The following is a 288,358-nucleotide window of genomic DNA, read 5'->3' on the forward strand; positions in this document are numbered from 1 at the left end:
GATGGTATATTGCTCAGTTGTACACAAGCAGCAACCTCAAGGTGTTGACAAATGAAGCCAATGAGGAAGTGCAAAATCCTGCAGTTCCTCGAGTGTCCACTAGAGGCTGGCTCCAGGAACACAGGAAGTCACATACACATGACTGGCAAAAAGCCGTTTTCACAGCATAAATAAACAAGTTTACAGACTGGTACAAAAAACGAAATAGGTCTGATTAGTTATTGTCATCACTGGCACACCTGAGTTTATGAACGATACGTTTTATTCATAGTTAGGCGTTTAGCTGACATGATTGACAAGGCGTGATGTAACGGTTCATCAAGAGGCTTAAAACCCGCCTCAGCTCCAGTCTGTCGTTAGTTTGACTTAAAGTCAGGTTGAGACAGGATTTCCAGCACGGCGGCTGCTGCTGTTGAGCCTCCGGAGCCCCCTGCAGGAACAGATGGGTGACGTCACTCAGGCTTCAAACATTCATATTTACAGTAAGTCAGGTTTTCGAGAGCACTATCGATCTTCTCATTTAACTCTTGGTTAGGTGTTTAAATTTGTGAATTTCGCTAAATGTTGAACTTGAAACTCACATTTTAACAGCAAATCCAAATGTTTTTTTTATCCGGCCTCACTCCTCACTCTGATGAGTTTCCTCAATCTACAACATGAACAAAGCTCCAAGAGAAATCAGTGACTCATAAAACCTTAAGTGAGCTTTCACTTGCTTTGCCCTCTTTTATGAGTTTAAGAAAAACGCTTCAGTCAAAGTTGAGTTTGTGTTTTAATCATCCTCCTCTTCGGTGGAAACATCTCCAGGCCTGTAACAAAGATCAGCAGGAGGCCTGTCTGTTATGATGTCATCTCTTGTAGGAGGCTGTCGGCTGCAGAGAAACGGCTGGAAGCTGCTACAGAATCATAAACCCTGCATCGGTCCCTGCACTGCAGAGCCGGCTGCCCACGCCAGGTGAAGCAGCCCACCTGAACACCTGGAGGGCAACAGCGTCTCTGCCTCTGTCCCTTCTTCCTTTTTTCATAATACTGCTCTGTCTCTCTCTCTCTCTTTTCCTTTGGTTTTTCCATTCCTCTTTTCATCCTTTGGGTTTTATTTCTGTTAAAAACATTTGAGTCCTCGACTATCATCGATGCAGCACTGAGTAGAATCGGTGTGTTGGTATCTCCTCTAACGTTTGTTCTAATGACACAGAGTCCCATCCTCTTATACATGGAAATTGTTTATTATTAATACTTGTGTTTATATTATCATAATGTTCCTGTTTGAAATGTCCACTTGCATGTCTGTGTGGAGTTTGAACTTCTGCTTCCTCCCACAGTCCAAAAACCTTTTTTATACCAGTCTGTGAACTTTTTATATCTGCTGTCCAAATGGTCATTTAAGGCCCTGTGACCACCTAGCATTTCTTGTTGTTGTCATAGAGACAGGACGGACGTGCAGCACTTTTGTTCTCAGTGCGCAAACGCTTCATGCAAACACTCCCAAGCACACAGCCAGTGCTTTTCTGCCCGGTAAAAAAAAACTCCAGGTGGACACTCGGATATCTGCAGTTTTTTGCACTTGGCTGCATTGGCTTCATTTTTTCAACACCAAAAGTTGCCGCTTGGTTAAAACATAGCACCATGTCAAACATTCCAGTGGGCAAAAAATGTATTTTCTAAACAGGAATAAGAAGAACAAAATATTTGTTTTTTTTCAGCATCAATTTGGTCAGCCTGTCAAGGTGGGTACCAAACTTTTTCTGACCTTCCAAGTTCCAACTTAAGGAGTCGATCACGTTAACTCTCAAAGGCAGGAACTCATTTCCGTGATAACCCTCACCCTACATGATCAGGAGTGCAGGGTTAGTTTACAGGCTGTGCACATCATCAGTGACCTTGCTGAGGTCTCTTAAGTGTGTGTTTTATCAAATAAATTTAAAAAAACAAACTACCAGTGGGAGCGCGTGCAAAAAGAAGTTGTGCTTCGCTCACTGCCTGCAAAGGCTCATTTGATCTCGGAGGCTCTTGGTTGATATGCAGACTTTGGACACGTGTGCAGGTGTCTGCACATGGGACCTGAAGTCTGTGTAAACATCCATTCCTTTCATATCTCTAAGTTACACTTTGATTTGAAACCCATGATATCTCTTAAAATATTTCATCATGCTGCAACCCGTGCCTCACTCGTTCCACACCCCCTCTCCCCCAGATTCAGGTCACAGTTTGATGCACAGAAATGTGCTGCAGTGGTCTACTTGTAACTATCATTAACTCACAGTGCTGCCTGCCTGCCTGCTGCAGAATGTGATCTTCTCAGGTGTTCATTGTACTAGAACGTATTCAGGTCCAATGTGATCGGTCCGGTGAAGTCGTAAGATGATATTTTAATCCCCCTCGTTATTATTGAGCCCTCCTGGCTCGGTATCCTTCCTCACTGAATGAGCTTGATGGACAAAGAAGCCTCAACATGACTGAATAAGAGCTGGTTAATAGTTAATGTCCATTATTACTTGAACCTGGAGCAGCCGGGGCAACATGTATGCAGACGTCCTTCTGTCCACAGATGACTGGAAGAAGAGATTGTTCCTTTTATAGTTTGACATTAAAGGAAACATCGATGTCAGTGGGAATAAATCTGGAAAACAAATGAATAGAAAAGCAGGAGGAAAAAATAATTCTGGCTAATAATATTTTTGGGAACTTTGGCTTTGAACTTTGGCAGCCTTTGGCTGCGGAAAGTGCGAGGAAGGCAAAAAAATAAAGAGAGAGAAATGGATTTAATGCACTCGGACCGTAAGATGCAGCTTTGTGGCGATCTGTCAGAGGCAGCTGGTTTGTCACAACATGTAAGAGCCGAGTGTCGGAGCCACCTGTGAGAGAGAGAGATAGAGAGGGAGAGAGAGAGACATAAAACGCACATAAAACGAATGTTTTTCCATTACACATGCTATAATGGAATCCAGGGATACACAGTGCAGATGGGAAACTTCCTGTCATTGCATCTTTACACTGAACTTCCTATGACACATCTTTTGAAGGTATCCATTCCACCCTGACTTAATGTATCACAGCATCAGATGTGTTCTGGCTTTAGCAGAGATGAGTTTATTCCCGATGGCTTTGTGCCAGGAGAGCAGCTTCTATAACTCAAACATCAGACCAAAAGCTGAGCCTCGTCTGAAGGCTAATCCTGTAAATGAAACGCCTGCACCTTCTCATTAGCATCACAATTAGAAGCTGATAACTCCAACGTTAAATGAAGGCCTGATAAGTCTCTAACCTTTCTCTGTTCGACTCTTCTTATCTCGGCCTCAAGTGTCAGGCTGCAGATAAACAGACGGATCATCAGTGTGGGATTGTTGCAGGTTTGCATAAAAGGAACAATGAGCTTAGCACACGTTTCTGAAAGTGTGTTAAAATGAAGCTATAAGGCTGTATCCAAATATATCAGCACACGCGTTACATATTTCTCATACATGATGAGCTTTTTAAAATCAAAAACACTGCTTCAGTCCTAAACACATTATTTATGTGTTCATCGCCTGCCCTATTAACCCTCTTAGCTAACAGCCATGATGCACACACTACCAGCGTGTGTGACATGCGGAAACCAGCTCAACGCAGTCTCTATTATCTCAGCCTGGTTTTGCATCCAGTGTCCATTCCTACCTGCCGTCATTTGTTAGGCAAATGTTGCTCAAGCCTCAGGTCCACCAAACTTCAGCTACATGAACATAACCTGCTTTAGTTTCACATTTATAGGTGTTAAGTGTTTTTTGTTTGTTTGAATGCATCATGTTGAGCAATGTGAATCTATACTACTGTAATGTGTGGTTTCCAATGACTTCATTCTCCCGATGTCACTGCCTTAATGTGCAATGATGCTGCATACTTGTCCCAACCTGACCCGAGTCCTGACAAGTGAGCTCCCAGTGCGTCCTCGATAAAACGGGCAGAGGTAGAATACTATCTGTCGTTTGTCCTGTACTTGACACACCTCTAGGCCCAAAGCTGAGATAACCCCGTGACACTATAAGAGGGCATTTTCTGAGTCTTTATAAAGCGGGACCACAGAGGACTTAATGCCAGCTAAGTAGAACTCCATGTGCTGAGTGGGCTGAACTTGAAGAGCAGTGCCCTTTGAATAGTGTTTGTCCTGAAATCTAAAATAAATCTGCCCGTGATTAAGTTGGTTATGACTCATTTTCAAGCAGCTTCATCCTGTTTGATCTGAAAGCAACTTAAGCCTGGGACACACAACACAAAGATTGTTAAAATCGATTTTGAAAATGTGAGAGAGCCAACACACACGACGACAAATCACAACAGATTGAGCAGTTCAGTTCTTATAGTTCACGGTGTGCAACAAGACGACCAACTCAGCACACCAAACACTATCAGACTCATTCACCAACAACCAGTCAGAACATGATGGTCAAGCTAAATGTGGCTAGCTGTTAGCTGCTACATCCATTGTGGTAAACATTTTGGTCCAACTCGTTTCCTCTCCAGTTGGATTGTGGTTTGTTTTACCGACACGTTGTGTAAACACTCGCGGTGTTGCCACAAATCAACAAGTTGCCTCTCCATTTCTGACGTCCATCGAACTTGGTTATGTTAGTTGGGATTCCTGCTTCAGTCAGCTTGCTTCCTGATTGGCTATTCTTCTGCTGCACTTGACAATCATCAGATTCTGTGCTCGGCCATCCTCTGTGTTCTCTTTACGTAACACGATTTCTGATTTTAAATCAGGGTGCACCAGATCGTCTTTCGAGTAGAAAGGGGAGGTTAGGATCTCTTAACATACCTCACACCACATGAACATCTGGGCAACATCATCTTTGGAACCATCAGATAATCGACCTTTGTTGACTTAAGTCGTAAGGATAGAATCGGGCCTGAAGTTGTCCCGATTATCTTGCAGTTAAGAAAACTTTTCAAACTACCTGTTTTGATAAAAGGTGAATCATCTCCCTGCAGTGGTAGATGTTCACTCTCCCTCTTATTAGAGATTTAAAGTTGTCACCACCCCGTCTTGTCGTACTGCAGCTCAGAGTACGGCACTGATCTGGGCTCTGCATCTAGGCCATGTAGGCACGCTGCCTTCTGCTGCATGTGTCTGAAAGTAAGAGAGAGAGAGAGAGAGAGAGCGGTGTAATCAGGCCAGTGTTTTATTTAAAGACTGTAACGTGGGCAGCAGCGATTCTCTGGGGCTCTGGTGCCTCACAGCACAGCTCTCATAGAGGTGATCAGACCTCCTACTAACTTTTAACACCTCAGCCCTTTTCTCCCCCAACTTAGAATCAAGCGCAATCTGGAGCTGGACAGACGCTTCATCCAGAGAGCGTGAGATGGTTTCTACTCAAGACATACAGAGAAAGATGGAGATTTGGCAAAGGAGATATTTAAGGTAAAGAGGAGGACATCTGTTCTGCATACAAGTTCATGTGTCACGTTTGTTTGAAGGTTTGCAACAGGTCAACGACTTGTTTCATTGGTGCTGTGAAACGTGGGTGGACAAATAAATGTGTTTGCTGATTGTGACCCTTTGTAGTCCTGCCAAGCTCTCTGTGTTTCAGCCGGCTAATGGAGGCCTGGTGAACGCAGCATCAACAAAAACAACGACTTGGTCTGGACGAGCACACCGGGAGCAGCTCCAGTAAAGACAAACTCCACCAAGGAAGACTGTTATGTAATGAAGAGTGCGTCATCTTCACAAACTTGGTCCGTGAAGCCAAGAAATGGAAGTGGCCGACAGTGGTGATTCTAGAGTCTGTCGGGGCCCTGAGCAAAAATTAATGGGGGGCCCTCCGACAAAGTTCATCTGAATTATGTCTCTCAGCGTCTGCAGAGCTTACTCGCCTTCCTCTCCTCATTCTCTCCTCTTCACTCCCACACAGATGTTGTTGGTTACTTACATTGACAAACTTTGGTTTTCACTGCAGTAATGCATGCGATGCTTTGCAGGGCATGGCGAGGGAGCGCTGTCAGATGGGGCCCCTTTAGGGAGGTTTCCTACAATCATTGCAAAATGTACACATTTTTAGCCACTGTCAATTAGCTAAGCTACACGCCCTATTGTGAATGTTTATTATTTAATTGTTTAAATAATTTTTTTATGTAGCATCAATCTCACAGAGCCGCAAAGGAGCCGACGGGGAAGTGATAGAGGTTAACAGTATCATATGTACACAATGGAGAAGCATCAAAAGTCCCTTTTGAATGGATCTTACTTAAAGGTCACATCTTCTCCTCCTCTTCAGTCAGTTTAAATAAGTCTCAGAGCTCCTCAAAACATGTGTGTGAAGTGTCCTGTTCTAAGTCCACTCTGATCCTGTATTTGATCATGTCTATAAACCCCTCTATTTCAGCCCTGCTCAGAACAGGCTGTTTCTGTGTCTGTACCTTTAAATATGTAAATGAGCTGTGTCTGACCACGCCCCCTCTCTGGAAGGGCTTGGGTGTACTCTGGCTTTCTCTCTCCATGTCCTATTGTTTACGGTGAGAAGGCAGACTGAGAGGGCAGAACAAACACCTAGCTGTGGGAGTGTCACCCACCTGGGGGAGGGGCTACTGCCCTTTGTGATGTCATGAATCTCCAAACCGCCTGTTTGAGCACACATTTTCTGTAAAGTGGAGCAGGCAAAAGACGGAGAGGATGGACTTTTCTCATCATTGGGGGGTTTAGGGACCCAGTGTTAGGACAACACAGTGAAGTGTAGTTTGTGTCATATGTGACCTTTAAAATGTTCCTACAAATATTGTCATATGATGCACATTCTTTATACCTCTGTGAACATGAAAGAGTGAAACTTTACGTCCTTTAAATTGTAAGAAGAGTGTAAAATTGTTTATAATTATAAACAGCTCGTCGTGCAGACTGAACCAGCCCTCTACACCAGATGACTGTCAGGTCTGCTGCTGAGTAATTTCTCCTCTAATCACACTCACCACTGTGTCCAGAGCTTAAACCCCATCTGGAGGAATAAACCTGCTGCTGCTCTGTCATCCATGACGTGCCGGGCGATCTCGACACAATGTCTGCACCGATTATTCAGAGCTGATTGTTAGCCACACAGCTGAAGAAAACAAAAGTCATAGGTGCTTAAATGAGGATATGGGTGGCTCTGAACATGCACAGTCCTGCCGTGTCCATAAAAATGATTATTTGACTTTTGCTCATTGATATTTATGTTGTTTGCAGACCGGCTGCATCGTTATTTAATCACCTGAAAATAATGACATTGAGTCAATTATACACAGCTAACAGCTAACAGGATGCTAACACGGAGTTGTTCTGCACCTTTTGATGATATAACATGAAATAATAATGAGCCTGTAAAACCATCTCTGCAGTTATTACTCTGTGATTTTGTGATATTCTTCTTTTATCCTCAGTTTGAGCTCCTCTGATTAATATAAAAGCGCGTTCATTGTGCGTTGAATCCATCCTATCACCACAGGTGATAAACTGAAACGTACACTGCTCATTTGAAAAGCCTGTTTGTGCTGCAGGACGTACGTTTCTAGTCATAAGAAAAGCATTAACCACAGCCGGTTTTCTTTTCTCGATATCCTGGGTGCCGTTTTCTTTTCACTCAGTATTTTCTGAACCTTCCCTCTGGGTCCGGTGTTTTGCATATTTCTCCCCTCGCCACAGTGAAAACAGTAATTTGCTTTAAACCTTACCTGACCCATGCAGGAAAGAGACTAAATCAGTGCAGACACAAGTGCAGGATTCCTGAGTGTCTGGGTAAATGACTGACTGAAGAGAGAGAGCTCTGTGTTTAACAAACCTCTCTCTCTCTTTCTGTCAGTGTCTGTGCAGGCAGAGAGTCCCAGTGGAGATCAATAACAGCCTTCATTGTTCTCTCTGGAGACTTTCTCTGAATGCACAAATTTGTTTGAGTTTGTTAACTTTGAGGTGACGTATTTCTGTATCAGATCCTCCAAAAGCGACGGTTTCATACACCCAGAGATGTTCTGTCTCATCTCAGTTCAAAACGTGTTTTTTCTTCTCTGTGACTTTGGCGTTCACTTTGCTGAGTGACATGTGAACGGAGACACAAAGAGTCAGCGTCGACATGACTCTGCTCCTCTGTGATCACATGAAATCGCAGTTTAACATTTGCACAAGCATTTGATGACATCTCACGTTGGGCAACAAATCAAAGCCCAGTATGTGACTCACACAGTTCTGACAGAAAGCTTTAAAGGCATCTCAGTTTTTGTTTCGTTTTTGTGTTTGTGCATGTAAACGTCATATCTGGATTTTCGAAACCGGGATAAGCCCTTGTCCTGATTTGGAGAAACCCAATTTCGCTACCTGAAGAACTCTGAAAGAAAAACTGATACTGTGGCATGTTTACTACCTGCACAGACGCAGCCTCGGCCAAGAGACATATCAGCAAAACAAAGATGTTCTTACTTCTGGAGCAATGAAGCAACTGAGTTTTATCTTTCAGTAATGACAGAATTCAATATCATTTGAAGTTTAGATATCGGAGAAAGTATCTTGCAATAAGCAACAGTGGTGTCATTATTTCAAAATAAGATGCAGTAATCATAAAGCTGGATACTATACAGGAACATGAATAACCAGATTTCTCTTTCTGCATATACATCCTGAATGTGATCCAAACTTGGATCAGGCTCATAACCGAGATACTCAGGTCCACATAAACACAGTCAATATGACAGATTGATGACAGACTCTTGCAGCGATGTCTGTGAGAAAGATTTAAGTTTGATCTACAGCAGTTCTTCATGTTTGGTAAGCTCGTCACGGTTATGTATGCAAACTTGTTCTGTCTGAAAAGGGACTGCCAGATGAGTGCATTAAAACAAAATGAACCAGGGTAACCAGTGGTAGAGTCGGCCGTCTCTCAACCAGAAGGTCGTTCGATCCCATCCTGCAGCAACATGTCCTTGGGTAAGACACTTAACCCCTAGTGGCTCCCGCTGCTTCCCTTGCGGCGTATGAATGGATGAGTTAACACTGATGGTCACACGGCAGCCTCTACCATCAGTGTGTGAATGTGTAGGTGTGACCTGTGGTGAAAAAGTGTGTGTTACAGAACGCGCCTTGAACTAAAACAAGACGTGCCACAGCTTCTTCTATTCCTGTTGCCATGAAATACTTCATTTGCTGAAGCGACAGACTTTCAGGTGACCGTTTGAGATTGTATACCTTGATTTTTTATTCCTCTCTTATCTATTTTAGCTTGATTTAAAAAAAAAAAAAAAAACGGGATAAGCCCTTATTCCGATTTGGAGAAACCTGATTTTGCATGGAGAACGCCGAAAGAAAGCAGAATACTGTGGCATGTATACAGCTTACCCCGTCAGCTGCAGCCTCAGACAAGAGACGTATCTAGAAAACAAACATGGCAGCGACAACAAGAGCGTCTGACTTTTGAAAACTTTTTGAGTTTTGTCTTTGGGTAGAGAAAGAGTAAGATATTATTTGAAGTTTAGATGAGAGAAAGCATCATGCAATAAGCAGTGGTTTGTTCATTAGTACTATATATATATCTTACCTGCTGATAAGCACTTTATTTGACTTAAAGCACTTTTCTGTGCGGTGTCTGACCTCTCTCAGCCTCTGGCTCAGTGTGAGGTACCTTTGTTCTTCAGCTGTGGACCTTTCTGTATGTTGTCATGTCTGATGCTGTCTTTTGTGTATCTGTCGTCTCGTGACGTTCATACAGACTACATGATGTCCTACTGTACCCCCCCCCCCCCCCCCCCCCCCCCCCCCCCCCCAGTCTTTAAAACTTGTGAGTCCCAACTTTGAGTATTTGGACATGTCATTGGATCTGTTTGAAAAGGACTGTGTGTTTTACAGATGTCATAACAGAGTGAAATAGTTTAAAATCTGAAGCTCAGCTCACAACTTGTTCATCTCATCGCGCCCACGCACGACCTGCAGCTTCTCACCTTTCTGGTAGCTTTTACTGCTCTGTGCATGTGTGTTTGTACTATGGTTTGTACAGTATACACACACACACACACACACACACACACACACACACACAGCAGAGTTCAAACGGGTGCCTCTGTGTTTGCTCGCTGCTTTTTTCTCACATTGCATTTGTGAATGTCTTTACGTAACAGCTGACTGCACATTCCTGCAGCCTTTCTCCTGAAATATGTTCTTAGCTGTCTAAAGTGTTGCGTCATGGATGCCGTTTATATCTGATAACAGCAAAATAAACAGTGACTCTCGCAAGCTGAGCTCCTTATCGCACTGCGGTGAGAGTCAGTTCTTGTGTGGTGTTTATTTGCACAACCTTACCAGCCGCTGTAAGTAAAGAAAAGGTCCTTGAGCAAGTTTTTAATTCAAACATTTTTGTTTTTAGAGGGGGGAGAAAGAGGCTGAAAGAGACTGAACGACATGAGAAAAGAAACAAGGTGTCAGGTGGTTTGTATGGGAGCCCGAGCACACAGACTATAAAAAGACTGAGACTTCCCAGAGGACCAGTGATTCCCGAGGAATCAACATCCGCTGTCCCAATCCCTGACCTCCATCACAATCACTCCTCTTCATTCTCCCCTTTTTCCACTCCTCCATCTCCTCGTAGCTGCACAGAGGTTAAAGAGCCTTTGTGACAAAAAACCATAAACAACAGAAAAAGCATGCTAAAAGGCTACAATACAAAGAAGGTGATTTAAAAAAAAAAAGTTTATTTACCCTCTGAGCTTTTTATTTAAACTGCATTAAAGTTCTTCTGTGATCGGCATCTTGACTTTAATCTGATTGTCGTAGATGAACTGCTTCTGTTTCCACCAAAGCAGTGGAATCAGATGATGCTGTTAAATGAAACTAATGCAGAAGTGTCAAAAACTGCAGTGCCTCAAACGGCCACATGGAGGTAGCTGCAGAAGAGCCCCAACTCAACCCTCAGCTTGTCTATCCTCATGACCCACCACCAACTCCTTAATGATCATCACGATCACGATCCAAACTTGACACTTTTTTCCTCAGGCACACTTAAGCGACCCACTGAAAATGACTCCACGACCCATTTTTGGGTCCAGACCCACCAGTTGAGAACCAATGTTTTAAAGTACATACATTTAACCCTTTGCTGTACATGTGCTGATGTATTATTATAATTCGCTGAGGAAAAATCCCCCTATCCCTCTTGTGATTCCTTTACAAGAGGTATTTTCCATACAGATAAGAAATACCTGGGGGCCTTACAACCTGCATGTATCACCATCATGTCTGCCATCATGCCAACGCGTACCCCTCTTCCTCTTCTTTCCTGTTTCTGATTTCTGTCCTATAGACGGATAATTCTTAATTTGTTGACTTTCATTGACAAACTTTTGGTTTTCACAACAATAAGGCATGCAACGCTTAACAAGGCAACGAGAGTGAGTGCTGTCAGACGGGGCCCCCTTAGGGAGGTTTCCTACTGTCATTTCTAAAATTTGCCCATTTTTGCCACTGCTGTGGTTTAAAGTTTGTGAGCCTTCAGGGGCCCCCTGCTGGTCTGTGGCCCCAAGCCTTTGCAGCGCCTCTGTGTAACACTTGCAGATGTCGATGCACGAGAACGCCAACCTCTTCATAGTCCACACACACACACACACACAGAGACACACACACACACACACACACACACACACACACACACACACACACACAGAGACACACGGGGGCCTGCCAATAATATTATGACATGACACATGATCAAGGTTAATTATCTGTCTGAGTCTGACGGCGTGACAGCTCATTAAAGCATGACACGGCTGCATAATCTCTGGGTCCCTCTCTTTCTCTGTTCAAAATTCAGCGTGCGTCTGGAGGCCCCTGACAGGAGGAATCATCCCGAGACAAAGATCTGAGCAGGACCAGACAGGCGCAATACAGCAGGTACAAAGACACATTCAGGACTGAGCATGCTCTGGTGTCTCTGCTGCCAAAAAGCAAGCCGTGATTTAACCTCGCTGCACGCCTCCATGAAGAAAGAAAGTGGACTGAAAAGGCTCTTGAGATTATTTTGACTGTAAAAGGTTTTTTTTTGTTCTGCTTTGGAGAGGACTGTGAAATAATGACTTTTTGATTTACAGCTGAATTATTCTGGCACAGTGTACGTGAAGTTAATGTCCTTGTCATGGTGAACGCAGCAGCTCCAGAGCGCACTATATCACCGTGTGCTGAGAACTAAAGTGTAATATACAGCAGTAACAGACGGACCTGACAGAGAGATGAACACTTTCTTTCCTCAGAAGAACTTGGAGAGTAAAAAGAAAGAAAAAAAAAAAAAGCTTTGGATGGAGTCGACTTAAATGTGAGAGAGGAAATGATGAGAGAAGCAGCTTAATAGGAAAGAAAAACATCTGCAGAGGAAAAGCAATTTCTATTTACCACAGCGACAAGGACGAAAAGTGCAAATATCTGAACGAGAGACGTGCACAACAGTGTCACAACAACTTAGAGGAAGTAGAAATAATTCATTCAACATGCCAAAAAAGAGATGAATTGTTTTATTTTGAAAGAGCTTACTCTGTCTCCTAAAATGTCTCTGCAGTATTTGATCAGTTGAAGCATGAACTTCCTGCGTGTACTTGCCTAGAGCGACCAGTGTCTCCTGTCAATCATTTAGCATCGTCGGTCTCCATGGCGATCTTTGAAAGTGTTTGTATTTATGACGAGCAGATAAAGCATCTTACAACCTCCGTCTGTTGGCAGTTTGGCCTCCTCAGATAAGCTATGACTCTTTTAGGGAAATACTGTTGCTAGGGGTTACTCTGTTTATTTTGGAGAGTGATTGTGTTGCCTTCACTGCACAGCCTTTTCAGCCGGGCGTACACTGTACAATCTCAGACCGATTTAAACCCAATCTACCGTCGTTGGTTTTGCAGTGTACTCTGATTCACGACGGCTGTTCTCTCCCCGATCAGCTGCTCCCGACCGGTCGGGTGATTTTCTGTCATGTTTGATATTTCGGTCGTATGACAGCACACACTCACACAGTGGCAGCAGAACCACCAGCTGATTTCCCGACTTTTGGACTTTTTTTTCTTCCTGATTCTGAAATCACCGTGGCAACAGCAGGCATGCCTGTTTGATCTGCCCCTCCGATCATGAAAGAAACGTTGGCAGGACACATCTGCAGACCTCCAACCTGCTGACTGGGAACTTTTATTATGATTTAGCTGTTAGTTCGCTTGTGTTTATTGGTGATCCTGAGTTGGCTCTGCGTGTGAAAGAGTGAGAGTTATTGCCGACGTGTGTATTTGAGACATGAGACTATTTGACGATTGTGAATGCTCCGTCCTGATTTCTCTCGTACTGAGTGAGCGCTTAGGTCGTACTCGTACTTAACATGGCTGCCTGCAGCTGTTTGATTTGCATGTTTGTCCTGAACCCATGGTGAAAGCATTATTTTGGTTTGTGTGGTTGTTCTATTGTGTCTAGTTAAAGGCATTCTGCGTTTATATTTTGCCTCTTTTTACACCTGTTAGCCTGCCTTGATTTCAGCTTTAGAGCCAGAGTGTGTGAGTTAGTAAGATTAGCTTGCAGCCATGTTGACACACTTTACATTAAGCATGTGGTATAAAGATTATCTCCATAATCAGAACATTTGATGGACTACATTTGTCATAAACTGGCCCTTTTGAAGCAATTCTTGGATGTTTTTTAAGGTGCTTTCTATATGAGGATCCCCTGTGTTGAGTTTAGTATTCCTCTGGTGTCCACAAATGTTGCCTGTAACGGTCGACTGCTCCGAGCTCTCCACACTGAATTTATTTTCTTCACTTCTTGTGGGAGTGGAACACTTTCTGACAGCATCTTGGACCCACCTCCCCTCCACGCTCGCTCCTCCTCTTCCTGTTATTCTTTCCTTCACCGTCAAACTGTCGAGCCATGACTGGCAGCCCACAAACCTCGCAAGTGTGGTTAAAACTCATAACTGTAATGTATGTGTGCAGCAGCTGAAAACACTGCAGACCTGTTTACCTGTCAGGATTGAATCAGCACTCAGCCACCTGGGATGGAGATTTGTTTGGCCTGAGGACAAATCAAAAAGAGTTAGCATTCATGTGCTTACTATACATACACCACGTTTTGATGTTTTCCAAACACCTCGTGCCAAGACGAGTTTTTGTCAGGAAGATATGTAGTGAGTGAAATGATGAAGTGACCTTACTAGATCAGACATTAAGGAAACATGTTATGTTGAAGTGCTGGCTTCTCTGACAACAATGCAGCAGCCAGTATGTCCTCCTTCTAACTTTAGATTCTGGTCCTGAATGCTCTGGATTTGTTTGGACCAGAGAAGGTAGACGGTTTTAAGGCACCCCCACACATCCGTTTTGGACGCCCCTCGGTTTGTCAGATATGAGAGCAGTTATCAGGTCAACAGGTGTTGCAGTGATGGAAGCGGGCAGGAGAACTGGTTGAGATAGAAGTGATTGTACCCGACCTAAAAAGGGTTAGGGTAGAAGAAGCCACGCAATCTTCAAAATCTAAAAATGTATTTCTAAAACTACTCTCCTTGGTGAACTATCAAAACTGTACACTTCTTTGTCTTTGTGCAGATGTGTTATTCACAGTACCTCCTTGTGTCATTCATTAAAGTTTGATGGTTTCAAAGACTGAAATGTTCACTCTCCCTCGTCTTTGGGTGCCCAGTCCCTGTGTTGAATATTTCATGGAGGTCAGTGGGGTAAACTGACAGCAGCACCTCGCTCTCACAGTGCCACTCGAGTGTAATGAGACTCAGGGGTGGGGGGGGGGTGCCCGGTCATGAAATGGTGTTGCTGTGGTCGTGTAGTGAAATGAAAAGTGTCTCCAAAGTGTCAGCCGCGCTCTACTGACAGAGAGAGGAAGTGAGTGTCGCTCTGCTCGTTTGAATAAGGTCACACGTTGATTCTAAAAGAGGAAGTGTTGATATTCAAACTGACGGCTAACTCTGCTTGTTCTGTCACTGTTAGTCAGGGTGCAGGAAACCTTAGAGCATGATTCAACACAGAGCAGACTAAACAACACCTGCTTACTTTAGGGGGAAGGGGGGAACCTTATAAGAAGAGCTGTGCACTTTTGTTATTAAGCCGCCATTGCTCTGCTCTGTGTTGTGCACACTGAGAGAGTGATGTAGAAGAAGAAAAAGAAGAAGAAGAGGTGCTGACAGACAGCGACCATCTGTCCCTCATTAAAACGAGGGGAAGGAGGAGAGAGCCAAGTCACCGCTGGACACAGCAGTCGTCGTTCAGACACACACACACACACACACACACACACACACACACACACACACACACACACACACACACACACACACACACACACACACACTGTGAGAGAAGAATCTCCCCTGGGATTCTGGATCAAGGATGACTCTCCGTCTGCTATGGTAACTTGGAGTGCAGGGACACTAATAAGAGTTGCTTCCTTGTTAGGCAGCTTAAGGAGTGCGTGTCAGCATGGTGTGTCAAACCGCCCTGAGATCTGACTTACCAGGGGAAATGTGTGATCTGCATTCTGCTGTCACCTTTACTGAAACATTAAGGGAACGCCTTGTAGCTTTACAGTAATGAAAATAATCAAATATTAAATAAAGGAGGATTTTGGTGTCGCTGTTTGCCACTGGTGGTGAGGAGGTCACCACCAGAATGGAATGAAGAATGGAGAATGGATCAGGGGACAGAATACTGTGCTTAAAGAAGTTGTGGTTTTATTGATCAGAAAAAGCAAGAAAAAGAGCAAACAGCAAACAGTTCAGTTTTTTGTTGTAGTTGGATCTCGAAACAAGATAAAAGGCTGCTTTCATTGAAGTCCATGATCGTGGGTCGGCTGTCGAGTCTGGTAGCTTCTTGAATTCGAAGCAGTACGGGTCCTCTCTCAGCTGCAAACTTCACCTGAGTCTTGTCACATCATTTAAAGCCGACACAGCGCTCCTCAGAGACGGTGTGTTTAAGACAATTGGACAACCCAGTTCAACACAGCTTAAACCCATTCATAATATCTCCCATGAAAGTCCAGAGTAATTTACAAAACAGAAAGATACGGACGAAGAAGAAGAAGAACCTTCTGTTCCCCATTTTATTTAACATGGTCGAGGGGTTTGAGGCCTGTCGAAGAAGCAGCTTCATGAAGATTCTTATTGTTTAAATCACTTACACAAATGCTTTATGACACCTGAGTCTAACAACAACATGCAGATAAACTCCAGCAGTCTGACTTACAAACATTTATAAACCTACATTTATTGCCTGGTAAAGTTTTGGTGCCTTCATCAGGCAAACAACATGTGGACCAGTACCAAAATATTAGTGCAAATGAAAAAAAAAAAGTTTTTCACTAAAGCCTAAAGATGTGCCGAGTTGTAACATGCGGGGACAAACTGGAACACAAAATCCAACCTCAGCCTTCTTTTAAAGGCTCTGTTGTCAAACTATCATCAGCGCTCTCGTACATCACCTGCTCCCTCCGTCCTCCTTGCCGTCTATTTCTGGGGTAACTGATTGGACGATTGCTGCCGTCTGACAGGATGTGACATCCAATGTTCCTGTCATGATGAGGAGAAGCGTGTTCATTGGTGATTTACATAAAATACGGGCGACCCGGCACTTGAGCCTCTTTAACGGCCTGGCTTGTCATGGGTGGAGATCTGTGTGGAGATCTCCACACAGATCTGATCTGAAAACTAGGAAGGTCTTGTCAGCTAGATGGGTGAATCGAAACTTGCTTTGAGTAGCTATTGATAGTGGGTCGTTGTCAGGCTTTGTTTGGACTGAGCACTTAAGTTTCATTCTCTGAGCATCAACAGGAGAGGCAGTTGACGCGCGTCACACCCTCTGTTGATTACAAGCTGAAAATCTGGGGCGGGTTTTTCACGAAAATCCAAGCTTAAAAGAGTCTGAATCCAAAACTGCCAGCAGAACAAGCTCTGATCTGACGCTTCAGCGTGGCCACAGAGAAGGAGAAGTGTCCAAAGCGCACAGCTTATCCACAGGGGTACCTCAAGGGTCAGTACTTGGTCCCCTTCTCTTCTCCATATACACACAAGCTCACTTGGTTCAATAATCCGCTCTCATGGCTTCTCATACCACTGCTATGCTGACGATACCCCGCTCTTCCTGTCATTCCCGCCAGACGATGTTACAGTCTCTGCAAGAATCTCGCCTTGCTGATATCTCTAAATGGATGAATGAATGACACCTTCAACTCAACTTCAACTTCAACCCTGATGATGATGGTTGTGATGACTTATAAGGTGGTTTCTATACTGATTAGAGCTCTCAAGAACTGCCATCAATGTTGTGCTTTGCCTCTGTGCAATGCCTGTCAGCTCCTGTGTGTCCAATCGGACTCAAAGCTGATCGTTTGCTCTTACTGACATTGTTCCCTTTTTTCTAGATCCTTGCTTGTGTTGTACTTACTCTCTGATGTACGTCGCTTTGGATAAAAGTGTCTGCTTTTTTCAAAGTGAATTGTAGAATTGTAGATCATGAGAGGCGGCGAGGGAACACAAACAATAACAGAAACATTTATTATTACACATAGGGACTGTAATTCATCAGAACCTGACTTCACGTTCTGCCGACGTATCAGAGCAAAGCATGGAGTAAAGTTGTAGGACATTAATTCCGTAACTCTTACTCTTTTTTTTATAACCCGAATATAAGGCAGGGATCCTCTCCATGTTGGCCTTCAGCGGCCACATGAGTTCATCACTGTGGATATTTTACACCAGCTGCTGTGAAGTCGTGTCAGATCCAGCCCAAAGTTCTCAAACCTGTGCGCGTGTTGACAGCGCTTCATGCTGGAGTTAATTGGTGTAGATGACCTGTCAAAGCAGCATGGAGGAGATAACAGGAGCCTTCAGAGCTTCATCATCACCGCTATTAATAGCACTAGCAGGGACGGAGCCATAAAGACGAGCTAGTGGAGTAAACCCTGAATGCAGAATTCAATCCATCACTTTGACGGGGGAAACAAACCTTGCATTTAATTATTCAGCTTTGTGTTTTCTTTGCCTGAGGACAGGACGGCGCAGAGTAAACTCCGGGCTCCGGCTTTCTTTATGTGCTTTTTAATCTTAGAAGCTTATGACAGGTGTACACTGCTGGCTGTTTGCTAGACAACACACCCATTGGCTGTTAACACATGGATGTATACTCTCAGTGATGTCACTCGTTGGTTTCTGAAGAGGCGTTTAGAAGCCCACCAAAATGGCTGACTCCAACTGACTCAATCCAGAAATAAGAGGTGGAGCTGAGGTGTAACTCTGTGTAACTCTAATAGTTTCAAAGGTCCATTTAATAGCACAATAACTTAACAGGGAGAATTGCGTCTCTCCTAAGCCCACAGCGGCACCTCTTTACTGCAGTATGTAACTTTGGCAGTAGGCTGTATGTGTTTCACACAGCAGCCTTCAGCTACAAAGCAGCCAGTTAGCCCGTCTCTGTACTGTTTGATACGACGGCTGAGGCTAAGAGGAAGATGATGCTGACAGATGAAGCCAAGAAGAGAGAAAGAGAGAGAGTGAGCGAGCCAGAAAGAGTGTCCATCCCTGCAGATATTATTCAGAACAGATGGAGATATGACGTTAGCCTGTATCGTTAGCGGTGTCATCGTTGTCTCATGTTTAGCAGCTTCACCGGCTGCAGAAAGTCGTCTAACCCGAGTTATGTCTTGGTGTGAGGAAGCTTGCAGGCCGGCTTCGCAACATCTGTTTGTCAACAGATGCACCAGGAAGTCTAAGAGGGGGAGACGTAACTGCGCCATGTTTAATGACAGTGCAGTTGTTGCAGAGCAGTTTGTTAAATCTATTCTATCATTGTAAACTGTTTGGTGTTTGTTGTTTGATTCAATCATGCAATATGTTGAGCTTATCCTTCTTTTCCTCTGCCTGCAGGATCTGATCTGGTTATCTGTGTGTGTGTGTGTGTGTGTGTGTGTGTGTGTGTGTGTGTGTATTGAACCATGCATTAAGCAGAGACCTGCACAGGACAGCCTGTTACACACTCGTAATCAGTGACTGGGATAATTGCTTCGTATGCAGCGTTTGATTCCATTACAGACGGACTGATTGACCGGGCGAGCCGTCATTGCGTTGTGACTCATCCTGTCCAAAATGATTGAGTAGCAAACACTATGCCTGGATGTTACGATGTGTGTGTGTGTGTGTGTGTGTGTGTGTGTGTGTGTGTGTGTGTGTGTGTGTTTGTGTGTGTGTGTGTGTGTGTGTGTGTGTGTGTTGCTAGCCTTTTCACAATCACTGTGTCTGCTTCAGGCAGGACAGAAAATGTAAAGTGACAAGTTTAGAAAGAGAGTCGTCAGAGGTCGCACACAAATATTCACATTAATAAGACCGATAGAAACAGTCTCATTCATTCAGACGGTTTATCTGAGCTCTGTTCTTGGATTAAAAAACGACTGACAAACGTATCACAGTGGAAAACAAAACAGTTTTATTAGAGAAGCTGATGTTGATATGAACCTGAGCATTCTGTAACTTCATTTATTACCCTCAAACCAGCAGCTGGTTTAACATAAAAATATGAACAATGAGAAACACTCGGCCTCTGAAACATCATTATTTCTGTTAGATACCTGTTTTTGATTGACTTGACAGTTTAAACAAATGTACTTAACCTTTAGGGGAAAGAAATGTGACACCAACTGTCTGTACAAATAAACCGTGTCACTGATCAGAATCTGGTGTATCACTAAGTAGGTTTACTTGTCTTGGTTTTGTGACGACCCTGCTGGCTGCTTGTTTTGCTGGTTGGCTGTTTGTGTGTTTCAGGTGTCAGTACATGTAAGGTCGTCATGAATTGAGAGTAACCTGGACCGGGTGTCGTTAGTTGTGCAGTGTACACTTAGGCACACCCGTCGCTCACAGCCTGATCAGCTGCTCTCCACCGGTCACATGAATTTCTGGCATGTTTGAAGTTTTGGTCTTATAAATGCACACACTCGCAGAGTGAGAGCCGATTTCCCAAATTCAGGACTACGTTTCCTGATTGTGCCTGCACAAACTGACAAGACAACGTCCAAAATCACCATGGCAACAGCAGGCATGCCAGTTTAATCTGTCTCCACTTCTGATCATGAAAGAAACGTTAATATTTGCCGGTGTGTGTAGTTGAGCCGTGCACATGAGCCTATTGACGTTTTAAATGCTCCGTCCTGATTTCACTCGTACAGTGTGTGTCCTCGGAGAGTTCCCGATAGTCGGGTCGTTCAGTGCGAGCACGTGAATCGTGAGTTTCGGTCTTGTGTCGTAAAAAAGATTCAGTCGCACAGTTTGAGCTGTCATTCCACCACGACCTTTCTACATTCATACAGGTTGTGTAGAGGCATCAGGAGAAATAAACTGATGGCTATTTGATCTCATCACGCCAAACGTCTGTGTTTAAGGGTTAAACTTGGGAATTTGAGGGGCAGACCTACCAACGTAGCAGCCCACTGCTATGTCATTTCATCACTATGATTGGTTGCAGAGTCATTACAGTTTCAGAACATTGATAACAGCTTTTGGAAAAATGAACCAGGAGGTTCCAGACTCATTTGCATTTTCAAATTGGTCTGGCAGTGAAAGAATGAAAGGCTGCAGAGAAGTGGTAAGCTCGCTGATTTCCACATGAGGACGTTTATCCTTTTTATTCCTCTTTATCTGGCACCACACAAAAAAACACGGACGTGTTTACAAAAAACCTGATATCTACCTGTTTGTTATATAAGATCACAAAGTCACACAAAGACAGGAGCAGACAGGAGTAGAACGTTGTTAAAGCAACATCTTGAAAATGTGTTCAGGATGTTTTAAGGCCTCTGATCACAAAATGTTTGAACATTTCTTCCAGAGTGTTCCTGTAATTTCATATGAAAACAAAGGAAGAACTTTTTGCATTCAACATTCAGACAATGCTAACACAAACAGAACCGAGCTGCATGGTGATGCGGTGGTTAGCGCGTTCCCCTCCCGGCAAGTGGGTTCCTGGTTGAAATCCCAACTCGTGCAGGCAGTGTAGAGTTTGCATGTTCCTGTGCATGCATGAGTGTATCCACCACATCTCCAGTCACAGCTGCGATAAGATTCATCGTTCAAAAGCTGCATGGGTTTCAAAAATTGATTTGGTATTAAGACGGTGTGAAATCAGACAGCTCTCCTCTGACATCAAACGTTTCACTGCTCTCTTTGGTCTGACAGGCTGTGGGACACCCCGCTATGCCAGACTGTAAAATGATGACTTTCTCACAGATGTGCGGCGCCCCCAGCCGAGGACGTGGAGATGGAGAGTCGGGTGGGGAGCTTATTAATGGTGAGGCGGCTGGGCGTGGTCGAGTTGCCACTTGGGTTGCTTGTCAGGTACAGCTGCTCCAGACTTCTTTTTTTTTTAACTTGCAATGCCTCTCCTTGAGTCAAAGTCAACGGCAGCTGTTTGTCCCCAGCTCGCCAGTCTTTTGTGCCGTCTGCAAAAAGCTTTTGTATGCACCGGAAAACATCAAGGGGGGGGGGGGGGGGGGGGGGCTATTTTTTGAGTCTAATATCTTGTTTTTTTATCATAACCTGAACCAATCATTCCTCCAGCGATGGCAGTACAGCAGGTTTGTCATCCATCATGTGCAAGGTTGGAGGGAAATATATTTTTTTAATGCTTGGCCGGTCTCGGCTCATTTCCCTTATGCAAATGAAAGCTGCAAGCAAAAAAAAGGGGGGGGGGGAGGCAAATGCTATTGGAAGTCTGACAGTGCTGTGTGGAAAATGTTGTGTGACTGGCGCTGAGGCTCGCACAGTCCCCCAGTGTGTGAGGGGAAAGAGGGAGTGAGCCGTAGAGGGGGTCTGGGGTGGGGATTTCCTTTTCATGAGGGCTTTGGCATCGGAGGGGTTCTCTTGAAATGTATGTCACCTCGAGGGGCTGTTGCAGAGAGACACTCACACACACATACACACACACAGGTTGAAAAAAGAGAGAGAGGGATACAAGTCGATGGATGACTAACACTAATCTCTCTGACTGTGCTGGAGAGTGGGCAGAGGAGAAAAAGTAGAGTCTGGTTGAGGCCCGAGTGTCTGCAGTGGATCTGTGGACATCCGCAGTGAGGTCTGGATTTTTAAATTAGACATTTCTGGATCTGAATATCGACGCAGAAGCAAAGACAGAACCTCCGAAGCGATGAGGGGGCACTTAGGCTCGTAGCATCCAAGAGCTTCTACAGCATCCTCCAGACAACAATCCTGGAAGTTACGTAAGCTCCAGATATAAGTATTTTTTATTTTTTTTGACTCAATGAGAGAAGAGGTCAGCTGTGAGAGGGGACAGAATTGGAGCACCTTGTTCCTTTTATACTTTATGCACGTCGAGGTCCCAGTCCAGCGCCTGCGATCTCTCCTACTGTGGGGAGATTGTGCCGCCGCAACCTCACACTCAGGATACAGCGATGAAATCTGGAGCACTGGTTTCCTCACTTGCTGCTTAGTTGGCTTTTTTTTCTCCCAAGTCAACTCAACTCTGACTGAATGAATTTAGTTTTAGACTTTTACCTCCACACGACTAAAATACAGATTTTTCTCAAACAGGCCAAACTCCACACGCTCTACTGAGGTCTGGATTGACAAGTGAAAAAACAAAAGTTCTGCTCAGCCATTTTCTAAAGCTGATAAACAAGTTGTTATCTCTCCTGTAGAAAAAAAGTGTTCGCCAGCATAATCTGGCTAAATTAAGCAGTGTTGTTAGAAACCAAGATTTTGCACAAATATGACTTTTCTAGCACACATGGGCAGTAACTCCTCCCCCAGGTGGGTGACACTCCCACAGCTAGATGTTTGTTCTGCCCTCTGAGTTTGCCTTCTCACAGTAAGAATAGTACATGGAGCGAGAAAGCCTGAGTACACCCCAGCCCTTCCAGAGAGGGGGCGTGGTCAGATACAGCTCATTTACATATAGTCGACCTAAAATAAATTCAGACTGAAACTAAACTCGGAAGGAGCCTTTTGTTTCCAGATGCCACGCCACCATCAAACAGATGATGATGACATAACACAAGATGAATGAACCTTGAAAGATCATGATTGTAAATACAATCTTCCACCTGTTGATCATTCATAGACAAGGAAAGAACACAACGTTGATCAGACCTTAAAGGGGACATATTATGAAGAATCCACTTCTACAGTGTTTCTGAACATATATTTGGGTAACCTGAGTGTCTACTGACCCACAAAATGTGAAATAAACCCATCCAGTCCTTTGTTTGTGGTCTGCATAAGTCTTACAACACAGAGAAAAATGCTTCGTTTCAAATTTGCTCTCCTTGTGATGTCACAGTGGGATTCTGGTAAAAAAGAATCCCCTCCCCTCTCCTGGTATCTCCATCCATGGACTCCACCCCCAGCCTAGAACAAAACTTTTGCGCAGGTCCGCTATTTTTATTTTTGTTACAAAGGAGTGATGTCTATGGGGAAAACTCAGGGGGGGTCATTACATTTAAAGAGACACACACACCAAAACGGTGCGTTCTGAGAGAGCTGGTTTCTACAGGGTCACAAACCTCCTCTGGTGCTTGATTCATGTTATATTTTGACCAAAGCACAGCACAGATGTTTCATTTAGACCACAGGGGACTGTATGAAAAGGTGGAGAAGGGGGATAATATGTCGTCTTTAAAATACATCCTCAGATTTGTGCATTTCAGGGTTTCAAAATTCATAAAGTGTAAACCAGTGTGAAACAACAAGGTGAACTTCTAGTCTCACAAGCAGCTAATGAGGATCCATTAAAAAGTCAGCTGTCTGTAATCATTGACACATAAGGGCGGGAATGTTCACTTATGTGTGACACTTTTATTGTTGGCAGTTCAGGTCACACCTGTACATGTCACATGACGTTACCTATACAGGTTCCAGTAAGTGACCGTTTTCGAGGAAGTTCAAGTCTCAGTTAATGATATGCAAATAAATGTTTTGATGGCAGACTCACTTGTTTTCTCTGACCTTGAGAAACCAACTGGGCCAGTTTCTATAAAAAGCAGGGTGCAGAAAGTCACTGGGACAGAGCATGGAGGTGGTGTGTTCTTGTATTTCAGGTTGACACTGGTTGTTTGAACGGACCACAGTGAGTCTATTGGACCACCATGAACAAATCAATTAAAGCAACCTTGTGCAAAAATGTTCGGTCTCAAACTATCCGTTGATCCATCCATTTTCTTCCGCTTATCCGAGGTTGGGTCGGGTTCCCTCTCCCCAGAAACGTTTTAGAGGCGTTCCCAGACCAGGCCTGAAATATAATCTCTCCAGTGAACTCTGGGTCTACCCGAGGTCTCCTCCGAATTCGGCGGGCCCGGAGAACCTCCAAAGGGAGGCGTCCAAGCGGCATCCTAATCAGATGCCCGAACCACCTCAGCTGGCTCCTTTCGATGTGAAGGAGTAGCAGCTCTGAATCTCTGAACTCTATACCTGAATGTCTGATCTCCTCACCCGTTCTCAAAGGCTGAGCCCAGACACCCTCCGGAGGAAGCTCATTTCAGCCGCTTGTATTTGTGATCTCATTCTTTCAGTCACTACCCAAAGCTCATGACCACAAGTGAGGGTTGGACTGAAGATCGACCAAGAAATCGAAAGCTTTGCCTTCAGGCTCAGCTCCCTCTTCAACACAAAGTCCGGCACAATGCCCGCAATACTGCCGACGCTGAGCCAATCCGCCTGTCAATCTCACGGTCCATCCTACCCTCACTCATGAACGAGACCCCTACTTAAACTCCTTCACTTGGAGCAGAGACTCACTCCCCTGTTAATTCTTTTTAGTATAATTTCCCACCACCGGGATGTATTCACGTCTCAGGAAAAGGAAACTTTTCTCAGGGATGAAAAGTCAACATTCTTCTTCCTTTAAGTTGAGAATCTGCTGCTTCGGCAAGTGACTTTGTTGTATTAAACAATCATACAATATTTTGTTTATGCCTAATTTAAAAGTTAGACTTCGATTTCTGTGCACAAGTAATTACCCATAATTAATTTACTGTCAAATGCTTTAGTGTTGAGATATTTCGAGGGAGTTTAAATGAGATTGAGAATCTTGTTATATATTATTTTGACTCCTGTCTCCAGCTGTCCATCCAGGGTTCAGACCTCGTGTCGGCAAACATCCTTTGATATTCAGCCTTGGTCCTGAGCACTCTGAGGCCGTTTCTTTATAGCGGGAGAGACAAGGATGGACTTAAGAAGGATGTTCTTGTTCTCTTCTCCACTTGAGAGAACAGCCTGCCGAGCTTACAAGGACGGAGATCACAGCTGTCAGAGTGTTTAGCTGCTGTAGTGCAGCTCTGAATGTGTTCAACACCGTCAGGACGACAACACCATCCTGTTAGGTTGTGTTTTTATGATATTGATTTTGTCGTTTAAAACGGCATATTCTAATTATATTATTTCTTATTCTGCTGATGTATTTATCGAACGATTGTGTCTTGTGAATAAAAAAGAATGAGTCAAAACGTGTTGTTGAATGGTCGCTGCAAGTGATGCCTGCAGGTCTGACAAAACAGATGTACTCCTCGTGTTACTTCTCTGTACTTACTGCAGTTTATCAACATCACAACAAGCAAGGCCGCCAACCTATCGTCCGTAAATGACTTTCAGTTTCAGTTTCATACACACTTTTCTGCACACTCATTTGATAAGACCGGTGCATAGGAGAGCAATGTGTCCATCAACACTTGCAAACTAGACCTTCAAATATAAAGGTAAACTCCTGCATGCTGTCTGACTTGCAAACAAACATTTATTGGCAACGTTTCGGTACTAGGCCTTCATGAGGCAAACAATACAAACTGTTTGCCTGATGAAGGTCTAGTACCGAAACGTTGCCAATAAATGTTTGTTTGCAAGTCAGACAGCATGCAGGTTTACCTTTAAATTTGAACATAATAAAATTAAATTGTCTCTCCTGTTTCTTATCTTGCATAACCTTCTGGGACGTAAGTGGCAGTTCTGAAAAAGTAGATGCTGTAGATTTAGCTGCCAAGAAAGCACACCTCACAAGACTGACAGACACTTTGGTTACAGCCTGAATCAAAGTGATATGAAAAGGCTGAGCAATATTGAGCTGTCCATGCACAAATACAACAAATTTATGGACATACTTGTTTTTATTGTTGACATTGGGGCGCTGGAGTCCCATCGATGGCGGTCTCCATGTTGGAAATGCTGTCTCAGCCTAACTTTCAGTCAACCTAACGACAGGCTGAGAGCTGGAGCTGAGGCGGGTTTTAAGCCTCCTGACAAACCGTTACACCGCGCCCACCTGTCAATCAGGTCAGCTACACGACTTATTGTGAATAACTCTTATCGTTCATCAAACCAAAACGGATGAGTCATCAGAAAATTCACCCCAAGTACAGTGTGTGCTGATCGAGACATGATCTAATCAGACCTATTTGGTTTTTTGAACCAGGCTGTAAACATGTTAATCTCTGCTGTAAAGACAGGCTTTTTTGAATGGGTGTGTATGTGACTTCCTGTTTGTCTGCAGCCAGCCTCTAGTGGACACTCAAGGAACTGCATGATTTTGCACTTCCGCATTGGCTTCACTTTTCAACACTGGAGGTTGCTGCTTGATGCATGTTGGGAAAATCCCAGACAGTAGACCGGCTGCACGGAGCTTTCTAAATCCTTTCTGTAAACATTAAGTCTCTTTGTAGGATATCTGTTTGCTGCTGCTCACCTCTAAGACTTTACCATCAGGAACTGCAAGAATTAAACAGTCATAATATTGGGAAAATACAGTCATGTGTGAAACACATACTTCAAATTCATATCAAGTAATTACAGGCTGGCATTACAGGGACATCATTTCTCTGCTGACTCTTTAACAAACCACAAATTACAAGCCATGGTTTCCTCTCTTTTAGTACGGCTTCAGAGTGGAAAGCCGGCCTCGGGGTAGAGCTGCAGCCTCTCGAAGCTTGAAATTAGTCATTCTTATTTGTGTCTGACTTGGTTAACACTAGTCTCAGAGCAGATCTAAAACTCTAGTGATAAATTGTCTAGATTAACTTCGTCTTTGTGCCGTTGGCCTTGGGGCTGAGCTCACGATGCTGCACAGTTGTCTGGGGCTGACGGCTTTAAAACCTCTGATTAAATGTTACTTTTGGGGCTTAAGCTTCAGGGGCACTTATGTCAGACTGGCTGTATTGAGGACTGAAATTAACATTAAATATTACATTAAAATCTAGCGTAAACATAAGGACTGGATGAATGGAGCTATAAGCAGCCATCATGAAGCCTCCAGTTCTGCCTTTATCTGCCGCCAAGTTGGTTTCCTGGAGATAGATGTTAGCTTATTTAGACTACGGGGGGAGATGGAGTCGATGGGGATTGCAAATAGCAAGTTATCAAAAATAATAGATCTACTCCAACGGCTGTTTCATAAGATGGTGAAAGAATTACATTAGTGTTTCCAAAACGCAGCAGCACGACTGGTCTTCAACCAACCCCAAAACAGCACACCTCACTCCACTGTTCATCTCCCTCCTCTGGCCCCCAGTTACTGCTCGCATCAAATTTAAAACTCGGCTGCTCGCTCACAAAATTACAAAAACGGCTCCTTCTTACCTAAACTCAAGGTCCAAAGTCTCTAACTAGACTCTTCTCCTCTGTCGCCCCCTGGTGGTGGAACTGACTATCATACTCCATTAGATCTGCAGAGTCCCTTTGCACCTTTAAGAAAAAGCTAAAGACCCAGCTCTTTATTAACACCTACAACCTTAATGATGATGATTATGATAGTTATGATGATGGTTTTGTTTGATAGCAAATATTTTAAGATGGTTTCTATACTAATTAGAGCTCTCAAGAACAGCTTTGCCTCTGGTCACTTCCTGTCAGCACCTGTGTGTCCGATCAGACTTGAAGCTGTTTGTGTGCACTTCCTGTCGTTGTTTTCTCCTCTCTAGATCCTAACTTGTGTTGTACTTGCTCTCTGATGTTTGTCGTTTTGGATTAAGTAGAAGCTAACAGAACATGTGGAACATAGTGGAGTCATTGCTAAAACATCTCCATTGGGACAACTGGTCAACAACCTGGAATGCGTAACAAAAAAAAAAACAGTCTTCCCATTGCTACAGGCTATTGTCTCTGTTGAGTAAAACCAACAACAACCAGCTCTCTTGCACTGGCCTCAACAAATACATCCAACAAGCCTGCAAACCCTGAAGGAGCCAACGAACCAGGTGAGCCATTGCAGTACCTGCTAATTGGTGTAAACGTATCAGATGAGAGGACAGCGGCTTTCGGTGTTTTGAAATCATATGAGCCAAAATTAGGAGAGAGTCATGAGAGCCATATATGGTTACTGCTGAAAGGTGCGAGTTTCATTTTGTGGTTTCGTATATGAAAGCATATTCACACGCTGCAATCCCCATGTGTGTGTGCACGAGACCACAGAGACGTAACTCACTCTGTGGTCAGTTCATGAGACCAGAGAAAGATGTTTTTATAAATCAATCAAGTTCTCAGTACTAGTAGCTAGTGGGTCTGTGTTCGTATTTTCACACTTCTGTTGTTTTAAGTTACAATGCAGGTTTGGTGGCGATTGCAACTAAGGGCCATAAGGTATATGTAACTTAAGTACCTTTATTTCAAACTACTGCTGAAGCCATCCTATATCCTGTATTAAAATAAAGGCCTTTCAACATAAACAAATAATGTGGGACTTTTATTGTGAAGGATTTATTGTAAATAAAATGTGTTTATCATGTAGAGTACTGATGGACGAAGCCTGAGTGATGTCACCCATCTGTTCCTGCAGGGGGCTTAGGAGTCCCATGGATGTAGGTCTCCATGTTGGAAATGCTGTCTCAGCCTAACTTTCAGACAACCTAAGGACAGGCAGAGAGCTGGAGCTGAGGCGGGTTTTAAGCATCTGGACAAACCATTCCCAAATTCCCCCAATACTAACAGAAAATTGATATCCTGCCAAGCTAGGAATTGTGCAACTGGCACAAACACAATATTGAGCCATCTGAACATCTGGTACAATTAACTGTAAGTCTATCAAAACTGTAAACACAGCACGACCGATTTGACTCAGAACCACCTCCTCTGCACACTGAGCTAGACCAGAGTCAGAGAACACGAGTCCCCCTTGTGAAGGAATATGACACGAAAAAAACCCTGAAAACAGCCACTTTTTCCTCCATATTTTTGCCCTTTTGTGTTGTAAAACACTCACTAATTTAAAAGCCATTGTCAGACAAGGTTCAGAGTCAACATAAAAATGTCACCTGCTCTTTAAGTAAAATAGATTTCACTTATAGTCATGCTAATTATTTTAGCTAGTCAAAGGACATTTTCAGAACCTATATGTGTTAGCATTAAGCTAATGAACATAAATAAACACCCTGGTCCATCTGTGAGAAATTGTGCCCATCACCTTGTAGAACAAATGCACCGGACGCCACAGCTGTAAACACATTTAATTCTGCTGTAACGCTGAGTGTTAACAGTTTAAAATGGTGCATAAAAGAATTGACTCGCTCTTAAAATCAGCCTCAAGTGGCCCTTTGTGGAACTGCAGTTTTTGACACTTAGTTTACTTAATCTCTCAGCTCATGAGTTTTCTACAGTAAACACTGAAGCATTTACAATTCAAACATTATGGATACAAAACACACAACACAAGCAGCTTAAGAGAAAATGTTTAAAGATAATTTATGTTAGGGAAGATAAATTAAAAAGGGAACAAGGAATAACAAACAATTGAAACAAATAAACCCAAATGTGACTCCAATGAAGAGAGAGACAATGACGTCATCTGGCTGCATTTACTTTAACCCTATTTACTAGCACAAAAGAATGAGAAGGACAGAGTTGTACATATCACAGTTCAGAGGAAGACGTTTGCATGGAGCAGCTGAATCCTGCGCTCAGGTACGCGCAGCCAATGAGAGCGCAGGAGGGAGTGCTCATCAGAGGAGGAGGCGGTCCGCCCCGGCGCACACACAGCACACCTTCAGATGGAGATGAAGTAGCAGCAGCAGCAGCAGCAGCAGTCGACTAACAGGGCAACAACAGCGTCAGTTCCGCGGATCCGGAGGTTTCTCTGTTCAGGAGGGACAGGTGACGGACACTCACTCGGCAGCCTTAACGTTCATCGTTGATAATCACCGAGGTTTCACCTCCTCGTGCGCACCCTCCGTTTGCCACAATAGATGTTTCTCAACTACATGCATTTCGACCTGATCATCTAAGCCCCGGTCCAACACGATGGAAAATGCGCACACTAAATCCGCGACCGAAGTTTTGGACAACTTCGGCGTGAACGAAAACACTGGGCTGACTCTGGAGCAGGTCAAAGTTAATTTCGAGAAATATGGAGCGAACGGTGAGTAGTGTGATACATTAATTTCCTCTTTTATTACAGGTGGTGATATGTATTACAAACGCCTCGATCGATTAGTCTGCCAGGAAATCCAACTACTACCGCTTCATGTCAGGCTGTTGCAAATCGTGCGCGTAAAAAGACAACAACCACACTCCCTCTGGTGCACTTGCATTGGCACATTCATTGATGCACATGCTCTTGTGTTGAAATCATTCATTGCGTATCACCAGAAAAGTTGGCTCACCTGAACAGGGGAGTCCTCAATGCAGATAAACACATTTGTCTGAACTCTTTCTTTAATGGCATTACTCTACCTGTGGTCACTTCATGTCAAAGTATGTCAAATATCAGGTACAGTATTTCAATAAAGAAAGCTTTACTGTCGTTGCAAACAAACCTGCAGCCCTCCCTGGCCAGGTATTGACACAGTCATGTTGCTCCTGTGTGTGTGCGTGCGTGCATGATGTGCGTAAAGACACACATCATTGGCTGACACACAGGGATCAGGAAGTGCAGAGCGGGCAAGCTCAGGCTACTGAAGTGGAAGATGAGGTAGAGAAGATAATGAAACAGAAAATCTTGAACAACCTGTTTTCACTTTGCACAGTTGATCTGCACTGGCTCCTACTTTCCTGCTCCAGTTACAAGATAACAGACCAAAAAGGATACATAAAGTCATTTATAGTGATAGGGATCAAACAACACTACAGGCAAAATAGTATCTGGGAGATACCCCAGAAATTAGAAAAATAGATTCTCTTTAGCAGTGTTTGCTAAAACATGAAGCACCCCCAGTAGTCTTCATCATCTCTGACTCTCAGCTGGTGTTTTATGGATCAATTGTCGTGCGGAGCTCCGACCTGACATCACCACACCTTTTCCTCCCGGCCTGTCATTTGCATGTGTGGCCAAGCTGTGGAGTGGAGCGGCATATTGTGCCAGTCGAACAGTAGCCCTTTTGTTGCAGCCAGTCGCTCTACCCAGGGGCTTGTGATGACTTCATGGAAAGAGAGCAACGTCTTGCCACAGATAACATCTCTCGCGCTTTTAGCTGTGAACTTCCTGTCTTGTGTGAGCGCGATACAGATATACGTGCAGGAGGGAGGGAATACCCCTCCTTCACTTTTGGGGCTCTCTCCTCTCTCCAGCTGCTTCTAAAAAAAAAAAAAAATAAAAAAAAAAAAGAGGGAAAACTGCATTATGTCGCCTTGGGTTTGCTTTCTTTCTTTTGTCATTGCAAAGTGATGCACAGCTGCTAAACAGCTCCTTCCCCCCTAAACTGCAGACTGTTTGTAGCTTTGTGGAGTCCCTTCAAAGCTGTTTTGCTGGTGGTATGTGTCCCTCGCTCCCACTAACATGCGTGCACTGTGTGTCACTGATGCGTAGTTAGCAGGATCTCATTATCAGCAGGATCATCAACCTAAAATCAACATGTCCACAAACAAGACCTCCCCTGTGTGGCTCTGCTCACACAGTCGACGTATGTCTCATTTTGGAAGAGAGGAGGCAAACAGGAGGTGAGATTGACATGATCTGCTGTCATTTCACCGCCGACGCACTGCTGCAAGTGTCGGCAGGAGGAGGAGGAGGCACTGATGGGTTTGACTCAGGCATCACACTCCTCCTCCGTGGGCCTGAAGAGGCTTCACACTCGATGGGCCTCGGGATGAAGGAGGTTAAGCATCTTTGAATTTAAAGCAACAATATGTAACTTTTTAATCGTAAAATAGTCAATTCAAAGTAGATCTAACAGGGCAACAACTTTCCACAGGGAGAGTAGTGTCTCTCCCATTTCCACAGATCACTCTGGTCGCCTGCTTATAGCGCTATGTAAGTCTGTCAGCAGGTCACAGTCCTCTCGCTAGAAGTGCATACGGCCATAGGCAGTTAGCACTTCTCTGTACTATTTGATACAACGGCTGAGGCTAAGAGGAAGAGGAACGTAATGTATTAAGCTAAAAAGTGAGCTAGAAGCAGAGCGTACATCCCTGCAGATAGTTTTCAGAATAGATTGAGACTTGATCTGTTCTGGCTGTATCATTATCGGTGTCGTCGTTGTCTCATCTTTACCGGCTGCAGAAAGTCATCTAACCCGAGTTATGTCTCAGGCTTGAATATAAATTAATAAATAAATCCAATTTGCGCCGAAAAGTTGTTTCTACAACATGCTGCAGGCACTAGCAGAGTCATGTTTGTGCAAAATCCAGAAATATTACTGTGACTCGTCAGTCGTCATGGATCTTTGGCTTCTCACAACACTACCCATCTGCATGTCAACAAATGCACATTGTCTGTGAGAGGGAGGTATAACTGCACTGTTTGTTGTTGACAGTGCGGTTGAGCCAAAGAAACTATGTGTCCATAGTGTTGCTTGTTCCTTGAAGTCGATTTAACAGATATTCAAACTCGAATTAGAAGACTAGTTAACGGTAAGAAAACCCTCAGAAAACAGTCAAAGTTAAGCACAATTTTTATGTAACACGTCTGAACTTGAGATCCCAGTGTCAAACGGTTTGCCGACTGTGGCTAACGTTAGCAATGCTAGCACCACCAGCCTTTGTGAACGGTGAACGTCCTCATGCCTGTGCTGGTTACTCATTGTTCTTGGTGTTTGATTGCATGCCAGTTTGACCCGACACAACCTACATAGCCCTACAACTTTATCTCCATTTACTCGATCAAACCACTCCATGCTAGGAGATGTAATTTGTTGACTGTGCTGGTTTATATCTGGCTAGTAGAGCACTATGGCTCTACGGCCCCTGCTAGTGGCCGGCGACTGCGTTTCAGAAAACATTAACTGAACTGAATTGATAACTATTAGTAATTTTGGTGGCTTCTAGCGAGGGTGAGGACTATTTAATCTTTTATGTGGGCTAGTTTCAGTACCGATACCAGTGCCAGAATTGCCTCCAATGCTTCCTATGCTATCCGCTACTAGTATGTCATTGAGCACCATACATTCTTAGCCCTTCAAAATACTAGCTTCTTTCTTCACAGTCTTCACAGCATGACATGTGTTTGGGCTGCCACCACCGACTAATGCTTTAGAGGAGAAAAAAGAACTGGTGTCAGCTAAATGATCACATGACGATAGTGATCAACAGTGCAGAGCGTCAAAGCTAGCTAAATGCCTGCTATCAGTGTTTTCCCGTTATTTGAGTCGGAATTTTTTCATTCAATTTAAAACTGTTTAAAAAGTTAAAAAACACACAGTGAAGCAGTTTCATGTTAAGAATCAGGGCCTGTCTTTCTTAGGGGGACACATTTACAAGAGAGGACGAGCTGAGCAGGGGCTTATGTTAGCTTAGTTTGTTTCTACGTGCTTTGTTTTTTAGGTTAGCATTCGTTGATTGAGCTGAGCTAGGCCATACCCAACCCCATGAAAAGAAAGATGTCACATCTGGACAGGGTTAGTTAGTAGCTCTGGTTTATTGTTGGTCTCAGTTGTGTACTCAGTGTTGACGTCTAAGCTTTGGCTTCAGTAGTGGGAGGAAACGATGGTATCACATCATCTCTGCCTGGAACTGTCTGTTCTGCTCTCTCAGTTCCACAATTAAAACATGATGAGAGCGCCCTGTCTCATTAGTTCTATAGATAACTGGATGTTTTGGCCTTGTTACGGCCTTCTTGGACTATTTTAGTATGCATGGCAACATCCCTTCAAACTTAAGGCTGATCTGTGTCCAGAGGTTTGTGTGCTGCAGGAGGATTTGACCTTCATCTTTGAGGTTCAGATCCTTTTTTCTTTAGGAGGCACAAACATGTCGTCTTCAATGCCACATTGTAAGGTGACAGATGCCTTGTCTTCCTGACATGTGTCGACACTTTCACAGGCTGTGACGGTTGTCTGTAAACAGGACTGTCGGGGGTTTGATACCAAGCTCCTGCAGTCACATGTCAGAATATCTGGCAAGACGCTGAACCCCAAATTCAGAGGGTTAGGGTTAACCTGTAGGGTGTGAATGTGTATGAATGGGATGAGTCAATGCAGATTGACACTTTAGATAGCAGCCTCTACTGTCAGTAGAGACTCTGTAGAGTAGTCAGAAAAGCTCCATACAAGCTCAAGTCCATTAACCGTTTACAACCGTGCTGAACACTGTCACAGTTTCTAATCTTTTCAAATGTTTGAGAATGAGCTCAGCCTGCTGCCACATGTGGAAGGTTTGTGCTCTCGAGCCGACTGTGCTGCTGCAGACACGAGGCTGCTGCTGACCTTTAAATCACACCTTTAATTTCAGGACTTTGTGTTCATGTGCGCACAAACACACACTGAAAACACGGCTAATTTACTGTTTACGAGCGTCTGGATTTACAGGACGGTGTATCACTTTCACGGTGAAATGGTTTGGTCTGATGTAGAGAAGTAGGAGGCCTCTCTCTCTCTCTCTCTCTCTCTCTCTCTCTCTGTCTCTCACTCCTTTTGTGAGTGTGCATAAAAACTGTTTTTGCAGTTACAGCTAGCAATGCTTGATGATGTTCTCCTGTGCTCTTAAAACTCAAAGAACTCAAAGATTTCAAAGAACGAGACCGAGAGCCCCCCTTTTTTAAATATTATTTTGATTTAGCTGACACACAAGTGTAGAAGTCTGCAGGGTAGGATGACTGGCTTTTCCCCCCGGTGATCATTTATTGGTCTCCTTTATTTGAGCATTTTAGAGAATTTAATAAGACCTTATAATCTCACAAATAAACCGTCAAAGCTGGGTGTCTTCAGAATTAATAAAAAAATAAAGGTTGTTAAATTTGGTGGCATTATTAATGAAAGACGTAGATGAATCACTCCTCAGCCTGACGGCCTTTAGAAACAAGTGCTCGTGTCTCCTGACACTCCCTCCTGCAGAGTACAGTTGTGCAACAGATTCAGGTTAAACAAGCTGGCAACGCTTTTAATTGCATGATACAGTGTTTAATTTTAGATGAATGTTTTGACTTTCAGACTGAACATGATGCTTGACAGATATGACACACACACACACACACACACACACACACACACACACACACACACACACACACACACACACACACACACACACACACAAGCCTCATGTCAGTTCACGCTGCACTCTGAGCTTCTGCCGACCTCCTTGACTTTAAGTCCTGTTAATTATTTGATTGGTTTGATTATTCCTAAAAGGGGAGCTGCGATAATCCTCCAGGAGGTTTTTCCTGTCTTCAGTGCAATCTAAAAGTGTGCCTGACGTTGCTGCTAACAATGTTGAGGTGTTCTGAGCTGAGCTGTCCTCGCTGTAGTATCTGCCACAAACAGTAATTACAGCTTCCCTTAGTGAAACCTCACTCTGCGTTGTCTCTCTTCCTGTTCTGCAACTTGACATTAAAGCCGCCTAACGTATGCCTGAGATAGTTTCCTGCTCCTCCTCCCTCGTAGCGACACACTTTTCATCGCTTCTCAATCAGAGGCTCTCTCTCTCTTTTTTTTTTTTTTTTTTAAACTCTCACTAGTTCTGAAAACAGTCCAGTCGAGACGGGAGAGTTAGGCTGTGTGTGGGCCGAGGAAAGGAGAGTTAAGTCGTAGGAAAGTAATTTGAAGTCCTTTGGGTGTTGAGTCACTTCCCTGTTCTAGTGGGCTCTGTGTGCGCCTGCCTGCCCGGCTGCCTTCAAAGATGCTGTGATCCTGTTCGAGCTTGTCACTTGTCTTATTTTCCCTCCCACCTCTGCAGCTGTCACTCATGGCCTGTTGGTGAGATGATATTGAGTCACAGAGCCCTAACTCTGCTGAAAACACGACCCGGTCTGCTGAGGAGATGTGTACTTAAGAGAGAGAGAGGTGTACACAGAGCACATGCTGTATATGTGTCTGCCTTCAGGGCATGGTAAACTGAAACATAGACAGAGAGACATAAGCTGTGTGTTCAGTATAATGAGCTGCATGTAAAGTAAGTTATGTAGCTCATCCCGGCCTGCAGAGGTAAACACAAGGAGTCATGTGATCAGATGGATGAACCTGTTCTAAAACAAGTAACAAAAATCCTAACAGGTATTTTTTTTGTTTCTAATCCAAACAGGATTTATATCTTAAACATCTTTACGATGTTTTCATGCCATTTACATTTTTCTCGTCTTTGTTCCTCCTCCTTCAGACGCCATGAAAGCATCCATCTCCACGCCTTTTATCCATTTTTAGTAAGTTTAACCTCAGAATAAGATCATCAAAGATGTGATTAATAAGATAAATAAAATAGAGAAACTTGCAAGGAGTTTATAATAAGTTAACTCCATCTCAGTGAAAGAATAAAGGCAGAGATACAGTAGGGTGTCCGTCAGTGAAGTCAGTAGTGTGAAGGAGGATGTGTGGCACAATGAAGTGTGGGATGTTGTGAAACAAAACAGAACAAAGACCGAGAGGTGTACATGATGGTTGGGATGAGTCCAGGTGGAAAGAGAGAGAGAGAGAGAGAGAGAAAGCGAGAGACGCACTGGGTTTGGGCTCTGATGCTGCGTTCCATTGCAAGTCGGAAGTCGATGATTCCTTGTCAGCTTTTCCGACTTCTGATCTGAGTTCAAACTGACAAAAGGTTCATTCTGCTTACCTCTTACTTTGTGCACGGCCATATTGCTGTGAAGTCAATTCTACCGACTCGGTCTACATGGATCTTGCCCGAGTTTCAGATTTGGAATTCCGACATGAATGGCCGTTCCACTGCACTTCAGTCGGAGGTCATTGTTCCCGAGTTCCGAACACAATGGAACGCTGCATTCTGCCGTTAGAGCAACGGGCCCAGGTGCTGCGACTCAAGCTGAGTCATTCCTCTCCAGGAACAAGGGAGACAGAACTTCAGTAGAAGAATGACTCATTTTTCTTCTGAGCGCTAGCGTCTTCTTCAATTGTTTTCAATGAGTAGAGAGCTTTCGAGGCAGAGAGCGAGTGCGGCCGCTCCGAGCGCTCAAGTTGAAAATCTTTAAATTTTTCAGAAAGGCGCTGTTGACGTCACCGTCGCTCTTTCCAAATGTCTGATATTCCCCCGTAGTTTTGCCTCTTCTGGATCGTGTCTTGTAACCACGTCCTCCTCGCTCCGTGTCTGATCGGGAAATAAACGATCTCAAATATTAAACATGCAGTAAAAAGTAACGGAGCCGTGTCGGTCATACAGCGGGCGTTGTCAACAGACTGTTGTCATGGAGACAGGACGGACGTGCTGCACTTTTCTTCTCAGAGCACAAACGCTTCATGCAAACACTCCCGAGCGTACAGCCTGCGCTTTTCTGCTCGGTTAAAAAATGCTAGGTGGACACGGGGCCTAAGTCATTAATCTGCCTCGCTCCTTGGTTTGAACCAAATGTAGGCTAATTTGTGCATAACTTGAATATTTTCAGCCACAGATTCACTTCTCTAGAGAGCCCAGGTTCATCTGGATAATTGGAAAATGTCATCAAGACAACAACGGGGATCTTTACCACAGAGGAGTAAGCTACAACAGATCGGGGGTTGATACACAGACTGTGCATGGAAGAAGGATCTTTTCTTTATTGGTATTTTCATGAAGAAGTTTCTATATCTTCTAGACTTCAACTGAAACTATTTAAAGTGTAGGTAGCACCACATCTTACAGCTACATCTTCGTCTAGTAGCAGTGTGTATATCTCTAAAAGTAACTCCTCAGTCCTCCATCACTGCAGGGCTCGGATAAGTAAAGTTTTTTTCTGTACCAGCGATCTGATTGGATAAAAGTGTCGCTCTGGTTTCCAAACCTAGAATAAACCCTATAAATAGCGAGGTGGTAACACAGATATTTCAGGCCGCCGTTTGGGGCTTTGCTGACTATTTTTCACAGCTTTGAGCTTCTGCGATTGGCTGCTGTGTGGCCGGGCGCCATCCTCCTCGCTGGCCTGTTGGGATGTTAAAAAAAAATGGTTCTTTGCACAGCTGCGACCTTAAAGAGGAAGCTGCGAGCCCTGACGAGATATCAGCTCTGTGCTAATCACCTCGTGCACGTCCTGAGCAGTTGACAGGCCCTTTTCCTTTTTCCTCTTTAACCCTCCAGTGGAACTCCTCCTCTAATGCGAGGGATGAAGTGTGTGTGCAGTTCAACATTTGAGCCCTCACAAACCTGAAGTCAAAGTGCAACAGGCAGTGTATGTGTGTAGTGAGACACCAGATATAAAAAGTATATGCATCAACAGACATCTTCGCAGATATCTTAACAGTTTTTTATCTATCTATTGTGCAAATGTTTGTGGAACCAGGTTATTTCCTAATCAGACATGAGGAGATAAAAGTGTTGGTGTGAAGATAAAGTTGCTGTGAGGGAACTTTCCAATACACAAAATGATAAAATCTTATCGTTAAAATCATCCAAGTGTGCAACAAAATACAAAGAAAACATGCATGCATCGTAGATACTTTAAAGCAGGGGTGTCTAAAGTGCGGCCCGAGGGCCATTTGCGGCCCTTGAGGGGATTTTTTGCGGCTCGTGACTTCAAATAAAGAATCAGAAGATTTTGGCCCCCTTGATTAAGATTGGCACGTTATCTTATTTTTCTTTTTCATGTTAACAAGGGCTGAACAATATTACTAAAATAGAAAATGTTCAGTAACATGTATGTTGTTGTTTTTTTTTTTTTAAATCTACAGCTTTTACTATTTTCCACATTTTTTTGTAAACTATGAAAAAAAAAAACTTATGCAAAGATTTTGCAAACAAGCGGACTGTTGTTTAACCATTTAATGACCTGAACTAAATGCAGAAAGCTTTTCAAAAAAAAATGAACCACGTTACAGGTTTGATTCTGAGAAAAAAACAAATAAAGTAGAACGAAGAAATCAAAATATTTGATTTCCTTTTATTAAAGGGTTTCTTTAGCGAGCCTTTTGATTCTACAAAGCCTTACTATTTTTTCAACTATATTTAAAAAAACAAAACCTGTGGCCCGCGAGCGATTCTAACACGACAATTTTGGCCCGCAAGAAAAAAAGTTTGGACACCACTGCTTTAAAGCATGGCTCAGGCTGCAGGATCATCAGGCTGCTTTGAGGTCTGATTCCTCCTTCCTGACAATCTGTGGGGTGTTCCCGACCTGAGGCTGTTAGGAGCTGATTACCTTCCCATATTTTCTTGTAGTGTGAGTCGTATAAAGAGCCGATCTGTACCTCCCCGATCTGCTCAGAGATCGTTGTGGACAATTATTAGGATTTCAAATCTTGATGATGACGCCATGAAAGGGTCTGGAGGATGTCATGTATGACTATAAAATAACTGTGAGAGACGATGGAGGACAGTAATACTGTAAGTGGACAGTAGTGACGACTTGCAGCATGATGCAACCTGTACAGGTGCGCTGGACAACTGTTACCATTTTATCTCAAGTTCTTCTGGAAAAACAGACAACCCATGTTGTCCATGTCTCCACAGACCTTTTTTTAAAAATGTTTTTGTCCTCTCTGCACCGCCGGGCGTCTTAGTAAAATCCTGTAGTCTGTGATGTGTCATTATTTCATATCTCTGTAGTGCGAGCATGCTTCAGATAACAGAGAAGATTATCTGTTAAGATTCTCCTGATGTGTGTGATGGGATTTAAAACTCCTGTCGTGTGAGCCAGGATGAACAGGAAACAGAATGTGTGATCCTCTGCAGTGTAAAGTCAGGAGCTATGCAGCATCATGCAGGAGTCTCTCTTTTACCCCAACCACAGCTTGATGACATCAAAACCAACCCAGCCAATCAGCAGCCTCAGCAGCCATTGAGCCGAATCTCTCGTCATTTTCTTTCTTAATTGGCTAAAAAGATCAAATCTCCACTTGCAGACTCATAAAAAGAATTCATCTCAGTGCCGCTCCGACAGCTGATGGTGTTTCCTCTCTCTCTCTCTCTCTCTGTGTGTCGGCAGCACGGAGGGAATTTAAGGTGGATCGACTTATCAAACATAGCAGCTCTGAAATTGTATTAAGCAGGACATTTCATCAGTCCTCTCCTCTCTGGTCTTTTCTCGCCTGTCAATGAAATCAGACCATTATTGCCTTTCTTTGTCCAAAGTTCAATGAACAAAAGTCATTGACAAAGTCATTTCAGCCTTTCAGCTCTGGGTGTGTCAGCAGATTTTCAACTTTTGGCTCAGTTTGTTGCTCCGGCTCACAGTTCATCCTGTTTTAGTGAGTGAAGACAGTCGAAGTTCACTTTGTAGTGGGATGATCTTAAAACGTTCACAAAACATTACACCAGTTGTTACAACAAACTCTTTGTGACTTTGCAGAATAGTCATTTTGTTCCCCTAATAAATAATAATATGCTTTAAACTCGAACACTTTATAAAAAATCAGATATCAGAAAGGAACTACAGGTTGGACTCTGACCCGGTCTACCTGCTTGGAGGTCTGTAGCCTCTGTACACGGGATGCCTGCTCCGCCAACTGAGCTATCAGACACTCCAACAGTATAACTGAGTCTTTTATTTTCAATACCCTGCAGCTCTACTGAGGACACAATTATGGTTTGGTGGTTCCATTTTGGTGATGTAATCATGGTAATATTTCTCTTTGTTATCCAATACTCTCGTTTATGTCCAATCTGCAAAAATAATACCATTCCCATCAGCCTCCTACATTGTATTCAGTACTTGTCCCGTTATTCCACCCTAACATGTTAAACTGTAAAAGCCAGGTAAACCTTCAAACCTCAGTATGTTCCTATTAAATATGCTTCCACTTTGAGTTTTAACTCCCAGGAACTATTTTCAAGGTCCCTTTAGTCCCTGAAGTCACTGCGGTCTAAAGACCCATGCAGTATTTAAATTATAGTCCTATGTCTTTAAAAACCTTCTTTTATACGCAACAGAGGTCTTCTAGTTTGGAAAGTACCACCAGGGCAGGTTAAATAAAGATCCTGGAAACTAAGCTTAGAGGTTCCTGGTCCCTGGGGAAAGTTCCTGTGATGGAAATGTGGCTTTTGCCAATGTGAGCATTTTAGCATTGAGAGCAAAGCGAACTGTCATCCTCCACAAACTACAAGCATGGCTATAGGATCCTGGTTTTGTTGTATTGTTGTGTTTGAGTGCAGCATCTTTGATCCACTATGAGAGATTTCAGGTCCTTTGATGGCTGTGGAGAAGGAGCATGTGAGGGCATCATTTTATGATACTGCAGACGAGTGATTTGAGACTTCCTCCTCTGGTTGACTCTTCAGAGGTCGGGTGCTCCTTAAGATAGCTGCTGACACTTAGCCTCTTGACATGGTGGTATATCACTTCCTCCTAGAAGGAAAGTCCTCTTTAGACATCTACGTAAATGACGGAAATATCGACTCATTCCCCATGCTGTTACCTGCCATGCCTCCTGCAGCAGAGACACCAGTGTTAGAGAGGGGAACATGTATTATTCACATTTAATATTGTTAATGCATTCAGACTGTTTCCACTGGGAGAGTACATTAGGAGAGAAAGCAGATATAGGAAGTTATAGTAGACTGTTATTAGGGGTTACATCGTCGTGATATTTATAGGCCTGTTTTACATTCTCGTGGTTTGTTGATGTTATGAGATCCTGAAGCGGGACTCAAACTACAGAAGTTCTAAGACACTTTAGCTCCGCCCCTTGACGGTATCAGTGTTTGACACAGATTATCTGTTAATGTGAGGAGATTACTGAGCCAGACTTGAACCTCCTGAACTATTTGCAGATTCAACAGTTTGTCCCTATGACTTCAGACATGTTTGATATTCAGTATTATAATGCAATGATAACGTCATGGCTTCCAAATAGGGTAATGTATTTCCTACAACCTACTATACAAATCACAGTACAGAGGTCACGACATCATGCATATTGCAATAGACATAGATTTATAAAAATGGCTGTGTCTGACACAGAATTCCCTTCAACAGCTTTTCTTTGTTGTAGATGATTACGGCGGACCTAGCTGTTGTTGCTAGCGACTTGTCATGTGCAGACGGCGGTTGGTCGTGTTGCTGCAGTAGTTTATCTGGTTTTTGCAAAGCTTGCATATTGCATGACTCATGTCCAACTCCTGACTGCCTGGTGTTAGCGAAACCGCTAAATGCTCCCGTGTCTTTGCTTTCCATTTTGCTAGGTGGGCTAGAGTTTCTTGTGCATGCTCCTTCACAGCATTTGCGGCCATATTGATTTATTAACATCTGCCTCGATACACATGTTGGTAAGGACTACATTAGGATATATTGTCATACAGCCCTACTTCCAAGCTAAACCCTAATACCACAGGGAGATCAGGGAGGCGACGCCATTGATGATGTCTCCAAGCAATGATAAACACACGAGCCCCTGAGGCTAATGCTAGCTAGCATAATAATGTTGACCAGAAACAAACACATACAGTTTCTCCTCAGGAACAAACATCAACAAGTGTTGACCAAATAACAAAAAAAAACATTTCTCTTCTCGACTTGTTTTTCAGACACTTAACTAGCTGCTAATTTGTGGGTGTGTCTGCTCGCCTGCGTGCTACCGCTCATGCTAGCTGTGTTTAGCATCCTGCCGAGCCTTGAAATGAGCTTTTTCACATCTAAAAGTTTTTTTTTATGCCTGTGTCAAGGCCCTGCCGATTGCATAACCAATATTCTTGGTAAATTTTGACAAACACTGGCACATGAAACGTTTTTCAAGGAGGCTGCATGAGCCAAGTTGCCATGGTAACTGCTGAAAACTTTCTCATGTTTACACAAGAGGGGCCTGAAGAACTCGAGCTTGTACAATACAACTCCAGCCACACAGTGATGTGATGTTTACCGGGAGTCCAGGTAATCTAAGCTGGAGTCTGTTGACGGCGTCGGTTAGACAGAAGGAGGAGTGTACTGTAAGAGGAGCTTGTTGTGAAATCTACTTCATCGAGCAGTCTGTTTGCAGTTTGCAGAGATGCAGATACATGTCCAGTTTCCTGCTTTCCTCTCTGGCCTCTCTGGACACACAAACCAGCCCCATGCTGTTGTTGGCAACCGTCTCCAGGAAGTGTCTCCCCTCTCTGCTCCGCGCTGCTTGTAAACAAGCTCTTTTATTCATTGTCTGGGTCGGGAAGAAGGAGGAGGAGGCGGAGGGAGGTGCTGTGGGGACACGGAGCGCAAGAGAATGAGCGAGGGAGGTGAAGTCAGTATTCAGGAATGTGCCTGGGCAAGCCCTCGGGTTGACACAGCCCAGATGACTGTGAGGGAATCCTTTGGCAGAGGGAAGCCGGGGAACCCCGTTCACCACCTCCAGCCCTCTCCCTCCCTCCCTCCCTCCCTCCCTCCCTCGCTCTTTCCCCTCTCGTCAGTCTCGTTCTTTCACTCAATCCGTCTTTGTCTGCAGCCCTCAGCCAGCCTGTCTGCCATAAAAACATTATACAACAAGGGAGGCACAGTAATGGGGAAACCGGCTTATGTCAGACTGGTGGAGCGTGGAAAACAGCAGAACCTATTTCTGCAGCCTCTGCAGGCAGAGTGCAGCCAAAAGTCCCCTGTGAGTTCAACCGTGTCCAACCTGAACTCTGAAAAGCTTCCAGACAGCAAGTTTGAAAAGCTCTTCACAATGACTCATCGGCTTTTGTTACAGGAGGCGGACGGTCTCTCGTGGAGCTGAGACATGACCTTGACACCAGGGTCGATCTTCACCAAAAAAAGAATGTTTTACGGAGGCGTAATCGAATCAAAGAATTGCTTTGAATGCCTTTTTAAGAACTTCTGTGCTCTTTTATAGATCTTTGTAGTGCAACAATCTGTCTCTCTCGCCTTGGCTTTATTACCAACCAAATTAGGAAGGTTGTTCCATCTATCAGGACACTTTTTCATTACTGCTGGCGAAGTTTGCACTCTTCTAACCACCAAGTGTTGGAGGAATCCCAGGAGTCTTAATGTGAAATAAATGTCTTTCCGCTAGTGGCTTGTGTATTTGTGTAATGCAAGAGGCTGCGAATGCTTCGTTCTTTTGGAAGGAGGCTGCGAGCTCACGTCATGGCCTTTCCTCTTTCCAGGCGCTCTCTCTCTCTACAGGGGTCACGTTTTAGACTCGTGGAGCGCGGCTCGCTCAAAACATGCAGAGGAACACAAGGTTTCCACTGCTGAACGGAGAACTCCCATTCTTCCACAAAGAACAAAAACAAAGATCTTCAAGGCAGAAAAAACTGAATTTGATTTGTCATAGTTATGTCACCGCTCGTGGAGCTCTTCAGATGAGATGGATGTTAAAAACCTGTTGATGGGCCTCTGACAAACGCAGTGATTAATCACATCTGTGTCTCGTCGCGGTGCCGCAGTACGCGTCAATAGGAATGTTTTTAGAAAGTGACTGATGTGTTTTCTACTCACACCAGTGACTCATGTGGTGGGTGTTGTTGTGTTCTGCTTATCAAACCAGCAGAGAGAGAGAGGAGAAAACGCTCTTTGTGTCCAAAATGGCCCCAAAACACAGCCTTTCATTTGAAATGACACACGAGGGATGACGAGATAATGTGTAAGAAAACGCCACATGTTGTGTTTACTGAGGGAGCGTAGCCACACACTGATTTAGAAGAAGGGACGTGTAGAGCCTCTAATCGCAGAGTAATGGAGTCCAGTAGCAGAGTCTGCAGCATGAATGTCAATGACATCACCACCGTCTGACGGAGGCAGAGTGTTGCCTGGTAGCCTCCAAACTTTACCGTTGTCCAAAAAAACTTCAGTGTGGGCACCAACTGTAAATACATCTACACATACACTATCCATCTTACCTGTATGAGAGGTTTTGTTGTTTTTTAGCTATGGATGATTGTATGTGTGTGCACTTTAAGGTGAAGCTTTAGAATTTCGTTGTACATTGTATAATGACAATAAAGACATTCTATTCTAACTACGGATCACAGGAGAAATAACATAATTTAAAGTACAAACAAAAGAAAATATGCTGCATTCATGCAAAGAAAAATACTCGCAGCCTTTGTAATATCGATGCTACATGGAGCTCAGCAGGATGTTATTCCTGCCTGTGGCTGTCAAACTTTTTAACCTCACCCTCTGAATGTCAGACACATGGAGTCAATAGAAAGCCCTCGGACCTATTCCAACTTCAGGTCAAATGTATATCTTCAAAATGGACCGCTGGTGTTCACATGCAAAACTATTGGGAATAATTCAAGCGTGTAACTTCACTTGATCAACATAAAAGTCTTTCAAACAATCCTTTTCTATAAAGAACTGCAGAAACTGCAGAAACCTCTCCGCTTCCAGCCTCTCCAACGTGAAGATTTTATAATTAAAAGCCTCCTAAAACGTTCTCCCAAATTAGCCTTTGGTAATTTATGATGTGCATTTCTTTTGACGTTTTATCAATGATAAAAATGACTCGGATGCTGCCCTTAAAGATTTCCAGATTTAGATTAAACATGCACTCCATTTCCAAAAGGGTTCTGACACCCTTTGACTGAGGCTGTTTTTTCTTTTTTTTTACCAAAGAGAACAAACACACTCTCTCCACATTATTGAAATATCGAGTCCAATCCCACCGATGGTTAGAGAGCAGTCACAGACTTGATGGACCATCAGTGATCTCAGATAACCTTTACAGGAGCAGGATATGAGCAATCAAAGAAGAATCAAAAAAGGCTTTGGTTCGATCTTACAAAGCTGGTTGTTATTACACGCTCTGTGTGGAGCACGTTTTCTTTCTTTCACAGAGTCGTTTTGCAGCTGAGTTTACACTGTCAGCCTGAGGCATTCACAAACTGTGTGAGTAGCATGTCAATGGCCTCTCATTGGTAGTTAATCAAAGGCAGCAAGATTCCAAATTCAGAATATAACCTTCAGATGGAAGACTGCAGTGTTTCTGTTCGGCCGTCCTGTGTGTTTTTTTCTTTAATGTGCAGAGATGTTTGTTCATGTCCATGCATCATGCAATCAAATGTATTAACTGTCTCTCCTCTCTCCTCTCTCCTCCTCTCCTCTCCTCTCCTTTCATCTCCTCTCCTCTCCTGTTTCCTCGGTCCGGCCGATGTCGACTCCTTTACCACTGTGGTGGTGTGACATCCACACAGAGCTCCCAGCTGAAGAAGGTAAATATTGATTTTTCCAGTGAACTGCGGGTCCTCCTCCCTTTTTACTACCTGATGAAGTGTCTCGCGCTCAGGGCTTTTCTTCTCTGTAGACTGAGGGCTAAACTTTAGGAGGGGACACGGCTGCAGGTTTCCACACATGCACACACATCCTTACTCTTCTGCAAACACAGGGATTGTCTTTCTTTACAACCGCTCGTCTGCAGCAGGCAAATAAAGTCAATATATTTCACGGATCCTTCTCATTCCTTAAACACTGAGCTAACTCTGAGTCCTCGCTCTGAAAGCCTGATCATTTTTTACAGTCTGTCATGCATAAAGTCACATAATGTGTATTTGTCTTATTCCAGGGAAGTCCCTGTGGGAGATGGTGGTGGAGCAGTTTGAGGACCTCATGGTCCGGATCCTGCTGCTGGCTGCCTGCGTCTCCTTTGTAAGTGCGACACAGCTCATTAAACATCTAGTAGCCCTCATCTTATTTGTTCTTGATCTTGATTCTCAGATGTAATCCCTCCTGTGGGACCTGGAACCCAGATTAGACGTTGGTCAGGAAATTGCCACCTAATAGACTCCTCCAGTAGCTTCAGGGAGCACTTACTCCCCTGATAGAAAGATACATGGCTTAGTTAGTCGTCCCTGTTCAAACTTGTGTATTACAGGCTTTTCCACACAGGGTTTATGGGCACAAGAAGAAGTGTCAGAAGAAGTACAGATAATGGGGTTTAAAATGTTTTGGTAAAAGTAGAAATATTGATTCAGTTTTTTTATTGAAGTAAAAGTGAAATGTTACGGGATCTTGTCAAAAGAAAGCCTCTGGAGAATATTTATTCCAGCTGTTATAAGTTCAAAGTAACTGAACGTAATGTATTAAAGAATTGAAGTACTTGAATCATTCTTACTTAAAAACATTGAACAACAACTTTGCTCCAGTGTGCAAATTCGTAGGTTAGGAAATGTTGCTGCTTTGAATTTTCTCCAAAGTCGTCAGCCATATTTTAGTAGTTTAATTAACGGCCCAATCAGTGAGATGTGTAGTGAGTGAAATGATAAAGTGACCTTACTATATGATCAGACATTAAGGAAACATGCTATGTTGAAGTGCTGGCTTCTCTGACAACAATGCAGCAGTCAGTATGTCCTCCTTCTAACTTTAGATTCTGGTCCTGAATGATCTGGATTTGTTTGGACCAGAGGAGACAGCTCTCTACAATGTTTAGAATTTGGACTGCAGAACCCATTTTAAACACTAGGTGTCAGAGCTACATATTGCTCCTTTAATGTTAGTTTAAGTCACATTCATGACACTCTCAGATTTTTATCGCCCAGAGTAGAGAGAAACGAGATGTGAGTGGGAGTTGTGATGTCATTCAGGTGGAAAGCGCCTGTTGTTGCCCTCCATATGAACCTTTTACCTGCATGCACCGAGGCCTGCTGGTACGTGATTGTGCAATACCACTCAACCCTAACCCTACAAACGTACTGGAGACTATCAACCAGAACGCTTCTCATTCCAAAGTGTTTCTACAGATTCTACATTTTAGTGTCCAATCTGTAAATAGAGATTCAAGCTGAAGTAAAAAGCCCAAAACTGGACCTAGGTAGAGTAAGGAAAGTTGTTTTTCCTTTTAACTTCCCATCTCTGCTGACAGGGAACATGTTAGGTCCCTTCTGGAAAAACAAGCATCAATCATGACTCCATCTGCTGCTGCCGCGGCTCATACTGTGACCCTGCTCTGTGAAGGTCGTCCAGGGGTGGAGTGGGGGAATCCTGCCTGCATAATGACTTTTATTTCCATCTATTACAGCATGTCCCCGGAGTCTCAGGGTGGAATTGCTGTTTCTATTTCTGAAAGTAGGAAAATTGCTCTAAAAATGTATATGACACAATACATCTTCTCTGGCCGCTCTCTTGTTGGTGAGAGGTTCTTAGACGAGGTGTGGGCGGCGTGTTGCTGCAGGACTGAGCAGTGTGGGCTCACTCTTCCTCGTGTAAACCAGGCTGTCCTTACTTCAAAAAGCTTGTTTATAGTGGAATAAGACCTCGTTTTCACTCCTGCAGACCCTAAAATGTCCTCCCTGCCTGGAGGAGCTTTAGTCAGGATCTGAAATGCATCCCTCTCCGGTTTGCGGATCCTGAGTGTTGATCATTACGTTCCTTTAATGCCCTTAAACGTTGAAACTTTTCTGTTTGCTCTCTGATCTGTACGCCTGGTGTATAAAAAGGGAGGGGCAGCCAAGAAGAGCAAACTGGAGGGGAAGTTGAACCTCACCCTGGGACTCATTTGGAAGACACTTTGAATTTATTCAAACTGAGATGATTAGACGCTCCTTTGCATGAAACACGAGACTCATCATCCGCCCAAACACGGCGAGTTAGGCTACTTTTCCTTAGATTCAGGTCTGTATGACATGTTTCTCTAACTCTAATATGTGTCCCTAGTTTGTCTACAAACCCCCCAATGATGAGAAAAGTCCATCCTCTCTGTCTTTTGCCTGCTCCACTTTTCAGAAAATGTGTGCTCAAACAGGCCGTTTGTAGATTACCCTTCATGACATTATAAAGGGCAGTAACCCCTCCCCCAGGTGGGTGACACTCCCACAGCTAGGTGTTTGTTCTGCCCTCTGAGTCTGCCTTCTCACCGTAAACAATATGACATGGAGCGAGAAAGTCCGAGCCACCCAAGCCCTTCCAGAGAGGGGGCGTGGTCAGACACAGCTCATTTACATTTAAAGGTACAGACACAGAAACAGCCTGTTCTGAGCAGGGCTGAAATAGAGGGGTTTATAGACATGATCAAATACAGGATCAGAGTGGATTTAGAACAAGAAACTTCACAGACATGTTTTGAGGAGCTCTGAGACTAATTTAAACTGACTGAAGAGGAGGAGAATATGTGACCTTTAAGACATGTACATCACAACACTTGTACGTTTTGTAAATTGTTCTTGAACGTTAGTGGGTGTTAATTCGGATCAACTGAATCATGCAAGCACATATCTTCCACAGACAGATTGAAGCCAACTGTGCTTCCTTTACTAAACATAACATAATGAAGTCATCGATAAATGTGCAAAGTTAAAACGTAAAAGGCTGTAGCTCTTAAATGTTCACTTAAGATGAACTGAAACAGGTTAATGCTAAAACCCTTTGCATACCCTGTGACTCTCGTTCTTTTTGTCATTGCTCTTTTCATTTTGGTCAGACTACAAGCTGATGTTGAAAAAAAGCCTGTGGTGTGGTTTTATTAGAGCATGGTCTCAGAGAAAGCCACAGCAACCACCTGAAACAATCGGCGCATTTCCTGCCTTTGAGCTATTGATAGAATCAGGGCTGGACTTCTTCTTTTGATTTGCCACGTCTTCTACAAGTGGAGCCGATGTTGGAGAGGTCAAGAAGAGAGCACAGGAAGGGCTTAAAGGACGAGTCACGCTGGAATGGGACCACAAGCCCACTAAGTTTATAGAGGGTTTCTTTCAATAGCTGACCTTAAAAGTATTCTTTCTGATCAGTTTGAAATGGAATTTTTCACTTTGCTGATCACCGAGTGATGTACCAAAACTCTTGAGGTATTCAGTCATAATGTGTCATCTGTCTGCGTGTGTCTCAGCGTTCAGTTTTGCATGTTGAGTGTGAGGAGAGGAACATTAAAAGCTGTGAGGACAGGAATGTTTAAATCTATGAGGAAAGGTTTATTCTGGTGCTGAAGCTCTGAGTCAAGGCGTCGATTCTTTGCTCGGCTCTGCCTCGGATTGCCGAATGCAAGGAGATAGATTTCCTCGTCTGTGATGAGTCTTGCAAAAGCGAAAAGAAATTCTCGATTTAAACTCCCATTCAGTGTGAGAGTAGGAGTTGGATATTGAAGCCCCCTCTCTAAAGGACGAGTCTTTAGAACGGCCCTCGCTCAGAGGCCTGCCTTTGTTGCCCTCAGCTCAGTCGGAGCGGGAGATTTAGCGTCCCAAATGATGTGGAATGATGAGCTATCGACCAGGCTCAGGCTGCGTGACGTCCTCTCTCCTCTGCTCAATACTCTGCAGAGAATATACTCTTTTATCATTTGATAAGCCCCATCACATTATCTCTACCCCTCTCTCTCGCTCTGCTGCTTTTGTTGTGATGTAACTTTACTTTCCTGTTCTTTTCCTTTCACAAACAGAGTATGGAGTCATTTTCTGTCTTGCAGATTGTTTCCTGTTAGGATCGCCCGAGGATGTTCTTTGTATTAGATCGAGCAGATGCCTTCTCAGAATCCATTACAACCTTAGCTGTCCTCACGTGATATTTACTGTATGGTGATAGAGGAGTGAATAAATTATAGCAACAGAAGAGCATGTGTCATTGAGGCCTGTCCTTTAGAAAGAAAGTTAAAGGTTTTTAAAGATGTATTTCTGTTATTATTGTTGGCACCAGCAGCCTCTGGATGTGGTCAGTTACACACCACTCCGGCCAGTATGCCAGTCTAACCTGACCATTTTCTAGATCAATATAATGGTAGGGGAAACACTGCTATGGTTAACACACACGCACACAAACTAAGCTGCAGCTTTTCTGCCCAATAACACACGAGCTCTGTTTCTAATTTGTCCTGAACAGGTTTCAGAGAAGTTGGATCGTGACGCTGTGTTGATTTGATCCACCACAGTTTAAATGTCTGCTGAGTTTTCGGTGTTCTTTATGTCTCTTAGGTGTTGGCTCTGTTTGAGGAGGGAGAGGAGACGACCACCGCCTTCGTTGAGCCTCTTGTCATTCTACTCATCCTCATCGCCAACGCTGTTATCGGAGTGTGGCAGGTGAGAAACACCTGTCATCCTGTCTCTCTGTGTAAATAGTAAACTCAGGAGTAACATTGTCTCTTTCAACACCAGTGTTTACACGCTTAGCGAGGCTAATGACGGCCTGAGCGTACTGTACATTTAACAAAGGACTAGCCTGTACTCCAGGTGATAGAGGGAACAGAGATTCACCTTTAGTGTCTGGTTATCCATGCTCTATTCGACATCTGTATAGCTGAATAAAATGCTGCAATGGAACAAGGTGAGCTCTTCAGTCTGTGTGTCCCGAGGCGAGACATGACGTAAAGAAAAGACGTGGAAGTAGCAGACGGTGGCGTGCAGACAGTCTATGGTCGTGCAGCGATCACAGGGAATAAAGGTCAGCACCCCCTCCCACTCGCTCCAGGTGAATTCTCCTGATTATATCCTGCTGCGTTCTCACATCAGCTCACTCTGACTTTCTGCAGAATAAATACGAGGAGGCTGCAGGAGAAACTCTGGGTGAAGAGAGAAACATTCAGCTGTTTGTGTTCACACATGAAGCTCAAGTGGGAAAGCTCTTAGAAATGAAATAAGGAATACTCTGTGTGTACATGTTTTGAACCTCTGCAGAGATATTAGTTTGTGTTTTCTGATTCTGGACGAGTTTGTGTGAAGAGTGAGGGTATGAAATAACATTTATACTTTCTACACACTCTGCTGGTTAAAAGGATAAATGTGATGAGTTCTGAACGAGGCTCTTTCTGTTTGCTGTCTACGTGTTTTTATGACCTCAGAACACCAAATAACCTTTTAATGCAAGAGGTAACACTTAAGTTGCTGTTAAACATCTATTAACATAGACATTCTTTAAACTGTCCTTGGCATAACTTTCACTTTGTCACATCAGGAGAGAAATGCTGAGAACGCCATCGAGGCTCTGAAGGAGTACGAGCCAGAGATGGGGAAGGTGTACCGCATGAACCGCAAAGCCGTCCAGAGGATCAAAGCCAGAGACATCGTCCCCGGGGACGTAGTGGAGGTGGCAGGTAAGCCCCCGGGCCAAACTCTCGCCGTCACTCACTGGGACTAATTTATGACTCGTCTACCTTCAGAGGACTCCCCGACACTCTCAGAAACACACGCTCCCTCACTCAGCCTCTGCCACCCATTCATGAGTCTGGAAACACGGTTGGAATATCTCTGACTGGATTACATAAGAGTCTTTCCCCTGGATGGGCAGGTGCCAGAGCTGTGTGTGTGTGTGTGTGTCTGTGTGTCTGTGTAAGTGGCTGTGGTCACCACTCGTATTTAAAGCCCAGTTTAATTTTCCGCAGCTTTCCCCCCATTTCCCTCTGCTTTCCATGCTCTCAGTCCCACCACCTGGACGCTGCTGGATGTTTGTCAGCTCCTCACTCACACTCCCCTATGTTACATACACACACACACACACACACACACAATCCTCCCGCTGTACACTCGCCCATGTGTGGGCAGCTTGGTCTAAAAATAGCCTTGTTGTCACTGTGGTTCCAGAGCATCTGTGTGCCATGAAACCAAGGAGATCACTTCACGGTTAACATGCCTTTATAGAGTGTAATCCTTGGCTGCACGTGGTTTGTGATTTGACTTTGGATGGCTGCGAGTGATGTTGCGGGGAAGGTGGGGAAATCACAGCGCTCATTCATAACCACCGCATGCAGAATGAAGGAGAGGGATTATCCATGCCTCGGTGGTTACAGTGAAGCCTCGGCGCGTTTCGATTTTAGCTCAAGGGTTCAAAAATGGAAATTGGATCATTCATCCAAATAACCGTCACTGAGGGCTCCTCACACCAGCGCTCCTTAAAGTACAACTTCTGCCGGTGTTTCAAACGGATTTTTAATAAATGTGTTTTTTTTGTTTTTTTTTTAAAGGAGAAGATGGCCGAGGCTTAGTGGTAACACGTCATCTTTCACCATGGGAACTAGTGCTTCAACTTAAATAGCACTTTCATTGTTCACCTCATGAATATGTTAGAGGTGGGTGTTAAACTGTAAATCAATACCTGCATGGGTATTATGTTCTGCAACGACATGCTGTCACCACCGGTTTAAGTACACACGAGGCGACACCATAAGCTCAACCTGCCGGCCACAGTAGGGAGGAAATAGAATAAGTATAAAATAGTGATTTTTGACGGACCACTGCTCACATGGAATTTCCACATAGCTCCATCAGCGCCACTGTTTTACTCCGCTACGGTGGCCCTGCACCACTGGGTCTGTCTTTGTAGCGGGAGCCCAGCCGTGAGCAGCTGCACACACAATCAGGGGTTTTATTTTGAAATTAACCGGATGCACTTCCTCGTCTAACTACTTTGTTCAGCTTGTGCTGGTAAGGTCAACAGTAGCATTCGCCTAGAGATGCTCGGAGCAGTCCGAGCACTAACTTAACCTAACTCACAAAGAGCGTCATGTACAATCTGTCCATAAGAAAATGACTTCAATCAATGACAGTTAGAGACGCCAAGAGCAGCCGACGCCATTTGAAGGAAAACCTGAAAATGCGTTGTCTATGAGATGTCGGTACTATTCTCATCACGGTCAGTTAATGAAGTTAATACTTGTTTATATACAGTAATAAATGAGGATCAGCTTTTCAAAAGCACTGGGATGAAGTTCATGAACTTTGACCTTGACTTGAAAGCAGCATCGGGTCGTTAATGACTTGCAACTCCTACTGTACTCGTAATCATCATTTGGTTTATGCACAGCCTGATTTCAAGTTTGGATTTGATTTCCCTTAAAATGTTGCGGCAAATACGTGTGTGTGTGAGTGTGTGTGTACGTGTACGTGTTAGTGTGTAGAGTTGTGTGTGTCTGTTAATATGACAGGTAGCTCTTCTGTGGAATTCGGGCTTGTTTCAGCCGGTGTCCTCATTCACACAGACTCAGACAAGCCCACACAGGTGGAAAGAACCAAAAGTACTCTACAACCGCCCCCACCCCCCCACCCCCCCCCACCCCCCCACCTACCACCACCATCGTCACTGTCAACACCAACAGTGTTACCATGACAATGCTGCATGCTCCATTCAGCTCGTTTCCGTGACGATGCAGTTCATGAGGAGATGATGACCGTGCAGAGCAGAGTCAGATGAGACGGTTTGAAGAAGAGCTTGTGATGTCACTGCTGCTGCTGGGAGCTGCAGGTAGTTTGTCAACCACAGAAGAAGACTATATACAAGCTCAAGTCCATTTACCGTTAACCAAGAGTTATTCACAACAAGACCTGACTGATAGGCGGGCGCAGTGTAACGGTTTGTCAGGAGGCTTAAAACCCGCCTCAGCTCCAGCTCTCAGCCTGTCGTTAGGTTGACTGAAAGTTAGGCTGAGACAGCATGGAGACCACCATCGATGGGACTCCAGAGCCCCCCTGCAGGAACAGCTGGGTGACGTCACTCAGGCTTCGTCCAGTGATATTTACAGTCGAGGTTAGGAACCTGTGATTTAGATTCTTGTTTGTGTTATGCCTTCTCTTCTGATCGCACTTCATCACTGCCCTCAATAACCATATATGGTGTCCAAAGTGAGAGCATTTCTTTCACAGCCAGCGGAGATGTCTGCATGTGGACGTAAGTGGGAAAGTCTGAGCTGAAATCGAGGCATTAGTAAACTGGATTTCCAGCTTGTTTAAAGTACAGACCGCACTGACTGTCAAATGAAGGAGAGTTATCCCGGTGCCGTTCTGCACACTGCTGCATTCTTCTCAAATACACACAGTCATGTATTAGCTGCTTCGTCCTTTCTGACATAATCTCGTTGCTAAGCAGTTTCAAACATGAGTAAACAGCTGAGGTGGGCACTGACCGTACCACACACACTCCTCTCACTCAGAGAGCGTGTGTCAGGGATCTTCACACACACCCTCCTCTGACTGAAACATTTGAGGTGTACGGTGACAAAGAAAACACGTCAATATTTTCCTTCCCTGCAGTGATTTTTTTTTCTGGGCTTTCCTGTAGAGCAGATTAGCTGCCGGTTGTTCCATGGGAACTGGAGGCTGTGTGGAGGTATCGGAAAAGGACACTGCTGACCACAAGTGCTTTGGAGGAGAGAAAACAACATGAATGTATTTACTCGAGTTTCCACCACTACCACCGCCGCCGCTGCCTCTGCCTCTGCCTCCTTCTTGTCGGTCCAGTCCCGGTGATGCCAGGCATGGTTACGACACAGTTGTGATTTTGGGCCTCCGCTGGAACTTTCCTGGGTTTGTTAGATGGAGTGACTGCAGCGGTCGGGTTGTCAGGACCTGAAGAGATGGAAACCTGCACCCAAATATTCACTGGGAACAAGTCACGGTTATACTGCATGTGAAGGGAGACCTCATCGCCAGGATATTATGCAACACATTAAGATTCTGATTCAAGCCCATTTTTACCAAATGGAAGGGGAATTGTAGCTCGCCAAAGCAGCTGATCCTCTCATTAATTCTAATCAAACATTAACGGTCTCTCTTCAAACGTATTCCTGACTTCTTGTAATTATTTCTTGCCTTTTGAATTTTCAAACGAACTCTGGATAATAGTCAGACAAATATTCAAAGTCCTGGGTATCTGCACTCTGCGTGTCTACATTAGAAGTAAATATTCCCTTCCAGCAGATGGAGAGTATCTGTGGGAGGCTGGTTCGGGGAGCAGGAGTCTGTGGGTAGGCGTTTTGAAAATCCTATCTTTTCTGTCCTCGGCCAGTCCTGCTACAGTGAACCTGTAGCCCCCTGCCGTCTCCCACACAAACACATCACACACACTTCTCTCCCCCTCCGCCTCTCCCACTCCTGTTCTCTTACCAGCCCATGGGTGTCAGACGCAGAAAATGGAGAGAAAAGTCGAGGCTATTTAGCTGAATACCGCAGACTCTTCATTTCTTCTTCTCCCTTTTTACACTATTTCTGTCCTGTCAGGAATGGAAAAAAGCCTCTCTCGTCTCAGAGTATGAGTGAAATGATCCAAAGTGAACACTTCAACTTACCAGCGAGAAACCATTTTGACAAGTTTCTACTGTGAAATGTGCTACAGAAGAAAATCTGTCTGTGCATCTACATCTGTCTGGAGTGTTTAGAGAAACTTCCCACTGCCACTCCCTACATCCATCCATCCATCCATCCATTTATCACATCCATCCATCCATCCATTTATCACATCCATCCAACCATCCATTTATCACATCCATCCATCCATCCATTTATCACATCCATCCATCCATCCATTTATCACATCCATCCATCCATCACATCCATCCAACAATCACATCATCCATACATCCATCACATCCAACCATCCCATCCATCCGTCACATCCATCCCATCCATCCATCCATCCATCCATCCATTTATCACATCCATCCATCCATCCATTTATCACATCCATCCATCCATCCAACAATCACATCATCCATACTTCCATCACATCCAACCATCACACTCATCCATCCATACATCCATTTATCACATCCATCCATCCATCCATCATCACATCAATCCATCCATTCATCACATCCATCACATACATCCATCCATCACATCCACCCATCACATCCATCCATCCATCACATTCATCACATCCATCAATCCATTCATCACATCCATCCATCACATACATCCATCACATCCATCCATCCATCACATTCATCACATCCATCAATCCATTCATCACATCCATCCATCCATTTTCTTCCGCTTATCTGAGGTAGGGTCACGATGGCAGTAGGTGAAGTAAATCAACCCAGACGTCCCTCTCCCCAGCAGCATTATCCAGCTCCTCCTGGGGGATTCCGAGGCGTTTCCAGTTCAGACGGGTTTATAATCCCTCCAGCAAACTCTGGGTCTACCCCAGGATCTCCTCCCAGTTGGGTGTGCTTGGAAAACCTCCAAAGGGAGGCGTCCAGGATCCACTGATGCTACTACATCATAATATCCCTTTTTTCTCAATCTGGCTCTGGCTCAGTTCAATGTCAGGCTTTGACAAAGAGGAAGCAATAACCATTTTGTTTTGGGGCGTTAGATACTATAAATGCTCTGGTTATGATACATGAGTTTAATATGCAGGTCTTGATAACTCGTGGGCTCTGGTGGAGAAGATAAACTATGTCGTGGTGTATCGGAGGAACACGGAGAGCTGCAGAAAGTGAAGAGGAAGCTAAAGGGAGAGGAAGTTATCGATTATTTTTTAGAAAGGAATGTGACTCTGAGGTTCTATCAAGCTCTTGTTTACCTGCAGCTGAAGCATGAGCTCTGTTATTGTTTGAACACGTATTCAGTGGTGGATGTAAAACCACTGATCACCAGCAGCTACACTTACAAGCACAAGACTTTCATTGGAAAACGTATTTACGCTGTCTTGTCCTCCTCGCTGTCCTGCTTACTTTACCTCTGCTAACCCATGTAGCCACCACCATGCCTTAATACTAGAGACCGACTGTGATCATATCGGCCGATATTAGCATATCAAGTGTCTATCGGTGTCAGCTAATTTTCTCACAGATGTGTGCCGAAATTACTAGATTTATTCACCGGTCAAAAAGCATTTTCATTTGAGTTTCATTGTATTACACTCGCAGTTCTCTTTCACCAGCAGAGGGCGCTGTAAGAATTACAACAAGCATCATCACTCTCCAGAGTGTCGAGCGGTGATGCACGTACATGCTCAGTTACTTTCCAGTTGAGTGACCATCTTGTCTTCATTATAAATATTTTCCACAAGTGTTTGATAACTGACTTTGAGGGACCAACACAATAAATGTTTATATCTATCTATCTCTACAGATCTATCAGTGTCGGTCCCACTAATCTCATATCTGTCGGGCGGTGGATGTTACAGTGTCACTTAGCTGACTTTGTTGATTTTGTGAGTCTATCATCATTGTGTCTTAATTTGTTGTTGTGTTTGTTTGTTTGTTTGTTAGTTGGTGACAAGGTGCCCGCTGACATCAGAGTGACCTCTATAAAGTCCACCACGCTGCGTGTGGACCAGTCCATCCTCACAGGTACGTCTCGTCTCATATCGGACACTAACAGACTTTCACATAATCCAGACACAGTTTGCTCGCTGCTTCTTTTATTGCCTGAACCTAAAAGACCTCAGGTTTAGTCTCTGTGATCCTCTACCCTTTATGCTGCGAGTGTGAACTTTGTTCAGCTTAGTCACTGCTGAGAAATCCCATTGTTGGTCAAATAATCACCTGTCACTCTGGCAGATCTAATCTTGCTGACTTGTCTGGTACACTCTTTCCTTTAGGGGAGTCTGTGTCCGTCATCAAACACACTGACCCTGTTCCTGACCCCAGAGCCGTCAACCAGGACAAGAAGAACATGCTCTTTTCTGTAAGTGTTTCTCCCCGGAGCTGGCTGACTCACACGTATCTACTCTTTATTTATTTCATGTTTGTTTGCACCAGGGGCCAGTATGAAGCTCGTGGTCTGAAGCCAAACCACCACAGCGTTTAAAGCCTTAGACCGTTTGCAGTGACCTTCATCATATGGACCTTTTTTAAAATACAGAAAAATGAATATCAAAGACACTAGAGATGGAACAAAAACATGACTTTAGTATGAATAAAGACTTTAAAACAATTAAGCTGCAATAACACAAATAACAAACACACAACAAAAAGCACTCCATAGCCGTTTTCACACAGGCACTTCTGGAAATTTCTAAAGAAACAGAACTAAACAAACATCTTTGAAAAGAGCTTCTTGGACTTTCTGACACAGGCGTTACCCACTTTTCGTTACCCACTGAAAACGGCTCCGCGACCCACTTTTGGGTCCTGACCCACCAGTTGAGAGTCACTGGTGTAAAGTACAGTGAACATCATGACTGTATCTTGATGCTTAGTGACAGAGATCTGAATTATCTTCATGTCCTTTGGTGCAAAAGTCTGTTTTTAGGAGAAGTATGATCAGATTGCTTTTTCAGTTTGTTGTTTCCAAACCTTGAAGTTACACGAGCACCTGATGAGCCTCACAATGAAGCATTTATATCAGGATTTGATTAGGACACTTAAACAGTTCCTGCAATTGTCAGAAAAGTCACTTTATGTGGTAGTTCTGTCAGAGATGTACATTTTCTCCAACAAAGAATTTGTGTTTTTCATTTTCTTCCTCACATCCCAGCACTCAATTCTCTCTCTCTCTTCCGTTTCCTCTCAGGGCACAAACATCGCCGCAGGCCGAGCTATAGGGATTGTCGTCGCTACCGGCGTCTCCACAGAGATCGGTAAAATCCGTAACCAGATGGCCGCCACAGAACAGGAGAAGACGCCGCTGCAGCAGAAGCTGGACGAGTTCGGCCAGCAGCTCTCAAAGGTCATCTCTCTGATCTGCGTGGCTGTGTGGGTGATCAACATCGGGCACTTCGGAGACCCCGTCCACGGCGGCTCCTGGGTCAGAGGAGCGATCTATTACTTCAAGATCGCCGTGGCATTAGCCGTGGCCGCCATCCCAGAGGGGCTGCCCGCCGTCATCACCACCTGCCTGGCCCTCGGCACTCGACGCATGGCCAAGAAGAACGCCATCATTCGCAGTCTGCCGTCAGTGGAGACCCTGGGCTGCACGTCTGTCATCTGCTCTGACAAGACGGGGACCCTCACCACCAACCAGATGTCCGTCTGCAGAGTAAGTGCAAACCAGGAACGGCCGACACTTTATTGCACTCCTTTGAGGCTCATAGAGGAGTGTAAAATCCTTCCTCTGTTGTAATGTTCACCTCAGTGTGGCAGGTTTGAGGAAGCTGCTGGTGGAGTAAAGCAGGCTGACATGACCCAGCAGCACCCACAGCGATATCAGGGGACCAGATCAGCTCACACAAACACGGGAAGGTTTCCAAAATGTCATATCACCTGAGTGAACACAATGCAGTCAGTGTTCCACACAGAATGACGTTGTGCCATATTAATAGTATTTAGTTTCTTATTTCCTCATTTTGATTGGACCTTAACATTGGGCACTTCGAGACCCTGTCCACGGCGGCTCCTGGGTCAGAGGAGCTTTGCTTGTGATGTCCTTTCTTCTTCACTTAGTATCACAAAGTCGCTAGCTTAGCTTAGCGTTAGCTTGTTCGAGCAAGGTCACGGTGAAGAGAAATGAAAACAATGCTGCGTCGGAGCACATGTAGCTAGCTTGTTAATCCCTGGCAACTCTTCTGCAAAAAAAAAAATTATTGCAGTCCACAAACCTGCGGCCATCAGTGTAACAGCACTTCTTTGGTGATGTTGATAATTAGTTTAATCCTTGGTTGTCTGGCCGTTAACTATAACACTACACATACTGAATTAAATGTACCTTCCGGTGTGGGTAAGCAAAAGCAAGGGGACAACTTCTGCTGTGAGTCTTGCATACTTCTAAAGATCTATAAAATAGAACTTCACAAAAATAAATCTCATCTCCGTCTTACATACTTCCCTTTGTTCAGATGAAATGTCCTCATTTCAAAGGTTATGAAAAATAAACCTCATCTCATCTATTACTTGAAGATCGCCTTGGCATCAGCTGTAGGTTGTTTGTTTATAACTGCTTCAATAGAGTCATCTTTATCTTCTATAATCTCCTGTGATCCACACATACACACTCAACAAACTAAACTTGGCCCGATTCTGGGCCCGATTCCCCCCTTTCCGACCAAAGTCAGCAAAGGCCCGACTATCTGATGTTCCAAAGATTATCTTGCCAGATTCTCCTGTGGTGTGAGATGTGTTTAAGAGTGATTTTAACCTCCCCGATCTAGTCCGCCCTGATTTGAAATCGTAAATACTAAACGTGTTCAACATTTACGATCAGAAATCCTGAGGTGTGGGGAAAACTCCGAGGACGGCCGAGCACGGACTCCGTGAATTGTCACGTGGAACGGAAAAATAGCCAATAGGGAAGCAAGCTGACTGAAGCAGGAAGCACAACAAACATTACCATGGCGAAGCATAAAGTTAAATGGATGTCATGAATTCAGGACCAACTTCTTGATTTGTGGCAACAACACGAGTTATATTACGAGTCCTGTAAAACAAACCACAATCCAACTGACAAGGAAAGGAGTTTGACCAAAATGTTTACAGTAATGGATGTACCAGCTAACAGCTAGCCACATTTAGCTTGCCCGTCATGTTTGTTTACTCTTAAATCCTGTCTGACCGTGCGACATTACACGTTGTGATAGTCGAGACTCTGGTTGTCATTGAATGAATCGGTCAGTGTGTGGTGTGCCGAGTTGATCGTCTCGTTGCACACCACACACTATAAAACTAAACTGTTAATCAGTCAGGATTGTTGTCATGTTTGGGGTCTCTCACATTATCGAAATCGTTTAAGATTTTAAGAATCGTGTAGTGTGTACCAGGCATTAGTGTCTCACATTGACCACAAAGATGGATGATGCATCTCCATCTCCTCCTGCTGTACAAATGTGAAGCCAAATATTCTCCAACTGTGAGGTGGATATGTGAACAGCCTGGTCAGCTGAATCACAGGAGCAGTCTTCCTGAAGTTATCTAGATATTTAGTTTTATTCCTGGGAGTTTTTTGAGATGCAAATCATGCAGAGCTGCTCTTTAGGTTTCACAGACGGACGACATGAGAGGTGAACATGTCGGAGAATATGAACAATTTAAATAATAATGCTGAAATTAGTGAGCAAATTGACCTTGGCAGCCTGCAGAGTATTTTTTCTAGGTGTGGGGAAACACTGACAGTGAGTCATATTCATAACTATCCTGCAGGTTTTAGTGTATAAATGGCCTTTACAGGGTATTGTATTTAACTTGGCCGACAACACATCTTAACCACAACTATTCACGAGTATTTCTCCAGTAATTACCCTCACTTTACCTTTCATGAGTATGAGTGTGTTGGTGTTGCTTACCGGGAGTCTTTTCTCCAAGCACAGAGTAAATGCCAGAGCTGCTGTTTGTCTTGGCTCCTGTTTAAAAGGAAGGCTTTACACACACACACACACACACTCCTAATCAGTTAACACCTCTTGTCCTTACATCCTCCGCCTCACCTCTCACCTCAGCTAATGATCTCACAGGTGCCGCAGGTATGAACAGGCCAGCTCTGAAGCAAAGCACAGACAACACTTCTGCGAGGGAGCTGTTGGCAGCTCATTCATTCATTAAGAATGTGAAACCGTGATGAGAGACGACTCAGGGCTATTAGGATCTACTAACTTTTCAGTTATGTTTTATCACAACAGAGGAGGGATCTAAAAGGTGCTAGAGTTGATCGTTTCGTAAAAAGGCAAGGCAAAGATACAGGTCTTCACTGGTCTATCACAAGGACCCGATTAGACACGAATTTGCAGAAAAACTCCCTGAACACTAAAATTTATTTAGAGGTCACATATTCTCCTCCTCTTCAACCAGTTTAAATAAGTCTCAGAGCTCCCCAAAACATGTCTGTGAAGTTTCTTGTTCTAAATCCACTCTGATCCTGTATTTGATCATGTCTATAAACCCCTCTATTTCAGCCCTGCTCAGAACAGGCTGTTTCTGTGTCTGTACCTTTAAATGTAAATGAGCTGTGTCTGACCACACCCCCTCTCTGGAAGGGCTTGGGTGTCTCGGGCTTTCTCGCTCCATGTCCTATTGTTTACGTTGAGAAGGCAGACTCAGAGGGCAGAACAAACACCTAGCTGTGGGAGTGTCACCCACCTGGGGGAGGGGCTACTGCCCTTTATGATGTCATGAAGGGAAAAAGGGAGAAATAATAACTCTGCCTTTTCTCTTTCTCTTTGTCTACCATTTTTTTAATTAGTTGCTGTTTCAAAAAGGACTTAGAATCAGAGGACGGTGCATTCCCTGCACAGCACACTTGTATTATGTGTGTGTGAAGTAAACGCTGAGATGACTTGTAGCGTGTGTGTGCGTGTGTGTGTTGATTACTGCGGAGCAGCAGGGACTTCCTTGCAGCAGGAGGGGCACGGAGCAGTGATCTCACTGCAACCCTGAAATCCTCTCAGACAGAAAAAGAGCGAGGCGGGCTGACGCGGGTAAATATTGACCTTCTGCTTCCCTCTTTGTGCCCTGGCAGGCTGTCCTCGACTCTCTGGAGGGAGATAAGGCTGCAAATACACACTCGCCTGGAGAAAATCGAACTTCCGCTTTGCGTTTTTTTCAGCAGGGTGTTTCCTGGAGATAGTAATTTTGGTTGTTGCTTAACTCTTCACGCTGCCGTTGTGCTCTTTCTTGTGTAAAGGTTTCAATCGGCCATGTGAGTGTTTACCCAGGCGTGTCCACCTGTGCTTATTCCTGGTCCTGCTCCATGTGTCTCCCCTGACTCAGGGGTTTGTCCCATATCCACAGGATTTCCAAGGATTCCCCCCCTCTGCATCCTGCTGACAGTGACTCTGCACTTCCCCCTTTTGCCCTTCACAAACACTCGCAAACACAAATAGACATGCACACATTAAGAGGGTTACTCCTCATTAATCCCCACATAAGCTCAAAGGGAAATGAGTGTAAGAATACAAACTTGTTCCACTACGGCTCACTCACATGGATCACACTGTGCCTTGTTTCCTTGGAGACTGCAGAGGATTAGAAAGAGAGAGAAAAAGTGACCTCAGATGAAAGAATCCTTATTTAGTCTCTCTCAGCCTCGCTGTGTGTGTCTGTGTCTGTGTTCTAGTGAAAGTTATTGGCTCCCTGAGATGTTACTATAGATTTAAGTCAAGAAGAATGGAAACAAAGTGAACAAGCATGATGACCTTGCAGTAATTAAGAATCGAGCAGAAGCTCCTTAAAGGGACAGTACATCCAGAATTTCAACGAGGAATTGGTTGACCAAGATAAATGGCATTGTTGTATTACAGGGCAGACATGAAGTTTACAATCTGAATGGCCAACTCATCCCTAATGCAGCTCTTACACTTGAGCTTAAAATAAGTCATGTTTGACTTTGTTTTCCATGTTTGCTGTTGGTTAAAGTAAGTGCGCTTTGATACAGCATGAACCCTCTTTGGTTTTGAAGCAGGACACAAGAGCAGCTGGTGTGTTTGTGTTCACTGCAGCCAAACTTTCTCACATGGTTTTGATCACAAATCGGTGAATAATTTGGCTTTTTACATCATGCTAAGAGTGTGAGGAGGACGCAGTAAAGGTTGTTATCTAGCTGAGAGAGGTAGGAGGAGGTTTGCAGAATGTTTCATGCAACTCTTCGTCTAAAGGATGTAACGGTAAAAAAACTGATCTGCTGTCCAAAAACTGTCCAAAGGGAACAGTGTCGTACATTTTAGAAGCATATTTAGTGAAGCTTTTATGATGTCATGATGAGAGAATATTTGCTATCACTCTGTGTTTCTTGTTTAACTATACACGTGTTTACAACTCGTCCCTGCTGAATCCAACATAAATCCAAAAAGCACTTCTTATAACACGATAGGTTTGAACCTCTTAGGTGCTTGTGCTTCATGTGACTGCATCACAAGTGTGTGAAAGCATCAACATCATAACTAGGCCTCCATCAAAAGGTGAAATTCCCGAATGCTGAGTGAAAAAAGACATTGCTAATTGACTTGAAATAACAGTTTTTATTGCAGTTAAGGGCAGGGTTGGTCATTTCCTCCGGATCCACTTTTTAAGATTTTGGTTGAAATTGTCTTTAGGTCCTGACAGAAATTAATAACTCATGTTCTCTGAAAAAGGAACAATGAAAATCTGTCATCTGTATCAGTTGTAAGCCTGTAAAAACTTCGACCAATGTCTGCCACGAGGTACCAATCTGATGAACCAATCACACGCCTCCCTGTCTCCCTGCTCGTTCTCTACCTCTTGCGTGCACGAACCCACACTCAAATCATGAGCTGAGATCCGCTTCTGGACCAATGCCGCTCGTGCATGTGAGTGAGGGGCGTGGCTTTAGAGGGAGCACAGAGGGGGGGGGGGGGGGGGGGGTGGGTGGGTGTAGACAGAGCACTGAGGGAATGCTACTTTCAAAATCATGCTAGTTTTCAAAAATTACCAACCCTGCCGTAATTTGGACTTGTGCGAGGTGTGTGATGCAAATACTCAATTATGATGAAATTGCATTTAATTGCATTTTCCTTAACCACACACATTTCTTTAAGCAAAAAATATTGAGGTATAAAAAGTTGTTTTTGAAACTACATTGCTGTTGGTATCAGTGCTAGTCTTGTGACCTAAGGCAGCTCTGCTGGTGAGTCTTACTACTGATTGACTCTTTACATAGCAGCCTCTGCCATCAGCGTGTGAATGTGTAGGTGTGACCTGCCGTGTAAAAAGCACTCCGAGTAGTCAGAAGACTAGACAGGCTCTGTACAAGCTTGAGTCTATTTACCAGGTGAGCTACAGAACAATGTTTGGTTGTATTGATGACTCCTTTCTTCTAAATTCCTTATGCAAAGCTATGCAAATCTAAAGCTCATGGTGTCTCCAAAGACTGCATAAAACATGGACGTAGTCTCAGTGATGTCACCCATTGGTTTCTGAAGAGGAGTTATGAAAGCCAGTGATGGGTTGTTGCCATTTTGTAAATGGTATCTCCGTCCAACTTTGACTTGTCTAGGAACAGACAAAGAGGTTAAGCTGAGGCCCCAGAGACCCCGTGTCGGTCGGGCCCTTGTGTTAATCTCTGTGGGCGGCAGTAGCTCAGTCTGTAGGGACTTGGGTTGGGAATCGGAGGGTTGCCGGTTCAAGTCCCGGCACGGACCAAGTCCGGAAATTGGTGTGGTAGCTGGAGAGGTGCCAGTCCACTTCCTGAGCACTGCCGTGGTGCCCTTGAGCAAGGCTCCTAACCCCCCCACCAGCTCAGGAGCGCCCGCTGTGGGCAGCCCCCTCACTCTGAGACCTCTCCATTAGTGCATGTCCATAGGATCCTGTTTGTGCATGTGTGTATTCCGGCCTATGTTTGTGTAGCACGTTAACTAGACAGAGTGTAAAAACTAATTTCCCCTCGCGGGATCAATAAAGTATAAATTATTATTATCTCCTTCTCTGGAGAGAACATTTGTTTTTAACTTATTCATCTTGTGCGGACTAGACTTGTTTTTAAGAAATAATTTCTCTGTGAAAAGGCTAAACTGTACCTTTGAACGAGAGGTACAAAAGCTTTGTCTCGTCTGCAGTCTGCCACTCATTGTCTGTTTTAAATGAGAGGTTAGTCGGCAAACAAAGACACCGACAGGAGAATCAACACGAGTTTAACCAGACAGCGGCTTCATTAAATCTTCAATCTGTCTGACTGAGTTGAGTCTCAAATAGAGTTGGAATCAGTTACAGGGGTGTTTCACCTCTGCATGTTTGTTTCTGCTTCATTCTGAACTTCACTCTGTGTTTGACGCCTTTGTGGAATAGTAGTGGATCTCATTCTTATGAACCACCAGCCTCCACACTCCCTCCTTGTTTTTTTGTTTTTTTTATCAATAAATTAGTATTAGCAGTGCATCATGAAGCTGCCTCCCTGGGGGAATTTCAGGAATAAGATTTGCCAACAAAGCAGATCCTTGGACAGCTCTGGGACTCCGGCTCCCTCGCAAACTCTCTCTGACTCGTTCTTTGTTTTGCAGCGGTTTAATGGAGCGTGTGTGGCAGTTTGAGTGACTGATGAAGCCTTACATCCAGACATGTAAGCAGAGCAACTCCCATGTCGCCTGCGTGTTTAGAAACTCAGAGAAAGAGGCGTAATAGTGCTGCACAAACTGATAGTGAGAGGGGATTTCTTGACTCTTTGTGGCCGTTTGAACTCAACCTCTCCAGTGACCAGATTTCAGCTTGTGCAGTACTTTGTGTTTACAGCTACTTCTTTGATTTTATCAATGCCCCCCAGCCTTTAATTTATGCTAAACAAGTTCAAAAGAACGTGGAAAATCATTGGGCTTCTGTTAGCTGTGTTTTGCTCCTGAACACTGACACGATGCAGCCTTGACTCTTTGTTTAAAGGGCCTCTGACACCATGGAGCTACTGTATAGGTGTGAGGTTCAGCTGACACTACTGTGGCAGGAAATGTGACTGTTGAAGAACAAACATTTCTACTACAAATCCAGGATGACATACTGTGATAACAAAGGTGTTTTATTACCTGTGTGTACACACTAACTCAAGGGTGTGCCCACACCGCAGAGCTGCTCATTAGGAACAGTTTGAATAACATGAAAGGTGTTTAGCTTAAAAATAAACACTCTTTCTTTTACAAATGAAAAGTTTATTTTTTGCAGTGATACATTCTTGCCCGATTAGGTCCTCTGGGGGGATCAGCGCCCGCCCCCCTGCAATCCCAAACGGAAAAAGTGGTAAAAGATAATGGAAGGAAACATGCTATGTTGAAGTGCTGGTTTCTCTGACAACAATGCAGCAGCCAGTATGTCCTCCTTCTAACTTTAGATTCTGGTCCTGAATGCTCTGGATTTGTTTGGACCAGAGAAGGTAGGCGGTTTTAAGACACCCCCACACGGCCGTTTTAGACGCCCCTCGGTTTGCCAGATATGAGAGCAGTTATCAGGTCAAACCAACAGGTGTTGCAGTGATGGAAGCGGGCAAGAGAAGTGGTTCAGATAGAAGTGATTGTACCCGACCTAAAAAGCCTCTGCATGTTTCTAATAAGCTCCACGAGCAGAAACGTGCTCAAACTAGGATCAATATTGGAGATGCTTTTGAAAAATGGAGAGAGGTTAGAACACAGAAAGGTTTACAGACTGATGCAGAGCTGGATAAACACTGAAGCTTCAGTGTCCACCACATGGTGACCTGTGTGAGCATCAACTCTAGAGAGGAGGGGGGGGGAGACTGATCTCTACAATGTTTAGAATTTAGACTGCAGTACCCATTTTAAACACTAGGTGTCAGAGTTACACTGTAAAACACTGTATTGACACATTATCTCTCCTTTCTGCCTCTGTCTGTTTGTATTTTCTCCTCTCCAGATGTTCGTCACAGACAAAGTGGAAGACTCCGACTGCACCCTTCATGAGTTCTCTATAACTGGTTCTACCTATGCCCCCGAGGGACAAGTGTGAGTGTCACAATTTAAAAGTGCATGACTGATATTTTGCAAAGTTCTGTCCGCCTCATGACCTCATTATATTTTATACTGGTCACCGATTTGATTTGATTTATTTGAATTCTATTTATTATCTAGATGTTGTCATGCACACTTTTCAGTGGTCACTCAGAGCTCCCCAAAACATGTGTGTGAAGTTTCTTGTTCTGAATCCACTCTGATCCTGTATTTGATCATGTCTATAAACCCCTCTATTTCAGCCCTGCTCAGAACAGGCTGTTTCTGTGTCTGTACCTTTAAATGTAAATGAGCTGTGTCTGACCACGCCCCCTCTCTGGAAGGACTTGGGTGTCTCGGGCTTTCTCGCTCCATGTCCTATTGTTTACGGTGAGAAGTCAGACTCAGAGGGCAGAACAAACACCTAGCTGTGGGAGTGTCACCCACCTGGGGGAGGGGCTACTGCCCTTTGTGATGTAATGAAGGGAAAATCTACAAACTGCCTGTTTGAGCATACATTTTCTGAAAAGTGGAGCAGGCAAAAGACGGAGAGGATGGACTTTTCTCATCATTGGGGGTTTGTAAACAGACTAGAGACACATATTAGTGTTAGAGAAACATGGTGAAGTGGATTTTGCATCATGTGACCTTTAAATTCTGATCATTCCCTTGCCTTTAACTTGAAGTAGTTGTAGTAACAATAACGTACCATCATAAACCATTTAGCCTCAGCTGTTCTGTATTTTTGGTGCATCACACCTTCTTTGTTCTGAAAGTTTAGAAGTGGAGTGTGAACTCTATTTTAACAACCTTTGAGTGTTGAGGTTCTTTCAGCTGCCTCTGTTTTATCTCGGTAAATATGCGATGGTGTAGGATTAAAGGTAGGAGGCCAGTCATCAGGTAGGAGAGGGTTCATTGCATAGACATGTTGTTTATTTAATTTGTTTTTTTTTAGTGAGTGACTCTGCACGAACCTGTCGATTTCATAACAGCAGAGTGTGGGTTAGTGTGTGGGAGCCTCGCTAGCAACCGAGGCAGTCTCTACTGGGAAGAGATCCATGGTTGTCATGCAGTCAGAACTGCTTGTCAGGGACACACACAGATACACACCCACACACACACACACACACACACACTGTTTACTACTGTACAAGCACTATTTCTTCTCTCAACTTTTGAATGCTGAACAACTGAATGTCTGCCACGCTTATGCATATGGATGGGTTACTGTATCTGAGGTGTAGTGAACTGTGAAGTGTTTCTCCCTGGTGTGTTGCTGCTGTTTGTGAGTGACATATGTGTTTGTTTGTTTGTTTGTTTGTTTGTGTGTATTTTCCTTCCAGACTAAAAGGAGACCGGCCCATCCAGTGTGGTGACTATGATGGACTTTTGGAGTTGGCCACTGTGTGCTCTATGTGCAACGACTCCTCACTGGACTACAATGAGGTCATTAACACACACACACACACACATACACACACACACACACACACACACACACACAGGCTCTCAATGCATGATTTTATGGATACATTTTTAAACCTTAATCTTGGACACCTGGGATGGCTGTGGCTCAGTTGGTAGAGTCAGTCGTCTCTCTACTGTAAGGCCGTGGGTTCGATCCCCAGCTCCTGCAGCCACATGTCCGATGTGTCCTTGGGCAAGGCGGTTAACCCCAAGTTGCTCCCGCTGCTTCGTCTGCGGCGTATTAATGTGATGAGTTAATACTGATGGTCACTTTACACAGCAGCCTCTACCAGCAGGATGTGGATGTGTAGGTGTGACCTGCGGAGTAAACGCGCTTTGAGTCATCACAAGAGCTATACAAGCTCAAGTCCATTTCCGCCTCTCGTGAATTATTCCTTTGGTCATATCTAATTGCTGCTTTATTCTAGTCTTATTCAACTTCATATCATGGTTTTCTGACTGTGGTTAATTGGGTTCCAGAGGGACGGCAGTCAAAAGAAACAAACTCTGCCTTCATGTAACCGCAATCATATCTTTTGCATTTTAATTTAACGTTTAAAGGTGGTCAGTAGAAATGTTTTTAAACACAACATTCAAACTGGGCCCCTCCTCCTCCTTGGCTCATCGCCCCCCAGAAGCTCACCCTCACTGCAGGACGTACTGTGTATGTTTACTGCTTGTACCTACACTGCAAGCTAACCGCCTGTGGAGTTCACCTGCCTGTCCAACAGGAAGCAGACCAACTCCACGTCCACGAGTGAAAGCCAACACAAGGTCCACCCTCGAGCTTTATCCGCATGGCGTTGCGTCTCACTATGATTATATTTTCTCTTCTTTAATGCTAAGTCAACGTCGGTCATATTTCCTGGTTTGAATCGCGTCCAATCGCTGAATTGTATCCACTCCTAAACTCACCTGCTGCGCTGTCATTGGCTGGAGGAAACACACCAGCTCCCCGCCCAGAAATGTCCCGAGTCAACCAGAACAAACCAGAACAGTAAAATCCAGACGGTCTCTGCAGACATACTGTATGTTTCACACAAGGTTACTCTTCAGATGTCCTCGTGTATTTACTGATTGTTCAGCATAGAGACACTTTAAGACTGTGGTTAAAGGTAGAACTGCAAAACACACAAACACCACAAAGGCCTTTTTTTTCTTCTCTTCATCAGTGCAGCTCATTTCGCCCTGAAGTGTGATCTTATTCTCTGCTTTGGATTGCTTTTCTCACCTCTTTGTCATCTCCCCGGTATCATGGTAACCACGCCGAGGGGAAGAGACCGAGATGAGGCTCTTCTCTTCTCCTTTCTGCTCTCTTAAACGGCCGTTTAGTCATCAATTTAGAACGTTTTTCAAGTAAAGAGCCCTAGAGTGGGATCGAAATGTGCTGAACTGGGAGTGAGAGAGAGAGAGTTAGAAGAGCTGCAGAGTGCAGGAGGAGGGAGCCAGGTGTTTTATTGATGTCATTTCTCGGTCACACAAACAAATGATGTGTGCTACGTCATTACCGCTTTGCCTCACCCACTCCAGATCTCAGCTGGCGAGGGCGAACACTTTGCATGTGTGACTCAACGTTTGAAGAGGCTGAGGTGAATAACCTGCGGATTGGCTCACGAGGCATTTTGAAGAGAGTCGTATATGTTTAACAAAAGTAGACGGTTTACGGGTTTAAAGCTGCTTCTCCTCTGAACCTTCCCAGGGAATTTAACAACTCTTTCACTCTTAGCATGCTAACTGTGTCACTGGTCTGCAGTCCCTCCGCATGTCTTGAGTGTTTCTGTCTCTCTCATAGGCCAAAGGAGTTTACGAGAAGGTGGGTGAAGCCACAGAGACGGCTCTGACGACCTTGGTGGAGAAGATGAACGTTTTTAAGACCGATGTGTCCGGACTCAGCAAGGTGGAGCGTGCCGGCGCATGCAACGGGGTAAGATACAGAACATGTGGATGTGTGAGAATCGTCTGTCTTCAAAGGGAAGTCCCCCGACTTTTCAGATATGACCCTGTTTACACATGTTAGGAATGCATCTGTGGAAAAAGTGATATGAAACGAGACACTCAAACTACACGAGCCCTTTTGTATAAAACAACCCTCTGTGACCAAGTTAACCAAGAACAGTTTGTTAAATCACAAAAAAAGAGGTCATCTTAGGTTCTGCTGCTGATGTCTGAGTCTCACAGTGTTACATAATTCTGGTTTAATAAAGCCGGACAGATATTTAACTGTTTGGCGAGATTATCCGCCCATATCAGCCGTTCACAGATATAAATCGTTATCAAGCGCATTTGTTTTTGAAAATGCATCACTGAAGATTATTTTCCAGATCATAAAATCCAGAAACTCAACGCTTGAATTTGTCTAGCAGAGAAGAAGCAGTCCTGTAAGTTCGTGATACTCCTGCAGTGTCAAATTCAAATTCAAATTCAAAAAACTTTATTTGTCCCCGGGGGGCAATTCAGCGAATGTGGCAGAGCAACAGAATCCAGCAAGTTGACCTATCATGCAGAATTTAAAACTCACAAATAGTGTAACAATGCTGGAAGTTTCAGCAGATCATGAGGTAAACGTATGTTGGAGTAATCCCAGGATGAGTCTGCAGAGGGCGCTAAGCGGCTTGTTCTGCAAATCACGACAAATGAAACCGAGAATTTCCCGAGATGTCTTCAAGCCTCTACGTAAGCCGGTGTAACCTCTTACTTCCCCTGGCAGCCCTGCAGTATTCCCGAAGGCTTTCAGAGAGCTGGCCAATCAGAAGAAAGTGGGTATGTAGGGAGGGGGGCCTTAAAGAGACAGTAGCTGAAATTAGGTTTTTACAAACACAACTAATAAGATAAATAGGAATTGCAGAGCTGCTCGGTAGGTTTCACAGACGGACAAAATGAAAGGTGAACATGAGGAGAATAAGGCACCTTTAAGAAAGCATCCTCCTGGTTACTATCAGTGGATTTGGTGCATATTCGTCACAGATGAGAACTGCTTTCTTTGCACCTCTTGACATTCACTATAAAACACGTTATTGGTTCCTCACATCAGACTCTTATGCTCCATCACTGAAGGACTCCGTCATCCAACAGATTCTTTAAAAGTTGTTGTTGTTGAAGTCTACACACACACACATCCACAGACTTTCTGAATCCTAATTCAGTCATTTGTCAAGAGATTTCAGTTTTTTTGCTTCACTAACTGGAACATCTGCTGCAGGCTTTTCCACTCCTCATCAATGAGAGTGTCTTAACTCTACTCAGCCTGCTGCTGAGGATGACATCAGTAACAAGTGTGCCTCACTTTGTTTCCCATAATATTTAACATTAAAGTCCTGTTCTTTAGCCAGCGACAGGTGGTGAGTAAACAGCGTAAGGTTCACTGTCTCACTCCAGGACAAGGTTGTTGACAGACTCGTCCAGAATGTTTGACTTCAGGGTGTGAACTATCACACGCCGTAACATTTGACATTTAGCTTAGATAAGCTGTAAAGACGACAAACCTGCCTCAACCATTCCTTTATCCACATCCACATGACATCATTTAGCATGAAGACAAGCTGCAGATGATCACTGTTTAAATGTTTAAGAAGATGAGAGTTCAGCATGGGAAGTCTCCTGCTGTATATGTGTATGTAATTATTATTATATTATTATGTCAGAGTATTTCTTAATGTCTGTTTTTAAGAGCTCTGGTTCACTAAGCTGTGGCTGCTGAGGGATCTGTCATCTGTCGTGTTGGAGCCAGTCACCCATGGTTCAGAGACTTCTCACACCTCTGTAGATAAAGGTCATTACTGTCCCCGTGGGGCTCGCTTTCAGGAGGAACAAAGCTCGTCAGTGGCGAGCACTTGAGATGAGATTCTCCCCGTAGTGACAGAAGTCAGCGAGGCAGACGTCTGACTTAACGTCATCTGAATTGAAATCACAACCTCTGCTTGATGAACAAACAGATACATCCTCTGCATCCTCGACATCTCCGCTGTGGGACAATCATTTCCCAGAATGCCTTGCCCAGACAAACTCATGGCTGGTTTGATGGAGGGGAGAAGTTCGTCACAATGACAGATTTCAGGACATCCGTCAGATGTTTGCAGTCCCCCGACGGGGTGTGTGTACATCATCACCATCTGGCTGGACTGAGAGCAAGATCAATGTTCATCTCTGGAGACTTTTACGAGGACTGAGCTCAACACAGACTCTGAACTAGAGAGACACCTACTGGCAGAAAGAGAGTTTACACTTAGATCCACTTTTATGACTCCTATTTATACTTTGCAATCGACACCTGTTTTATTAAGTTTTAAACATGTTTAAAAAGTTCACACTAAACCAGGATAATGCAGAATAAAAAAAGGGATTTCTTGAAGGCCTAGATAGACATCAGCAGCGTGTGCTATTAAACGAAGCACATTCATGTCCGAGGCTGCAGCCAGACATCCAGACAAGATCGATGAGTGCTCGCTTCAAAGTGTCATCCTTCAAATGTCAGTGACTAAGTCAAAGCTTTCAGTCAGCTCCCGGCTGCAGGCCTGACAGCTGCACACAAATACCATCTACTCAGCTCCAGTTCTGACTCTTTGTCTCTTTTCTCGCCGCGTTTCATCCATCAGGTGATCAGGCAGTTGATGAAGAAGGAGTTCACCTTGGAGTTCTCTCGTGATCGCAAGTCCATGTCCGTCTTCTGCACTCCTGTCAAGCCCGGATCCCAGAGCAAGATGTTCATCAAGGTGTGTATGAATGAAATAACCGACACGTAGAAGGACTCTATATGTCGTCGCCGTTGTGTTCATGTTTATCCTTCCTCTCCTCAGGGCGCCCCAGAGAGTGTGATCGAGCGCTGTCAGTACCTGCGGGTGGGAACGGGGAAGGTGGCGCTCACCCCGGCTCTGCGGGACCAGCTGTTGTCTAAGATCAGGGACTGGGGGACAGGCAGGGACACTCTGCGCTGTCTGGCTCTGGCAACACATGACAGCCCGCCTCGCAGAGAGGACATGGACCTGGAGAACGCCACCAAGTTTGTTCAGTACGAGGTAAAAAAAAAAAGAGGAGATACGCTTAAGAAGCCATGGCTATCCAAAGTGCTCCTGAAAGAAGTCTTGATTTTTGATTTTTTTTTATTAAAAATGATGCACACTTCAGAAATAAGAAATAGATTTACTTTTATCTGCTCAGTATGAAGTCGGGATATGAAAAAGCATTGCAGCGTTGCAAAACCGCAAAAAGGGATGGCGTGCAAAGAAACAGTGGGAGCTTCACACACACACACACACACACACACACACACGAAGTTGTAGCTTCTTCTTCTTCCCTGGTCTCTCTTTGTGTTGTAAACAGTTTGATGTTTCAGCAGCAACACTAATGAAAAAAGGCAAACTCCATGTCTGTGAAATAGAAGTGTTTGTGTTTTCAGATATGGTTCTGTGCACTCTAATCCTCCTCTCTCTCTATCTCTCCTTCTCTTTCTCTCTCTGTGTTTTTTTCTTTCAGCTGGGTCTCACCTTTGTCGGCTGCGTGGGCATGCTCGACCCGCCCAGGAAGGAGGTGATCGGTTCAGTGAAGCTCTGCAACGAGGCGGGCATACGAGTAATCATGATCACCGGAGACAACAAGGGCACAGCTGTGGCCATCTGCAGACGGATTGGCATCTTCGGCGAAGAGGAGGACGTGACAGGAAAGGCTTATACGGGTCGTGAGTTTGACGATCTGCCGCTGGAGGCCCAGAGGGAGGCGGTGAAACGGGCGAGGTGCTTCGCCCGCGTGGAGCCGGCTCACAAGTCGAAGATCGTGGGATACCTGCAATCATTTGATGAGATCACGGCCATGGTGAGGAGGAGAGATGGCAACGAGTTCATGATGATGATTTCACATGAGTTCAGGACACAGTTTGGAGAGATAGAAAACACTTCAACAGAGAGTGTTTGAATTCAGTAGAGTGAATATAAATCAAATCCATCCCTCTGGCACTTGGCATCCTGTTTGCCTTTCTGCCTTTCCTTCTGCCCTTGCGCTCTGTGAAAGACAAAGCAGAAGAAGAAGTGTGTAGTGAGGTGTGACATGTTTCAGGTCTGTGTGAGCCGCTCTCTCAGACACTGCTATCAGAGGCTGTCATCGCCATCCCGCTCGGCTGATTCCTGTCTGACACGAGCCCCAGAAGAGGCGTTGATCTGAGGGAAAGACGGGAGTGAAGGAGACAACAATATGGCCATTTAGCTGTCAGACTGACTCCGACCATTCAGCAGCGTCTAAAGCTGCTTTAGTCCCAGACGTGACGGACTCGTGTATCTCTGTTGTTCAGCTTGAACCTGATCCTCTCTGGATCTGAACCGATAATGAGGCCCAGCAGAGTGACACAGCAGTTTGTTTTACCATCATCAACAAACTGTTAGAACATTTTCTATTTAAATAATGATCTTCACTAAAAATGTAATGTGGGCACTTTATATCTTAAGATTAAAAAAATGAATGAAGAGTAGTACCAAACTTTAAAGGAGCAATATGTGAGATATCTACTGAATTAAATCAGTATCAGTAAATCAGAGACAGCTCTCTACAATGTTTAGAATTTGGACTGCAGTACCCATTTTAAACACTAGGGGTCAGAGTTACATACTGCTCCTTTAAAATGAGTTGTTAAATCACATTCTTCAGAGCGGTTTGTTCAGTTGCCGTGTCAGAAAAGTTATCGTTTTGGAATAATGGATCTTGATGTTTGAGTCTTGAGTCGTTTTTGCACTTTTCATACAAATGTGAAGTTTTAAATGGAGTTTTGATGCATTAATGACACAGTCAGTTGTTTCTCTCCGCAGACAGGAGACGGAGTGAACGACGCCCCCGCCCTGAAGAAAGCAGAGATCGGCATCGCCATGGGCTCCGGCACGGCGGTGGCAAAGTCTGCGTCTGAGATGGTGCTCTCTGACGATAACTTCTCCACCATCGTGGCTGCAGTGGAGGAGGGCAGAGCCATCTACAACAACATGAAGCAGTTCATCAGATACCTCATCTCCTCCAACGTGGGAGAAGTCGTCTGGTGAGGGTTGCGGACACGCGGAGACACAGCCGCCTTCTTCACTCCGCTTTCATTCTGACGTTTGTGTTTCTTCTCTCTGTCCACCTGCAGCATCTTCCTGACGGCCATCTTGGGTCTCCCCGAGGCTCTGATCCCTGTCCAGCTGCTGTGGGTTAATCTGGTGACCGATGGCCTGCCAGCCACTGCTCTGGGCTTTAACCCCCCAGACCTGGACATCATGGACAAACCCCCCCGCAACCCTAAAGAGCCCCTCATCTCAGGCTGGCTCTTCTTCAGATATCTGGCTATCGGAGGTAGAACAGTAACATTATACATCTGTTTTCAGTGTTTAATAGACTTCACATTCACATCCGTATATGAGCTATCAGCCTTAGAAAACAGTGTTGTACTTTTAATACTCACTCTGTCATCTGTGACTAGCTAACAGAAAACTTGTTAAATCGCTGCACGTCCGTCCTGTCTCTATGACAACAGTGTGTTGACAACAGCCGCTGTACCGACACTGCTCCGTTTCTTTTTACTGAACTGTATGTTTTCAGTCAATTTTACCTAGGCACACATGGAGCAAAGAGGGTATGGGTACAAGAAGTGCTCCGAAAAAATGTGCAGTGTTGTGTTTTTTTTGTACGGCGACTCTCTGTTCATTGGAAACAATTTAAAAAAAGACGCTGGTGCTCCAAAAAAAAATGGTGGAGGATGAGTGAATCAGAAAATGTTTGCAGAACATTGTTTTTGTTAAAGGTACAATATGTAGAATTGTATTCAAATGTTTACACTAAAATATCTAAATTAAGGGAAAGTTGAGATAATCACTCCCATGATTCCCCGCCAGCCTAAACTTCATCGTTTGTTCTTGTTTTTATGAATGTGTGTATTATTTAAGAGCATTTGAAAGCTGTCCTGTCTGTGACTTTAACATCACAACATCTGTTCTGTGTCGCCTGAAGGTTACGTGGGTCTTGGAACAGTGAGCGCTGCAACATGGTGGTACCTGTTTGATGATGAGGGACCACAAGTGTCTTTCTATCAGCTGGTGAGTGTGAAACCTTCTATTTGTCCTGAGATAAGAGTTATGTTTCTGTATTTATGGATAATAAACACGGCGCAGGATGTTCTACAGGAAAGGATCTTCGCTTTAACAACCTGCTCACTGAACCTCATCCCCCTGATTACACAGATACTAATAATAATTTGACTCAAATGATTTTATTAAATATTTTGTTCTTCCACTAAACAAATAGGTCATTGAAACCTGCAGTTAGAGCCTGGTCTATAGCATCAGATATCTTTGTAGTAGAGCTGTTAAATGATTCAAATATTTAACCACGATTCATCGCTACATTTTGTTTGTTAATCACTATTAATCATATATTTTATTGCATGTTTAAAAGTCATCAGTTCGCATTTAACAATAAAGGTATTTCTTTTTTTTAAGTCTGTGCTGCCTTAGGAAGTAAAGTACTCTTAGTTTGTGTGCTTTTATTTTAAAATAAAGTAAGGCTCTTCCTGTAGATGGAAGGTAAGGACAGGAAGTTAAGCACAGAAACAGGAAGTGGTTAGGGATCCCAAACTGAAGTCAAACAGCTCAAAGGAACGGTAACAAAGGTCAATGTGTGATGTCATAAGGTCAATGTGTGATGTCATAAGGTGGATATTACTTTGGACTTGTCAGCTGAGCTGTCTGAGAGTTTGTTAAAGTGAAATGAGACATTCAAAGATGCAGCAGTGTCCTTCTTTTACATCACTGAGTCTACAGGGAGACACTGAGGACGACTATCTACGGAGAGCCTGAAGGGACAAAATAACATGAGATTAATCAGGTTTTTTTTTTTTTTAAAGCATTAACTGTCCCTCTCTCAGCCTTTCTTTGAGTTCTTTGCTGTTGGACAGAGTGATATTTGGAGATCCCAGCGGTGTACATAAATAGAAAGTGAAGTCAGACCCGTGTGGTTTGATTGCACTCGAGGTGGGAGTGAGGCCAGGGTTCTGCAGCTGTTCCCCCATCAGACCTGAGCTCCATCAAAACAGGTCGCAGAGGTCCAGCTCACATCCTGTCCACACACACACACACACACACACACACACACACACACTAACCCCACCATTCTGTCCTTCCCTCTGCAGAGACACTTCATGCAGTGTACGGAGGAGAACCCCATGTTCCAGGGCATAGACTGTGAGGTGTTTGAATCCCGCTACCCCACCACCATGGCGCTGTCTGTGCTGGTCACCATTGAAATGTTAAACGCGCTCAACAGGTCAGTCATCTCATCTCTGAGGCCGCTCCTCAAATGTCACGGCTGTCTGTTTTTTTTTTTTATTAAAAAAGAAATCCCTGTCATCAAACGAGACATTTCTTCTTCACGCGGCTTTGTGAGCAATAACGTGACAGAAAATCTTCCATCACAAACATCGACTCCCTTTTTTAGTGAATGTGGAGAAGAATTAAAGCTCAGACACACACGTGAGGGAATGGAAGAATGCTTATTTAAGAGGCAGAATGAGGGGGAAACTCCCCGTGTGTTTTTGCCAGGTTTTCTCATGGAGAGAGTCTGCCCGAGGCTCCCTGTAGAAACAAACACCGCTGTCTCATTCAGGACAGAACCGAAGGATGGGAAACGTGACAATAAAGAGATTCATGACCAAGGAAACTGTTGCATAGACCCAGCACAGTCAGGAGAAACATGGTTACTGTCAGCCATCAGAGGACAAAAACATTTAGTGTTGCATTCAAGTTCGTCCAAGGATATTCAAATTAATGTCAGTTTATGTCAGGACTCTTTTTTTTTTTTTTTAACTTTTTTAGAACGGTCAGTTCTGATAAAAAAAAAATGTTTTTAAAAAAGGTCAGCCATCCGGACTTTAATATTTAAGTCTGATCTGTAAAGCTTTGACTTTAAATGTGTTTACATGCACATTTCTAATCTTTTCACAGAAGTAGTGTTTGTCTGAATGAACACCATAATGTAATGAAGTCTTCCATAATCGATGGCTTACATAGCTGGCTAATAAAACGACGATTTAAAACGGAGCCGCCCCTCCCCCCTCCATGACATTCATAGTAGAGGGGGAAACATCACAGGGACGTAAATATCACACATCGAAACTTCAATCTGAATAAGACTTAAAATAAACACCTGCAAGTTCAGTCGTTTCCTGCATTTGTCTACATTTTTTGAATTCCCTTCTGCGTCTCATGCTAAATGATCAAAGGGTCGTTAGGGACCTGGATTATTTCTTTAATTGTAGTAAAGTTGTAACACAATGGTCTTTGTTTCTACTCTGCAACATGATAGAATAACTTGTATTTAAGTCCCTGGTGTAAAAGTTCAACCTGGCATGGTCAACATGTTGTCATCTCTGAACTCTTCTCCCCCCTTCAGTTTGTCAGAGAACCAGTCTCTGATCAGGATGCCTCCCTGGGTCAACATTTGGCTGCTGGGCGCCATGATCCTCTCGCTCTCCCTCCACTTTGTCATCCTCTACGTGGAGCCTCTGCCGGTGAGTTCTCAGCTTTTGGACCATTGGAGAAAAAAAATCCTACTACTGAATACGTCTTTAACTGTAGTTCTGTTACCACCTGATACATTTTGAAGAAAGGTTTCTGACTTCTGGACTCCTTGTGTCCTTCAGTTGATCTTCCAGGTGACCCCTCTGCGCTGGTCCCAGTGGATTGTGGTCCTCAAGATTTCCATCCCAGTCATCCTTCTGGATGAGGCACTGAAATACATGTCCAGGAACCATCTAGAAGGTATGCACAGCCACTGGTCTCTGCCCGTCCTGCAGTGAAAAGTGATGCTATCAGTTTGAAATATTAAACATGTATTTAAGTAAGTGATTTTCCTGACACGTCTTATCTGTTCTTTTTCTCTGCTGCTTTCCTTACTCAGCCTAAACTCTTTTAATCTCACCTTCTGTGAAAAGGTACTTCTTCTTAACCCTTTCATGCCTCCTTATCTTTCTAGTAAAACTCTCACCTACAGACTGGAGAAAGTAGCTGTTGCGTATGCTAACTCATGTGTTTTTTTTTTCTCTTTATCTCCGGCAGGTGGTGACGACAAGAAATACCGCAGGAGATGGCAGCTGAACTAAGACCTCTCCCTCAACACACTCACACACTTAGACACACACATGCCTTCCCTCCTCCCTTTACGAGCTCGGAACCTTTTTCTCTCCCCTGTCCTCGCTCCCCGCTCCTGCATGACCGACAAAACCAACCGCCACTAGAAACGAGCAGGGCTTGCATGTGAGCGAGCGTGCAAGAAAGAAAGAGAGCATGCGTGTTACTGCGAGCATGGCTTTGTAAAAGTGTGTGAGTGAATGAGAGTAATGTGTGTGTGTGTGCGTGTGTGTGTGCGCGCGTGTGTGTGTGTGTGTGTGTGTGAAAAGGCAGATGCAGACCTGTCTTTATAGTTTCCAGAGCAAGAAACAACTGCAGACAAAAAAAAAAGAAGAAGTTAAAACAACCCAGGCTCTGCTTTTTAAAGATTTCTGCTCATTGGGTTTTCAACTGTACAAACATAGTGGTGCAGACTTTTCAGGGAGGGAAGGAGAGGGAGGACAGGGGACTAAAGGTTGATAATATCTGGGATGGGAAGGGAGGGTCTTTGAACTTATCACAGAGACTGAAAGAGAGATTGAGAGGCACGTCATAGAGAGTACAATCGCTGGTGAAAGAGAAGAGCATCAGCAGGAACGTTGGAGGTTGAAAACAGCCAGCTCTGGAGGCGGGATGAACTGCGTAGAGAGCCACCGTACCTGCAGAAACATTATGCGGAGGCAGCGCCCACGGTGATGGCACCGGCATTATCAGCTCAACACCTCCGTATCTCCGGCCAGTTTGTCACAGCGCAGCTCGTTCACTGCTCGTCCTCTTGCTTTGTTGTATCGCTGCAGAATGACTCTCCTTTTGCTCTCTCTCTCTCTTTCTCTCTCTCTGTCTCAGAGGCAGCTGTGGGTGGGTGGGGTGGGGTGGGGTGGGTGGGGTGGGGGTTGGCGTTGTGATGTTGTCGGGCTCTTATGTCCGGGTATGGAGATGTCGCTCTGTCTAGAAGGTGTGTGAATAGCTTTACGCTGCTTGGCCCTTTCCTTCTGCTCTTAATTGGAGGAGCTGAGGTCAGCTCACAGACAGAAATCAAATAAAAAAACATATAATATATAAATAAATAAAAACCAAACCAGCATATCAGTAGTGTAGTTGTCGGCCAGTGCACCCAGCTGGTCCTGTTAAGCCTCACTGTAACGTCCGTCTGCTGTGCTGCTATCTGACTTTTAGCTGTCAAGAATCTGTTTTTTAAAGGGAAACCTGGACAAGAGCGTGAAGCTCCGGGACAGTTTGTGCAGACTAACCGTCCAGGAGCTTCATGTTTTTTGATCCCTCTTTGTGGTGCTTTGCACAAGTTTCTACCCTCCTTGAACTTTTTCTACATTTGGTCATGTCACAACTGCAGCTCTGAAAAGACTTTAATCGGGTTTGTAAGCAATTAAACGACCGAAAAATAAAACAAAATGATAAAAAAAAAAGGGGGAAATTAAAACAGTTTGCTCGTTAAAATGAGGTGCAACCAGTAGTTTCCATCAGAAAAACGTCTGCTTCATGGACTTAACTTTTTTTTAAATCCAGGTTGTGACACAATCGTGGAAAAACTCCAAGGGGGGGGTGAAATCTTAGGCAGGTGGTTGTAGTTATTCCTTACCCTGCACCAGCTCTAATGTGTGTGTGTGTGTGTGTGTGTGTATATGTGTGTGTGTGTGTGCGCGTGCATTTAGCCTTACTTGAATTGATTTGACTCGGTTAGCTTTACAGTCTTTGAATCGCACAAATAATGTAGTTAAATTAAGTTAAGGAATGTCAACTAAAACGGCTTGATCGTCTCACTTGCTGATGTTTCATTTAAATCTTAAGCACATGTCTCATCATCCATGCCTTATAACGCCCACTGCACCTCCACATTAAACATGTGGTCCAAATGAATGTGTTTCTGCAAGCCTTTAATGACCCCGCCCTCTCACACGCGCCCCCACAGAGACGTCCACCCTGATCACTGAGATCTTAAAGAATGCCCGCTCAGTGTGAGGCGTGTGTGTGTGTGTGTGTGTGTGTGCGCGTGTGTGCGCGTGTGTGTGTGAGAGGAAACCCTCTCTCCGTTGTCGCTTTGTGCGCTGCTCCCTCGGCTCCTCCTGCTCTCTCAGTGCTTTAGCGACTCACCTGGGTATCGTTTTATAATGACTTAAATAGAAATGTATTTGACTGAACGAGCCCTCAGGGTTTGGATTGTGTCTTTAAGTCTTAATTATGGGTTTTTGTGTGTCGGGCCCTGGTGCTCCGTGGACTGGGTCAGAGGTCTCTCTTTGCTTCCGTGTGCGTGAGAGGAGCGTGCACATTCAGTAAACGGCTTAGTAAGAAGAGAAACAGAAAGTAGGAAAGAAAGATGCACACTCGGTCGATCCCTTTGGAGATTTTTTAATAAAAAAAAAGATAAAACAACAGTTGAAATGATCTTTCTGTAAGTTACTCTCACTCTGAGTTCCCAACAGACTGTGCAGAACTTTCTTCTTCTTCTCTTCCTTTTCCTGCTTCCAGACTTGATGTATAAAACGTGTTCCAGCCGAGTGACGTGGAGCATTACTTTAAATCTGAGGGACAAATCCATCCTTAAACACTTCAGATTCAGTGCACGGTCAGTGACAAACTTAAGATGGCGTGACCTCGTCATATTTCCAACCCCTCACTCTCTCTGGAGTCATTTCTTTTGGAAATCACAGCAAGAAATAAACTCACACAGAAGAACTGACAGTTTATAAATCACAGCCTCATCACTGTGGACGCGCCTCAGAGGAGAGTGGAAATAAATCTGGTGATCCGATTTCTTATTCTGGTCCAAATAGTTTTCTCTTCGGAGTTCATGGCTAAGTAGCAGGTGAAGAAAAATGAGTTTTTGCTGACACTGTATTTCTAATTTTGTGTTCTTGGATCGTGTAGATAACTTGCTTACACTCAAAAAAAAAAAAGACTGTAGCTCACTTATGTAAAGAAAGTGCTGTTAGGAACATCCATGCACTTCATCTCCCTGCAGCTTAAATCAATATAACTGAACGAAGACAAAACAATCCTTTCTTATCGTTTGTTTTTTTTAAATCTGTCACCTGTAGTTCTCCTTTTTCGTTCTCCAGCCTCTAGTGGTTGGAGTTGGCATTACAATATCAAGCATTTTGAAATATCTAACCCAAAATCTCTTTGTCCACCTGCACAAAAATGTAGAAAAATCGTCCAAGAATGATTTGTTTCCATCTGGATCACCCAACAGTTGTTTTCACATTTGACAAAAAGAATCCATAAATCCAGAGAGAGCCAGATAGACTAGCGGTAATGTTGCACGCCCCGTGTACAGAGGCTATAGTCCACGACGCAGCAGGGGGTGGGTTCAAATCCTCCCAACATTTCCTGATTCTCTTCAGCTGTCCGATCCAATAAAGGCAAAAAAATACATAAATCCAGAAAGTTTATGCCGTCTAAACTTCCACCACATATTGTTCTCTCTGAAATTAAACGATTCAAATATTCTAATAAGAATTTGAAAATGGAATCACCAGATTGTTTTCTTTAATCCGGGTCATGTTTACTTTTAGTCCGAAGCTTTAAGGGTGGAACGTTCCAGAACATTTAAAATAAGAAGCTGGATTTAGTCATAAATGACAAACAAAAAACCAGCCTGATTAGATCGCACTCACGTCCAGGTCTGACATTGGTTTTCTGACCACCATGAAGTGAAAGGTACCCCGTAGTCCAGACCAGCAGAGACCCCCCCCAAACCCCCCATCCCCGTCCCGGCTCTCCACGGCTCTGTAACATGCTGGCGCCCCCGGCCAACGGGCACTATAGGTGTGTGTGTGTGTGTGTATGTATAGCCTTGTTATTTACTACTGAATCCTCAGCTCTGTACAGAAGACGAGAGTGTGACCGCATGGAACCTTGTTACTGTAATAATAACCTCTACAGTATATGATATTTCATTTTGATAACTTCCATCAGTGAAACCTGCTCGCCAACCACACAGTCCGACTCACCAGTAACCGTTTTCTGATTTCCCCTCGAGCACACGGCATCTAAGGATCTCATTTCTTTCTTTTGTTTTGTAGAGTAGAGAGGTTTGTTTCTTCTTCATTGTTTCGGTTTTTACAGTTCCTGGGGTTTTGTGTCTTTTACTGTAGGTAGAAGAAAACGTCATAAATATGTTTAAGATAGACAAGAGTCATGCTTACGCTAATAAATGACGACGATGACGACGATGATGATGATGATGATGATGATGATGATGATGATCAGTGATGGTTATCCGGTGAGAGGATGTTGGAAGAGTTTGTGAATGAACTGTGTCTGGTTTACACTGAGCGATAAGCAGTGATGAATCCTGGGATATGAAGTTTTCTGACTGTACTTTGAAGGGCTCGGCGTGGATGCAGGCTCTAGAGACCCCCTTTGACAATCCTCTTCAGTCCAGCATGGTACTCAAAGTCCTCTACCATCTGCTCAAATAAAAAAACAACCTCTATTGATGATCGTGCTCGGGCTGGTATCAGCACCATCCGGCTCGTTCTGGTCCGTGCTCTCTTTGTCTCGTTCAGTCTCTAGAGCCCGAGATCCACCTCTGAGTAATTTAAAGGATTCTCTGCATTGCCTTGTTAATATTAATTGTGGACACATAATTTTATAAATGACAAAGACGTGGAAAATAAAGATAATTTATCTTGTTATTTATTCAGAGCTTGTCTTCTTTTCATGGCCTTTTAAATATCTCTGCACTTTTCTCTGGAACAGGAAAAACTCCAAATCAAAACTGAGGATGGAGAGATTTATTTTTAAATGATTATTATTCTGCGTAGCCGTGACAAGGCCTCTTTCTGGTTTACTTGAATGATACAGGCCCTTTCTGAAAAGCCACAGTTCAGTATGGAGTGCAGACTGTTCAGTAGACTGAACCCTTTTATTTTTTTGGGTCTGCCTCAGTAGACTGAACATTTCAGCATGGATGCTAACTTCTGGGTTTTGTGCAGTTTGGTTCAGATGTATCCTTTCAGGAAATGATCAGAAGCTAAAAGGAGTTTCTGTTTTTAAGCTCTAATTTGATAAACCGTCAGAAACATGAAAAAACAAGACTTTGGTTGACCCAAAAACGATTTCCATTAAAAGACAGAGCGAACGCAAACAACCTGAAACTTCAAGGTCATCTTCATTTCTAAAGCACTTTAAAAACAAACCAAAGTGTTTCACAGAAATTAAGAACATACAAAAATGAAACACCAGCTGAAAGATCGTCACACTGTAAGAATATGAAGTGTCGTTACAGGACCATCACTTCCACACGGAGCTTCACAGCCAGAGTTCAGAAGAGAGAACCTCAACTATCTTAAAAAAGCATGCAGGACACACACACACACTTCAGCAGTGGTTTTCTTAACCAAACGGAGACAACAGATCTCGTTTATCTTGCATTTTCTTTTTAAATATATATTCTTTGGGCCTTTTTATTGGATCAAACAGCTGAAGACAGATATGAAATGTCTGGAGGAGAGAATAGGGCTGACATACAGCAAAGGGCCAAGGTCAGATTTGAACCCACGGTGGCTGCGCTGAAGACTATTGCCTCCATACAGGGGCGCGCACCATAACCGCTAGGCCATCGGTGCCCCATCATGCATTTTCATACAACCGTCATAGATCCTGCTGAGACGCAGGAGAATTGAAGTTAGATAATTGTAGTAAGTTCAGGATACATTTAAGTACAAAGGATGAAAAAAAAAACATGCCACAGTAAATGAAGTCTTCATTAACACTTCCAGGTTTTTCGTCGTGGACTTCAGGGGTCGTATTCACAAAGCTTCCTGTGCCGGGAGTCGCTCTCCTTGTGACTAAATTCTCAGAATCATGACTCTTTCTCAGAATTTCCCCTTGAAGCTCAGACTGGATCCTTGTAAAGATGAAAGTTATTCACAAAGCGTCTCAGCTCGTCAGAGAGGATGAAGAGTTTCTCAAGCGGAGAAGAGAACAGAGAAATGTTCTCCAAACTCTGAATGAAGAATATTATTGAGTCATAGTCGGACTGACCGTGCTCTTAATTTTTACTTTTAACAGTTTTAGTAAAGCTGAGCAGAAACACTTTATGTTAACTAAATAATAACTTTAACAGTTTTTTTTAAACGTGTACTGTTATTAGTTATCACTGTGGCTTTTAGCTACACCAGATAAGCTTGTGTCAGTAATTGCCACTGATGGTACCTCACGTCAAACTACTTAAACTGAAGCCCAAGCAACCACAGCAATACTTTTAAAAACAACGAGCGAACTGAAAATACTCTTAGAATATTGATTCGCTGTTTTAATCGTCATCTGAAAGATCAGAGTCTGAGTTTAGACTCTGAGCGATCCTTTGCTAAATGTTCTCTGTCTCAGTTAAATTCACCTGTGACTCCGTCTCTTTCATAAAAAAGCATATTAATCATCGATGGGACATCAACACGTCCAGGTAGGTGTTTAAAATGTTCAGACTATCCTTAAAAAACAGACTTTAAAAAGCTTGTTCAAATCTTCACACATCAGCTGTTTGTGCAATCTGTATTTTTCAACTCCTAACCTGCTCGCATCAAATGTGTCTGTCAAGATGGCAGCCATTTAAAAAATTGCAGAACATAGAAAGCCTGGGACGTCCTTTATGAGGGCACAACAGGTTTCAGTTTGATATCTGAAAAGGTTTTAGAAATGTCCTTTGGGGATTTATGTCCCCCACAGAGAACAGACATGACAGAACGTACAACACAATAAAAAGTAAGCATGTGTTCAGAGGTGCTGCTTGTCAATAGGCAAGGCAGGCAACTGCTCGGGGCCCCAGGCCAGTAGGGGGCCCCCAAGGGCTGACAAACTTTAAACCACAGCAGTCGCTCAAACTGTGGAACCCTAAAGGGGGCCCCATCTGACAGCACTCACTCTCCTTTGAAAACCAACATTTGTCAATGAAAGATCTGAAGGGAAACGGAGAGGAAATATCTGCCTCGGATTTAAAAAAGAAAGAGAGGAAGAGGAGGGACACTGGCAGACATGATGGTGATGGATGCAGGTTGGAGGGGCCCCCGATGATTTTTTGCCTTTTAGGGCCCCAGCAGACTCTAGACTCACCACTGCTTGTGTTTGGCACACACTGAAGCCCACTCAATTCTACAAAACTGGACTAAACATCATGAGCTTCCACTGACGAGCTCACTTCACTTTGTGACGACAGCTACACACGTGACATGTTGAATCACATCCCCACATGACTGATTGTTAATCATCTTAATGGATTCTACTTCAGAGCATCTGAAATAAAAATGATGATAGAACTGCATGAATCAATGAGGCGACACCACGTGTGCATTGACCCTTTTTCACCAGCAGGGGGAGATGCTGCACCACTCTGTCGGCACAGGTTTGAGGTCATCTCAGGATGTTTTACCTTTCTTCTACTAAAGAACACATTTTTGTTTTTGTAGGAGTCTCTGCTGTTTTTGTCGTCTGCACTAATGCTTACACAAACAGATCCTCTTCTCCTCCATAAACACAGACAGCGATCACTCCGGACCTGACTAAACAAAACCCAACGCACCTTCTGTACACCTGCGTGACAACCAATTTACACACAGCCAGGGCTTATTTAGTCGTGCTTCCTCGCATCTCATGAGAGAGAGTGACACGTCATCTTCTCAGGGGAAGCTTCTCTGAATGAAAGTGGGGTCCCAGGGGCTGCTGGGAAAATAGAAGAGGAACTAATTAGTATCAAGGTTGTTATTTCCATCCCTGAGCGTCAGAGGGACGCAGGATGAGGAAGGACAGCCAGGGAGATGTCCTAGAGGAGGATACACACTCAGGCAGGTGAGTGCAGCGTACAACCCAACATGGAGGCCCAGGTGTCTCACATGGAAAAATGTAAACAACAGAATATCAGTTGAAGTCGATCACAGGACTGAGAGATAAAGACAGACGAACAGTCAACTTCCATTACCACCGAAGAACAACTTAGGCAAGGCACGTTTATTTCAACAACAAGGAAATTCAAAGAGCTTCACACAAGATGTCACCAAGAGCATCACGACAAAGGGCAGGAGAACTCATTAAAGACAGAGTCAGCAGCTTCTTCCTACAAAATAAAATACAGACTTCTCATAAGTAAAGCTGCTCCATCGTCCCTTCTGGGCCTCCATATATGTGTGGTGGTGACTGTGTCTGCAGAGACATATGTCCTCTGTCCTATGTCATTGATGCCATAGATCAGTCACACAGGTACAAAAGTGTAAAATAGAAAATGTGTTCTTGTCGTCTTAAGTTGAATTGAAGTGAATCACACAGCATCAAATCTGCTTCAAATCAAACTTCCTCTGAATGAACTGCATGCTCTGCTAGATTAAATCAGCATATCATACGAGGACAGGAGCACTCCTATGAAAAAAAGCATGACAAATATCTGCGATAAGGACTTTTTCAGTCTGTTTTTTTTTTTTACTATATTTATTTCGAGAGAAAGGGAAGGAACAAATCAATTGGACGTGTTGATGAAGCGGTGATAAAACTCCAGAAAAGACACAAACAGAGGCTAATCTGGGCTGAGGGACAAAAAAAAAACTTGACGTCGAAAGCGAATGAAATCATGTTTTTCTTCTCTGTGATTCACATTAAATAATGTTAAACCAGTGGGATAACTTTTTCCAGAGAAAATACTTTGTTGTTGTTTCTTCCTCCCACACATTGTTAAATACATCATGAGAAAGCCTCGACCCGGGCAGCAGTCGCAGATGTTTGATAAAGATCAGCTCCTGCTCTGTGCCTACATTTTTTATACTTTCACTCTGATGTGTCTGGACTCGCTCTGCACACATGTGAGGCTGTGCTCAGTCTGATTTAACTGTGACTCATGAGAGAATAAACAGAAGCCGTGAGGACACACATCTAAAGCAGCATCTCGAGACAGAAACGGCAGAAAAGCACTTGAGATGGGGGAGTCGAGGGGGGGGGGGGGGAGAGAGAAGTTTGGCCTCTTATCCCACAGTGTCAGTGCTGTGCTGCGAGGAAGAAACTGTTGCCAAGAAACTACATGAACTTCAAATGAACTTCCCCCATACACGAGGGCGACAGGGAAGTGCCCCTAAAGCCTGTCTGTCCCTGTCTATCCGTTACCCCAGTTTAACAGATAACAAAAGTCTTAGTGTTACAGGATTGTAGTATATATCAGTTTTCAAATCACTTATTATTCAGCAGTTAGAAAAGTCACTCAATCAGTGATTTTGCCAACATAGAGCCATCCATCCAATATCATTTCCATCCCCTCATCAGAGGTTTCACATATGAAGTCGGGATGATTCGGTGGGATTCAGGGTTTAAGTTGTAACAGTTTAACCCCCGCCTAGTTGGGGCTGTAGCTCAGGTCAGTGGCTAATTTGTTTGAGCCAAACGCTGCACTATGACCCCGAAGACAACAGAGGGACAGTGGAAGAATGGCAGCTCGAACCGCAGCGCAGTCTGTCAGGATATTGATCTATTAAATGGAGATTACGTTTTATGTCGGCTGTGTCAAGTCAAACTGGACGTTAACCTCCAAGGAGGACTGAAGCCTGGTGTTGTTAGCAATGCTAACTTTAGCCCCGCAAACTTAATTGACATTTTTGCTGTTCATTCTGAAGCATCTGGCCAGATTCAACAACACAATGCCCATGCACTTGGAAGCGAACCAAGACCCACATCTTCAAGCGGACTAGAGTTGGGTTCTTTGGTCTGCACCAGAGTTCGTTTCAAACAGACCCAACAGCTCAGGTGTGAATGCACCCTAAGTCAACCCAGACTTCAACTCTGTCTTTAAAGTTTTCCAGCTCGTCTTGGGGGATTCTGGAAACTCATTTCAGCTGCTTCCATCCGTGATGTTATTCTTTCAGTCACTACCCGAAGCTCATGACCGCAGGTGAAGATTTGAATGAAGATCAACGACAGTGCATCGCCCCCACATTACTGCCAACCCTGCATCAATCTGCCTGTCAGTCTCACAGTCCATCTGAACCTCACTCATGAACAGGACCCCAGGAAACTTAAACTCCTCCACTCTCTACCCGGAGGGAACAATCCACTGTTTCCTGGCAGAGAACCTTGGCCACAGACTTTGAAGGTTGGAGGTTTCCCCTTGTCGATTCTGTTTGTTACTGCAATGTTCATGTTTGGATTTGTAGCTCTCAAATAGGCGTCAGTTTTAATTGTGTGTCATTAGCTAACTCCTGCTAACACGAAAAATATCTTGATGCATAACAATCACTTGGTATTCAGTTTTCACTGTGGTTACCACTTTAGAGCCAGATCCGTCTTAATCTGCCTTAAGTTGTAACAGTCTCAACTTTAACAAACAGATTGCTAGTACAGTAAATCATTTTCTTCAAAGCCATGCAGCTACAAGAAAACACAACAATCCCTCTCTGTTACAACAGGAAGCAGTATATGTACAGTCGATTGTTTTATCCAGACAGACTGAATCATGTGACGTCTGCATGTCTTACTCTACCTCTGACACACAATCCATCCTCAGCCTGACTCCTCGTGAACACCGTGTGGAGGGTGTGGTGATTATGTGCTGCGTATAGTATGCATGTAAAGATTACAGAGTGTCCTCAGTTATCACAGCGTGCAGCAGCATGTCATCGTGTGCCTGCTGTCATCCAGCTCAGACAACGTTCAATTACATGTCAAACTCAGAACACACAGGAAAGGGATATGTTTCATTAAAGAAAGAAGACACGTATCTCTCTATTTAGGTAACCATGAAGCATGCACTGCACTCTATAACAACAATGATAACACTAACTGTGTGGTTCCCTGTGGCTTCTTAGACGTCTGAATAAGGGTGATGGGGAGGGCGGGGGGGGGGGGGGGGGGGGGGGGGGGGTCTGGATCTGCGACTGAAAAACATCAGTGCAACAGAGGACGGATTAAAAAACAAAGAGAAGACAACAAACAAGCTTCATCTTCACTTTGTATCCAACCAATTCTTCCATTTCTTTTCCATCTGTATTATTATTCCTGCTAATAATATTTGGATCTCTTGCTCTCCAATAGATAATACCAACAACAGTCTGATGGTGTCATAAAAAATATATCACATGGGAGGGGGGCAGTAGCTCAGTCTGAAATTGATCTTGTAGCTGAGAGAGGTGCCACTGCCAGTCCACTTCCTGAGCACTGCCGAGGTGCCCTTGAGCAAGGCACCGAACCCTCCCACCCGCTCAGGAGCGCTCGCTGTGGGCAGTCTGACATCTCTCCATTAGTGCATGTCCACAGGATCCTGTTTGTGCATGTGTGTGTCCCTCTATGTATATATCTCTCTGTCTTCTTGACTTGACTTGACTACCACTGGGAGATTACAGTGAGTGTGTATGTAGGCTATGTGGATGTCCATGACATGTGTTCAGTAAACACATGATTAGGGGAAATAAAGGGTTAAAGTATATCCTCTGAATGAAGTGATTTTCATGTTTATAGTTGCTGAATGTTTCTCCTACAGGAAAATACAGAGCAGTAATTGATTGTAATGTTCCCCTCTGAAGAGAAATGACTGCTCTGCTTATCTTCACTAATTGATCAGACGTTCATTCCAGTTGTCAGTTTGGGGATACATGAGAAATATGACCAGTAGAGGCGCTAACTTCACTTCTGCTCTGAAAACACTATGTGGTCAAGATTCAATAGAGGAGCAATGAAGAAAATCACATGTAGCTCCTGAAAATGTTCAACGTGTTTACATTTTGAAACGGGCTATACTCCCTGTATGTGTCGTGATGTAACGGAAGTTAAGACACTGCATGATATGTAGGTGAGGTGAACCATGGCACACATTTGCTCCTGCTGCAGGAACAGGGCGGATCTTAGGACCCGTGGCTTCATGTCTTGTAGAATAATAAAAGTTGGGGTTAACCGTGTGCTGTCGACGCTTCACAAAGCAGCCAGCAAAGTGTGTGTGAGGCAGCGGTGCAACAACAGCCGGCTGATCTGCAGGCTGTGTGTGCATTAAGCCGCTGTGTGTGTGTGTGTGCATGTGTGTGCGCGCGCTCTGACGGGCTGGTCCGTCCGTGTTTTCCGGAAGAGAAGGTGTGAAACATGGGACACATCTGAGGTCAGCAGCTGCCCGCCACACATGAAGCTCAGCGGCTCGCTTGTGCCTTGACGCCCTCCTGATTGTATGCGTGTTCATAATCTGCGGTGGACGGAATCACGCAGACTCCGTGCGTCCAAACGGGACGCCTCTGGATCCCTTTAACAGGAACGCTTTAAAGGGGCTCGAACACACCCGAGCTGCAATTTGGGTAAGTGAAACTTTTACGATCATCCCATCTGTAGAGCGTGTGTGTGTGTGTGTGTGTGTGTGTGTGTGTGTGTGTGTGTGTGTGTGTGTGTGTGTGTGTGTGTGTGTGTGTGTGTGTGTGTGTGTGTGTGTGTGTGTGTGTGTGTGTAAAAGGTGAAGTAAAGCTGAATATATCGCTCTCGTGCTCTGTGCAGATGCAACAATGCACGTGTTTTATTGTTTGGAGAATTGCTCGGAAGGATATTGACTTCTCTGCAGCTGCTGTGGATTTGAACCACTTTACGCACAATGCACCATGAAACTGGAAGCTGCACTAAAACGAAGCATGCACGCAACGCAGGTTCTGTGCCAGTGATCCGTGTCGTGCACCTGTCGTTTTCTACTGTCGCCTCACCCCAACAGAAGTTTTTTTTTTTAGGGGAGCGGGATCTCATCAGGGACCCAAGTGGTCCTCAGTGTAGCAGGTCTTCCCTCGAGTTGTAAAACAAGGATTTGCACATTGATTTCCAGGGATGTTTTGATCACAGGATTCCCCCTCTGCCTATAAATATCGACATGGGATTGGGAAGAGGTGCTGAAATGATTGATTTACATGTCAGTGACTACGGACTGATTATTATCTTTTTTTGCTTCCTTGTTTGCTTCCTGGTTACAGCTTCTCAAATGTTGGGATTCTAAACAGTGCTCTCTGTATTTTAGATTAAATATCAGTAATAAATTGCTTTTTAAAGAAATCCTCTTGGGCTATTTTCCAACATTTTGGCTTAAGTCAATAACTAGAGCTGGTGACCTCTTGTGTAAGGTTAACCTGTCCGCACTACATATGTTGACATTAATATCTACATTTGTGATTTTGATGAGGCATTTGTTGTCAAATCAGCTCATTCAGCACAAAGTTACTCATGTTTTCTCTGTCACAAATGCATATCAAATCGTTTGTCGCTGCTCTACGGTGACTTGGTATCCAATTAACAAAAGCCAAGGCTTCATGTCTGCCTCAAGTGGTTCTCATTTCCCCGGGTAGGCCCCTTGTTTAATCCCTCTTTCCTGGCGGCTCGGGGCTGAATCGTTCCTTTTGATTTGCTTGAAAGGTGACTTCAAATTGAATCATCTTTGTGTTTTCTGCACCTTGAAACACTGAAGGCATCAAAGACGTTCGGCAGAGAGTCGGCACAGTGTCTGCTCAGCAAAGAGGAAACCCACTTTCACTTTAGGCTGGGAGACTTTGACAGTTTGGTGATACTTTATATATTCACCAGACGATAATTTAAAACAAGATCTGCTGAGCTGGCCCGAGGCTGAATTGCAAATGTGCTGATGTGTTTTGTGTGTATTTCTTGCTGAGCAGTTCCACTTGCGTGTCGAGGGTTTACTTTATGGTTTGCAGGCAACTGTGTGAGCAGTAAACGGCAGAAATAGGACATGTCATGCAAAGTGTGACAAGCTTATATCAGGAAAAAGAAAACAAGGACTTCAGAGCCTGATGACCTCCAGGATTCAGAGGCCATGTTCTGTGTCCTTTATCTGTTCAGTCCCTCAGGCTTGCAGCAAAATTGTGGTTTTGCCGGTTAAGTGGAATGAGAACAGAGAGTGACAAATGTGATCAAACGTGCCGAACATTAACAGGAACTGAGTATTTCCCCGAGTTGTTCCGATTCCTATACCAGAATCATGAATGCACTCATCCTGCATAAAATGCCAAATTGGATATCAGCAATCAGTCAGTGTAACCATGTAATACCATACCCTCTTTAATGTTTTGTTTGTCTTTCTTTATCCCGTTGACCTTTCTTTGAGGGATCCTGAAAAACAAACATCAGAATTTAATTTGACTGCAAAGACAAAGCTAGCTCCGCATGACTGTGATGTCTCTTAAGGCTAACTTGAGTTTTGAGTGGTTTAAATTAGCATCGTCAGTATCACTTCTGTTCTTGTGGCCACTTTTTGTTGCTGCTGACGCATGTAGCCCCCCCCCAACACTTCTTCGTGTGGGCTTCTGGTAATCATGCCACAGCTACCACCCAGCTCCTGAAAAAGAGGACACGTCAACAGCTTCCAGCTCCTCCAGCACCCCGGGGAAATCACTCGAGAAAGGCAGAGGAGACAGAATTGTGTGTGTGTGTGTGTGTGTGGATTGTTATTGCTATATGAGCGTCTTTGATAAATCTGGTAAACTGTTTTACAAGTTGGTCTGGACAGCATTCAGCCGTATTATGTCAGACTCAGCTCAGTGAGAGAATAAACAGAGACGAGCTCGCCTCCTTCACTGGAAGGGTCGAGTCCTGCTTCTCTTATTGTAGCGATTTCATTCATCTTCCTGATCGATTGTGATCACTGAATCACCATAGAGCTGAGTTCTATTGTAAAAAGTGCTTTTTCCAACGTTCGTTGAATGTGTTATTGAGTGACGTATCTCACAAGTGAAGTGCGTTATGATCTGCCTGTCGTGTCTCCATGTGCCTCTTGGTGTGTGAGATTGTCACAGACATTTACAGGCACTCAGAAAAGATGAAAATTGAAATTTCAGCGTGACCCTGACCTCCACATTTCTACATCTGATCATCCATTAGAGGTTGAGTTGTTGTTTTCACAAATAGCACACCACTAAAAGCAGGTTATAAAAACAAAAGCCAACTTCATTTCCTCTTGATTTCTTGTGAAAAACATTCACAGAAAGGTGTTTTTCCCTCTGAGATTGGAGACGTCTTGTCAGGTCGACTGAATCCTGTCTCCTGTTTTGGAGTGTTAAGGCGCTCGGCAGCGCTGTGGCGTACACACTGAGAGGCGATCACGGCAACGTGTGCTTACAATATGTCTAAGGGTTCATCGGTAGCCGCCCCCTCGGCTCTCGTCAACGTCTGACACGTGTTTTTATTAAGGGAACTCAGCAGTTGGTGAATTTGTAGTTTGTAATTGCAGTTACGGTACTACACTGTAGTAGTCAAAGTCAAAGTCAACTTTATTGTCAATTTCAAAATATGCCAGACATACAGTGGAATCGAAATTGCGTTTGTCTCCGACCCGCGGTGCAATACAACCAAAATGAGGTAAAAATAAGATAAATAATATTTACAGTAATAAATTCTAAATTGTGCAAAATGGTAAATAAAATACAATTTTAAGAAAAAGTAAACTTGTGCAATATGTGCAGTGTGCATTAAACGGATTGATAATTAGTTTTTAGTCCAGAGTTCTTGGTGGCAAACGGGAGGGGGTTTCAACATCCAGTGTTCGTGGGGGCAGAGGGGGGGGAAGGAAGAGAGGGGAGAGAGTTAAGTTTCCTGACAGCTTGGTGGAAGAAGCTGTTTCCCAGTCTGGTGGAGCCGGCCCTCAGGCTGCGGTACCGTCTCCCCGATGGCAGGAGGCTGAAGAGGCTGTGTGAGGGGTGGGTGGGGTCACGCACAATGCTGGTTGCTTTGCGGGTGAGGCGGGTACCGTAGAGGTCCAGAGGAGAGGGGAGTGATGCAGCTGGTCAGGATGCTCTCGATAATAATAGTATATAATATATAATAGTATATGTATATCCAGCTACCGCTAAACCACAGTTTCCACATCGTTTGTGCGAGCTGTGCTCCTGTTCGAGGTTGTGGGGGACTTGAGCCGATCCCAGCTGTGATTGGACGAGAGGCAGGGCTGACATACAGAGACTCACGTTCAGACCTACTGGAAATTTAGAGTAACCAATGAACCTAACCAGCATGTCTTTGGACTGTGAGAGGAAGCCGGAGTACCTGGAGAGAACCCAAACTGCACACAGAGAGGCTCCTGTCAGACGGGGATTCAAACCAGGAACCTCCTCACTGTGAGGCGACAGCGCTAACCACTGCTCCACCCTGCAGCCCCTTATGATTAAGGGGCTGCAGGGTGAATCATTCTGACACTACAGCTTTAGTATGGACCCATTATAGGGAGCAGAACGTTTAGGGCCTTCACTTTTTTTTTTTTAGCCATGCTAGCAGTGTGACTCTAGGGATGGGGATGTTGTTCTCTTGGTCCACCACTTTGACTTGACATATCTGAAAAACTATTGGATGATTTTCCCTCGGGGGGCAGCTGCACACAGGGAGAAGGATTTATGCTCCAGCCGCAGGGAGTTTCTCTTTTTTTTCCCTCAGTGCAGCCAAAGAGAAACCAGGAAGTAAAGGAAAAAGTGGTGAGGGAGAGATGTCAGGAATGTGAGTTACAGGGGGGTTGAGTCCACATATTATTATTATTTCCTCATAAGCTTTACCAGAGACAATGTTTTCAATATTTGTAGACTGAGATAATAGAAACTGCTGCCTGCTATCTTTAAATCGTTCTCTTGCTTCGGGGATGAATGTTAAATGTTGAGCGGTTGACCTCATGGCGTGACGTTAGGAGCAGAAACAGCTTGCATCATGTATCATGCATCTCTCATCTGCTATGCTTTATTTTAGGGAGCATGCGATGGTAACACACAGGATGGAAACGTCAGCTATGTGCTGACTGGCATTCTTCTCGCGAGTCACCTGTACAACAATTTTTTAAATTTCGGACTCAAAAATTGGTGGAAGTTGGAAAGAAATCGTGTCAGTTTTGAAATGCTATACCTACTGAAATGTCAATAAATGATCATCTTGAATTGTATATCTCACTTCAGACTCAATTGTTCCCCTTGTTGTTTATCTGCTGATTAGCGAATGTTAGCATGCTAGATGCTACCATGTTAAATTAAATAAAATATATATTACAGGACAAACAATGGAGAACATTACATAAGTTAAAGACAAGCATGTTAGCACTGTCAGCTTTGAGCATTGCTCTTGTTCATACGGTATGTTAGCATACAGTATGTTAGCATGCTAATGTTAGCATTTAGCACAGCTGACCACTGTGCACTATACCAGTGGTCTAGCCTCAGGATCCACCACCAACTCCGTTATGAGGATATTTTTTTAATCAATTACATTTAAATAATGAAAGAAGCGCAGTTTGGACCTCAGATGTTATCAAACTTGTAACAGAACAAAGAGACATTGCACATTCACGACCCACCAAAAACTTCTCTGCTGCCCACTTTTGGGTCCCCACCCACCAATTGAGAACCACTGCGCTGTATGGTCTTACAGAGCTGCTAACATGGCGAAAGACTTTTATTTATGTTAGAATATATAGAGAGTACAGATAGAGTACAATGTGTTGAATAAAATGCATTAGCAGCAGTAGACATCCTGTTTAATACAGCGTTAGCTTCCATGTTGCGTATCAGCAGCCTTTTCCAAATATGACTCAAATGTCCGCTACCCCGAAGGAACATAAGCCTTGTTCGATTTGTGCAAAACTCCTAAAAACTCCTGAAGTGTTTGGGGTGAGCTGCATGAGTGAACGGAAAAAGCTGAATTTACTTAATTGTCAATACTATACACCCTCTCTCCATCTGACAGGGAAATTCTCCCACTGTAGACGACCAAGTCAGGAGGATTTCAGGGGGCAGAAGATTCTGCAGAAACTTTCAGGAGTGCATGTGTGAAAACGTTTATAATTCTGAATTTTGTGAAACAATTCAGTTACAAATTGTTCTGGGGTGTTTTTGGGGTGTTTTGCAGCGTGTGGATATGAATACATTCACATGTCCTCATTAGTTCTTACTGCGTGATGAGGCAAAGAACACATTTGCATTTTATTAGTGCTCATTATTCAAAGCACAACCAGGAAGGACTCTGGGGGTTCTTAGATCTCTAAGCTAAGCTCATTCAAGAGGTAGCCTGCTCTCCAAACGATTTGCACTTCACCTCGGTTCTTATTAGTCCGTGTATGAAAGACACCTGCGTGAATGAGACCCCCACTGGGAACCTACCACAGTACGTTTCCTTTTATCTGAGCATGTTTGAGTGGAGAGTGAGGCAGACTTATTGGAAGTTAAAAGTGAAAAACAAAACAAGGAAATAAAGTGTTCCTTCGCTTGATTGCGTTCTTCACACTGGTAGATTGGGTATTTTGTCCCTTCAGGCTCTCCGTAGATAGTCGTCCTCAGTGTCTCCCTGTAGTCTCAGTGATGTAAAAGAAGGACACTGCTGCATCTTTGAATGTCTCATTTCACTTTAACAAACTCTCAGACAGCTCAGCTGATGAGTCCAAAGTAATATCCACCTTATGACATCACACATTGACCTTATGACATCACACATTGACCTTATGACATCACACATTGACCTTTGTCGATTAAATGCTGCAGTTTTTGTCTCGTCTGTTATCTTCTCTCCTCTTTCATTTTCTGTCTTGGGGAAGCCAAAAAGCTTCCACACCTCAGATTGAAAAGATGGTGGTGCTTCCTCAATTTCTAAGTCTTGCTCTGCAGCTGCTGACGCTCACCATGTTACTGCGATTCATTCCTCAGAGTACTGATGTGAACCATGACACTTTTTAATCGATTTATCACGATCAATCTTTACATCCCTAATGATGGGTCATTTTAAGAATTGATTATTAAAGTTTTTATCCCAATAAGCTGTTTCTCTTTTGTTTTGCTGTGGTTACAATGAGGAAGTTACAAAACCAAGTGAAGAAATTCAACTGACAAAAACAGTCCCCCCCCCCCATATTGTTGATGGGGTAACTTACAACAATTGTTGTCTGTTTGACTTGATGTCCGTCCTCCAGAGAAGCTTGTCTGCTTGCTGTCCAGAAATCACCCACAAACACTGACACAGCTTTCCCCTGTGTCTGCTTGTCACAGTGAACTCCTTTGGGTTTACCTCAGACAGCCAGAGTCCTGCCTTAATGGCTGCCTCTCTACCAGGTTGACATCTTTTAGCATCTTTTTCTGCCCGTCAGCAGCTGTGCGTCAGATCGGCTGACTGAAAGCTGTCCGTTGTTTCCTCCTCTCCAGATCCTCGCCTCGTGTTGTTCTTACTCTCTGATGTTCGTCGCTTTGGATTAACGAGTTGTAGAATTGTAGCAGCATTTCCTTTCACCCTGCAGGGCATGACGATGTACAGATTGAAATAGATTTTTGATCAGGGCAATAGACGGCTAAAGATAGTTTGATACTTTTCTGTGTGATTTCAAGTGAAAGCCCACACACTCGCTCTCAGAGGCTAACACAGCCCACGTGTGTCAGCGTGCTCATACATTCAGTAGTAATGAGATGTACACCAACAGATGGTGTTTTAGTTGTTTACTTAAGATTCCAGTGAAACACGGCTGCTTTTCTTGTGTTACTTTTGGTGATGAACAGGTGTGTGTTGGCCACAACATGGGGTGTGCAGAAAACACAGGTTTCTAAATAAAGAAATGTGGATTAGTTCCACGTCGCTGAAGGTGTCAGATATGCAAAGAAAGGACTTCCTTTTATTCATTTCTCTGAGGTGCTTAAACCCGCTGCAATTGTGTGATTGAGAAATATATAATGGTATGTTACCCACCTTGATAACAAAATACTAGAGCCTGACTGATTAATCAGCCAGCCGATATTAGTGTATTCAGTGACGAGCAGTATCAGCTAATTTCATCACAGATATACGCTGGTGCCACTAGATTTCTTCACCAGTCAAATAGTATTTTCATTGGAGTATCATTGTATTACACCAGCAGTTCTCTGTCACCAGCAGAGGGCGCTATATGGATTACAACAAACATCATCACTCTGCAGAGTGTTAAGCGGTGATGCATGTTAATGCTCAGTTACTTTCCAGATGAGTGACCATCTTCTCTTCATTATAAATCTTTTCCACAATTGTTTGATAACTGCATTAGAGGGATCAATTCAATGAATGTGTATATTTATCTCTACAGATCGAAGAGAGATGTAAGAAAGATATCGGCTGATATATCGGTACCAGATTTTTCTCTTCGATATTTGTATCGGCCCCAAAAATCCCATATCGATCCGGCCCTACAAATTACAGCTAGAAGGAAATATGCTGACCAATCACATGTGTAAAGTTCGGACCAGTTAAGGCAATATAGTCACAGCCACATGGTTGTTTTCCTATCCATTGGCTGCTTATCGACAAAAAGGTGCCAGGAAAAGGAAACGAACACAAACATAAGAAGTTTTATGCTTGACCTGAGGAGAGTAATCTTTGCGTTGATACCAAAAATGAATCAAAGCACTCATCCCTAAAGTTTTGAACTTGAGTTTCTGTCTGAGTTTGTGTTAAAGGTGGCGTCAGTCGAAATGTTCAGTGCACATCATTCAAACTGGGCCCCTCCTCCTGGGCTCATCGCCACCAGAAGTGCACACTCACTGCAGGGTTAGCGTGTACGCTAACTGTTTGTACCTACACTGCAAGCTGTTTGATAATGTTGATAATTTAGCAAGCTAGCACAAGCTAACCGCCGGTGTTTGGCACATGCCTTTTCTAACAGAAAGCAGACTGTCTGCAACATTACAGACAGGTTCCCTGCAGGGATGGATCTTTTTATAAAGCGTTGGACATCTAATATTAACCAGATACAGCAGCTCGGCTCTCTGTTGAAGCCACCAGACTCAAGCACACATTAAATGTACTTTACAAAAACAGTAGTTGCAGGTCTGTCTCTGCTTGATCGTCTTGTTTTTTTTCAGTAACATGTTGTGACTTTTATTTTAGTTGCAAAGTCTGACCAAACACACACAATAACACAAAGACACTTGCCGATCCAGGCAGGGGTAGATCAACAAACCCCATTGGTCTACGAGGTGAACTGTCTCAGTGAAGTCAGGTGGTTTTGAAAAGAGTTTCAGGTGCAGTGAAAGGGGGTCTCACCTTCACTAAAGGGTCTCTACCTGTTGCAGTCCTTTCTGTAATGTTGATCCACAGTTTAGTCGACAATCTCAGCCTTTCAGTGGAGCAACACTTTAGACAAACACTTCGATCAGATCCTTATGCCTCAATGATTACATCACAGCAGAAGCCAAATGTTGGAGGAACAACATCCTTATTAAGACACCAACAATGATCGTTCACTGCTTTTGTTTGTGTCACAGCTTAAACAGCTCTTGTTAAATTTCTGAAATCTACCAGATAAATTAAAAAACTGTAAGTACCTATTAGTCATTTCGACAAATAGGGTCCAGGTTTAACAGGACCTGAACTCCCCTTTAAGCACCTGGGAAGGCTTTGCTTTAATTAATTTCACCAGCTGTGACGAGAAACTATTCCTCAAGTGCTTACTGTGCTGTGCCAACGTAAAAAAACCTCTTTATTAAATGGGTTTAGAAAGTCCCCCCCCCCCCCCCCCCCTGCTCTGCTTCTATAATTACGTTTGCATTGGTGGCAGAGGAGGCTCTGGCACATTGTCTACGAGAGCTTAGCAGTGACAACGATGCCGGGGGAGGAATCGGCTCTCGCTGCTCTAAAGACAGGTTTGTGATTTCAGTGAGTTCTGCCAGCCTCAGAGAAGAGCTTAAACCTCAGCAAAGATCTGTGCTGACAGTACCCCATGTTCTCAGAGCGTCTATAGCACTGTGATTTACTATTCCTGCTGCTCAGGTCTGCTTACAGAAGGACTGGTAGAAATATCCCTCCCGTGTGCATGATGGAGCTGCAAGAAAGAACAGAGCCGGTAGTCCTTTTGATGAAATCCTGGAGGAGTAAGAAGAAGAATCTGACCCTGGGCCAGCTGACTCAAGCGCTCTGCTTTTGACAAAGCAGCCTATTTTAGTGAGCAAACCGTTCGCCTTCTGCATCGACCAACCTCGGCGCCGCTCTCCTGGCTCCTGCATCTAAATTTCTCTTTGTAGCTGACACCAGGGTGCAGAATAAAAGACTCCTCAATGCGGCTAATAACGTTGAAGATGAAGGCAGAAAGCGGTCTCGCAGCTCGGAGGGCTCAAACTCTCGTGTTACTTTCGAAACATTTGGCACTCGTACTGTCGGAGGAGAATCCTAACTGGAACATTCTGTGTAGAGCATTACGAGACGTGCTTATTGTGCAATGTTGTGGTTCTCTTATTGCAGTATGCTTATTTTGATCTATGGTGGCCTGGAGCGGACAAAAGTGTAGTCCAGTCCAGCATCAGGAGAATGCTCTGACATCATGCTGACACTAAGCGGCATATTGATACCTATCGATTTAATAAATATATCTTCAAAAAAAGAAGTTGGCAAAGCATATTAAAGGCAGGGTTGGTCATTTCAGAAAACTAGCATGATTTTGAAAGTAGCATTCCCTCAGTGCTGCGTCTACACCCCCTCCCCTCTGTGCTCCCTCAAAAGCCACACCCCTCACTTACATGCACGAGCGCCATTGGTCCAGAAGCGGACCTCAGCTTCATCGCTTTGAGTGTGGGCTCGTGCACGCAAAAGGTAGAGAGCGAGCAGGGAGACAGGGAGGCTGTGATTGGTTCATCAGATTGGTACCTCGTGGCAGACATTGGTCTAAGTTCTTACAGACTTACAACTGATACAGATGACAGATTTTCTTTGTTCCTTTTTCAGAGCACATGAGTTATTAATTTCTGTCAGGACCTAAAGACAATTTCAACCAAAATCTTTAAAAGTGGATCTGGAGAAAACTACCAACCCTGACTTTAAGATCATAATTCACATTCAACAACTTCCTAACCTACTATCAATAAGCAGTCATTAGGAGGGCAAACTCTTAGTTTATGGCCTGTTAGCTATAGACTATGGTCATGTAGAGTGAGGTACTAATATGCGCTTAATAATGACTAATAAGCAGCCAGTATGCTAATACTAATATTAATTAGCATGCTAATAAGTGACTAGGGAATATCGTGACCTTGGTTTAAAGTGTTACCATGATCTGTAAAAAGGATCCCTTTTCAGGATGAGTCACTAAAGTGCTGCAGGGCCAAACATGGGCTGCTGTGATACCAGCAGCCTGTTAATGCTGGAGCCTCTGAACTCCTCTGACTGCGACCTTTTCCCCAAACACACAGAACACAACCTCATGTCGGATTATATTTCCCAGAGAGTTGAGTTAGTTCGATTTGTTTTCTTTTTTAAACCACCAAAAGCACATTTAGAAATCTGCTCCAGAGAGATAAGAGCGCAAAAAAATAAATCTGCATTTTGTTTTTTTGATGTTCAAAATGCAGCGAGAGACAGAATAGCTGGAGGGACGAGCTCTTCATCCTCTGTCACAGTCAGGATTCTCTGAAATACAGTCCAGGACGAGCTGGAAGAAAAAAACTGAGTGATGATCAAATGTGACTTACTGGGTGTTACATCTTACATCACACAGGGAATCACTTTGTCAAGTCTGATAACCGTAGACTGCTGTCCTTGCTCATTTAAAATAGCTGTACATAACACACACGTGTAACGATGTGACTGATTGTGTTCATTAGATCTTTAGACTCAGTCAGAGGCCGTGATCATCATCCTCATGTTGCCGTTTTTGATACATGCAGGGGCGTGTCCAGAGGGGTGGCATGGGTCCCCCTTGAAAACTTAATGGCCACCCCAAAAATCCTTAACTATGATTGGCTGCCTCCCTTGCCAGAGGTGGGACTTATGTTGACATTCACTATTCAGGATGTGTTGCAACAGGCAGCTCGTAGTTTTCAGTGTGCAGAAGTTTGTTTGCAGCTTTTAAAAAACATCAAATTGTCACTTTGGACGTACATTTTGATTTGAGCTGAGAAGATGTTAATGTTGCCGTTATCTTCTGGTACTCAAAAGTCGATGTGATTAGTGCAGACTTTATTCATGTGTGTGCACCCAAACTTTAGGCCACCCCTGCACAAGTCCGTGCCCCAGTTGGGCCTCCCCAGTCCAAAAAGTCTGGACACACCCCTCAATAGAAGAACAGGTACACAGTGAACAGGGGACCCTTTACAGTCGGATCGGTACCCTTGGCACCCCAACAGAAGGGAACAAAAAAACAGTAGGACGGTACAGATCCCTTAATTTGGTACCATTCCCAACTTTTGACGATGGAAAAGCCAATAAATGTGTACCGTACCGAACGGAACTGAGGAGGAGGGAGCTCTGAGTAGAGCCGCTGCACCTTCACATAGAATAAAGTCCCTTGAGGTGGTTTGGATATTTGATTAGGATGCGTTCTGGTCGCCTGACTCCTGATGTCTTCCGGGCACGTCAAACTGGGAGGAGACCCCGGGGTAAACGCTGAACGTGCTGAAGGGATTAAATATCCCAACTGGCCTCGGGACAACCCAGGAGGAGCTCGATCACATCTCTGAGGAGAGGGACGTCTCTGGGCAACTTGCTTAGCATGCTGGATGGACGGAGGTGGAACTCTAAAGATCATAAACACAGCAGGTGTAGAGACGCAGCGATGTAAAACACCTGTGGCTCTACGCTGAGCGAGGAAGACTTCTGGGTTCACTAAGTGAGGCCCTGTTCTCCTTCTGGACTTTGTGCAATAAAGTAACTGATGTTACTGACATGCTTGTGAAACTTTAGTTAGGGCATGAATGTGAACTTTTTAGCTTGATAAGTGGAAATTCTGGAAACAGCTTTTTAATCTATTTAGAATGTCCTGGAAAATGTTCATTGTTGTGAAAAAGAGAAAACCGCCTGAGGGAGATCTTGTGGATCAAAATGCTGCCCTGGTTAAATGAAGTCGCCCACTGGGAGCTGAACAGTGCGCCGACCTTTTTCCTTTTTCTGCAAGTATGCATTGTTGCCCGCTGTGGGTGGATCTGTCTCTTACAATTTACTCCATTTTTTTGCAGCTAGACTAAATATTGTGCTAATTAATTGTGCAGTTTAAAAAAAAGTATACACATGATTTCTTTTGTTTTTTACAGCTGTTTGCTACAATGTTTGAATGTGCTCAAAGCTGCACAGACGTTGGCAGAAGATCAGCATGTGGCCCCCTCCCCCGGCTTGTTTTCCCCAAAGGGACTCACAGAAAACGTGAAATTTAACACAGAATTATTGTTTTGTGTTTTTGCAGATTCTTATTATCCCGACTTTATATAAAAAATGTACAGTTTTAAAACGTTGGGATGGGAAATCAATGAATGCTGAATGCTCGCTAGCTTTGAAACCCGCAGCCAACACTGCACTGTTGGTGTAGAATGATCGTTTATCTGAAGTCTGTTCTTCTCCTTCACTCTTTCTGCCAATTTCCACGTAGTCTGTGCATAGTGTTCTCCGTCAGCGCCACAGGTTTTTTGCTCCGTTGGATGTCCCTGCCCAACTGGATCCATTTCTGGAGCGTGAGCGTAGCCGTAATCAGCCGTACACACATCACAGGAGAACTACAAGATCACACGGGAATAAAAAGAAAACATGCAAACAACATGTTGATTTGTCTTTCTGAGGATGATTTGTTGTTCGTTTGGAGCCTGTTTTGACGTCATGTTGATAAAGTGATGAAAACTCCAATCATGAGTCTGTATATTGTGTTTTATTTTGAAATTGACCAGATGCTCTGTGCGCTGCCTTGTCTGACTTCCTGTCCGGCTTGATCTACTCTGTCCAGTTTGACGCATGCTTGCAGCGTGCTCCGTCGAGAAATAGGCTTGCAACATATTTTAAACGAAACAGAGCGTATAGCGGTGCTGCTGGCACGCTCCGAAGACGGACAGGAGCGTTGAGCGTGACAGCGAGGGGCGCAGCATGGAGTATGTGTAAACTGACAGTTGCTGTGCTATATTCTTCTGTCAGAAGTCTGCTGTTAAAAGAATATAAAACATGTAAATCTTTAGAGAGGCTAATGATAATCGTATTAGAACGTATTAACCTTATACCACAGTGTGCCAAACTGTTTTTCTTTCGTCTTGGAAAGCAAACAATGCACCATTTTCTTTTCGGGTCTGTAATAAAAACTCCATGCTGACCTTGTTTTTTTTGGCTACATTTGTTCCCGACAGCGAGACAAATCTAAACTGTGTCCGCCCTCGCTGCATCAGGACTGACCTGGCAGCCTGCCCGCCACTTTCCCTCAGGTTTCTAACGGTGATGTGCAGGGACAGAGATTGCTGGGATGCTCTGGCTCTCTGAGGGATTTAGAGGGCGCGGAGCAGCACTCCCAGACGGCAGAGATGGATGGCTCTCATTTTCAGCAGATAATCCTCCGCAGGTTGACATCATCACAGATTTCCAGCGTGGCTATATTGAAACCTCTGAATGGGATTATTTCAGGGTGGAAGGTCAATGGATTTCTGTTTCTTTCATGTAACTCTTCCAGACTTTCTTGCTATACCTACTGGACTCAGACCAGACCACTAACTCCTTCTACAAATAGATCAGCTGATACCAGGCAGTCTAAGCGGGGTCACAAGGACAGGGTGGGACTGGCTTCAAGGCCCATCCTACCTGAGAATGTTTTAGAGTCCAAATCTGCTGGTTTTTATTCGACTGCTGCGTGGAGGTTGGGCGGTCTCTCCTTGTTAGAGAGACCCTTTTTCTGTGGACATTTTTTGGATTCCAGGAAGGTCAGCCATGCTGGAAGCTGCTGCAGACTGACTGTCAGCAATAGCAGAGAAGAAATAATTGGCTCATCCAACTTGCCACTTTGCAGTCTTATATCCTGTGTAATCCTGGGCTTATAATTGCCTGAGGCAGCCATCCTCAGAGAGAGTGTGGCCCTGGATTTGGTTGGGATTGTCCCCGAGAGTATTTCTGTCTAGTCAGATTGATCGCCACTCATGGACCCGGTATCCGCTGACTGTCCTGAGGAGCAGAGCTGCCAGTTTTCTCTTCTCCTCTCACTGATGGGCTCTGAAAGAATGGGTTTAACAGGTTTACGCCGAGAGCTCGCTGTGTCTCGCACAGTCACCCGTTAATCCTGTGGATTGAATGAAAGAGTTCCAGGGATTAGTCTGTGACAGGTGAACACACAGCAAAGTATGCGTTTAAGGCTAGATTCTGACGAGGAGGTTTTGTTGACAGGTATGAACTTCCTGTGCTGTCGGTTGTTTCTCATCAGCGTTATGAGAGTCTTTGTGTGGGACAGGACCCGGGCTGTGTTTGCTGTGGGTATTACAGTAAGTACTTACACTGAGGCAGGAGTTGTTCTTCACACGCTCATGCAACAAATGCATGACGGGGACTATATGACGTGAAGTGTGGACGTGATGTTTTTCAATTTGAATTAGGGATGTAATGATTCACTCAACTCACAATAAGATTCTCTCACGATTTATTTTACAAAATGAGACTGAAGACAAATGATGAGTGGAAAAGATTCCTTTAGGGGCTGCAAACACGCTTGTCAGTGTGGTTTGGACTTTTTTTCTCAACAATGGGAGGAGATTGGAGCTTCTCATCGTGGTGTGGATTAAATGCTGCATCATGTTGGTTGTGCTATTTGTGTAGTTCCCTGTCTTGTAATATCTGCACACAGTTTTTGTCTGTTATATTCTCTCCTCTTTCATTTTCTGTCTTGGGGAAACCAAAATGCTTCCACTCCTCCGATTTAAAAGACGGTGGTGCGTCCTCAATTTCTAAATCTTCCTCTGCAGCTGCTGACGCTCACCATGTTATTGAGATTCATTTTTACTGATGTACTGATGTGGATCTTGACTTTGAATCCCTAATTTGAAAAAAAAAAGCAGCAGATTCAGACGACTTTATTAATCCCAGAAGAGCATTTCAGTTTCACAGCCCACCGAGTCGTTAAAAGAAGCCAAGACAATAATAAGGAAACAAAAACAGTCACAGCAGCATTCTGACGATTACATTCACATGTCGGTATCAGCAGACAAACAATAACGCCAAATAATAAATAAATACAATATTTACCAGAAATGTATTCAGTAAAAGAAACATCAACAGATATTCCTTACAGGTTTCTAAAGGAACTGATCATAATCCGTTAAAGTTGTTCAACAGTCTGATAGTTGAAGGAGCAGAGCAGAGAGTCATGGCGCTCGCTGTGGAAACAGAAGCATAGACTAGAGTAGCAGCGCTTGGCGGCGTAGCAGCGCTTGGCGGCGTAGTGCGCGGTGCTGTGGGGGTGCGTGGAGACTGGCAGTAAAAGTAAACAATTGGCATCACATCTGCTCCATTCATGTCCACGTGTGGCCGCTCCATTAACTAGCTGAGGCCGCTGATAGCAGGAAAACACTCATTTTAAACTTTTCTGTTGAATGCATGAAAAAGTGTCAGCATGATGTGCCTCAGGTCACATGACTGACATCGCACGTTCTGCGATATGACTATTGTACTGCACACATTGCTGTTGTAATGGTAAATGGCTTGTTTGCTGTGATTTGAGAAAATACAAAGCACCGCACTTCCATTTGTCCACCTTCAAAATAAAAGCACTAGATTTCACAACGTTTGTTAGGGGAAACTGAAATTCACAGAGCAGAGAATTAAATATTTATCAGATGCAGTGTGGACAGCGAGCGTCACATTAAGCTATATAATGTTTGAATATCCTGTGAAATGCATGTGGAGCTCGCAGACTGCTTTGCCTGCACACACACACACACACACACACACAGCAGAGTAATCTGACCACACTCAGTAAATGTCAGCTAATCAGTAGAAATTAAAGGTCTTATCTCACGGCTGAAAAACAAACTGGATCCGAGAGCTTTGATCCTTCCTGTGCCTTAAAGTCAGGGCCAGAAACATTTCCAGTCGTGCTCCTGCTGAGCTCTGTGTGCACACAGTCCTCTCCTGGATCTGTGTGCAGTCGACCGCCCGAGACTCTGCCGGGTAACATTTACATCTTTGAGCTGATTGAAAGTTAAAGTCCGCGCCAGAGAGACTCTAAAGTACACTTTAAAAACTGAAAGCGGCTTTATTTCCACAAAAAGCAAGAACTGAAAGCTCATTAAAGGACAAATGTCAGGAGGAATAGTGTTTCTAATTAAAGAGCGCTCTCTTGAAATGAACTCTATTTGAGATGTACAATCAGCGTGAAGCTAATGAGCGTCACAGTTTGACCAGCGGAGAGAGTTTGAATCAGAACAGAAATGTCCCAAACGATCACATAGCAAACATCTTGTCTTAATTTGTGACCGTTTGAATGTCGAGTTAATCCAAATATAACAAAGCTCCTCGTCTGCAGTCACGGCTCTGTACGCAATCAGCACTAATTAAACCTCCACTTTACGAGGACCTCTCAGTTCATCTTCATTAAAGACACTCCGACTGCAGGGATTTCACACGCCGCTCACACCACTTTCGCTGGCTCACTTTTTAAAGCCACTGGAGACCCACATCCACCACAACCTTATCGTCAGTTATGGTTGTATGTGCATGAGAGTAAGCATCTGTAAAATATTTTCAAAGCACTTTCTAACCCAGAGATTTCATTTAGAAGTGCATTCAAAACAAACTGTGCAAGTAAGCTTTTTTCTAATAGTTGTCAACGATTATTCATGGCGAGCACAGATGTGTCTTCTTAATAGGAAATCTCTTACATAAGATTATTTTCCTTGCAGCTGCTCCTCCTCTCTCCCTGAGCCCACCAGGTTGATCGGGGCCCTTCTCTCCTGTCTCGTTCCTCTGTCACATCTCATCCGCCTCACACACAGACGATATAGGTCACACTGAGTGCCGGGGTAAACAAACGCAGGAGAGGGCAGGGCGGAAGACCCAGCAGGAACATCCACTGGCTGAGCCTGATAGATGAGAGAGAGAGAGAGCGAGCCTCCGGAACAGCTTGGATTTGCATGCATACACGCACACGCCCACTCAAACAAACCACACACACACTTGATTTTGTGTTTTGTAAAGAGGATTAAGGGCGGCATTTTATCCCATATTTACACGACTGTGCACACCAGAATGAGCCTCCCCCCCCCCCCTCCCCCCCAGCCCCTCCAGCCCCTCCACGTGCTTCCTGTTGAGGATGCAAACTGTTAGCAGAGATAATGCCGAGTCATCCTTGCTGACTGAGGCTTATTGATATGGAGCGGAGAGTGCAGCAACGTAAAGAACACGGTGAGGGAGAATAATGATCAGTAAGTTACTGTGATTAAAGGATACTCAGCTTCACGACCACTCAGGATTGAATGTGTACGACCACTTCTTCTTTACACGACGAAAAGCACACATGAGTACCAGAAAATACGATGCTGCACCCAGAGCACTTCAGTGATGCTTTCACTAGAAAACAACCCATCATCCCCCGAGTGCTTCCTGAGACTTAATATGAAGTGACTGAAGAAAAGCCTCCACTGTGAGCATCAGTTCACTCTCTCTTCTCACACACACTGTCTAAAAACAGAATTAGAAAACAAGAATCTAATGTTAGTACAATTAAAATAATGTGATTTGTGTTATACATAGATCATAGTTTTGTCATGTAAGGCTCGTCAACAAACGGCTCGGTGTGAGCAGGACAAAGTTGCGTTGAAGTCATTTCAACACAGATGACGAGGCACAACCATCTCCACTTTGTCAAACAAGCTAGACAAGCTCTGTAGAGTGCGAAAAGTTGCTCGTCATCGTCCACGTCTACGCCTGCGACAGACAGGCCGGCGGCGCATCGGGGTAAAAACGGCACGGACCATCCTGCTGCGTCAGTTCAGGCGATGTTGATGCCATGGGGGTCAACAAATCATAGAGGCTTCCTCTTTCTAACTGACAGCCACATTGAAATAAAGATCGTATTCATTACTGTATCAATAGCAACCACTGACTTTGGACGGATGAAGGGTCTCCACCTCCTCCCATCATGCCAAAATATCCCCAAGAAAGGCGCCTACACACTCTGTCCTTGACGTCATTTGGAGTCAGCACTCTGCACAGTAGGGATTGGCTGATGGAGCCGTGGTATTGACGCCCCGCCCCCTTTCTGCAAACCAAAACACTTACGGTACAACTAACCGATAAAGCGGCAAAGAATCCTCAGGACAGCACAGTCCAAAGCAGAACAGATGATCTTCTCACTGTTCCTCCGCTACTCTGCTGATCGCAGACCGCAGGAGCCTCATTTGTCAACAGAGCTGTCAATCATGGTGACACGCTGCTTTTGACATGGAGGAGTAGTGATGTAAGTATTTGTAAGTTCATTAATCAGTTTAGCTTTAGAAAGTAAAAAAAAAGATGCCATTGTCTACCAAAGCCAAGATGATTACGGTGACCCCCCCCCCCCCTTCCCCCCGGGAAGACGATGTAGACGCAGAACTGCAGGATGTCACATTCCACATGAGCATTCACACTTTCTCAACACGCCTCTGATCTTACAACGCACATCACAGAAAACTTGACAAACATTAAACCTTTCAGTTCGTGCTGTTAACCTGTCATGCAAATGCAAAGAAACACTCGGGTTTCATTTAACTTCATTATGATGCATGCAGCCTGATTCTGTAATCAGTGAACAATCAGAGTTGATTGCCTTTGGTCCTGTTGCTCGAGGTGAATCACCTCACTTCAACTTCTCTGCTCTACAGTTGCATGATTGGTGTGAATGAAACAAAGGAAGGTGAAGAGGAAAGTCATTTGCCCTCTAGTCACAGAATATATAGTTCCAAACAGATGCTTTAAGAAACGGCCTCGCCCTCTGCTCTTAACCCTGAGTGTGTTCACAATATACTTGAGTATCCTGGTTATGATCATATTCAGGATACAGCCTGTACATGCACACAGAAAAAACCTGGCTATTCATATCCCTGTATACATGATAAATACTAGAATCCCGGCTTATTTTTATATTTTTACAGCACAAACTGTAGAAACCCAACATGTTAGGAGACCAGCCTCCAGCAGCCTGTTCTCCACAGACTTGAATAGTTCAGCATTTCGATTGCTTTCTCTGATCTAAACTTCCGATTATATTTTAGTCTTTCGTTACTGACAGACAAAACTCACTTTCCTCGTTGCTCCAGAAGTAAGATGCTCATGTTGCTGCCGCCATGTTTGTTCTGCTGGTCCGTCACTTGGCTGAGGCGGCGTCTGTGCAGGTAGTCGGCAGCTGTCAGAAACAGGGGAAAGGCTTTTAAATGCCCAAGTATTCTGTTTTCTTTTGGAGTTCTGCAGGTAGCAAAATCAGGTTTCTCAAAATTTTGTTAAGGGCTTATGGATATGATGTTTACAAGCACAAACTCAGCTGGTCTTAAAAGAAGAATGTTACACATAAATACATCAGAAATCCAGTATCTCCTGTGTAAATGTCTCTCTGAATCATGACTGTCTACAACGAGTGAGAAGCTCGAGTCCCTCTGGCTGTGTTGTTGTCAGAACCGTGTTTACATGGACGGGACGGCCGGCTCCTCCCCTTGTTTATAAAAGCTGTTTGAGTCAAGGACTAGAGAGAAGAAGAACATACTCACTGATTATTTGGATGTCATGTAAAGAGTTTTTAGATCACGGTCGTTCCGTGTCAATTTATGTGCAATATGAAGCTACGAGCTTAATAAAGAGCGCTAGCATTAGCATGCTAACACAACAATGCAGGACACAGGAAATTGCAACTCAAGGTAAGAAAAATGTTATCCGCCTCTTGCGCTAAACGCCTTCATGTGAAGACGAGTGGAGAGAGGTTGGAGGTGTGTCTCTGGAGGAGAGCGGAGGCTTCAGTATGGAGGAGGCGTGGCCAAACAGCAGATTGTTTTGGTTTCATTCTGGAGCTCAACGGCGACATCTACTGGATCAAAAAGTCGCACATTCTTCCTTTTAAAGGAATACATGCTTCACCAAAGGACCTCGGAGAAAGAAGAAAACACTTTAAAACAGTAACATCATAATGGAGCACTTGATAAGCGTTTGCCTTTTTGGTGCATTAGTAAAACCTTCTTCTTTTCGAAGGATTTCATTTAGTTTTGGCCTTGCATGTCTCGCTTTGCTTTGTGCACACAACAGAATGTTGACGGAGACAAATAGCAGCTGGGTTAAGGGTGAAAGTGGTTTTACTAATGGAGCCAAATGGATTCATTTGTCCACCGTCTCTGCCCACTCGGTCCTCCTCCGATAATTGGCTGCCGAAGCTTCTTTCCAGCTTAACTAATGAAAGATGGCAGCAATTTAAGAGACTTCATATTCAGGCTCTGGCTTTTTTTCCTTTTTATTTTTTTTTGCTGTTGTTGTTTACCTAATTATAGAAAGATGTGGTACAATCATTTTCAGTCAAATATTGGAGCTTGCAGTTCCATGTTTTGTTGACACAAAGCATGAATCTTCTTAATTGCTTCCATTAGCAGCTCAATGTGAGCATCTCCAAATACGCCTTATTTAATTCTGTTCCGTGCTGTTCCCAAATTTTACATAGATTATGAATCATTAGATTAAATTCATGATTACAGTGTTATCCAAAGTATTGGTAGAGTAAAACATTTGGACAGATTTCAGTTCAACTAATCCTAGGATTGTATTCATTCTTTCAAATGAGTATATCACTAGATTAAAAAAGCAAAGCAGGAAGTGTTTCTTATATCTTGGCAGCTTCTCTTCATGCGGATTTGTTGAGGTCCAAAGATTTGCATGTATAAAAACTGTTACAGATAAAGAAGTAAAAACAAGGATATTGCTCAGATTACGCTGATTGCACTCATGATGAACAGTTTGGGACAAATAACTGCAATAGAAGCAAAGATAAACCTTGTCAGTTCCTGCCTCTGCTTTATCCATCAAAGCACTTTCTAAACATCCGTTTTTAAAGGTGCTATATAAATAAATATTTTGCAACAACTTTGCAACCTGTCTGGACTCCTGACTCATGTGACATCACTTGAGGACACGATCTCCTCAGAAGACACAGAGACCTTTACATTTTCTGTTATACTCTGCTACATTTGCAGTTTGTCCATATTGTGGACATGGCAGAGCATAAATGAAGAAGTGGCCTGATACTTCTGAATTTGATAATCTGTTCAATGTTTAGTCAAATCGAGTCTATTATATATAACACATTTTGGCAATAAGGCAATTCAACGTTCTTTTTACACTCGACATCGAAAGCATCATCACAAAGGGAAAAATAAATATTCAAATAGAAGATTTTACTTATTTTAGTAGTTTGGATCCATGTTCCCTTTTTATAAAGGTGAATATTTTCCTTTACTGGATAGAACAGTTGAAGAGAGACAGGAAACTTTGGGAGGAGAGAGAGTGGGGGATGACATCCAGCAAAGGTCCGAGGCCGGATTCAAACCCACAGCTGCTGGGACGAGGACTATAGCCTCTGCACATGGGACGCGCGTTATAATGGCTAATATAATAATACGACACCTGTGCTATGGCAAACAACAATGGTCTCAGATAATCATTTGCAGCATTTTTGGCATATACAGTGGGTACGGAAAGTATTCAGACCCCTTTACATTTTTCACTCTTTGTTTCATTGCAGCCATTTGCTAAAATCAAAAAAGTTCATTTTATTTCTCATTAATGTACACTCAGCACCCCATCTTGACAGAAAAAAAAACAGAAATGTAGAAATTTTTGCAAATGTATTAAAAAAGAAAAACTGAAATATCACATGGTCATAAGTATTCAGACCCTTTGCTCAGTATTGAGTAGAAGCACCCTTTTGAGCTAGTACAGCCATGAGTCTTCTTGGGAATGATGCAACAAGTTTTTCACACCTGGATTTGGGGATCCTCTGCCATTCTTCCTTGCAGATCCTCTCCAGTTCTGTCAGGTTGGATGATGAACGTTGGTGGTTTTCAGGTCTCTCCAGAGATGCTCAATTGGGTTTAGGTCAGGGCTCTGGCTGGGTCAGTCAAGAATGGTCACAGAGTTGTTCCGAAGCCACTCCTTTGTTATTTTAGCTGTGTGCTTAGGGTCATTGTCTTGTTGGAAGGTGAACCTTCGGCCCAGTCTGAGGTCCTGAGCACTCTGGAAGAGGTTTTCTTCCAGGATATCTCTGTACTTGGCCGCATTCATCTTTCCTTCAATTGCAACCAGTCGTCCTGTCCCTGCAGCTGAAAAACACCCCCATAGCATGATGCTGCCACCACCATGTTTCACTGTTGGGATTGTATTGGGCAGGTGATGAGCAGTGCCTGGTTTTCTCCACACATACCGCTTAGAATTAAAGCCAAAAAGTTCAATCTTGGTCTCATCAGACCAGAGAATCTTCTTTCTCATAGTCTGGGAGTCCTTCATGTGTTTTTTGGCAAACTCTATGCTGGCTTTCATATGTCTCGCACTGAGGAGAGGCTTCCGTCGGGCCACTCTGCCATAAAGCCCCGACTGGTGGAGGGCTGCAGTGATAGTTGACTTTGTGGAACTTTCTCCCATCTCCCTACTGCATCTCTGGAGCTCAGCCACAGTGATCTTTGGGTTCTTCTTTACCTCTCTCACCAAGGCTCTTCTCCCACGATTGCTCAGTTTGGCTGGACGGCCAGGTCTAGGAAGAGTTCTGGTCGTCCCAAACTTCTTCCATTTAAGGATTATGGAGGCCACTGTGCTCTTAGGAACCTTGAGTGCTGCAGAAATTCTTTTGTAACCTTGGCCAGATCTGTGCCTTGCCACAATTCTGTCTCTGAGCTCCTTGGGCAGTTCCTTCGACCTCATGATTCTCATTTGCTCTGACATGCACTGTGAGCTGTAAGGTCTTATATAGACAGGTGTGTGCCTTTCCTAATCAAGTCCAATCAGTTTAATTAAACACAGCTGGACTCCAATGAAGGAGCAGAACCATCTCAAGGAGGATCAGAAGAAATGGACAGCATGTGAGTTAAATATGAGTGTCACAGCAAAGGGTCTGAATACTTATGACCATGTGATATTTCAGTTTTTCTTTTTTAATACATTTGCAAAAATTTCTACATTTCTGTTTTTTTTCTGTCAAGATGGGGTGCTGAGTGTACATTAATGAGAAATAAAATGAACTTTTTTGATTTTAGCAAATGGCTGCAATGAAACAAAGAGTGAAAAATGTAAAGGAGTCTGAATACTTTCTGTACCCACTGTATATATATATCAGGTAGAGCTTGTGTGATTGTGTCCCATTATGTTACAGCTGTATAACAGAGTTACATTTCATCTCAAACATGTGTGTCTCCTGAAAGAGACAAAAATAATGAGAACAGATATGAAATAAAATGTTAAAGCAGTGTCCTCAGTATGAAAACGAATGTGGTTACTGAAACAGTGAAAGTCTCCGAGCAGCACAAATGAATGAGCAGACCTGTGCTGCTCCTCTGCCTCCCACCTGTAGCAGGATATTGTTAGCACACGGCAGTGAATTCACCGCTGCTGCAATGTAGAGTGAACCCGTTTCGAGACTGATAATTACTGATTTGATGAGAATTAGAAAAATATGATGGTTCCTCTTTGTTTCTGCTGGAGTGAGTCAGAGAAGTCACACAATACAACCCCCCCCCCCCCCCCTCCCCCCCCCCCCCCCCCCCCCCCCCTCGCTGTGGCAGCCAAAAGGTTATTTCCTGCACTCACAATTTACATAGATTGAATAACAGTTATCTGGAATATGCAAATTGAAAGCAAATGATGATGGGTTAGGTGTGCATGTGTGCATGTGTGAATGTGTATAATGAGTAACTGATTTCCATGCCTCATGCTCAGCCATTATTCCGGTATGAATTCATGGATATATTTGTAATTTAACTGCTTTGTGTGGCTGGGATGTACAGACAATAAAACGCACTTCAGGGGCTTTAGTTTAGGGGGCGCTGTGGGGCAATTTTGCGACGCACTTTTACGAAACCTCTATCGCACGTACATTTCAGCTACTTTGAATTAGGTGCAAAATTTTGTGAGTTTTAAGGCGAGTTGATAATAATAATTTCTTCAATTTCAAAAGGGTCCTCGCACACATTCGGTGCTCGGGCATGAATGTCCTCTTAAACCATGTAGGTGAGTTTATGTCCTTCTAAACCACATTCCTGATCTCTTGACCTCCTCAACCACGTTTACAAATAAATCAAAACTCTGTGGGACACTGACAACGTATGTACACTAATGTATTTTATTGTGAGCGAACCACTCCGCCTGTAGCTTCCTCAGGTTGGCCCAGCACGCGTTGTTCGCTCACAATAAAATACAGTAAAGTTATGATTTATTTTTCATGGTATGTTTCTGCAACCGTGCACACCTGTGAACGTACAGTATAGGCTGTGCACAGAGTACCCTGTCGGCCATTAAGTTAAAGGTTTAAAAATGATTGGATGTCCTTAAAAACACGACAGCAAAAGTATCAAGTCTCATAAAGGTGCAGTACAGGTTACCATTTCTGATATGTTGTGCTATTTTACAGGGAACATGACTGTTCTTTATACCATTTCGAAAAAGGAAGTTCAGTTTTGTTAGTTCCTCATGCCGTTGTTTCATCTGATGATGTTTGTGTACTGATTTATGTACGAGACTTTTACAGGCCTTCTTCTAACTTGGAACCGTTTGTTAAGTCGACAATCGTTTTTTTAATTACTGGTTATAAAATGTAAGAAGGTAGCATGCGACACCAGTGACCACTCATCAGTGGTCGTCTGACAACGATTTAGATTTAAAGGGATACTTCACTCATTTGCATTAATCTTTGTATCATTAGAAACCTGGTAGTATTTATGAATGGTCGTGCATCCCGCCCTCATTTTCCCCTGAGATGGGAAATCTTTGTATTTCTAAGTCTGAAAAGGAGCTTCCAGTGACGCAAAAATCGTCATTTTGGTCATTGGAAGCTGTTGCGGTTAGCGGGGTGAAACTACAACACTAGTTCCTCATATTTTTGACCACCGAAGCTACAGACCAATCACAGATCAGTGGGTGGGAACTCACTCCCAGAATCGAAACTTAACATCCGCCATATTGCTTGGAAGCTATGCCAACAGGCTCTATGGAGAAAGCTGATAATGGCGAAAAAATAAAAAATATAGCCGCGAGATGGCTGCTGCCGACAGGCTGGTCTTGTGTCTTGGTTGCTGGCGCCGCTGGCCGCTTGGTGCCACTGGCTGCAGGGAGCAGCAGCCAAGAAACAAAACCAACCTGTTGGCAGCAGCCATCTCGCGGCTATATTGCTATATTGGTGTGCGCCGCCGGCCACTGCCACCTCAGCAGCCGAGACATAATGCCTGCCAGTCGGCGGCGGGGAGGATGAGGAGCCGGGGCCGGCTCGAGCTGGGGCAGACTGGTAGTGTCGGTGCTCTCACTGTTTGCCTATGAACACAGACATAGAGTCTGTTTTCTGCCAGAATTTCCAAGATACCGATTCCTTCTGGAAGAAATCTCGGAATCAGTTGAGGAAACAGCCGTATGTGTTGAAGTAAATATGTCTGTAAACCTGACCTTGTGCTGTGCATTATGGGATTTGGTGTCTTTCATCCACATGAGCCAAAAAGGCACCAACTTCAAAATGTATTTCACATTTCTACTGACCCAATGTCAATACAGATTCATGTTTCAACGGGTGAAGTATCCCTTTAATAGACCCCTACAAACCAAGCGGCAACCTCCGGAGTTGGAAAAATGAAGCCAATGCGGAAGTGCAAAATCCTGCAGTTTGTCGAGTGTCCGATTTAGGTTGCCTGCACAATTAAAAATAGGTCTGTTAAGCTCATGTCTCGATCGGCACACACTGTCAGGCTCAAATTTTTTTGATAAGGATACGTGTTATTCACAGGGAGGTGCCTAGCTGACCTGATTGACAGGTGGGCACGGTGTAACGGTTTGTCAGGAGGTTTAAAACCCGCCTCAGCTCCAGCTCTCAGCCTGTCATTAGGTTGACTGAAAGTTATTCTGAGACAGCATTTCCAGCACGGAGACCGCCATCGATGGGACTCCAGCGCCCCCTGCAGGAACAGACGGGTGACGTCACCCAGGCCTCGTCCAATAATATTGACAGTCAATGCAACAAACAGATATCTTAATCCAAGTGCAGCTCACATTTGCTATCATACTTTGACTTTCAACTCCAGTTCAAATCTGGCGTTCTCCTGCCGGAATGTAAACAATTCCTTGCATAAGACAGGAAGTCTCTGTAGTAAGTCCTTTATCGCCAACTGCTGGCTACACCTCAAGCCCCGTTTACGAGGTTTTTCCCGAGAGGGATGTTGGCGTCCAACACTGAGGTCCTTATGGAGCCCTGGTTGTGAAAGTGCATGAATGAGTGTGACACACCTGAACAAAGTGGAACACTGTGTTATTTTTGAATGTGAAGCTCTACCTACCTGACACACTTCATGAATAGCCTAACATGGCCTAATTTACTGACCACCTGTTCCACTGAACACCAACAGAGAGTTGACTTTGAAGTTAGCTCCATTGTTTCTCTTACAAACAAACCTACAGGCAGATCCTCCAGGGGAGAAAACACCCACCACACCTATCTCTCTTGATTCCCTCTGCTACCTGTTACACTGACACTGTTTCAGGATGGGGTGGGGGTCGTGGTGGTGGGGGTGGTGGTCGTGGTGGTGGGGGTGGTGGTCGTGGTGGGGGGCGAGTCTAAGTGGCCTTTCCTCTAGATTGCTTTCACTTTGCATTTCGGTGTTCTTTCATCTGCAGAACAAAAGCTGAACTATATGTATCAGGCAGCTTTGATATTTCTCTCTGTCGCAATCTGCCTCTGGTTTTATTCTGATTGAAGATAAAAGGGAAAAAGTACAAAACAACAATCCCGCTAAATGTCTGGAACATGCACTGTTCTCACATAATACCTTCATAATGTGTGTGAGTGTGTGGGTCAGTCCTTCTACATGCATTGGATGGGGAAGCAGGGAGTCATGGCCAAAGGCATGAAGCATAATTAACTCTGCAGCCTTTGTGTTGGGTTTTGTCAGAGGGACCTTTATTTCAATTTATGAGCGCATGTGTACTGTAGATAACTCGACCCAACAGAATACAAAGAGACAAACAGACTCACTAATTAAGTGAATACATCCAACACTTGATGGCTTCACATGATTATTTATACATGTTGAAAGCTGTTAGCTGTTCACTACTTACACACTTATCAGAGGTCTATGTCTAAACTGTCCTTCAACTGGAGGATGGATGGATAGATAGATACTTACTTTATTAATCCAGAGGGAAATTCAAAGCATCCAGTAGCAGTTTAAAAAGAAATGCACGACAGGAAACATTTGTTACAAATAAACAACAACCCCTTTCCCCCCCTCCCCTACGTTTATATTAACCCGAAACAAAGATTTAAGGATGCCCCTAAATGCATTAAAATTAAACCTGCAGCAATTAAAAAATAGACTCATACAAAGAAATGAACTTATCCCGTGCAGGGATCAAAATATACAATATGTGCAATTCAAACAAAACCTATAAACAGTTAAGGAACGTTGTTAAAATTAGACCTGTACATACAAATAAAAAGTGTTGACCTGAAAATTTGTGTTATGCATGTACAGCAGTGTCTCAAATGAAAGTCGTTGCAAAATGTCTAAAAACAGACATTAAACAGTTACAAGAGTGGGTCAGTAATGATGAGGGATTGATCAGTAAGATAGTAATCTCTTTATTAGATATCGACATGGGCATTGAAAGGACGTGAAATCAGAAAACAAAATCACTACACACTGTAGAGTGAATACGACATTATGGAGTGGTATCCAAATTCTGAGTGAACACTATCATACCCTATAGTGTACTTAATGTATCCCACTATGCATTTTGAGAAGCAGTGTAAAAACCATGGTCACTCTCCAAGCAATATATACCATCATGCATTGTGGTTCAAAGCTTCTTGCGAGCCCAAAGTGGTGTTTGACTGCTCTCAGATGGACTAGAGGAACGACCAGCGTGAACATTTTTTTAATGGATATATTTTTGGGGTATTTTAGCCATTATTGGACAGGACAGCTGAAGAGAAACAGGAAATGTTGGGAGGAGAGGATGACATGCAGCTAAGGGTTGAGGTCGGATTCTAACCCACAGCCGCTGTAATGAGGATTATAGCCTCCATACATGGGGCACTGAACATAACCGCTATAGGCTATCCGGCACCACCACAAAAAAGGCATATTAATGTTTAAAATAGTTAACACAAGCAGTGAACTGGACAGTATACTAGCTCATTTTGTGGGGACTTGGCTTTGGAATCGGAGGGTTGGCGGGTGAAGTCCTCGTACATGCCAAGTATGGAAATAGGGAGCGGTTGATGGAGAGGCGCCAGTTCACTTCAGCATCGAGATGCCCTGGAGCAAGGCAGCAAACCCCCAACTTCTCGGAGCCGCGGGTTCCTTTATGTAACAGGTCGATATGGACACAGCTTATGAATTTCACCCAGACACTCATTTTTCATTATATTTCTTATTTTGGGTCTGAGTGTGTGTGTGTTTGTGTGATGATGAACGGAAGTGTGTGCGTGGTATGAGTGTGCACAGTGCGCCCTCTAGCCAAAGCCATCTCCAGCACTGTCAGAGGAGAGTTAATGAGTCATGTTCCTTTGATAAATTCAAATAAAAGTTGTTCTTTTGTGATTGAATGCAACCAGACTGTTTTGTTCTGCTCCTTATCATAGCAGAGTTTGGAGGGACGCACAACACACACACAGCTCACAGACTTCTGCATTTCTTTCTGTTAGTACAGCAGTCCAAAGTAAAGAACCAGAACCCACATACAGTCCACAGTAAAGAACCAGAACCCACATACAGTCCAAAGTAAAGAACCAGAACCCACATACAGTCCATAGTAAAGAACCAGAACCCACATACAGTCCACAGTAAAGAACCAGAACCCACATACAGTCCCCTGATTCATTATTCATTACCAGAACACAACGCTGATGTAACAGGATTACATGTGCAGCCCCCTCACTCTGCCAGCTCTCCATCAGTGCAAGTCTATAGAGTCCTGTTTGGGCGTGTGTGTGTGTGTATTTCAGGTGTGTGTGTGTGTGTGTGTGTGCATATTGTAGATGTGAATCTCACAGCCTCTCTTCCTGTCTTGCAGCTCTGGTGGGACCCTGAACGTGGCGGCCACAGGCTGGCCCAGGTCACGTTGATGCTGCTGGGCGCTGTCCAGTACTCTTCCATCCACCTGCTCCGGCTCCTCCCACTTCCACACCGGCCATGGCCATGAGCGGTGACCATGTCTGTGAGAGGCTGGGCCCAGACCCAGACTCACAGACCGGCAGTCTCACAGACACACTGGCAGCCATGACGACCAAAGACTCGGACGGCTCGGCTACAAACGGCGTTAAGAATGGCGGGGGTCAGAGGGACGGGGTTCCGAGCAGGAGGACTCATCCGCTACGGCCTCACCTGACTGGGAGAAAGTTGTCTCTGCAGGAGAAAGGCACTTACATGTCAGGCTCTGGAGGAGGGTACCCACACACCTCCCCTCGTGTGGCCCGCAGACCCACTGTGGAGTCTAAACGTGTGTCCATCTCAGACGCTCAGGTGAGGAGGCAATCTGTTCACATTATTTTAAATAATAAGCATCACATTATTGTAAAGGCCTTGTGTTAAATTTACATTTTTTCATAGTTGTCTGACATACATACTGAAGCAGTCGATGCCCAGAGCTCATCACATTGTTCAAAGATGACTCTGATGTCTGGGAAGTAGAGTTCAGAAAAAGCAAAAAAAAAAAAAAAACAGAAATGATCTTCTAAAACGTTCATCTTGAAATAAGGACATTTGGCTGATGAATCTCTGCAGTTGGGTGTGACAGGTGGTATCATAGCGGGGAGTGCAGCACACGGAGAGAGAGAGAGAGAAAGCAGCTCCATTGTGCTCATGAAAGCAGTGGTCAGTGTAAATGTAGCTCCTGGCTCTTCATTGTCACCAAAGTAAGAGGAGCAGAAGTCCGGGTGTGCAACATGAAAGGAAGGAGCGAGCAGGAGCGGGTTTGCACACTGGTCTCTCATTAGCACCCATCATGGAACATATCTCCCGTGCATCGTTATCAGAGCTGCCGTCTCGTATGTACAAACGCACTGTGGGCAGATGTGTGCTGCATTATGAGAGCATTTATGTTCTGACAGGCTTGAAATGCATTCTGGGTAGGATTGTGTTGCTGAGTAAACCATCAGAAAAGTGAGGGGTAAGGCTGGAAATCATTGCCTCCCCCCCACGCAGGTTTCCACCCACACTCTCAGATCTCATGCAAACCTCCTGTCCCTCCCCTGCAGGACTAACCATGGGTCCTGGGGGGACAGGGCCGTCTCCTCCAGAGACTCCCCCTCACTCTCCACCTTCAAAAAAATCCCTAAAAAAAAAATCACCTCTTCTACAACGCCTACAACCACTATCAAACTCGGTCCTCCTCCTCTTTAACTTTTGATTGACACCTCATTTGACCAATCAGGACCTTCCATTTACTGTTCCTAGGCTACTCCAGCCAATAAGAGCCTGAGTGGAAAGGGGACTACCTTTTTCTTCCCTCCATGGACAACATCACACATGATTCAGATGTGTCAGTGAAAAAAGAAGAAGAGATAATAAAAGGGTCGGCAGCCTCGCCTCTTCAAAGAGTCAGGCGCAAAAGAGGTCAGCTGACTTGAATTTGGGAACTGGATACAACTAAACAACGTTATCAGGAACCAAATTTACCTAAAGTTAATGTTCTGATTGTCATTTTTCAAAAACATCCGCTCTAAAAATGAGCGCACAGACGTGTACCCAGCTCTCCATATTAGTACGCTGAAAAATAACCATCCCTTGTGTTACCAAGAAAACCTGAGAGCACCCTGTGGCACTGGGTGACTCCTGAAGCCTCCCATTTTCTTCTTTCAGAGTGAACATTAAAAATTCATGATATCTGCCAGCATGTGGAACCCCTGTAGAGTTAACAGGCTGCTGCCACAGACCGGCTGGACTGTCATTGTGTCCTTCCTGTCTGCAAAAGGAGCTGCAGCTCCATCACTCCAGCATGAAAAAGGGATTCATGTCGCTCGCATTTTCCTGCTCCAACTGCTAAAAGCATGACACTGCAGAGAGGGAGAGAGAGAGAAAGGGAGAGAGAGAGAGAGACGGAGAGACAGAGAGACAGACTTACATGTATACTGAATCTTTACCTGAATCGTAGGCGTGTCTCACATCTCCAGTTTCTCTCTGTGTTGGAGGACACTCGTCTAATTCTCACAGCTGATTTTCTCATAGCACTTGTTGTCTGTCATTTACTCTGTTTTGTAAACAAAATAACGATAATTCTCCATCTCCGTCTCTTGTGAACATTAATGACACGCCTACTTCATAAGGATTAAAAAATCCTGAGAAAAATCCTTCATGGTACAGAACAGATTTCATGTGTCTGTTTCCTGTCTGGGCAAAAATAGTTTAAAGAGGACATATTATCCCCCTCCTCCACCTTTTCAAACAGTCCCCTGTGGTCTAAATGAAACATCTGTGCTGTGCTTTGGTCAAAATATAACATGAATCAAGCACCAGAGGAGGTTTGTGACCCTGTATAAACCAGCTCTCTCAGAACACTCCGTTTTGGTGTGTGTGTCTCTTTAAATGCAATGAGCGTCTGTAGAGAGTCTGATTCACTAAGGATGAATTGCAGCTGCTTCTACAGTAGCTCCTAATGTAGCTCATCATGTCCCCCCGCTATCTGCTCCATCTCAAGGTCTAATTCACAAAGCAATAATAATGATTTTCAGGCCAAACACACCCGACTTTTTGTCCTGCTTGGTGCATTTTGCTGTCTTTTTTTTTGCATCTGAATGTGGCAAGAAGCCGTCTGCACCTTTACTCAGCGCGAAGCTGCACGCTCATGCTGATGGAGCGCTGATTTGTTCACTTACAGAAGATGCATGTCAATCGATGCATCACTTTTCTCAGTGTCTTCTCTACTGACTGAGAGCGTTACCGTGCAGTGCCTGTAGTGCCTTCATGTACCAGGGTGCTTTTGGTGCATCACTAATCATAAATGAATCATGGTTCCTAACGTCCTCTGCTCTTTATATAATGGGATCACATTTCTGTACAATGGCAGCGTAAGAAGTGTGGTCAGCGTGCAGTGCGAGCAAAGATGAAGACTAACGATCCAAACTGAACAGCCTGCAGCTCTTTCAGGACAGAACATGGAATCACTGAGCTGGTAGCTGGAGAACAAAAGATTTCCCTGCCGAGCACCGCTACACCCCAGAGGAACATGATAACCTTTAGAATAACTGCAGGTGTGTTTTTAACAATTTACACCTAATTGGATGGAAAGAGATACGATTCCAAATTGGTGAGCAACCTTTAAGATAAGATTCAACGAATGTGAACCAAACCTCTGAAGGGGGACAGATTGAGAAGGATTGTTTCACACTACGGTCTTTCCTCCAGTGTGGTCAGAGTGCGTGCTCAGAGTGGAGACATAAATATTAAAAAGTAAGATTAATGCAGAGAGGAGACTAAATCAGAGCACACTTGGCAGGGTCATTTTGCAGAATAGATTTTTGCAGCTCTTCCCTGATGAGACCCGTCTCTGCTTGTGTCTGTACTCGAGGCCACTTTGTATTCAGAGCGTCTCTGCTGTCCCTGTACCGCTGAACTGACAGCGTTAACAATGTGAACTGTGAGCGTTCACTATTAGAGCTCCAGTTTATGATTCTCTTAGGGAGCTTGAGTCTATAAAAACATGTTGTAAGCTGTAGTATCTTCATATTCAGTCGTCTATCTGTTATAAAACCGACTGAGTGTAAATGAGAATAAGCCATAAAAGACGTTTGAAAATGAGTAACTTTGGCAGCTTCTTTAAGGAAGAATGTGCAACATGTTACACATATATAAATCATAAATCCAGTCTATCCTGTGTAAATGTCTCTCTGAGTCATGACTGTCTACAATGAGTGAGAAGCTCGAGTCCCTCTGGCTGTGTTGTTGTCAGAGCCGTGTTTACATGGACGGGAATGCCGGCTCCTCCCCTTGTGCATAATAATAATAATACATTTTATTTATAACGCACTTTACATTTAAACGAAAATCTCAAAGTGCTACAATTTCAATAAAACCATAAAAACAATAGCAATAGTCAAAGGTAAAAACAGAGTTCAGAGTCTAAGCATAAAACAAGATCTAAAAGCAGGTTTGAGGGAAAAGGTCTTTAGGAGAAGGCTCTTTTTAAAGAGGAGAGTTTTCAAGTCCCTTTTTAAAGGAGTCCACTGTCTGTGGGGCTCTCAGGTATAAAAGCTGTTTTAGTCAAGGACTAGAGAGAAGAAGAATCAATCAATCAATCAATCAATTTTTATTTGTATAGCGTCAACTCATAACAAGTGTTATCTCGAGACACTTTACAAGAAGCAGGTTAAATACCTTACTCTTTGTCTGTTAACATTACAAAAGAGCAGGTAAAAAGACCTTACTTATTGCTATATTACAAAGAAGACCATACTCACTGCCTATCTGAATGTTGGGTCAGTGTGTTTAGATCACGCTAATCCTGTGTCAAATTACATGCAATGTGGAGCTACGAGCTAACTAAAGAGCGCTAACATTAGCATGCTAACACAACAATGCAGCTCGAGCCAAGGAAAATTTTGTCCGCCGCTTGCACTAAACACCTCCGTGCGAACTCGAGGGGAGAGGGGTTGGAGGTGTGTCGCTGGAGGAGAGTGGAGGCTTCAGTATGGAGGAGGCGTGGCCAAACAGCAGTTTGTTTTGGTTTCATGCTGGATCAAAGAGTTGCACATTCTTCCTTTAAGCACAGATTGTTATTGGTGTTTTTTTCTTTTCTAAAGCACATTAGTGTGTTAAAGGGTTTGCTTTTCCATCTTTTGGCACCTGTAGTTGGTACTTGACACACATACAGAGCTGAGTCTGTGTGTGTTCATTTATTATTTTGTCCTTTAATGAGTAAAGTAAGGACAGCTCTATACAACTATGTGTAACATGGATCGATTCTTGTGCAACACCATTTATCCACCTGATTTAAAAATGACAGGTTGGGGAAATGTATTTACATTTGCAGGCTTAAAAAACAATCACACACAGGTTCCCCTCTTTAATGCATGCTTCCTGAGGCAGGCGTGCTCTTTACTTATCCTGAAAATGAAATGCATGGTTATTGATTTTGAATAGCGCGGTGGCTGCAGATCTATAAGTTGTGCACGCGTATTGATTGCTTTCTGAGTAATAGATGGAGTGCTTGGTGCAGGGTGCAGGACATGAAGTGAGAAGTGAAGGGACTCGAGATGAGGGAGGCTGCAGAGTTAACGTCAAACAACTGTCTCACGTGACAGAATGACCCCAAGAGCCCTTTTTGAGATTTACTGAGGCCCACGGAAGCATTTGAGCATGTGCGTGCATGTGCATGAGAGGCAGATGTATTTAAGGTCTTTCTGCATGGCCCTCTCTATCCATTAGTCCTGACAGAGTATTAACTGCAATGCAGCGCCCACTGAGCATGTGCGGGGAGACTCTTGAAGTCCTCTCACTCGATCCCTCTTGCTGTTCTTTCCTTTTGATTCTCCTCATTTCACTTCCTCTTTATCCTTTGCCGTCCTATTTTCCTCTTCTTTTCATCTTTCTCCGTCCAATCAAAGAAATCCTTTTTTTTTTTTTTTTTAATTCCACCGCTTGCTCCAACTAGGAAAAATCTCCATCTACTATTCTTTCTGTTACCCTTTGATTGAATCCCTGCTCACAGCACTTCACGCCGTCAAACCCTCACATCTCCTGCAGCACCACAAGCAATGTTCAGAACCAGCTGCATAACCAGGAGTATTATGTAAGGGCCTATATTTCTAAAATATCCCGCCTGGTGGTGGATGGAGTCCTGCCCTGCACTGTGAGAAGGTGCAGCATCTTGTTACATCAACTGCCTCCTCTCATCCTGCAAACAGCATCGAGCCTCAGGCACAGGACCGGCTCCTGCACATAAGCTAACGCCCTCTTAACGCTAATAAGAGACTTGCTCAAATCCATTTTCCCTCCCTCTTCACACTTTCAATGCTCGCTTCATGCTCATCGACTTTCTTGTCTCTTGCACCCCTTGTTAAACCCCCTCCCCCCCCGTTCCCCCCCTCTCTGTCCTGATGTGGTTGCCTCTCCTCCGCCATGCCCCTGGCCGACTCTGTGCTGTAGCGAGTGGTTGCTATGGAACTGCAAATCAGCCATTTAAGCAGTAGCACTCTAATGGATTTTCAGACAGTAAACAGAAAGTACAGACTGAATCACTGCCAACATCTCAGGGAGAAATGACTTGAAACACATGTACACACACACACACACACACTTAGCAGGAACGTTGTGTACCAGAGGTGCTCCTGCTTGTCTTTAGAAAATGAAAGCCTGGTTCTCCTTTTCTTCTCCAACAACTCAGGAAATGTGGGAGTTATCTGTTAATATTGATGAATTGTAAAAGGGAGATGGTTGTTTCAAATGCAGTTTGAATGGTATCCGTTCATGCATTTTGGAGATATTAATTTCTTTAGACAAGGAAAACATATTTTAAACTTTCTATTAAGGTAAAAAAAAAAAAAAAGATCTGAGAACAATACAAAAAAGCTTTACAAAGGTCTCTGTTAGACAATATTTAGATGCAGATGTTCCACCTTGAAGCATTCTCCATGTTTGTACCGAGCTGATGTTGATGATGTCTCCATCCCCCCCCCCCCCCCCCCCTCCCCCCCTCACAGGACTGTATCCAGTTGAACCAGTACAAGCTGAAGAGCGAGATTGGAAAGGTGAGTTTGTCTGTTTTCTTCCGAGTGCTGTGTGTGTGTGTGTGTGTGTGTGTGTGTGTGTGTGTGTGTGTGTGTGTGTGTGTGTGTGTGTGTGTGTGTGTGTGTGTGTGTGTGTGTGTGTGTGTGTGTGTGTGTGTGTGTGTGTGTGTGTGTGCGTGTGTGCGTGTGCGTGTGTGCGCACATATGTCTGTGTGTGTGTGTGTGAGGGATGAGCCTTCCTCTGCTGCCAGAGAATATAAATGTTGTGTTTGTGTGGAAGCTGAGCGGCCTTCATGAACACTGGAGCTGCCGTCTGTTCTCAAAGAGAGGCTTTAGGAGTTTAAACAAAATCCCTCAGCCGGTCTGCTCATGACCCCGTTTACTAAAGAAATAAAAATAACAATTACTTATTATGGAATAATGTGATGTTGTGCACTCTAGAGCAAGTACAAGTTCAAGACACCTTCATTAGAGAATGAAGTTCATCAGTCTGATCCCAGAGCTATGACGACAATAAGGACAAATAATAATACATTTATTTCACAGACTTAGATCTGAGCTCAAGCAGCAACTTAGAGGCAGCGACTGATAAGATAAGATAAAAGATATTCTTGGACTCGATAGAGATCATACAAAACCTGAAACAGTTCCACAACTGAAAAGACGAGAGTCAGAGGTTTCTCGTCCCGAGAGGATTCAGAGGCACACATTCATGCCCTCCAGTTTATTGGGCTTTGCTGCCAATCAGAGCTAATGGATCTTTTGACTTTTTAATTCAACATCTTTTTTCTGAGGTTTTTTTCTTTTAGCTTTTTAAGCCTTTTTTAAGAGACAGGACGGAGTCAGAAATCAGGGAGAGAGAGCGAGTCGAATTTGACCAAGCAGCAACCCTCTGGTGTTGAAAACTGAAGCCAATGAATGCAGAAAACAGTCCGTACAGAATTTGACCAGGTGATAAGGCCCTTGTAAAAACTGCTGAGGAGGCTCTGTGAACATGGTCTGATGAAGAAGTGTCGGTACAAACAAATGTTACAGACCTCAAGAAACAAGTTAAGAGTGTGTGCACAGAGGACTGTTGTAGTACCCGAAAGACCAAGATCAGTCTCAAGACCACTTTTGGAAGGTCTCGTCTCGGATTCAAAAGCATTTTTACTCTGCCTTGTCTTGGTCTCAGACTGGACGGACTCTGGATTTTAAATCAAGACCGGTCAAGACCACCACTGATTGGCTATTTTTCCACGTCATCACTGGGATTAGAAGGAAAACTCCTCTTTCTAAAATAAATTAATAATTAGATTTTTATCCCCCGGTTACGGCCACCACCAAGTGAGTGACACACAAGACGATGATTTTTCAGAGATATTTATGGTCTTGGTCTTGTCTCGGTCTAGTCCTGCCTTGGTCTCGGGTATATCTGGGTCTCAGTCTGTGGTCTTGACTATAACACCAGCACACAGTCGGTCATGCCACCTCTTTACCCCTTCACTATTATTAATCCACTCTGTGACTTTACCTGCTTCTCTTGTCCTTTAAGGCTCTCTGCCTGCTTCTGTTTTTGAAATGTGTTTTATAAAGAAAGCCGTCTTCCCTTGCTGTGAACTGTTTGCACATATAACAAGTCGTGTCTTTGTTGATGTGTTGCAGGGCTCCTATGGTGTGGTCAAACTCGCCTACAACGAGGACGATGACAAACATTACGTAAGTCTCTGCAATCATTTTTCATTTTCTTTCTGATTACCGACTCAAATTGCGGCCCCCTCGTCGCACAGCATCAGTCCTCTCAGCCTCTTTTGTCTTGACAGAAAAGCTCTCGACGCCGCTATTGATTTATTTCTTTTCTGCAAGTTCCAAGTTCCCTCCCTTCAAATTGCATCAGCCTCCTCGGAAAAAAATAAACTTGGAAATGAAAATGACTGCTGGTGCCACAGCAGAAGTCCATGACTTTATTATCTGTCTTCAGAGCGGTGCTGATTCTTTGTGCAGAGCAGCTTTGAGGTCAGTTCATGAGGGAGACTCTGGATGCGAGCCGCCCCGCTGAGATGAGGTCATTTCAGTTTCCATCAAGGTGATTTGTTTCTGCAGCAGCTCGGTAAACTCAGCCCCTCCAGATGTAAGCCATTTTAATGTTTGAACATAACTAAGCTGCCCCGTACAATAACAACAATGTGAGTGTTTGGATGAGTCATGGCGACATGAGCTGCCAACTCTGCATGGCTTAAAGATCTGCTATTGATTCGGAGCCAGCAGGAGCTCAACACGATGCAGTATGAAAAACAGGCTGATGCAGAATGTTAAATAACGGAAGAGGATGAGAGGACACGGGAGAAATTATGTTTCAGGGTAGTTCATGTATACACCTTTATCCTCAGGAGTGGAATAATGACAGGCTGCTTTAAGTTAGTGTTTAGTCACACTTCTCAAAGTGTAGGGCGCACAGATACGTTACGGGGGGGGGGGGGGGGGGGGGGCGTGTAGTGAGAAGTGTTCACCTAGGTGGTTTACTAACGGCCACTCAGGTATATTTTACGCTCATACATTTGGCATTTAAAGGCCCTGACACACCAAGGTCCTAGTTGGACCGTCGGTGAGCGGTCGTTGCCCTAGATTTTGCGGTGTGTCCGTCTCCACCCATCTGCCCTTTTTCTGATTGGCTGTTCAGAGGTTTCATTTCTCTCCAGCTCTCGACACAGGTTCAGGAAAGCCCCTTGAGCATGCCTCTGTAGTATCCATGTTTTCACCCATTAGTGCGGTTTCTCCTTATTATTCTCTCCTCTGCCTCTTCTTTTCTTTTTACACTAAAAGACCAAGGGCTGACAACGCCAGCGCCATTTTCAACTTTTTATCAGACATTATTCTGGATTAGTAGGCTACCTATAATACGAGTGGTGAGCGACAGCGGTGTGAAAATGGTCTTCTCGTATCATAACAACGGACTACCGCCCCCTGCTGGCATGGAGAGTTATTTCCTCTCACTCATGCACAGAACATACGTGGTGGTTGGCCGTCGGCTGTAGTCTTTGCGGTGTGTTCAAGTGCAACTTTTTGGACACAGAAACGTCCCGAGTCAACCAACACAAACCAAAACATGAAATCCCATCAGAGGACAGGGTCTCTGCAGACACAGTCACCATCACACATGTATGGAGGCCCAGAAGGGACGATGGAGCAGCTTTACTTTTGTATAATACTATATTTTGTCATTTTAGGAAAAAGCTACTGGCTCTGTCTTTAAATGAAAAAAAGCTATTTTCTGAATTTGAGCGCCTACTGCTCTAAAATCCTCTGCACGTCCCCGGTGTCAATACAACAATATTCTCCGCTCTGTTTTTAACCTGCTCATTTTTCAGTTTGTGCTTAAAATGAAGAAAAATGGAAACAAGAGTCAATTCAGGAGAAAAGAAATGGAGCATTACTGCTGGCTGTTGAGAAAAGTGGGCACACTGATTGCATTAAAGTACGATAACAACAGATTTTGTAAATCCAGCAAAACAAACAAGAAGCAGTGGATTCAGTTCTCACTCATTTATTCTACTGAAAAGAGGAAAAATCATGTCATCTGTGGGAGGCAGAAACTTGACTTAAAACGTTACATGAAAAACATATTTTCACATGCTCTGCACAGGTAATTAGAAGTGTATGAACATATTTCAGATAGAGAGCATCAATATGTAAATGAGGGTCCATTTCCACGAGCAATTGGACTGAGATTTTCTGACTTTCAGAATCGCTCGATCTTAAACCACAGAATCCCAAACATGAAATCCATGGATTAAGATAAATCCAGAGCAACTCATTCTTCATCCTCCTCAAGCTGTCGGATCTCTGTGTGTTCAGAATATGTAAAGCGTCCATGTTTTCTCTGCATGTAAATGGTAAATGGACTTGAGCTTGTATCGTTCTTTTCTAGTCCTCTGACTACTCAACGCGCTTTTAGATCGCAGGTCACACCTACACATTCACACCCCGAGGACGAAGCAGCGGGAGCAACTTGGGGTTAAGTGTCTTGCCCAAGGATGCATTGGACATGTGTCTGCAGGAGCTGAGGATCGAACCTCAAACCTTCCAGGCTGTTGATGTTGTGATAATATATATATATATATATATATATATATATAACATATCTACATATTGTAATTTTATGTTTTTTAGTTTTGGAAGCGTTTCTGTATTTGATGCTGATTGTTGACGATGATGTAAAATGTAACCTTCCTGGACAGACTGCGGGTCGTTACAGGTTGACTGAATGAGAGATAGTTCTGAAAAAAGGAATCAGAGGAGGAGATGAGTAATGGATACATGGATGGCTGATTCCATTTCCTGGCAGTCTGAGTCGGTTTCAGACTAAATGGATTGGATTCTTGTACGGGGAGCAGCTGCAGCCCGAGCCCACGTACAGTATGCACAAATATCATGGCACCCACAAAGAAACCACACATAGGAAGGAAACTCTCGGGACAACAGAGGCTTATGTTGTGTAGTTTCATAATGCGTCCATGCATTTTTGCTTTTCATTAGCAGTTTAGATTCTAACGTGTTCTGGATATGATGCGAGGGATGATGCCTGATGATCTTTGTCTCGTATTATAGTACTCGAAATCAGTCCTGGTCTCAAGACCGGTCTGGAGACCACTTTCTGGAGGTCTCGTCTCGGAATCTACAGCATTTTGACTTGTTCTTGTCTCGGTCCTGGACTGGGCAGACTCCGGATTTTAAATCAAGTTTCCACTGACCGGCTACTTTCATCATTAGAAGGAAAACACCTCTTTCTAAAAGAAGGCATAACCTTAATTCATTCATAGTTAGATTTTTATCTCCTGGTAACGGTCACAACCTTCCCGTTGTTACGGTCTAAGTGAATGACACGCCCCCTAAACACAAGATGAGGATTTTTCATTGATATTTATGGTCTTGGTCTCGTCCTGCCTTGGCCTTGACTCGGTCTCGATCCCTAAATGTCTTGGCCATATTTGTCATCATTTGAACCATTGTCAGGTATTATTTCTTGTCTTAGCATTGTGACTATTGTCATGGTGAAAACACAGTAAACATTGTGAGTGTGTCTGATATGCATTGAATGTTATTCTACTTGCCTAAACTCAAACTAAAACTCAATATCTAGATTTTTATCTAGTGAAGATTAAGCTGGAGTCCAACATCAGCTGTTTTCTTTGTTATCTTAATTCAATCAGGACAGACTTAATTATGACTGAACCATTATTTTATGTTTGATGAAAGAGAAAATGTGCAAGGCCTTTGGAGTTTCTCTTTATGTGGACAAGTGGAGGGATGGTAACACAGAAGATGAGAAAGGCACCACGGGTGGTCTTCCTCTTTATTACCTGAGGCGAGCAGGTATCATGCAGCACCACCATGACTTCCCACCTGTGGGGCTGAGGCGGCAAAAGGTGTGTGTGGCATGACTGTGAAACTCAACATGAAGAAGAATGCATCCATCCTGCTGCCATGAGGGACGCTGACGATGAGAAGGAGATATTGTTTGGAGCATGGAGACTGTGACAGACGGCCTGGATGATTACAAGAGAATGTGTTTAAATGAGCCGGTTGTTTTCTGCCGGTGAGGCCGATAGCAGGAAGGAATGGAGAGGACGTTTCCTCCTTTTGTGTGCGGAATCAGACATAGGCTTCTACTAACACTGCCAAAGTCAACATAATGTGACAATGTGAACACAAGGGCAGCTGTGGCTGCAACCTTGAAGGGTTTGGGGTTCTCATCCCCAGCTCCTGCGGCCACATGTCCAACGTGTCCTTGGGCAAGACACTTACCCCCAAGTTGCTTCCTCTGCTTCGTCAGCGGCATATGAATGGATGAGTTAATACTGATGAAGTCTTTACTCAGCAGCCTCTACCATCAGTGTGTGAATGTGTAGGTGTGACCTCCGGTGAAAAAGCACTTTGAATAGTCAGAAGACTAGAAGAGAAATATACAAGCTCAAGTCCATTTACCATAAAGGTGAACGTGCGTTCGGTGTGGCCAAAACATCAGTTTGTTTTGGTTTAATGCTAGAGCTCAAGGCGACATCTACTGGAACAAAAAGTTGCACATTTTTCCTTTAACTGAAAGTTCCTTTTATTGATATAAGTTCTTGTAACTGTAGTTGTCTTTTCTCTGTGTGTAATGAAAACACATTTCCACTTTCCTAGGCCATGAAGGTGGTGTCCAAGAAGAAGCTGATGAAGCAGTGTGGTTTTCCACGTAAGTCCTTTCTTTCCCAAAAGTTGGTCATGAAGTTGTTTTCAGTGGGTTGTGAATGTGTGCCTGGAAATAAATGTGTCAAAACGTCTAAGAAGTGCTTTTTAAAACCGTTTGTTTTGTTCCATCTGTTTGTTCTGTCACGTGTTTTGTACTAACTGAGGTCCAAACTCCTACATTTTTCATTAAAGGTCACATATCCTCCTCCTCTTCAACCAGTTTAAATAAGTCTCAGAGCTCCTCAAAACATGTGTGTGAAGTGTCTTGTTCTAAATCCACTCTGATCCTGTATTTGATCATGTCTATAAACCCCTCTATTTCAGCCCTGCTCAGAACAGGCTGTTTCTATGTCTGTACCTTTAAATATAAATGAGCTGTGTCTGACCACGCCCCCTCTCTGGAAGGGCTTGGGTGGCTCGGGCTTTCTCGCTCCATGTCCTATTGTTTACGGTGAGAAGGCAGACTCAGAGGGCAGAACAAACACCTAGCTGTGGGAGTGTCACCCACCTGTGGGAGGGGTTACTGCCCTTTGTGATGTCATGAAGGGAAAATCTCCAAACGGCCTGTTTGAGCACACATTTTCTGAAAAGTGGAGCAGGCAAAAGACGGAGAGGGTGGACTTTTCTCATCACAATTTCTCATGAAGGAGTTGGTGTTTGGTCCTGAGGTCAGAAAAAGCTGAAAACCACTGCATTAAATAATCAATCAGTAAGATTGTAGAAAATCTGCCACGGAGAAACTATTGTTGGAAGAGACTTATTTGGCCGTGTACTCACAAAACTCACTGTGTGTATGAGTGCTTACCAAGGCTGTTAACTAGAGTAACATAATCTCAGCCACAAACACTGCCATGATGGTGTTTCATGTTTGAATGCCAGAAAAATACAGAATTTGTCAGATACAAGATTAAGTTAAATCACTCGTCACAGGTTTCAGCTTTAGTGCAAATAAGTAAAAAAGAAATAAACAGGAAAACCCTCCCTATCCTGGAGTTGTTACCTTGTCCGCCACTTGATGTATCAACACTGTGTTAAAACTGAACTTGTTTGGTAACATGGCATTAATATGTGTTTGCGTCTGCAGGTCGCCCACCACCGAGAGGACCCAAAGCAGCACAGGGAGAGCAGCCGAAGATCCTCGGACCCCTGGAGAGGGTTTATCAAGAGATCGCGATCCTTAAGAAATTGGACCATGTCAACATTGTTAAGCTGGTGGAGGTGAGAGTAACACAAAGAGTCAATGTGCTGCCTTTCATTGAGTAGTGACTAGTTAGTGCATTTGTCCTGTTGCTGTCAAAGAAGGTAGGGTAGTGTTTTTTTATTGAGTTGCTTATTTGATTTAGGGCTTTTCTTAGGGGTAGGGGTGAGGGGGGGTCACCAAAAGGTTGGAAACAACTGATCTAGACTATGTACTTTACAACATATTAAAATAAGGCATGACAAACGATACCAATATTTGCCCTTGGGTCCATGTTCCTACCTCCTTGTACAAAACTTAAAGGGTCTTTTAAAAGCGTCTCCTTTTGCACGTGTTGAAGTCGCTGCACATTAATGCAGATTGCACGCTTGAATAACAAGCACAGAAAACAAACATCCAACGCTCTATACACCAATCGCAAATATTAGCCTTTGCTAATCCTTAACATGGTAAACATTGTACCTGCTAAACGTGTTAGCATTTGCATGGTCTGCATGGTTAACACGATAGTTTGCTCTTGTGCCTGGAGCAGCCTCACAGAGCTGCTAGCATGGCTTCAGCCTCTTTGTCCTGGTACATGACTTTCATGCACAGTCTGCAGTGAACACTGTTCTACACTTGAATTTCTTTTGTTTGGAGAGCGGCAGGGTGACCATCTGTCCTGGTTTGACTGGGACCTTCTTGTTCTCAAGCTCCGTGTCCCGAGTCCCCACAATTATCTATAAAACACTAATATGTCCCGGTTCTGAACAGCCCCTGTCCCAGAGTTAACCAACCAAAACAATACACCATTCTTACAGTACTGATTTGTTTGTATGTCACTCAATGTCCTATCCAAGGCTGCTGCTTTTTTAACCAATAGAGAAACATCACTAATGCACCTTGAGTAACGACTCAATACTGATTTGTCTGTTCATGTGTCAATCTGTCTCAGGGTTGTGGTTGTTGCTTTGCTAGAATAGCTTATCATACCAACAGAAGCTGATATGTAATGACAGGCAAGCTAGCTGTCATGCCGTTTTCCAAAGATGCTCCAGGCAATTACATCTTCTTTTGAAACATACCAGGCGATGAACACGCTGCTTTTTGTACACACTGCAAGTGTCCATTTTCAGTCGCCAACGGTGGAAATGCCGACATACAAAGCCGTATTAAACACACACAAACCGTGTATACAGGACGGAAATAGCACCCATTTGATTTGCTTCAGTGAGGCAAACGCCGGTGACAAAGAGGTGCTCAGGAGGAGGGCGTCTCTACCCACGGCCGTGTGTGACCTGTGCAGGTCAGGGATCTGATTATAGTAAACTGAATATGTTCTATTACACCAGTGGCGATTGTAGAGTCCATTGGGGCCCAAGACAAAAATCAATTGGGGGGACTTCCAACCAGTGTTCAGCAGGGCAATGAGAGTGAGTGCTGTCAGATGGGGCCCCCTTTGGGAGGTTTCCTACTGTCATTGCAAAATTTGCACATTATGGGTGGCTGCATTATGGGTTTAAATTTTGTCTGGCCTCTGGGGTAACCTGGTCTGGGGCCCAAAGCAGTTTCCTGTCTTGCCTGTTGACAATCAGAGCCTATGTATTACACCAATGCAATCCTTTGTGTTACATAATTACATTTTTCAAATAAGGTTTTGGTTCCTCTTGGGAGACACCATGTTGTTGTTCCATGCTGTTCCATCCAAAAACAGTCGTACCATGAGCTCGTACATGTAGGTTTGTGTTCAAATTACAGTGTTCTATTTGGAGGTCTGAAAATATGGTCACCCTGCCTTTAGGGTTAAATGAAAAACAGTTTCTTGCAGCAGGAAATTGTCTCTTCATAGCTCTGATTAAAGCATGTGGACTTTCACCACAGGTTTATTAACCTTTGTGGTCAGGATTAGACTTCATCGCTCCATCTCATGATGGCCTTTCCCTCTGTGCGCCCTGGCTCATGCTTTGTCCATTCTTCATATCCGTTTGTGTCTGACACAAAAGGTGGATAACACCCGTCAGTACACGTGAAAATAAGATGGGTTTAACCTTCGAGACATCTGTCATCACACTTCTATCACTGGACATTTATGATGTTAAGGTTATATTCTCGAGAGAAAGAAATCGAAGCTTCCTGTGAATGGATTCTTCTTCACAGCAGGCGGCGCTCTCAAACTGCGTAGGGGACGTTTAAAGAAGGATAGGCTGTCGCTCTCCGCAGAGGCGGTTGTTTGTGAAAAATGAGAGCCCATTTGAAGACGTGACACAAGATGCCCGCCGCTCCCTCGCAATGCCATCAGAGTGTTTTTCAATCTCGACCAGATGGCGGGGGCACTGATGTCATTGTCGGGCGTTAAGCTCGGGGAGGCAGTCAGAAGGAAAGGAAAGCTGTCTGGCTTTCTGAAGCACGATGTGCCAAAAAATATAAAAGAGTTTTTGAGTAAAATGCTTTGTACTTTGTGCAGAAACTCTCATCCCTTTACCTCCTTTGTCCGCCCTCAGATCCCCTCTCATAATGGAGATGTGTGGGTGACAGGAGAGAAGCCTGCCTCTCTCTGTTCGTCCGTTTAAACAGGCGCCGCTTTCTTCCCAACCGGTCCCTGTGAGGCTGCAGCCCAGTCCTTCCAATTAAGAATGGACTTTTTTCTCCTGGATTGGAACCATTAAGGCAGACGCAGAGTGGAACAGATTAAAACTGATGAGAGTGTTGTGGTCATTTGTCACAGATGGTGGGGGAGAGACAGTGAAACCAGGTCCATATTAGCCCGGGCGTGCAGCTGATATCAGAGTGGACACTTTAACTTCCCAAGCTCAATTAACGTGCTCTTCAACATAAGTGAAGACTCCTTTCGAACATGTCTTTGTCTGAGCTTTAGCAGACAACTGCAGAGGAAAGTATGAAGCTAGTACTGGATTTATCTTTGCATACAAAGTCAGCTCAGTTATTCTTTATATTATTCTGATTGTACGCAGAAATAAAAAGGAACAGTTTTGATTTTGAGACAGTGTGAGCATACATCAACTTATTTACTGTGGCAAGTATTTTAAAGGTCACATGTTGTCCTGTAGTTCTCCAAATCGGTCTTGATCTCGAGACCACTTTTTGGAGGTCTCGGCCTCGTTTCAGAATTGAAAGTATTTTTACTCTCCCTTGTATCGGTCTCAGTCTGAGCGGATACCAGATTTTATATCAAGACCACCACTGATCGGCTAGTTTTCCATAGCTTATCATAGTAAAACGCCTCTTTCTAAAAGAACATATTACTTTAAATCATTTGTAGTTTGATTTTTCCCTCCTGGTTACGGCCGCAACCTTCCCGGTGTTACAGTCTTTGTGAGTGACACGCCCCCTGCACTCAAGATGCTGATCTTTCCCTGATATTTATGGTCTTGGTCTTGTCTCAATCTCTCCCTGCCTTGGTCCTGGTCTTGACTCGATCTTGATCCCTTAATGTCTCGGTCTTGCTTGGTCTCGGTTAAAGTGGTCTTGACTACAACACATGCAGCTTAATGAGAACTAAAGCATTGTTATGTCTGCCTTGTTCACCTTTCCATTTGGTGTTTACAGTGTTAAGAATAATTTGCCCTTACTGTGTGTGGAAACGGCTTTTAGTTGCTCGGCTCAGAGTGATTAGAAGAGGTTCAGTTCAATTAGGCATCTCTCAGAACACCAGCAGTATGTAGCAGTAGTATGGACTGAAAGATATTGTTGACTCACGTTCGAAAGTAAAAAAAAAAATGTATCACTATTGATGTAACAAAAAAAGAGGTCGTATGTTTTTTACAGCATTGTGGATGAAATGTGCCACCACATTATCCACAATGTGGCATGACCGCTAACAGTTTGGTCTGAGATGGAGGTAGAAGAACTGTAGCCTTAAAACTGCTTGGCTGAACCGGGCCGACCATCGGGGGGGTCTGGGCTTGTCAGCGCTGTCCGAGCGAGTCGGCGTGTTTGGACGTTGTGGAAGAAACGCAACAAACGACAAGTCAAGAGGGTACGCACAGAGGTCTGCTATTACGACAGCATTACCTCAGACATTTTTTTCATGTCGAGGCAATAACAAACGCAAAACGCTGCCAATTGTATACCCTCCAGTAGTGTTGTAGTCAAGACCACACTAACCGAGACCAGAGTGCATGGAGACCAAAACAATAAATATCACTGAAATCCTTAAAGTCTATCAAACATCACCTCCTCCCTCAATGTCCTCACTCTTTAGATTGTCTAGTCTTCATAGGAACATAAAATCAAAAGCTAAAAGGTTGTGTTCGAGACGTTCTAAAGCATCAGGGACTCTTTTATTAGTCCTGCTTAGTTCTTTAAAAAGGAAGAAAGGATTCAGCGTGAATGCATCCTGTCCGCTCTTTACACCCCTCACATAAGAAGTAATGTTAGTTTTGATAGTTTGCACACCTACCTGCACTTGAATACAGGACCTTGAGGTTTGAAACGGCTTGTCTGCTTTAATGATGGTTATGTAAATGTTGCAGGTGCTGGATGATCCTGCAGAGGACAACCTCCACATGGGTATGCACATCTTTCACTCTGTTGTCGCCCCCTGTGACACACATGACAGGGACGAGTGTCCATATGGCTTCTTCATAATTCAGACCATCTCTTGAATAATCACTTCAGGGCTCACACATTATGCAGAGATGTTCCATCAGCGGTGCCAGGTCACATACTGCAGACGCCTGTTAGTGTGAAATGTCAGTCTTTATGTGCTTAATGTGACACTTGAAGCTAATTGAATGATCTTTTAAAGGAATAATGTGATGCTAGCAGTGGGTCAGAGCCCGCTGCATGAATAGATGTATAACATGCTCGGTCTTATGTTTCCTTTTCTCCCTCTTCTTTCTTCTTTCTGGCAGTTTTTGAGCTGATGCGTAAAGGGTGAGTAGAGAACATTCTCTTTTTTAAATAATTAAAAAGCTCACCCCCTCCTGTTCCTCTAACTTCACCTCCGCTTTTCATCCTCCTCTCCCTTTTCACCCTCCTCTCCTCCTTCCTCATCCTCCTCTCCTTCTCCTTCATCCTCCTCTCCTTCTTCACCCTCCTCTCCTTCCTCATCCTCCTCTCCTTCTTCACCCTCCTCTCCCTTTTCACCCTCCTCTCCTCCTTCTTCATCCTCCTCTCCTCCTTCCTCATCCTCCTCTCCTTCTCCTTCACCCTCCTCTCCTTCCTCATCCTCCTCTCTTTCTTCACCCTCCTCTCCCTTTTCACCCTCCTCTCCTCCTTCCTCTTCATCCTCTCCTCCTTCCTCATCCTCCTCTCCTTCTCCTTCACCCTCCTCTCCTTCTCCTTCACCCTCCTCTCCTTCTTCACCCTCCTCTCCTTCCTCATCCCCATCTCCTCCTTCATCATCCTCCTCTCCTCCTTCTTCATCCTCCTCTCCTCCTTCTTCATCCTCCTCTCCTCTCCTCCTTCTCCATCCTCCTCTCCTTCTCCTTCATCCTCCTCTCCTTCTTCACCCTCCTCTCCTTCCTCATCCTCCTCTCCTTCTTCACCCTCCTCTCCTCTCCTTCTTCACCCTCCTCTCCTCCTCTCTCCTCTACTTCTTCATCCTCCTTTCCTCCTCCTTTATCCTCCTCTCCTCCTTCTTCATCCTCCTCCCCCCTCTCTCCTCTCCTTCTTCATCCTCCTCCTTCATCCTCTCCTTCTTCCTCCTCATCTCCTCCATCCGCACCATCCTGTCTTTCTTCATCCTCCTCTCCTCTCCTTCATCCTCCTCATCCTCCCCTCCTCCCCTCCTCCTCTCCTCCCCTCCTCCTCTCCTTCCTCCTCCTCTCCTTCATCACTCCGAGCTGACACCATGCTGCTGTTTATTTCATCACAGGCTTCAAAGGAGTTTATAATGTTCTCAGGTTTCCATCGTTATCGGCGGTGGCAGTCGGCCGTGTAAACGTTTCACGTCTTGATGCACGAGCTGTTCCTTCCTACACCGCTCAAAAATCTGCGATGATCTAATGATCGGGGACCTTTAGTTATTATTATTATAGGAGTCTGGAGGAGGGAGGGGGCAGCTGGTATCATTACACAAATGTGCTTTAATAAGTCATGTTCTCCTTTTTAATAAGAATGTTGGCTCTATTTGTACGCTTTTTTAAAGAATGAGAGGGAACTTTTGCTCTCTTGTTGCCCCTGAGAGAGAGATGATAGACGGAGACGCTGATTAATACAGAGCAGCTGCCTGATTTGGATTCTTCTCACTCATCATAAAACTCCACAGCTGCTTACTGATTCTACTTATACAACTACTAATGCTGCCTCAGGACAGGTTCTACTAGTGGTGCACGATCTGAGATTCATAGTCAATCAATCAAGATGGGACAATATGCAGGAAGTCCACACTTCCTTGCCGCTGAGGTGGAGGTCGGAGCAGGCCGTGCATGAATGAGGATGGCGGTGGTTGTGGGGGCGACACAGTCTGATGGTGGTGGCTGGGTGCAGTGCCCCATCACTTCGCTGAAGGTTGGGGGAGCTCCGTCTATACTCGAGAGCCTGGCTTCTGCTGCCGGGACGAGGCCTCCTGAGCTTCTAACACACTGACACAGTATTTTCTTTTAATGCTTTTCATGGTAACGTTAGGATACTGCAGTATCACAGCAGTACAGGTTAAAAACAAGGAGAAAAGGACCAACCATCAAAAAATGAAGGTTTTTTAGAAGCGCAATGGCTGTGAGTGAGTAAAGTATGACAATCACCTAATGCTACATGACATCGTGCTGTCATGGTTACAGAGAAGTCGCAAAGTGCTGTCCCATTGGTATTTAACCATAGCAGCCTCGTGCACAAAATCACTTTCCAGGTGACGTCGATTAAGTCCGTAAGGGCTCAGGGTTTGGGGAGGAAATCGAGATTTAGCCCAACACACTGATGATCACTTAGACTATATCTCAATCTTTGAATGAGAGTCCTGTCTGACTTACAGGTCTTTTGAAATAGTGAGAAAATGATTTATTTGCGTGCCTTGGACTACAAGAGACACCAAACTGGGTCTGGTGCGGATGGGTTTGAGGTCTACACGGGAAAGACAAAGTCTCAGTCACAGATTTTGATCAGGATGTTACAGTCTGTTTACATACGTTTCTGCATTTGGAATACACATTTTTGTGCTAATAAAACAACTGATCCATATAATCTGAAGATTTGTCCACCCCACACTCTCTCTCACACACTCTCTCTCTCTCTCTCTCTCTCTGTTTGTCTCTCTGTTTCTGCCTCACTGACTGCATGGGTTTCCAGCCCGGTGATGGAAGTGCCCACAGACAGTCCTCTGTCGGAGGAGCAGGCCAGGTTGTACTTCAGAGACGTCATCCTTGGCATAGAGTACTGTGAGTATCTCATGCGGAACGAGGCCTGTCTCTGAGGCTGTGAAACATACCTGTGAAGTGTTTCACTGAAATGTAGTTTTCAAGCTTTTTGTGCTCCACACATTCCCCGAGGAGAACGCTACATACAGTTATTACATTGATCTGTTTCTAAAGTTATCGATCCGTATCATGTCCCCTCTGATGCTCAAAGTGTAGAAGTCTTCTAACATCATACTCTCCCCCTGCTCTTTAAAACAAGCGATGATTGTGTTTCCTTTTTTTTTTAAAAGAACAAAGTGTTCTTGACCGTCTTTTTTTCCGCCCCTCGAGGTCTGGCTGCAGACGTGTGTCGTCCCCTTCATCAGTATCGAGCCTCCCTACGCTGAAATGGTTTCCTCGAGCCGTGTCCTCATTTACTGTACCAGATCCATTTCACTGAGCTATGAGCCTAATGATTAGAGATCAATGCTGCCTCTCTGAGCTCCGTCTTCCAGATAATGCCGCAGAGACTCACAGGAACGGATGCACAAGCTGACACGTTTAGCTCAACAGTTGTGTTTTTATTACACCGTTCAACAAAATAAGATTTTAAAGCAGTTTACCCATTTCACTGTTTTTGATTAAGTGCTTAGCTACTGTGGAGAGTCAGCTATATTTTCTGCTACTTTAATTATGGATGACCCATTTGAAAAATAAATCCAGTAGACTTCCTCATGTGTTTTCATATGAGGTATAGAGACACAGAATTGTGCTTAAATTAAAAACTATAAGACTTCAAAGGGTTAAATTGATTCTTCCTTCTCCTCAAAGACAATCAAACGCTGTTTCCAACAACATTGGCCTCGATTATTTCACACGTTATTGCTATTCCGCTGTGATGAATTGCGTGCTGTTGCTGTGGTCGAAGGAAATTTCCAACGTGTCATGCAGCTGTCAATCAATATTGACTGTAAAGTAGTCAGTCGAAGCCTCAGATTGCTTTTTGCACATAAAATTGACCAAGACGGGTAAAGAGGTAAAAGCAGCATACAGTTACCAGGATGCATTGCACCATTGAGGGGGGTCCCCGTTGTAGAGGCTAATGCTTTAAAGTGATCCTTAGCATAACAAGAATGTCATATGAGAATGAAACTACGTATATAAAAATGCAGAATGGTTTAAGTTGTTAATCAAGGAGTGTTGTCTACTATAATTCAGTGGCCATTGGCTGCGTGCAGCTGTTACATCCTCCCTCCGGTCACAGTTAAACACAATGGCTCAAGAACAGGAAGACCAGAAAACACATGGGACACCGCACGTTTTTTTAAGGTATGAACCCTGAGATTTATTTTTAAGTAAAATTCCACCCCTTGCCAAAAAAAAACAAAAGATGGGAAGGTGCCAAGCCAACCTCGCTATAGGTCATCGCTCCCCCTAAAACAACTGGAGAAGAAAAAAATCACCTGGAGAAACAAAAAGACAGAAAATAGGTCCAGCGGTGATCTCTAGCCCAAACTAAAATAAGAACAACAATATGGACATGAAAAACAAAAACCGAGATAGGGAAAAGTAAAAATGGGGAACAAAAGCTTCTCACCACGTCGCTGCCCAAGGTGTTAAGTTTTACTTTGTGTATCCCTCTGCCTCAGGAGTTCTGAACATATTTAATTATCACCACAGTAACAGATTATGGCGGGCGATTGTTTATTCCTCTGTCTTGTCCTCAGTGCACTACCAGAAGATTGTCCACAGGGACATCAAACCTTCGAACTTGTTACTGGGGGACGATGGTCATGTGAAAATAGCGGACTTCGGGGTCAGCAACCAGTTTGAGGGCAACGATGCGCTGCTGTCCGGCACTGCTGGCACTCCTGCTTTCATGGCACCAGAGACGCTGTCAGACACACGGAAGAGCTTCAGTGGGAAGGTAAGTGAACTCTTTATTTATATTGAAAAATGTAAAAGCTAAGCTTCATCTCTGCCTCTGGTTAAAGCAGCTGCTGTAAGCCTTAATCCCATGAGTTTAAAGGAGCAATCAGTAAGATGTGTAGTGAGTGAAATGATAAAGTGAGCTTACTATATGATCAGACATTAAGGAAACATGTTATGTTGAAGTGCTGGCTTCTCTGACAACAATGCAGCAGTCAGTATGTCCTCCTTCTAACTTTAGATTCTGGTCCTGAATGATCTGGATTTGTTTGGACCAGAGAAGGTAGGCGGTTTTAAGACACCACTACACGACCGTTTTGGACGCCCCTCGGTTTGTCAGATATGAGAGCAGTTATCAGGTCAACAGGTGTTGCAGTGATGGAAGCGGGCAAGAGAAGTGGTTCAGATAGAAGTGATTGTACCCGACCTAAAAAGCCTCTGCATGTTTCTAATAAGCTCCACGAGCAGAAACGTGCTCAAACTAGGATCAATATTGGAGATGCTTTTGAAAAATGGAGAGAGGTTAGAACACAGAAAGGTTTACAGACCGATGCAGAGCTGGATAAACACTGAAGCTTCAGTGTTCACCACATGGCAACCTGCGTGAGCATCTACTCTAGAGAGGAGGGGGGGGAGACAGCTCTCTACAATGTTTAGAATTTGGACTGCAGTGCCCATTTTAAACACCAGGTGACAGAGTTACATACTGCTCCTTTAACTGAGAACCATTAGAAACAAAGATGAGTTTGATTATCGGTCTTTGTTTTTGTGTGTGAGCTGGTTCTTATGATTTATTAATCCAGCTGAGAACAGCACCTTCACTAAAGTCAGATAATGGTCTTTTGGTTTTAAAAAGCTGATATTGATTTTGTGAATGTTTCCATCATCATTAAGCTCTTCTTGGTTGTACAGTTAAATAATGATCAGTCATGTTTGTCGAGCAGAACGCCACTCCTCATAACGATCAGACTGGCGACCTCCTGCCTCCACATTTGACGTACTTCCTCCGTTATTCTTGCATAATTAAACATCTTTTGAGGCGTGTGAATCAGCTCTGACTAATAATTGATTTTCAAACAACAAACAACCAAAGGCGTTCCTGTTTGAGCCCTTAGTCTTAACCCTGACATCGCCTCTAATATCACATATTATCGGTGGGTTGTGTAACTGTTCCTCCATTGGTTTTCACCGATTGGAATAATCAACATAAAGACATTGTGTGACTTGAAAAAGGAGAGTCAGAGAGTGTTATTGTATTGCATACAGAGAGGATGTGAGAGGCGTTCAAGTGCCCCATCCTGCTGTTTCCTTGAGCTTTCAAAAGACACATGCAGTCATATATCAGCTCCTTTTTCTCTCATTAGTCTGCTCCATCCTGTTCAATCCCTGAAGAGTTCTTTATTCATCAACATGTGTGATGAGGGTGGAAATCAGTAGCGGAGTGGGAAGAGAATAAGAACAAAAAGTTTGTTTATGTACTTAGTGTGCACTCTGTTTCAAACATGCACTCTTCGCTTAGTGTTGAATATGGCAGTCGATTTACCAGATAGTCGATCGCAGTGATACTCAACCCGAGGCTCTCGAGCCACATGTGGCTCATTTGGGACTAGTTGTGGCTTTTTTAGCTCCTACTTAGAAAAACAAAAATCCAAAGTAATTATTTAAAAAAGGGAAACATTGTCAGCAAAAATTATTCTTTGCAAGTCACAGTGTTTCCAACACATATTTTGGGAAAGAAAGAGGTTTTTTGAACAATTTTTTGGTCAATGTGGCTCTGAAGTCTAACAAGGCTGAGTACCACTGGTCTAGCGGTTATGTTGCACACTGTACTACAGCCTCCTTATGCAAAATAATTAAGTCAAGGCTCAAAACATAGAGACCGAAATGCATACTTGGACGCCACACAGATTTAGATTCCCGCCCAAAGTAATCAAGAACAAATAAGAAACCAAAGAAATAAAAAAGGGGGCTGGAGACCCCAAAAAAGAACACAAGATGCGAAGGTGCCCAGCCAACCACGTAATGGGCCGTCACTCTTGGCATCTCCACAACAAAAAAAAAGTTAACCTGAAGAAACGAAAAGACTGAAAATAGGACTACAGGTGATCTCCAGCTCAAACTTAAAGAACAAAAACCAGCAATCTAAACCTGCCTGAGGAAAAACAGAAACCGAGATAGGGAAAAATAAAAATGGGGAATAAAAGCTCCTCTCCACCGGGGGCGCTGGTAATGTTGTGGTTAGTGCGTGCAACCCATGTACAGACCTCTGGCTCCTTTCCTGCATGTCATTCCCCGCTCTTCAGCTCTCCCTGATTTCCGTCTCTATCGTCTGTCAGACCTCAAAAAATAAAAAAACCCAAAAGCTCCTCATCGCATCGCTGCCCAGAGTGTGTCCCCCCCTGTCTCTCCTACCTGGATCCTCTGAATCCCCCTCCTTCTCTCTGAGCACAGTGTGCACTCAGGTGTGCAGCAGGTAGAGGGAGAGGTGGCCGTGCATTAAAAAGAAACAGCAACAGGAAGCAAAACAATCCCAGTTTAGCTCATCCTACCGGTGAAGCAACGTGGAAGTAAATGATCTTCAGTATGTTTTGTATTTGAAAAGAGAGAATTATCCAAGTATGATCACCAGCTTCCTCCGCACAGAAACGCTCGGTAAAAAGGATTTCAGTCTATTCTGTGAGCACATCAGAGCTCGCACTCTTTCAGGTCTACTTCAGGAAACGTGTTGAGTTGGTGTAATTTTGTAAAGAGTGTTTTTTACTTTGTCCACATCTGATCAGTACTGAAATATTTAATGTCAGGCACTCGTATGTCACTTAAACCCCCTCAGTGCTCAGCCTCAGTGGTACCTCAGGCCATTAGTACTCGTTAGTCATCCAGCATTGTGCCCGAAAACAAACGTGTGTGGCTCTGAGATGGCTTTCGGAGGTTCAGAGGGCAGCTTCCATCATTTCATATCTATCAGGGAGTAGAAATGGATTTCTAGGAGAGTCGGGCTGAGAGGAAACAAAGAGCCTGATGGACAGCTGCAGTGTCTCCACTATCTGATCACACATGTCCATCTGCGAGGTATTAGACGGTACGCATCCCCAGAATAAGAACCTCGTATGTGTCATAAATCACCCTAAGGCAGTCGGCACCGATTAAGGTCACAGTGTTTGTTTGTGTAAAGTAGGTGTTTGGATCACAGCAGTGTGTTTTTTCAAATGTCTGTTTGGCTTCATGTCACCTTTAATGTCCCTTTATTTAAAGGCACTGGACGTGTGGGCCATGGGAGTTACTCTCTACTGCTTCGTCTTTGGGAAGGTGAGTCAGCACATCCTCTCAGTCTTTTTTTTTTTCAGCTTCAGGTTCACTGCAGGTAACACGGACGGCTGAAAGGAAAGTGTTCATTTCAAAGACAGCCACGCTTGTTAACAGCACACAGTGACATTTAGGTAGGAACATAGTCGATCACCAACCTTCTTTTCTTTGTTACAGCCAGTGTGAGGGAAGCAAAGGAAAAGATTAGCATGCTGCCAGTTTGTAGTTAGACTACAGAAATCCCTCACAAAGGAGAGAAACCTGGTTTGGTTGACTCAAGTTACTTAAAGGTGACATATTCTCCTCCTCTTCAACCAGTTTAAATAAGTCTCAGAGCTCCTCAAAACATGTTTGTGAAGTGTCTTGTTCTAAATCCACTCTGATCCTGTATTTGATCATGTCTATAAACCCCTCTATTTCAGCCCTGGTCAGAACAGGCTGTTTCTGTGTCTGTACCTTTAAATATAAATGAGCTGTGTCTGACCATGCCCCCTCTCTGGAAGGGCTTGGGTGTCTCGGGTTTTCTTGCTCCATGTTCTATTGTTTACGGTGAGAAGGCAGACTCAGAGGGCAGAACAAACACTTAGCTGTGGGAGTGTCACCCACCTGGGGGAGGGGTTACTGCCCTTTGTGATGTCATGAAGGGAAAATCTCCAAACGGCCTGTTTGAGCACACATTTTCTGAAAAGTGGAGCAGGAAAAAGATGGAGAGGATGGACTTTTCTCATCATTGGGAGATTTATAGACAGACTAGAGACACATATTAGAGGTAGAGATACATGTTGAAGTGGATTTTGTATGTGACCTTTAAAAAGATGGTCAAACTGGGGGCGCTTGTTTAGCTCAGTGTTTAGATCAGAAGCCCTACATAAGGCATGTGGCATAAAGCAAAAATTACCACAAAAATAAAATAAGATGTGCTTGTGAAATGCTGAATTCTCCTGTTCTTATTTTTATTTGGCTGTCTCCAGGAAAACAGAATTTGTGAACTCTACAATTCACTGTTCTCTCTCTCTGTTTTTCCTCTGCTCCTCCTGCAGTGCCCGTTTATTGATGAGTACATACTGGCTTTGCACAATAAGATAAGGACCAAGCTTGTGGATTTCCCAGAAACGTAAGTCTGACTCCTGCCTCCTCCCTCCTCCTCCTCCTCCTACACTCTATTAAACGAGACAGCAGTGATGCTCCAGGCTCATACTTTTCCTTAGCAGCTGTCATAATTTCCTCGATATTTAATTTCTATTCATCTCTGTCTTTGTCTCAAAATCGTTTTCTTCTTTTTGCAGTCGCCATTTGCAGCTGCAGATATAAATGAGTAGCTTTGTGTGCTGCAGCTTTTAGGAGCACTCAGTAGATGTAGATGACAAAAACGGCTCCTCCTTACCTTCACGCTCTCATCCAGGTCTACGCTCTCTCTCACCCTCTACGCTCTGCAAATGAAAGGCATCTGATCCAACCTTCACAACAGGGCCCTAAGACGCTAGCTAGACTCTTCTCCTCTGTCGCCCCCTGCTGGTGGAATAAACCACCAAACTCCTTTGGTTCTACAGAGTCTCTTTGCACCTTCAAGAAAAAGCTAAAGACCTTAATGATGATAATGATGACAATGATATTTAGGATGGTTTTGATGCTGATTAAAACTCTCAAGAACAGCTGTCGATGTTGTTGTTGATGATATATATTAAAAATGTGCACTTCCTGTCAGCACCTATGTGTCCACTCAGACTTAAAGCTGTTTGTTTGCACTTCCTGACATTGTTTCCTCCTCTCTAGATCTTTGCTTGTGTTGTTCTAACTCTCTGATGTTCGTTGCTTTAGATAAAAGCATCTGATCAATGAATTGTAGAGTTCTGTATGTCGCCTTTAAGGGATCAAAATAAGTAACAAAACAGAAAACGAGTGCACCAGTTGCCTGGACACATGCGAGCCCTTTCTAAAGAGAAACGTAAAGGTCTTTTATTTTGGTAAATAACAGGAAACTACAGTGATAGAACGATCAGCCATCAAGGGGTAGCAGTGGGGATAGCCTGCAGGAACACACCGGTGGTGGAGTGTAAATACACACAGAGGTATTATTGTGAGCGTGTCGGAGTCAGGACTGGGTGTTTAAAATGATAAGTGTCTTCACACAGTGGTGTGGAGAGGGTCCGTGTCTGTGCAAAGAGCGCGTTCATTAAACGCAGCAGAATATCACAGCAGGTAATGGAATCATCTCCACGCTGAACCCATCAGAGACAGTTAGCTCACCTTGTTGTCAGCTGTGATTGGCCCATTATACCGTAACGCTTCCATCATCACTGGGAGAAATGGCTGAGCCGACATGAACTTCAAGTACGAAGAAATCTACTACCTCTACTATGCATTATCACTTTTAAGAGAAACGAATGCTTACAAATCTCAACACATTGTTGTAATTCCAGGATGGATGAGTGTATCACAACTTGATTTAAACTCACAGGCTTCAGATCTACAGATCTGCAGCTCCAAAATAAAAGGAGCAAGAATAATGGTAATCCAGTAATCCAGTTAATTCTCTGCACAGCGCTGCTTATCTCACCGCTCTCTCCGTTTGGTTGTCTCTCTGTCTCTTCATCCATGTTTACCCTGTTGCATCTAATGCAGTGAACTCTTTTCAGTGTTTATTCATTACTTTGAGCATGGTTGAAAATGTTCACTGCTTTAAGCGTAACATTCAAACCACTGATGTTTTCCTTTTAGCTAATCTGTACAACTTCTCTGCAAGCTTGCTCATTAATTTCAATGCACTCTCAAGCACAACGTGTACTGTCGAGGTCTTACATCTCCCTCTATATGAGGATACATGAGGGGCATACAGTGGCTGAGTGGTTAGGGCGCGGGCCCACTGTCCACTGGCTGTAGTCCTCGAAGCGGGCAGCCCGGGTTCAAATCTGACCTGTGGCTGACATGTCATTCCCCACTCTCTCTCACTCTCTCTCTCTCTCTCCCTCTCCCTGATTTCAGACTACACCCACAGGTTTATCTCTACAGTAAATGCATAAAAAACCTCAAATAAATATGAGGATACATTAGATTTAAACTGTCATTTTGAATTAGAAATAGTAGAAGTACCCCTTTAGTGCACAAGAAGCCCTGTTTAGAAAATCTGCCCGAAGTTGCACCTCATGTCATTCATTCTCTTTATCGACGTCTGCATCAAGAAGAACATAGACACCTAAATAATCTGTGTCATCATCGTGTCTGTCATCCGTCCCCCCACTCAGTAGAGCAAACACTCTGCGTGTATTCTGGCTGATAGTAAGTGACAGGCGTTCTCTCAGAGGTGAGAAAAGAAGATCTTCTGTTAATTCTATCTGACAGCACAAACAATCCCATAATGGATAACTGCAGAGGGGGAGATAATGAATTATTCCAGCTGTCCTTTTCTTTCTTCTGTGGCCGTCAAAGTCATCGAAATGAAAGAATCTGAGAATGTCGTTTTATTTGAAGGTTTAAGAAATGTAAAGTTGAGGTCGACACAGCTTCTTTTTAACTGTTCACATGCTTGTAGGAAATCAGATTTTATACAAATGTCATCACAATCAACAGCTGTAGTGTCCTTTTTCTCATTATGAACCACATGCACTAACAAGCGGAGCTCCTAATCACACAATGATCTTGTGTTTCTTTTCAGGCCTAATGCCAGTGAGGAGCTGCGGACTCTGATCTTACGGATGCTCGACAAGAACCCGGACAACCGGATCACCATCCCTGAGATCAAGGTACCAAAGAGGACTGACAAAGTGTAAAGAGGGGAACACAGTGTTAGTCACTGATTGGTCAGGGAGAAAGATGGCTGATTGTAACGAGGCTCTCATTGTTCATGTTCAGACACAACACTCACGACTGTGCTTTTGTCTGCTGTGATTGGCTGAGAGGACCGTGTGACCTCACTGTGTGGTGTGGTACAGCAGGGAACATTAGTCGTGCTGTGCTGCTGCAGGGCGTGATGAGACCTGTCTGAGTCTAAAGAAGAGGGTCCAGAAGCAGCCCGGGTGACACATGCCGCTCCTCACTCCCCACCGTGTTTCCATGACACAATCTGATAATGTGTCAGTGAGTCATGCTCTCACCAGAGACTCTGTTTGTGTTGCTGGAACAGGAGATAATTAGGCCTGCATGCATCATGCACGTATGTGTGCACAAACACACAGACTCACACTCTCACAAACACAGATTTTATAAGACATGAAAACAAGTTTACGTCTGTGCATGGATTGGTTCAACAGAGCTCGGGTTTGGCTGTTAGCTTGTTCAGCTGTGTGACTGGTGTTGGAAGGAAAGAGGGGTGAAAGGTCACATGTTATCCTCCTTTTTCAACCAGTTTAAAAAAGCTTCCCAAAACATGTTTGTGAAGTTTCTTGTTAGAAAAACAAATGTGCCATGTAACGGTTTATCAGGAGGCTTAAAACCCGCCTCAGCTGCAGGTTAACAGTCAGCCTAACCTGTCGTTAGGCTGACTGAAAGTTAGACTGAGACAGCATTTCCAGCATGGAGACCGCCATCCATGGGACTTAATAGGGTTAATGATGTCTTGTCGTAAAAACGATTTAGTCCTGGAGGTCAGAGGTTCACATATAGCAGCGGGGAGTGGTCGTGGGATATTCAACACATTACAGTCAATCAATCTTATAAAAAAAGATTCAAACCAACAGTGAATTAATCTTTCTTATAAGTGATAACATGTCAGTAAGCTTCGAGACTGAGTGACTTTCTCAAATACAATATATATATATATATAAATACAGTCACTGCAGGAGCATTTCATCCGAGAAGAGCTTTGTCAAACTTTCGCTCTGAGCACACGAGCAGAGCTTCGAGGTCTGCCTTAAGCAGAGATTGTAGTATCCCTAAACGTGGCTCTCCGCTTTGGCACAATCTTCTTTCACTTTTAAAGCCATTAAAGAATAGAATAATCTCCCAACTAGTCTGAAACTTTTCACAAACTTCCGCACTTTCTCCCACAAAGTCAACAAATGGATAAGCAGTTTTTAGTCTTTTATAATCCCCCTTTTTGTTTTTTTCAGTCGGTATGAAACAGCTGAAGCCGAGATCCACAGACGGGCTGGGAAAGTGGGAGGCTGACTGACATGCTGTTGCTTTTGTTCTTTTCAATAGTGGACAACAACAAACAAACAAATGTTTTATTCGATCCAACTTTAACTTGAAATCAAAGTGAGCAGGAGTGTAGTTACTTTGAGGCTGGCTGGTCCCTCTGAGAGATTTTCTGTCCTGACTTTAAACACGATACATCAAAACAGAAAGCTGCCTGGAAGACACGTGTTTGTGATTATGATGTAAAATATGTACGTTTGTCAGAGGTCGGATATATCAAATATGAATACAAAAAAGAGACTCCTGAGTTTAAATCACCAGCACTGTGGATTATAGTTACAGTATAGACAGGTTGTCATGTTCTCACACTGTCAGATCTCTTGATCATGCGTGTCTCTTTGTGCGTTTAGATGGACCAGTGGGTGACCCAGGGGGGCACGGACCCCCTGCCTCTGGAGGACGAGCACTGCTCTGTGGTGGAGGTGACGGAGGAGGACATCCAGAACTCGGTCAAGTTTGTCCCCAGCCTCTCTGCAGTGGTGAGACGCCCCGCCTGATCCTGCACACCTTTCCTTTTAACACATCCCAATTAACGTGTAACTGTGCGCAGCCACACGTGCCACTTTGCCTGCCTTGCCTCCTCCCATTAATGACTTTGCAAATTACTATAAACCAGCCACATGCTGCAACCTAAAGGCCGAATAAAGATAGCGAATCGTGCAGGAAAAGGAACAAAAAAGAAGAATTTCACTGACTGTGAAATTGAGGTGGTTGTTACTGAGGTGGAGGCCAGACAACACATTTTATTTGGTGCTCTGTAAACGGGGATCTGAGGCCAGCGTCTCCAAAGCAGCTGATCGGCCTCGGCCTCTAAGGGGCACCAGTCTTATAGACAGCATATCTTCTTCCCAGCCAAACTGTCGTCTCTCCATTAGTGCATGTCCATAGGATCCTGTTTGTGCACGTGTGTGTGTAGCATGACTCACTCAACAGAGTAAAAGTGACTTTGCCCTCAAGGGATTAATCAAGTTTTGTGTACTAATCATCTTAAGACCGTCTGCATGTCTCTGTAACCGCTGTGTGTTTGTGAATGTTGCAGATCTTGGTCAGAGCCATGCTGAGGAAGCGCTCCTTCAGTAACCCCTTTGAATGTCCCAGCAGGAGGGAGGAGAGGTCTATGTCTGCGCCCGGCAGCCTGCTCATGTAAGCACTCATCATTATTCAGTCTGTGGCGCACACAGTCCAGTGGTCGGATCCTCAATACTACTAACAAATACATAAACAAACCCTGCAGGCGTGTTCTTCTTATTGCAGGGATTGCTGTAGATTCTGACATAACTATATCTGTACCTCACACCTGTCTCCTCTCTGTGTATCAGGTTAACCAGCAGCTGCTGCTGCCGCTTTGGGTTGCCATAGCACCATATTTCATTATTTCATTGTATGCTGTGGAGCTTACAGCTTTTATAAGTGTTTCTTTGTGTGTTGCTTTCAGCCTTCAGAGAGACACGGAGTGATAGAGATCCATCAGCGCCTCAAGCTGACCTTGGATTTTTTGTAACACTGATTGAAAGCATCAAAGGCGGAAATGGCCAATCGTCTTATCCCTTCATTCAACATACACAGTGCAATCCGGGGAGTAGCTATAGCTGGTCCCTGCGATCCATGGGGGGCCCTCGGGGACACTAATCTGTGTTAAATGTCCTACAGAGTTTGTAATGAGGAAGGACTACTGCAGCGCTGAGCATGTAATCTCCCATTGTCAGGGGTTTTAATAGATGATTCCTCCTCGTTCTAGGCCGAGGTTCCCCCCCCCGTTACACTCCATGCAGCCACAGAGCTGCTATCTGAGGTGAAGGTGTTTTCAGAGGATGGGTAGGGAGTGTGAAACAATACTGCCCCCTGCTGGAAAATATAAGCACCAAAGGCCCTTTATATCAAAGCTCCTAAAATATTCGATTCACATGGTCGGAAATAGCAATAAAAAGAACATTTTATGAACTGTCTCAAGTTGTTCAAACTGCCATGGTCCCATTGGTCAATCAGTGCAATTGACAGCTCCACACTGCCCCTTGTGTCGAGGAAGGGGAGTGCATAGAGGGGAGGTCATCTCCACCAACGAGCATGTCTTTGACCCCCCCCCCCCGAGGTGACCTTTCCCCTCTCACCTGTGACCTTTCCCTCTTCTCTTCCTTTCACTGTGCTGCAGGGATGCATGGCCTTTCCGGCCCTCTTTAAAACTTCACCCCTCACTCAGGTAACACAATACAGTCTGGCTCACAATTCCTCTGACATCTACCAGCCGCTGCGCCCATCATCATCTTTGAACCCTCAGCTCTCGCTTATACCTTCCAATAGAAACAACCAAGCAGCCCCCCCCCCCCCCCCCCTCCTCCTCTCCCAGCTATCATATCAGAGTGTTCTGCCGTCATTGAAAGCTGCATCTGTGTTGTTTTGAACATTCATCATGTCACCAAATAACAAGAAGAACATAATGCATTAAAAGAGAGAGTGTGGACCTCAGCAGTGTATTCAGATAGACTCAGTTCCCCGTCTTTTATCTCCGTATTTTGTTCTTTCAGAAAGAGCAGCACAGGAGACGGACCACGAGAAGGAGAGCTGGAGGACCTGCATGAAGACGAGCCCTCCTCCTGAGTCTCTATCTTCGACTTCATCCACTTTACGCCCCTGTGCTTGGACCACTGTGTGCTAACCCCCACTCATCCAAAGCGCCACATGATGGCATATCACTCTTTACGCCGACGACACTCAAGTTTCCACATCCAGTATAATGCTTGTGTTTACATTCAGAGCTGTAAACTAGGGCTTGGTTTTGTTTCTGCTTCCTTTTCACCTCAGAATATTCAGTCTCCCTCATTTTTCTCTCCCAGTGTGGAGTCTCTTTGGGCACCAATTTCGATAACAAATCTTGCTTGTTTAACCGCTCGACAACTAACTGTTGTGACTGGCATCAGTGAATGGATAAGACGATGGACTCTCTGCTGGATTTCTGGATTTCTGGATCTTTGGATCTGGAACTGGAACAGTTCACATTGTTGTTGTGGGAGTAAAGACAAGAACTTGTCAGCTGCCGTTACACTGCATTGTGGGAAAACTGTCTAACTCTTTTTTTTGTTTTTTTTCATCCATCTGCATGATGAAAAGTGAGGCCTCATCATCAGACTGTCCCAGCCTGCTGAAAGCAAAAGAAACCCACTTCAGTGACCATCACGTACTTCTGCATGTTAATGACTCTACAGTGTCTCTTCAGCGGTCTGCAGGGCTTTTTATTTCTCCTCAATTATATTTAAAATTGTACATAGATGTCTCTGACGACGTGTCTTACATGTTCTGTCCTCGTGTCTGTGCCAGTTGAAGTTTAATTTGGTTGCTGGGTGATAAAGATTGAAGTCCTTCCTGTGCTGCCTTCACTGTCCTCGAGTCTGACGAGGAGAGGAAGTCATCTGTCCAAGGGCGATCGCACAGAAAAGGACAGTTGTGAGGAGTCATTTTACGCCTTTTCTCCTCTTCTGTTATGTGTTGTTTCTCTTATTCCTGTTATCTAACGCTCTCTCTGTCCTTTAACGTCACACCCTATCCGTTGGTTTGATGTGAAGTTGTTGTGACAGAAATGGGGGGATTTGAAAGAGTGTGTTTTCAGTGAACAGACAATGAACTGCTCTTAATGCCTCTACTTTATAGGAGCCCCCTTCCAAAGTCATATAATGTAATATTTATTTGATGCAGAGCTTTCTAAAGACATGAAACATCTCATTTTACAAGATTAAAAATCTTACAGAAGAAAAGGAATGTACTCGTATTAAGTGACCCAGAGTCAGGGACATTGTTTATTCCACTTTATTGGTCACATTCTCCTCTTCAATCAGTTTTAAAAAGTCTCAGAGCTCCCCAAAACATGTCTGTGAAGTTTCTTGTTCTAAATCCACTCTGATCCTGTATTTGATCATGTCTATAAACCCCTCTATTTCAGCCCTGCTCAGAACAGGCTGTTTCTGTGTCTGTACCTTTAAATGTAAATGAGCTGTGGTCTCGGGTGGCTCTGGCTTTCTCGGTCCATGTCCTATTGTTTACGGTGAGAAGGCAGACTCAGAGGGCAGAACAAACACCTAGCTGTGGGAGTGTCACCCACCTGGGGGAGGGGTTACTGCCCTTTGTGATGTCATGAAGGGAAAATCTCCAAACGGCCTGTTTGAGCACACATTTTCTGAAAAGTGGAGCAGGCAAAAGACGGAGAGGATGGACTTTTCTCATCATACATACACATATTAGTGTAAGAGAAACATGGTGATGTTTATTTTGCATCATGTGACCTTTATTGGATTTGTATTCCTTTAATTATTATGGAAGATGTTTTTTCATGAAGTTTTATTTATTGAATTCAAAATAGATTTAAATGAAATTGTGACCTTTCTAAGATATCACTTGTTGAATGAGATGTTTCACTATCTGGTAATTTATGTTGAGATTAAGGGGGCGGATTGAAGCTGTTTTTAGGAGTCAAAGGTAGGGCCCACGTATATCACATTTAATGCTTCCACCCATCCCTCTCCATTTTTGTGCTTTCCCTTCTTTTGTATTTGTAACTCTGTCACCTGGTGTTTAAAATGGGTACTGCAGTCCAGATTCTAAACATTATAGAGAGCTGTCTCCCCCCCGCCCCTCCTCTCTAGAGTCGATGCTCACACAGGTTGCCATGTGGTGGAGCTTTAGTCAGCTCTGCATCGGTCTGTAAACCTTTCTGTGTTCTAACCTCTCTCCATTTTTCAAAAGCATCTCCAATATTGATCCTAGTTTGAGCACGTTTCTGCTCGTGGAGCTTATTAGAAACATGCAGAGGCTTTTTAGGTCGGGTACAATCACTTCTATCTGAACCACTTCTCTTGCCCGCTTCCATCACTGCAACACCTGTTGGTTTGACCTGATAACTGCTCTCATATCTGGCAAACCGAGGGGCGTCCAAAACGGCCGTGTGGGGGTGCCTTAAAACCGCCTACCTTCTCTGGTCCAAACAAATCCAGAGCATTCAGGACCAGAATCTAAAGTTAGAAGGAGGACATACTGGCTGCTGCATTGTTGTCAGAGAAGCCAGCACTTCAACATAGCATGTTTCCTTAATGTTTGATCATACAGTAAGGTCACTTTATCATTTCACTCACTTCACATCTCACTGATTGGACCTTTAAGTTCCAACTAGTTCTACTTTTAGATCTAAACTAGCTGTGAGATCGCAAATGTTCGGATTATCGGTGAATGAAAAAAATTAGATTTTATTGTTTATGATCCTGCTCCTTGTTTTGCATTCCAGGTTTTTCACTTTAAAAAAGAGGCTGAATCTGTGGGTTGTTCTGCTTCTGCAGACTCAAATCAATGAGCACATTTCTGCCTCCACAGCAGCTCTGCCTCACAAATGTTTATATAACTCCATTTTGATTCTGTCCTCCTCGTCCTCTTCCTCTTCCTCCTCCTCGCCCCCCTCCTCCTCCTCTTCCTCCTCCTCCTCCTCCTCCTCTGTTTGGCTGACTGAGTGCTCTGATCAATTGAACTGCAGTGAAAAGGAGCATTTCAATGTCATGATTAGACGTGAGCTGCCAACAGCAACACTTCTACATCCACTTCAGATCCGGCCTCCGTGTGGCGGATTAGAAACAGAGAGTGCATTTCCCCCGATTAGCGCTGCCCTCGGTATCCTCCAGTGAAGGATGCTAAGTGAAGCGTGGAGAGTGGAGAGGGGGCTGAATGGGAAAGCGTTTCACATGTTGCTGTTGAGCCTCTGTATTTAGGGAGTTTATGTTCACAGAGGTCTGGAGATGAAAAATCTTTATATCGTTTTACTCTATAGTCCAGAAAACAACTGTTTGACGAGGATAAGGGAACACCTTCATGTCTAATTGTCTGACATGTTGTATTTAATAAGGAGGGTTTTGATACCTGTATCTGCTTCCATTCCTCTCTCTGCAGAGACTGATGTGACAGAATGCATTCATGTGCACGGTAACCTTCAGTGAAGGGCTGTTTGAACCAAAAAGTATGAAATGATGTGATTTCTTTGATTTGCGTCGAATGGTTTAATACTTTATTTGTTGTTTTCTATATATGTTAAGTCGTTGTGTATCCTGCTTTAAAGTCGTGTCTTTGTACAGACATCTGTCATGTCAGAGCGACATATTTTAATGTGTTGTTTTACTTTTTGTTGCTTCTGCTGAAATATTTGCACTTTTTCCACCTACAGAAACATATTAAAGTTATCGTGATGTCATGAAACACTACTGGTACCTGTCAGCTGTTAGCGATGTACAGTTTATGATCAAGGACAGAACTGAGTGGCTCACCTGTATAAAGCACATCACCTGTGTACCTCTACGTTTCCACAGTGTCCTGTGCTTTTAAAAGCATTCCTCTTTAATATCCATCTGCATGTCGCAGCGCGGCTTCTGAGTCCCTAAAAGATGTTTTCAAACTTCTTCCCCTGTCTGTCTCTAAATACTGTAACAGATGCAGCAAAATGGATTTTAAAAGTCGTCTTTGTTGTTTACCTCCATTAAAAAAAAGTGTTGTGTTTGTATAATCGGGACGGAGGACTTCTGGATGTCACTACAGATAAGATGCATGAAGCTAAAATTGTAAAAAAAAAAAAAAAAACCTGTTAGATGAGCAGGATCAGTGGCGATTCTAGAGTCTGTTGGGGCCCTAGGCAAAAATCCACTGGGGGGCCCTTCATCCAGCGTTCATCACCATCATGTCTGCCACTTTTTTTTTCTCTTCTATAGATGGATAATTCCTCTTCATTTTTCTTTGTTTACTTTCATGGACAAACGTCGGCTTTTTCAGCGATATTGCATGCAATGTCAGATGGTGCCCCCTTCGGGAGGTTTCCTACTGTTGTTGCAAAATTTGCAGATTTAAGGCTGCTGTTTTGGTTTTAGTTTGTGAGCTCTCAAGGGGCCCCCTACAGGTCTGGGGCCCCAAACAGTTGCCTGCCCTGCCTGATCACAAGCACACCTCTGAGCAGGATTCATAGCAAAGGAGAAGCTTCAAATGGCAGCATAGAAACTAGTACCATGCGCACTGTCACTGCTTCTTCAACAGCAAATCATTTTCTAGATTACTTCTGAAAAAGGTTTTTTTCTGTCCGTACCTGTCGCTCTTTGTTTTAAGCACGTGCTGAAAATGATTAAAGATAGGCAGATGAAGAGACAACGTCCAGATCCTGGGACACGTGTCAGTTTTCACCTCCATTTGTTTTTTTGTTTTTTGCAAACACAATTCTACCCTAAATGGTTTCACACCATCAGGCATGTAGGTAACATATGAACATATTTTTTGTAAACCTTCCACTCCTAAATCTTACACATGCTTGATTTAAATTTTTAAGTAGCCAATGGCATGTCTTTTAAGAGCACTGACTGCTGCAGCTCATAGCTCCAGAGCATCATGACAGAGGGACATCAAATTCATAAGAAGAGTTATATTAGACGCACAGCGTAAACCTTTTCTCCCCTCTCTCTTAAATGTCACTCTGAATACCTAAAGATGTCGTTTCTGGGGCAGATACTAAAGGTGATATACAAATAAATAGAAATAAATGTTAAAAAAAACTCTTTGATTTCAGCTTTCAAGGACTTCTATGTAACATGAACTGAACCTGAAACAGGTATTACAGTACATGACACGTGTAAGAGTCGTCATCAGTCATGCAACTGTTGCACAATTCCTCCTTTTAAAAATCTAAAAAGCATGTAGACATGTCCTCCTAAAATCTACCTTTTTAGCCTGATCCAGATGCACATGAACTGCATCCAAAGTGTTTATCAAAGGTGTTGCATGCTGCAGCTTTGGATGAGGTTTGCTCCCCTGGCATTTTTGTTACTGCTGAAAAATTAACAAACAAACGCTGAACAGAAACTACGACCTCATGACTTTAGGTCGTAGTTATCTCCAAAGGAAAAGGATCGTGTGAGAGGGAGTTTGTACCTCACAGGATGTCGGGGATGATTTGCTTCTCGTTGTGAATCTCATCTGTGTTCTGTCCTGAGTCGTGTTTTGAAGCTGCCTGCTCTCTGTGTTTGTGTGTCTGTCTTATTGTCTCGTGCATTTCTCTGAATGTACTCTCTAGTCCAGTGTTTCTCAACTGGTGGGTCGGGACCCAAAAGTGGGTTGCGAATATGTGCCTGGGATTTTGTTTTTTCAAAAAAAGTATATGAAGTGATGATTTTGTTAGTTTTTTTGTGCTGTCACATGTTTTGAACTTTCTGAGGTCCAACCTGCACAACCACACATTGAATAAATCTGATTGTTTTAAAAAAAATGTCACACATTTGGGTCATGTTTTCTCATGGAGGAGCTGGCGGTGTGCGTCCTGAGGTTAGACCGGTTGAGATCCACTGCTCTAGTGATTAAAAGAAAAAAACAGAAGCATGGCACATCTCTGTGGAATGTGGTTGTTACAATGTAAATATGTACCATTATATATGAAGATCCTATTTTTTTGCATGCTTTTTGTACACCTACACGTGATCCAAGACAATAAAAAAGACAATCTGAACGCTGACACTTGTCTGCTCGCTGTCTGACTACGGCTACACGTTGAAATTAGGGTTTTAAACGATTAATATTTTTATTTTCAATGAGAAATCACATTTTGAATTGCATTTTTCAAATTCCATTATTTAGTATTTCAAAATAAAAATGGGGCTTTTATTTTATTAGCTGCCACTCTAGTCAATGCTCCCGTTTCCACAGCAAGCGCCTCAGTCCGTCTCCGGAGCGTGCCAGCAGCATGACTACGCTCTGCTCTGTTTCAAATACGCATGCTTCACGATCGGGCCGGACAGGAAGTCAGACAAGGGAACGCACAGAGCGAACGGTCAATTTCAAAACTCTTTCTCATGTTTTCTTTCACTTCATCAACGATTAAGTCAAAACAGGCACCGAATGGTCAACAAATCATCCTCACAACGAGAAATAAACATGTTGTTTGCACGTTTTTGTCGTTATTCTTGCGTGATCTTGTAGTTCTCCTGTGTACAGCTGGTCATGCTCCACCCAGTGGGGCAGGGCGTGCGGCGTACGCACAGACTATGTGGAAATTGGCAGTGAGATAACTTTTCTTGCTGTGTGGTTTTATTTTGAAATAAAATAAGGCCCTTCCTGTAGAGAGAAGGTGAGGACATGAAGTTAAGCACAGAAACAGGAAGTGGTTAGGGATCCCAAACTGAGGTCAAACAGCTCAAAGGAATGTTAACAAAGGTCAGTGTGTGATGTCATAAGGTGGATATTATTTTGGACTCATCAGCTGAGCTGTCTGAGAGTTTGTTGAAGTGAAATGAGACATTCAAAGATGCAGCAGTGTCCTTCTTTTACATCACTGAGACTACAGGGAGACACTGAGGACCACTATCTACGGGGAGCCTGAAGGGACAAAACAGCATGAGATTAATTATGATTAAAAAACATTAATGCATTAAATTCAGATCTTGATTATTCAATGCTGACGGCCTTATTTGAACCTAAAAGAAAACAGCAGTGAAATATCTGTACATGTTTTATTGAATGCAGCAGTCGATCACAAGGTGCACACAGGATGACTCTGACAGCGGCACATCCACACGTCATGTGTTTATCTTTCTTTGACGAGGACAGTGACGGTTTAATGGATTGACTTATGGATGATATGTGCACACACAGTTAGTGCCAGAACATGTGCTTTCACCTGCACAGATATGGAGATGGTTAGGTGGAGGGTTACACCCAGAGTATGAAAAAAAAGCAAACCGAGCTACACCCAAAAAAAAGAACACACACACACACACAGCTGAGCTATGCTAGGGCTCGACACCAAGAGTAAGAGTCACTGTATCATCTCTCAGGTAGGGAGGTGGTGGCCGAAGATGCAGCTGGAAAATGAAGAGGAAGAAGAGGACACGTGGAGCCATGTCTCTGGTTTTGATCGCTCCAGTCAAGAGTCCTCTTAGAGTCTGAGTGTGTTTCTCCATGGTGACTTGTGGGGGGGTTTATTGCAGGGTTCCAGTGCACTACACCGTCCCAAAAAAAAGTACCTTACAAGCTTCCTCCCGGGTCATTTCTAGACAGCAGAGCAGAAAAGAGAGACATCAGCCTTCATGGAAACCAAAGTAAACAGTACAGATTTAGCTGAGAGCGAAAAACCTTTAATTCCCTCCATGGGGACATGCAGAACAGAATCTGAATGTGCATGTAATGATACTGACATCTTGCAGACATAACAAGCAAACCATTAATCCTGGAATATAAAATGAGCTGACTGAAGCTGGTGGAGGTCGGGGTGGTGGAGGGGAGTGGATGTGATGCAGGAGGAGTGAGAGGCAGAATGGTTTAAACAGACCGCCTGGTTGTCAGAGTGTTATAATGATTGGTTGGCATTGGGGCGGTTCTCAGAATTCTACTGTATTCTGCCTGAACTAACGCAGGGCTCCATATTCTGTTAGAAATCTATGAATCCCTTACTTTAGATACCTCAGTCTCTATGCTGCCGACCTCTGAATCCGGATCCTGTCAAATCCACAGAACAGAAGGTATTAGGTTTCATGCAGGTAAATAACAAAAAAAAGGATTTACCTCTAGTCTACATAATTGATTATAAATACTAATCAAATCTACTCATCTACATCGACATGGACGTCGACTTCTACGTCTACGAGCACTCACGTTGGACTGGTCAGTGCCTTTGGCTTGGCTTGCCTTGGCTTCAATGGTGTAATAGACGCCTGTGTCTAAACCAAGTGACTCGCTGTCAGGCTGCAAATACAAAATGTTCTGCCTGGTTCAGTAAAAGAAGGGAACTGTCTGGGCAGGAGGGGATCATGGGGGACAATTTCCTCTTTTATCAGATAAGAAAAAGGAGATCGAAACGGTCCGGCACTGGCTGTGCGTGCTACGGGAATAAACACAGCATTATCTGCTCCTCATGCGGGCTGCTGGGGGGGTTTCTGATTTTAGAGCATGTGGCGCTACCTCACAAGAGAGATGCCCAAATGAGGGTGACACACAGAGTATCGCCACACTCCTGCCATTGATACATGCGTCTCTGCTGCCATCTTGTGCTCAAAGTAATAATATTTCAAAGCACAATATAACAGTACACATTCAGTCACATGCGTCGCAGAGCTTACCTGTATGTGTGTGTCTGTGTATTTGAATTTCATGTTCTTGTAAAATTCTCTTTTGGGGAGCAAATAGAGCAGCACCAGGTCACACACAACAGTTGCCTGAAAAGTCATTTAAAAAGTCAGAGTTATAAATGTTACTTTGCGGACATTAAAGGTGCTTTTTTTTTGCAGGTTTAAGTCTTAAACTTACCACTCCAAAGATTCCCACTCCAGAGCCGATTGCTGTCAGCGTTGGGATGATGTCGAATTTTCTCGCCTGTGAAGCACAGACGGATGATTATTCCAAATCCCCTTTATCCCATGTATGGACTTCATATCAGTGCAAGCATTCAGATCAGTGGTACTCAGCCTTGTTAGACTTAAGAGCCACATTGACCAAAAAATATTTCTGCAAGAGCCCCATTCGAAAAACCTCTTTCTTTCCTAAAATATGTGTGGGAAACACAGTGACATGACTTGCAAAGAATAATTTCTGCTGACAGTGTTTCCCTTTTTTAAATAATTACTTTGGATTTTTTTCTCCAAGTAGGACCTAAAAGAGCCACATGTGGCTCGAAAACCTCAGGTTGAGTATCACTGATTCAGATGTACCACTAACCAGTGACTGCACGATGATGTCGATCCTGATCCCGAACACCTTGAGGAGAGTCCTTCTCTGAATTCTGTCCTCCAAATAATACTTTGCAAACCTAGTAAAAGCAATGAGAGTCATAACAGTGAACAAAAGATAAGAGCCCAACTGAACTCTTCATCATCAGGTGCTGTATGAAAAACAGGTTCAGGTGTTATCTATTTTACAAAGTCACAGAGTACTACCTGTGGGCGTTGATAACAGAATGGAACAAATGAGATTTAAGAATGGAAAAAACAATCTGCCCACGTCCCAAGGTGGGACTCTGTGATTCTGAATTAATCTGAATGTGATGTGGAAATAAACAAATATTTGTCAAACTCCTGTTAAATGTTAAAGCACCAATGTTACTGTCTTTCCATGTCAGATAAACAAATCCACAAATGGTTAATCCTGATCTTGCTTGAGTTTCCACTGCCAACCATACCCTTACCCATCATTAAATCAAAGCGACGCGACAAAGTGTAGACATCCAATAAATTCTAAAAAATAGGAAGAACGAGACACAGTAAACAAAGATTGATGAGTCCTAGGAGGGTCTGCATCTCCAAGGCAAATAATCAAAACAACCTTGAAAGTAAACCCTGAACTTGCTTGAGTTTCCACAGCCAACCGTACCCTTATTTGGTAAGCAGCCCAACACAGTGCAGCCCGCTATTAATTAAGTCAAACGTTCAAGAAGAACACAGTAAACAAGGGACCCTTTAGGGAAGGGTACCAAAAAAGTAGGACGGTATGGATCCCTTATTTTGGTACCATTCCCAACTTTTGACGGTGGAAACGCCAATAAATGAGTACCGAACCGAACCAAACTGAACTGGACCGCTTGGTGGAAATGGGGCTTAACCCTCCCCAAATCTGAAGGATATTTAAACATGGTGCGTTTTGTGTTTGTCCTTTATTACCGCATGTAGCACAGGAAGTGAAGATTATTTTGACCAATCAACTGACTGCAGTGTGTCTAGCTCCTTGCTTTAGGGTCGGATCGGTACGCTTGGCACCCCAACTGAAGGGAACCAAAAAGGTAGGACGGTATGGATCAGTTATTTTTGGAACCCTTCTCAACTTTTGACAGTCTAAATAAATGTATGCCGTACTGAACCGGAAACGGGGCTTTACCAACCTGAAATTGTAGCCCACTGAAGCTCGGGCTTTGTCCGTCTCTGTGGGGTTCCCGTACAGACCGTGGAAGTTGTACTTTGGTTTACAGTTCCTGACATCCGTGTCAAAGTTGCACGTCCAGTCCACCACTATACCAATGGCCCCTCCCTGTCATGACACATGAAACCATTAAAATAACAAGATGGACAAAAGAAACACAAACACCTGACAACAAAGCATGTGCATCTATTCTGTACTTACCACTTTGGCTATGGTTTCAAAGTTGAAACCAGACAGTTTGACGATGTCTCCCAGTTTAAAAATGGGACACAGCGGAGCTTTCTCTGGATCATGGAGGCATTTACTGACGTATTCAGCATCAATACCCTCCACCAGGTTACTCCTGAAACACAGATGGACAATATGAAACACAGATTTACTCTTAATGGAACAATTTCTCCGCTTTTTTGTTTTGTCCTGGGAAACAAAATAACACTCAAATAACCAGGGGGGAAAGTAGTTTTAAATTCTTGCCAGTTGAACGGCTACAACCACATCAAATCGGTCACCTTTCCTTGGTAAATATTCCTCTCCTTCAATATTTTAAACCCCGTACTTGACATGGTATAGAGCAAAATATTTGTTTTATCGGTAAGATGCGACCTTCAAAAGGCATAAGTGAGAATTGAGGCATAAATGTCCTGACTTTTAGCTTCTTGTTTGTGTCAAACTCAAAAAACACTGGCTACTACAATTCCCATAATGCACTTCAGCAAAGTATTCAATTAGTAACCAGTCAAATAAAAACATGCATGTTCAAAACTCAAAATATATCCACCTTTTTAAGGAGTTTTCTTTCTTATATAACACACATTCAGTGTCATAAAAAGTTCACAAAGTTTGGACACAATGGTCTTAGTCAGGCTTCTGTGGGGCAGAATGCTGCAGGGCTGCCAGAGGAGGGCTGCTCTCCAGTGTTGGGAGAAGAGAGTCTATATAGGAGGTTTCACCGGCTTACGTAGAGGCTTGAAGCTGTCTTGGGAAATTCTTGGTTTCATATCGGGGAACTATGGCGTGATTTGCAGAACAAGCCGTTTAGCGCCCTCTGCAGACTCAGACTAGGATTACTCCAACATACATTTACCTCATGATCTGAAACTTTGCCCACGTTTAGTTTGAACATCCAGCATTGTAACACTATTTGTGAGTTTTTAAAATTGGGATCAGCACAAAACGTCAACTTTAAATATTTGTATGTTCCTATTTGTATTTTGAATATTTTCCGTTGTTGTATTTGGTTAAAGTTTTATATAGGCTAGATGTGTTGTTGTTTGTGTGGTTCTACCTGCCAGTAGAGGGATTATCAGCCTACAGGTATGCAAAAATAAACCAAACCACCACCTGGCAAAGAAAACCGCACTGAAACTCTGCCACTACTACACTTTGTGGCATTGTTTTATTCGGTTGCATCTACATGATGTACCGTGTGACCCTCCTTCTTCAAAATAATCTGTTAAATCTAAAAACAAACTCTGATGACATCATCGGAGTTATCCTCTCAAACTTTGAATCGCTCTTCAACAGCTACAGAGAGTCTCCATGATTAAACTGACATTTTCACATTGGCCTGCCCCTTTAAGGATGTTCATCTTATTCGTTATCATTATTCAACTTAGGATCGACATAGAGTATAACAACGTTTATCACAGCTGTCTTATTTCTATTTATCTATCCTAATCACAAAGCATGTGTAGCTTCAGCTGAGCTCGACTGAACCGGTCCCTCACCTCGTGACTCCAAACAAGGGGAAGGTCACAGAGTTTTTGATGAACAGCGTGTAGTTCTCTGCAGACATCAACATAGGAGGACTAGACGGAAAAAAAATAGAAGAGAGGAGAGTATTAAGGACCGTGTTATAAGCAGAATACTTCATTTCAAACATAATTTCTCGTGTGGAGCCTGAGGTTGTCAAAGTGTTTGATACCATATGTTTAAAAAAATAACAATCTCTGATACAATCTTTTTAATTCCATGATCGAAGGGAACAAGAAGTACAGAAGCTTTGAATGTATTTTAAATACATCCTTATACATATCACCAGGGACGTGTCCAGAGGGGTGGCAAGGACCCCCTTGAGATCTTGATCTTCTATGTATGTGTTGCCAAATTGTGTTACTTACAAGTAAATATAAGTGGGGATAGAAAGGGTTAAAAAAAATTTAATTCATTTGTGTGCATGTGCCTACAAACCTCAAGCCACCCCTGCACAAGTCAGTGACCCAGGTGGGCCACCCCAGATCAAAAAATAATAATCTGGACACGCCCCTGCATATTTCTAACTCAAAGTGGCTGCGAGAGAGAAAGAGAGAGAGAGCACGGTCCAAATTGCACAAATTCTTATTTTAATGATCGTTAGTATCAAAAAGTACTGAAGCATGAAAACTAAAGATCTTCATATTTTATTTTTACCACAAGCTGCTGCGGTGGAAAGAAGGAGAGCACTGTCTTAGTTGTAAAAATATTTTTGGAACAGCATTGGTACGATTAAGACATTGTGCAGGAGTTGCAAGCTTGCAATTTCTGTCACTTAAAAACAAGAAATGATTCAGCATTTGATGCACAGGACTTCGACTTTTGTTGCTGCGTTATCAAAAAACAAGTGTTGATACAGTTTGACTTTTACTGGATTGGTATCAGAGGTTAAACTTCTGGTGTCATGACAATCTTAGTGCAGACAGTTATGTAATCGATGCACAAGTTCGGTATCAGCTCGCAGTAGGAAGTGTTTCCACGTACTCTGGTATTTTGCGATCATCCTCCACGGGGCACCAGGCCAGCACCTCACAGGTCGTGTTCAACTTCACACAAACTCCTGTCATTTGTCCTTGAAGAAGAAACACACTCATCATGAGAGACAAAACTTCAAAGTGAAGCAGTCAGAAGTACAACGCGCTGTACGTTTCAAGCAGTGAGGAAGAGAGAAAATAAAAAGCAAGACACAGCATGGCTTTAATCATCTTATCTCGAGTTAGCATCAACGGCAGCAAGCGAGATTTAAAAGTGAAGCAAAGCGAGCGCTGAAATGGCTGTTTCCTTTATCTCTCCCTGATCCGAACATATCATTTCTCTGCGTGTGATTAGCTTCGTTGCTATCGCTCTCTCTCATCGTGTGCTGGGTGAGTTCACAGACAGTTCTCCAGCAGGCGTTTGGTCACTCTGCTTCAACCTTTGACCTTTTGTTTACAGAAGCCCACTGGTGTGTTTAGCTCCGGGGGCGACCCCTCGTGTTTGCCTGTCCACAGTCATACAGACAGCACGCCGCCTCTGAAGAGACCTACTCTCCTCTGCTGGCACCTCAAGGTGGATGTGACTGGTCTGAAACAGACAGATCTAGGGCTTCGGCTAACATTGCTCTTATTAAAGTCAATGCCGGTCACACAGGACTTGAAAGGCTCCGGATTGAAACCCAGATGGGGACGGTTAATTTACGTAACTTCTCTTTGAACACGCTGACGACGACGTATATATCCGGACCTATTAAAACCACTCCTGTCTGAAGGGTTATTATTTTTCATGTCTCTGTGTGCTCATGATTTGTGTCGGCTCTCATACACAGGGCTAATTGTAACATCTGTCCCAGTGTTTATATAAACATGAATGTGTGTACTTGCTCAAGGCAGGGTTGTACTCGCTCGCTTCAGTGATCAACGAGCACAATACAAACAGCCGGTTGCTCACACTGTGGTTTCTGATGTTGATCTGCTTATTGTAGACAAGAGCAACATGTGTGTTTTACATCCGAGTCTTTACAGACAGTTGTGAGTCTGATCGGGGTTTTTTATACAGTTCATACTGTGTGAGCCAATTCTAGAGCAGCTCCCATGAGCCACAACCCTTTTAACAAATACACTGCTCAATGACCTGATGATCCTCGAGGACGACCTCACCTAAGCACATCATGCTGCTGTCACCGGCTTTAAGATATTCAATGAAACTAAGAGGAGCTTGGTTTCTCTGTTGATCTCTTAGGCTGCACGATGGTGCAGTGGTTAGCGTTGTTTCCTCGCAGCGAGGAGGTTCCTGGTTTGAATCCCCGTCTGACAGGAGCCTCTCTGTGTGGAGTCTGCATGTTCTCCCCGTGCATGCATGGGTTCACTCCGGGTCGTTAGGTGACAAAAAAATTGCCCATAAGTGAGAATGGTAGCGTGGCAGGTTGTCAGCCCTGTGATTGACTGGAGAACAGTCCAAGGTGTTACCCCGCCTCTCACCCAATGACAGCTGAGATCAGCCCCCCCGCGATTTCCTGAACGGAAAAGCGGTATAGATAATGCATGGTTGGATGGATGTTGATCTCTTTCCTGTACATTTCTGCGTCGTAAGAGAACCATCAGAGAAGGGTCCCATTAAGGTTTTACAAAACCTTTCAGAAATGTTCCCTAAATGTTCTCTGAGGTTTAAGTTGAGATTTCTTAGAAAACCTTCAGAGAACCTTTTAGGTAATGTTCCTGGAGGTTCTCTGAAGGATTTGTAGGATCATCTTCTGGTCCGATCAAAATGCTTCGGTCAACACTGTGTGACCGATGGTCCGTCTTAACATTCTTAGACCACAGAGAAGCATCAGTGTTGGACTTTTCCTTACACAAGAACAACTCTTCCCATGATAGACAGTGCTTAGCTTAGCCACACACACACACAGACGGTTACTCAGTGATGACTGCAGACGTCACACACTGTCGGGCCGTCAGGATTTACCATGTCCCGTACGTTGGAAACCCCCTCCTTCACAGTCTTTGTTTGAGGTACAGTTGTGCTTCCCTGGGAGCTGTGACACACAGGAGATCAGAGTTAGAGCGTGCGTGTCGACAACGAGGGAATGTGAAGTAACATGGAAACAACAAGGTGAAAGAACGATTTGCATATATTCTTATATTTCCCCACATACAGAAACTGCTGTTTGACTCATCTGGAGGCCATTGTGTTTACAAAGAAATGTGCCCTATATTCTACAGCGGAACAATTACCCAATTACAGAAACAGTCTTGGAATGAGACAGAATCTCTGTTTAGTTTGACTATTTATGGACATGCATAAATCAGACAGAGAAGGAGGAAACACAGAGGATTGTAGGAGAAAGTTTACTCACCTCTGGACACTTCGACATGTTCTGACCTTCAGTTATGATGTAGTTAGTCATCACCACAAACGATGAGTCTCCCTGAGAGGTCAAGATCAACACAGATAATGTGATTGTCTGCGTTATTTATGGCATAAAATGACGTGATGAAGGATGTAGTAGTTATGTAGTTTGCAGGCTAAGCTTCAGTTTATTACATGCAGCCTGTCAAACATTAAGCCGTTATAAACCAATGGTGGCTTTGTTGATTCTTCAAACATCAGGAAAGCTCAAGTTGGGTTTTTATATTTCAGAAATAAGTCTTGTTTTTCTTTTGCTGTTGCTGCAAAGCAACGACTTGTTGCAGCTACTGTCAGGCCTCTGATTGATGGTGCGTTGAGATTCTTAGGGCTCTGACTCATCCTTGTACTCTGTGTGATCGAGTCAGCTGGCCTGCACTGCATACACAAAATCATTGGCATGTTCTTATTTATTAATCTATACTTCACCTGCTTCCCTCATACTTGTTTTGTTGTATTCAGGCGAAAAGTGCTGGAAGTTTCAGTCTCCACTCTGCGACTCAAATACTCAACATGTGTCTTGAAACAGGGAAAAGGAGTTTAAGGTACGCTGCTCCTGCAGGAGAGTCTAGGCTGCAGGAGCAGAGTACCTGATCTGCGCCTGGGGGAGCTGGTCTCTTTAAATCTTTTTGAAAGTAGATTGAAGGTGTTGGAGGAAGATTTGCCGCTTTGACTGATGACTTTTCTGCTCTGTGACTCAGGGTGAGGCTAAAGGATCAGGGAGCCTGGTGGGAGAGTTCAGGGCTTGTTCCCTTCTCTATCCACAGGTTGGGGGGTTCAGTGGTGGCAGCTGACGCGGGAGGAGGCTGTGACTCGGGACATGCTGATCTGTGTTTAATGTCTGTAACTTGTTTAATGTGCTGCTGCCCCTCTCGGCCAGGACACTGTTAGAAATGAGATTCTTCATCTCACAGAAGTTCTCCAAGTTAAATACAGTACATGAAATAAATAAGATAAGATTTACTTTATTACCTTATTGATCCCGCAAGGGGAAATTCTGTTTTTACACTCTATAATCATGCAACACACACATAGGCTGAAATATACACACATAAATAAACAAATAACATCCCATCCCAAATGACACATGCTGCTTTGTGCACTGTCAGATTTCAGTTTGCAGCTTAAGTGTAACATTAGGTAAAGTATATGTTTTCTTGCACCCCCCAAAATTATGATTTATACAACCCTTAAATGTCTTGGTAAACACTAAGCTATAGCTCATTAGCTCAATTTAGCATAAGAACTAGAAACAGGGGGAGAAAGCAGCTTTTTGAAGACAGCAAACCGGCAGCCCTCATGAGCTCAGAATTCATATAATGTTTAATGTTGAATATGTTAAACTGGGGGAAAGAAGCTGGATTTGACACCACACTATTCTACTTTGACGCTTTTGATCGTGAATAGGCTTTGACATTTTCAACAATCAAACTATCCCTTATGACCACATGAGAACATCCAAAGTCACTCACTGTTCTCTCACTGTCATTGTTGGATTAATTAATTCTCACACAATGACCCGGATTTAGACATAAAAATGAACTTTTAAAGATGTACGTATCAAAGCATGAGGCGTGAGAACAAAGTGATCTTTTCAGCTTATCACATCAAACCGTGAGTCTAATCCCGTCTGCATTAAATAAAAAGGTCCACACCCACAACTCAAAGCAAACATGACCGTCTTCATTGTGTCTCTTTATTCCATTCTCACAGATAACAGGTCCCCGAGGGTAAACAAAGAAATATGTTTGACCGGAGTCTTCCTTTTGGACGAGTTGTTTGCTCAGATCTTTACAGGATGCACGCAACAACCCAGTGACACCTTGATGTTGACAAAGCCGGTCATTTTCACTCTGTGTGTGCTTTAACTTTGTGTCGTCGGGCGTCGGATCGGGCGGGAAATCTAGCCAACACGGATGTTTTAAGAGCATGACTAAATCTTCATCTCTGTCAGCACCATATGACTGAGAGTCCAGCTTTCTTCAGGGAGAATGCGTTCCTTCACGTTGCTGATGTGACTCAGCCTGATGGTCATTCTTTCAGACAGTTTGATTCATGGACAGCGGTTGTTCAACTCTCAGCATGTGACTTATGCAAAGGTTTTCTATAACTTTAATAAACGGCCAGTGACTTGTGTAGTGTGACAAACGAGTTGTTGAACACTTAGGAGTCATGTGATAACCGTGTTTGAGGCGTTACCAACCTGTGGAGGGAACACATAGTCGGCCACGTCCCAGACTCTCTCTTTTCCTGTCTCATTGGTGTAGCCCACTCCTTTCATTTTGGTGAAGACGGAGCTCACGGCCGTGTCTGTGGACTGGTAGCCTTTCTCGTAGATGAACACCCACCTGTACAGAGGACACAGAGAGCTTCCTGTCAGGCCCACACTAGACAACGCCCCGGCCCAACCCTCCAACCCCACAGGCAAGGGCATGCATAGGGGTGATGATGACACACTGACTGAACATGCCAGCAGCACGCCTCACATGGGAGCGTGTGAGTGATCGTGGTTGTGAAATGTCAGAGCGGTCTCCCGTTCTTGTCACTTTGCCATCGCGGATGCAAATCAAACAAACTGAATCCCATTGTGTCGAACAGAGGAGGTCTTTTTTTCTTCATTTCCTGAAGATGAAGTACAGATAGGAAGAAGGCTTTGGTTAAACTTTCTGTTTGTGATTCAGCTTCTTATCTGAAGTAAAAGTGAAAGAGTACTGGCTGCACTGATAGGAATGTAATCTTTATTAATAGAATCTGTTGGCAGGACTAGATATGGGTATCCAAATGTGGTATCAGTAAGTATTCTGGTCTCTTTGAGTAGTGTTGTCCATTGGAGTGTTTAGTTGACATTGGCTGTAAATATGAAGAGCTAAATAAACAAAACACACTTCAGTACGCCATAATACGATTGTGGAACCCATCAGCAGACATCTAACAACAAATTAGCTTCAATCAATGTCCATCAACATGATACCTGCATGCAAGTGCATCCCAATCTGCCCGTAGATGGTTTTGAACTCCACCTCAATTCTCATGTTGGCTAACTGCTGGCTAGAGCATAACCTTCACTCCCAGAGGCTATAACGTCTTCAGACAATAACCGACAGGTTTGAAGATTGACATTAAAGGTCACTTCACCATGTTCCTCTAACACTAATATGTGTCTCTAGTCTGTCTACAAATCCCCCAATGATGAGAAAAGTCCATCCTCTCCGTCTTTTGCCTGCTCCACTTTTCAGAAAATGTGTGCTCAAACAGGCTGTTTGGAGATTTTCCCTTCATGACATCACAAAGGGCAGTAGCCCCTCCCCCAGGTGGGTGACACTCCCACAGCTAGGTGTTTGTTCTGCCCTCTGAGTCTGCCTTCTCACCGTAAACAATAGAACATGGAGTGGGAAAGCCCGAGCCACTAAAGCCCTTCCAGAGAGGGGGCGTGGTCAGACACAGCTCATTTACATATTTAAAGGTACAGACACAGAAACAGCCTGTTCTGAGCAGGGCTGAAATAGAGGGGTTTATAGACATGATCAAATACAGGATCAGAGTGGATTTAGAACAAGACACTTCACACACACCAGAGGTTGCTTGGTGACAACTTTCCAGATTAAAAAAAACAAAGAAGTGGAAGTACGCACGCACTACATTAAAACAAATGTGTATCTCAGTAAATGGAGTTAAATTATGGAATTCTCTCGATAATCATTTAAAATGCTGCTCAAGTATCATTCAATTAAAAGAATGTATAAAGAAAAGGTTCTGGGAAATTGTGAATGTATTGAGTTAACCTAACTGATTGTATTTGATTGTTTCTATATTTTTGATCTATTTTTTGTTTTGTGAAAGAAAGAGAAAACAACAGGTTAGCCATCTTATTCTGTTAAACAGTATCTTGTGTTATTAGGAAAGGGGCAGGTATTATAAGTTTTCTTCTTCCTGCTCCTGTTTGCTCATGAACAGTGTTTCAGCATTATGAAACTTTTTGTTATGTATTATGGTGTTGAAACCATACACTGAATTGAGCAAATAAGTCAAATATGAAATGAAATGAAATGAAATGAAGTTGCTCAAGTAGACAGTCAACATGCTTAAACACAGTTGTGGTTGAGTAGACACTGGTAACCGCCAATCAACTGATAAAACAGGATATGTAGAGGGAGTTGTGCAACATTAACCAATGATTTAAAACATTTGTAGGTCTCATGGACATCAGTAGGTTAGAAAGTTAGAAGAACACAAATATGTGTATCAGAACTTATCTTATTTTCATCTTAAATGCACATCCATTGACTTGGTTCTATTTGACACTTTGGGGAGGGTTTGTTCTTTCTCGGGTAGAGACATCCTAAGGACAAAACGTTTAATCTTAATGTTTGCTTCCCTGTCCCAGTTTCTCGGTTCACAACAGAATCAGAGAGGTTGCACTATGTTCATGGCTTTTATGAAAACAAGCTCCTCTTCGTTTAAAACTCCGGATAGTTGGTTAATACAAAGTGTTGATCGGCGTCTTATCTGATTGCGCTGCAGCTCATATAGAGAGTGATAGTTTACAGTCATGTGGTCCTGAAGGCAGTGTGTGGGATGTTGAGTCTCTGGTTGGAGATGATTAACATGGTAAAGAAACAACAGCGGAGCAGGATGATTCATCTAATGACCCCTAACATTTATCTGCTGACCTTTTGGAGGGGCACCAGGAAACCATTCGACTTAACGACCTCATTATATTATTAAGTACTTAAAGCTATAGCTCCACTTTGAGCCGCTACAGCGACCATCTGCGTACACGTCGAAGCAGCACGTCAGGACACTACAGCGGCCAGTTTCACAAACTTTATGGACAAATGAATCAATAGATTTATGGCACATTGGTAAGGCAACCTCCTATATGGCCTATGCCAAGAGCTGGCCCTGACCAGAAGGACGGGGATTTGATCTCCAGCTCCTGCAGCTACATGTCCGATGTGACCTTGGGGAAGACACTTAACCCCAAGTTGCTCCTGCTTCTGCTTTCATACGCCAAAAATGTAAACACCTGTTAACACACTGAGTTTCAGTCTGATAGAAAGCATCATAAAGATCTGCAAGTTTGGTGAGTTGACCGATTTCAGAACAAGTTACTGTTCCTTAAAAACCAGCATCTCACTTCCTGATCAGAGTGAAGTGTCTCATTGTGTTTCCCTATCTGTGTGTGTGTGGCCAGAGGGGAATGGTTAACAGCTGGTGTGCACTTGGATACTGTATGTGTACACACACACGTAGATGCAGAGCTATTTCATCCAGGGTGGGAAAATCAATTACCCGCTGGCAGAGGGCCTGCAGGACTCATGTGTTGCGGCACACGTTCCTCCATCAGCGCACAAAGACAACACCTCATGGCAGCAGAGGAACAGAAAGATGTCCTCAAAGAGAAATAAAGTACGCACAATGAGCCAAAAGACACAACTTCTATCAGTCAGGCAAATCAAATTATGCAAGCTGCAGCGCATACGTTCAGAAGAAGAAAAAAAAATAGAGCGCATTAATGGAATAAAGAAACGCATGAGCATGAAATAATGGAGGGATCTTCCAAAACAGCAGTCTAAGTGAGATCTGTATCTGCTGCGACAGAAGGAGAACAGCGAGGCAGCGGCCGCAGCGGCTCCTTGATGTGCGCAGGGCTTTTCTTCCCACCATCATGCTGCAGAGCTGAGATTAGTGCTCGTTTTGTGGAGACAAATCAAAATGGAGAAAAAAAAATCAACCTTTTACTAATCAGCATGAAACAGACAACAATAGATTTTGCTTTTTTTTGTCATCTTAAAAGTGAGAAAATGTGAATTAACTGAAAGACAACTCGTCCTGGTTTGTGAGGCTGCTTCTCGGTTAAATTACTCGTCACCTTCTTCATTGAGTTAACAGAATAACAAATATTTACATGTTAGATTTTATCCATGTCGAGCACTGTTTGGCTTGCTGAGGATGCATCATGTTTCAAATTTTAGATAAGACTTCCCAAAACTGCAACACATTTCATTCATTTTCTGCTGATTGAATAACAAAAAGGAGTAATAAAAGTTTGCTGCAAGTGCCAGGGAGACAGTCTGACTTTTGGTCCGACCCATCGGCATTCAGCTTGAGTCCTGAAGCGTGGAGTCAGGACAGCGTCTTAATCACATCTCCTTGTGTGCCCATCAACAGCAGACTTTAATGTGGCCTGTCCTGACTGCACGAGAAGGCAGGTGGCATTGCATAAGACAGCTGTAGAGGTCATAGAAGATACCTCCAGACAGAAACTTTGACATTCTGTCAGTTCCTCTTTGGTTTCTGAGAACTCTTAGGTTTTACAATAGGAGGAGATATAGTACAGTAAGATTTGATACAGTACAGTACAGTACGGTACAGTATGGTTAGATGCAATACAGTACGATACGATATATATATATATATATATATATACTGGATGCGATGCAATACCATACAATATAATGGACATGCTGCAGCTCTCATCAAGATAAGCCCAAGAAAAGGACCACAAACTGATTTCAAATCAGTTTACATAACTACTTTTTTTCTCTTCAACACAAAAAAGAAAATATGAAACACCTTGCCATTAGCAAGAGAATATTTTCTCTCTTGAAGTATAACTTCATCAACCACATTTTTTGAAGTCACCTCTGATGTCACCAGCAGAAGGTAAAACGTCTCAGCGCCCCATGTGGCATTATTTGATTGTTATGTGTGTTAGCATATGCCTCAGCGTGTTCATCACACTCAGCTCCTCAGGTTATGCTGCTCCGAGGTGCACAGACACTGACACTGTCACACACACACACACACACACACACACACACACACACACACACACACACACACACACACACACACACACACTCACACACACACTCACACACACACACACACACACACACACACACACACACTCACACACACACACGCACACTAAGATAAACAATCTTTGAGTAATTACAAACTAACAAACACAGAAACCTAGACACAGCGTTGGAGATTTAATATAACAGACAGTCTCTGCTTTCTTCAGAGTGACTTTGCAGGGAACGGCTCCAACATGTTAAAGCATGTGTGTGTTTGTGTGTGTGTGTGTGTGTGTGTGTGTGTGTGTGTGTGTGTGTGTGTGTGTGTGTGTGGAGAAGGTCTATGCGGAAGTTAAGAAGCATGCGGTGGATTTTGTCTCAAGGGCAGAGAATAAGACTCTCTGTCCTCGGATCACACATTTTGACATCACTCAAGTTGTCACGGCTACGGAGCGTATTTGCTGTGTCAACAGTACCAGGCATGTTTCAGTCTGAAGTTCCTCTGATCCGCTGAGGCACCTTCAACATGTCACATCAGATGTTTCCTTTAAAAATAATGTTCACTGAACAACTCCCTCCGTACATACAAAGACAACTGCAGACATCAGAGTGATGTCCCTCCAGGGCCAAAACTAAATATTATCCCCTTTATCAAAATATCTCTCATGATTAATTGATTAAATTTGAAATTAAAGATTTAAAAGTTATTGAAAATAATCAAAAGTTTCCTGAAAATCAAAGCTTTCATTGACAAAATGCTCAAAAATAAGCAGAACCCTCAATATCACATCCTGTGACGAGCAAATGTTGACGCATTTCTTGAAAATATCCCCCAAAAATGTATTGATTATTGGGGCGTCGATGGCCTAGTGGTTAGTGCGTGCGCCCCATGTACTGTGTATGTAGTCCTCCAAGCGGGCAGCCCAGGTTTGAATCCAACCTGACTCCTCTCCCGCATGTCATTCCCCACTCTCTCTCTCCACAATGAAGGCATAAAATCTTTTTTTTTTAATTCTCTGATCACCCAAAACAAATGACGGTTAATCCTTTCCATTTAACTGATTAATGATTTTGTCAATAAAATGTCAGAAAGCTGGGAAAAGAAATGGTCATAAAAAGGACTTTTCATTTACAAAGTAAAAAAAAAGAAATCCCTACATTTTTGTTTGACGAAGTTGCTTTAAATGAAATCAAAATGATCCAATATTTGTTGATGAAATTTCTTTAAAATGACAAATCAACCAACAGCTGCAGCTGCATGTCACTGACATCCACCGAGCCAGCAGACAAACACAGTTGTTTGGAATTTACAGGGTCACTCTGAGGGGTCATCATCCTGCACACTGTGTCACTGAAAGCAAGCTGAAACATGCAACACAATGCAAAGCCCCCCCCCCCCCATGAACAGCCAACTCAGTAAAAAGAAGAGTACAGTATTTGGCTCCTACCCGATGATGTAAGCCAGGACCCCCAGCTGGATGAGGCGGCACACCACTCCCACCCTCCTGTTCCTCACCAGCACCTGGCGCGGGGTCTCGTACTCAAAGAAGAAGTCGGAGATGGCGTTTGTGATTTGGCTCTTCATCTTCTCTCATCGGCTGACCCACAGAGACGGGGGTGTCTCTCTCTCTTTTCACCCCACTCACATATAAATACCCGGAGTTCCACTTCTTCTCCTCCTGGTCTCCTCTGTCTGCTCCCTCACTGTACAGTGGCTAAGGTCCTCCGCCTCCTCTCATAAGAAACGTCTGACGTGCTTCATGAGAAGTCCTGAAGAGTAGGACTTCCTCCTTTCCTCCCTCCCTCCTGCTCTCTCTCTCTCTCTCTCTCTCTCTCTCTCTCTCTCTCTCTCTCTCTCGCTCTCTGTGCACAGGGTCACTGCCTCTACTGTCAGTCCCATTTGTCCATTTTAACATCACAAATGCATCTGCTGGATTTTTATTGCCTCACTTCTTTCTTATTTGGTACTCAAATAAAACTAAATACTTTTTTTTTCTAATTCTCTCTTGGCTTGCAAGCTCAAAGTCTTCAACAGCTGCCACACAAGCACCGGACCTCCTCCTCTCTCTCTCTCTCTCTCTCTGTGCAATCAAACCTTATCGCGTCCACTGACACGCTCTTCCTGCATGCTACAGGCAGAGACACAAACCACATAAGCTCAACACAAACACACACCGCACAGTTCAGCTTGTTTGCCCACACCCTGCTGTCACCATTTGCAGACATTAAGCCGTCTTATGTTTTTATCATTTTGTGAGGGGGGCACACCAGGAAACATTTGGGGTTTCTCTCTCTCTCAGTTTCTCCTTTCATGAGCGGCGAGGTGCTTTGAATTTCTAATCTTTATTCTCAAAGGAAAAGAAGCTGCAAGTGCACAATTATTATAACTTTTCCAGTTTGAAGGAGTTGAAATATGAAGCACATTGCATAATGGTTTCTGATTTGAAAACTGTTTTGTTTTTTTTCGTCACTTGTGCGCTACGCTTCCTAATCTCCTGAGATTATCGAATGGAACATCTTAGTTTGGAACCATGCTTAAAATCCAAATCCAAAATCTGGTTAAAGCATGTTCCACAAAGACACCGTGAAATGGCCATGCTCAGATTTGGGTACGATTGCGAGGATTTGGCAGGATTGGCAGGATTCTGCATGGATTGCAAAAAGGGGACTTTGAGACAATCTAAATAATAACTCCAGATGCTCCAAACGCTGCGGTTTAATGTCTGCCAAATGCACTAAACTGATTTTATATAGAGACAGCGGGGGACAATTGATCCTCAACTCGAGCCTGACACCACAGTAGCAGCTGCGCTATAAGCTAAATGCTAATATCAGGATGCTAATATGCTCCTAAATATGAGACCAAAGGGTCGATAATCTTTATGGGTCGAACTCAACAAAATATTGTACTCAAGGGACTCTATTTTAAAGGTCACATATTATCCTCCTTTTTTAAATAAATCTCAAAGCTCCCTAAAACATGTCTGTGACGTTACTGGCCAAAAATCCACTTTGGTCCTGTATTTTAGCACGTTTATAAACCCAGCGGCAAATCAGATCCTGTTGGGGCCGTAGGTGGAAAAAAAATGATGGGGCCCGTAATGGGATAAAATGTATTTTGTTTATGTGTTAAAGTAATTCTGTTGTGAACTGTGGGACATTTCAAGAAAGGCTGTTAACTGGCCTGTAAGCATCATGTTCTTCTAGAGGTCTTTTGCATGACCTTTGATCTCTACAGGGATGATTCTGCACGGACATTTCTACTCTTTAGGTTGATTGTGCTAAAATGTTTATCTACTGTCAATATTGTCCCTTCCACTTTGACATGTATAAAAGGAGTCTGCAGTGTCATTTGAGTTTCTCTGCAGAGCGGTCATCATGTTACCCTCTGTGCAGAGCTCCTTCCTGCAACTTCCTGAAGGTTTAAAACCTCACAAAGATGATTGGCTCTTGGGTCTTTGTTCATATTCTCACTGGAAATATTTCCATTACAGGCCCTCCAACCAGCGTTCATAACCGTTATGTCAGCCAGTGTCCCGGCGCTTCCTCGTCTTAATTCCTCTTCATTTTCTCTGTTGAATTTCACTGACTGGTTTTCACAGGTATAAAGCATGAGACGCGTACAGGGCTGTCAGATGTCGCCCCCTAAGAGAGGTTTCTTACTGTCATTGCAAAATTTGCACACTATGGGCTGCTGCTTTGGTTTAAAGTCTGTCAGCCCACGGGGGCCCCCTACTGGTCTGGGGCCCCAAGCAGTTCCCTGTTGTGCCTGTTGACATGCAGCACCTCGCCTCTGTATAAACCCCTTTATTTCAGCACTGCTCAGAATTTGTTTCTAATTTTAAGCTTTTTAATATTATTTCTATTGTTATTGTTATGAGGGAAACCCCAATGTCTTTTTGAGAATAAATTTAAAGTTTGAAATGAAATGTCCTCTTTGGGCTTCCATACCAATGACCACTCCAATGGATAGGTGTTTTTGGAAAGTCCAGAGTATGAGCAATAAATCCCTACTGATGTTCTGAAACAATATGAGAAGGAGCGTACGTTGAGCCTTACACTTCCTCCTCGGCAAATCGGCGTCCATGTTTGCTGAAACAGTGGGTGTAGCTCGATGTAAATCCATTTAGGTGACATAGAACAACTTCATTTGCTTACAGATATTAAATCAAATCGAGGACAATCTAGATCTTAGCGCTCTGAAGACAGTGGAGATGGTTGTGGACTTTCAACCTGCCAAAGACCATGATGGTTCACGCCTACACTGCCATCCTCTCCTCCTCCAACACAGTCTGGTACGCTGCAGTCACAGCAAAGGACAAGTGCAGGCTGCAGCGTGTCAGCCACTCTGCAGAGAAGGTGAGGTGGAAAGATTGTGGCCGACCCCCCCCCCCCCCGGACATGAAACCCTCTCCTCTGGTAAGAGGCTGCTGTCCATCAGGACCGAAACCTCACGCCACAAAAACAGTTTCTTCCCCTCTGTTGTCAGCCCCCCCCCCACATAACACAGACTCTCATCAGCCCCACAGTCAGAGAACATCACAGTAATGTGGAGGCTGAAACTGTTTTCATGCGTTACATTGACTTTGAATACTGCACCTTTTGTACATTTTGTGTTTTTATATTTTTAAACTCTATTATATTTATTTGTAGTTGTTTCTTATATTTTATTCTTTAAGTTCTTGCTATTTTTGCTTTATTTATTTTGTTAACTGTTTTTGCACCAAGACAAATTCCTTGTATGTGCAAATGTACATGGCAATAAAAAACTATTCTGATTCTGAAATAAGTTTATGCATTTTGATGCAGCCAAAACTGCAAAACAGTTATTATAGATCTGCTTTTGAGATTTCTGCCTCGTGTGATTCAATCTGAAAGCATCCTGACCATGCTCTATTAGCCAGCACCCTCAGTTTCAAAATAGAATACATCTTCACACATTCAGGTGTGTAGGAGAGCAATGTGTCCATCTACACTTTAAGGTAAACCCCTGCACACTGTCTAATCGCAAACAAACATTTATTGGCAAAGTTTCGGTGATAGACCTTCATCAGGCAAACAGTCAATAGCATGCATGTAAGCGTGTTAGCATAAGGACATTTTCACTAAACGCAAAGTAAAACTGTGGCTTATTAATTTTCCAGGTTTTTGGTTATTAACCCTACGACGGAGGATTAGGACCGTGTTAAAATTATTTTTTTAATTTCGAGATTAAACTCGTAAATTTTCGAGAATAAAGCCGTACATTTACGAGATTAAACTCATAAATTTATGACTTTATTCTCGTAAATGAACGAATTCGAGACCAGCCTGCGCAAAAATGATGAAAGTAGAACTCTTAAAGTCTTTAAAGAATAAAAGAATAAAGTCGTTATTTTAGTCATCTTCACATTGTCATAAAATATCAGGAACCTGAAAAGATACTACAAGAAACTGTGACTTTTCCCAAGAAAGAAGCACACTGACTTGGAGGAAGTTGGAAAGAGGAAAATACTTTAAGAGTTCTACATTCATCATTTTCTACTTTCATAATATCCGCGCAGGCTGGTCTCGAACTCGTTAATTTACGAGATTATTCTCCCGCGTGTGTGTGTGTGTGTGTGTGTGTGTGTGTGTGTGTGTGTGTGTGTGTGTGTGAGTGTGTGTGTGTGTGTGTGAGTGTGAGTGTGTGTGTGTGTGTGTGTAGCATCCCTCGCAGACCAACCCAACATTATACGTCTCACAACATTCCTCTGAACTCAAAGCCTTTCTGCAGAAGGCAGGTACCAAGCCACAAAGTGTTACATAATATCCTGCACTGCTAAATAATCTGACCTACTTCTACAAACATGTCGGTGCTTGAACTGTTTTCTTGCATCATGCAATCCAGAATTCTTTTAAAATATGAGTGAGTAGCCTTCAGTACATCCCGGAAACATTAAAGCAGGAACGTTTTTAATGAGCGATGATAATGAAGACTATGTCACCTGCCTGTTCAGCAGAAAGCAGGCCGACTCCACGTCCACAGGCAACAAGGTTCACCCTCATTTTGGAACGAGCTTCATCCGCTTGACATTTAGCTTCACTACGATTATATTTTCTCTTCTTAGTCGCTACGTCCACATCAATCACTGAATTGTATCCACTCCTAAACTCACCTGCTGCGCTGTGATTGGCTGGAGGAAGCACACCAACTCCCCGCCAAGAAACGTCCCGAGTCAACCAAAACAAAACCAGAACAGTAAAATCCAGTCAGAGGACAGGGTCTCTGCAGACACAGTCACCACCACACATGTATGGAGGCCCAGAAGGGACGATTGAGCAACATTATTTTTGCTGACTCTGCCTTTAAAGTGCTCTACAGCGACTGAAAACAAAAAAAAGTATAAAATATTGGCAAAACATGGTGCAACAATAAGAGATTTAGACTTATGCACACATATACCATTAAAACAATAAGAGTTAAAGAGGTTGTAATGGAAAAATATATGTTCTTGCTTATGCATTTAACACATACGAATTTATGCTTGCACAGTGGAAAAATCTAAAGTAACACGTACACAAAACAACCCACGAACATAACTGTCATGAGACAATTATAGGCAAGCCTCTAGGCAGATTAAGACACATCAACGTGAGTCAACCAATGAGAGTGCCCTGCTTTGCGAAGTCTGGTTTAAATGTCTCGATGTTAACCGCTCCCGAGCGGGATTCTGCTATGCACTTGTGACGATGGTCACCTCTGTATAAGTTTCCCCCTTTTGCAAAAGAAACCCTTTATACTCGAGCAATAAAATACTCAAAGACAAACCCTTGACTTGAGATCTTTATTTAATCACAGAAAAATCCACAACAAGGTGAAAACCCAGATGACGTGTTTCTGTTGTTTCTGTGAAGTATTTTCCTGCAGCTCAATTCATTTCTTAAATCTACAGACAGTTCGTCATATTGGGACTACACGTAAGTAAAGAGTTATTTCCTTGTTTTGATAGTCAGAAGGAAACTGTGGTAATATCCTACTACCAGTTTGTGTCAGATAAGCCTGAAACCCTGAACTTTGTTTCATAACATCCTTCTCCTTCTTGTTCAAGACTTACTCCGGTTCAACTCTGCTTAACCCTTGTTTTGCTCCTGGCACTTGTGATTGGATAAGAAAAATGTTGTCATGTGGCTTTTGCAGATTTTCCAAACACAGTGGCAACAAATTCATCAAATTCTTATCATTAAAATAGAGGCGCTTTTTCAGTGGTTCATTATTTGTTTGGAGAATAAAAAAGCATTCATGTATCTGCAGACGCTCTCGTCTTTCTTTCCAGGGTCTGTGTGTCTCTGGAAGATGGTTTTCTAATTCAGTCAGGGTCACAAAATGAACATAGAAGGTGCAACACTCCTTGTGGCCCTCTGCAGCGATGTTCCCTTCTTGCGTGCTACCTGGCTCCTCGTCAGAAAAGCCATGATGACAGCGCTTTAAATGATTAATCTGCAGGTCTACGCTGTTCTCCGCTGAACAACACTGAAACACAATTACACTTTTCAATCTGTTTGATGGGATGTGATTTGATGTCTATACGGAAATATTAGCTCATGATGTTCATAGATGACACGCACCCTCATTTGGACTCATCTGATGGGGTTGAGTTCGCCCTGCAGGTGGGAGGTTGACCATCTGGTGACGTGTGTGTGTGGTCAGAACAAGCTAGAGTTTAATGCTCAAAACAGTGGAGGTAGATTTTTGGAGGAATGACTGCTGCCACATTCACCTTCTTTGACTCTGCTGTTTTACCCAGGCCTTCATGTAGGAGCAGCAGCAAATATCAGCTCCCTCATCAGAAAAACAGAGCAGAGGATGTTCTTCCTGCAGCAGCTGAAGAAATTCACCCTGCCAAAGATAACATTTAAACACTTTGCCAGAACTTCTTTACAGTTGGGCAATATCAAAATCAATGCAGTTTCAGGACATAAAATTACACCTATGTCTGTCTCAAATCTTCTTTTTTTTCTATATAATCTTTAGCAGGGTAACATTTACAGTACCTGACAGGCTTCACTCTGGGGCAAACCCAAACTCAAACTGCTTGTGACGTCAAACGTCTGCGCCGATTTTGACCACGTGGGGACGTTTTTGCAGAGGAAGCAAAACATCCGCAGTGACGCTTGCCTGTGTGCCAGCGAGCATGAAAACAACTTTCAGTGTTTCTTCGTGACATTAAAAAGAATCTGAACAGAGGGAGAGAGAGAGGGCCTCGGAGGTTTCCCCCATCAGCGTCACTTTTTCTAGACCATGCCCCACGACCCCGACCCTCCTCCGGCTAAAAGGTTCAAGCCGGGGTCTGTTTTCTTCCGTCTCGACAGGAATAAGCCTGGTATGCTGCTGCCTAGAAAGGGGAATGCAACCACTCCACTAGAAGTCCAGAGGAAACAGCTTCCTATCTACCAGGCCAAACCTCAGCTCCTGAACCAGCTGAGGCAGCTGAGCAGTGCTGTTCTGATAGGTGAGCTACAGCGTTAGCACGAGTTAGCCATGCTAAACAGTTAGCCGCTTGTTGTGCTGCTGCATTTAAAGAAACATTACACCTTTTAAAATAAATGTGTTGTTTGTTATCACATCTTGCTAAGAAGGGTTTTTCGTTCCTTATTCAGCTTTTTCAGTTCATAAACAGACATTTAATCTGTTAAAATGTCACAAACTACTCCAAGCTACGGAGCCCCTGAAGTCCCAAAACACATCTTGTCAGTTCATATACAGTGTTTAAAGGTGCACTGTGGAGTGACATCTGAAAGTTGGAGAAGATTTCTAAAATATTGATATTTTCTGTTTTTTTACGACAGGTGGTTTAAAACATTTAAGAACTGTATATTTACTGACATGATATATATTTGGGACTTCAGGGGCTCCGTAGCTGGAATGATAATAAAGCTGTCAAACCATACAATATATGCAGTGTTTCCCCTACCATTATATTGGGGTGGCTTTTTGTGTCTTTATTGTAGAGATAGGATAGTGGATAGAGTCAGAAATCAGAGAAAGATGTCATTTAAGAATACCTTTCTGATAGAAAAGGACAGCTGTCATTAAAAGTGGCACATGAACACCAAGATTCCTTCAAGTGTTTGTGTCGTCGTGTCGGCTTGTCCCCCCCCCCAACACTGTAAACCTAGGGGAAACACTGATATGTCTAATCAAGAGTGTAAACAATATATAATAACTTCTATATATATATAATAATAAATCTAAATAAAATGCAACACAATCAAATTAAACTAACCCCCTAACTGCTCGGGCACTCTTTAATATTCAGGGGGGAAAGAATCATTTCTAATTAATGATGTCAAAATGTTTTTATAGTCAGAGAAATTATAGTTATCACCTTGCTAACAAGTTTTCAGAGTTACCTCTACTAAAAGTAGATAGCTTCAATTTATGTCAAACTTGACCTCTCTCTCTCTCTCTCTAACATCAGGGGAGACTGGCTCTGGGAAGACCACTCAGATCCCTCAGTATCTGTATGAGGCCGGCATCGGACGTCAGGGCATCGTTGCCATCACTCAGCCCCGAAGAGTTGCTGCGATCTCTCTGGCAGGACGGGTGGCAGAGGAGAAGAGGACTCAGCTGGGCAAACTGGTACCCACATTGAAAAGTTTTCCACATGCATTCTTTGAGTAAATATGCACTTAAAGCTTCCCCCGAATTTCTTGCCAAATTGCAAAAGTTATTTCTACACCAAATATTTCTCGTTGTATGGATGCTTTGAGTCGTACCTCTGGTCATTTTCCTCCTCAAAACCGCCTCAGCTGATCTGTTGCAAAGTAACCATGAAATGAAAAATGAATGTTCTTTGTTTTGATCCAAATAAAATCACAAGGCTAAAGTTGATAACGATCCAATCAAATTCAAGCCAACATTAAGTCCCTCCTTCTGTTTTGTGATTGGTTCTATCTTATTTTAGTTGGAAATACGTCACAACACAGCAGTTACCCTCGATGCTCTCGAACTTCTGTTTCTCGGAGGCTTTAATATTTCAAATGTTTTTTTACTGCTGTTAGTAGAAATCGTCTCTCGAGGTCTTTTACTATCACTCATTAAACTTCCGTCCAGGTCGGCTACACCGTACGCTTTGAAGATGTCACCTCCTCTGAGACGAAGCTGAAGTTCATGACAGATGGGATGCTCCTACGTGAGGCCATTGGAGACCCCTTACTGCTGCGCTACACCGTGGTGGTCCTGGACGAGGCTCATGAGCGCACTGTGCACACTGATGTGCTGTTTGGTGTGGTGAAGACGGCTCAGCGCCGACGCAGAGAGCTCAATAAGATCCCTCTGAAGGTAGGAGGAGTCGTAATGTAAACACCAGACTGATCTCGTCAGGTGACAAAGTTTCCTGAAGTTCTGCATGCTTGTCCTGTGTTACCTGCACAGGTGATCGTGATGTCAGCTACCATGGATGTGGATTTGTTCTCCGAGTACTTCAACAAGTCGCCCGTCCTCTACCTGGAGGGCAGACAGCATCCCATTCAGATCTACTACACCAAGCAGCCGCAGTCAGACTACCTGCAGGCCGCGCTCGTCTCCGTCTTCCAGATCCATCAGGTACTTTTCTATCTTTCTCCTTTAAATGAAGAATGTACGACATGTTACACATAAATAAAGCAGAAATTAGGTTTATCCTGTGTAAATGTGTCTCTGAGTCATGACTGTCTACAATGAGGGAGACGCTCGAGTCCCGCTGGATGTGTTGTTGTTAGAGCCGTGTTTACATCTTTCTTAGATCTATGGTCAATCTGTAGAGATAATCACATTTATTACGTTGATCCCTCAAAGTCAGTTATCAAACACTTGTGGAAACGATTTATAATGAAGACAAGATGGTCACTCAACTGGAACATAACTGAGCATGACCGTGCATCACCTCTCAACAATCTGCAGAGTGATGATGCTCGTTGTAGTCCATATTGCGCCCTCTGCTGGTGACAGAGAACTGCTAGTTTAATACAATGAAACTCAAATGAAATGCTTTTTGACTGGTGAATAAATCTAGCACTATTGGCTATGTACTCATTCATAAATAGACTTTGAATCCATGCATGGACCCAGAATGGTTTTAAATTGAAAATAGATTCTCAATCGACTCGTGACCCCAAGAATTGTAATTGAATCGAATCATCAGACACCCAAAGATTCCCAGCCCTATTATCAGCGCATATCAGTGATTAAATAAGTCGATACCGATAGTCACTGGATATCCTATTATCGGCTGTCCAATTTATCGGTCGGGCTTTATTTTTCACCGCATGTCTTAATCAAAGAGACAATTTTTTTTGCATCTATCTCAGCCTGTTGACTTCTAGGTTTGGATTAAGTGTGCAGGTTTCTCCTCTGCGCTTTTTCAAAGTGTTCTTCAGTAACGACGTAACTCAGTGTAACTTTGATGTCCTGAGAAGGCGCAGTCTCACACCTCCTGACAAGATGTAACAACAGTGATAACTTTAAACGGATTTATGCTTAACCTGATGCTTCCTAAAATAAGAAGAAAGATGACAGTCTTTAAGATTTAAACTTCCAGTCCTGCAGTAATTCACAGAATAGTTTTGTGCTGCAGCTCCTCTCAGTCTGGGCTGCAGCTGTGAGTCTGCCTCCCTTTATTTTCACTGTCCAGCTGTGATCTGTAGTTTGGATTGATTTAGGCGACAGCTGAAAAAACTCTCTCACAGGTAGGATCAGGATGTGTGAAAAAGAACGAGTGTGTCTCTCTTAATTACACACCGTGGTACAAGTGGAGACGATGGCGAGATGTGACTCTTCATATGGTTTTTATCTTAGTTTTAGTCGTTGTGACGTCTGCTGTAGATTCTTAATCAACCTCTTGTTTACCTGGAAGTTCTCTCTCAGAATTTGCTGTGCTTTGAACAAAACAGTGTGCAGTGTTTTTATTTACCCCCCCCCCCTCACTGTCATAACCTCTGCGCCCCACGTTGGGAGTCACTGGCTTAAGCTATCCACAAACATATTTTGACATCATTTGCATACTTCTGGAAATACATCCAACCATATACAGTGTGTGTTCATGCAGACGTGCATATCATAGAAGAGCAGGTTATTGATCCTGGCAGGAGGATGTGAGGCTCACGATGCTCTGACCCTGACGTATATGTTCCTTACATAATGACTCGTATGGTACCAAAGCTAAACCCCAAATACTCCTCGTCCCTCTCACCTTCAGTGCTACAGGAAACACAAACCTGTGAGTCAGCAGCTTCCTGTGTGTGTTTACGCTCTGTGCTGATTCTTTCCGACTTGTTGTTTGTGCACAGGAGGCACCGCCGTCCCATGATATCTTAGTGTTCATGACGGGTCAGGAGGAGATCGAGGCTCTTGCCAGGACGTGTCGAGACATCTCCAAGCATCTCCCTGACGGCTGCAGTCCCATGGTGGTTATCCCTTTGTACGCGTCGCTTCCTCCCGCACAGCAGCTCAGGGTCTTCCAGGCCGCTCCGAAGGTAAACAGGAAACATGTTTGTGACAAAAATAGCCACAGCTAAGAGTGCCTTTTTTTTGTCATGATCTTAAAGCCATGTGTCAGGTGGTTAATATAAATGATTGCATGCCTCAAAGTAAAAGTTGTCTTCCTCGTTTTCAGGGATGTAGGAAGGTCATCCTCTCAACCAACATCGCCGAGACGTCGGTCACCATCTCTGGGATCAAATACGTCATCGACACGGGGATGGTGAAGGCAAAACGCTTCAATCCTGGTGAGATGATTCAGTCCTCACACACATTCCTGGATTTGTTTTACGACAGTTGACAGTAAAAACGGTTGTTCATTAATATCACTTTTAATTAATTAGACTTCTCTTGATTAATAATTTAGGGATTGTGCATTTCTAAAATTACTGAACTGAATTTTTATTAAGCTGAAGCACCACCTGCTGTTCTCCAACTTGCTTACATATAAGTTAAAACAACAGAAATTCTGGTCCTTTACCGTAAAATCTGGTGTAAAAGAGGCACTTTAATTTGCACTGCGTCCTATATTCAAGTATCAAATGCTGACCAACACGCCGTCATTACTGTGTGTGCAGTCACCACCACTGCTTGCAAGTTGTGGAGATACATATCGATGCAGGCCATGCTGGCAGCGCCACTTTTTAACATCGTTTCTCCGTCATGAGGTCGTAATGGTGAACTTAAAGAAAACTGTGGTAACCTTGTGGAGCGCTGGTTTGATTGTAAAACTCCTTAAAGTCAACAAGTGACCAGCGGATGGTGGCAGCTCAACCTACGGGCTGGAGGTCGGTACTTTACAACTTTCATCGCAGGCTGAGAGCTCAACTACCCCGTACTGTAGCTAGTAGGAGAGCAAACTCCACAAAGTGAAAACAGACGGAACTAAAAGAGCTACACAGCTGCACAGAAACTGAACCTTGTAGACTTTTCTGAGGACAAAGAAATCATCATGCAGGAAGTCAGTTTAAACCTTTCTTCTCTCTGAGAGAAAAACAGATTTTACTGTATATACCTGTGCTTCACTTTAAAAGGAACTCTGCCTGTAAAGACATGTTGACCTGTTTGCATCAACAATGCTGTCTTTAAATGTACAGTAAGTCATGTTGAAAATATAAATTCACATGTGAGCTGCCATTGTTGTATGAACTGCAATGCACTCTGGGTAGTGATGGCTGCATTGATCTTTTCCCCCCCTACACTTTTCTTAAGTAAGTGTCGTCTGTTAAGCCTTTTAATATGAACCCGATCGCAAAAAATACCAATACTAGAAAATGGCCGAAATACAACCCTGTTCCTCTCACCTTATCATGTGCATTCTGTTCTTCTCTCAGACAGTGGGCTGGAGGTTCTGGCAGTGCAGCGGGTCTCTAAAGCTCAGGCGTGGCAGCGGGCCGGCCGGGCCGGCAGGGAGGACTCGGGCTCCTGCTATCGTCTGTACACGGAGCAGGAGTTTGACAACTTCATCCCCATGACTGTGCCTGAGATCCAGAGGTAGGAGAGCTTTTGTTGTCACACAGATAATAAAGCTCAGTGTGAGCTCATGGGCAGGAGTCGGAGTCTGTCCCATCGCTGGATTTTTTTAGGTCAGGGTGACGAATTGTCTTCTGTTCTTCCCTCTGTGCGTGTGCGTGCGTGCGTGCGTGCGTGCGTGCGTGCGTGCGTGCGTGCGTGCGTGCGTGCGTGTGTGTGTGTAGGTGTAACTTGGCTGGTGTGATGCTGCAGCTCATGGCTCTGGGGATTCCAGATGTCATGAATTTTGATTTCATGTCAAAGCCTTCTCCAGGTGAGATGCTGTTGATCACATTCAGTGCAGTAACCAGCAGGTCGGGGGTTAAGGGGTTTGTCTGGGCGTCCTGAAATGTACGCTCACAGGAAATCACCACTTGTCAAGTTGTGTGTTGGGGCCTTCGGAAAGCTGTGCACCCTAGCAGTGTTGTGGTCTGGTGTTAACCTGTTGTGTTGATCCCAGAGGCCGTCCGCTCTGCCGTGGAGCACTTAGAGCTGCTGGGAGCTTTGGAGAGGAAGGAGGGCCAGGTCCTCCTCACTGCTCTGGGGAAGAAGATGGCCAGCTTCCCTCTGGAGCCCAGATACGCCAAGGTGAAAAAAAAAAACAGTGTTTGGAAATGCATACTATTACATAAAGTGACAGTCTGCGTCCACCGGCGCCACACGGGGTCACACGCATGACCCCGAGAGAATTTGGTGTAACACTTCTGCGCCTTGTTTGCTCCGTCTCACAGACCATCCTGCTGTCCCCCGACTACTCGTGCTCCGAGGAGATTCTCACCATCGTGTCTCTGCTCTCGGTGGACACCGTGCTGTATAACCCTCCTGCCCGGCGGGATGAGGTGCTCGCCGCACGCAAGAAGTTCAGCTCCAGTGAAGGAGACCACATGACCCTGCTCAACATTTACAGGGCGTTCAAGAAAGTCAGCGGTAACAAGGTGAGTCAAAGGGACGAGTGAGGGAAAATAAAAAATGTGTGACTGAGCAAATGAAAACGTTCTCTTTGTTGTTGAAGGAGTGGTGTCGGGAGAACTTTGTCAACAGCAGGAACATGGGTCTGGTGAAAGAGGTCCAGGCTCAACTCAAAGACATCTGCCTTAAGGTACAGACTTTAGGATTTACCTCCACTGTGCACGTGAATGTCCTGTGCAATATCACAACAAATGAATATCACAGTGAAAGGTCACATGGTGTCTTCTTAGAATCACACAAACACGAGATTCTCCTTCCTGAGTCTTTAGTAAAAAAAAGTAGTTTCAAGCCTTTAAATTAGAATACCAAAAAGTATGTGTGCTGTTACCTCATTCTGTCCGAGGGATTCTTTTTGAAGTATGGACTGATATTATTTGTATAATTAAGATTACATCACAGCCTGCTGTTTCTGGACCTCGGTCAGTAAGATCAGGGGAGACTCCTCCACTGCTCCAGGGCGAGCTTTTTGTAAGACGTTTTTTATTTTCTGCCTTCATCGGAGCGTGAGAGCAGACAGCAGAGAGAACAAAAGCAGCAAGCAAGCTTGAAAGTCAGACCTCAACCAGGGACACATATACCATATATATTCAGCCAAAAAAAGGGTTAGGGTTACTATATCTCTTATTCTTCTATTCAAAAACTAGAGTTAAATACATCAGGGGGCTCTCAATCAAAGCGATAACAAGCGATGACGTCGAGGCTGCAGGGGAATCATTGGAGTTACATTGTATGGTCAGAGGCTGAAGTCCTCCAAGCGGGCGGCTCAGGTTCGCAGCCGACCTGTGGCTCCTTTCCTGCATGTCATTCCCCTCTCTCTCTCTCTCTCTCTCTCTCTCCTATCTCTCTCCTATCTCTACATAAAGGCATAAAAAAAAAAGAGCCTGAGCTGAGAGCCTAGCGGTTATGACGCACCACATGTAAGGTCCTCATTGCAGCGACCGTGGGTTCGACTGATTTTTCTTGGATTTTTGTTCCAGATATTTGGAGCATAAATCAGAATGTTACTCCTCCATGTCATTTTCAGACGGTCTGAAAGATGACCTACTACTGTGACTGAATTCCCGTGTCCTTTCTGCCCCTTTTATCAGCTTAATTTGAAGATGGAGTCTTGCGGTGCCGAAACAGGGAACGTCCGCCGCTGCCTTGCCCACGGGATGTTCGTCAACGCCGCCGAGCTCCAACCTGACGGGAGCTACTTAGCCCTCGACACCCACCAGCCCGTGGCCATCCACCCCTCCTCCGTCCTTTTCCAGGCCAAGCCAGCGTACGTGGTGTTCAACGAGCTTCTGCACACGTCCCGCTGCTACATGAGAGACCTGTGTTTGGTCGATGCCGACTGGCTGCTGGACGCGGCGCCAGAATACTTTGGACGCAAACTCCGCCCAACCAAGAGCTAACGGAGAGAGAAAGAGGACGGAGGAAGGACCAATCAGCAGGTGACAAACAACAATTGATGCATCCTGAATTTGGAGAAAAGACACTTGGTAATTTCCTACAGAAACAAATCGGACCAGAACACTTTTTGTGCAGAACACGTCTCTGGATTTCACTACCTCTCAGTTGACGAGCGTTTGGCTCGTGTCAACGAAGCAGAACTCTGCATATCAAGGCCTCACAACGTTGACTTCCTTCAGATTTTATAAACGGTGTTTCCTCTGCCTGATAACATCTAATCTGCACTTTTTGCAAAATGTATTTTTTGAGATGTCATGCATACTCAGATTCAACCTTTGCATGCATCTAGTCAGTTTTTCAAAGAAGCTGTTGTTTATCAAACCACACATTATATAATACCATTCTCCATAGGTCAATTTAATAACAACACGCCAGCTGCTCTACAAAGTGGAGCTGATGGTTGTTCTCTTCTTCGTCACTCCTCCTCAGAAAGTTAGCTTGAACTGGAAACGCCGTGTTGATCATTTTTGATAAGTAAGTTATTGGTTTATACGAAGTGGTCTTTTATTAAAGGGTCACTAAACCCCAGAGTTTCAGCTAAAGTGCATCAGGTTAGCAAGTTTAGCGCGGTTATTTAGGCCTGAGCGGCGACTCGAGTAGCAGCAAGTAAACGGCCGATGACGAGGACAGGGAAGGGCAGGAGAGGAGAACTTATCTGAGTGGTTTACGATGCCCCCTTGAGGATTTGGATGGTATGGCCTTAACAATTTTAAATAAAAAGCCCCGTTTTTATATCTTACAATCGGCATATTTCACGTCAAGCCAATTAGATTTCAGATATAATCAATCCGTTCATCCCACTTGACGAGTCTGCTGACTCAAGTTTCTATAGAGATGGGTGACTAAAGCTGGCAGTACTATCGTCACCTGCCTCCAGACAGTCGATCCATTATCGATGACATCTAGAGACAGACAACCAGCCACACTCACATTCACACCTACGGGTAATTTAGAGTCTCCAGTTAACCTAACGAGCATGTCTTTGGACTGTGGGAGGAGAACATGCAAACTCCACACAGAGAGGCTCCTGTCAGAAGGGGATTCAAACCAGGAACCTCCTCGCTGTGAGGCAACAGTGCTAACTACTGCAGCACTGTGCAGTCTGCCTCTACATCAGCCAATAGAAATATATATTTGCAGTTCCAACCTGTAGAGGGCAGTCTCTGCACATTTCTAACCAAATGTGAAAAATTGCAATGCGTAGTCAAATGAGGAGATCTTGACCTGAATAAATCAACACCGGTACTTAATACCCGTATACAGCGGTGATCCTGGGGTTCAGTTACTCTTTAATGCAAAGACGGTAGATTTGTCTTAATACATGAACCAGCTTTTGAAAAGTAAAATCACTAAAGGGGGTGTTTTTTACTTGCTCACAGGGACATGATTCACTCATCTCTTGAGCCTCTGCATGCCTTTTGTTCACATCCATGATTGTAACACCAGGTCGCTGTTCATGCACATCAGGAGAAGTAGCATGCCTTACTCTCCAGGTTCCACTCTTTGACATCACATGTAACTCAGCCCCCCCCCCCCTACACAGACAAACCATCGATGTATGCCGACAGAAAATGTATGCAATGCATGGAGATTAGAGTTAGCCACGTGACCTCTCAGGTCTCTCATAGAATCACCACCATGTGGAGGAATACCATGGATGCTCCTCTCGTCTTTTTTGCACTGGACTCAGGATTGTACAATATTCACTGTAACCTGAATAAATGACATAAACAGTTTATAACTTTTAACTGCAGAGGATTCTCAGACTTTGTGTTTGCAGCCTTTGAATCTTTTAAAATCCACATCACCATGTTTCTCTGACACTAATATGTGTCTCTAGTCTGTCTACAAACCCCCCAATGATGAGAAAAGTCCATCCTCTCCGTCTTTTGCCTGCTCCACTTTTCAGAAAATGTGTGCTCAAACAGGCCGTTTGGAGATTTTCCCTTCATGACATCACAAAGGGCAGTAACCCCTCCCCCAGGTGGGTGACACTCCCACAGCTAGGTGTTTGTTCTGCCCTCTGAGTCTGCCTTCTCACCGTAAACAATAGGACATGAAGCCAGAAAGCCCAAGCCACCCGAGCCCTTCCAGAGAGGGGGCGTGGTCAGACACAGCTCATTTACATTTAAAGGTACAGACACAGAAACAGTCTGGAGGAGTTTATAGACATGATCAAATACAGGATCAGAGTGGATTTAGAACAAGAAACTTCACACACATGTTTTGAGGAGCTCTGAGACTTATTTAAACTGACTGAAGAGGAGGAGAAGATGTGACCTTTAATCATAAAGAACTCTTTAAAAAAACAGCAGACCAGTGAAGATCTGCATGTCATGACATTTGGAAGATAAAATACCTGTGATGAATTTATTCAAGGTATATTTAATATAGTTTTTTAGAGTCTTTAACGAAATTAGTATTGTAAAAAAAATGTTTTAAACCACACCTCAATAAAGACTAACTCTGTGACACATTAACGTTAATCGTTGACTAATCAAGCAGCTGTAACATATCTGACCTGAGAGCGTTAAAAAAAAAGATGTTTGAGTCTTTTTCATTTAATACAAAGTAAAGAAATATTAATGTTTTATTGGAGATTAGACCAACATTAGATTGTCAGCCAGCTTTAAGTTCAGTGTCGATGAATGAAACGCAGCAGGGAAAGGTCTTTTAAGTGTAAAACTTGGTTATATCGAGAATGATTTCACTGCTTGTTTTATAAGGACTCTTCACTTTGGAAACTCATTTCACTCAGGAGACAAGTGAATCACCTGGAAGAAGCTGAAACACATGATCACCACGTGTCCAACCACTGAGGTGAGTAGTTACACAGAAACAGAAAGGAATGAGTGGTCCTGGGTTTGCTTTTCTTTCCTGCAAACAGCTCCCTCTCCTGGCCACATGGCTTCATTTCTTAATGATTCAACCCGTTTGAAACCCATCGAGCTGATAAAAAAAAAAGTCTTCACCTGAAGTTATCTAAATCTCTCATAGAGGACGTCAACAGCAGCTAGAAACTGAATTCATGTCACAAGATGTGGAATTCACAGTGCAGCAGCTTCCTTTAGTAAAAATGTAACAATACAAAGACCTGTTTTGATACAACAACAACGCTATTTACTTTTTTTTTAACTTCAATTATACATACTTCATTAATCCCCAAAGGGAAAGTCTAGGTTCTCACAAACATGCACAAACAGGAACTATGGACCTGCATTAGTGGAGAGATGTCAGAGTGAGGATGCTACACAGGGAGCACGCCTGACCTGTTGAGGGTTCGACACCTTGACAGTACCAGATAAGGTAACTGGCACCTCTCCAACTCACTAGACCACCTTCCATACTTTGGACCGCATCGGGTCCTGAACCAGGACCAGTTCACAACCTTAGTCCCTGTAGACTGACACACAATACTGGTAGATTTCTCGATTTAATCCTGCACTCTGTCTGACCTGCTTAGACACATTGCAACGTTTTGAAATGTTGCCAATAGATTTGTGCAATTGACAAAAATGCTCTTTCTTTTGCTTTCAGCAGCTTTTTCATTACAAATATGACTAAAGATCTGAAGTTTTATAGCTTTTGTAGTTTTTTAAACCATTGATTATAATCCATAACTAAAAGTTTGTGGAAGTCTAGAAAATGTGCAGCAGGTCTTTTACATCCTGCTATTGTGATTTATGATGAACATACATCCTTGTTGTGATGATGCTACGTGTGAGATTTAAACTTTGTATTAGCTGCTGCCTGTTTTTTTTTTTTTTTTAAATCAAAGAAGCCCTGAAAATGACAGAAAAACCACTGACCCCCATTTGACAAGACATCCCCTCCCTCTTTTAACTATGTCAGGGGTTCCCAAACGTTTCAGCTCGCAACCCCCAGTTTAAGGGTGTCAGAGACTTGGGACCCACACTGTCCCTAGAGGTGGATAAATCATATAATTTAGTGCACAGCCTCGCAAAGGCATTAATAGCCCTATCCAAACACTGGTAACAAAAGCATAACACAAAAAGGAAGGCCTCTTTTGACCCCCGAGGGTCCAGACCCCCACTTTGGGAACCACTGCCCAATGTGATGGTATTTTGGCTTCTACTTTTATATTACAGAAAATGTTTTTAAACCTCGACCAGAATCTTTAAATATTCAGTTTTTGTCTTAACAGTGGAGAGAGTCGGTATGCAAAAATATTTAGCTTGGATCTTTTCTGGAATCTTCTTTGAAAACACTTCTTTCTAAAGCTAGGGGACGCTGTTTGATCCGTTTTTATAAATCACTTTTTAAATTATTATTATTTATTATTAAACTGTTATTTAAATGAAATAACTTTAGTCGAATTTGAGATCAACTTAAGATAGCGGAAATATTTCAATTTATTTATTAATTTTAAATATATTATTTAGAAACGTATTTGTATTTAAATATAAACGTGAAAATCACCGCAATACAACAACAAAAAATATACAACTGAAAGAATTAAATACAGTTAAATATATAAATAAACATGAATTAAGCGAAATCTAAATAAAATGAAAATAATGCATAAAAATAAGTTAAAGTCTTGTACTAGATGTCTTCATATATTTTCAGGCTCCGAGGAGATATTTTTGCGTTTATAAATTGTATTTTTTCATCGTAAAAGTACTACTTCCGGTTCAGAGGTCATAGTTACTATAGGTCAATGTGCCCTTCCACACGTGTTTTCTGTAATCTTGCAGAAGGGGCTGTAACACCGAGCTAACCGGCTGTTGTCACCTGTCTTAACTAAACGTACTGACTATCTAGAGCCGTATTTATTTAATTAAAGGCGTTATTAGTGTTATATAATCATGCTAAAGTCAGTAGTCCGTGCGGTCGGAGCAGCAGTGCGTGTCTCCTCAGCCACCACATCCACAGCCCGAGCTCTGCCACTCAGCTGCCCGACACTCTGCGCTCCGAGCTCGGCGACGACTCGGCCCTTCACCCGGTCTCTATGGATGCTGAATAACAACGGAGCGTCTTCGGGATACAGACCAAAGCTGTTCAGTTCAAAAGCGCTGCATCCCTCACTATCGTGTGGGTGTGGAGGACTGCACACAGAAGGTAACATTAAAAGACAAATGTAAAATTATTATTCACTTTTACTTACTTTAGCCAGCCAGCCATCCAGCTAGCCAGATTAGCATGAGGCTAAGTTGCATGCTAAGAGGAAAATGCTCATGAGCCGCTCAGAGAGGACCTCAAATGTGGTTAAAATGTGTCAAACTCTGACGTTCATTATTTACAATGTCTTTTTGAACCATTCTGTTTCTAGTCAGTTGTGTCTTTCACATGTCAGAGGTCCGGTTTAGATGTTTGCTGGAAGCAGCTAGCTTTCACCTTGAAACACATGTCCTGACAGTTTCACTAGAATGAATAAAAACACAAAGGTAGGGGAGGGAAACTACAAGTTGTACAAAGTTAAACACACGTTGTGTGTTCATCAATGAAATAGGTGAATAGTTGTCTTAGTCTGTCATTTGGAGAGAGATGAGAGAAGCATGTTTGATACAGTACATTATTCACCGTTATTATTGACTGCTCAGATAGTTTCTTGTTCTCTCTTTTGTAGTTCTTGATTAAATGCTTCACCCTAATAACACAGGTGCACCCTGAGTCACACACACACACACACACACACACACACACACACACACACACACTATAAAACATTCACTAGTCTCTTATAATCAAAATTAGAAAAAGTTAATGACACTATCTTCAATTTTAGAATTGGTGATCTGATTACTACTTGTGTTATTATGTCATTATTAAATATTATTATAATAACTACTGAATTATTGATCATTATTATTAATTACATACCTGACAGACTCCATCAGATGTTAGTTTGTAAATGTGTGTATGGTCTGGGTGGACTGTGGCAGCGCTTTGCCCTCTGGGATAGAGTACTACTATTTATTATTTTATTCTTTGTTATTGAATGTTTCTGCATTCAGGGCAGTAAAGCTTACTGCACTGAAGTGAATTAAAAGTTGAATAAATAGCAGCAGCCTGTACGTCATGTCACTGACAGTTTAGATTTGTTTTTATTTGTAAACTAAATCAAGGTCATAACTAAATAACAATGAAAAGCTTAAGTCAAATGTCTCGTAGGGTACTTAGGGGGGTCAACAAGGAGATGTGGGAATTCAGCTTTGTTGTACGCTCTCTTCACATTTAGACTTTATAGTGCTTAACTTTTTCTAACTTTTCTACAGGGGACAAAGCATTTGGTGATTTCCTGTCAGATGAAATCAAAGAGGAGAAAAAGATCCAGAAAAACAAAAGCCTTCCGAAGATGTCCGGAGGATGGGAGCTTGAGATGAACGGCACAGAGGCCAAACTCACGAGGATCGTCGCAGGAGAAAAGTACGACTTTCGCTCTCGGTTTGCATGTGATCCTTCTGGATGCTTCTGGGGTTAGCTAACACGCTCTTACTCTGCCTTCTCTCGTACAGAGTCGCTGTCACGTTCAACGTCAATAACAGCATCCCGCCTAACTTCGAGGAAGAGGCAGACCAGGGACAGCAGCAGAAGGCGGCGGAAGAGGAGGTGAGTTACAACACATCTTTTAACCCACCTAATAAAAATACATCCTCTAAAACCGTATAGGGCTCCTACAACATCTGACCGCATCCAGGAGAAAAAACAGCTGAGAGCGCTTGTGGAGCGAGGCTGCGTACACTTACGGGCGGTCAAATAAAATAAGTGGGAACAATTGATTCGAGAAGTGCCATTTATGAGCAATGGGACTCCACATCTTGAGCTGAAAATTTGAAAATTTTTAACTTTTATTGTGTCCCCCAAAAACCGCTAGAAAAACATTTAGCATCGCAGCAGACGAGAGCGCCCGGCAAGCACGCTGTAACGTAGGAAAACTATGGTTTTTCTGGAGTCTCTGATTGGTTGGACCCAAAATGTTTGAAAAGAAAACCTCCCAAAACTTCAGGGCTTTCAGAAAAACTGCACACAATTAAAACCGTTATTAAAATCTTTATTTCTGAGCCTCTGAAGCAGACAGAGAGAGAAAAAAAAAAACATAGATAGATGGAGTCACCATTTATGGGACTCCAGCGCCCCCTGTAGGAACAGAAGGGTGACGTCACTCAGGCTGCTTCCATTAATATCATTTATTGGTAACAACCCAAAAGAAGAGACGCTTGTGTGACGCTGTGCAGTGAAAGACTTTCAGCATCAAGATTCCCTTGACATCCCGGCTTAGTTTGAAACGTGATCCATCCAAACACCATTCCAAAAGAAGAAAGCATTTTGCTCGTCTAGTTCTGGACTGACGGGACGGTACTAGAAATCAGACTTTTTCAAATCTGCATTTTGATGTGTTTCTTTCAGCATCTTTTTAACCCTTTAGTTGGTTTAAAGTGTTGTAATCATTTCAGTTTAATTAAAGTTTGACCTTCTGGATTCTATAAAACTGCCACAGTCCAAAGCCAGGTGGACAGCGGCTCTGCAGCTGAAATGAAATTTCATCAGCTGGTGTCGCTTGAAAAAAATCCTGTTGCAGGGCTGATCTTGATCCGAGCTAATGGATCGTCACACTGGGCTCTGATCGACCTCCAGTACCTGGAAGTGGCAGTACAGTTAATCCAGAAAAAGTTCTGTGAGAAGCCAGAGAGTTATCTGAGCTGTGTGTGCCTCTTGATGATGTTAACACACAACACATTGAGGTTTTTACTGACCTATCTGGAAGAGGGAATATTCTCACTAACTGCAGAAAACACAAAATAATTCCCTCTTGCAGAAGTAGTGGATAAAGAGACGTACATTAAACATGAGAAGACAAAAACAGAACATTATTGATCTAAGCCTGTTTACATTAAAATAAGGAACATGACACAAATCTTTTTCTGTGTCTCCTACAGCAAGAAATTGTGTCAACACCTAACTTTGTTGTTGAAGTAACGAAACAGGCTGCGAAACACTCCCTGGTGTTCGACTGCCATTTCCCCGAAGACGAGGTAAGCATCGTTTAATTTCTGCTTCAGATCAAGTGTTCCTGCCGTCAGCTTCAATAGCTGTGTTTCAGACACATACAAACACATGTTTGATGTTTTGTAGATGAGCCACGGGGAAGGAGAGGAGGAGAGCGACATCTTCGCCATCCGCGAGGTCAGTTTCCAGCCGGAGGGCGACTCGGACTGGAAGGAGACGTGCTACACACTCAACACAGACTCTCTGGACTGGGTAAGATCTGAAACTGAATAAAACATCCAGACTCACAATGAAGCTGCTGATACCTCTTCTTTTTTTAAACCTGAGACATTATATCTGATGATCTGTTTTTTCTGTTGGGTTGTTTCCAGGCTCTGTATGACCACCTCATGGACTTCCTGGCTGACCGCGGGGTCGACAACACTTTCGCTGACGAACTGATGGAGCTGAGCACAGCTGTGGAACATCAGGAGTACATCAAGTTCCTGGAAGACCTCCAAGGATTTGTCAAGTGTAACTAGTGTTCGATTAAAAACTACATTTCACTGTTCTTTAATGTTCTTCCTGGCAAAGTGGGAGGAGTGATAGTATGATAATGTTGCAGCGCTGATGATTGATTGGTTGATATTTTTTGACACTCTAAAGACTCGTACCATCGCTTCCTTTAGTGTCACCGAGCGTTGGCCAACACTCGGCTGCGAATGTGTTCGCTTTGTTAAAATGTGAGTTTATTTTTCTGTAACTTAAATTAAATATATGAAGGTCATAAATAATGCAGAAACCATCGTTATATGAAAGTGTCCCTCAGGGCTAGTCTTCATGGCATTGATCTAACGTGGTCCAGTCAGTATGTGAACACTGAAGCATAGAAAGGGATTACCTGTGAGGCAGGTCCCTGGGGGGGGGGGGGGTCCAGCTCCATGGTCCTGCTTTAAGGAGTACATGTGGACTCTGTTAGACGTTAATATCTGAAGACTAACTTTGAGTGGCCTACAGCAGTGTGTGTGTCAGAGAGTGGAAGATCAGTACGTTCAATAAAACGGTTTGATATTAACGTGTGATGTCGTGCTTTTATTTGAAGGGGACATATTCTGAAAAATCCACTTGTACAGTGTTTTCAAACATATATAACCTGAGTGTCTACTGACCCACAAAATGTGAAATAAACCCATCCAGTCCTTTGTGGTCTGCATAAGTCTTACAACACAGAGAAAAATGCTCTGTTTCAAATGTGCTCTCCTTGTGATGTCACAGTGGGATTCTGGTAAAAAAAAAATCCCCTCCCCTTGTATCTCCACCCATGGACTCCACCCCCAGCCTAGAACAAAACTTTTTTACAGGTCCACCATTTTTATTCTCTCTACAGAGGAGTGACGTCTACCAGGAAAACTCAGGGGGGGTCATTACATTTAAAGAGACACACACACCAAAACGGAGCGTTCTGAGAGAGCTGGTTTATACAGGGTCACAAACCTCCTCTGGTGCTTGATTCATGTTATATTTTGACCAAAGCACAGAACAGATGTTTAATTTAGACCACAGGGGGCTGTTTGAAAAGAAGGAGAAGGGGGATAATATGTCCTCTTTAAACTGCTTCATAGACTTCTAGACACTTTTTCCCCCCAAGGCACACGAACCACTGAGTTAAATCCTCCTTTTCATACAGCATTGGAGGAACGATTGGCTGGTAAATGACTAACTGCTTCAAGTCAAAGAGAATTGATTATTGGATATTGTGTCCCTGTAGTGTATAGCCTATTAGTAATGATGGCTTAATACTTTATAATTATTACTACTGCTACTACCACAACTACTTCTAATAATAACAGTAAATAAATAAATGAATGCATAGGCCTACAGAAAGACAGACATGTACATGGAGGACACATGGTTGTAGATGTTCTACATGATGTAGCTGTGAGCTTGTTGACAAATGTTTGCTGTTTGAAATTGTCATTTTGTGTCTTTTAATGTTTAATAATTATTTATCTTTATTGTATTTGTAAATGTGGCTGTTCGTTGATGTCTGAAACTGTTAAATGTGCTGCTGCCTGTCTTAGCCATGCAGGACACTCATGAAAAAAAACAAGTTTTATCTCAACGAGTTTGTTTCCCCTGGTTAAAATGCATAATGCATAAACATACATGCATAGCATTGGCCTACAAACAGTATTAGTCGTAGTTATGGTAACTTTCTTATGAGATTGGTGGATTAATAATTACCGCTTTCTGGTGGTAAGAAGGACTTTACTACTGTAGCATGTTGCCATAATGATAGTACTAAGCTCTTACAAAAAAGTACACACACACACACACACACACACACACACACACACACACTGTGTCAGAGCTTTGCAGGGTCACAGTTGTCTCTGCTGACAGGTGTGGGGCCTCGCTGCAGTCCGCGCCTCTTGTTTGAGGAAATATTGGAGTATCTGAAGAAAGCAGGAGGAGGAGGAGGGAGAGTCAGTCGAAGAGAAAGTTCACAGTTTGTCGGACCGTCAACACGGTCTGGAAACGCAGCATGGCGGGCAAAGCGCGAGTGTGTTCGCCCGGGCAGAGCCAGCTCCAGCAGGACTCGTCGGACTCGGACTCGGAGGTGGAAGGTGAACCCGCCCGGGTCGAGGGTACCGGCCCCTCCACGCACTCCCTCCCCGGCTCTCAGGTCATCCACAGCGGACACTTCATGGTGTCGTCGCCCCACAGTGACTCCACGGCGCGCAGGAGGAGGAGCGGAGGCTCGCACAGATATGACTTTGACACGGTGAACAGGACGTGGTGTCAGACGTACCGGTACGGGCCGCTCAGCGCCGCCAGCCTCAGCATCGACCCCACGCTGACCCGTCTGTTTGACTGCATGTCCCTGGCCTACAGGTGGGTCACTCTCACACAGTAGGCTACCCGGGGACAGGAGGGAAACCTATGTCAGTGTTTGGCTGCTTAGTGCAGAAATGCTCCTTGAACAACATGTCCAGTTTGATCCATTTCAACTGAGACTTGACTCCTCTTCATTTACAGGGAACAGTAAACACATGAGGCTCCTTAGCCTTCATGAGTCATGATAAAGGGAGATATGAGAGATTAGAATTACTTTTATAGTCAATGTTTAAGATAAGAACTATGTTTAAAAGACAAAAGATAAGCCTAGTATGACAACATAAAGAACCTGCATGAATACAGTCCTGCAGAGTTCTCCTCTGAAGTCCATCATTCTCATGTTTTATTTAACTATAGGCCTACTTTTACCTTGCACAAACCCCTTCACTTTAAACGGATGCTTAACGTTGTTTTGTAATGTTTAAAATTGTGTCAGAAGAGTGATTTTGCAGTCTCTTGTGCAACAGCTTGGAAAGTCTTCACTGAAAGCTGGACTTTGATTCTAGTTGGCAGCAGTGAAGAGATTATAATGTAACTGAGAGAGGAGCCTGAAATTATGCCCCTGTCTTGTTTTTTTTTCTGTATAGTCAGCACATTGCTTTGACTTCACACCATTCTAGGTGTGCATTTTACATCAGAAAAGTAATTAATCAGATCTGGCAATTTATTGTTTTTCAAGGACACGTTAAGTTTTGACCAGACGCTCCATGACAGACGAAGCAGCAGAGATGCTCTTCCAGGATCGCTTTCCCCTTAAAGAAACTATCAATGTTTTTTTGTCACAGTTGCTGTCAACCGTTGGCCCTAAAGACACATCTCCACCCAGTGAGTGTGAGCCAGAGCCAGGCATTGTTACCAACACAACAACGCAACATTTACATTTTTATGACAGGTTTGAACATTTAGGTATGAACAATTAAATGGTAAATATGCTTCAGCTTGTTTAGTTCTTTTCTAGTCTTCTGACTTCTCAAAGTGTTTTTACCCAGCAGGTCACACCGACACATTCACACACTGATGGTAGAGGCTGCTGTGTTAAAAGTCCATCAGAAGAAACTAATCACATTCATACACATTTATATATGCTGCAGACGAAGCAGCGGGAGCAAAAAACCCCCAAATTTATTGGGGTTAAGTGTCTTGCCTAAGGAAACATCGGACATGTGGATGCAGAAGCGGGGATCGAAGGCCCGACCTTTCAGCTGAGAGACTTTACCACTGAGCCACAGCCGACTGACTAAAAGAATATCAACTCTGTATGGCTCTTTTTGAAATTAAATTGTATTTTGATCGAAAAGTGCCACTCAAGTTTCAGGGACAAAATGCCAAAGCATCAAAGTACACAATGATCCAAAATGTGAAAGTGCACAAAAACAAGAACAAATCCAGCAAATCACATTTTTTTTAATTATATTTAAATGCATCTTTGTGCTTTATGTTTAGCATTACATGCAGCAGGTAGACTGTTTCTGCAAACTGCTGCTCAGCTGCAGGACTTGTCATCAATCACTCGTGCTGATTGGTTCCTTCCCTGACATGTTTTTTTTTGTGTAATAAGCTGCCTGTTACGGAAAGTGTTACATGCAGCGATGTCACTCCATTAAAAGCGGGATGAAAAAAGAACCCTCTGGCTTCCTAGCAACTCTCGGAGCACCTCTCATTAGGAGGCTTCTTCTCTGCACTCAGCCGGCTGAGCGACACTGCAAAGAGTGCAAACAGCTCGGCGGTGTGGCGCTGGTGAATGAACTGATGGGGAACTATTAGTCAAAATCATGCAGTGTAGATTTTAACAGTGCTGAGGAAGTGAAGCGTCTAATTTGTTTTCCACTGGGTCTATTTTCTTCTGAAGACAAACAAGTCATTTCTGCATGTCTGACATGAAGCACTACATCGTGCATTTTCCATTTTCAATAAAGAATTCCTCATGGTTAGAATTTGATAAATATGACTGAGTTTGTTTTTGCTTTTGCAGCGGTAAGATCGTCTCTCCGAAGTGGAAGTCTTTTAAGGGTCTGCGGTTGCTGTGGAGGGATAAGATCCGTCTGAACAACGCCATCTGGAGAGCCTGGTTCATCCAGTGTGAGTCCAAACACTCCTCTCTCACTTTCTCTCTGTGCTGCACATGTAACATCCACATCTCTTCAACTTATTCTCTCTCAAAATGAAGGACATTACTCCCAAATGCAAAAGGAATTTTCTAAAATGTGGCTCCGCTTTAGCACAATCTGTTTTTTCTTTTAAAGCCGTGAAAGAATGGATTAGTCTTCCAACTAGTCTTAAACTTTGCACAAACTTCTGCACTTTCACCCGGGAAGTCAAAAAATGGATTTTAAGGAAGCAGTCTTGTCAGCATTAATGTGTCATCTCGACAACCTTTTAGATCTCTCAGGGAAACTTGTACATAATGTTTTAATATCTGTAAATTGTTCTATGTCTTTCTTCTCTCTTATGAAATGTGTGTGTGTGTGTGTGTGTGTGTGTGTGTGACTGGTTGATTTGTATTTTGCTGTTGCCATCATCTGCCCAGGGATAACAGATGGAAATTAGCTAGCTAGCTAAATCTAGTACAAAGCATCTTTTCTCTTCTGAGACTAATGTTTTTTTTGTACACTGTCCCTGATTCAAATAAATGATTAAACTAAGCTAAACTAAAAGACTCAACTTCACATAATTTAAATATACAGTAAACTAAAGGAAACATCATCAGAGGGGATTTCAGTGTGAATGCTGCATTCTGAGTGGGCTTGAAGATCACATATTCTCTTCCTCTTCAGTGTAAATAAGACTCAGAGCTCCTCAAAACATGTCTGTGAAGTTTCTTCCACTCTGATCCTGTATTTGATCATGTCTATAAACCCCTCTATTTCAGCCCTGCTCAGAACAGGCTGTTTCTGTGTCTGTACCTTTAAATATGTAAATGAGCTGTGTCTGACCACGCCCCCTCTCTGGAAGGGCTTGAGTGGACTCTGGCTTTCTCGCTCCATGTCCTATTGTTTATGTTGAGAAGGCAGACTCAGAGGGCAGAACAAACACCTAGCTGTGGGAGTGTCACCCACCTGGGGGAGGGGTTACTGCCCTTTGTGATGTCATGAAGGGAAAATCTCCAAACGGCCTGTTTGAGCACATTTTCTGAAAAGTGGAGCAGACAAAAGATGGAGAGGATGGATTTTTCTCATCATTTGGGGGGTTTGTAGACAGACTAGAGACACATATTAGTGTTAGAGAAACATGGTGACGTGTATTTTGTGTAATATGTGACCTTTAAGCTAACAACAATACCTCGTGTTGAAGTTGAAATCAGTGATATGAGAAAGTTGCAAAAGTATTTTAAGACTTGTTGACGGCTGACACTTTATTGAATTGCTGTGGGAAAACAAAAGAGAAAAGGAAAAGGGTAGGGTCAAAGTTGGAACTACAATATGATGCTTGTTTGGTGGCTGGGCACCCGACTGCATAGCTCTGATTATTTTGAAGCCTACTAGCTCTGCCCACATGTCTTTGTGTAGATGGGAATTGGGATTTATATGCCTTTATTTAGAGACAGGGCAGTAGGTAGAATCAGAAATCAGGGAGAGAGAGCGAGTGGGGAATGACATGTAGACGGCCTGGGTTTGAATCTGACTTGTGGCTCCTTTCCCGAACGTCGACCCCCACTCTCTCTGTCCCTGATTTCTGACTCTGTCCACTGTCCTATCTCTAAATAAGCGTTAGCCTCCCCTCCTGGGCCTATAGCTCCAAGCAGCTATTAGAGCTACTGAAAAATAAGTTTGTTGCAGTTCCTGGGTTGCTTTACCAGTGGTGTGATGCAGGGTGTACTCAGGTATATATGGAGTATACCCACTTATTATTCAGTCTCCATAGGATATGCCCAGTTCAGAATCCCCTCTGATTTATCTGTTTTCTATCTGCTGTGTTTAGATGTGGAGAAGAGGAAGATCCCGGTGTGCGGGTTTGTCACGCCCCTCGAGGGCTCGGACGCAGACGCTCATCGGAAACCTGAAGTGAGTGATAAGAGTTATTGGAAGGTATAATTTTGATTTTAACAGTCTGAGCTGCTCTTTAGCTACACATTTTCCAAATCTCATTTGGCAGTTATTTGATAAAGTGATCTTACCATATGATCAGACATTAAGGAAACATGCTATGTTGAAGTGCTGGCTTCTCTGACAACAATGCAGCAGCCAGTATGTCCTCCTTCTAACTTTAGATTCTGGTCCTGAATGCTCTGGATTTGTTTGGACCAGAGAAGGTAGGCGGTTTTAAGGCACCTCCACACAGCCGTTTTGGACGCCCCTCTGTTTGCCAGATATGAGAGCAGTTATCAGGTCAAACCAACAGGTGTTGCAGTGATGGAAGCGGGCAAGAGAAGTGGTTCAGATAGAAGTGATTGTACCCGACCTAAAAAGCCTCTGCATGTTTCTAATAAGCTCCACGAGCAGAAACGTGCTCAAACTAGGATCAATATTGGAGATGCTTTTGAAAAATGGAGAGAGGTTAGAACACAGAAAGGTTTACAGACCGATGCAGAGCTGGATAAACACTGAAGCTTCAGTGTTCACCACATGGCAACCTACATGAGCATCAACTCTAGAGAGGAGGGGGGGGGGAGACAGCTCTCTACAATGATTAGAATTTAGACTGCAGTACCCATTTTAAACACTAGGAGTCAGAGTTACATATTGCTCCTTTAACTTTCGCTTTTTTGTGTTCTCTGTTCCTGATTCCTGATTTCATATCGTGTATTTCTGCATCATGTCAACAGGCAATCGTATTAGAGGGCAGCTACTGGAAGCGAAGGATCGAGGTGGTGATCAAGGAGTATCACAAGTGGAGGATTTACTACAAGAAGAGGGTGAGCACTCATCATTTACAAGTACACTGTTGACTGGTACACACTGATATACATCCTCATCTATCGGTTCATTTGAGATTAGTAGTTGTAGAGACATTTGTGGTCCCCAGAGGATGAATCATACTTTTCTAGAGCCACGAGCAGGTTGTCATTTGTAGGACGTGAGTGAAGCATATGTGAATAATACTATTATTATTTTTTGCTTTTTTGGGAGGGGATATTTTCTTCTATATTGAATAGGACAGCTGAAGAGAGACAGGAGGGATGACATGCAGCAAAGGGCAGAGGTCGGACATGAACCCACATATTCAGGGTCCGCAGAGGACAAATTATCTCGTCACCAGCATGTCATAGTCTCTTTAACTTAGCTTCTCAAAAACAACATTAATCAGAATCCACTTTTGAATAGAGGTTCACTGTTCCCCTGATGCTAAAGCCACGAGTCTTCCTGTCAAAGTCTTCCTCTAGTGTCCACCATTATATGCACTTTAAGTTATTCTGAGGTAACCTTTATGAACAAAGGGCTGCACAATGGTTAGCGCTGTTGCCTCACAGTGAGGAGGTTCCTGGTTTGAATCCCTGTCTGACAGGAGCCTCTCTGTGTGGAGTCTGCATGTTCTCCTCGTGCATGTGTGGGTTCTCTCCAGGTACTCCGTCTTCCTCCCACAGTCCAAAGACATGCTCCTTAGGTTAACTGGTGACTCTAAATTGCCCGTAGGTGTGAATGTGAGTGTGGCTGGTTGTCTGTCTCTATATGTCAGCCCTGTGATTGGCTGGCGATCAGTCCAGAGTGTAACCCCGCCTCTCGCCCAATGACAGCTGGGATTGGCTCCAGCCCCCTGTGACCCTGAAAGGGAAAAAGCGGTATAGATAGATGGATGCATGGATTGATTTATTAAAGTGTATTACAGGATGTCATCAAATTTTCTGCATACATGTTTTTCCCTCTTGTGATGATTTCTGCAACTTTTGTGGTTATATGCACCTTCATTATGCCAAACTTTAGATGTACAGTTATGTACAGTTATGCTAATAAAGGAATGTTAGCATCCACTGAACTGAAGTGACTCTCTAATTAATACTTCACGCTCTTTGTCTTCTTTTCTTTCTGCAGCTCCAGAAAAAGAAGGATGATATTCTCTCAATGCTACAAGAGGTATGTGCAAAGACTTGCCTTAGTTTTATTTTCTTGCTTTTAGTTTTAGATAAAAGCTAAATTGTGGTCAGAATTGATTTTTGACCGCTGAGAACAGAAGTTGGCCAATGACCCCGGCTTCAGAGTGTGTGTGTGTGTGTGACCTTCTGGCTTTGTGTACTTTACAATGTGGTTCAACATATGATCAACAAAGTCACCCAAGCCACTATTTTTAGCACGTGGCTTAGTTAACTAGAGGGGGAAAACAGATGCTGGCTGGGGTGGAGAAAAAAAAAAAACAGAAACGTGCAAAACAACTTGCGTCATGGCCCGCCATTTGTCAGCAATTGACACGTATTGATTGCCAGCAGTAACAATACCTCTGCCTTCCTCCAGGCTTCTTTATCATCAGTGGAAATGAAAAAGCTGCAGAATTTAATGTCATTTAATCAAATCTGACCTACTTCAGACAGCGCTGTGTGAAATCTGAGCAGCGGAGGGGCTGAAGAGTTTTGACAGTGACGTCATTGAGGCAGAAACAAACAGGATCAGGAACAATGTAAAGAGAGGGAGGGACCCTGGGGAAGCTCCTCGTACATGACAGTATTCATGGGAGAACATGACATGTGACCTGCATGTGACAGCCAACCGTGCCGCTGTGTCATCATCAGTCCGGCTGTCAACTGTGCAACATCGCTCTCAGTCACTGGAAGACAAGATTTTAACACAATAATGATGATAACTAAAAAATTTTAAGCATCCTTTAAGGGACTTAAGGACGCTTTACTTACTGCAAGATAATGTAAAAATCAGAACCAAAAAGCAAAGACAGTGCTGAGGAATATGATCGTGCAATGTGCAGCTCTTCAAACAGGTCATATCAGCACAGAGTGAACAGGTCAAAGGTCACTAAACCAGGTCTCTACGCTCCGTGTGCCCGGAGCGTTATCTCGTCTGACAGATTACAGATTACGTCTGTGGCTGGGGGAAAAAAAGCTCCTCAGTGAAACCGCATTACTTCTGTGATGTTGATGTCAGACACTGAATGACAGTTTTTGAATTCTTAAAGAATCAATCTGACTTTTATTTTCTATTAAAAATGAAGCTTCAGTCATATAAACACATTAACAATCCTATTCGTGCAAAGAAGGGGGGCCACTGTGTATCTTTTTTATTTATTCATTTAATGATTGCCTTTATTGAATGATGCAGAACAGGGCGGGTGAGGGACCTGACAAGAGAGAGATACTACTGTATGTGGGAGACGTGACAACATGTGTGAACACTTTAGACGACAGAGTGTCACACAAACAACGAGCAGCCAAACACACAAATACAAAAATACATCATTAGACATTAAAAGACACAGATAATACAATCTGAGCAGCAAATGTTTGTCAAAATCATCCACAAACAAATCAGGGAGATCATCTGCAGCCAGATCTGTCCGCTTCCAACTCAATTAACTTCCTCTCAAAAGCGTCCAATCAGAGAGGCTCGTTAAGTTTCAGGTCTTTTTGTAATTTGTTACCAGTAAAGGGAGCAGTGAACTAATTACATCTTGTAACATTGTATGTTGAGGGTGTGTGTGTGTGTGAGAGACTGTGTGTGTGTGTGTGTGTGTCCACAGTGTGTGTGTGTGTGTGTGTGTGTGTGTGTGTGTGTGTGCCTAACCGGTAGGTGAAAGTATAAAAAAACAAATTTAAGAGGGGATTAATAAAAAAAAAAAAAAAATCGTAAAACAAAATAAATGAGTAAATTGATTGAAAAAATCTCCTTTCCTCACCCCCCTGCCGATTTTGTTGCTGACAATCATAATTGCAGTGTGAGTGACCTTATTGCAGCGAGTTTAAAGTGCAGTAGTGCTCCATCATTTAGAAACAGCCCTCTGAGCTGTGAGGGTGTTTTCAGGGTGGAGATGAAGGCTACAGCTCGGGGAAAGAAGCAGTTCCTCAGCCTGTTAGTCTGGGTTTTAATGGTGCGGTACCTCTTCTGAGACGGTAGGGGGACCAACAGACTGCGTCTCGAGCTGATGTTGGTGGCTCTCTTTTTGAAGGCGGGGAGCAAACACAGCTCCTATTATCCTCTGAGACATGTCTCCGTTCATAAGAAAAGTTTTTGTAAGCTGCTTCTGGATGCTGGATGGAAGTATTAATTGAATTTGAATGTATTCATTTTAATAGGGACAATGCAGTTTAACATAATTTCAATACAAAGCATGAAACTGATAAAGAGTATATAGCTATTGCTCATTTTCAACTCGTGTCCTCAGTGTCTATCTATCCAACTGTTGGATGGATTTCAATTCACACAATGTTTTTTACTGTTTGACAAAAGTCACTTGACTGTGTATAAAAAGTGGACGTAGTCGACATGACGTCAGTGAATGGTTTGTGTTTGGCTGTTGTGAAGAGTTTGTCATGATTATCGGTCCAGGGTCAGTTTTTCTGGAGCTCCGGGTGACATTTGGGGATCTTGAAAATCTGTGGAAAGGAGGAGAGCTGCATGGACTCAAAGAAGTGTAGGTGTGAGCTGCTCTTTGGAAAGAGATGGAAGCAGTCATAGCAAAAAAACAAAACAGGAAAAACTCAGAGGCACTCTCTTTAAAACAATGAAAAGGCCTTTACTTCAAGGCATGGCCACTGAGAGCTTAAAAAAACACACTTTGACTCAGAGCCATTTATAGTGGGACTCAACCAGCAGGGAGGGAGGTGTGACCTGTTGTACTTTAAACCTCCAGGAGATGGCGTCCTCAAGAGGGTAGTTTTGGAGAGTAGCAGGGGATTGCCCTGCTGTGACAGGCTGCTTTCTTAATACGGTTTTGTGTGTGTGTCCTTACCTCTTCTCTGCCTAACAGATTCTGCAAACCTCCAAGTCATCTCAATTCATCTCCCATCATCTTTTTTCCATGAACATAAAGTCATGTTATATACCTCCTATAGTTGTAGGGAACCCCCCTAAAATTGTAAATCATCCCAAGCGGGCGGGACAAATTGAAAAGAAGGTATATATTCTTCACGGCACTGACACAGAGGCAGCAGCCGTCTGTGTTTGCCAGAAGCCTCATTTTTTGCCCGCACGTGAGCGTGACTGGCAGAATTAGGTCGGGGACAAAAGGCTGCTGCTCTTTGTGAAACGGTGAGACTTAAAAATAAAGAAATGAACAAAAGAGACATAATGATAAACCTGTAAGGGGCTAGCGTTTCTGAACAATGTGTCAAACCGGCATTTTGCATCAGTCATCAGTGACTGTGCCCACACACACACACACACACACATAAACACACATGCATATTCACAAAACAATCTCACCTCATTTCGACTTTTGCACTCTCCCTCTCCTTCAAATAAAATGAATGGAGAAGTAAAGTTAATGAATTATGAGGAGGGATGTCGTCGTGCGCTTGGACGTAATCGAAACAGTTTCCGGGCTCACTCCGGGCTTCCCTATAAATATGGTGTGAGACTTAGAAGAGAAGGGTAAAGACGAGAAGATCAGGGGGAAGCCAAACATCACAGACACAAGTCTTGAGGCCTCGTATCTGTAAGTTTTGTTTTCACTGGAAGAACAAGTTGTGTTTGAATGTGATCAGAAGCAGCAGCTTTCATTCTGTCTGTTTGTGTAGTTTATCTTTGGTAGATGTAAAAGGTGTTATAGTGAGCTGGCACTGTCGTACTTCTTTTCATCCTGTCAGAGAAGGAGAACCAAAGTCAATGAATGCTTCTGTTGTCAGTCCCGCTTTTAGGGAGCCCTCTGATGGCTCAGTCAGAGATCCACTCTGTCACTGAAAGTTGATTTGAGGAGTTTTTTTGTTTTGAAGTGTTTCAAACTCTCGGCTGATGTCCTCCAGGGTCAAATCTGTCAGGCCAAGCTGGAGAAGTGGTCATATCAGGAGCCCCAGGCCGCACCCGTGGAGGCCCACATGTTTGACCTGGACTGCCTTCTGTCCGACATCTCCGACACCCTGTTCACCATGACGCAGAAGCCGTGTCCCTGGGCCAGCGACCGACACAACAGTGAGTAGTCAGCACTCTGAGTTTTCAGGGACTTTGAGACTCGAATGCAGCATCGAAATGTTTGACTGTGTTTTAAATAAGGAAGAGTCAGCGCTAGTGTTGGGATCGATGGAGAGACTTTGTCCAATCCCACTGTGCCATCCCCAACAGAGCGGAGAGACATCATTTAGTTTTACACTCATAACTTTTTTTTTAAGTGACAGAGACATCTTAGTGAACTCTGCTAACATTTTGTAACGAACCATTTCTGAAGCAATTCAAATGAATATCTTCAGATTGCAGGTTTTCTGCTTTCGTCCTCTTGATTCTAAACACAACAACTCAATTCATTCATGCATTTCATTTCGCAGAAAAGCGAGATTTATCCAAGTCGATGTACATCAGAGAGAGTTCTGGTTTCTATTGTGGCTTAATGAGACCCTGAGTTAGGGCTGAACGTTATCGTAGAAGTGACATAAAGGTCATTTCAGCACCCGTGAAATATCAGGAGCATGTGCCCCACCAGATTTTTGAAATCTGACATGAATTTTGTAAATATCTCAATTTTATTTTCTGTCGATCATTTTGAATAAGGAGTAGTAAAAGTCATTACTATGTGTTTTAGTTGTCTAATGCAGGGTTGGTCATTTTTCGAAAACTAGCATGATTTTGAAAGTAGCATTCCCTCTGTGCTCCCTCTAAACCTCACGCTTGTGTAGAAACTACGTCGTCTCATGTCTCATTCAGCGGTAAGTAAACTCACAGTATAAACTCTGTCATCGCTGATACACTTTGAGTGTGGGCTAGAGCACGCAAGAGGTAGAGAGCGAGCAGGGAGACAGGGAGGCGTGTGATTGGTTCATCAGATTGGTACATCGTGGCAGACATTGGTCAAAGTCTTTACAGGCTTACAACTGATACAGATGACAGATTTTCTTTGTTCCTTTTTCAGAGAACATGAGTTATTAATTTCTGTCAGGACCTAAAGACAATTTCAACCAATATCTGAAAACGTGTATATGGAGGAAATGACCAACCCTGCCTTTAAGTAAGCCTTCTTAGTGAGTGTAGGAGTGATACTGATCTTCTTATCTAATGCTAGCAAAGAAATCCAGAAAGGACATTCCCTTAAATGTTGAGCCAGTTCAGTTCTGTTAAAGACAACTTAAAGTCAGGGACTGCGAGGTTTTTTGCCGGTGACACAGTTACTGTGAGTGTAAGTCACGATGATGAGCAAATGAAGAAAACTCCCCATGATGAATTGATGACCTTTCAGAAAACCACACTCAATAAAGGACATATTGACGGATGCACTCAGACACACATCTCTCTCTCTCTCTCTCTCTCTCTGTCTGTCTGTCTCTCTCTCTCTCATATATCTGATATCACTTTCTTTTCCTCCTCAGCATACACAAGCAATGCTGATATAATCCAGCCAGGCCTGACTCCACTGCAGCCCAACCTAGAGGATTTCATGGACATACCAGGTACTCTTAACTAGGTCATATCTGTCTGTCTGTCTCTCTGTCTGTCTGTCTCTCTGTCTGTCTGTCTCTCTGTCTCTCTGTCTGTCTGGCAGTGGGATCTGCACATGCTGTCATAGAATGGCAGTACATCAACAAGAGCTTATTGCTACCACTTTGTCCCCAGAGGGAGCCAAAATTGAGACAAACTAAAAGTCCCTCACAGGAGCACAGGACACAAATAGTTGACAATAATAATAATACGGTCCGTATAGGATGAGAGGCAGGGGGTACTAGCCTTCCAGGGCTGCCTTCCTTTTCAGAGTCAAAGAAGCAGTAGGTGGAGCTGAGGAGCTGCAGATAGGAGGGAGGAAGCAGGTTGGAGTTCAGGTCCTTGCTCAGAGGCACAATGGATGTTGTTGTTTTGGCCTTTGTGTCAGTTTCAGTGAAGCAAGTGTGTGTGAGTGAGGCTGTTTGCTCTCACAGCGTCCTTAGGGATCAGCTGTCTGTCTCTCGGTCACAAGGTCCAGAGAACGCGCTAGAGAGATAGAGAGAGAGAGAGAGAGAGAGAGTCTGTCAGAGTGACATTGCTGTGAGTGTAATATATACAGTTTGTTCTGTGAGTCTTTTAAATGGAAATACAGATCATGTTATGTCAGAAGTTTCTCCTTACCAAGAGGAGAAACACCCAAACAGTATGGTAGGTTTTTTTTTAAATTTTTAATTCTGACGCAAATGACGCTCTGTGCTTTGTTTTGTACCAAACTGGATTACCATTATCATAAATAACTTATCTTTATCTATAACAGACATGATGTTGAAATGTCATTGACTTAAGCATACAACTGAACTTGGTATTCTTTAGATTCATACTTGTTAGGTGGAGGTTGTTTCTGCTGTATAAATCCAATGAAGAAATCGTGAAACAGACTGTAGATTATAACTCCATTTAATTGGCCGAGGTCAGACAACTTCACCAAACACGCATGCTTACAAATCACTTGACTGACAAAGTAACAGTGTTCACAGTGCTGCTTATATTCTGTAAGAAGTTGCAACCCACAAATTCCTTTCTATTTAGGTACATCACTATAAAACAACAAAGATGACATGACACTGATTTGTATACGTAACAGATGCAGACTCCCTGTCTAACAAACAGTTGTTGACAACATATGGTTGGCTCTTACACAAATAAAGATCTGCTACAATTTAGGTGTTTCACCATATAAGGTTACAGCTTCAGACACCCATAGGTATGAGTGCTAACAGGTGGTAGACAGACTTGAATAGTACTAACAATACTGTACCTGGACTCTTTACAAATAGTATAATAGTCCTGCAATCAAGGAGTGGTTGAATAAACCTTCTCTCTTTGTCTTCTTGGAGACAAATCCATTCTCCCAGCTGGACTCACATAGGGGCAGTTTGAGTTAGCCCTTGCAGGATTTCTTAAAGGAGCAATCAGTGAGATGTGTAGTGAGTGAAATGATAAAGTGATCTTACTATATGATCAGACATTAAGGAAACATGATATGTTGAAGTGCTGGCTTCTCTGACAACAATGCAGCAGTCAGTATGTCCTCCTTCTAACTTTAGATTCTGGTCCTGAATGCTCTGGATTTGTTTGGACCAGAGAAGGTAGACGGTTTTAAGGCACCCCCACACGGCCGTTTTGGACGCCCCTCGATTTGCCAGATATAAGAGCAGTTATCAGGTCAACAGGTGTTGCAGTGATGGAAGCGGGCAAGAGAAGTGGTTCAGATAGAAGTGATTGTACCCGACCTAAAAAGTCTCTGCATGTTTCTAATAAGCTCCACGAGCAGAAACGTGCTCAAACTAGGATCAATATTGGAGATGCTTTTGAAAAATGGAGAGAGGTTAGAACACAGAAAGGTTTACAGACCGATGCAGAGCTGGATAAACACTGAAGCTTCAGTGTTCACCACATGGTGACCTGTGTGAGCATCTACTCTAGAGAGGAGGGGGCGGGGGGAGACAGCTCTCTACAATGATTAGAATCTGGACTGAGCATACCCAGTGCTCAGACTGTGTTGATGAACATATTACATTTCAGTTAAAGGTAAGGTGGCAATATTGGTTTGTAATGTCCCTGCATCCTACACAAGTCATGTGTAAAAAAAAAAGCTCTGATAAAGAAAAAAAACTTGTGTTTGTTAGCTGTAATTCTCTATCAAATCATTTCACACCTAATGATTGGAATACCTGCCTTTCTGCGAACCCTCGACCATCGCAAACATAGCCCACGATCTGACAACTAGCCCAAACTAGTGAGCTAGCTAAAAAAGACGAGGCTTTTACTCACAACTCTCGTGGACTTGTTTTGGGAGATTTGGGAAGTGGCTTTGACAGTTTTCTAGTTATTCTACCCAAACCTAGCTGTATTTTATTTACATTGTTCAATTATTTCAATTATTTTATGCCTTATTTACCCTCTAATCAACAGTGTTTGTTGTTTCTCAGATATCTTTATGAACTTCAGGGGACAGCCCACTGAGCAGACTGCTTTCGCTGACTGTGGTTATTTCGAGAGCTCATCCAGCACAGCGTTCGCTCCCGTTCCCTCTCCCGTGGTAGCAACTCCTCAGCTACTCATCGACACTCAGCTGGCTCAGGTACTGTCTCCTCCGGCCTTACTGCTTTTTTTCTGCAGTAGTATTTCATATGCAGCTTATAGTGCCCCGGTTTATATAATCTGAATTTTTCAGCCCAATCTGTTGTCTGACCCTTTACCTCAGCCCTCCTCATCCAGCGCCCAGTCAGACCAGAGCAGGCCGGGCCACGATTGCAGTGGATACCACTCATCCAGCATCGTAACCGGCACAGTGCCTTACGGACATCAGTCATACCCTGATCCGCCTGTTTCCATAGCGTTTACCAGCAGCATGGAGCAGACTGCTGCTACTAGTGTTCCCTTTCTGTACCCAGTGCCATGCCACAAGTTTGGTTACTTCTCAACCAGCAGCCTGACACCCACTGTCATCACCCACACTGCCTCCACAGTGGGGGCTCATGGCTACCCTCACACAGGGGACTCGTACACCCAGGCTCCCTTCCAAACTCTCAGTTACCTCGCTGCTGTGTCCGATCCGGTCCACGCCCCAGCCCACTGCTTCTCCGTCCCCGAGCAGGTGGCTGTTTCAGGGGTCAGAGGGAAGCACAAGCAGAAGACGGGAGGAGCGAGGACAGCTGGTCCCCCAACGGCTCCGTCCAGCCCCCTGTCCACTGCACCCGCACCCACGAGCTGCCTCGCTGAACTGCTGTCATCCGGCACCAGGGAACGTGAGTCGCTCTGTCCCTGTTTCATCTTTAGTAATAAGTGAGAGATCATGTTTAACTTTTTGTGTTTGTGCTTTCAGGGAAGCCATCGTTAGGATTCGATACTCTTCTAGTGACATCCAGAGGTCAGAGGTCTTCATCTCCCAGCTCCTCGGTGAGCCTGTCTTTAGTATCATATCATCTGATGATGATAATAATGAAGCCCTATTCAGACGGCTGTTTCAAGCCGCGGTATTTACACCCCTGTGACGCCCCACATTACGCCCCTGTGACGGTTTCGCCTTCATTCTGAATGTCGCAGAGGTGATTTGGGGGGACGAAGTGATCCCCCCTCTGTACTGTCTTAGTATCAGGTAGTATCAGAGGTGTTACAGAGGCGAGACGGTATGAGCTGGCCAGCGGAGCGCAGCGCAGCGCTGTGTGTGCGTGCATGTCTATCTGTGTGTGTGTATAGGGAGCTTCCGCAACACTGAAACGCAATGTGAACCCACAGACTGAGACACCAATATTATCCGGCTGTGGAATCAATATGAATGTCCAAAGACGTGATGACGGCTGAGCTTAGTTATGGAAAAAAGCAGTCTGAAAAGGGCTAACAAAAGTTAACAAGTAATACAGATAACAGATAACACATAAACAGATAAATGGAATTAAAGGAAAAAAATCCTTCTTCCAAAAGACTGTCCTTTGTCTTGAGTAGAGAAATTAAAGGAGGTTCGGACTCTGCAAGTCTGATCTTCTCTGGCTGGCTGTTCCAAAGTCTGGGGGCTCAGTAGTCAGCCCATGTTGGATACTTAAAATCAATCCTAAAATCAGCAGGCAGCCATGTGAGGGGACACTAAAATTGGGGTGATGTGAGCACATTTATTGTTTCTTGTTCAAAGCCGGGATGCTGAGTTTTGAACTGTTTGAAGGCAGTGGATTGATTTTTGACTGAGACAGCTGTGAAGTGAGTTTCAGTCCGAGTGGAAGGAAATAAAAGCTTGAATGACTTTCTCCAGATCTACGGCAAATCTACAGTGATTTGACCTTTGATATATATATCTGAGCTGATAAAAACAGGACTGGACAACCTTCTTCACCTGGCGCTCAAAACTAAAGTCCTGGTTGAAAACAACACCAAGGCTTCTAATTCACTGGGCTGTGTAATTTTTTGATTTCTCTTTTCTGGGGAAACAATGACAGTTACTTCAGATTCAGATTCAGAGTCACTGAAGGACAGTACCTTTATTTGACCGGTCATCGGGACATAAAGTTGCGAGTCATCAGCTTAACAATGAAAATGGACGTTATATTTACGGATAATGCTTCCAAAAGTGAGCATTTAAATGGGAAAAAGTTAAATGCACATCACGTAGGTGCGGGCCGTACAAAAACAGCAGACTGAGGAAGAAGATGCATGTAAATGGAAAACAGTGTTGGACCCAGAACTGAACCCTGGGGGACCCCATGAGATATGGAAAGTGTTGGTTTGTTTGTTTTTGAGTACTGGCTTTGTATGCTAGTTCTCTTTTTTTTGCCAGGACTGATCTGAACTAGGGTTCCACAGTAAATCCCCTAATCGAGATTCTGGGTTGTTTAGCAGTCCAGCAGCAGCTCACATGTTGGAGGAGCCTCATCACAGCTGCAGCAGGGACCCAGTTGGTCTGCAGGGATCCCCGTGTTGACCCCTCTGCACAGCCATAGTGCCCCCCTGGGTCACAGTGGACCTCACACCAGCACCTCCAGAGGCTCGACGGTGTCTGCCCTGGTCACCCAGGGAGCGACACACACCAACACAACCCTCCTCATCCCCAAGACTGAGAAACTGTCTCCGGTCCAGCAGTACGGCACAGACAGGAACAGCTTAACAGGTACTGCCTTCAATACTCCAACTTTGAAGTGCATATCAAAACAATGTGCAGACAAGGGTTTGTGTGCATATATTTACCTGCATATACAATGAAACGTATCCATCTTTATTCCAGTTAGTTTTTCAGGACATCCAGGTCAAACATCACCACCAAACCCGCTAGATAAAGCCTCCAATCCCGAGGCCTCACACTCAGTCTTCTCAGGACACGGGAAAAAAGAAAAGGTAGGATACGCTCTCTCTCATTTACAATACAAAGATCTATGTAACAATCACTGAGAGATTGATATTTCTAAGATATAAATATAATCATTTTAAAGTTAGAGTCAGTAGCAATGTTCGTTTCACAGCATTCAAATTAGGCCCCTCCTCCCGGGCTCATCGCCACCAGAAGCCCACTCCCTCTGCAGCGTGAAGGTTTACTGCTTGTACCTACACTGCAGGCTACCTGGGAATATGACATTTGTTTTAATGGAAAAGCCGAGAATTATGCAAGCTAGCACAAGCTAACCACCGGTGTACGGCTCCTTCCTGTCCAACAGGAAGCTGCCAACTCTGCGTCTGTGCGTAAAAAACAACTCAAGGTTCACCCTCAATTTGGAACGTGTTCTATCTGCCTGGCGTTTTTCCTACCTGAGTACATTTCCTCTTCTTTGCCACTACATCCGCATCTGTCATATTCGTCGGTTTGAATCGCGTCCAATCACTGAATTGTATCCACTCCTGAACTCGCCTGCTGCGCTGTCATTGGCTGGAGGAAACACACCAGCTCCGCCCAGAAACGTCCCGAGTCAACCAGAACAAAGCAGAACAGTAAAATCCAGACAGAGGACAGAGTCTCTGCAGACACAGTCACCACCACACGTCCCGATGGAGCAGCTTCACTTTTGTTTATTTATTTTTTAAAGCTACTGACTCTACCTTTAAGTCTAATGTTGAGTCCTAATTATGTGAAAATGAGAGCTGTAGGAAACTGAACTATGACCCAGCATGTCATCCTGACTGTGAAGTGAAGCGACATTTCTGTGCTGTGTTATCTGCAGCAAACAGAGACCAGGAGGATAACTCACATCTCAGCAGAGCAGAAGAGACGATTCAACATCAAACTGGGGTTTGACACTTTACACAATCTGGTGACGACACTCAGCTCACAGCCAAGTATAAAGGTACTGTGTGAAAGGATGTACAGCTGCACTATAGAGGTGCATGAATAGAGAGCAGATGAATTGATGCGGAAAATAACTGGAAAAGCATATACATTGAAAATATTTCTATTCACAGATCAGTAAAGCCACCACCCTGCAGAAGACGGCAGAGTACATCAGTAAGATGCAGCAGGAGAGAAGTCAGCTGCACGAGGAGGCGCAGAGACTCAGAGAGGAGATCCAGCTCCTCAACTCTGCCATCAAGTGAGACCTTTTAGTCAGACTCAACATGTCTATGTACTGTATGTGTGTGTGCTTACATGGCCACAAGTGAATGTATGCATATCTTTTTAAAGTTCATAAGTTTTGTTGAAGAAACAGTCCAGAGTAAATCATGATCCCTCTGTATGACCTACAAAAACAAAGCAGACCATCAGCAACAAGACTGACTGCTTCTTTTTAATTATTCCTGATGGAAGCAGGTTAAGGCAACAAACCAGAAAAGGTTTTTTTAATTCACATTTCCGATGCTCAAGTTTCAGACGGAGTTCTGTACGAGCAAGTGAATAAGAATGGAGAGAAACTTTGTCTTTTTTACCTGCTGATCTGAGGACACACTGTAATGCCTTGTTGACTCGTTGTGTCTCTTCATGCAGCGCGTGTCAGCAGCAGCTCCCAGCGACTGGTGTACCAATCACACGGCAGCGCTTCGACCACATGAGGCAGAAGTTCAGAGAGTACGTCCGGGCTCAGACGCTGCAAAACTGGAAGTTCTGGATCGTATCCTTATGAATGTCAAACAGATGCAAGTTAATTAATCACACTTCTACATGAATTAACAACAACAAAAACGAGTTCTGAGTGTACCCGTCTATTCCCCTCTGAGGTTCTGTATTCCAGCTCGGCTGCAGCTTCGACTCGCTTTTTCAGACTTTGGAGGGATGTCAAATTCTGTTTAATTTCCCAGATGGTTTTCTCTAAACTACAGTGAAATTGTGTTTTCAAGTGTTACAGCAAAAAAATATTCCCTTAAACCAGGCTTCTGTTTTTACAGCACACTTGGCAGATCACGATAACCCAGACATTGTAATAATAATAAAACGGTCTTAGAAAGCGTTTTTCTAGATACTCAAAGATGCTTTGACAAGAAAAAACAACCAACAAACAAACCAAAAACGACTAGGACAGTATAACGAAGAAGTACTGTAAGGGGGAGAGATGGGAGTTAGTGGTTGTATGCGATGTTGAAGAGGTGAGTTTTGAGGGATTTCTTGAAGGAATTGAATGAGGGGGAGTCTCAATGGTGCATTGTGGGAGTCTGACACCAAAAAAGAAGTCATGAAACAAACATCGGTATCAGCCCTGATTTTCCCAGACCGGTGCGTCTCTAATATTAACCCCTAAATTCTAACTTAACGATCCGCTTATCTGTTACTGCAGCTGTTATCTTGGAGGCATGGTGAGACGATTAGATCAGGATTTTATCATCTCTGTGTGCTGCACAAAAACACCTTGAGGGGTTTTTTTCTTTCCTTGAATATTAAGGTATTTTCTATGGTTCCACAGGCGATTGTGCATTTATATAACCGATGCTGATACCGCAAATTAAAGACATCAAAGTGTCCAGAGGATCTTTTCTCTTTACAGACAGCAGCATTCACCATCTGTTTGACTGCTCATTATCTAGTCTCTCCATTAACAAACAGCTTTTCAATAACGAGAATCTGTGGAGCACTGCTTCAGTCCTGAAGAAACCCTGAGCCGCTTGCAGTGTTTAGTCTAAAGTTTCCATGAAAGGATTCTTGGTTGAACTCTTATATTTTTCTAATTTTTAACACATCTCATAAAAAGACCAAATTAAAGGCATAGGTTGCTTGTTGACAATTTTAATCATTAAAAAGATTGGTTGCGCTAACATCACGTAGCCTAGCTGCTGGCGAGTCTTTTTCTTCCCCACGTTGCTGGAGATGGCTCTTAAGCCTGCAAGTCTTGCATTTCACAAATTGCCTTATTTACTGTCTGAGCTGCTGCTGTTGTAAATACTCAGAAGTGAACCTAACATTTATTTATGCACAACTGAAAACACTCCTTTTTTTAGTAACAGCTGCGGAAAAAAACCCAATGCTCTGCTCTTCTTGGGCTTTATGCTTTTATTTGAGAGGACAGTGGATAGAGGAGGAAACAGGAGAGAGAGAGAGAGAGAGAGCGGGTGGGACATGTGGGAAAGGAGCCACAGGTCGGACTTGAACCTGGCTCCGCGTTGAGAAGTAGCGGGTGAGGAGAGAGAGAACAACAGGGGTCAGGGAGAGCATGGAGCAAGGGAGGGGGAGGAAATGAGGAAGAAGAAGAAGAAGAGAGAAAGATGAGAAGTGATCTCAGAGCGGGGAATGACGTCACACCTGGGTTTAAAGTTGGACAAGCAACAAGGACGCCTCCAGGAGTACCTTTGTTTTGATAGCTGTTACCTGACAATAACAACACACATGTCAACGTGTTAAGTTGTGATTGATTTAGTTACACATAAGGAGGACTAAGCTGCTGATGAACACAAAAGTTACAGCTCAAACGTTACTGCTGATGCAGGGAGCAGCCATGTTGGATTTTAACCCGGACTACTGAAGTAGCTCTGAATTTCCAAGTCGGACTTTAAACTTCAGGAGGGGCGTTTCTGATGACGTACCAGACCAGTTACTCGAAATTTTGGTCTTAAGTGATCAGATGAATCCACCATAAAGCCTCCGTAAATGAAGGCTCGGCGTAACCGCTAGGGCCGAGGCCTTCTCCACCCCATCATCAAATTTGTATTTTAACCTGTGTTTCAATATTTCTGTCTGTATTTCTAGGAGAGGGTATCTGGAAAGTATGAAATACTGCTGGCTTTGCAGCAATATGTGTACAACAATGAATCTTTAAATATGTAATAAAACGTTGCTATGCATATCGTCCTACACACTCTGCAAAGCTTTGTCATCTTCAGACAGGCATGTCTTTATGTTATGGTCTCTTTTGTGTCACATTTGAATGAGCCAGACTTCTTTCCTCAGCTCAGTGTCAGTTCAGTATCATCATAGAGCCACTGTTTGAGTCCTATAATGGGATGGTGTCCACTGCCAGTGTGGAGGACCTGTGCCGGTCCACTCTGTCCTGGCTGGACCAACATTGCTCCCTGCCTGCGCTCAGACCCAGTGAGTCCAGAACAACAGGACCCTCAGTGCAGAACTTAACCTGTATACTTATTGTAACTATCTAATCTGTGTTTTTATTTCTTAAGTGGTTCTGAGTTCACTCCGTCTCCTGAGCACCACCACGGCCATCCTCACAGACCCCGCCCTGCTGCCGGAGCAGGCCACCCTTGCTGTCACCCAGGGTGACCCGGCTGCTCTCCTGGACCACTCCTCACAGCCTGCAATCCAGGACAGAATGCACCCGATGTGACAGTGGACTTACGCGGAGTCCACCGCAAATCACACGACACGCACCACATCGGAGGAAAACCTGTGGGAGGATTAACAATGACTCAAAACTCAGCCGAGAGATCTTCAGTTAAAATCACATTCTAATAAACCTCACCAGCTGCAAAAAGAATGTAAAACAAGACAAGCAGAGGTTGTAAACTACATGTGATCTTTGCTTTAATAGTGATAAAGGTTTGAAATACTTCTATTATATCCTGTGTGTTTTCTTCTCACGCTCAAAATGAATCTCTAAGTCACATCTTTCTCTTCTATTACTTATACTAAGAGGAATACTACTACCAATAATAATAAGATTATTATTATTATTTCATTACAATCAGTAATGTGCTCCCCGTGCTCGTTAGGTTAACTGGTGACTCTAAATTGTCCGTAGGTGTGAATGTGAGTGTGGCTGGTTGTCTGTCTATGTATGTCAGCCCTGTGATTGGCTGGCGACCAGTCCAGGGTGAAACCCGGCCTCTCCCAATGACAGCTGGGATCGGCTCCCGTCCCCCGCAACATCGAACAGGAAATGTGGTATAGATAATGGATGGATGAATGATTACAATCAGTGCTGTAGTGCAGGGTATACACACTTATTTTCCAGTCTCCATCGGGAACCAGAGGATCACTGATTGAAGTCTGGGTGCGGACCAAAGCATGGAAGTTGGCCTGGTTGCTGGGGAGGTTGCAGGTCACTCCTGAGTAACTGCTGAGGGGCACGGGACCCCCAACAGCAGAGGTGCTGCTTGTCAACAGGCAAGGCAGAAAAACTGCTTTGGGCCCCGGGCCAGTAGGGGCCGCCCAAGGGTTGACAAACTTGAATCCAGAGCAGGTGCTCCCTCCTTAGGGGGCCATTCAATAGCGCTCACTCCCATTGTGCAGCCGGTTAAGCAATGTTCTTATGAAAACCTACATGTAAGTTTGTCAATGAAAGCCACCAAGAGGAATTATCCATCTGAGTGTGAAAAAGAAAGCAAGCCAGTGGAGATAAGGGCGGATCATGACGACTAAATATAAAAATAAAAGACTGAATGCTGCCACGAGCACTAGCTTCTTTTCAGCGGCGCACAATTTTCAAAGGTATACTTGAAGTTATTTACATGTTGTTCTATTTTTGGTTGTTCTTCATATTTCAGTTTGGAAATGACAAAGTTATACATTTTATAACATAATGTTGATGACTGCTAGTTGGAGCTGCCCCCTGTACATTTTTGCCTGGGGCCCCAACTGCTGTGGTCCTCCCCCCTTTGTTGTAGCAGCCCCACTCTGACATCTCTCCATCAACGCATTGTCCACAGGTCCTGTTTGCGCATGTGTGAGAATGCATGTCTCTCAATAACAGAGTGTAAAACCAGAGTTTCCCCTCGGAGATTTCAAAAGTTTGACCAAAAAGGTCGCTCAAAGGAAAACGCTAGGTGACGCCATTCCAGTGCATTTGACTCCCGTGTCTTTTCAGGGCTGCAGTGACTCCTCCCGCCCGCTAGTGGCCGCTGCGCTGCAGGCGGCGCTGCAGAAATTGCAGCATGAAGGGTTTTTGTTCCCAGATCTCCTCGGTGCGCTGTCCACTTCAGCACCACAAGCCGAGTCGAGGCAGCGGGCTAGCTAACGCTGAAGAGGAGGAGCGGGGACTAAAAAAGACACGGCTCAGCATCAGCACCAGCACCCGACCCGGAGTCCCTCAGATACGGACGAATAGCAACCGAAACACCGACGAGGGGAAAGACTGCGGCGAAGGTAGGAGTTCTCAAAGAAGCTTAAAAAAAAGGATCAAGTTAGAGGAGGCAGGCAGGGATAACAACGGGAGAACAAACCCCCTTCCCTTCCTGGTTCATGATAAATACTGCATGACCGTGTTAAGGCGGTGCGTATGCTGCGTTATCTTCTTGTTTAGTGTTTGCTTCTTTATTTCCAACATGTTTGTGAGAGAGAGAGAGAGAGAGAGAGAGAGAGAGAAACGGGGGCAGCTGAGGGGCGAGCGGGGACCCGTGCAGGACGTGTTTGTGCTGGGCAGCCTCTCCTCTCCTCTCCTCTCTCTCCTCTCTCTCTCTCCTCTCCTCTCCTCTCCTCTCTCCTCTCTCTCTCCTCTCCTCTCCTCTCCTCGCTTTGCAGATGGTGCTGTTTTATAACTCGTCGATGCTCCGTGGACAGCTGCTGCTGCTGCTGCTCCTTTATGTCCCTCTGTGCTCGATGTGGGACATCTCACATTATAGTCCTCACTTTGTGCAGATTTATGCCGTTTTATGGCGAGGGTCAGCAATTATTCTTATCAATTTAAAACATGTGCATTTTGGATATTAGCAGATATTCGTCTTCTTATGATCTTTAATGTATTTTTTTTACTGCTTTTATTATTGTAGTCGCTTCTTTGGTTTCTCCAGCAGTCCTTCATTTGCATTTATTCTAGTTGATCTTATTGCATTTTATTTTTGCAGACTAGTCTCTGTTTGGCCGGACTATTGATGCTCCACATGTTTTATTTCTGAGTTCCTGCCTTTGCTTTGTCTGTCTGCTTTGACTTTAAATATTTGTTTTTTTGACAGTTTTGAGCCTTTATTGGAGAGATAGGACAGTAGATAGTGGTTGAAATCAAGGAGAGAGAGCGAGTAGGGAATGACATGCGGGAAAGGAGCCTCAGGTCGGATTCGAACCTGGGCCGCCCGCTTGGAAGACCACAGCCTCCATACATGGGGTGCGTGCACTAACCACTGCGCAACAAGCGCCCCATTGTCAAAGCACTTTAACAACATCTGTTTTTAATGGTGCTTTAGTACTGAGCCCCTGAAGTCCCAAAAAGTGCGCACAAGATATATTTATATTTTTCTTTTTGGGACTTCAGGGACACCGTACTGTATAATAAAGATATTATTATTATCTGAAGTGGCTTTGGTGTTTGAGGTGGTGATCATCCCGAGGTTGGTGTTTAGTTGTTTTAACAAATCATAAGTAATGGTGATTGTTTTTAGAAAGAGGAATACTAAAGACACAGTACTTTACTTGATTACTTATTTTCATTTTGCACTCTATAATATATTATTATATCTATTTACTGTGTTTATGAGACTCAAAGAGCATCGACTATCACCAGAGGTGGACGAACACACACAGCAGCAGAGATCCTCGAGGGGCCCGTTTCAGAAAGAGGCTTCAACAAACTCTCAGTCTGACCCCGAGCTCTGAGTGGATTTACCCTCAGGTGGAAAACTCTTGAGTTTCCAGTTCCAGAACAGCTGATTGCAGCTGGTTTAGTCGGTGTTCAGCGCGTGCATCACAACTAAAAAAAAGACATCATTAATGGAGCCTGATACTACGTTTCACCGTGGTCACAGGTGACAAATGGAGGTCTCCTCTCTCTCTGGAACGGGCTTGAGTTACTCGTCTTTTTCGGGTTTGAGTGACCTCCCTTCCTGAAACGGAAAACCCAGAGAGTCACTTATTTGAGGGTTAACAGACTCTGCACTAAACCGGCTTTCTGAAACGGACCTCTGGTCTAATATGAGTCCAATATAAGTGAAAGTTTCTCAGTCAAATTATAGTATGACTTGAGTTAAAGTACCGGAGGACTCGTATTTAAAAAATACTTTTACTCATGCTGCAGATTTACAGATTTACAGATTTACATAAACTGATCAATATCAGGAAGAACTAAAAATTCCTGATGAGCTGATGATGTCAGCCAGTCTTTACACAGAGAGGAAACATTCACGTTTATGAATGTGTACGGCCTCGGGAACTGTAACTGTGCAGCTTACTTTTTGATCCTGGTGCTGCTAAAGCTCCCTTTGCTTTTGTTCCACTTCTCTGCCGTGGTGTTAGTACCTTTCTATACTCAGCCATATCAGAAGAAAAGAGACATGACAGCTTCTCTCTTCCTCTGAATGGTCGGCCTGATAAGAGTGACATCCGCTCTGCGTTGGCTCAACGTTCAACCACAGAGATGTGCAACATTCAAGTATGGCAACAGCAGTTAGACAAACAAGACACAGAGCTACACGAACACAGTTTAAAAGAAAATTCATCAGCTGACGTCAGAGCAAAAGTAACAAGTAATGAGAACATTCATAAAAATGTAGAGGAGTGAAAAGTATGATATTTGTCTTTTAGTTTCCCCCCCAAAAAAGTGCCACTCAAGTAAATTAACTTTGATTTTGTCCACCTCAGAGAGTAACACATGTGACGCTTTAGGCAGGCTGTACTCGAGGTCATTTCATTACCTTTGTCTGGATTTACCCATCAAGCATTGCTGCCATAAAGTCTCAGGTCTCACAGTGTCTGATACTTCCTGATGCACAAATCTGTGAACTGGATGTTGTTACGCTGATGATGTGATGCTTTGAGCTGAGCAGATACTCAGACTGATGACGGTCGCTGTGGTTAAACCTGCACTCTCTCTCTCTGGAGAATTCAGAAATCAATGTTAAAATAACACTTTGGGGAGGCCGGACAGCCAGGCAGATGTGACTCTCATGTAGAAAGGCTGTGGATCTCGTTACAGTGGCCATGGGTTCACATATGACCTCTGCCCTTTGCTTCATGTCATCCCCCGCTGTCTCTCCTCCCAATATATCCTGTCTCTCTTCAGCGGTCCTGTCCAATAAATGCCTTGAAAAAAAAACTTTAAAAAATAGCATCCTATTTGAATAACACGTAATCAATCAATCAATCAATCAATCAATCAATCAATCAATCAACTTTTATTTGTATAGCGTCAACTCATAACAAGTGTTATCTCGAGACACTTTACAAGAAGCAGGTAAAATACCTTACTCATTGTCTGTTAACATTACAAAAGAGCAGGTAAGCCGTCAACCGACGACGAAAGTAGGTGGTTAGTGACTGAGATTTATAGATAGATACATGCAGTAATATGATGTACTGTATATGCACAGAGAGAGAGAGAGAGAGAGAGAGAGAGAGAGAGAGGAGCTCAGGGTGCCAGTTCCCTCGGTAGTCTAAGCCTATAGCAGCATAACTAAGAGCTGGTCTACACCAGCACCAGCCCTAACTATAAGATTTATCAAAAAGGAAAGTTTTAAGTCTATTCTTAAAAATACAGACTGTGTCTGCCTCCCGGACCCCGGCTGGAAGGCGGTTCCAGAGGAGAGGAGCCCGATAACTGAAGGCTTGACCCCCCATAGTACACTTGGGGACTGTAGGTACCACCAGCAGGCCTGCACTCCGGGACCGCAACGCTCTCGAGGGACAGTACGGCACTAGTAGCTCCTTCAGGTAAGATGGTGCCTGGCCATTTAGAGCTTTGTAGGTGAGAAGAAGGATCTTGAATTCTATTCTAGACTGTATAGGGAGCCAGTGCAGAGAAGCCAGGACAGGAGTGATGTGGTCCCATTTCCTGGTTCTGGTCAGTACACGAGCTGCAGCATTCTGGACCCGTTGAAGAGTCTTTAGAGACTTGCCAGAGCACCCTGACAAAAGAGAGTAAGTAGTGATGCAGAATAACCTATAAGGTCTTTATTCTTTTACTTCAAAACACAACCTCAGTACTTTTCACTTTCTCTGATCTGTCTTTGAGTACATGGAGTTTAGTGGCACAGGAACAAGATTTTATAACCTATAAAAAGTCTTTAATTAAGCCATTAGTTTCTGTTTTATGTCATAGAAAATGTGACATTATTGCTCAAAGATCGCTCCATGGAGTTTGGTAAATTGAGTTGTGTTTTCATGTTATTTTCTGATTATTTATAAACTGAACAGAATCAGAAATATGAGGATCGATGGCTGCACCGTGCACAGCAGGGCTACTCATTTGCTCCAATGTTTTATATGCAATAAACTCTAAAGTCTGAACAATCCTAGTGTGCATGCGCTGGATTAACCTGATCTCAGAATCAGAAATACTTTATTGATCCCGGGGGTTAAATGTGGTCGTTAGAGGCTCTTAAACACAATACAGAAGTAGGATATGTAGAATTATATATCGAATAAGCATTAAGTACCAAAGCATAGAAGAAATAATAAACTATGTATGAGCACAGGGAATCAGATATATGAACAATATTTACAAATGTGCATGTGCAGAGTTGCACATAAGATTCAGTGAAGGCAGTGTTATCCAGCTTGTGTTTGTAATGCACACATGGGTCACTGTGACTGAGTGTTAGAGTATCAAAGAAATAAGTAGAAAAATATATCAAAAAGATTCAATTATTATTATTTGCAGTCAGGAGTAAATTGTTGCACACAGCTGTGTGACAAAACCCACAAAGTGCCTCCGCTCTCCACGCCGACGTACCAAAACGACTGTCTGTGTGATTCCTCATGAACATCCCATGAATCAGTAATCAGCGGCCGCTTTGTGACATGCTGCTCGGCTGAAAAGGGAAAAGTCAGCGGGGGCCGTGTGAGTGGCGGGACGGGGACGGTGCTGACCAAACAGCCGAGCTGCAGGAGACTGTAGCTCGACTGCACCGGTCTGAAAAACCAGAGTTTATCTCTGGATGCAGTCGCCCGCTCTGTCAGAGAGCGGCTGCTGCTGTGGAGGTAGGCCCAGGTGAGGTAAGAGGCTGATAGTGGGATTAGCTTGTATTAGGATGAGGCTGCTCATAGAGAAACGTCACTCACTCGCGCGCTATCGTCCTCTGCAGCCTCTCTCTCTCTCTCTCTGATTGGCGCTGCCTCCTGTCTGCTCCATATTCACATAGTTCCCAGATGTGCTCTCCACCAGAAACACAGACCACCACTCTGCAGCCTCTCAGTGACTCTCCTCCCCGTGTCCCCCCCTCATGCAGTGCCTCCCTGAGCTCCCCCACACCGCTCCTCCTCCTCCTTCTGTCCTACATCCCCCTCTCTTCAGCTCTCCTAAAGTGCGATGCCGCTGAAGCCTCGAGGTGTAGACAGTTGAATGAGCGGCGTGAGGAAGCATGTAAGGGTGGTTTTTGTCTCAGGGTGAAGTGTTCCCTGCACTTACCGTTTACCATCACAATATCCAGACATCAACGTTTGATTTGATCTGATAGCGTGTTTAAAGAAAGTGTACAGTTGCTGCAATGTGAGAGCAAAGAAAAGCCGTGTGGCACAGACTTTGATCTGCTAGAAACAGTCAAATTAGCCTTAAACATTGTTTTTAGCTTCTCCTTGAAAGTGTACTTCAGTCTGTGGAGCGAGGACCGCAGAGAAGCCGGGCTCTATGCTTTCACTGCAGGTGGTAATTCCTTTATGTTTTATTTAAAAGGATCATCAGACTGCGCTCATGTCTCAAATTCAAACTCACTTAGTCTGTGATTCTAGCTGAAGTCGTCAGTTTTTCTGCTTTTACTGCTGTATGATTAGGGGGAAAAAAGAGCGTGCCATTTATCCGCCGCTGTGTGAGCGTCCCACAGTGATGTTTTTATTGGTACAGAAAGAGGAAATCAAGTATTTAAAGACTCATTTTGGAAGACACTCACTTGAATCTGTCTGCTGGATCCTCTGAATACCTTATCGCTGCAGAAAGCTTTGCCAATGGCTGTATAGATTTTCTCCCACATCTCTATCTGTGCATTGAAAACTCTTAAGAAATTGATCCCGTAAAGAGCAGCTGTATGATTACATCAGGAAAAACCAAGCGGCAACCGTCGGTCTTGAAAGATGAAACCAGTGCGGAAGTGCAAAATCCTGCAGTTTGTCGAGTGTCCACTTGAGGCTGGCTGCAGGAACATCGGAAGTCCCCGACGCATAACTGGCAAAAATGCCGTTTTTACAGCATAAATAAACAAGTTTACAGACTGGTACAAAAAAACCAAATAGGTCTGATTAGTTATTGTCTTCACGGGCACACACTGTAGGGGGGGTGAGTTTTTAAGAACGATACACGTTATCCATAGTTAGGCGCGTAGCTGACATGATTGACAGGTGGGCGTCAAGAGGCTTAAAACCCGCCTCAGCTCCAGATCTCAGCCTGACGTTAGTTTGACTTAAAGTCAGATTGAGACAGGATTTCCAGCATGGTGGCTGCTGCTGATGAGCCTCCGGAGCCCCCTGCAGGACGAGATGGGTGACGTCACTCAGAATTCAAACATTAATATTCACAGTCTATGGTCAAAACCAGCTCTAGAAACAGAGAGAAGACACACTTGGACCTGATGACGATACCATCTCTGCAGCAGCCAAAATAATCGATAGCAGCACATTGAAACAAACAAACAAACTCATTCAGTTTTTAAAGGTAATTTAAAATTTCACCTCCTATGAGAGCAAAGCGAAGGAAACCTGGCGCTATAACCTCCGAGCATCTTGAATTATTATCAGCCGGCCTCCTGTAGATCGATACCCGGCGCAGTGCTGCAGCCCCCGAGAGGCTGATATGAGCTGTGTGCTGCTGTTGTGTTGCTATCATGAGAACCTGCAGCAGCAGCAGCAGCAGGCAGCCCCCTCCTCTCTTCTGTGAAGGTTACCTGAGATGAATTATCTCTGTAAGAAAATCCCCAATCCCCCCCCATCCCACTCCCCACCTCCCGCTCCTCAGCAGGGACTGTCTCAGCACTCAGACGGACTAAATAGCACACCACTTCCCATGTTTGAGCGCATCCATTTTTAATCCGCCTCCTTTGAGGACGCACAAACAGACACACTCTCTCTCTCTCTCTCTCTGTGGATGACTCTTCGTCTTCTTGGAGTTTGCTTTTCATGTTTGTGACAATCGCACCGAGTCGTTTTAATCATGCGGGTTTCTGTCTTGGTGAAACAAAACTCAATTCACTATGGGAGATGTTTATGTTTTTGTGTTATTCTGTATTCATGACTCTTCATGACTTCATGACTCGAGAAACTTTCTTTATTTCTTCTAAATCTGCTAATGTTGCCCCCTGCTGGTCAATAGACAGAATGCAGATTTGGGGCACTTTGACTTCCCTTTTTGTTACAGTGAGTAAACAAAGCCATTTTTTGGGCCTTTCTGCCTTTATTGGATCAGACAGCGGAAGAGAGGCAGGAAATGTTTGGAGGAGCGAGTAGGGGACGACATGAAGCAAAGGGCCGAGGTCGGATTTGAACCCACGGCCTCTGCGACGAGGACTACATCTGTACATAGGGCGCGTGACATAACCGCTATAGGCTATCTGGTAAACGAGTAGACAAGAATTTTCCACAGTTCCATGCGAGTCGAGTTAAGTCGAACCAAAGCGGCCCTGTGTGGAACGATACCCCATCCACTCTGCATCCCCTCCCCCTTTTGTAAACAGGAAGTACAATGCTGCCATCTGGGCTGTGGGCTACAACTTCAGCCCCTCTTTGCATTTCCATGGATGCTTCTACCATAACATACTCTGATAACTTAAATATGTGATGGTCCTCAGGAAGCTTCTGGAGTTCAGGGCTTCTTCGTCTCTCTGATTTCAGCTCATTTATGGACAGTCAGACTTGTTGGAAGTGCAACACGTCTCAGTCTCACTCTAAAATAAGCATTTCCTGTTTCATTCTTCTGAGTTGACGGAGTTATGACTCAGGGGAGGAGTGACATTTCTGATGCAAATTGCAGCGTGTAGGCTTTAAGGCTTTAGAGTAACTTAATTGCCTCTGAGCTGTGTGTCACAGCTGCTGAAGTCGCTGATTGGAGCTGCTGAATTCAAATGACTTCTTGTTTATAGAAACCTGTTGTGCACCTTTCCATTCACCTCAGACAGCATCTTGTCCTCAGATGTCTCTCTCAGTCAGCACTGTTTGAGTCCCTGCCACAGAGGATGATGACTCATCCTGATAACCAAATCTTATTGTGACTTGTGAATGAGGACAAAGATGCCGAGATTAACCTCAGCCTGTCTGCTCCTCTCAGTTTTCTCCAAATCAGTCACACGTCAGAGGTGACTAAGACTTTCTTTCTTTCTCACAAGTTAGGTTTGGGATTCTGTACGTCTTGTGATGTAACTTTGGGTTCGAGGTCGGCTTCCCTTCCAGCTGTGAGAGACATTTCAACCACTCTGAAGATCAAGAGAACGTCTCCTCCATCTCCCGATCAAAGCTAACTTAGCCCCATCCTCATCAAGAAGCTGAAAAACATTACATGAAATTTAGATCAAGGACTGAAATCTGAATTATTCAAGCCAGCTCTTTTTGTTGGCTGGTTTCTTCTGAACTTTGCCCCGTTTAGCTGATAATTGTTGAATGAAAATGATGATTTATTCATTATTCCTCAGATCTTTTATTACTCAATCAAATATTAGCTTCATTATCCATTTGAACGAATGCATTATTTTCTATCAGGCAGATGTGTTTTCTATCAGATCTGGCGTCAGCGCTCACCACGCGCGTGTGCATGATGATGTTTGATAAAACCGGCACATGAAACTGCATTATTGAAGTCAATACAGTCATGAGAAACGACTTGGCTGTATTTGAGGGCGGCCTGTTTGAAGCTGTCACACAGCTACTGCTCAAAGGGCGCCGTCTTACTGCTTGTTAGCCGTATTTGTGTGTGTGTGTGTGTGTGTGTGTGTGTGTGTGTGTGTGTGTGTGTGTGTGTGTGTGTGTGTGTGTGTGTGTGTGTGTGTGTGTGTGTGTGTGTGTGTGTGTGCGTGGTACTGTCCCCCAGGGATCCCCATCCTCTCTCCCGCTGACTTCAGAGCAGCTTTGAAGTTGGGGTGAAGAGGAGTGGAGAGAGGGAGACAAAGAGGAGGCGGCGGGGGGAGGGGGGGAGGGAGAACAGTGAAAATGCTTCGTTTTTATTCACACGGAGCTGTATCTCCATAATTTGAGGATGATGTCATAGTCTGCTCGGTGTTTGTGGATGACAAAGTGTATCTGCGCGGCGTCGCTGTCGGAGGAAAATCACAGTGTTTGACGCCATGAGAGCGCTGTGTTAGGAGTTTACAGCATATTAAAGTGGTCATGTTGCTGCTCTCGGTCAGCTCATGAATAATGGAGCGGATCAGTGTCTGGTTCCATCAGGTGATCCTGGTGTACTTTTCCTGAGTGAGTGTGTGTGTGTGTGTGTGTGTGGGGGGGGGGGGGGGGGGGGGGTTTCGGAGAAGAAGAATGGAGAGAGAATGCAGTGAGAGCAGCTGCTGCGGCCAACACACCCACCACACCAAACCATCTGCCGTACTGACGCCAGAGAACTAACACACACACACACACACACACACACACACACACTGAACATACACACACTTACACACACGTGCACACCACACATATTGTATCGTACACACTCCCGATTGTCTCTTCTGCAAACACACACACACACTCCTGCTATCAATGCTCCTATCCCTCTGTTAGTGCTTGGCAACAAGGTAAGACATGTGAAATGTTGGAAATAGTGAATGATGTCTGAGAATCTGAGTTTTATGATTGTTTATTTTCAGTAAAATTAGTGCAGAAAGTTTTATATCTCTCTCCCTCGCTCACTCATTAGCCCCTCCCACACATGCACAGCATGTGTGTGTCATATTATGAAAAATCCACTTTTAGTGTTTCTGAACATATATTTGGGTAACCTGAGTGTCTACTGACCCACAAAATGTGAAATAAACCCATCCAGTCCTTTTGTGTTTGTGGTCACAGAGCTCTGTGTCAAATTAGCTCTCCTTGTGATGTCACAGTGGGATTCTGGTAAAAAAAATCCCCTCCCCTCCCCTGGTATCTCCACCCATGGACTCCACCCCCAGCCTAGAACAAAACTTTTGCACAGGTCCGCCATTTTTATTCTCGCTACAGAGGAGTGATGTCTACGGGGAAAACTCAGGGGGGGCTCATTACATTTAAAGAGACACACACACCAAAACGGAGCGTTCTGAGAGAGCTGGTTTATACAGGGTCACAAACCTCCTCTGGTGCTTGATTCATGTTATATTTTGACCAAAGCACAGCACAGATGTTTCATTTAGACCACAGGGGACTGTATGAAAAGGTGGAGGAGGGGGATAATATGTTCTCATTAGAAATGTCCCGTCATTGTCTGATTGTGGTTTAAAATTCAACGGCCGAATTTTGTTCCCTCAAACCGTGTTCTGACTTTTCCTTCCGGCTCCCAAATAAAATGTCTCAAGTTTGACTCTTCAGCTGCAACTTTCGTCCCTGCAGGTTTCGCAGTAATAAACGACCACACCGGTTTTAATCAGGAACTTTCCTTTTATCCAGAAATCCACAAAAGACGTAAAGATTTAAATTATTACCCAAAGCTTAATATGAGCTCTTTGTCGCTGTCGGGGGAAGATTTACTCACACTCAAACACACGAACATGCTTTATTGATGATGATGAGGGTTTACTGCACACACATGCTCTTGCGGCGGGTGTTTATTGGTTGTTTTGGTTTCCTTTGTGATCCTCAGGAAGCCTCCTGGAGCAATAGATGGCGATGATAAAGAGTGAGTGGGAGAAACAATCCTCCCTGCTGCCTGCATCCACAGCTGTCGTAATCCTGAGTGGGTGAGGTGTGGAGATAAGATGATGAGTCAGGGAGCAGCTCTCACATGAGAGAGTGAGAGCGAGCGGCTTGTTTGGCGAGTAACTAACCTCCGTCTCTCAGCCATTAAAAACAGTATTTACAAGGGTAAACTGTTAGCCTCAGATTACTGTTTTTGTAGAAACCATGCTGAGTCCTTATGACGTTTAGGATCCCGTTCTGTCCTTTAAGTAAACAGCCGTTTCATAGCCCTGGATGAACAGTATTGTCAGTGGCTGCGTGCAAAGAGTGACAATGTTCAACCTGCAGACAAAATGTCATCACTGCTGCTCTGCTCTGCATGGCACAGTTCCATTTATTCCCCCCAGAGAGATGGGAAAAAGGCCAAGGACACAGAGGAATAAAAACAGGGAAAAGGTGATGCTGCGAGCAAAAAAGCTGTGCTGAAAAGATGAATGCAGGCGCTGACCTTTTTCCATCTTTTCTCTGCCGAGCACTCTGGGAATTCGTATCGGCCTTGCCTGCTGCAGCCGTTGCAGTGACGTCCCCCGTATTTAGAGCGAGCCAGACCTAGAATAACAGTTTGTTCCCTTTATCCTCGGCTCGCAGCCTAAGAGACCTCGGAGCTGGCCGGCTGCACGATGTGTCTGGCGTACTGACCTTGCTGTCGCGTCTACCTGCTCTCTCCGTGAGCTGCATTTTGCGTGCAAATGTCTGCAGAGTTGTGCGTTTAAATCACTCCCTCCTGTCACAGAAAGTCATGCAGCTGTTATGGAGGAGGGATGAATCAATCAAGCTCTCTTTCCATGGTTATGTAAAAATGTGTGCATTAGTGCTTCGAATGATAGCCCATCTTCAGCCTCCATATCCAAATGGTAAAAAGAACGATATTAAACCGCTCTCAGCCTCTGATAAATGAAGTGTTTAATAGAAATGGCCTGAGTACCAGCATGCGTGTTATTCACAGGGACTTCTCCAGCAGCTTGAGTTTTTATTTCACCCTCTGATTGCTCTCATTACTTGGATTACAGGCCACTTAACACCACCTGGAAGCTCGTTTTCATTGCACAAAGAGGGCTCCAGGAGTAACGAGTGCTATTCAGACCCATCCAAACATATGCTTGTAAATATGTAAATAATAGTGACTGTGGCAAATCTGTGGAAGCAAAAAAGACATGAAAACAAAACAATAATAATTAGGAATGCACAATATATATATCGGTTTGGACTGAGCATTGTATAAAAATAGTATGGAATAGGGCCCGACTGATATCGATTTCAGGGAGAAAAATATCAATATATCAGCCGATATCTTTCTTAGATCTATCTTCAATCTTTATGGGTATAGATATACAAACACATTTATTGCATTGATCCCCCAGAGTAACAAGAGTGTATGAATAATAAACTTAAAGGTCACATATCCTCCTCCTCTTCAACCAGCTTAAATAAGTCTCAGAGCTCCTCAAAACATGTGTGTGAAGTTTCTTGTTCTAAATCCACTCTGATCCTGTATTTGATCATGCTTATAAACCCCTCTATTTCAGCCCTGCTCAGAACAGGCTGTTTCTGTGTCTGTACCTTTAAATATGTATATGAGCTGTGTCTGACCACGGCCCCTCTCTGGAAGGGCTCGGGTGTCTCTGTCTCAATGTCCTATTGTACACAAACCAGCAGGACTCAAAAGAGCAAAACAAGACACTCACATGGAGATAGAGTGAAAGAGAAAGCATCTGCTGTTTGTGAAACAGCTTCCAGGACAGATACCACGAGTCTGTAAGAGAGTCGAACATGGCTGTTTCCCTCGCACAGCAGGGTATCTGTGTGTATCTATGGTAACGACTGTCTTCTGAGAGAGACTTTACAGGTATATGTAGCTGACGGTGAATTATTTAGAAGCTCAATCAGACAGCCAGTGTCAGCTCCGGACTGTGAATTCAAACCTAATATCGGACTGCAGAGAGGGAGACATATTAGGTAGCCGCCCCCACGAGCCCGCAATCTCCTGCTAGAAAGACCCTCTTAGCGATGAAATCCACAGCCTATCTTTTCAGAACAAGCAGCACGAACACATGTGTAAAGCTGCATGAATGCTCTAAAACCCTTTCAGCAGCATGAATTGATTTCTGAGAAATCTCATGTTGTCTGCACGCTGTCATGAAGGTCACAGAGTGTGCGAGGCTGTTTGCATTCAGATGCAGTCTGCCTGGTTGACTGTAAACATGTCAGATGTGTTGTGTTAATTCTTGCGACGTCTTAAAGTGTCTATTCAGCTGAGTGCTACATTAGGCGAAGCTGAAGTGACACATCACTGCTGTCAATAGAGACACATCCTCTGAACATCTCTGACTGTCACCTCCTCTCTGTGTCTCCAGACCTCGTGTCAGCACTTTGATCAAGCAACCACAAAGCAATTACTCGCACTAATTATGTCCAATTTATAGAATGAAAGCGCTGGTAGAGTGAGGAGGGGGAGGGGTTGTAAATCAAGACCTCGGAAATGAAAAGGCCTGCCACCAGATTACTTTTCAATTCAGATGGGTTGGTATTCTGCACCAGTTTGCATGAATGCACAAGAAAAATGTGAATGCAAAATACCAAGGATGGAGAGTGAATGTTTCCTTTCACTGAAGTTTGGCTGCAGCACTGATGGATAATTGATCCAGAACATTGGACTGTATTTAAAGAAGGACGATGGGTCTCCACAGACCCCTCAGTCTGGCAAACGTCCACAGCAGAACAGATTCTTTTGACGCTTTAAAAGCAGACACTCACTTGTTACTGAGAGTTCAAAGACTCTCCCTTTGCCCGTCCTCGGCTACTCTGCTGATCACGAGCCGCTTTGTGCCAACAGAGCCGTCAATCATAGTTAATATAAACCCTTTTCATAACATCAAATCATTAATGCAAACTAAAACTCTCAGAAAAAAATAAAGATGCATTCATAAATCAGTGTGAGTTGAACTACATCTCATAGTTTGTCCCATCTATTAACATGGAGGAGGCAGAGCTTATGACTTAAATCGGTAATTTTAGTGTTGTAATGGGACGTGTCTTGTCTCGGCGGCCACTATGACAGAGCTGCCATGTTTATTGTTGCCTTGGAAACACGGGATGTTACATCAAAGGCCACTGCATAAGGAGGAGGGAGCTGCTACTGAAAGCTGCCGTACTGTTGCTGTATGTGCTGCTGTGATAAGAACGTCATGTACATTATACTCTGATACATTAGCTCGTCTGTAAACATATTCTCTTCCTCAGGTCGGTTTCGACCGTTCGGCTTGACTACGGTCATCGTCGTTTTCATCGGGGTGGGGGTGGGAAGTGGAGTAGCCGAGAGAATCATTCCCATGATTCTCCGCGAGCCTCGAAATCATCTTTTGTTATTGTTTTGATTGAGAGCCCCCTGATGGTGGAATTTACACACTGCGCGTTTAAAACCTCTTATGCACATTTTGTATCTAAATTTAATTTTCCTTCCATTCCCAGTCAGGACCTGTCCAGAGTATTTATAGTGATAGTTCATGGAGCTATAGTGGAGGCTCTTTCTGCAGGAATTAAGTGATATAGGTCTGGGGGTTCGATCCCCAGCTCCTGCAGCCACATGTCCGATGCGTCCCTGTGCAAGACATTTAACCCCAAGTTGCTCCCGCTGCTTCGTCTCTGTGGATAGGATAACGGGATGAGTTAATACTGATGGTCACTTTACTCAGCAGCCTCCACCATCAGTGTGTGAATGTGTAGGTGTGACCTGCGGTGTGAAAGAACTTTGAGTAGTCAGAAGAATATACAAGCTCAAGTCCATTTACCATTTAAATAGGAGGCACAGAAATAAGGTAACAGCACTGTTTCATCAGCAGCGAATGAATCCCAACTGCAAATTTAGAAACAAATTAAAACCATAAATCAATCAAGACGCTGTAAAAGACGTTATTCAGTTAAAGCACATGAAGTTCTTAACGTTGTATTATGATTGAAGGCAGACTGAAACACTACTCTGATAGATCTCTGCTTTGTTTGTGACTGTGCTCTCCCTCTAATTATCTTTCTGTAGCAGCTCATTTATTGTGTTGTTTTCATGGTACAATGTCACAATCAAAGCTTCCCGACCTTGATTAAGTTCATCAAACTTCTGCAATCAGTGGAGTTTAAACTTCACTCTTTAGTGAAATGATGCCATCTTACTGCGTCTTATGCTAATGAGGCTGAAGTCAGTTTTCCAGAGGTGGCTGCAGACTCAGCAGAAATCCTCTCTGTATAGTTCAAACAAAGCATAAAAAAAAAAACCTTTCTTTGTATAGACTCACGAGCACATTAGACTCAAGAGGAAACAATACAAAATAAAGACCGCTGCTCATAATGAGGCCAAGTAGAAACAATAACACACAAGGCTCGGGTTAAGATAAAGAAGACAAAAACACACGCACAGTGAAACTGCTCTGGGGAGCTCCGCAAGGCCAAACACCCGCCGCAGAGAGACGCTCAACATTTATGGACCCAGGATGCCTCTTTTTCTTCTGGCAGAGTCGGCTTCATCGCTCTCTGTTGGCCTTTACTGGAAGAAATTAGTAATGAGCAGAGAGGTATGAGGCGAGCGGATGTGGAGCCGGTGTGTGTCTTCAAGGCCCCCGTGCTGCAGCCTTGTTAAGTCACGCACGCCGTGAGAGCAGGCGGCGGGAAGATGGAGATAAAGTGGGACATTTTACTACTGCTAGTGTGAGTCAGAGCATTTGTCGCAGAAAATACAGCGCCCGCTATTTACCACAGGGACTCGTTTATATTAACCAATCTGATAAAAGAGAGACACAGTGACAGCCTTTTTGATCACTGCGGCTGCCGGCAGCTGTACGAGCCTTTGTTGTTGTTACTGTGAAGGCAGTGACAACGTGCAGGTTCACATCAGCAGAGGAGACGGTTTAGTCTTCTGATCCTCTGCAGCGATGTTAGTGACTGGTAATTGTTTTGTGGTAGATCGTGTCATCTAATCAGGAAAAGATTCAGGATTGTAACGCTTCCCCAGTGGACTTAAAGTATGAAGTTGCAACAATGAGTGAATCATCTGTCACATGCTGATGATAGTAATGATGCTATCATCGTGTATTTGAGTTTAAAGGCTGAAAAGAATTTAATACGTTTTTCTACATCATAGTGCACTTATTGCCAATTTCCACATAGTCAATGTGCACTATGGCGCAATTTGCTGGCACTCCAGTCGATGCTCCTGTTTCCACAGCAAGCGCGGCGGTCCGTCTCCAGCACGTTCCAGCACTTCTGCTCTGTTTCAAATACGCAGCGAGTCTATTTTCGACGGAGCCCGCTGCAAGTATGCGTCAAGCTGGACAGAATAAGTTGAACGTGACAGGAAGTCAGACAAGAAAACGCACAGAGCGTCCGGTCAATTTCAAAATAAAACACAATATACAGACATCACTTTATCAACATTACGTCAAATCAGGCACCAAATGAACAACAAATCATCCTCAGAAAGACAAAGCAACATGTTGTTTGCGCGTTGTCTCTTTATTTCAGTGTGATCTTATCATTCTCCTGTGATCTCGTGAACCTCAGGGTTCAGCTGCTAATGGCTGCGATCACGCTCCAGAAACTGACCCAGTGGAGCAAGACACACACAGTTCGATGGGGCAAAACCTTAGCGCTGATGGAACGCGGAGCACATGGACTAAGTGGAAATTGGCAGATCATAGGCTTGGCGAACTTGGTATAGCGACTTCAGCAAAAAACTTGTGGGCCTGGGTGGCACGTACCCGGGTCCTCTCAGCCACTCTGTAGGGGGGGTGAACTACGGGAGTCATTTTAGTAAATCCTCCTGGACCAAAAATACGACTAATGGATCAAATCGACTTGTCGCCCAGCACTAACTTAAAGTCTGATTTTTACAGCAGCAACAAACTGTAAAGGATTCGCTGTAAACACGCCAGCTGAAGGAAATCAGATCAGTCAGAATGAAATGTTGGAAAGCACTCAAACTTTTTGTTCCCCTTCAAAACAGAAAACAAAAAAATCCATCGTGCTTGTCAGTGGGGTTCATAGACACTTGTCCTGCACTCCATGAAGCGGCTGACCTTTTCACGCTCAATCATGGCGAGCGGCCCGAGGGTGCCAGGCTGGCGTCGACTGAGTGCCACTGAACAACTGCTCTACACCTTGGCAAATGTTCGGTCTTTGCCCCTAGTTTATAATGCAGACTTGAATATGTTTAGGCATGAATAGTAACCACACAAATGTGAATGTATTCATATTTAAGATGGAGCTTTTCCGTTTTTGGATGATGTGTCGTCCTCTGCACAATTTTCCTCTCATCAGCATTCCTTCCGCAATCGTCCAACCTCATCGATTACCCTCACAGTGTAGAGCAGATCTTTTCGCTGGGTATAAAGGAGTCAGCTGTCCGGGGAAATTTCATGCCCAATGCTTTTTCCATTAGGGAGAAACAGGAGAGTCCACCTCCCCGGGGGCATGGAGCTAAAAAGTTGTGCACCATGAATCCTATAGCTTCTCTTAAAGCTCATGTTGTGAATTAAAAAACGTGCTAGGTCACACAGCTCACTGGAGACATACACAGACAGCAATGAGAAGTTCTACATTTAGTATTCACTATGCAGGTTGAGGTGCTAAAAAGCTCCAAAGGCGTCGGACTCCGGCCTCAGCGCTAGCAGCTGTGCAGTTGTTTAAAAGGAAAGTGTTTGTGAGCGTGCTGGTCTTTTATTCAAAGGCAGAAAATGTGATTAAGAGCAGAAAGTGGGGAATGTGGGAGACGGAGAGGATGAGAGTGAGTGAGTAGGGAGAGAAATGGATTTGTGATTTAGTTAGCCTCAGAGTAAGTGTGTTAGAATCGGACTCTGTTTCTGTTCAGGCTGCTGGTTGATACTGTTGATATGCTGGTTATACGTCTGTCTTCTTGAACCACTCCCTCTCTCTCACCGGCTGTCCTGCAGAGCGTTAGATGAAAAGATACCAATCTCAGGTCTGCACCATTTGTTTCATTCATTTATATTAGTTTGAAATAGGATCTGACAGTTTATGAGGTCTTAAAAATGCAAAAAACAAAGACACTGTTGAAGTGTCAACTGTTTGAGGAAGAATGTGTGATTCTTTGATCCAGTAGATCTCACCCTTGAGCACCAGCATGAAACAAAAACAAAACTGCTGTTTGGCCACCCCTCCTCCATACTGAAGCCTCCGCTCTCCTACAGCGGCTCACGTCCAACGCGTCCACATCCACTCCCTCCAATGTTAGCGCTCTTTAGTTAGCTCGTAGCTTCACATTGCACATAAATTGACAGAGAATGACCGTGATCTAAAAACGTGACATCCAAATAATCAGTGAGTATGCTCTTCTTCTTTTCTCTAGTCCTTGACTAAAACAGCTTTTATACACAAGGGGAGGAGCCGGCCATGTCAACACAGTGCTCACAACGACACAGCCAGAGGGACTCGAGCTTCTCACTCATTGTAGACAGTCATGACTCAGAGAGACATTTACACAGGAGATACTTGAACTGCTTTATTTAGGTTCAAAATATCGCACATTCTGCCTTTAAAGTAATGTGTGTAATCTGACACGAGTGTTATCAGCTTCCTCCAAATTTAGTGCATAATGATTGAATATCAACTCGAGGGGAGGAGTTTCCTCATCCCGGTGCGTGGACTCACGGGCCCAGACAAACAGAGTCAGTTAAGAGAGAAATGCTTCCAATGCCAGGAAGCTAGTTGTACGCAAAACCAAAAATACCGCAATTCACATGCGGGCATTGAACTGTGTATGCTGTATCCTGATTGTTTCAATATTATGTGGAGAATTGTTGCATCCCTGCTTCCTACCAATACCTCTAAAGCTGCAACCAACGTGTTATCTTGTTTCTTTTGTTGTCTTTCCAAAATAGAGTGATTATGACTATTTGAACATTTCTTGTTCCAGAGACTTTGCCAGACAATCAGTGCAGAGTGCAGGAAGTTTCTTCCCTGTTGCCAAGAAAATATCTGGCACATTATCCCTTGTAAAATGTTGAATTGTCATTCTTTGCACTTTGATTTAACAAACAATATATGGAGTGTAAATCATTGAGCTTTAGAGGGGCTGGTGGGTTTTTGTGCTAAACCAAACTAATCGGCTGTTGCCTGATATTTAGTGTACAGAAATGTGAGTGGCATCAATCTTCTTTTACAACTCAGAAATATTACTTTGTACCTTAATTAGTAAGGCCAAGACAAGGGTATGACATGAGATTAAACTAATTCTGATTATTCTTCAGATGTGTCTTTGTAAGGCGTCTCCCATGGCTAAGAGTAGCCACAGTTAAAGGTCACATATTCTGTAAAATCCACTTCACCATGTTCCTCTAACACTAATATGTGTCTCTAGTCTGTTTACAAACCCCCCAATGATGAGAAAAGTCCATCCTCTCCGTCTTTTGCCTGCTCCACTTTTCAGAAAATGTGTGCTCAAACAGACCGTTTGGAGATTTTCCAGTCACCTGGGGGAAGGGCAGTAACCCCTCCCCCAGGTGGGTGACACTCCCACAGCTAGGTGTTTGTTCTGCCCTCTGAGTCTGCCTTCTCACCGTAAACAATAGGACATGGAGCGAGAAAGACCGAGACACCCCTTCCAGAGAGGGGGCGTGGTCAGACACAGCTCATTTACATATTTAAAGGTACAGACACAGAAACAGCCTATTCTGAGCAGGGCTGAAATAGAGGGGTTTATAGGCATGATCAAATACAGGATCAGAGTGGATTTAGAACAAGAAACTTCACAGACATGTTTTGAGGAGCTCTGAGTCTTATTTACTGGATGAAGAGGAGGAGGAGGATATGTGACCTTTAATTGATGTACTTTATTTGTCAATCATTTCTCAAATGCATTAAAAAAAAAACCTGCAGAGAAGTGCAGAGGGGAAAGTCCTGAGTAGAGATGAGAGGTTCTGCAGTGAGTTAGCTTCACAGTCGGGGAGCTGAAATGACCTGAGCTCACCCGCTGTGGTGCTGCAGTGTGAAAAAAAAAGGGTCCCAGGAGACATGTGGGGAGAGAGAATATGATTTGGATTCAAACACCAGCCTCGACATACAGTATACAGAAAACCCCACTGTCAAATACAATGTGAAGAGCAACACAAACGAATGCATCAGAAATAATTCAAAGGACACTGAATCCAAAGAAAGTATAGATTTATTGACTCTGTTGAAACATTAGTTCTTTACACCTTCATAAATGTGCCGTGTGCTCCAGCACTTTCTTTAGATCCTGCCTTTGTGAAGGAATCCTTTGACTCATTTTTGATGTCTCAGGTCCTTCTCTGAGAGCACCCACCTCCCTCTGTGGAGGGTCTGAAGTTTCATACTCGTGTTATTGATTGAGGAATGTTTGCACTCATCTATAATTCCTTCTACTTGCAGATACTGCAGAGGCACTTTGTTTTATAAGCTCTTTTTTACAAGAAATGTCCTCGCCTCTTTGCAGTGTTTAAGATGTTGTTATGGCTTATTGGAGCAAATGTTCTAAGAGAGCCAGAGGAGCAGGAGACACGGAGGCTCAGGAGGGACTTAAGCCAGGGCGCCGGGCAGGAAACAGATGGCAATGGTGGAGGGGAAGTGGAGGCAGGCGGGGCGCACGTAGATGCAGAGCCTGGCTAGAGGATATTACAGCGAGCCTGGACACACTCATCCTCTGCCCCCTGCCTCCCGGGGGATTAATAAGCCCATCATGACCGCTGCACATACGGGGAGCCACAGCAGACGGGGTGATGGTGGAGCCATTTTGTCTTCTAATGACTCACTTTGACTCTGTAATGTTTGGGGATTGTGTTATTGTTGCAGATGTTGCAATCCAGTCAGCTTCACTTTGTCTTGTAATGGAGGGCAGAGGAAGAGAGTCAGGTAAAGGTGAGGCCCACTGAAATCACTTTAAAGAGGCTGCAGGTGTTCATCCTTCCAGTTATTTATACACCTGCAGAGCAAAACAGGTGGCCAGGCTTTTATTTGGCATAAAACAAAAGAGGATCACCCCCCACCCCCTATCTAACCCAGTCTCCACAGAGGACATTTTACCCTCAACCTTGACTGAAAGGCTTTCTAGCAAAGGCTGCAGCTCTATGTGTAGCTGCTGCTGCTGTTGTGTCAGTATCGACTTTGTCTGGACCTCTATTGGTGTTGGTGACATTTCTAGTACTCTCACATCACCTCTAGCGCGGCCCAGGGCTCTGTCTAACCTTTAAGGCGCCAATTGGTAGCCCACTGGAGGAGCTCACCTGACCTTTATGAGTGCTTTCCCAGCCCCCCCACCCCCCTTGCTGGCTCCTGTAGGCCTGGTGCCTGCTGCTGTCCTCAGCCCCCCAGAGAGCTGCTTGAAGACTGTCTCTACGTTTAGGTTTGCAGATGAGGATGGTGGAAAAAAAAAAGCAGACTCTGACACTTTGCTGCTTCCACACAAGAACGGCAGATAGTTTTACAGCAGACGGGTCAGAGACGCCTTTCTGCCCACGCTGTTTATACTTCTTATCAGGCTCTGTAACGTTCTCCATTGTGAGTCTGTGGTTTGGACCCATCTGCAGATATAAGTTGACTTGTTGATTGCGATGTCACCCAGGTTCGAAATTAGTGCACTAATTTTTTTTAAATTGCATAGAAAGAGGGGTGCCGGTAGCCTAGTGGTTAGTGCGCACACCCCATGTACGGAGGCTATAGTCCTCCAAGCAGACTGCCCGGGTTCAAATCCGATCTGTGGCTCTTTTCCCGCCAGTCATTCCCCACTCTCTCTGTGACTTCATCCACTATCTCTAAAATAAAGACATAAGCCCCCCAAAGAATAAAAAAGATTACATTGATCGCGTCCTATTTTGTCCCTTCAGGCTCTCCGTAGTTAGTCGTCCTCAGTGTCTCCCTGTAGTCTCAGTGATGTAAAAGAAGGACACTGCTGCATCTTTGAATGTCTCATTTCAGCTCAGCTGACGAGTCCAAAGTAATATCCACCTTATGACATCACACACTGACCTTTGTTACCGTTCCTCTGAGCTGTTTCTATTTACTTCTGTAAAAAGTAATACGTTAAAACGACTCTCTTAGGCCCCGTGTCTACCTAGCGCCTGACATCAACAGGGCCTTTCTGAAAAGTTGAAAGAATTGGAAAAAGATGCTGGCGCTCAGAGAAACGATAGGTGGACACAGAGCCTTAGTGTTGTAATCTTTGGGAAAACCACAAGTTCCTTGTTTTCTTACAAAATAAATCAGATATGTATCAAAATAGGAAGTATAGTACCCCTAGCGTGTGTCACATTTTCTCGTCTGACTTGTCATCCCGTGTCCTCAAAAGGACAGAAAGAAAAATCCTCAATAATAAGAGTAACAAATGTGTAGACTGCTACATGTTAACAGCTTCATTAAACCCTGATTAATAATTAAAACGAGTCATGATTGTCCTGGAAAGAAACATTTCTAAACTCTACTTTGCTTGGCGACATGAAATCAGGATGCTAATTTATTCAAACCCCTTCCCTGTCTCAGAGTCAGCTCATTGTGGGATAAATATTAAGTTTTCTTAACTGATCAGCTCAGTTCATAAACAGAAATTATCCACAACTGCTTCACTTCCCAATCTGTGTATACAGAGTTGTGTTTGTACAGCGGCATGGGGATTATAACTGCATGCCTCCTCTGAAAGGTGCCTTAATCCTGCTCCCAGCCTGCAGATTAGAAGCGCCCTGCTTTTTGAAGATTTTACTCAATATCACCTCCTTCCCCCCAGCGTGTAAACACATTTCTACACTGATTAGCCCAGAAACATTGCCATAAACCTCTCTGCAGTAGAACACAGCCCCTGTGAGATATGGAAAGCGTTACTGCTTTCATATAAGCGTGTGTGCATCGTCTCTCAGGGCGGTGCGCTGGAGCTTGTGTTAATGCTGAATTATTTGCCGCTTCATAGCCTTCTAGCACAAAGTCGCCTCTGACAGATGGCCAGAGGAGATGTGGAAATCTGAGCAGGCCAGGAGAGGTGGGATGTCCGCCTCGGCATTTTGCTTTGTCTCATGTTATCTCCCTTTTGGCGTGACCCGGGCGCTTCATGCATGGCTGCTGAGATGGGAGCGCTGCGGATTGAGATGTAAAAGCACTGAGAGCGGTAAGAGCAACACAGCAGAGGAGGGAGGAGTGACCGACTCACCTTGACAGTTTGAGAGGAAGCTGCTAAAACATATTTGTTCAACTCCTCTCCCTACAGCTGCAGGGCCGACAGGTGTGTGCGCCCATGTGTCTCTCTGCAAGGCGGTGAGGTGTGTGAGGAGCTAATGACAGATGGTCATCATCACTGTCGGTGACATGTCTTTCAGAGTGTCCTATCTTCAGTTTTTTCCTTTTCTTGTGATATGGGGGATGGAGGTTACAGAAGGTCAGAGATGATTGGGGTGAACAGGCCTTCATCAATCAATCAGCCAATCAGCTTCTCCTTCACACCCCCTCCTGTTTGACGTTCTCGCTCAGTCTACAGTCTCTGTTTACAGTCAGTCAATATCTGTGGCCGAACCTAACACTGCAAAAAGTCAGCTTTGAATCAAGGAGAAAAAAGCAAAATGGTCAAAAATCTATTCTGGAAGAATCTACAGATATTTAAAAGTGACTGCAGCAACACTAAAAAAGGGTCATAGATTTAATACAAAAACAGGATCCAAGAATTATATTCTCAATATGAAGGAAAATGTGCTTTAATTTAGCAGCTGCTTCCACAATTACCTTGAAATATAAACATCGCACATAAAGTAAGGAAATTTGTGGAACATGCGTTTGTGGGAAGAGCAGCAGAGCTGAGTATGTGGGTTGCGTCCATGAAAAACTTGCCAAATATTTGCCAAAGCCAAACAGCTTATTAGATATGTTAAGAAAATATGTTGTAACCAGTCAGACTGAAAATAACTGAAAACATCTAAACAGAAATATGAGGATTATTTTATCAGTATAAAGGATATTTACTAACATTGTGTGTCAAATGATTCTGCAGGGGGTAATTTAGTGTAATACTGAAGATAAATTAACTTGTACTAGAAACGTGAATATTATAGCAGTGTTTATAGGTTATTTGCAAGAGGAGCTGCATGTGTGAGCGCAAACAGACACTTTTTTCACCTGGAATTTCTCCTCCAGCCTCCTCGTATTTATTCTGCAGAAAGTCAGAGTGAGCTGATGTGAGAACGCAGCAGGATATAATCAGGAGAATTCACCTGGAGCGAGTGGGAGGGGGTGTTGATGTTTATTCCCTGTGATCGCTGCACGACCATAGACTGTCTGCACGCCACCTCTACCATCTCTGTGCTCTAATGAACCTGCTGCATTATGTTTCCTGTTCTCCAGTATGTTCTTCTCCACTCTTTAGTTCAGATTGAGATTCTGTTCAACTACACGTAGCGTTGAAAGAAAGACAAATATTCTCAATAGAGCATCGTGTAGCGGCCTCTGTTGCTGTGTCCAACATTTCAGTGTTGTTGTTTTTTACTGCACATCTCACCTCAAGAGACCCCCCCCCGCCCCCCCTCCTGTCTGACAGGGATAGTCTCTTGCTGTGAGGAGCATGTGTGAACAACCAGGTCAGGAGAATATCTGGAGCAGTCCTCCTGAAATCATCCAGATATTTTCAGGAGTGCAGACAGTATGTGAAAACAGCTATTGGTGTGAGATATCTGCATTTGATGCTCTTTATATTTGTAGTGAAAATAGAAATTCAGCTTTACAAATTGCTTAACAAAGCAGTTAGTACTCGTCAGTGTTGATCAATGAGCTTTGTTTCTGGTCATTCTAGATTAAATCATCTCAGTGCCAAGGACTTGTTTCCTAATATCATAACTAAAGACGAAAGAGGAAACCACTGAAATACCTGAACATGAAAGCTTCCTGGTAAGAAGAAGAAGAAGAAGAAGAAGAAGAAGAAGAAGAAGAAGAAGGAGAAGAAGAAGAAAAAGCAGCTTTCTGGTCGCCTTCAGTTCTAATTTGTTCTGCAGTTTTTGTCCAGTTTTAAGCTTTGCATTTCAGATTGGAAGCCATTTCTGAGAAATCCTGTCAGAACAGGTTTAAAGCAAGGCTGACCTTGATTTAGTGAAATCTACCTCTTCTCTAGCATTAGTTAATCACCGTGCGTCTCCTTACTCTGACGGAAAGCTTCCTTATCCTGACAAGGCAGTGTCACCGAGTGAGGACCAGAAAATGTCGGCGAGAACGACAAAACCTTGTGCAATCACTCTCCTGTGGTGCAGCCTCAGACAGCGTTCCTGATCTGTCAGCAATCTGTGCTGCGGTCCCAGTGGACGCCTTCCATCCCCCATCTCTCCACATCCAGAATAGAAACAGACGTGCACAGAGCGAACGCAGAGCAGAACGAAGGCACAGTGCACAATCCTGTCGAGGAGAGTATCTGTGTGTTATCTCTGCGAGGGGACAGTGCAGTGTGTGACAGGTGACACAGCGTATACTACCTCTGAAAAGCCTCCAGCGCTGCCACTTGTTCTCCCTCATATCAGTGTCTATTATTGTTGTGGAATCGCAAGCAGAGCCTGAGTCCAGATATCACCAGCCGACATCTCTAATTGACGCATGCATGCAAATCAAACCTGTGTTTATTCTTGGAGATGATTGCATCCGCATGCAGCCGGCCGTGAAATGGGAACCGTTGCGCTTCAAGGTCAAGTGGGGCATCATTTTTATTTTGTTGGATCGACATGTTGGTCTCTGTGTTATAGATTCTCAAACCCGCTGTTTGTGTCCACTCTCCTCTTTTCTCTCACACGTTTCATCATCCCTTAAAAACGAGTTAAAGATGAGACCCCATCCAGACCCAGTCCCCTCATGGTTTCGTTTGGCTCACAGAGCAGTACAACCCGTAATAGAGCGAAATTTGGCCCTGTGTCTTATATTCCCCCCCCCCGCCTCAGATGAAATGAAGCCTCCGCTGCGTGCTCGATTTATAAAAGCGCTACTGTCCAGATTAATTTGAAATGGAATCCGGGGGTTGCCTTGGAGACACGCAGCCATTGTAACTCACCTGAGCTGTCCGCCTCCGCCGTTTTAAGAAATGAAAGAGTCATTTCACCGTGGGCTGCCGTGAAGAGGGTTGAATGATAAAAAGAGGGAAATATTTGGGATTTGTCATCTCCATTGATTTGTCAAGGTCTATGTGTATCCACAGACCGTTTGATTTTATAATAGCACACAGAGGTTGTCCTCTGAGTCACATAACAGAATGTACCTGTGATTTAGAAATGTCCTGACAAAACAAAATCTGAACATCTTTTGGATTTAAATGGTGGATCCTGTATCAGTATGGACTTTTCACATTTTAGAGGTTTGATCTCTTCTGTCAGTTTCTCAATGAAATGTCATCAAATAAGTTGTTTTGATCGGCCAGCAGCCAAAAATGTCCTAAATTAAAGACAAGAGAGTGTCGCTAATCCTTACCCACAATTTCCACATACTCCATGCACACTGTCTTCCCTCAGCGGTGTGCACTACGGCGCTGTTCGCTGACCACCTGGTCAATGCTAATATTTCATAGTTTGCGCTGCAGACGTTCTTCAGAGCCACTCCACTCTACTCCATTTCCAATATGCACCGATTCTATTTTTTTACGGAGCCCACTGCAAGCATGTAGATAGACCTTGACAGGAAGTCAGACAAAAGAACGCACAGAGCGTCCGGTCTCACGTGATCTCGTAGTTCTCCTGTGATGTGTGTACAGCTGCTCATGGCTGCGCTCACACTCCAGAAACAGACCAAGCGGGGCATGACATACCCTGTCGAGTCCATGCAAAAATACCATAAATTAGTTTGTATGTAAATGTTTCATTTTTTTAGTTAAGATTCAGATGCAGTATAATGTTAGTTAACTCTGAAATTCATGCCGTTATTTACAGTCTTTATTGATCCTCGGCCGGGCGTTAAGCTGAATGTTTTAGGTATGTGTCAGTAATGACGTTTTCTTCTGCAGTCAGAGAAGTGTCTGAAATGTTTTTCTTTTGTTCTGATTGAGTCCACTACAAAGTCCACTACAGAGGACTCCCTACCATAGGGATTAGGGAATGAGTGAGTGATTTCACCAAACGTCATCCCGCCCCATAGTCGGTTGTGATTGGCCCGACGTGAGTAAGTCTTTGTACAGGAGGAGGTCCAAACACACCTGTCAGAGCGAATGAAACATGAGCTTTGGGTTTGAGGCTTCCCAGACTAAAAGCTCATATTGCTGTGTCTTGAAAACTGATGAGGTAGCAGAGAAAACTCTTTAAAAGTGTGAACAATGGAACAGAAAGGTTTGCAGAAATGTTGACACAGATGTTTTCTTAGGAAGGTGAATTGATTCATTTGGGCAGCGCTGGTCCAACGTGCTGATCAAGGAGCTCCGCTAATGAATCATGAAGCTCATTTAGTAATTAGCTTATTGTTGCCATGTTCTTTTTTCACTACTGTGCTATCTCTCTCTCTCTCTCTCTCTCTCTCTCTCTCTCTCTCTTTCTATCTCTCTCTCTCTCTCAGGCTTTACTTTAAAGAAAAACTAAATCTAATTAAGAGGAAGTGCAGGTTCAGCTTGTAAGTCATCAGTTTTATTCCTCCACAGCAGCTTGTTGACGTCCCAGATGTCTCAGGGTTGTTACAGTCTTGCCTTAACTTGCTGAGCATCCTCCAGTGTGCAGCTGTATCCATCTTACCCCGCTTGTCTCGCTGTTATCCAATTAACTCGCCATCCAGGCAGCGAGCGCTTCCCGTGTGTCGGCTTCAGCTCTGACAGTCGTTGGTTATTTTTAAAAGGCGGCTGTGTAAAATGCTGCTGTCAATACCATTCCAACAACACGGCAGAGAGCTGCAGTGTTCAGGGGGAAAAGAATGTTTTTTTACACTCATCCTCTTTGTCTCCATTTCTCATTAAACTGCTCCGCCGTCTGTTGCAACTTCTCTTCCGCTCATTCTCCTCCGTCATGTGCGGCCTGTGTCTCGTTTAGCACACACTACACACACAACTCCCCATTGTCCTCTCTTTGCTTCACCCAGTGAGTGTGGAGGAGCATGGTAGTACAATATGTCGTGCTTGTTCAACTTTGTATCTAACCATTAAGCGTGCGTAGCAGCAACTGTCTGGCCACTTTTATCCTCCTCCTTTGTTCCCCGTTTCTTGTGTGTAGCCGCCCTGACCTAAAAGTTGCAGAACAAAAAAGGGGCATCTGATTTGTGTCCGAGCTACTTGGCTTAAGAGTCCTGGTCTGGTCTGACAGCTGTGGAGGCCATGACTCAGAGGACAGGCCACGCAGCAGCTCGTCTGATTCACCCGGGGTGGTGGTGTCCATCAGGGCATCTGTGTGTGGGCCTGTAATGAAATGAAAGGCATTTCAATAACTGCAGGATTGTCGGATTAAATCTATCTACATAAAGCTTAAGCTCCATCATAGTGATAATATCAAATAATATATTGCATTCAGTTCATTCAAATATAATTCCCTTCCTCTTCTGTGCCGCTCTGCTTCGCTGATGTTTCTCTTCTTTTGTTGTCCTTAAGGAAAAATATTTCTTTTAAGTCTCTCCCGAAAGCTACAGCTTGAAAAGCGTAAAACGACTGAAGAGGAAAAATCATTAGATTTTGCAGTCGCGCACTAACAGCTTTATATTCATTGTTATATTACCATAGCAACAAGAGCACGGAGTTGCATTTTAAAGCATGAAGAAAAAAACCACACTGCAGAAACAAACAGTTCAGCGCACACACAGAGAATAATTATGAATATTATTATAATAACTGTAATATGAGTAAAGTGCTAAAACATTTGAGCAGCCATCGTTGTGTTTGTGTGAACGGTTGTGATTGTCTCATTTGAAGAGAACGAAGAAATATTATCTCCTCTCCGCAGAAAAGGAAAGATCAAGACAACAAAGTGAGAACAAACTAACAAACATATAGACAACAACATACAAGCGGCACAGAGCTCCCGAGGTTCGGTGCTTGGTTCTATGTGGTGGAGACTAGAGGTTGGCGTTGGAAGAACAAAGGCTACAGCAAGGAGTGTTACAGTGGAGGACATCAGTGAGTTAGGAGGGGGGTCTGGTGTGTGAGGACGAGGATTTTGAATTGTTGGATGCAGTACGGGACAGGGAGCCAGTGGAGATTTTGCAGGACAAGGATGATGTGGTCACAGGATCGGGTGTGTGAGAGAAGGTGTGCAGAGTTCTGGATGTATTGACGACGATGTGCCGTAAAGGATAATGTTGCAGTAATCGAGTCTGGATGTGATAAATTCAACCTTAAAGGGGACATATTGAAGAATCCACTTCTACAGTGTTTTTGAACATATATTTGGGTAACCTGAGTGTCTACCAGCCCACAAAATGTGAAATAAACTCATCCAGTCCTTTGTTTGTGGTCTGCATAAGTCTTACAACACAGAGAAAAACGCTCAGTTTCAAATTAGCTCTCCTTGTGATGTCACAGTGGGATTCTGGTAAAAAAAACCACCTCCTGGTATCTCCACCCATGGACTCCACCCCCAGCCTAGAGCAAAACTTTTGCACAGGTCATCAATTTTTATTCTCTCTACAGAGGAGTGATGTCTACGGGGAAAACTCAGGGGGCTCATTACATTTAAAGAGACACACACACCAAAACGGAGCGTTTTGAGAGAGCTGGTTTATACAGGGTCACAAACCTCCTCTGGTGCTTGATTCATGTTGTATTTTGACCAAAGCACAGCACAGATGTTTAATTTAGACCACAGGGGACTGTTTGAAAAGGTGGAGAAGGAGGATAATATGTTCTCTTTAAACTAGCCCCCATATGTCTCTCCTCTACCTCCCTCTAATCAAAGCTCCGATATAGCTGCTGTGGATCTCTGGTCGTATACTGCAGGGTTTATTTATCCATCATAAGCCCTGAGACTATGAGTTTAGTACCATCTGTTAGTTTGATATACAGATTCTATAGGGGGGAAGGGTGCGTTGCTTTGGGGGAGGGGTTCAAAAATGGTTTGTTCCAGCTTAAAAGGAAAACATATCGGCGATTAAAATCTCTCAGTACAAAGAGTCTAGGTATAGTTGTGAAATAGTGAAGACATTTTGCTCTGAGTTTATTCCAGATGTTGAAGCTCAGACAAAAACATGCACGCCATTTACTTTTTATGATATTATTCAGACATCTTTTGTCTCTAATCAGCCAACACACATTATAAATATTTATCTCTTGTGATGGATGTCCAACCTTCTTATTCGTGTAATTGTTTAATAGAGCGATTATAAAAGTTATTTACAGGATGCTGTGAGCTTGTAAACATGTTAGTGGGAAACAGGAACCATGAAGTCTAATTAGTCAGTGCATATGGACACGGTAGACGAGGCTGCAGCTATAAATAAGAAGTCAACACACCAGATTAAATGCAGGCTGAAATAAATTGTTGGCCCAGCTCCATTTGGATTCATATGCTTTATTCCAGCAGCAGCAGATGGAAGAAATACAAAAAAATATATATATGATAGTGTGCAAGACAAATAGAGCTGTAGATGTGTCGGACACAGATTAAATGTTTCTGGGTTTATTCTCTTTTTCTCCCCGACATAAAATGGTTTCATCGTGGTCCAACAAGCACATGTTAGGCATGCCAGAAACAGTTAATAACTTACCATTTAAACTAATGAGAATCCAATTAAACACAGCCGCTAACTACTGCCTAAGTATAGTCATACAAAGCTGCTAATTGCTAGCATGTTGCTACATCCAGCTATGAAAAATACGGTTTTTAAAGCAGCAATTCTCATACTAGGGTTACTTCTGTGTAATCATTAGACGACATTTACTGATTCTAGATCCATTCTGAGCAGTAAGAGGTTCGGTGCCTTGCTCAAAGGCAGCTCGGTTGTGCTCAGGATTGTTTTAAGGCTGAATCCTGTTTGAACACATTTAGTAAATTTCATATAAATCAAAATTTTACGACCAAACTCCTGCAGATAATCTGCTCTTTTATCTGATGATCTGCTTTGATTGTGTATCTGTATTGTGTGTCGGATAACAAAAGTCCCCTCACTGTTAGTAGGTTCTTGAAAGCTTAGAGTGTCACTTAATAAGTTCTAGTTGCAGCTTTTATACACCGCTGCATAAAAGGCCTCGTAGTCGTCACTTTCTCAATGAGAGCTGTACAGTTTGACATTCATCACAAAGCAAGGTTCATCTCTATAGATACACTGAACATCTTTGAGAGTCAATAAAGTACATGTACATCTCAGCCTTTATGTGTCGTGATGTTTAAGAGCTCTTTGAAGCTCCAGAGAAGAAACACAGATAAACACAGCTTTGCTGTTGGCCTTGTGCCACCTCATGCGTCCTTGCCTCTCTTCCATCAGTGTTAATGCGAAGGAAAATGTCACATATTATGAGAAATACACTTCAGCATGTTTTTCTAACATTAACATGTGTCTCTAGTCCGTCTACAAACCCCCCAATTATGAGAAAAGTCCATCCTCTCCGTCTTTTGCCTGCTCCACTTTTCAGAAAATGTGTGCTCAAACAGGTTGTTTGGAGATTTTCCCTTCATGACATCACAAAGGGCAGTAACCCCTCCCCCAGGTGGGTGACACTCCCACAGCTAGGTGTTTGTTCTGCCCTCTGAGTCTGACTTCTCACCGTAAACAATAGGACATGGAGCGAGAAAGCCCGAGACACCCAAGCCCTTCCAGAGAGGGGGCGTGGTCAGACACAGCTCATTTACATTTAAAGGTACAGACACAGAAACAGTCTGTTCTGAGCAGGGCTGAAATAGAGGGGTTTATAGACATGATCAAATACAGGATCAGAGTGGATTTAGAACAAGAAACTTCACACACATGTTTTGGGGAGCTTTGAGACTTATTTACACTGAAGAGGAGGAGAATATGTGACCTTTAAATACAAGGTAGCATAGAACCGTTCTTGACGCATGCATACTAAAATTCACAAAAATTAAAGTGAGTCTGTTGGGATGGCGATAGTTTGAACTCTGAGCAGGAAATTAAATTGAACTTAATTAAATGTTTAGATTGAATCAAGATGATGATCAGGTTGTCATGCAGATTACACACTGCTCATTCTGCACTGATAAATAACACATTAAGCATTTTCAGAAATAACTTAGAAACATTTTGGCCTGAACATGTTTGTTAAAAAGTAGGTGCTAGCCGCTGAGGAATAAATCACTAAATGATGTGGTTCATTCCCCTGGAGCTAAGTCACTGAGCGTCTGAATCCCCGGTGTAATTAAGCTGAGGTCTGAGCAGCAGCCTGCGTGATTTCTGTTCTGCATAAAGCGCTGTGACAGCAGTGGACGGCCGCTGGCTGCTGCTGATTACCATCCTGGAAAGGTGTAGGAAGCAAACCTGTATTTAGAATCAGCCCCTTTGACTTCTCTGAGCAAAACAATACCTCCGTGAACTCCTGTGAAGTTTTGTACCTGAGGGGAAATTTTAAAAAAGGGCTATTGTTAGAAAATTCGAGGGATTTTGTTGTTGTTGTCGTTTTTGCTGTGATTGGAAGGAAGTGGCTGTTAGGTGGGATGAAAGCTGGTGCGGTTCTTTGCAGTACTTGAAGCTGCACCGGAGAGACGTCGGTCTGTGAGCTGTGATTGCAGTCAGAGAGAGAAAGTCTGCTGCTAACTGACAGCCATCACCTTGTACCAGGAAGCTGATCGCTCGGCGCCTCAGAGGGCTCCGTCAATTAAAGAGAAGAAGTGGAAGCAGGGCAGGCAGGTGGAAAAGAGGACAGCCTCATTTCTGTGCGGCAGCAGTCTGCAGATTGGCTTCAGATTGCTGCAGGCACTGACTCTATTCAGCCGAGTCTCTCTTTGACCAACTCAATCACCCGCACACAGCAGGCAGGTGGATAAGAGGGATTTCATCCATATCAATACCAGGTCTTCAAAGTGTACAGTGTTGAAACATGATAAAATAGGTGGAGCACTGCACTGTGGGGTATTGTACGAATATCTCCCTGCAGTTAAATCTAACTTACAGAGACCAGCTTTGATAAAAGTATGTTAATGTTTCCTGATCCTTAATTGTACGTGCTCACATCTTAACCCTGAATTCTCCTCGGTGAACCTTGGAGCAGAAACCTCGAGCACTTTGAAGCTGCCGCTTTACCCAGATTGCTCTGCTTGCATTGACTTTTTAAATTAGATTTTTTTTTTCTTTGAAGCTGCAAGTGATGTTGGAAGTCAGACGTTCTCCAGCATGCTTGCTTTTTTTTTGAACAGCCCTCATTTTCATCTTTCCAGTTCACTCCAAGTGGCAACCCCAGGCGATAGAAATGAAGCCAACGCACATATGCAACTCACGTGATTTTAAAAAAATATATATTTTACACACAACACAGTTGATCCAAAGTGCTGAACAGCAAAGAAAGAAAGTAACAGACAAGAACAACAATAAGTCTAGTGTAACACAAGACGTACAGCGCTATGGATTTTGTGCTTGACAGGTTTTTGAAGGCAATTGAGTAGAAATATGTTTTGAGGGGAGTTTTAAAAACTCCCAATAGTGGGCGAGAGACGATGATTGGAGGTAAAGAGTTCCACAAATTTTGTCCTGCAATGGAAAAAGCACGATCCCTCATTGCACTGTGTCCTGGATCTAGGCATTAGACAGACGCGTTTCGGCTTGTGGTCTTCATCATGACCTTGATGAAGGCCACAAGCCGAAACGCGTCTGTCTAATTTGTTAATAAAATTGATCTTCGTACTACAAGTGTTGCTGGAGCTTTTTGACCTCTTCAAAGCCTTTCACTCTTTGGTAGTTTGTGAAGTTGTGCCAGAAATTCCTCTCCTGGATCTAGGCATTGACAGGACGTTTAGTACAGATGACCTAAGATCTCTTATTGGCTGATATGGGGACAGGAGTTCTGAGAGGTTAACGGGGGAAAGTCCATTTAACACCTTGAATACAGTCAGCAGTATTTTAAAATCAATCCTCAGCTTGACTTGTAGCCAGTGTAAGGAGGCAAGAACTGGAGTGATGGGATGGGATTTGAACCCGGGTGGCCCACTTGGAGGACTATGTCTCCGCACATGGGGCGCCCACACTAACCATTAGGCTACCAGAGCCCCCTTCAGGTGATATTTTTAACATTCACAATGAGGGAGGGCACAGGTAAGGAAACTGCTCTTATCTCTTCTCTCAAATAAAATTATACTTTCCTTTTTATAAATTCAACTCCAGTATCTGCTGCCCTGTGTGTGTACGATGAGTCACACAGAGAAGACTTCAGTTCTGGAAACATCGTTTTATGCCTTAGAGATTAACTTTGGAAAGAAAAGTAATTTATTGCCTCAAAACGCAATAAGACACCGTGCAGTGTTTTGTTACAGCGAGATTCTCACCTTGCTCTCAGAGGCACACTGTGGCTGTATCAGAAAAAAAACCCCAAAAACTGCTTTGTCGGCTAAAAGAACACCGAAGCTTAAAGCGGTGGAACGAAGGCCAGAGCTGTTGATGAAAACCTGAAATGCAACTTAAGACGTAGCTGCTGAGTCAGCAAGGAGGCAGAATAGAGGCTGAATCCATTAAGACAGTCGGCATGTACCTTAGAGAAACACATGAGCTTTTTGTTTTTGAAACTTATTGAAGTTCAGGCTTCAGTCCATGTCGCCACTTTTAATGAGATCTGTGCAGTTTCATTTCAATCCATTCTGCAGAAATAGACACTTCCCACATTCGGAGCTCTCACACTACTCAAACGATCTGGACTTTATGGGTGAAACGTTAGGAGCAGTACGGACTGCCTAGGGTGAGTTCGCCATTACATTCTCCACAGTGTTTGCTCAGAGGAAGACGTGCTGTGATGCGTGTCGGGCCGACAGTCAGGGAGTGACTCAGGCTTTCAGACCTGAGCCTGTCTCTTCCCCCCCCCGCCTGTGACCCCAGTAATCACATCAGGAGCGGCCCTATGCTAATCATTCCTCCCCTGAGACTCTGCACACAGAAACACAGCAGAGTTTCTGAGTTTGAGCAGAGTGAAGGTAGCCAGCTGGAGCAGATGTAAACCTGCAGAAGAGTCGAGGAGAGATAAAAAAAAAATAAAAAATAACACAGTTTGATCGCAGAGGAGCAGAGCAGGGCAAACGGTTCAAAGCTCCGTTATGAGGTCGACTTGTATTCCTCCAGATTGTCAACCTACAGCTGAACTTTGTGCCAGGAGGAGCTCAGATGTCGCCTCGCAGACAGCAGCGTCTCTGTCTCCCTTTGAGGTGGCTCATAAGATTCTCTCTTCCTGTTCAAAATGGGGCACGGCAGATTTATTTCAGTCATGCTCTTTCTCCGAGGTTTCCACGGATGTTTCTTCACCAGAGGGACGACATTTTTTCAGCCGCATTTTCACCTCTCTCTCCTCTCATTGGCTGAAGGCATGTTGGTGTTTTCATCTGAAGCTCCAAAGAATGCATTGAAGGGGCTCTGCACATGAAAGTGTTGTGTTTTGCTGTTTCAAACGAGGTGTGTGCCGTTCCTCAACAAGGCTCCAGCAGCTGTTTCAGCCCTCTCTCTGTCTCTTCAACCTGACAGAGTAAAAAATCTCTCTCAACCACATTTGAAGCAGCACTCGTATTTCTCTGTGTGCAGCAAAGCACCAACAGAAATGTAAGTGAGGCACTTTAAAGCAACTACTCACACTCAGTCTAACCCCATGTCTCTTTAACAAAGTCGGCTGAATGGTGGACTGTGCCTGGGCACGGACTTACCAAATCAGAGCAGCTGCTGTGTGAAAATGTGCCAACGTCTCCTCTGCGCGCTCGCCCTGTTTTGTTAAGTGTGGTCTCACAGCGACATGCTGAATAGCTGGAGCACACGTGGTAAATCTTTGGAAGAAAAATAAATAATATATGTCAGAAATTCCCTCATCTGTACTTACAACAAGGCAGCAAACGTTCTACTTTGTCTTTTGTTTCTCTGCATTCATTGGCATCGGGGGGGGGGCACTTACGTTTTTTGCATCGTCAAAATTAAACCAGTAGAGCTCATCAGTGACCTTCCTCTTTTTCGGGCCGCTCTGATTCCTGAAGTACATTTTCAGCATTCAAATCCTTCATTACCATTTCATAAAATCCTTTTAATCCTGGGACCAAACCAACCAGCTACACAAATACTTATGACTATACAACGTTTGATTCGACAAAATAGATTGGAACATGCGACACAACGTAAAGGTATGAGACTGTGAACATATATGTTTGTCTCTGGGAGGGTAGGAACTTCAAATCCCACAAGCCATTGTGATTCAAAGTGACCCAACTAACAATAGTTAAGGATGTTTGCTGCAGGTTTTCCCCCTGCTCTCTCCTCCCACATCACTCTCTCCTGTCCTATAAATTAAAGCATAAAAGGGCCCAAAAGTATCTTTAACAAACCTGCATCTCTCAAGTGCTCTCGATCAGACACAACTAAGAAACAAACAAATCTTTAATGTACTAAATCATTGTTTATTGCTGGATTTATTTATTTATTTACGCTAAAAGTACGTTCTCTCTCATTCCCTCTCCGAGCCAGGGAGCACATTAACGATAGCAACCTTACCACATCCATGCAGGGGTTAAAACCATACAGCTATGAATTCAATCTCTACGCTTACATACCAATAAGATAACGCAGGAATCAGAAAACAAAGGGAAAATCGGCATCGGAAGATCTCTAGCATTCATGTGATGTTGGAAAATGAGCTTCAGACGGGGAGAAATTAAACGACAACCCCGTCAAGCTGAGAGAACAATTCAAGACGTCCCTGAAACGTCTGCAGCCTGAAGTCATGTTAGGTAGAAACATGTTAAGACATGTTAGTGTTGCATATCAATATTCTGGTTTTAGATTGTAACGATTCATTTCTCTCCTCTCAGACTGATCTAGATTGATTTCAGGGATATAATACATCATATTTTATTTGTGATTTGTCCATGTTGTTCCCACATTAACACTTCAACCTCCTGAGGAAATCAAAGCTAGAGACGAACATCATCTCCCCATCTAAAGGAAGAGCCGAGTGCAGCGTATTATCATTCCTCAGCCCTCTGCTGCTCACTCTGTATGCGCCTTCCATCCGGCTACGATTAAAAAAAAAAAATAAAACAGAGACAACAAGAGAAAAAGTTGCTTGTGTCCTGGCACCCAGCAGCAATCCAACGTGCCAGGAATAAAGGCAGCTGACCTTGGGAGAGCCAAACACATCCTCTGGGTGCCAAAGTGCTAAAAACAAAAACACAACGCATGCAGCCACGGGGCGGATTATTCTGGAGGAGAGGTGTGATGGAGAGCGAGGGATCGGAGGAGACGGAGCGAGAGTCGGGGGGTGGGGGGGGGGGGGGGGGTGACTTTAGTGAACGCTGTCGGCTGCTGAGAGGAGAAACAGTCAGCTCTTACTCATGTGCACACAAAGTAAATCCACAAGCTGACTCACAATGTTTCTCTGTGAACCGAGGGGGGTATTTGAAGGGGGGGGGGGGGGGGGGGGGGGGGGGGGAGTGACAGATAACCACCCCGGATGTTTTTCCAGCTTCTCTCTGCCACTCTCAGTCGAGGTCGGGCCCCCTGTTAGAGCCACCCTGCAATCACTGCCGAGGAGCAGCCTATCCAATCTTTGCAGCATTTGTGCACAACACAGAGAGAGCGTGTGTGCAATGACAGAGGCAGGGGAGTGTGTCGGCTCTTACAGAGTCCCACCTCTCTGGTTTTTTAATGGTTAAACTGAATCCACGTAAACAAGAGGATATTCTTAGAACTCAAAAACATTGAATATGCTGTTATCATTTCAAACTCAGATCTATTTACTCACCACAGAGTTTAAATTAGGCATCATAGTGCAGACTAATTGTTAGTGTCTTAAAATCAAGTATAGAGGGTCGTCTACAACTATTTATACCGCAGAGATTCACAGCGAGATGAAACATGCAGAAACAGATTGTGCTGACTCTCCTGTGTCTGCAGATATACATACAGGACTGTCTCTGCAGTATTTACATTAACAGTCTAAATGTACAGATGGTCGTTCATATGTTGCGTTCTTAAAGAAAATCTGCAATATGTTGATGTAGTCAGACTCAGTAAACACACCATATAAAGGACAAGCTTCACATTTAGGAGATAAAGCATATTGTTAAAATCTTCTTTATTGATATTATTACAATGATTGTAATTATATTCATAACTGCAGATGGATTTATCCACTAACTTCTTTATGAACGTTTCGTTTCCCTGATTTTTTTGTATGTATGTTCACTGGAACAGATTCAGAGAAGTCTTAGGTCGTGTATGAAATCACACACTCGTGCCCTGTACTCACTTTAAAGGGAGTTCTCTGTAGTGGACTTCATAGTGTACTCATTCAGATAATGCAAATTATGACATCATTGCTGTCACACAACTAAAACATGCAGCTTCACGTCGGCCGAGGATCAAAAACAACGATGAATAACGGCATGAATTTCAGTGTTAAAGGTACGATATGTAGAATTTTATGACAATGTTTAAATGAAAATATCTAAATTAATATAAAATGGACTAAAACTATATTATTATTTTTTTATTATTCTTGAGTACTTACATTACCTCAAATATTTCCAACAGTTTTTACAGAGAGAAATCTGTAATTTTATAGTTGTAACGGGACGTGTCTTGTCGCAACGGCCGCCATGACAAACAAAATGTTTATCGTTGCCGTGGAAACACCGGATGTTCCCACTTACTAAGACCACTATACACGGAAACTGGGAATTGCTGCTGAAAGCTGGCGTACTGTTGCTGTATGTGCTGCTGTGATAAAAACATGACGTAAATTAAACATAAATACATTAGCTCGTCTGTAAACATATTCTCTTCCTCAGGTCGGTTTCTCCCGGTACAGATATTTTAGTTTGGGTTGAAGTGGTGGATCATCTGTGTCACAAATATTTCACACAGAGATATGGACATTTTATGCAAAGTAAACATTTTAAATAGATTTCTCTAAACAGTAGCTTATCTCCTCATAAATAATTTGCTTTTATTTCTCAAAATTTGGGATCTCCTCAGTGCACTTCCTGTTCAAATTTAGCTTCTCGTGATGCAACAAGTCAACTGGACAACTCTCCTTTCAAAGAGGACGTCATGCTAAATAACTGATGGACTACAGAATACAGTATGAATGATGTAATCTACTTTTCCTTTATGATATATTCAGATAAAATCCCCTCCTGGAACGATGCATTAAAGATCAATATAATCCCCCCACAAGTCCAGGCAATCCCCCCATTAACATCTGATCAGCCTCATGCAACATTAGGTCACTAATGAGACACATCAGTCTTCAATGTCAGACCACGATCATCGAGAGTTATCCTCAGTAATTGAGCTTTAAGTGTGTGATCCATGTACTGTATATTTCAGATGACTCAGGCTACGTGGGCGCTCAGCGACGCTCTCACTTAGAGATCGTATGACTTGTTTTTCTGGATGCAAGTGGTTTGATTTCAGCGCATGGCGGGCTTTGCTGTGGTGTCGACACAGCAGAGGAATCTAGAGCAGCAGCAGCCTTCAAAGAAAACAGCACGATGAACCTCAGGCAAAGGTTAAAAACAGACGGGAAACAGCTCCCTTCTCTGGACGGGGAGAAGACGAGCGCTAATGACTGTCTCATTTCTTACAGCAGCAACTTCACTTAGCATAATGACTAATTACATGCAGTGTTTATTGGGATGTGACAGTCTCGCACGCCCTCGCAATAATAGCAGAATAGCTTGGTGACACCATTAATACAGTCGCTCCAGATAACCTTCAGTCCCTGCAGAGGACTCATGCACAATTAACTGTGTGCTCGGCTGCCTTATCGGCTCCATGACAAGCTCGGATTTTTGTCATTACACAATTAAATGATTTAGTTGTCTTAACTTGAATGAGAACAGATTTTTTTTTGGCACCCCCCACCCCCTCTCTCTCTCTCTCTTGGGAACCAGAGGAATGGCTGTGGTGTGATGCATTAGTATAATGAGATGTCTGGATATTTACAGCATGGTTTCACACAGATTGGGGGTGTTTGGCCTGCAGTGTTTGACTCCCACATCTGGCAGTGGGAAGTCTTTTTATTATTTTGGTTGGGAGGCTCCTTTTTCTGCAGATTTTCAGATTTGATCTTCATTTGTTTATGCCTCTGTGCAGGAGGAGAGTTGTGGGTGGAGGCATTTATCTTTCTTTATCCGACCCTTAATTGCATCGCAATTAACACATTCACGCTGACAGCCCTAAAAAATACACATCAAATGCATGTTCACAAACACGGTTTCTGTCATTATAGTGCCTTCTAATCACGCTGATTTATGTCAGTGCTCATTGTTCTGAGAAGTGTAGTTTTAATTAGTTATTAAAAGCTAATCAGAGGGATGTTATGCCATGACGGACAGCTCTGTAGACGCAGTCGGCACAGCGGCGCTGTGTGCATTTTGTAAAATGAGAGTAGGCGGTTTGTCCTTCTTCATGGTCAGCTGCATGTGGTCAGAACTACTACAGTATGATATCTGGACTGATCCAGCAGGCATGGCATGATGTCATGCACGAATGGGATTAGAAGTGATGCTCCACTCTGCCTGAGAGATCCAGACCTGAGCAATGGATCTCGAGCATTAGTAGCCTTTGACCGGCCGGTCTAATTAAAACAAAGCGACGGACAGGAAGCAGGCAGAGCAGCACTTTGTTTTAGCTCTGACATTTCTGCTCAATTAGTAGAAAACAAGGTCATATCAGCTGACTTCTTCCAGCCTCACTGAGGTGCTTTGTGTTGCTGTTCTCCACCTGAATATCAAGTGAACAAAAAAAAGAAGAGCTTTGCCCCCTGAATTCTCTTCAGGGTAGTTTTTGTGGCGAGCGGGTGCGGATGAGAGGCTGCTGTCATGGAATATCAAGTGTTGATTTACTGTATAATAGATTCAGCGATGATGCCTCCTGCTGTCCTGCCACCTGTTCTGTCAGCCCAGAGCCGTGTCGCTCCGCACACATCCACGGCTCGTTTACCAGCTCGCAGCACTTCAAAAACAAGCACATCACTATTAAGCAGCCAAAGACTCCCCTGTAGAGAGAGAGAGAGAGGGCGAGAGAGAGAGCAGCCTGTCTGCATGGCTCAAACTGCTCGGAAACTCAACATCAGAAGATAAATAGACAGAAGAGGTTTGTCCATCCAGCCTTGGTGTCCTCCTGTCTCTCGTCCTCCATATGTGACAGTGATGAAGTGCCTCAGCTGGGCAGCTTTTTAGGCTCCTCCGTGAAAAATGAAGCCATTAGTTTTAGAGGGAGTGGACGGGCTAGTGGGCAGCCGAGGCTTTTAGGGCACGTGAAGGCCTTCCTCTCCTCTCTGCGTGCTCTACAGCAGCCCTAACAGGACCATCCATCTTAATCAGAGCCCGCTCCATGCTGCACTTGTAGCAGATGACTTTTTATTCACCAAAATGACAACCTCATCAATTCATGAGCAAACGAGCCAGAAACAGAAAGGTGGAGGGAGTCCCAAAAGAAAGAAGGCATTCAGGAATGATGCAATTCAGTTGAATTAGGAAAGAATCAATAATTTACATCTTCTTCCCTTTTCTGTTTTGTTTGTGCAGACTTCTCCCTGCCTCTGCTTCCTTAAGCTGCTTACAGCCTTCCCCTTTACGCTCTGTTTTCGCTCATGCTGGATGTGTGCTTTATAATCTCAGTTTATGGCTTCATGTTGGTCCAGTAGATGGGATCACTTAAACCGTTAGAATTCTACAGTAGAATTTGTGTTTTTGCGATTTCATTTCTTGTTGTGATTTCGAACGCTTCGTCAATAAAGATCAATTGTTGTTGAAAGTTTAGAAAATGTGGACATGTGATTTCACACCTAAACAAATCTGAATGTAGGAATACAGACAATATAATTCTTAAAACTCGACATGTTTTGAAACTGGTGCTCTACACCGTAGATAACTCGATAACATCATCAGCTAACATACAACAGGATTACTTCATCAATACAATTCTGAGCTGCATTTGCAAGAAAGAAGGATTGGTACAGCTTTAAGATTTTCATATTAAAGATTAATTTAAAGGAGCAGTATGTAAGTCTGACCCTAGTGTTTAAAATGGGAACTGCAGTCTGCAAATATACATAATGTGTTCTCCTTCTGTCACGTGGACTTTGTTTAAATTCTGCTTCTGCGTCTTCACTCTTCAGACAACTCCTCTTCAGGCTGCTTCTCTTACATCGCTGCAACACCTGTTGGTTTGACCTGATAACTGCTCTCATATCGTGGCGTCCAAAACGGCCGTGTGTGGGGGTGGATTAAAACCACCTACCTTCTCTGGTCCAAACAAATCCAGAGCATTCAGGAGCAGAATCTAAAGTTAGAAGGAGGACATACTGGCTGCTGCATTGTTGTCAGAGAAGCCAGCACTTCAACATAACATGTTTCCTTAATGTCTGATCAGATAGTAAGGTCACTTTATCATCTCACTCACTACACATCTTACTGGTTGGCCGGTACCGGTACTAGGCAATCAACCCTCTCCCAGCACCAAGTTGTATACCACAAATAAAGAAATATGGTCTCATTAACAAATACACTGCAGAAAAACAGTAAAGATCTTTTGCTATTGTCGTTTTTAAATAAGACTTTGTTTGTGAGCTTTAAATGAGTTTACCTCTCAGTCTCTCCCCTCCAACCTGCCTCTCTGCACTTCACGCTGTTGACTCATGATGAAGCAGACTTTGCTGCCAGCGCTGTCGCCTGCAATGCACGTCTACATGTACTCCAAACTCTGTGCGTGTGTGCACTTGTACAGTACGTTGATGTTTGTGAATGTTTGCTCAGTTCAGGCAGAAACGCTGCAGCCTGCCCAGAGGTATTAACATCACAGCCTCGTCTTTCCGTGCGTATTGCAAGCCTCTGAATGTTTGTGGCATCCTGTCGCTTCAAATACGTTGTTATGCAGACAACATTTGGTCGTCTTTCGGCTGGCAACTTTGTGGTTGTCAAACAAGGGTTTAGAGACCATGAAGGGGTCTTTTCATGAGGCTCTAAACAGAGTAAAACATGTCCTTATTTTTGTTCTTTTTTACTAAATGCATGCCTTGTGTGTAAGAATTGTTTCCTTCCTCCACCTTTAACAGTGCAGTTTGATAATAATAGTGTCTTTGACTGACAGTTTCTCTTCATCTTCTATGTTTTCACAGACTTCAGTAACCATGTACGATGCGGCAAGGGTGCCGTCTCCTAAAGATGGTGCGAACGGGGTGGCCCAACCTGTGGTGCCCGGAGCAGGGGCAGCAGCGGGAGCAGGACCAGCAGCAGGATCAGGGGGGTTGACTCCGACTGCAGCCCTACAAGCCAAAACCGAGGAGGGACAGCCAGGTGCAGAGGAGGAGGAGGAGGAGGAGGAGGAGGAAGAGGAGGAGGAGAAGAAGCCCAAAGTAGAGACGGTCCTGATGAAGAAGCCTCACAGAGAGATCCTGGACCACGAGAGGAAGAGGAGGGTGGAGCTGAAATGTATGGAGCTGCAGGAGATGATGGAGGAGCAAGGGTGAGTAGAACCACTGGCCATCAAATGACATTTGTTCTCATGTCCATCTCCATGACTCTCACTCCTCCTGCGCTCTCATTTCAGGACTGACCTATTTGTTTTGGCATGACCTTTTATTTTTAGCAACACATCATTTCTCCACTATATTTCTGTCACAGTGTGATACTTTACACACAGCTCTGACATTAATGAATAGTAACTTCATATTTCAAGCCCTGCATGTGACTGCTGACATCAGTTTAGTTTCCCTCTGCAGGTTTTTGGCAGCAGGACTTGAAGCACTGAGGGGATGAAATGTGTTCTCTTTTTTATTTGTGGTCATTTTTGTTAATTACCTTTCCTACAAATAGAGCAGCCTTGTTTCACCATGTGGGGCCATCCAGCACTCTTAATTATCAGATCTAACAAATAGAGCTGCAACTACTCATGCAAAGTCAGCCGTCAAGTAAAAACAAACTCTCTTTGACACGTTTATGTGTGTGACATTTTAACGGATTGGAACATTTGCATTTGAAGCCTCACAGAAAAAAAAAGTTGCAGGATGAAAATACAACCATTTTCTTGCATGAATCTTGAAATCTTTAATAAGCACAAATCAAAGTAATCGAGAAAGCATGCAATATTTCATGCCAAGTGAAATTAACAGGTTTTTTTTCTCAGTTACACAATTGTTGTGCATCGTTTCTGCACAATTCAGTTATTTGTGAGCTGTCTGCAGTGCGAGCCATGAAAGCCCTCTCTGTGTAATAGTAGAGGACTTGACTTTGACAGGTAGAGTAAACCTGTGTGCAGGGTGAGCTCACAAGCTGCAGCCTGACATTACACTCAAAATCTGTTCGCTGCCAAAAGTCATTTTGGTTGCAATATTGGGAATAACAAGAACAGGCCGCTACACAGGAGTGTTGAAAAAACATACAGGAGTGTGTTGCACGGCAGCTGTGCTTTGTTGATCTCCCCACTCTTCAAAAATACAAGCTGGGTCTGTTCTCCTTAGCTTCAAAATATGACAAACAAGCTACCAATGTGATGCTGGCGTGTATGAGTAGAGCTCTACGGTTAAGTCAGCTTAAATAAATATACATACATCAAGTTAGAAATCATGAATAAGCAATATCTAGTTAGATTGATGTTGCAAAAATGGTTTCAGTTTGGTGATGTAGCAAAGTTAAGTCCTTGGGTAAGAAAATTATGGTTTGTGTTTTAATCATGGACTGTAAATGAACAGGGACGAAGGCTGAGTGACGCCACCCATTGGTTTCTGAAGGGCTCCTTCGGAAGCCCATTCATTCAAACTTTCGGTAAACCTTATGACAGGAAACGAGCTGGAGTTGAGGCAGGCCTTAAGTCTCCTGCTCCAAAGCAGCCGCTCACAGTCAGATCGGTCACACCCATTAGTTATGCATAACTTCTGACCTTCATCAAATCAGACAGTGTGTGTCCATAAGGACTTTACTAATCAGACCAAAATGTTTTTTATGTACCAAGCTGTTAGCATTTTATCAAAACTGCCTTTTTATTATGAGGTGTGTTTGAGACTTCTGGATCTTTTGCAGCAGCCTCAAGTGGACACTGGAGGAACTGCATTATTTTAGTACTTTGGCATTGACTTCATTTTAAAACACCTAAGTTGCCGCTCAGTACCATCAAATGTATGCGCTTTCAAATAGTCTTACTGTATATGATTGACTAACTTACACACTCATATCACTTGCATCTGCACATTAGGTAACTCAAATCAGTTTAGTAGCTCTAAAGCTTTTGAAAAGACGACATCATAGAGTTCTGAAAAATGCGGCTGAACTTTGTTGCCGGGATGAAAGTCCTTTGTTTGTGTGACTCATCCATCACCTCTAAGAAACCCCGCATGTCACCTGACTTTTAGAAAACCAACCCATAAGAACGGCATCTGGAAATGTCACCAAAGAGAGGTCACAGTGTCATAATTTGATGCTTGAGGCTTCGACCAAGCAGCTACATGTGATGAGTTTTTTAAGAGCAAGGTAGGGATGGGGTTGCATGAAGATGATTGCAAAAAACACATATTTATAATGACCTAATGTTTAACATGAGACAATCCGTTTGGGTTGGAGGGAAGGTGCTCAGGCGGGAGGTTTGCTCTGATTCTAAAGTTAACTAATCCCAGTTTGAGACACTGCTGAGCATCACATGAAGGACTCCACAGGGACAATTTGGCAGGAGCCTCGATGCTTCCTGCATGGCCAGCTGCCCCATTTAACTTAATTGTCAGTGTTCACAATCACAATCAGCCTCCTCAGTGAAGGATTGTGTCCTTGTTATGTTCTAGTGGCTCCTGCTCACTGGTTTGTGACCTGTGGAGACGCAGGCAGGAGGTGAAGAGCCTGGTTATGTGTAACAAGTTAGTTGTGAAAAGAACCGAAGTGGCAATCATTTAAATGGTCAATATTGAAACACATCTAGAGATAATTCAAGGGCAGTAGCCCCTCCCCCAGGTGGGTGACACTCCCACAGCTAGGTGTTTGTTCTGCCCTCTGAGTCTGCCTTCTCACCGTAAACAATAGGACATGGAGCGAGAAAGCCCGAGACACCCGAGCCCTTCCAGAGAGGGGGCGTGGTCAGACACAGCTCATTTATATTTAAAGGTACAGACACAGAAACAGTCTGTTCTGAGCAGGGCTGAAATAGAGGGGTTTATAGACATGATCAAATACAGGATCAGAGTGGATTTAGAACAAGACACTTCACAGACATGTGTTGGGGAGCTCTGAGACTTATTTAAACTGGTTGAAGAGGAGGAGAATATGTGAGCTTTAGAGTATTGCATGCAGAGAGTGTCCACTGTACAGAGATTATAATGCACTGTCCCTCAATGTAACATCGGTCTCGTTTCTCTAATGAAGGACGCACCATCACAGTGACAAACGAGACACAAGATAAACTTTACAAAGTGAAGTTTCTTTTGCCCTGCACATCCCTACTCCAGCTCCATCGTCCATCTCGTCATGATGAGCCAAGGCAGAGAACAAAGACAGAAACTGAAACACAAACAACAACAAACAATCAGTACAAGGAAAACTACATCTACAACATAACCATTCCTATAAGGCCCACATAAATAAAGATGTAGTGTATAGAGACTTAATGTTAAAATAACAAGAAAATAACTATGAGAAGGACAACCCACCCACACACACACACACACACACACACACACACACACACACACACACACACACACACACACATATTTCCGGGCTTCAAACATGGAGATAAATGGAGATTCATACATCAGCCCTGGCTATTCTTCACCCCACAATCTTGTGCATGTCACAGTCGCAGCGTTACTCATCCATGATGCATATTTGCAGCCAGCACTTGAACTTTGCTTTAATAGCCATATCCTTAAGTTATGGTTATTACTGCGGTTGCCATGGAGACAGCCAGTGAAGAAAACAGGGGCCAACCCAGCGTAGCCTGTTTCATTAGCATGATATGTGTCCTCCAGCACAAAGTTAGGAGGAGCTCAGCGTGTGCCGATGCTACGGCCATGAAAATTGGAACGACTCCTAACCCACAATCTCAAGGCTTCGGTGGTGGGGGGGCTGATCTGCACACACACACACTGCTGCTTGAGCAACCACCGCTTGCAGGCAGGCTGCAGGCTAGCTGAGGCTGTAATTAATGAAGAGCTCTGTGATCCTGAGTCGGGGGTAGCAACATCATGCAAGTTTGTCAATAGAGCAACTTTCCCAGACAGCAGTCAAGTACTTTACAGCCTCATGAGGGACACAAATGAAATCAAAAATCATTAGAGAAAAGAAACCTCCCATATAGAATATACAAAAATACAGCATGGCAACAAAAATTCAAAATTAGACAACAGAACAAAAGAAGAAACACCCAATAAAATGTACAAACACTGGACACCAGATGAAGACGCAAACATTAAAATATCAGATAATATTTAAAAAATAATAACTCAGTAGATAGTTTAGAGAGAAAGTAGGTGGTGTTAAGGCTGTTTTGGACGCCCCTCTGTTTGTCAGATATGAGAGCAGTTATCAGGTCAACAGGTGTTGCAGCGATGGAAGCGGGCAAGAGAAGTGGTTCAGATAGAAGTGATTGTACCCGACCTAAAAAGCCTCTGCATGTTTCTAATAAGCGCCACGAGCAGAAACGTGCTCAAACTAGGATCAATATTGGAGATGCTTTTGAAAAATGGAGAGAGGTTAGAACGCAGAAAGGTTTACAGACCGATGCAGAGCTGGATAAACACTGAAGCTTCAGTGTTCACCACATGGCAACCTGCGTGAGCATCTACTCTAGAGAGGAGGGGGCGGGAGGAGACATCTCTTTAGATTTGGTTTTATTTGGACTGCAGTACCCTTTTTAAACACTAGGAGAAAGACTTGAGGCTAGTGTTAGAGCCAGAACAGATTTGTAGCTGAAAAGGAACTAGTGATATTTAAAAAGGGGGGTGCACTGGGACTATCTGTCATGAACTATCCCTCTCCTGGCTCTTGGTAGTAGACTCAGCTCCTCCTGATGTAGAAGAGTCATGATGTGTGGTGGGACAGTGTGGTGGCAGGCAGCAGCTCGACTAATGATCATACAATACGAGTGGAGTAGACACCCGCGTTGACCTGCTCTGTTGCTCGTCAGCCTGCACGGGCTCGCTTGGCAGTTAGTCGCATAGGAAGTAAGGCTTCCACTCAGCTGAGTGTTAAAGCTGTGGACGGACTGGACTCATCCTGTTAAGCCATAATAAAAGGAGATTCTCAATTGCCAGCTCGGCTCAGGACAGCTCCTCTTGCCTCTCCAGTTTCTAATGTTCCTCTCTAAATGAGCGAGCGTGTGCATGTGTGCAGGATTAAGGGATAGAGCGGGGGATAAAACACACACGAGCAGAGAGGGGGGAGTTATGCCAGGCATTTGATACAATTAAAATTGTTGACGATTTAAGCCAGCAGGCTCAGCCTCGACCTCACCCCCGATCCCCCGTCCTGACTGAGGCCTGGGTGAAGGATTAGGCTGGGAGGCAGGTTGGACGTCTGCCTCCTTCTTTAACTCGGACAACAAGGCAGACACTCTCCTCCTCTTTATTTCAAACGTGGCCCCTCCATTCAGCCGTGCTCTTTCCAGAGGACAAGATGAATAGTCTGTCAGGAGTGATGGCCTCACTCTGGGAGCCAATTAGACGAGATCAGCAATTAAGCCAGTCTGTGTATTCAGCTGCTCAAGGCCTGGCAGCACCCTCCATTCACCGGTGCTCTGCAGGGAGCATCGGCCTTTAATGTATAATGTCAGATGAGCTGGAGGTTACGCACATTTGACCTTTGAGGCTTGATATATAAAGCGAGCTGTATGAGGAGATAAAAATACCTGAAGCACCATCAACAACTTTCAGTTTTCTTTCCATCAGAACACTGCTATAAAGTACCTTAACGTTCACCATTATAAACCAAAAAGCTGTATGTGAATCCATAGAATCTGTCCATCGCCCTATTCTCCGTCGTCTCTCAAGGTTGGGGAGGTCGGGGGTTTGATCCCTAGCTTCTGCAGTTACATGTTGAAGTGTCCTTGAGCAAAACACTGAACCCCAAGTTGTGAATTTGTATGAATGGATTACTTAATACTGATTGACACTTTACAAAGCAGCCTCTGCCGTCAGTGTGTGAACGGGTATGAATTGGGACGAGTGACCTGTGGTGTAAAGCTGTATACAAACTCAAGTCTATTTATTCATAACAGACGGAGATCTAGAATCTATATCAACAATTACTGGAAGTGGCAGTGGTTAAAACTCTGATATAATCATTCAAACCAAATAGATGCACCAGTCAGTGCACTCATATCCCTCCTTCCTACAAAATTAGAGACGTCGATTGCATAAAGTATTTAATAATGAAATGGCCACCTGCCAATTTGATGAGGTCATGATGACATTTATGTAGCAATAGAAATATGTGTTACCCTCTCCAGATGGACATTTCTTCATCAGCTAAGGGTCAAAGCTGAATTAGGTTCCTTATGAAAACTAAGCTAACCTGCATTTAAGGTGTGCCCGTCTGCATCATGTTGTCCAGACTCTATTTCAGGAGCTCTAATTGAGGCGTAGAGATTGTACATGATTTGAACTCCTGTGGTGTCTGAGCCTTTTTTTCCCTCCCAGCTCTCTAATGAGCTCTCTTCACGAGTCCTCCCTCACTCTAATCTGCAGGCTACGTGCTGCTCGCTGTAAACACATCAACCCTCAGCATCTCTGCTCTCACACACACACACACACACACACACACACACACACACACACACACACACACACACACACAGCTACATAATGATATTGTCCACCCATAACTAAAGTGTGCATACGTGACAGTCTTTTTTTACCGCCCAATGCTGAGAGCTTTTTTTAGCTTCACTGAGTGCTAAAACGAGATGTTCTTGTTCCTGTAATGAAAACTGAATCTGTGTTCGTTTTAAAGCAGAGTGGAGAGGTGTAGTGTGGCACAACAAATGCAAAGCAGAAATTGTGTTTTGACATCCAAGAAAATTAACTCCAGGACAGAACAGACTTACCTTAGTCAAAGCAAGAGGAAGGAACTCGGGGTGCTAAATTGCCGCATTTTGCCTCTACTGCTCCGCTCTTCCTTTAATAACATCTGCCTTTAAGTTGTTTTTGGATCAACTGTCACAATTCTTACCGTGAGAGAAACTAACTTTGGAAAAATGTAACCGGGGCCATATTTTTCAGGACTTTTGGCTTCCATTGATCTGTTGCTTGGAGGAATTTTCTCAAGGTTGTCAACAATGATAAATGCAATGATGCTATGATGTTATGATATCTAATTATTATTATTATTATCTTTGTTTTTGTCTCGTCTTATTATTTTTACTATTATTATGAAGAGTATTATTAGTATTACTGTTAGGATTGTTTTTCTTGTTTTTGCTTTGTTTTTCTGTGTATGCCTGGAGGCCTATGTATGCAGACATGCATGTATGTATGTGTTCATGTTGGTGGAGGGAAGGGATATACTGACATTCTGTGTACAGTTTGTTGATCGTTGTATACCCACCCCAAATAAAAAGATGATAAAAAAATAATAATAACATCTGCAGAGACACCATTTGGATTGTAAGAGATGTGAGCGGTCTGGATCTTATTAAAAGAGCCTCGAAGGCCGGCGCAAATAACTATCTCTGCACTGATGGAGGTTTTCCTGCGAGCCAAAGCCTGCGTCATAAGACGATAAGCCTGGGTCCTATAAGACTGGAAATTGGAGGGGAAGCATCTCGGGGACAATGACCCATTTAATACGTTGTCACTGGAGGGCTCACAAGGCAATATGGTGGGTTCATGGTAGACAAAACAGCTTCAAATGATGTGTTAGAGAGAGGGCGAGCAATCAGACAGAGTGGAGATAGAAGATTCTGCTCCAGCCATTGATCTGCTTACACTGTGGGGGAGGTGAAGAGGTCGGCTTTATAAAGTAAAAGAAAGGTGTTCTCTTTTCTCTGTGTTCCCTGTAGTACCTGTTATCTAACCAGAGAATCTATAACTATAGAAAGAAACCATTGAAAATCCTCCACTGGAGAGTTAAAGTATTTCACTCTGGCACTCGAGGTCGTTTTAATTCTTCACCTGAAATAGAAACGTGGGGGTGTTCTCCCTGTGTTCCCACGGCCCGTTCAATCTCACTAACTGCATTGGCATCGCCGTGCGTCTGTACTTTTTGCAGAGAGATTGATTGCTGCAGAGTTTCAGAAGTGTACAGCAGCGCCCGGGGATGACTTCAGGAGAAAGAAAGAAAAAAAAAAGCTCTTCAGACATCAAATGTAGAAACATCGACACACACGTTTAAACACCCACATGCACGCCTCAAACATCGGCACGTCCTCGTCAAATCAATGACGATCAGTCAAAGGAGGGTCTCTGGGCCACAGCTATTCATTTCCCCACGTGGTGAGTTAACAGAGGGGGATATACGGGTGCTACGAGGTGTCTAATTACTCCAATCAGGTTCTTTAATCGTGGTGATTTTTCATGGTTTGGGTGGCGGGGAGTTCCCTCGCTCTGATCAATGTCCCCCGTCTCTCTTTCTCTCCACCAGAATCACTGGGATTCTGCTCGCTGTGGGCAATGGGCCTGGGCTAAATGGCTTTCTTTCGGATCCACTTGACTAGCTCAGTCCCCCCTCATACACACACACTCACACAAATGTAAATACACAAGTGTCACGCTCAGTTTAACATTCATTACAATTACAATTGGGCGTTGCTCAGAGTGACCGCTGCTGCCCGCCCCTCCTCTGCTCTGTGTCGGGGCAGAGCAGATGTCGTGTTATTCAGACAGCAGCTACCTTTACAGCTGCAGGAAGTGCTGATTAAATGTGCAGAGCAGAGGTGTGTTGTTTCAGAGCGCTCGTCCAAAAGGCTTCTGACAAACATCCAATATGTGTCCCTTTTTGCACAAACAGGTTTTAAAAAGATCCCATGAAGTCTGAATAGAGTTTTATTTATTGTTTCTGTACCACTTGTGTCTTGTTCATCATCTAAATACCAGTGTTTGGATACGAATTACAACATTTCTCTCATAGACATTGCTAAGGATCTTTTAGGGTTTGTCTTGGAAAACAGAAATGTTGATGACACATTTAAACCCCATTTCCTGCAAGCGGTTCAGTTCAGTTCAGTACAACACGCCTGGTACCAAAATGTTTCATGTTTTCATTTTTCCCAAAGCAAACCTGCGAGCTAACTCTAGCCTAACCCTTTTCATTTGTGCTCCTATCCCGTTTTGTTCCCTTGGAGTCGTAACAATGCTGAGCTTTTTATGAGGAGAGTCCAATCTGCCCATTCACTGATTGTGATGGTGTTTTGATGTCAAATACCTGTCAATATATTTGTCCTTTCTTCTTTGTGTTCTTTACACACACACACACAACAGCAGCAGACAGAGGTGATAACGGAGGTCTCTCTAAGCTCTACGTAATAGGCTGGATCACTTGAAGCACAGCAACATCCACCTGTTATCTATCTTTTTTATCAAACAACATTCAAGCACAAACTTTAAAGACATTGTTTTATAATCAAAACAGTACATTTCTGCTGAAATGGAACAAAATCTAACACTTTGACATAAATAAATTGTATAAAAAAAAAAGATAAAAAGAGACGTTGAAAAAGCATTGAAATTACTACAAGAAAGAATAAGGGTCCTATTTAAGGCCAATCAAGAATGTATTTCCTGTCATGCATTTAAGAGACTTCTGTTGTAACCCACTTCCATATAGTTCCAAGTTGGGTTTTTTATGTAAAACTTGAACTGGATTGGTTAATTAGGGCAATATTTGTTGCTGTTTAATGTCAACTCTAATGCCCATGAGTTTGGTTAGTTTAGTTCTAGTCCCAAACTGTCAGAAACTTCAGGAGTTTTTTGTCAGTAGATCTCTGAAGGTGACTTTGACGACTATTCACCGGACTCCTGCAGGTATTCAGCTGCTTTCTTACAACCCGTACTGCTGAACCCCAGGCTCTGTGTCTAAGCAGCACCACTGCTGGGCAAACACTCTCTGACTTTGTTTTGAAAGTCAGACCGATCAAAAAAGAACCAAATATTGCTGTGCTTCCTGCTGCGAAGCCGTGTGGAGCCTCTGAATGGAGATTCACTCAGCGAGAGAGCAAAGAGAAGAGGAGGAAAGCGGAAACTCTGGAGGTTACATGTCAACAGAGGCTTTAGCTTCTCAAGCTGTGACCCTTCTTTTCACGCTTTAGCTGGAGTGTCAACAGAGGTAGCTGCAGGTGCTAACATCCTCTCCATCATCAGCACAATGTGAAGGAGAAAGCCCTACAGCCTTAGCGTCTGATTGGTCAGCGCTTACTCGATTAAAAGTATCCTCTCTGAGCCTTTCTCCTTCAATCCACTACACAACAACCGAGAGCTTGTAGAACCGCTTGTCGACTAAGCAGCTGGTGGACGGTGACACTTCTTGTGCCGTGTGTGAAAAACCATGAATTTAAAGTGTGCGTTTGAGGCCCGCTCCATTGTGCTGAGTTGACAGCTTCTGGGCTGAGAGATTGCCGTACAGCAGGACCTGATGGTGCTGTCACACCGGCTGGCTGGCTGGCTGGCTCCTTCTTCTTCTTCTTCTTTGCTGTTGGGCCATCTTCCAAGCTCCGCTCTCCATCTCACTCCTCCTAATCTCATTCTCTGCACCATCAATGTGCTGACAGCTCTGAAAACATGGTCGCTGCTATATTTACTCCGTGGGGAGCGAAACACTCGTCAGATTAATGCCATTTACATGCTGAAATTAGCCACTGGCTAAATTATAATCCAGTTTAGAGAACTAAGCTAAGAGAAGTGAAGAATCTGTTGCCAAGTAAAGAATCTGTTTCAGCACTGAGCCATGGACAGTTCCCCTGCACTTTACATTGAGCAGTTCCACAGTGCGTTCAATAGTGGGCGCTCTTTCTGCCCTCCAAGCCTCATTGCCGGTGATATGAATTCCTACCAAATACATTAAATCAGTATGATGAGACTCAGGGGAAGGCTTCACTGTGACTGTGGTCCATTTTTAACCACGGGTAATTAGTGAATCTATATCCGAACATAGTCATGGCTACCCTCACCCACACTCTTGTTGTTGAAGTTGATACAAACACCACAGTACATTATTAATGGCTGACGCTTCCAGTCAGTCTAACTCTGTGATGTCTGGCTCCTGGCCACATTTTCACAGCTTTATTAATTCTCTCCTCTTTCCCCTCTTCCTCCTCCTCCTCCGTCCTCTCCTCTTCCTTCATGTTCCTCTGCCTCTGTAGCTCATTACATCCCATTACCGCAACCCCTGGCAGAGTGTGGAGACCGTGTGAATACACCAGGAGACCCTGTACTGTCAAGTTAACTAACCTATGAGAATGTGCAGAACAGCCCAGGACAGATGCTACTTGTTCAGACAGGCTGGTGGAGTTATTACTGTCTGGCAGAGCGTTTGACAGAGGTTACTTATGTTGTTCACAAATTGACAGGATGCAACCAAAAGCTGTTTGCGTTCACAATATTAGCAGAGTTTGATTCATTCATCATCCACTATTCAGCAAATAAGATCTTATTATATGATCAGAGTAAAACCGACCGTTTCCTCACACCCTCTGACAGCTACAATACAGCAGAAAAGTGGAAAGAGAGACTGTTTTTCTCAGTGAGAAACTGTGAATATGAATATTAATGCAACACAGACATTAATTTCTTTCATGTGCCACTGCAGCAGTCTGCAATATTCTGTGTGTCAGCTCGCTGAAAGCTCCTCACGCTGCCCCACAGATGCTCTCCGCTCAGTGAGTTACAGTGCTCTGCTCACAGAATAAAACATGACACGCAGCCCGGGCATGAACAAGGAACCCGCCGGGGTCAGGGGAGGGTTGGCGGTGACTCATCATCATTCAGCTAAGCCAAATCTTTGGTTCGGGCGCGGTCAGAAGATGGTCTTTTGTTCCATTTGTCCGGACTCTGTGTGATTGTTGGGGGGTGACATGGCTCCTTCACAGTCATCTGGCAGTGATGACGGATGACAGTTTCCCCTGAATGAGCCCCTGCTGCCGTCAAACCTGCAGATAATTGATGATATATGTTTGTCAGTTTTTGTCTGTATTAACTGTTCTGTGTTTGATTCCGTCCTCAGGTACACAGAAGAAGAGATCCGACAGAAAGTGAGCACATTCAGACAGATGCTGATGGACAAAGAGGGGGTCATTACCAGAGAGGGCTCACACACACAACCAGGGTACGTTGATTTATTTTCTTATTCTCAGTTATATTTGAACGAAGTATGATTCTTGTAATGGGTGTATTGCAAGAAACGCTGCTGTCTTTTTTTTTTGTCAGAAAATGATCTGTTATCATGATCAGACAATAAACATATTTCTGGACCACAATCACTGATGCATTCATGTGTTCATCACTTTTATGTTCAAGCTGCTGAGCTTGGGAATTCCCTGCAGGGATCGAAGAAGTGTAAACTTCAATCTTTATCTTTAATGTTCAATCTTAGAGGAGTTTAATCTTTACCGATAAGCTTTTTCATAATTAGTCTACATCCTCAAAGTACCTCGTCTTAGTGAAGTTAGTGAGAAGCAGTAATGCACTCTGCCATACTGCATGATTTTCTAAATTATCTGAAGCTTGTGATGCAATGGGAGGAGGGCCAGATGAAAATAAGGTCTGTTTGAAGTGTCGGTGAAAGTGCCAAGCTTCATGGGCATCAGGAGGTAAAAATAAACACATCAGTCAGGCTTCATGCTGCACGGCACCGAACCAAACATGGTGCAAGGTGATGAAAGAGTGAACCTTGCCAAATGTCTGAATATTAAAACCATCTACTCCTCAATGTTTTCAAATATACATAATGTGTTCTCCTTCTGTCACGTGGACTTTGTTTAAATTCTGCTTCTGCGTCTTCACTCTTCAGACAACCCCCCCCCCCCCCCCCCCCCCCGAAATGAAGTTACAGAACCTTATGATGTATTAATGGATGCATTATCCTTTATGGATATGATGCTACAAAAAAGAGAAGTTTCTAATAATTATAACAAAGTGTGTTTTAAAGGCCCAATATGTATCTCTGACACCTAGTGTTTAAAATGGGTACTGCAGTCCATATTCAAAACATTGTAGAGAGCTGTTCCCCCCCCCCCCCCCTCCTCTCTAGAGTTGATCCTCACACAGGTTGCCATGTGGTGGACACTGAAGCTTCAGTGTTTATCCAGCTCTGCATCGGTCTGTAAACCTTTCTGTGTTCTAACCTCTCTCCATTTTTCAAAAGCATCTCCAATATTGATCCTAGTTTGAGCACGTTTCTGCTCGTGGAGCTTATTAGAAACATGCAGAGGCTTTTTAGGTCGGGTACAATCACTTCTATCTGAACCACTTCTCTTGCCCGCTTCCATCGCTGCAACACCTGTTGGTTTGACCTGATAACTGCTCTCATATCTGGCAAACCGAGGGGCGTCCAAAACGGCCGTATGGGGGTGTCTTAAAACCGCCTACCTTCTCTGGTCCAAACAAATCCAGAGCATTCAGGACCAGAATCTAAAGTTAGAAGGAGGACATACTGACTGCTGCATTGTTGTCAGAGAAGCCAGCACTTCAACATAACATGTTTCCTTAATGTCTGATCATATAGTAAGATCACTTTATCATTTCACTCACTACATATCTTACTGATTGGACCTTTAAATAATGTTTTTTGGGAGTTTGTTCCAGCATAAAAACTGGAGTTGGCTGTGGCTCTGTGGTAGAGTTGGTTGTCTCTCAACCAGAAGATCCCCAGCTCCTGCAGCCACATGTGGAAGTATCCTTAGCAGACTCTGCTATCAGTGTCTGAATGTGTAGGTATGACCTGAGGTGTCAAAGTGTTTTGAGTAGTCAGAAGACGAGAAAAGCGCTATGTAAGTTTACTATTAACCAAACTGAACGCTGCCTCTCCATGTTTGGTTCTGACTCTGGAGACAGAAAGCAGACCTGCAATAATAAAGCAACAGGGGTATGTTGAAAAATAATGTCTGAGAGGCAGGGAGCCAGTGTAAAGACCTCAGAACTGGAGTGATCTGTTAAAGTTATGGTCTTAGTAAGGACTACAGCCGCAGCGTTCTGACTCAAAAGCAATTGTCTGATTGATTTTTTAGGGAGACGAGTAAAGAGTTACTGTGATCGAGTCTGAAGATAAATGCATGGACGTCTTTTTTTAAGTCCTGCTGGGACGTAAACCCTTTCAGGTCTATTTCCATGACTACACACAGATTTGGTGCATGGTCAGTGATGTTCAGTGTTAATGACTGAAGCTGCATGCTGACTTTTCAATTCTCCTTCTTGGATCCAAAAACAATTACCTCAGTTTTGTCTTTGTTTAAGTGAAGAAAATGATGATATCCACTCAGTGATTGGTTCAATGCATCCACTGAGCGCTTGTAGAGCCATGGTCCCCTGGTAAAGATAGAAGTTAACATCTGTCATTGATTTCAAGAGGTTATGACAAATGGCCTGCCCGTTTAATAAAGTCTTCAGGCGGGCGGTTCAGAAGAATATGAGCCTTAATTATAAAGTGCAATAAATTGAATTTGAATCCTTTGCTTTTGACTGATAATGCCTCCCTCGGACTGCAAAGAGATTGGTTAGACCCCTGTGCTCTGAAAATAATCAGCAGCATTTTAAAAGTCTATTCTGAACTCTGCTGGAAGCCAATGAGGCGAAGATTGGCATGATAATTGTCAATTTGTTTAGCGTTGAGCCTCGCTGTAGCTCTGAGCGCGAGGTGGGAGGGAGAGCAGCTCATCTGAGGGCAGCAGAGATGGAATTAAAATCAAAATAAATTATTGAATGAGACACACACACACACACACACACACACACACACACACACACACACACACACACACACACAAACACACACACTCATAAAGTCTGCAGCTTCAGCCAAACACAAAAAAGGAACAGCAGCAGGACGTAGGTGTGTCGGCCCTCCTGACTCAGTGAGTGTGTGTGTGTGTGTGTGAGTGTGTGTTTGTGTGTGTGTAAGTGATGGAGAGAGGCAGCGTGGTGTCGGTGATGTGACCTGCTGTCTGTAAACTAATGACTGCTAATGACGCCGATGCTTCCTGTCTCACAGACAGAACTAATGATGCTGCCTGCCCCTGCTCATCAGCCGGGGTCTGACATTTCACCAGACCACGCTGTAACCAGGGGGAAGAAGAGGAGGAGGAGGAGGAGGAGGAGGGGGGTGGGTTTACAGAGGATGATTATGCTCAGTAGGACAAATATATCAAACATTTGTGAGATAAATGTGAGAGTAGAGAGAGCTTTGTTTGTTTTGATGTCACATTGGTTTCCTCTCAAGGGCACTCTGAGTCGGGTCAATTTGGGATGTCAGGCTTACCTCAATTTCTGCAACTTTCCCTCTCCGGAAAGGCCTTGATGTGGAAAATTGGAGAAGGTTGTAATTTGCAGGGTTGTTATCCCCCCCAAGTCCCCTTCACACACAACAAACGGCAAACACACACTAACAGAACTACACTTACCACTAGACCTCTTCTCCTCTGCATTCCTCTGCTCAAAATCAAGAAATGATGCCCAAATAAGTGCCTTAATTATTACTAACTGACAGCAGCAATCACCAGTTCACCAATCCCTCACCTTAAAGGGGACATATGAAGAAATAAAACGTTTACAGTGTTTTTGCACATATATTTGGTTGACCAGAGTATATACTGACCCACAAAATGTGAAATAAGACCATCCAGTCCTCTGTTTATGGTCTACTAATGTCTCGAGAGGTAAAGGGACTTAGACAAGGGAACTAGGGGTGGTTGGGTTTCTGCAGCACCTTGTGAAATCAGGCACAATTAAGACCATCAGCTAGATGATACCCCAGAAACTGAGTGAGGGAGCGTTCCATTATGAACAGAAGTGGACAGTCAACCGTCACCCTCACTGCTCTGTTAATTTACTGGACTGTAAATATTAATGGACCAAGCCTGAGTGACGTTACTCATCTGTCCTGCAGGGGGCGCTGGAGTCCCATCGATGGCGGTCTCCATGCTGGAAATGCCGTCTCCAGCTTTCAGTTGTTAAGTTGGCTTAGAGTGGTTTCACACTAGGGACTCCGGCCTGGATCTGAGTATGCTTGAACCCAAAGTCCAGTTCATTTGATCTGTGAGAACACAAACAAACCGTACTCAGGTAGATGTGAACGCAACCGTGCTCAAAGGAAGTGGACCGCTACATGACATCATTCTAAACGGCTCCTGTCGCTTTAAGAACCGACGTATCTGTGCAGCACGGGCCCGTTTCGTCCTCTGAGCAGGATGGACTCACCGCGCGAGTGGTTGCCATGGTTGCTTCTTCTTCTTCCTGCTTCTTACGTTTGCTCAGCTGGGAGGTTTTATTCAGATGCTATCTTTTCCACAGGGGACTATTACT

The 288,358-nt window shown here is 43.7% G+C and overlaps 7 protein-coding genes across 14 annotated transcripts in view; 6 read left to right on the forward strand and 1 right to left on the reverse strand.

Annotated features, from left to right (window-relative positions):
- The first annotated feature begins 29,947 nt into the window (after positions 1 to 29,947).
- On the forward strand, positions 29,948 to 85,279 carry atp2a3 (ATPase sarcoplasmic/endoplasmic reticulum Ca2+ transporting 3). Of its 2 annotated transcripts, XM_061055908.1 has the most exons (22): positions 29,948 to 30,330; positions 46,302 to 46,319; positions 46,670 to 46,752; positions 51,003 to 51,107; positions 51,979 to 52,117; positions 58,013 to 58,093; positions 58,345 to 58,430; positions 59,259 to 59,723; positions 67,976 to 68,064; positions 69,393 to 69,495; positions 71,309 to 71,440; positions 74,109 to 74,225; positions 74,310 to 74,528; positions 74,986 to 75,321; positions 76,305 to 76,525; positions 76,616 to 76,818; positions 77,473 to 77,558; positions 78,650 to 78,783; positions 79,909 to 80,026; positions 80,159 to 80,276; positions 80,416 to 80,449; positions 80,574 to 85,279. In XM_061055908.1, exons 1-21 carry the CDS (start codon positions 30,213 to 30,215, stop codon positions 80,418 to 80,420), a joined length of 2,976 nt encoding a protein of 991 aa, XP_060911891.1. In that variant the 5' UTR covers positions 29,948 to 30,212; the 3' UTR covers positions 80,421 to 80,449; positions 80,574 to 85,279. The 2 variants fall into 2 exon arrangements, with proteins under 2 accessions (XP_060911891.1, XP_060911890.1); XM_061055907.1 differs by lacking the exon at positions 80,416 to 80,449 and having other exon boundaries at positions 29,949 to 30,330.
- Positions 85,280 to 92,314: 7,035 nt separating this feature from the next.
- camkk1a (calcium/calmodulin-dependent protein kinase kinase 1, alpha a) lies at positions 92,315 to 160,455 on the forward strand. Of its 2 annotated transcripts, XM_061055917.1 has the most exons (17): positions 92,315 to 92,887; positions 122,538 to 122,986; positions 129,160 to 129,207; positions 130,831 to 130,884; positions 135,349 to 135,400; positions 136,481 to 136,614; positions 141,067 to 141,103; positions 141,448 to 141,469; positions 143,822 to 143,910; positions 145,596 to 145,795; positions 149,050 to 149,103; positions 150,141 to 150,214; positions 152,753 to 152,840; positions 154,584 to 154,712; positions 155,273 to 155,376; positions 156,383 to 156,430; positions 156,756 to 160,455. In XM_061055917.1, the coding sequence occupies exons 2-17, from the start codon at positions 122,657 to 122,659 to the stop codon at positions 156,826 to 156,828; spliced, it is 1,536 nt and encodes a 511-aa protein (XP_060911900.1). In that variant the 5' UTR covers positions 92,315 to 92,887; positions 122,538 to 122,656; the 3' UTR covers positions 156,829 to 160,455. The 2 variants fall into 2 exon arrangements, with proteins under 2 accessions (XP_060911900.1, XP_060911901.1); XM_061055918.1 differs by lacking the exon at positions 156,383 to 156,430 and having other exon boundaries at positions 92,330 to 92,887.
- A 3,267-nt stretch (positions 160,456 to 163,722) lies between these two features.
- Positions 163,723 to 180,861, reverse strand: p2rx1 (purinergic receptor P2X, ligand-gated ion channel, 1). Of its 3 annotated transcripts, none has more exons than XM_061055920.1 (13): positions 180,518 to 180,861; positions 174,467 to 174,611; positions 172,214 to 172,285; positions 171,835 to 171,892; positions 169,867 to 169,954; positions 168,858 to 168,938; positions 167,332 to 167,473; positions 167,093 to 167,238; positions 165,937 to 166,027; positions 165,529 to 165,594; positions 165,342 to 165,437; positions 164,677 to 164,721; positions 163,723 to 164,275 (listed from the first exon to the last, which is right to left on the reverse strand). In XM_061055920.1, the coding sequence occupies exons 1-13, from the start codon at positions 180,652 to 180,654 to the stop codon at positions 164,270 to 164,272; spliced, it is 1,173 nt and encodes a 390-aa protein (XP_060911903.1). In that variant the 5' UTR covers positions 180,655 to 180,861; the 3' UTR covers positions 163,723 to 164,269. The 3 variants fall into 3 exon arrangements, with proteins under 3 accessions (XP_060911903.1, XP_060911902.1, XP_060911905.1); XM_061055919.1 differs by having other exon boundaries at positions 171,823 to 171,892; positions 180,518 to 180,858; XM_061055922.1 differs by lacking the exon at positions 164,677 to 164,721 and having other exon boundaries at positions 171,823 to 171,892; positions 180,518 to 180,858.
- Positions 180,862 to 187,132: 6,271 nt separating this feature from the next.
- Positions 187,133 to 197,231, forward strand: dhx33 (DEAH (Asp-Glu-Ala-His) box polypeptide 33). Its single transcript, XM_061055913.1, has 12 exons — positions 187,133 to 187,540; positions 188,510 to 188,670; positions 189,145 to 189,372; positions 189,466 to 189,636; positions 191,358 to 191,543; positions 191,684 to 191,795; positions 192,882 to 193,041; positions 193,245 to 193,333; positions 193,520 to 193,647; positions 193,791 to 193,994; positions 194,072 to 194,158; positions 195,117 to 197,231. Exons 1-12 carry the CDS (start codon positions 187,330 to 187,332, stop codon positions 195,423 to 195,425), a joined length of 2,046 nt encoding a protein of 681 aa, XP_060911896.1. The 5' UTR covers positions 187,133 to 187,329; the 3' UTR covers positions 195,426 to 197,231.
- A 2,919-nt stretch (positions 197,232 to 200,150) lies between these two features.
- c1qbp (complement component 1, q subcomponent binding protein) lies at positions 200,151 to 204,508 on the forward strand. Its single transcript, XM_061055884.1, has 6 exons — positions 200,151 to 200,565; positions 201,723 to 201,873; positions 201,963 to 202,056; positions 203,385 to 203,480; positions 203,581 to 203,706; positions 203,826 to 204,508. The coding sequence occupies exons 1-6, from the start codon at positions 200,313 to 200,315 to the stop codon at positions 203,973 to 203,975; spliced, it is 870 nt and encodes a 289-aa protein (XP_060911867.1). The 5' UTR covers positions 200,151 to 200,312; the 3' UTR covers positions 203,976 to 204,508.
- A 1,244-nt stretch (positions 204,509 to 205,752) lies between these two features.
- LOC132988481 (carbohydrate-responsive element-binding protein) lies at positions 205,753 to 227,740 on the forward strand. 4 transcript variants are annotated; one of them, XR_009675814.1, is made up of 17 exons: positions 205,753 to 206,328; positions 208,304 to 208,410; positions 210,250 to 210,332; positions 211,094 to 211,183; positions 212,298 to 212,339; positions 216,170 to 216,335; positions 217,721 to 217,801; positions 220,262 to 220,413; positions 220,507 to 221,080; positions 221,158 to 221,231; positions 222,660 to 222,930; positions 223,045 to 223,154; positions 223,973 to 224,095; positions 224,211 to 224,338; positions 224,731 to 224,854; positions 227,135 to 227,259; positions 227,346 to 227,486. XR_009675814.1 is itself a non-coding variant. In XM_061055909.1 (17 exons), exons 1-17 carry the CDS (start codon positions 205,979 to 205,981, stop codon positions 227,507 to 227,509), a joined length of 2,769 nt encoding a protein of 922 aa, XP_060911892.1. In that variant the 5' UTR covers positions 205,755 to 205,978; the 3' UTR covers positions 227,510 to 227,740. The 4 variants fall into 4 exon arrangements, 3 of the variants coding, with proteins under 3 accessions (XP_060911892.1, XP_060911893.1, XP_060911894.1); XM_061055909.1 differs by having other exon boundaries at positions 205,755 to 206,328; positions 227,130 to 227,259; positions 227,346 to 227,740; XM_061055910.1 differs by having other exon boundaries at positions 205,755 to 206,328; positions 222,663 to 222,930; positions 227,130 to 227,259; positions 227,346 to 227,740.
- Positions 227,741 to 229,079: 1,339 nt separating this feature from the next.
- srrm3 (serine/arginine repetitive matrix 3) overlaps positions 229,080 to 288,358 on the forward strand; it is an 89,278-nt gene continuing 29,999 nt past the window's right edge. Inside the window, exons 1-3 of the mRNA XM_061055914.1 lie at positions 229,080 to 229,266; positions 272,054 to 272,400; positions 284,067 to 284,168. Of these exons, the coding sequence (XP_060911897.1) occupies positions 272,066 to 272,400; positions 284,067 to 284,168 (437 nt within the window). The 5' untranslated portion in view covers positions 229,080 to 229,266; positions 272,054 to 272,065. The remainder of the gene's footprint in view (positions 229,267 to 272,053; positions 272,401 to 284,066; positions 284,169 to 288,358) is intronic.

Source organism: Labrus mixtus, chromosome 14 (assembly GCF_963584025.1).
Source record: "Labrus mixtus chromosome 14, fLabMix1.1, whole genome shotgun sequence".
Lineage (NCBI taxonomy): Eukaryota > Metazoa > Chordata > Actinopteri > Labriformes > Labridae > Labrus > Labrus mixtus.

Coding starts and splice junctions, on each gene's coding strand:
- camkk1a (XM_061055917.1), top strand. CDS start 122,657: ATGGCCATGAGCGGTGACCATGTCTGTGAGAGGCTGGGCCCAGACCCA. Junction 122,987..129,159: donor TGTCCATCTCAGACGCTCAG/GTGAGGAGGCAA, acceptor CCCCCCTCACAG/GACTGTATCCAGTTGAACCA. Junction 145,796..149,049: donor GGAAGAGCTTCAGTGGGAAG/GTAAGTGAACTC, acceptor CTTTATTTAAAG/GCACTGGACGTGTGGGCCAT.
- LOC132988481 (XM_061055909.1), top strand. CDS start 205,979: ATGGCGGGCAAAGCGCGAGTGTGTTCGCCCGGGCAGAGCCAGCTCCAG. Junction 208,411..210,249: donor GAGAGCCTGGTTCATCCAGT/GTGAGTCCAAAC, acceptor TGCTGTGTTTAG/ATGTGGAGAAGAGGAAGATC. Junction 212,340..216,169: donor TTCTCTCAATGCTACAAGAG/GTATGTGCAAAG, acceptor GATGTCCTCCAG/GGTCAAATCTGTCAGGCCAA.
- dhx33 (XM_061055913.1), top strand. CDS start 187,330: ATGCCCCACGACCCCGACCCTCCTCCGGCTAAAAGGTTCAAGCCGGGG. Junction 189,637..191,357: donor CCGTCTTCCAGATCCATCAG/GTACTTTTCTAT, acceptor GTTTGTGCACAG/GAGGCACCGCCGTCCCATGA. Junction 193,042..193,244: donor ACTGTGCCTGAGATCCAGAG/GTAGGAGAGCTT, acceptor GTGTGTGTGTAG/GTGTAACTTGGCTGGTGTGA.
- c1qbp (XM_061055884.1), top strand. CDS start 200,313: ATGCTAAAGTCAGTAGTCCGTGCGGTCGGAGCAGCAGTGCGTGTCTCC. Junction 200,566..201,722: donor TGGAGGACTGCACACAGAAG/GTAACATTAAAA, acceptor ACTTTTCTACAG/GGGACAAAGCATTTGGTGAT. Junction 203,707..203,825: donor ACACAGACTCTCTGGACTGG/GTAAGATCTGAA, acceptor GGTTGTTTCCAG/GCTCTGTATGACCACCTCAT.
- atp2a3 (XM_061055907.1), top strand. CDS start 30,213: ATGGAAAATGCGCACACTAAATCCGCGACCGAAGTTTTGGACAACTTC. Junction 58,094..58,344: donor GGACCAGTCCATCCTCACAG/GTACGTCTCGTC, acceptor TCTTTCCTTTAG/GGGAGTCTGTGTCCGTCATC. Junction 58,431..59,258: donor AGAAGAACATGCTCTTTTCT/GTAAGTGTTTCT, acceptor GTTTCCTCTCAG/GGCACAAACATCGCCGCAGG.
- p2rx1 (XM_061055919.1), bottom strand. CDS start 180,654: ATGAAGAGCCAAATCACAAACGCCATCTCCGACTTCTTCTTTGAGTAC. Junction 168,939..169,866: donor GATGATCGCAAAATACCAGA/GTACGTGGAAAC, acceptor TTTTCCGTCTAG/TCCTCCTATGTTGATGTCTG. Junction 165,595..165,936: donor ACATCATCGTGCAGTCACTG/GTTAGTGGTACA, acceptor TGTGCTTCACAG/GCGAGAAAATTCGACATCAT.